General features: G+C 40.9%; 4 protein-coding genes, 1 non-coding gene and 2 pseudogenes across 17 annotated transcripts; 2 read left to right on the forward strand and 5 right to left on the reverse strand.

Annotated features, from left to right (window-relative positions):
- Nucleotides 1–16,067: 16,067 nt before the first annotated feature.
- LOC122676179 lies at nucleotides 16,068–16,174 on the reverse strand. The gene has a single exon (XR_006335464.1). It is a non-coding gene; the product is annotated as a U6 spliceosomal RNA (small nuclear RNA).
- A 4,822-nt stretch (nucleotides 16,175–20,996) lies between these two features.
- LOC122675797 (calmodulin-alpha-like) lies at nucleotides 20,997–21,930 on the reverse strand. Its single transcript, XM_043874888.1, has one exon. It carries the CDS (start codon nucleotides 21,842–21,844, stop codon nucleotides 21,395–21,397), a length of 450 nt encoding a protein of 149 aa, XP_043730823.1. The 5' UTR covers nucleotides 21,845–21,930; the 3' UTR covers nucleotides 20,997–21,394.
- Nucleotides 21,931–23,434: 1,504 nt separating this feature from the next.
- Nucleotides 23,435–120,489, forward strand: YEATS2 (YEATS domain containing 2). Of its 7 annotated transcripts, none has more exons than XM_043875074.1 (31): nucleotides 23,437–23,639; nucleotides 43,188–43,305; nucleotides 45,105–45,202; nucleotides 45,730–45,822; nucleotides 48,430–48,675; nucleotides 50,345–50,460; nucleotides 56,441–56,602; nucleotides 67,768–67,879; nucleotides 71,557–71,601; nucleotides 74,060–74,240; nucleotides 75,190–75,432; nucleotides 77,088–77,246; nucleotides 78,653–78,756; nucleotides 80,104–80,211; nucleotides 80,944–81,126; nucleotides 86,305–86,563; nucleotides 89,767–89,928; nucleotides 91,920–92,092; nucleotides 92,886–93,044; nucleotides 96,350–96,526; nucleotides 99,770–99,956; nucleotides 105,643–105,771; nucleotides 106,265–106,363; nucleotides 110,643–110,745; nucleotides 111,666–111,739; nucleotides 113,104–113,183; nucleotides 113,857–114,058; nucleotides 115,670–115,896; nucleotides 116,718–116,792; nucleotides 117,472–117,545; nucleotides 118,771–120,489. In XM_043875074.1, exons 2-31 carry the CDS (start codon nucleotides 43,206–43,208, stop codon nucleotides 118,877–118,879), a joined length of 4,239 nt encoding a protein of 1,412 aa, XP_043731009.1. In that variant the 5' UTR covers nucleotides 23,437–23,639; nucleotides 43,188–43,205; the 3' UTR covers nucleotides 118,880–120,489. The 7 variants fall into 7 exon arrangements, 6 of the variants coding, with proteins under 6 accessions (XP_043731009.1, XP_043731011.1, XP_043731013.1 ...); XM_043875076.1 differs by having other exon boundaries at nucleotides 75,193–75,432; XM_043875075.1 differs by lacking the exon at nucleotides 23,437–23,639 and adding an exon at nucleotides 23,730–23,835.
- On the forward strand, nucleotides 58,019–62,558 carry LOC122675824 (annotated as a pseudogene).
- A 797-nt stretch (nucleotides 120,490–121,286) lies between the features above and the next one.
- On the reverse strand, nucleotides 121,287–133,025 carry MAP6D1 (MAP6 domain containing 1). Of its 7 annotated transcripts, none has more exons than XR_006335366.1 (5): nucleotides 129,459–130,819; nucleotides 124,613–124,730; nucleotides 124,110–124,118; nucleotides 123,179–123,267; nucleotides 122,618–123,142 (listed from the first exon to the last, which is right to left on the reverse strand). XR_006335366.1 is itself a non-coding variant. In XM_043875085.1 (5 exons), exons 2-5 carry the CDS (start codon nucleotides 130,999–131,001, stop codon nucleotides 124,038–124,040), a joined length of 486 nt encoding a protein of 161 aa, XP_043731020.1. In that variant the 5' UTR covers nucleotide 131,002; nucleotides 131,925–133,025; the 3' UTR covers nucleotides 122,618–124,037. The 7 variants fall into 7 exon arrangements, 4 of the variants coding, with proteins under 4 accessions (XP_043731020.1, XP_043731018.1, XP_043731019.1 ...); XM_043875085.1 differs by adding exons at nucleotides 130,929–131,002; nucleotides 131,925–133,025 and having other exon boundaries at nucleotides 122,618–124,118; nucleotides 129,459–129,672; XM_043875083.1 differs by adding exons at nucleotides 130,929–131,002; nucleotides 131,089–133,025 and having other exon boundaries at nucleotides 122,618–124,118; nucleotides 129,459–129,672.
- Nucleotides 133,026–133,153: 128 nt separating this feature from the next.
- On the reverse strand, nucleotides 133,154–187,706 carry PARL (presenilin associated rhomboid like). The gene is made up of 10 exons (XM_043875081.1): nucleotides 187,541–187,706; nucleotides 178,305–178,503; nucleotides 177,710–177,850; nucleotides 174,768–174,816; nucleotides 154,612–154,707; nucleotides 153,850–153,999; nucleotides 151,086–151,156; nucleotides 136,684–136,785; nucleotides 136,449–136,546; nucleotides 133,154–133,477 (listed from the first exon to the last, which is right to left on the reverse strand). The coding sequence occupies exons 1-10, from the start codon at nucleotides 187,663–187,665 to the stop codon at nucleotides 133,366–133,368; spliced, it is 1,143 nt and encodes a 380-aa protein (XP_043731016.1). The 5' UTR covers nucleotides 187,666–187,706; the 3' UTR covers nucleotides 133,154–133,365.
- Nucleotides 187,707–195,209: 7,503 nt separating this feature from the next.
- LOC122675210 lies at nucleotides 195,210–203,483 on the reverse strand (annotated as a pseudogene).
- Nucleotides 203,484–219,562: the final 16,079 nt, after the last annotated feature.

Raw genomic sequence — 219,562 nt, forward strand, 5'->3', positions numbered from 1 at the left:
TTCTCCAACACCACAGTTCAAAAGCATCAATTCTAAGGTGCTCAGCTTTCTTTATAGTCCAACTCTCACATCTGTACGTGACTACTGGAAAAACCATAGCCTTGACTAGACGGACCTTTGTTGACAAAGTAATGTCTCTGCTTTTTAATATGCTGTCTAGGTTGGTCATAACTTTTCTTCCAAGGAGTTACCGTCTTTTAATTCCATGGCTGCAGTCACCATCTGCAGTGATTTTGGAGCCCCCCAAAAATAGTCAGCCACTCTTTCCACTGTTTACCCATCTATTGCTATGAAGTGATGGGACCGGATGCCATGATCTTAGTTTTCTGAATGTTGAGTTTTAAGCCAACTTTTTCACTATCCTCTTTCACTTTCATCAAGAGGCTGTTTAGTTCTTCTTCACTTTCTGCCATAAGGGTGGTGTCATCTGCATATCTGAGGTTATTGGTATTTCTCCCAGCAATCTTGATTCCAGCTTCTGCTTCCTCCAGCCCAGCGTTTCTCATGAAGTACTCTGCATATAAGTTAAATAAGCAGGGTGACAATATACAGCCCTGACATACTCCTTTTCCTATTTGGAAGCAGTCTGTTGTTCCATGTCCAGTTCTAACTGTTGCTTCCTGACCTACATACAGGTTTCTCAAGAGGCAGGTCAGGTGGTCTGGTATTCCCATCTCTTTCAGAATTTTCCACAGTTTATTGTGATCCACACAGTCAAAGGCTTTGGCATAGTCAATAAAGCAGAAATAGATGTTTTTCTGGAACTCTCTTGCTTTTTCAATGATCCAGTGGATGTTGGCAATTTGATCTCTGGTTCCTCTGCCTTTTCTAAAACCAGCCTGAACATCTGGAAGTTCATGGTTCATGTATTGCTGAAGCCTGGCTTGGAGAATTTTGAGTATTACTTTACTAGCGTGTGAGAAGAGTGCAATTGTGTGGTAGTTTGAGCATTCTTTGGCATTGCCTTTCTTTGGGATTGGAATGAAAACTGACCTTTTCCAGTCCTGTGGCCACTGCTGCGTTTTCCAAATTTGCTGACAAGTGTAGCACTTTCACAGCATCATCTTTCAGGATTTGAAATAGCTCAACTGGAACTCCATCACCTCCACTAGCTTTGTTCTTAGTGATGCTTCCTAAGGCCCACTTGACTTGGCATTCCTGGATGTCTGGCTCTAGGTGAGTGATTACACCATCGTGATTATCTGGGTCATGAAGTTCTTTTTTGTATAGTTCTGTGTATTCTTGCCACCTCTTAATATCTTCTACTTCTGTTAGGTCCATACCATTTCCGTCCTTTATTGAGCCCATCTTTGCATGAAATGTTCCTTTGGTATCTCTAATTTTCTTGAAGAGATCTCTAGTCTTTCCCATTCTGTTGTTTTCCTCTATGTCTATGTCTTTCCTCTATGTTTGCACTGATCACTGAAGAAGGCTTTCTTATCTCTCCTTGCTATTCTTTGGAACTCTGCATTCAGATGGGTATACCTTTCCTTTTCTCCTTTGTTTTTCACTTCTTTTCACAGCTATTTGTAAGGCGTCCTCAGATAGCCATTTTGCTTTTTTGCATTTCTTTTTCTTGGGGATGATCTTGATCCCTGTCTCCTGTACAATGTCACGAACCTCCGTCCATAGTTCATCAGGCACTCTGTCTATCAGATCTAGTCCCTTAAATCTATTTCTCACTTCAACTATATAATCAAGGGATTTGATTTATATCATACCTGAATGGTCTAGTGGTTTTCCCCACTTTCTTCAATTTCAGTCTGAATTTGGCAATAAGGAGTTCATGATCTGAGCCACAGTCAGCTCCCGGGCTTGTTTTTGCTGACTGTATAGAGCTTCTCCATCTTTGACTGCAAAGAATATAATCAATCTGATTTCATTGTTGACCATCTGGTGATTCCATGTGTAGAGTCTTCTCTTGTGTTGTTGGAAGAAGGTGTTTGCTATTAACTGTTAATGGAGACCAAGAAAATAAAAAGGCATGCTTTCCTCCTAATTATGTTGGGGTCTTGTTAATTTTCTGTATGATCTTTTGACATCTTTGGGGAACCTTGCTGGCTTGAGAGAGACTGTTCCTCCCAGGACTAGCTAATTCCTAGAGGCAAGTAAACAGCTTGTCAGTGAGCCCAGTTTTCATACATAGACCAGCCAATCTCCTATCCAAACCTCCAACTGCCTCCTTTAACTCTCACACATCAAGTTGACATTTCCTGTGCCCTAAATCACCCTGAGTCCAGATACCAGATGACTAAGAACCACCCACTATGTTCCCAAACCAGCTGGAATTATTCAAACTAGCCAATCCTAAACTCTTTACCCTGCCATGCCTTGACTTTCCCATGGAAGTCCCAGTAAAGACTGATCTCTGCTTTCTCCCCATTTCTTTCTGCCTCCTGACTGACACTGATGCTTCCATCTGACCCTGTGTGACACAGGGTTTCTAGGGAAGCTGTGAATAACACTGAACTTTTCTTTCAATGGCATTGATCACTTGTTGTCACACAGTCACCTTTATAATGACTCACAAATCGTGTTCATTTCTATGGTTTAATAGCATACTCGGTACAGACTATTAATACTTAATGTTTTAGTAAACAAAACCACCAATTCAGGTTTTTATACAAGAGCCTGTATATACCTTAAAACAGGATTTTTGAGTCATAGTTTTATAAATAATAATGCATACAGTATGAAATATAACCAAAGTGCCAATCACTCTGAAGAGTCAAGACTTTGAATACTCATATCTTTTTATTTAGAGAAAAAACACAGTTGTGTGATAAAGGAGGAAAAAGGATTTTAGAAGGTCATATTGCTTAACACACTCCATTCTACTGAGATGTGGATGATACCAAACAGAGTAGGAATTCAGTGTCTGCAGGTGAGTAAATAGGAGGTGAAACAGACAGTGCTCCAGGAAGCTTTCCAGCGTGGTATGACAGCTATGGAAATAGACCTGACTGACCTCCAACCAGAGAGAGCATAACTGACCAAATGATGCTGCAGTTGCTGGCCTTGAAATCCATCTTGCACTTGCACTGAGGCTACACCTCCTACCAGCTGCTTTCAGCCAATGACTTGCAATAGGGATTTGAAGGCATCCTTGTTTCTGGGAGACAGATCTCTTCTGATGGTGGGTTTGGGCTCCAGGACTTCCCTTCTTTGTGCAACCTTCCTTAGACTACCTGGCAAGGTAAGATGCTGCTATCCAACCTTCTTTCCCTCCTTCACTTGCTTCTGGAATCTAACAGCTCTCCCACCCTTTTCTCTCTTTTCCTCCCTGTTTTCCCTCAAAGGGCAGGTTTTTAAAATTCTTACACGTTTGATCTCATCTTGGCATGTGGTTCTCAGAGGACATAGGGCGAACATACATGGCATTTGGGAAAAAAATTTCCCTATGGAATCATTGCATTAAAGTTAGAAAGGAAAAAAAGATAAAGTTATCACTGTGGAGTGATTTGGGCTTCCAAATGAGATGGATCAGTGGTAAAGAATCCACCTGCCAACACAGGACATGCAGGAGACACAGGTTCGATCCCCGGGTCAAGAAGATCACCCGGAGGAGGAAATGGCAACCCCCTCCAGTATTCCTGTGGCTCAGCTGGTAAAGAATCCGCCTGCATCCCTGGGTTGGGAAGATCCCCTGGAGAAGGGAAGATCCCACTCCAGTACCCTGGCCTGGAGAATTCCATGTACTGTATAGTCCGTGGGGTCTCAAAGAGTTGGACATGATTGAGCGACTTTCACTTCACTTCACTTCACTTCCAGTATTCTTGCCTGGAGAACCCCATGAACAGAGGAGCTTGGTGGAATACCAACCATGGGGTTGCAAAGAGTCAGATACGACTGAGGTGACAGCATGCATATATGTGGAGTGCTTCACTAAACCTGGTTTTCTAAAAAGTACTAGTTGTTACACTTAGGTTTAGTGGCACCACAATGTGAAAACATGTTTTAAAGTCAAAACTGTATTCAAATGGCAGCTCTAACATTTACTGCTTGGGTATCTTTGGGCAAGATATTCAAACTTTGTGGGCTTCAGTGTCCCCTCTTCCTACTTAGGCTTGTTGTGAGGATTAAATTAGAATATAAAAGCATGAAATACCTCAGCAAGTTGCCCTTCCCCGATTGCTATGTATTTCCTCACTTTATAGAAAGCTTCTGGAGGGCAAGGGCCTGTCTTACTTGGATTAATCCCATAGCATCTTACCCTGTGCTTGGCAGCAACTGGGAAGAAGAGACCATAGCCTAGTCACTTGGCAATGGTGCTTAACCAGGAATGGTCGTCCTTAACAACTGAGAGATTCTTTCATTTATGCATTCATTCATTTATTTGACAAATACTGAAGTTGTTAATGTGGGTCAGGCAGAACATTTCCTCTGGGATTGTACTACTGAATGTGACAGTCCCTGTCCTCAAAGTGTATAGAAGGATGGGAGAAGCAGACATATGAACAGACAAATTCTATATAGTATGATAGAGGAACTTATAGGATTCCAGTGACTGAGAACTGTGTATATGGAAATACAAAACCAGCAGTTTGTAAAGAGATGGTATGGTCTCTTCTTTCCATTTGCTGCCAACCACTGGGTAAGGTAGCGTGGGATTAACCTAAGAAGACAGGCCCTGGCCTCCAGAGCTTTCTGTCAAGTGAGGAAAAACAGCAGTCAGGGAAGGGCTGCTCACTGAGACAGGGAAATACCATTACAATTAATGACCTAGTTTGTTGCATTTTCCACTTCTCAGCTTTCAGTTTCCTTATACCTACCATTCATAAGATTGTTAGCAGATTTGACCTCTGACGCATAATCTTGCTCTGCTATTATCCTGGGGCATTTAAGCATATGGGACCTATCCCTTTGTTCTAGCCTCGGGTTGTTTTGACCTCTAGTCAACAGACCTTCACTCCCATTCACTCCAAGTAACATACAAGGCCATTCCTTGGATCATTTCATCGCCCTCTTCCTCTGAAACCTTAAACTCTAAAGCCTTTTTTTAGCCATAAAAAGGAAAAAAATTGGGTCATTTGTAGAGACGTGGATGGACCTAGAGAGTATCATACAGAGTGAAGTAACAAAGAAAAACAAATATTGTTTATTAACACATATATGTGGAATCTAGAAAAATGGTACAGATGACCCTGTGTGCAAAGATTAAATAGAGACACAGACATAGAGAACCAATGTTTGGATACCAAGGGGGAAAGGGTGGTGGTGGGAAGAGTTGGGAGCTTGGGACTGACACATAGATACTGCTGATACTATGTATGTTCTGTGCTCAAGCTTCCCTGGTAAAGAATCAGCCTGCAATGCAGGAGACCCCGGTTCATTCCTGGGTCGGGACGATCCCTTGAAGAAGGGATAGGCTACCCCTTCCAGTATTCTTGGGCTTCCATGGTGACTCAGACGGTAAAGAATCTGCCTGCAATGTGGGAGACCTGGGTTCGATCCCTGGGTTGGGAAGATCCTCTGAAGGAGTGCATGGCAACCCACTCCAGTATTGTTGCCTGGAGAATCCCCACGGACAGAGGAGCCTGGCGGGCTACAGTCCTTGCGGTCGTAAAGAGTCGGACACTACTGAGTGACTAAGCACAGCACAGCACGGTGTCCATGGAATTTTTCCAGGCAAGAATACTGGAGCAGGATCGAACCCTCATCTCTTGCGTCTCCTGCATTGGCAGGTAGATTCTTAACCACTGTGCCACCTGGGAAGCCTATGTATAAAATAATTAGCACATGCTGTATAGTGCAGAGAACTCAAATGCATTGTGGTGATCTGAATAGGAAGGAAGTCCAAAAGGGAGGGGATATATGTATATGTATGACTGATTCATTTTGCTATACAACAGAAACTAATGCAACATTGTAAAGCAATTACATTCCAACAAAAATTAATTTTAAAGAAATAAAATAAGATAAAGTCTGTCTTTTGCCACAGTTCTCCTTTCCTTCCATCTCTCTCATTCTATAACTTTCCTGTGAGCTTATCTAGACATCCGGTCTTCTAAAGTCTCTTCATGCAGGCCCCTGTTCTACTCATTATCCCTTCCCAGCCTGCATTCCATCATCACAGTGTCATTCCCACACTCTTAACCAGCACTCAAAATTTACTCACCCTTTTGATTTCCCATTCCATTTACTCTACCACCTCCAAGTATATCAACCCAATGACTGGCCTTCTCCTCTCCTTCTCCCAAACTATTGATCACAAGTGGAGAACATCAGCTAATTCATACCTCTGAAATTGTGTGATCTCCAGCTTCAACTGGGCAAGATTTCTTGGCCAGACGTCGATAACGGACCTCCTCTCTTCTCTTTCCTCTCTCTATAACAGCTCACTCACCACTCTCCTGATGTATGCCACTGTCTTCTGTTCTCAGCAGTTGATCTTGCTTTCTCCTTCAAAGACAAAGGACATGAAGTACAACCTCTCCCCTCTACTTACTTCCTGTCCTCTTTGTTCGTCACGATTTAGGTGTCCCTCCTTCATCTGAACTCTGAATCTCATTCTTCTAGCATCTTAAGGAGTTCCTTCTATCTCCTTCTCTGATTTTCAACCTCTCTATGAGCACTTTCCCATACCATTTAAACATACTCTAGCCTTTCCCATTTTAAAAATCCTTCTGTAGCCCCAAGTTCCTTTCTGACTCTGTATGTGCTCAGTCATGTCTGACTCTTTGTAACTCCATGGGCTGAAGCCCACCAGGCTCCTCTGTCCATGGGGATTCTCCAGGCAAGAATATTAGAGTGGGTTGCCATGCCCGCCTCCAGGGGATCGTCCCAACCCAGGGATTGAACTAGTGTCTCTTGCATCTCCTGCATTGGCAGGCAGGTTCTTTACCAGCCGAGCCACCAGGGAAGCCGTTCTGACTCTACCCTCTTTTTAAAGTCTTTTAAAAGTCTTTAAAAGAACTTTTAAAGTTTTAAAGTCTCCCCTTTGCCTCACTTCTTAATATACCACCATCTGGCTCACATAATCAGCAATACAGAAATCACATTTGACAAGAGTTCCAATTACATCTTTGTTGCTAAATTCTAAGTCCTTATCTTATTTAACAAATTCGATGCTCCTGATAACATTGACTGTAGTCATACTTTTCCTTCTCTTTCATGGGCTCTTCCTCCACCTCTGCCCTAAATTCTCAATCATCTGGCTTTCTTCTTACCCTGTCAATAATCCACTGCTATAGTTTCAGTTACAACTATATTAGTTAGATCCTAAATCTAAATTAGATAGATCCTAAATCTATCTTCAGACAGGATACTTTCATCCAAATACTTTCTAGAGATTTCTGTGTGAGTCCATAATATGGAACTACTAGAACCTGAAATTCAAAAACCTCTTTTTCCAAAAAGATTTATATTTCCTTTTCTGGTTGATAGCAACAAAAGTGACTGCTTATCAAAACCAGGAACCGAGGAGTAATTTTTCCTGTTATTCAACCATGCTTCAAACATTGAGTACCTACATTGTGCCAGGATTTCTTCCTCTTTAAATCTATTTGTCTAACTTCCCATCCTCCCTACCAATGCCTTAGTTTCAAGCCTTCATCATTCCTTGTATGGAAGCGCCTTCCAAGTGTTTTGCCTAAGATCAAAATTCCTTGTTGCCATGCAACTGAAACAATACTATCTGAATAGGGAGTGTATTGAAAGATAGCTGAGGCTCACAGAGTTGACGAAACAGCCAAGTGTCACACCTGGAAAACAGGTGTAAACTGGGGCAGCTCTAGAGAACAGTGAAGCAAGATACACAAAATGTTCTTTACGCAGAAATAATCAGGATATAACATCCCTAACTATCCACCCTGCTAATAAATGTATCTTTACCTCACAGACTCCTCGACTGAAACCCCCGGTGGAAACACTCAATTAGCTGACACCAGTTCAAATACCTCACTGGCTGCTAAAGGCCAAAGGCAGAGACAAAGACAAAGACACATATGAAGAGAGAGACACACACAGAAAGAGAGACTTGAATTCCTTACGGAGAGGAAAGCTTTGTTTCTTGTCAAAATAAATGCAATGTGGAATCCCCAAAATCTTGGGTGGGGTGGAGGGAGAGGAGGAATGCTTCATGGGCTTACCCATCTGGGCACCTTAGCCTCCTACTCCCGGAATGCCTGGCCTCTCGCTATCTCCCCCATATTCTCTGAAAGAACTAGGATTCGTTTCCTCAGGGGAGCTTCTGTGATCACCCTCTTCCCATCCTGTAACCAAGCAGAGGACCCTACGGGGCCCTCCCAGAACAGGAACTCCCTCCCTCTCCAGAAACTCCCTCCCTCTCCAGAAACTTTAATCAAAGAATAAATTTAATCAGACAAGTGAGGAAATGCAGAAAGGAAAACAGTCAAGCAAGACAAAATACCAATAGTTTAGGCAATAAACAAAGTCAAGGACCTTTCCTTCCCCAAGAGCTATAGATAATATTCTAAGCCATGTCCTTTGAGCTGTTTTGCAGATACTGAAACCCCCACCAAGTGGAAGAAGTTAACTGTATGCTGCCCACAAGCTCGTAGACCCCAGAGCAGTTGGTACCAGGTTGATGATGTTGACTCCCACTTACCTAACTACCAACCAATCAGAAGACTGTCCACAAGCTGACCACACAGCTCGCCTTTTTCCTGAAAGCCCTCATAGAATTCGGTTCTTTTAAGCACTAATGTGTCCTGGACTCCTTGCTTGGCCCTGTAATAAATGCTGCACTTTCCTTCACCACCAGCCAGTGCCAATAAGTCTGTGGCTTGACGGCACACAGGCAAGCAGACCCAAATTTGGTTTGGTAATAATCCCAGGTGAGCTCTTGTGTGCCCCCATTACTTCTTTTACATGTATCCGTGAGAGTACTTTTCTGTTTACTTGACTCTTTACCTCCCTCTCCCAGATAATGGACTCTTTAAAATCAAGAACCACCTCTTGTTTGGTGAGGCTTAAGAATCTAGCCAAAAATCCAGCTTAAAGGAAAGGACCAGCTGGGGTAAGCTGCCTTAGTAGGTAGTTTTGGAAAGACTGAGGTCACTGGAAAGTGAAAAAGAGAAAGTGGCTAGAAGGTAGTGTGCCAATGACAAATGGCCTATTTTGAATTTGTGTAGAACTAAAAAGTCTTATCCGTATGCGCTAAATAATATTTTTAATGATTTCCTGGCATCTTACATAACAGTGACTTTCCCTGACCTTACTATTAGGTTTTGGGTTTCTGTCTAAATATAGGTTCAGTAGTAACTTTCTCCTTATTTCTGAGTCCAGATCAAATGCTACCTCATCTATGATGCCTTTCCTGATTCCCCAAATGGATTTATTTTTCACTTATTGAAGGCAAGGACTAAGTCTGTCTTGTTAACCTAACTCTATCCCTAGGACCTGGCAAAGTGCCTGGCACAGAGTAGGTAATGAATATTTATTTAACTGATAATCACTATGGGAAGCAGAAGAGACTAATTGAAAAATAGAGGAATAGAGAAGCTATAAAGCCTCCAAAGTTCTTTAACGATCCCTGGCTTGGTTCATACTTATTTCTTCTTTCTTGCTATGCTAACTGGAAGTCCTGATGGATTGTTACCCAATCTTCTATTCCTGATTTACCCCACTACTGCTATCCCTAACCCGCACCTGTACATCTACCTCCACATCTGCAATGGTCCCATTTTTATTAAAAGCATATAAATTAATTTCAGAATAGTGTAAAGAATTCCATGGACCCCCACCTCAGCAAAACAATCGTAACTGGTGAAAATTATTTAAAAAACATTTAAAGTTTCTAGAAAATATTCTAAGGGCATACTTTAAGGGCATGAATAAAAACTTATTCAAGAAAATTTGCTGAAACTTTGTTCTTTTGTAAGAACAGTCTGTAGCACTTAAACCATTATACATTCTCTACCTCTCCTCTCTCCCCCAACTCAGTATCAGAGAAGCTACACTCTAAGTGGATGTGATCAAGAAAATGGGGCTTGGGCTTCCCTGGTGGCTCAGTGGGTAAGAATTCGCCTGCCAATGCAGGAGACACAGATTCAATCCCTGGGCCAGGAGGATCCCACATGCCGCAGAGCAGCTAAGCCCATGTGCTGCAACTATTGAGCCTGTGCTCTAGAGCCTGGGAACCACAACTACTGAGTCAGTGTACTGCAACTACCGAAGCCCATGTGCCCTAAAGCCCATGATCTGCAACAAGAGAGGTCACCATGATCAGAAGTCTGCACGCAGCAACTAGAGAGTAGCCCCCGCTGGCCAGCAACTAGAGAAAAGCCCACGCAGCACTGAAGACCCAGGGCAACCACAAATAAATAAAATTATTTTTTTAAAAAGAAGATGGGGCTCACTTGCTCCCAGGCAAAGAGGCCTCCATGTGAGAGGGAGACCACCAGCATGTCTCATTCCCTACAGCTCTGTGTCTTCGTGAATATCGCTAATTTCCAGGTGAATATTGCTGAGAGGCAGAAGCATCCTTCCTCCAACCAGCCCCGATGTCTATGGCAGAGGGTCTACGCCAAAAAATCAGGCCAAGCACCTGACTTGTAAAGCTGACTGATTTTTTTTTATTTCTAACAGAGTATGGGGATGTTCAAGCCTAAGGGAGCTTTAGAAAACAATGGAGGTAAACAGTTAAGAGGATGCTGGTAGTGCCAAGATATCAACAGATGACATGAGAGGTCAGCTAGATTACCAGTGAGAATCAGGGGGGGAAGAAACAGCTAAGAAGACCCCTCTAGGGATCAGAATAAATCTAAAAGGCTGGCCTCAAAAACCAACAGTGCAAAGGAGTCAAAACTAAATTGAGCTTCATGAAAGTTTAAAACTTCTGTGTTTCAAAGGATACCATCAAGAAATTGAAAAGGCAATCTACAGAATGGGAGAAAATGTTTGTAAATCATATTATCTAATAAGGGACTTGTATCTAGTTTATATAGTGTAGTAGTTTCCTAAGACTGCCATAAGAAGGTATCACAGACTGGGAGGCTTGAACAACACAAATTTATTGTCTCAAGTTTTAGAGGAAAGAAGTCTGAGATCAAGGAATTGGTGGGGTTGGTTTCTTCGAGGGACGCTGAAGACGATAATGTTCTGTGCCACTCACCTAGGGCCTTGGTATTTTCTGTCAATCTATGGCATACCTTACCCTCTGCTACATCACACTGTTCTCTGCCTTTATCTTCACATAATGTTCCACTTGAGTGCATGTCTCTCTGTGTCCAAGTTTTCCCCTTTTTATAAGGACACCCATAGTATTAGATTAACCTCCACCATAAAACTCCATTTTATTTTGGTTACATCTGTAAAGACCCTATCTCCAAATAAAGTCATATTCTGAGGTATTGAGGGCTAGGACACTAACATATACTTTGGAGGAGACACAATTCAACCCACAACATATAAAGAACTTACCACTCAATAAAATAAAATTAAAAACCCAATTTCAAAATAGGGAAGAGATCTAAGTAGATATTTCTTCAAAGAAGATATACGAATAGCCAATAAGCAAAGGTGCTCTATATCATTAGTTTTTAAGGAATAAAAAAAGACAGGCTTTTGGGTTTGAGGGGGGCTTTTAGTTTAAACAAATTGGATTTTTTTTAAAAGACATAATAAACGTTGACAAGCATGTAGAAAAAATGGAATTCTCATACACAGCTGCTGAGTATTTAAAACAGTACAGCTGCTTTGGAAAACAGTCTAGTTGTTCCTCAAAAAGTCAAACATAGAGTTACCATGTAACCCAGCTTCTAGGTGAGTACCCAAGAGAAATAAAAACATATATCCACATCAAAACTTAAACATCAATGCTTATAACAGTATTATTTGTAATAGCCCAAAGGTGGAAGTAACTCAAATGTCTATCAACTGATGAATGGATAAATAAAAAGTAGAATTATATTCATCAATAAAAAGGGACAGAGAACTGATTCATGCTACAACATGGCTGAATTTTAAAAACATCATAATGTTTTTAAGTGAAAGAAGCCGATAACAAAAGGCCACTTATTGTAAAATTCCATTCATATGAAACATTCAGAATAGGCAAATCTACAGAGACAGAGGTCAATTGGTTGTTGCCTGGAGATGGAGGGTCTCAGGAAATGGAGAGTGACTGCTGATTGGCATGTGGTTTGTTTTGGGGTGGTGGCTGCATAATTCTGTGAATATACTACAAACCATTGAATTGTACACATTAAAATGAGTTAATTACATGATATATGAATTCTATCTAATAAAGCCACTATATTTTTTAAAAACTATATAAATTCTTTCTTTCAAGAACCTCATCCTACCCCAAGTTGCTATTAGAGCTGTACTTGAGAGTTATAAAGAACAAAGGTTCTTCCTTGTTTCCAGTGCAATTTTCTTCCTTGAGTCTAGAAGCAATAGGATTTTACCCTGCTCAGCATCTCCTTATGTGGACAGGGAGGCAGATTATGGACAGGTAATTACAATACTACATATGAAGACCTATAACAGGCACAATGGGTATTGTAAGTCAAGCCAGCACATATTTTTGACGCCAGATGGCCCTGGGTTTGAATCCCAGCTCTGCTACTACCAGCCTCCACTTCCTCTTTTATAAATCATGGACAATAATAATGAGCTATGGGATTCCCGAAGGAATTTAAGGAAATACTGTCACTGGAGCATCTATCAGAATGCCTAGGGCAAGGCCCTGCAGGGCACTGTTTCTCATACTTCAGTTGCATGGGAGTCACTTGGAGATTCTGTTAAATTGTAGATTCTGATTCAGTGGGTCTGGGATGGAGACTGAATCTCTGCTTTTCTAACAGGCTCCCAAGTGGTGGCCCCAGTATTGGTTGAGGACCATTGGTTAGGTACTAGGACTATGAAGTCTTCATACCCTTTGTATGAAGTATCAAAGGAGTGTAGAGGAGGAAGCAGTAAATTAATTCTTCAGACAGGAAGGCCAGAGCTGGACTTTCCTTGAAAAAATAGTAGAGAGTTTGCCAGGAATGGGAAGGGGGTGTGCATTCTAGATGAGAAGCAGAGAACAATTAAAACCTTGACATAATAGTGGAAGATGACTTCAGAAGAAACTTATGGGGACTTCTCTGGTGGTCCAGTAGTCAAGACTCGTGTTTTCACTGAAAGGGGAATGGGTTCTATCCCTGGTCAGGGAACTAAGATCCCAAATGCAGTGTGGTCAAAAAACAAACTTAGAGAATGTGGTAAGCAACAGCCAGAAACCAGGAGAGTAGGTTGTAAATAATTTTAAACCAGACGTTAATGAGTTTTAATTTTAACCTAGGCCAGTGGTGCTCAGAACATGGTTCCTGATGAGCACCTTCCCCAAACTTGTTAGGAATGCACATTTTAGGACCCACCCCAGACCTACTGAGTCAGAAACTCTGGAGCAGGAGCTCAGCAATCTACTTTCAAACAAGTCTTTTAGGTAATGCGGATGCACATTAAATTTGAGAACCATGGGCTCTAGGTAAAGGGGCTGGGTCACCGGGAGGTATATTTAACAGTAGGATGAAGTGATCAGACCTGTGTAGTAGAAAGCTGACCCAAGCAGCTGAGACATAGTAGATAGGGAGAGTAGGAAAGCCGCACAAGCAAGTAGGAGGAGAGGAAGTCCAGGAGCAGAGGGTGGGCGCCTGGACAAGGGCAATGGCAGAAGAAATAAAGGAGACAGCTGACCTAAGAAGAATTTAGGAGATGGATTTAGTTACACCTAAAGACTAATTGGATATTACCTGTGAGGCTAAACAAGGAGTGGATGGTTTCAAAGTGTGTATCTCAGGTAACTGAGTGGGTGGTGAAACTAATCAAAATAGTAAGAGAAAGAAGGAAAGTAAACCTTGGATGGGGGATGGGGTGGGGAAGTGAATTTAATCATGAATAGGCTCAATTTGCTCCAGGGTCATATAAGGGGAAAGGTTGTAAATGCACTGAATATAATGGTCCAGGTTCAGGTTGGAGGCCTAAGTCCATCATCTAGATTTGGAACTTGTTGGTACATAAGGGGTAGTTGAAGCTATGCCCATGGAGAAAATCATTCAAGAAATGAGAACAGACCAAAGACAGAAAATACAAAAGTCTCAGCATTCAGGCATAGGCAAAGAAAGAGCAGCTGGGGCTGAAGAGTGAGAAAGAGCTATCCAAGAAGCTGAGGAAAATAGGAAAGCAGCACATTGAAGAAACCTCATATAGGAATATACGAATGTGTGTCATATAGGAATGTGTTTGGCTAAAACAACAGAAAGTCTGGCCACAGGTTGTTTAAAGAAACAAGTGCTATTTTTCTTATAAGGCAAGTTGGTAATCCAGGCCTGGTACCATCATAGAAGACCCAGGCTCCTGCTTTCTTTCTGTCCCATTTTTAAGGTGTTGGCTTGTAACTCCAAGGTTGAAGGATGGCTACTATATCTTCAGACATGACATCCAAATTCAAGGCAGGAAGAACAGGGCAGAGAGGCCAAGGCAGGACTAGCTACAACTCTGCCCTTTTTTGGGGAGTCTCTCTTTATATTCTTTGAACTTGGCTAAGTTCTTTTGTCTGGAACTGAGTCACACAGTCACTCCTGGCTGCAAGGGAGGGGAGGAAATTGAGTGTTTAACTCTGGCTTCAATAGAAGAAGGCAAGGGAGAAGGGTTGGGAGTGGAAGTGCATCTGCCAAACTGTTGTACATGCCACACCTAAACGGAGAGAGACCCAGTGATGAGGCGGGGGCTGAGGAGAGGCACAGCTTCTCTCTGTGACTTATGCTATTGCATAAATAAATCTTTTACACAAAATATAAACATCAACATTGTACAAGCAGTATAGGATTAAGAGTTAAGGGGAAAAAAAAGCTCCCAGCTATCATTCCATTATTATTATTATTATTTTTTAAACTCTAAAACAGACTGCCTTCATTCTGGGCCATGAAGATCCAAGCTCATTCTAAACACAAACTCTGACTACTCAAATTCTCCGCTTGGTGTTATCTATAATGAATAGAATACAAAGCAGCTCAGCAAATCCTGGCAGTTTCCCCAACTTTTGTTCCTTTTATAATGGGCACAATTATTCTCTAGGCACATTTATGACTGTTCTGACATTATCTGCTGCTCAGCTGGGGACACCAAACCTGGATGAGTTTACTCTGAACATATGAATAAGGCATTTTGTAAAAATAGGAGAAACATAATTGCCATACAAGTATAAGAGTTTGGAAATGATTGAAGAATAAAAGTTATTATGCACATGGTATGTCTCACTGCCAAGCTAATCCTATACAAGATTTCTCTTCCCAACTAAAACACCCTGTTCACTGATGTTGAAAGAATCTGAGATCTGATTATAGGGACAACATTCCACAATATGCCTTTGGGTGTGCTGAGGTGAAGGTTGAATAAGACTGCTAACATCTGCATCAACAGGATAGCACTCTGGGCAGTGACTGATTTCTGAAACCTGATATAGAGACTTCTCTGGTGGTCCAGTGGCTAAGACTCCATGCTCCCAATGCAGGAGGCCTGGGTTTGATCTCTGGTCAGGGAACTAGATTTGACAAGCTACAACTAAGATTTGCATGCCTCAACTAAAGATCCTGTGTGCCACAACTAAGACCCAGTGCTGCCAAATAAAATAAACAAATACTTAAAAAACAAAACAAAACAAAAGCTAACAGGATAATACAAATAAATATTATCAAGAAAACGAAAGGATATAAATAATTCTGTCAACAAATAAATAAATTCAGCACTCACATCATTATCTTTAATAACAGAGAGCGATAGTGTGGAAAACCAATTTAAACATAGTAAACAATAAATGAAAATATCACAGTATTATATTAACTAGACACCTAGCAGCTGATGAAAGACATAAGGAAATGTAACCAAATTAAAATCAGAAGTCTTCAGTCTTTAAAACTTGACCCAGAAGTTAAAGGAGAACTGTTCTTATACATTTCCCTTTTTACATTGTCTAGATTTCATCACAATCAAATCGTATTACAGCTGAAATTGTATATTACCTTAACTTTACAATTAATTCTCAGATACTTGTAGCCTATGGTCACATGACCTTTTTAAAAATTTTTTTAATTTTTATTTTTTTTTAAATTAAAAAAAAAAATATGGAACGCTTCACGAATTTGCGTGTCATCCTTGCGCAGGGGCCATGCTTATCTTCTCTGTATCGTTCCAATTTTAGTATATGTGCTGCTGAAGTGAGCACTTTTTTTAAAACAACTTTATTGAGATACATACTTTTGCTATGAACATTTCTGTACAAATTCTGTGTGGACATATGCTGTCATTTCTCCTGGGATTTGCCTAGGCGTGTAACTGCAGGGACACATGATAACTCTGTGTTTACTATTTTGAGAAACTGCCAAGCTGTCTGCCAAAACACCTGTACCTTTCTACATTAGCAACATATGAAAGCTCCAAGTTCTCCTCATCTAGAGACTTTATTTATTTATTTATTTTAGACTTTAGTTTTGTATGAAACAAATACAGAGAACTCAACCGATTCTGGCCATAAAAAGTTTCCTTTAGGATAAATAACCCCCTTTTAGGGGGCATGAATGAAAATGTCTTGCATCATTTCCTCCACTCCCCAAATTCATATGTATGGTGACTTCCCAATCCACAGAGGAGAAGCCCAATGCATGGTTTCTTTGTGCATTAGGATAGAGTCTGGTAAGATCTACAAGGGTGGAATATAGTTTTGTAAAATCCAAATACATCAACTAAACATTTGGTTTCTTGTTTGGACTTGGCTGGGGGCAATCATTTATTTTTAACTATCTGAGTGTGTAATTCCCAAGCACTGACTAACAGTTTGTTTGGGGCTGTACATGTGAGGTTCTCATTTTAAAAGTCTAACTGGGGTCTGCAACCTGGTTACCTCATTACTATAAGGGCTCCAGGAGTCCCACTCCTGTTCATCTTAGGAAGGGTGGTTAGTCTTCTTAGGGAGGAGGGCAAGACACCTCAGGTGTGGGGATCTCTGGGGCAGAGCTTAGCAACAATTTTCCGTCTGAGTCAGAGTGCCCTCCCACTCAGAGCCTGGGGCTCATTACCCTTCTGAGGCTTTCCTTGGTTCTCTGGTTACGGCTTTCAGTCTGCCTACTCCTGCCCCCTACCCTGACTGTCCCTCCACCAGAGCCCTGCAAGAAGCTGTTAACTGCAGCTCCCAGAGTGAGCCCCCCTCCCAAATACCAGCTCCTTCTCCTGGATCAGTGCCATTATTCCTAGAACCTTCTTGACAAACTTTAATAATTATTGTTTTTCCTTTCATTAATATTGTACATTTAACACCCAGCCCCTCATCCCTCCTCTCACACTCTTACTAAGAGACTTGTGAGTAATCTAAATCATCCCACCTGCCTCTCCCAGTTAAGGGACTATAAGACCCCAAACTGATTTAAACTCTATTTTACCCCAAGACTTGAAATTAAGTTTAAGCATATTGTCAAAGTCTCTCCCACCTCAGTCTCATATCAACCTTACCTAAATAAAGTTGAAATTGAAAAGTTAGGAACTTCCCTGGTGGTCCAGTGGCTAAGATTCCATGCTCCCAAAGCATGGGGCCAGGGTTCGATCCCTAGTCTGGGAATCAGATTCTGCATGCTGCAAATAAGACCTGGTGCAGCCAAATAAATAAATAAATATTAAATGTTAAAATCAATATTTAAAAAAAGAAATTTAAAAGTTATTTAACATTTTGTTGCCTTGACTCTGTGTTGTTTTCATCTCATGTACTTGGGAATGATAGATTCCCTCAGAAGTATGATTGTATCAGAAGCATGGAAACATAGTTATGAGTTTCTCATACATATTTCATCCAAATACTAACCTGTTTTTATCAATTTTATTTGATCAGATAACATTAAACAGAAATTTCACAAATAAAATAATTGTAAAATGCTTACCCATAGAATTTAGATGACTTTAGTATTTTTAATGTTCTACTTGGTATAGAGAAATAATTCTCCAATATCAGAAAATAGCAGTGTTAATAAAACAGTAAGTGGCAACCGATGCTCAGACTGGGATGAGGTTTGGGCGGACCATGCCCCGCAGGCAATAGGCCTTTTCTAACGGGGTTGTAACTTCCTCGCACCCAAGGTATCTAAGCTCTCAGACCCTGGTGCCAGACTGCCTAGGTCTGCAACCTAAGTCCACCACTTCTTAGCTGTCTGCTGTTACTCAACCTTACTGTGCTTCAGTTTTCTCTTCCTTGAAGTACATACAATAATAATCAAGTTGCTACTTAGATTAAATTTGTGAAGTGCTTGGAACACTCCTTGGTTCACAGTGTTAGCTAATATCTAATTATAGCATTGTGGGTCGCCTCTTTCATAGAAGGCGAAATCCAGGTTATGATATGATGTTTCCCAACATTTGAAATGGTGGCCTGTTTAAAGCCAAGTGTGACATTGTGGGCTGTGACCATGCAACCCCTCTGAACTGTGCTATCGATTCTGCAATCACCAGCCCTTAGAACCACCTGTTGATAAGGGTATGTTGACGGCATCACCCACCAATTCTCCGAGCCCCAGAATTTGTGCACAGACCTGTTTAATGTCTTTAGGTGGATGTCTCAAACTTAAAATAGTCCAAGAATAATTAAAATTTTTTTTTTTTTTTTACTGTATTGGGTCTTCTTTGCTGCACAAGGGCTTCTCTAGTTGTGGCATGGGCTCGGTAGTTGTGGAATTTAGGCTTAGATGTCCCACAGCATGTAGGATCTTAGTTTCCCAACTAAGGGTATAACCTTAACCTTCGTCCCCTGCTTTGGAAGGCAGATTCTTAACCACTGGACCAGCAGGGGAGCCCCCTCCCAACAATTCTTGATTCACTCACCACCACCCCCAACACTGAAAATCTGTTCTCCCTTTAGTAAATGGCATCACCCTCCACCATCTGCCAGTTCCAGAAACCAGTCCCTCTCAGTCCTTTATCTCCTAATCTCCTTCCAGGCTCCAGTGCAGGTGAACACTGCCTAGGAGGCTTGGACAAGGAAGGGCCTGAAATCCATCCTCCAGCTGTGGGCCCCTGTGCAAGGCAGGCCTGCTTGAAGGCTGGGGCGATTTTTTCTCAGGTGCCATTTGGCCTAGCAGGGGCCAATCCCTTTCTCTCTTCCCCAGTCTTCTCCCAGTTCATTACCAAGTCTCTCAGTACTTTCTCCACCATTCTAGAATCTTTCTGTTTCCTTCCGTGTCCACAGCCCAGGTTAAGCTACCCTCATTTTTCACCTAGTTGATCAAATTGCTTTCCAACTGTGTGGCTGCTTCTCTGTTCACACATCCCTCTAGTCATTCCGCACCCATTTGCCAGGTCAAATACATTACTTTAAAAGGTCAAATTAAGTACAGTACTCTCCTGCTCAAAACCCTTTGATGACTTCCTGTTGCTTTTAGGTAAAGATCAAAATCTTAACACCACCTCCCTGCACAGTCTTATTCTTATCTGACTCTCAGCCCCAAACCCAGGCACTCTGCTCTCGTTGAAATTATCCTGGACTTCTCTCACTTTGTCTTAGGTTTTACCATGATCTGACAGCTCCTATTGCTTCCAGGTTTTACTTAATATTTTTTCAGGGAGGCCTTTTCTACCTCCATATTAAGTTTGGTCCCCCTGTGCTGTGCTCTCTTATCACCCTGCCCATTTACTTCCTAGAGCTTATTCCCGTTACTGAATTGTACACACCGGGTGATTATGTATAAAAATCTGAAGTTGTTATTTCTCTTCAAGTGATGCCAACATTCTCATGGGCTCCCATTCCTATTGGGGACTGGGCTAAATTTAAGCTTGCCATACCACTCAGCCTAAAAAAAGAATGAAATTTTGCCATTTGCAGCAACATGGACAGACTCAGAAGGCATTATGCTAAGTGAAATGTCAGAGAAAGGCAAGTACTGTATGATATCACTTATACGTGGAATCTAAAAAATACAACAAACTAGTGAATGAAACAAGAAAGAAGCAGACTCACATACATAGAGAACAAACTAGTGGTTACCCGTGGGGAGAGGGAGTGAAGAGCGGGAATACAGGCATAGAGGAAAGAAAGGGTTATCGTGGAATCACATGAAATCATGTGTGTGAAACTTTCAAAAACTGCAAAAGCACTATGGAATTTAAAGACTCTTTCATTCAATCTAAAAAAAGTACTCTGGTAAAACAAAAAAGATAGCTTGCCAATAAAGTTGTATGGTCTTAAACCATCTCATTTTGGGTGAAGAGTCAATTCAAAGTTACAGTCCTATCAGAACTTTCCCCTCCTCACTCTTGACTTCCAAAGATGGCCTGTGGGACTAAAGGGAAGCTTTGAGGCAGTGGCCAGAGGAGTCTTAGGTCTGTGTGCAGAGCTGTGAGCTATAGCCTAGGTCCTCATTGTCCCTCGCAGCCATGTCCCTAATCATACCTGGTCACCAGGGCCCGTGTCAGCTGCTGAGGTTGTTGACTGTCAACTCATAATCTGTTGCTTTAGTACCTTGAGACTCTTATGTCTCACCTTCCCATCCCTGCTCCTCTCATCAGCTGACTGGGAGCACTTCAGCTCTTGTTGGGGTTTTCAGCTTTGCCCATCCTTGGGGGTCTTAGCCACATTCTCCAGCCATTACCTGCATGGTTCTCATGCTACTTTCTTCTTGCCTGGCAGAAGGCATAAGAGAAGTCTGGGTTTCTGGCACACCATCTGCAAATTGTGGACATGCAGCAGCACCATTTCAGATTCCTTATTCTCCCTAACGCAGCAGCTGTCTTTTCCTAAGCCCTGATCAATGTGAGACTTCTTTTTTTTTTTTTAACAGTTGGGTAAATTGTAATTTTTTTATTGGAAAACAAATATACAACTTGGAATGGATTTGAGGCAAATTGTGCCATAAGCAGATTTTCTTTAAGTGTCTAAAACAAAGTTTAAAAAGCAAGTTAACAATAAAAGAAAATGTTTCTGGTATAGGACCAGCAGTACAAAAAAATAGTGTACGAGTACCTGGATAAAACACCCGTTTTGCAATAGTGCAACTTTTAAGTACATATTGTTGACTGTCCGTAGTCCACGCAGAGTTACAACTCCACACTTCAACAACAACATGCTGACAATTCCTAAAGAAAACTACTCAAAAAAAAAAAAAAAAAAAAAGGCATAACCCAGATGTTCCCTCATTTGACCAACTCCATCTAAGTTTAGATGTGCAGAAGGGCTTAGATACATCCAGAGTAAGCCACATGCAACATGTTACTTGATCAATTTTCTAAAATAAGGTTTCAGGACAATGACAGTAAGATAAGAGAAGAAAACATGGAGGAATGAAGTCCTAATTACTATACATGCATATTTTTTTTGACAGTAGGGGGAAACCTTTTACAGATAAGTTACAAACAAAGAAAAGGCAAATAAACAATTTTGTACAAGAAATTTAACACATTCTGTACAATGTCTTCACTTTGCTCTCATCATTTGTACAAACTCTTCATAGTTTACTTGACCATCACCATCAATATCTGCTTCCCTGATCATTTCATCAACCTCTTCATCTGTTAACTTCTCTCCAAGGTTTGTCATCACATGGCAGAGCTCTGCTGCACTAATATAGCCATTACCATCCTTATCAAACACACGGAATGCTTCTCTAATTTCTTCTTCACTGTCTGTGTCTTTCATTTTTCTTGCCATCATTGTCAGAAATTCCGGGAAGTCAATTGTGCCATTACCATCAGCATCTACTTCGTTGATCATGTCCTGTAACTCTGCTTCTGTGGGATTCTGCCCAAGAGACCTCATTACAGTTCCCAATTCCTTTGTTGTTATAGTTCCATCACCATCCTTGTCAAATAGTGAAAAAGCTTCTTTGAATTCTGCAATCTGCTCTTCAGTCAGTTGGTCAGCCATGCTGCAAGCGCTACCGGTCTCCGGGACGCAACCACACAACCACTCAGCTCGCTCGCTCCACTCGGACTCCAATGTGAGACTTCTGCCAGAATTGGGCAGCCTTCCAAGCTGGGCCAGAGGCAGTGGGCTTCAAGATTCCTTCACACTTAGGTGGATATTTCTAATCTCCTGCCTCAGGGTTAGATCCCCAAAGTAGGAAAATATAGATATGTCCATGCTGACCACTTATCCTATCTCTTTCTCTGTGAAATTTATTTTTATCTCCCAATTCCCATTCTCTTTTGGGTTTTAGCGTAAGGCTAAGTGAGTTCTTTCCTGGCTTTTCAGACTAGATTGACAGTCAATCTCACAAGGGCAGAAACTGTTTTGTTCATTTACAATCTGCAGTATCTAACCTAGTGCCAGGACATAGAATAGAAATACACAAAAAAATGTGCTAAACAAATATTGCTTTCTTTTAAAAGATATTTATTAATTTGGCTGCACCAGTTCTCAGTTGTGGCACATAAACTCTTAGCTGCAGCATGTGGGATCTAGTTCCCTGACCAGGGATGGAACCCAGGCCCCCAGCATTGGGAGTGCAGAGTCTTAGCCACTGGACCACAAGAGAAGTCTTGAACAAATATTTTTAATCTGCCTTTACCCTAAATAGACATTAAGATCAGGAGGCCAACAATGACATTTTATAAATCCCTGTATTCCCTTATTATGCAGGGCTTTGGAGTAAGTTCCTGGCCCCACTATTCATTTATTCAACAAATACATTTTGACTGCATACTATGTGTAATGCACTGGGCTTGCTATTGACAATATAGGAGTAAATCCTTTAAAACGTTTTTACTAGACATCAAACACATCCAAAAAGTTGATAACATATATGTAAACTGGAAAAAAAAATGTAAAGGGTAACATTCTACCCTTTAAACCTTGGTAATTTCAATGGTAAATCTTTACCTAGTGAAGAAAACAGATTGAAGGGGGACAGAAATAGATCCCTGGAGACCAGACGTGAGGCTATAGCAGACTTGGGCAGATAGATGTGGGATTTGCTGTACTGGGGCAGAGGAAGAAGGAAAGGGAAGGCTGAGCTCAAGAGATGTTTAGGTGGAAAACAGTACTTGATGGACTGTTACTCACTAGTTTCATGACCTAGATAAGATCCAGCCTTTCTGAGCCTTCGTTTCTGCATCTGTAAAACAGGTTAGTAATAACTATAGTTATTTGTATCCCTAACACCTAGCACAAAGCTTGGTATACGATTACACACACGAAAATCATAGCTACTGTTTTCTTTGCTGTGGAAGCTTCATAAATGCCGGCAGAATATTTTCTTGGGGCTGCAACTTGCTTCCTTTCTCTAAGGAGAAAATTCTATATGATGGTGCCTTCACCAGAACAAACGCCCATTCTCCCCAGGCAGAAGTGCAGTGCAGGTCACGGTGAGAGTCTGGCACAGCCTCAGCCCGGCTCCGGCCCCGGCCCCGGCCCAGGCCCCGGCTCCGCCCACAACCTTGCGAGCTTTGTCCCCCCGCCCACAACGTCTCGAGCTCCGCCCCCGGAACCTCGCGCGTCGCCGCCGCCGCCGCGGCGCGCGCCCCGCCCCGTCCCTGGTGCTGACGTCTGGGCCAAACGGGCCGGGCGGGCGCCGCCGAGCCGTGTGCTTCCGCGGGCTTCGGGGTCGCTGGGGCCTTGTGGTGGGGCGGCTCTGCGGGGCTCGGCCCGCTTCCTCGCCTCCCCCGTGCCCTCTCGCGGCACCCGGCGGTGTCTGCGCTTCAGCCGGAGACCGAGAAAGAGGGTGAGTGTTGGCGGGAGCGAGATGGGACCGCCGGGCGCGCGCTCCGCTCTCCCGGGCATTGTCTGGGCGGGGGCGGCGCGGGCACGTGCGCGCCCCTCCCCCACCCCGCCTGAGGCGCCGGCCCCCTGGCTGAGGGAAGGGAGGGGGCGAGTAACTGTGGAGGGGAGAGGCCCCGGAGGAGGAAACTGGGTCCAGGGTGAGTGTGTGTGTCTGGGGAGTCTCCGCAGCGGGAACCCGGAATATGGGTGTGAGGGGGTGTTCTTTCTGAGGGGCACCGCGCTTTCTGAGAGGATATGGGTTCCCTGGGCCCCAGTGGCGGGAGCTTTTAGGATGTTAAACCTGGTGGCCTGCAGTGGGATTGGCGACGAAATTTGGCCCCAGCACCGGCAAGTTGTGAATTTATCAGCAAGAATCCTGGAATCTTCCTCCAACCTGTCGCCTTCCCTATCGTTCCTCTCCGCCTTGAAGGATGAGTAGGATTTAGAAAGGTGGAGGATATTCCAGGGTTGGTGCCCGCGTTAAAGCATCAGAGCTGTGAGACAGCGCGGGGTTGGGGTGAAAAGCTTGGGAAAATGAGTACTTGGGAAAAAGAAAGGCTGGTTTGGTGGGTTGTGGCCAGATTGCAGAAGACAGGTTTATCTCATAGTCTTTTTTTTTTTTTTTAATGAGTGTAATTATGTTTAAAAAAAAATAGAAGTGGAAGAAAATATCACCAGTAATTCTACAACCCTGGCTCCTCATTCTTAGAATTTTGGTGTTTGCTTGTATTTTCTTCTAAGCTTGTAAGTGTTACCGAGTTTTAACTACCATTTTGCATTCCCTTTTCTCGTTTACATGTTAAAATGCAATGTAATGTTATGTACTATTTAGCAATATAATTTACTTTCTTAATGAGCAAGGAGCAGGCATTCATAGAAAAATTTAAAAATAGGGAAAAGAAAAATGAGGAAGGGTACCTATAGTTTTATTGTGTGGAGTTATTATCATTGTATTTTCGGTTGTGGATGTTCTTTCAAAGATAGGAGCAGGTGAAGCTATTCTTAGGAATTTCATTTTTATGAGAATTCTTTGAAGGTTTTAAGAAGGAAAGCATAATCTGACTGCTGTGCGGAGGAAGAGAGCAAGAGTGGAAGCTGGAAGGTCGGTTAGTTTACAGTACTTTGGACTAGGTCCATGGTTTGGAGATGGAGGAGAGTAGAAAGATTAACAGATATTTTGGAGGTAGAATCAACAGGACTTGGAAATGAATTGGTAAGGGAAAGGGAGAACTCTGCTTTTTGATACTTGTTTTGAGCAACTTTGAGTAGATGGCAGCATTCAACTGAGAAGAATGGAAGAGAGCAGTTTGAGGTGGAAGAAATCATGAGTTCTGTTTTGGGTGTATTAAATTTGAAATGTATGTTAGATATGAGGTCGGTATATTGAGGAGGCAGTTGGATGTAAAGGTTTGGAGCTTCCAGAACAGAGCTTAGAGTTGGAGATAAAAATTTGGGAGTACTCAGTATATAGATGATATTCAAAGTTATGAGATCACCTGAGAGCACTTTATGGCAAATAGATGGGGAAACAGTGGCAGACTATTTTTTTGGGTTCCAAAATCACTGCAGATGGTGACTGCAGCCATGAAATTAAAAGACACTTACTCCTTGGAAGAAAAGTTACGACCAACCTAGACAGCATGTTAAAAAGCAGGGACATTACTTTGCCAACAAAGGTCCGTCTAGTTAAAGCTATGGTTTTTCCAGTAGTCATGTATGGATGTGAGAGTTGGACTATAAAGAAAGCTGAGCGCCTTAGAATTGATGCTTTTGAACTGTGGAGCTGGAGAAAACCCTTGAGAGTCCCTTGGACTGCAAGGAGATCCAACCAGTCCATCCTAAAGGAGATCAGTCCTGGGTGTTCATTGGAAGGACTGATGTTGAAGCCGAAACTCCACAATACTTTGGCCACCTGATGCGAAGAACTCACTCATTTGAAAAGACCCTGATGGTGGGAAAGATTGAATGTGGGAGAAGGGGACAACAGAGGATGAGATCACCGACTTGGTGGACATGAGTTTGTGTAAACTCCGGGAGTTGGTGGTAGACAGGGAGGCCTGGGGTGCTGCAGCCCATGGGGTCACAAAGAGTCGGATACGACTGAGCAGATGAACTGAGAGAGCACTTAGGTAAAAACTATATAGAAAAGTGAATAATTGAGTAAGGCTCAGGCATTCTAATGCTTGAAGATCTTATAGAGGAAGAAGATTGAGCACAGGACAGAAGGAATAGCCAGTGAGGTAGGAGAAAAAGCAGAAAACTAGTATCATGGGAGCCATGAGAAATAAGTTTCTGGTCCACAGAGTCTTGGTTCCTCAGTGCTTCTGAGATGTTTAATGAGGTGCTCACTTGGATTTGGCAACACAGAGGTTATTAGTTTGGTCATTGGTGTTACTAACCAAACTGGAAGTTGGAGGTGGAAACAGATGGAAGTAATTGAATGGGAGTGAGGAAGAGAAGACAGTGAGTGTCAATTAGGAGCAAGTGTCCCTTGTTCAACACACCTTATTTTCATCTCTCCCCAAACTAAATTTGATAGTTGAAAATGGTGTCTTGTTTCATGTTTCATTCCTTTATTACTAATATGTTTGAACATTTTTTCACTTTTATTGGCCATTTGTGAATTTCTCTTCCTGTCCTCTGTGCATCTTTTTATTTGTGCTTGTCATTTTCTAATTGATTTTCTAATTATCAGAAGCTCTGTAGATTCTAAAAATATGTAGCCTGGTGTAGAGCTTACAGAATTGTCCCCCTTATGTGTCTCCCCCAGAATAAATGAATTTATTATCTGTACTCCATCAGGAAGAACATAGTTATTAATGGAAAAACCATACTTAACCATTTAACTTTTATGTATACATTTTTTCAATTGTAGTAAAATACCCAACATAAAATTTACCACCATAACCATTTTTCACTGGTGTTAAATACATTCATACCATTGTGCAGCCATTACCACCATAGATCTCCACAGCTCTTTTCATCTTGTAAAACTGAAACTCTGTACCCACTAAACAATAACTTCTCATTTCCTCCTCACCCCTAGCCTATGGCAGTCACCATTCAGCTTTCTGTCTCTGTGTTATTGACTACTCTGAATATCTCATATAAGTGGAATCAAACAGTATTTGTCTTTTCGTGACAAGTTTATTTTACTTAGCATAATGTCCTGAAGGTTCATCCATGTTGTAGCTTATATCTGGATTTCATTCCTTTTTAAGGCTAGATAATATTCCAGTGTCTGTATGCTTGTTCTTACTGTTCAGTCGTGTCTGACTCTGAGACCCCATGAACTGTAGCCTGACGGGCTCCTGTGTCCATGGGATTATCACAGAAAGAATACTGCAGTAGGTTGCCATTTCCTACTCTAGGGAATCTTCCCAACCCCGGGATCAAACCCTCTCTCTTGCATCTCCTGCATTGGCAGGTGGGTTCTTTACCATTGTGCCACCTGGGAAGCCCCCTGACTGTCTCCTAGAGTTTGCTGAAATTCTTGTCAGTTGAGTCCTTGATACTATCTGATTATCTCATCTTCTGCCGCCCCCTTCTCCTTTCTCCTTCAGTCTTTCCCACCATCCGGGTCTTTGGTGGCCAAAGTATTGGAGCTTCAGCATCAGTTCTTCCAATGAATATTCAGAATTGATTTCCTTTAGGATTGACTGGTTTGATTTCCTCAGAGTCTAAGGGACTCTAAAGTGTCTTCTCCAGCACCACAGTTCAAAATTATCAGTTCTTCGGCTCAGCCTTCTTTCTTACCGAACTCTCACATCCATACATGACTGCTGGAAAAACGATAGCTTTAACTATGTGGACCTTTGTCGGCAAAGTGATGTCTCTGGTTTTTAACATGCTGTCTCAGTTTGTCAGAGCTTTCCTTCCAAGGAGCAGGCGTCTTTTCATTTCATGGCTGCCGTTGCCATCCGCAGTGATTTTGGAACCCAAGAAAATAAAGTCTGTCATTGCTTCCACTCTTCCCCCCTTCTGTTTGCCATGAAGTGACAGGACCAGATTCTTATTTTTTTGAATGTTGAGTTTCAAGCCAGCTTTTTCACTCTTCTCTTTTACCCCATCAAGAGGCTCTTTAGTTCCTCTTCATTAGCTCCATACCATTAGAGCGGTATAATCTGCATATCTGAGGTTGTTGATATTTCTTCTAGTAATCTTGATTATTCCTGTTTGTGATTCATCCAGCCTGGCATTTCACATAATGTACTCTGTCTATACGTTAAATAAGCAGGGTGACAATATACAGCTTTGTCGTACTTGTTTCCTAATTTTGAACCAGTCCATTGTTCCACGTCCAGTGCTAACTTTTGCTTCTTGACCTGCATACAGGTTTCTCAGAAGACAGGTAGGGTGGTCTGGTACTCCTATCTCTTTAAGAATTTTCCACAGTTTGTTGTGAGCCACACAAAGACTTTTGTTTAGTTGATGAAGCAGAAGTAAATGTTTTTCTGGAACTCCCTTGCTTTCTCCATGATCCAACGGAATGTTGGCAATTTGATCTCTGGTTCCTCTGCCTTTTCTAAATCCAGCTTGTACATCTGGAAGTTCTCAGTTCACATCTTGTTGAAGCCTAGCCTGAAGGATTTTGAGCATTACCTTGCTAGCATGTGAAATGAGCGCAGTTGTGAGGTAGTTTGAACATTCTTTGGCATTGCCCTTCTTTGGGATTGGAATGAAAATTGACCTTTCCCCTTTGTCATGACAAGGCTGTGATCCATGAAGGAGCCATATGTACGTCTGTATGTACCACATTTTATCTATTCATCTATTAATGAACTTGTTTCCATCTTTTGGCTCTTGTGAATAATACTCCTAGGAACATGGGTGCATAGATACCTGTTTGAGTCCCTGCTTTCAGTTTTATGGGCTATTTACCTGGAAGTGAGATTGCTGGATCATACAGTAATTCTGTTTTTAATATTTTGAAGAACCTCCTCACTGTTTTCCATAGTAGCTGCCCCATTTTGTATTTCCACCAGCAGTGCACAAGGGTTCCAATTTCTTCACATTCTTGCCAACACTTTTCTGGTGGGTTTTATTTATTTTCCATTTATTTATTTTTGATAGTAGCCATCCTAATGGTGTTAGGTGATAATCTCTATGTTTTTGATTTGCACTTCCCTGATATTAGTGATGTTGAGTATCTTTTCATGTGCTTATTGGCCATTTGTATATCTTTGCAGAAATGTCAATTCAAATTCTTTTATCCATTTTAAATCAAGCTTTGTATTTAGGTCTTTGATCCATTTCGAGTTAATTTTTGTTAATTGAGGCATTAGTAAAGGGTCCAACGTCTTTTTTTTTTTTTTGCATATAAATGTCCAGTTTTCCTAGCAATATTTATTGAAAAGCCTTTTTTCCCCCGACTGAATGGTCTTGGCACCCAAGTCAGAAATCATTTGACCATATATGCAAGAGTTTATTCTGGGCTCTCTATTTTATTCCATCTGTTTATATATCTGTTTTTATGCTAATACCATATTGTTTTGGGTACCACACTGGCTTCTGTTAAGTTTTGGAATCTGGAAATGCGAGTCCTCCAGTGAGGACTCCAGTTTTGTTCTTTTTCAAAATTGTTTTGATTATTTAGGGTCCCTTGAGATTACATATAAATTTTAGTGTGAGTTTTTCTGTTTTCGCAAAAAATGTCTTTGAAATTTTGATAGGGATTGCATTGAATTTGTAGATGGCTTTGGGTAGTATTGACTAATAATATTAGTCTTCCAATCCATGAAAATGAAGTGTGTTACCATTTATTTGTCTTCTTTAATTTCTTTTAAGCAATATTTTGTAGTTTTCATTGTGTAAGTTTATTTTCTTGGTTAATTCTAAGTATTTTATCCTTTTTGATGCTTTTATAAATGGAACATATTATAATTTCTTTGTCAATTGTTGATTATTTGTATATAGAAATGTAACTGATTTTTATGTGTTGACTTGGTATCTTGCTTTTTGCTGTTCATTTATTCTAAGTTTTTTGGTAGCATCTTTAGAGCTTTCTACATACAAGGTCGTATCCCCCCATATTAAAATTCCCTTATATTCATTCAGTGAATACACTATAATTTGCTATGGACTATTTCCAGTTTTTTTAATTATAAAATATACAGATAGAGGAGAACTAATACTTAATACTTTAAGTTTTAAATCTGTAAGAACATCCTATGTATGTGTGTCACCAGGCTTGAGAGTCTTTCCTTAGGATAGATTCTCAGAAATACTTGATCCTCTTCTCTCTTTGCATTCAGTCATAGAGAATAGAATTCTTCACTGCCATCTCCTTAAATTGGCCCCAACTTCTCTGCCTTTAAACCTGCCCCCGTTTCAGCCTGTTTTCTACACTGCTGTTGAATGGAGGGTGAGTCAGGTTCGGTGCACTTTTCCTTTATAGAAAATAAGACTTATGCAGCAGATTGTTTCTATAGTATCTGTTGAATGGGAGTTAGAAAGAAAAAGTTTCTTGAAGGCTGGGGTGCACTTCATAGATGAATTGAAGGATGAATAGCATTTCAGTAAGTGGAGAGAAGGTAGAGATGAAACATGAACCTGTTGGAAGGTAATAAGGAGAAGTTCAGGCATGTGAACTTTGATGACTGCAGACAAGGAGAGGTAGAAGAACTAGTTCCACTAACCAAGGATTGTTTATTCTGTTGATCTCAAGAGTGAGTTTGGGATAAGTGTGGGGAGAGACCTGTTCTGTGGTGGTAATGAAGGCTGATGGTGACCAGAATGCTGAGCAGGCAGGGCCTTAAACTTTATCTGTAATGTTTTATTTACAGAATTGTGCATACATTGGTGATTGTTATCTATTTTGTTTTTTAATTAGTTTATTGGAGAGTATATATCCTTTTTTATTGAGATGTAATTCACATTGGACTATAGCTTGCCAGGCCTTTGTCCAGGGGATCTTCCAGGCAAGAATACTGGAGTGGGTTGCCATTTTCTCCTCCAGGGGACCTTCCTGACCCAGGGATTGAACTTGTGTCTCCTACATTGGCATGCAATTTCTTTACTACTGAGCCACCTGGGCAGGCCTGTGCAACCATTACTATTATCTAATTCTATAGCATTTTCCTGATTCCAGGAACAAGCCCCATACCTATTTGCAGTCAGTCCCGGTTCCTTCCACCCCTCCTCCCCTGGCAGCCATTTTCTGTGTCTAGGGATTTGCCTGTTTCTGGGTATTTCCTGGAAATATTGGATTGGTGCAAACATAATTGCACTTTCGGACTGTGAATTTTGAATCAAGGCTCAAACACATGTTTATTAATCAAAATAGGAACCATTATAGTCAACACACTTTTGCCAGTGAGAAATAAGTTGGCTTATTCCTGTAGTGTAAAAATCTGTTCTTTGGAAACAGACTTTTGGACTGTGGGAGAAGGCTAGGGTGGGATAATTTGAGAGAATAGCATTGAAACATATATATTACCATATGTGAAATAGATGACCAATCCAAATTCAATGCATGAAAAAGGGCACTCAAAGCTGGTGCACTGGGACAACCCAGAGGGGTGGAATGGGGAGGGAGGTGGGAGGGGGGCTTGGGACTGGGGGACACATGTACACCCATGGCTGATTCATGTCAACGTGTGGCAAAACCCACCACAATATTGTAAAATAATTAGCCTCCAATTAAAATAAATTAAAAAATCTGTTCTTTGTGATTTGATGAACTCTTGGAAAGCATTTTTTGCCTCCTCCTGGTTGTGGAAACATTTTCCCTGCAAAAACTTGTCAAGATGCTTGAAGAAGAGTGGTAGTCAGTTGGTTAGAGGTCAGGTGAATATGGCAGATGAGGCAAAACTTCGTAGCTCAATTGGTTCAACTTTTGAAGAGTTGGTCATGCAACGTGTGGTCAGGCATTGTCATGGAAAAGAATTGGGCCGTTTCTGTTGACCATTGTTGGTTCAGGGATTGCAGTTTTCAGGTGCATCTCATTGATTTGCTGAGCGTACTTCTCAGACGTAATAGTTTCGCTGGTTTCAGAAAGCTGTAGTGGATCAGATGGGCTGCAGACCACCAGTGACCATGACCTTTTTTTGGTGCAAGTTTGGCTTTGGAGCTGCTTTTCTTGATCCAGCCACTGAACTAGTCATTGCCAGTTGTCGAATAAAATTCACTTTTTGTCGCATATCACAATCCGATTGAGAAATGGTTTGTTGTTGTTGTATAGAATAAGAGAAGACGACACTTGAAAATCAAGTTTTTTTGATTTTTGGTCAGCTCATGAGACACCCACTTACTGAGCTTTTTCACCTTTCCAGTTTGCTTCAAATGCTGAATGACTGTAGAATGGTTGACATTGAATTCTTTGTCAACAACTTGTGTAGTTGTAAGAGGATCAGCTTTGATTGCTCTCAGTTGGTCATTGTCAATTTCTGATGGCTGGCCACTATACTCCTAATCTTCAAGGCTCTCATTTCCTTTGCAAAACTTCTTGAACCACCACTGCACTGTACATTTGTTGGCAATTCCTGGACCAAATGCATTGTTGATGTTGTGAGCTGTCTGCACTACATTATGACCTATTTTGAACATGAATAAGAAAATCACTTGAATTTGCTTTTTGTCTATCATCATTACCATAGTCTAAAATAAATAGAAAATGCACAGTAATAAGTTATTAGCTAAAAAAAAAACCATAAAGTGAGAAATGCATATTAAAATGATGGATAACATAACCACATTTATTTAAGAATGTATTCCAGTATCCAGTGGCAAAATTCAACAATGAAAAACCACAATTACTTTTGCACCAATCTTATAATCAAATAAATGTGGCCTTTTGTATTTGGCTTCTTTCATTTAATTAGCATGGTATATTCAGAGTTGATCTGTGTCAGTACTTCATCCTTTTTTATTGCTTAAAAATCCATTGTATGACTGTTACCACATTTTGTTTATCCAGTCATCAAAGGATAGACATTTAAGTTGCTTCCATTTTTTTTTCACTGTTATGAATAATGTTGTTGTGAACATTCACACACATACAAGTTTTAGTATGGACATATGTTTTCAGTTCTGTTGTATATTTACCTAGGTGTGGAGTTGCTAGGTCACATAGTAATACTGTGTTTAACTTTTTGAGGAACTGCCAAACTTTTCCACAGCAGCTGCACTATTTTACATTTCCACCAACAATGTGTGAGGGTTCACACTGTATTCTTTATACATTTTTTGACAGCCTATATTTAATATTTGTGTGTGTTTAAATAGCTTCATTGAGGGACAGTTGGCATACCACAAACTGCACACATATAAACTGTATGACATGATAAGTTTTGATATATTTATGCATCTGTGAAAACATCACCACAGTCAAGATAGTAAACATATGCATCGTCCCCCAGTTTTTTCTCGTCCCTTCATGATCCTTCTTTCTCCCTTCCCCATTGTTTCCTCATACCAGGACAACCACTGATCAGGTTTCTGTCATTATAGACTCGTTTGCATTTTGTAAAAATGTTACCATTGTAGTATATTCTTTTTTCTTAAGCTTGCTTCTTTTCCTCCGTATCCTTTTGAGATTAATTCGTGTTGTGTTGCATGTAGCAGTTAGTTCTTTTTTACTGATGAATATATTGTATGGATGTGTCGCAATTTGTTTATCCATTCACCTTTTAATGGACATTTGGGTTGTTTCTAGTTTTTGGCTGTTACAAATAAAATTGCTGTGAACATTTGTTTTTGTATGGACATGAGCTTTTATTTCTCTTGGGTAATACCTAGGAGTGGAATGGCTGGGTCATATGGTGGTTTAGTCACTAAGTTGCGTCTGACTCTTGTGACCCCATGGACTTGTGACCCCATAGCCTGCCAGGCTCCTCTGTTCCTGGGATTCTCCAGGCAAAAATACTGGAGTAGGTTGCCATTTCCTTCTCCAGGGGATCTTCCCAACCCAGGAATTGAACCTGGGTCCTCCTGCATTGCAGGCATGTTCTTTAGTGATTTAGCTACAAACTGCCAAACTGTTTTCCAGAGTAGTTTTACCATTTTTACCTTCCCACTACCAGTGAATGAAAGTTCCAGATGTTTCACATTCTCTGTAGTTTTTTTTTTTTCATTATCTGTAGTTTTGTCTTTTCAACATACAGAGAAGTAACAAGAAAACAGAAAAAGGCATAAAGACACCCATAATCCATCTCCCAGGTTAGTCCTTTTGGTATTTTCCTCCCCCTAAGTAATGCATGTACACGGTTAGAAAATTCAGACATTGTAGTCAGGAGTAAAATGAAAAGCAAAACGACTGCCCAGAGGCAACTATTGTTGTTCAGTTTTTATCCTTTTTTCTAGAAAAATCTATACACCATCTACCAGCATTTGTGGGGGAAGGGGGGATCGCTCTGCTCTTTCTTCTAGTTTACATAGAAAGAAAGTATACAAACCATTTGCACCTTGGTTTTTTTCACTTTACAGTGTATTTTAGAAGTATTTCCGTATCAGCACATTCATTTTAATGGCTACGTTGCCAAACAGTTTTGCTATAAGAAAACACAAATTTGGACTTTCCCGGTGGTGCAGTTGGTAAGAATCTGCCAGTGCAGGGGACCATGGGTTCAATCCCTGGTCTGGGAAGATTCCACATGCCACAGAGCAACTGAGCCCTCGAGCTGCAATTGCTGAAACCTGCATGCTCTAGTGTCTGTGCTCTGCAACAAGAAGAGCCACCACAATGAGAAGCCCACACACCACATTGAAGAGGAGGCCCTGCTTGCTGTAACTGGAGAAAGCCCACACAAAGCAGCAATGAAGATCCAGTGCATCCAAAAATAAATATTTTTTAAAAAAAGAAAGAAGAAAACATGAGTTTGTTTTAATGCAGTTGATAGGTTAGGGAACTATTTGAGTATAATATGGATTTCACATTTCATATTTTTGTGTCTCATCTGCAGGAAATGCTAGGTAAATGCAAAAAAGTGCACCCTCCTGAGCTGAACCACAGCAGAAATATGCAGATCCCCTTCTAGGTACACACCTTAGATATCCTCCAGCAGCCTCAGTTTACTTATGTGTTATGAGCCACACCTATCCTCATCTGGTATTATTAAAGTTTTCTGTTGATTTCAGATTAGCCTGCTACCACTTCACGGTAACTTATAAGCTGTAACCTTTCAATGCTCACTTCCACAAGTAAAACTTAATTTCACAAGGTAAAGTGTCATATTGTAGCATTTATATATTTCTTAACCCATTTAATGTGTAAAACTGCTGCCATTTTTATTAGATTCCCTTTTTATTTGATTATCTTTTTTTAAATTAAATGTTGCTACTAAAATTTTTGAGTGTTGTGCCAAAACCCATTTTTCCCATAAGCCTTATGGTTTTCATTATTCAATTTTATGGTGTGATGATTTTTAGGAATGCATATGTCACATTACAGTGGAACTGATTTATTCCATAATATGTACATAATTTATTTTTAAACTTATTTTTGAAAATTGTGAAATACATCATATATATATATGCTAAGGAGCACATATAATAAGAAGGTATGTTTTAAAGAAGACAAATAAGATATCAAATACATACTTAGCTACAACTGAGCTTAAGAGATAGAAGATCGCTAATACTTTTGAACCTCCTTGTGTCCCTCTCACTGATCATTTTATACTTTTTTGAATATCTGAACTATTTGATGAAAAAATTAAATTTTAAAGTGTTAACAGTCCGTGCCTCTGGTCTTGCTAATGTTGATTCCCTGGCTGACTGTCCTGCTTTCCTGAAAGTGCACACATAGCACGTACATGCATATTTGGGGGAGGATAATCTGTAAATTGATTTCTGTTTAAGGTTAATAAATCATAAGTTTGTCATTGTTATTTTTTTGGTAATAGCTTTCTTGAGATCTGATTCACATACCGTAAAATTCACTCTTTTAAAGTGTAAGTGTATTTTTTTTAGTATACCTACAAAGTTGTGCAACTATTGCTATATCTAATTCCAGAAAATGAATAGATAAATTTTTGTAAATAGGTAGATTTTCTAGATTTAGGCAGTGTTTATCTAAAGAAAAACCAATTTTTAAAAAATGTCTTACGTTTTAAGGTACTAGTTTTCTTTCTAGAATCTCAGCTCCCAGTAGAAAGGCTTGAGACTTATCCCCATAGGATTTATTGTCAGTTTGAAAGCTCTAGTGAAAAATCCCTGTTTAGTGAAGTGTGCAAGATTTGGCTTAATTTACATACGCTCAGTGACTGTGTCTAGGAGTTTGACACAGTCTTGATCTGGTCCAGTTCCTTCCTTTCCTTTCCAACCTGGACTAAAGACAGATCTACACCCCTCTCCCCCACCCCCTTTTTTTGGCTTCTCTTGGAAAGAAAACTTTTATGGCTTCATAACTGAAACAACAATTGTCATATGAGTTAGAATTACCACTTTAGATAATTCCAATGATTTTTGTCCAAAAATGGCTCTAAGGAAGTTACGGGGATGTTATATGGCCTACCTTCTGTCCACTTAAGAAGAATTCACTGTAAGTATCTCAAAACTCCTAAATATTCCAGATGGCTCAGTCTGGAGTATGTCAAAGGGATGGGGTAAAGTAAAACCCCTCTCAGGCCAGCTCTCCAATTGTTGCAGTAATACAATGGATAGAAGCAGGGCACCTATAATTTAAACTAGCTGTTTGATCTTAAATTCTTTTTCTTGTTACTTTATAAGATTGGAGACAGAGTTCGGTCATGAATGCATCCTGGGACAGACCTTATATAGCAACTTCTGTATTTTAAGCAGTTTTGTTTATAGTTGGAAAGTAGGTGTCTTGGACCTGAAATATGTAGTGCTTAAATAACTAAGTAGTTTTTTTGAGCTCAGCTGTTTACATGTCACATTGGGATGGCCACATCAACTGAGTGACTCACGTCACTTTGGTGCTAATAACCAACCTCTGTCAGTTTTCGACCATTCTGGTCCAGTGTTAACATTGTGGCTGTTACAGGTCTAAAAAAAAGACCTATTTTTTTTCCCATACCAGATGAGTTAAAGATGGAAAAGGTATTAAATTTGTGGGTGGCAGACATGAACAGAAGGCAGGGTTCAGTACTATCCTGTTCTAGCCATTCACTGGTGGTCTTGAAATGTATCCCCTACAGATAAGGGGAGACTACTGTGTACTTGGTTTTGTGTATAAAACCTAGTGTAGAATAACCAGGATGGAGTTTTTGTCAGTACCACTTTAAGTGAATATCAGAACAAAATCTTCTCTTAAGCTGGCTATTTTTAGTTTGCAAAATGTAATTTATGAAATGGATGATATGTATTTGGATTACTGAAAGTCAATTGATTTAAATATTCCTAAAGGTCCAGTGTTAGAGATATGTCGTGGAAATCACCTTACTTCAGGATCTCCCCAATACTTTATTGCTGGTAATAAAACTTTCTAGTCATGATGAACTGTTCTTTTAATATCCTGCTGGATTTCATTTTGTATCTGTGCATATTTACAAATGAAACTGGAGTGTCCTTTCCCTCTAAGGATGCCTTTTGACTATAGGTTTAGATATATTCTTTTTGTTGATGATTTAAAAATAGTTTGTTATTCTAATTTCCTTCTTTCATATCATAGTGAGTTTTTGTTATTGTCACGTTTAATTTTATTGAAATCAGAGAATATGGTTATAATATTTCCTAATTTTGCAATAATTTCTTCATATGACTTACATGATTTAATTTAATGAATTTTTGTAGCTATTTCAAACAGAATATTCCTTTAGGTTCAGAGTTGTAAAGTCTGGCTTGTAAATTGCATTATGTATGTCATCTGTATTTTTATCTGGTTTTTTTTTTTTTAGTCTTCTAAATTTATGAGAGAGAGATGTTCAGATTCTCTTATGATTGTGATTTTCTTAAATTCTTTTATTTCTGGTTTGTTTTGTATGTCTTGACATGATGTTGTTTGATGTATAGTTTGATATATCTTTGTGATTGTGTCTTTTTAATAGTAACATACTCTTTTCTGTATTAAATGTTTTTTGCCTTAATTTATTCTCTCTGTTATTAATCTTGCCATGGCTGCTATCTTTTTGTTTGCATGTGTGTGTATATAATAATTTTGTGTCTGGCATCTTTTACTTACCATAAGTATTTTGTGATGTATTCCTGTTGTTGGTTGGATCAGGAGTTCATTAGTTATACTACAGTTGTTTACCCATTCTCCTGTTTCTTTTTTTGTAGATATTTTTGAAATGTTTATTTGGTTAATAGGGGAGAATGGATTCTTTCATTCAAATGCTTAATAAAGGAGCACTGATTGTCTTATTTACCAAGGAGAAGATATTCTTTTTGAAACGAAAAATATAAAAAGGACAGGGCTGAAGAATTACAAAATCATTATTAACATATTAGGAACATTGTATGGAAGCAGATGGAAAATGATTGTATTGCTACTCCTGTCCCCCCTCTTAAATCAGATAGGAAAAATCATCTAGTGAAAGCACAGAACTCAGTAATTCTGATGAGATTCAAATGCCATGAGATCATAGAACTGTATATTGAGAAGGTACCTCATTTAGCAAAGTTTTGAAGAACCTTCTCAGATTTAATTTCAAGAGTTGTCCTTATCTTATATGGTTTGGTATTTGTAAGACAGGTTTCCAGGACTAGATTCTTTCTAGAGATTCTACGTCTTGTCTAGCTTTAGAACTTTTAGTAAACCTTTGAGAACCTTTTACTGAGAATTTCTAGTGACTCTATATTACATCATTTGTTTGTATTTAAATTACACAGTTTTCTTTAAAAATTTATTTTTATTTTGGCATTTATTTCAAAGTATAGAGCATTAAAAGATTGTGTTTTCTTTTTGGTCTTTAACCTTTTTCAAAAACTCAGATTTGTTTATCTTATTTGAATGGGTGTGATAACAGGGTAGTTTTGCTTTCTTACATTGTACATGGAGGTGAGGAAATGTGTATTTTTAAAGTTTAAGTTGATAGTGTTTGCTTTTTATAAATAGAGGCTATTTCAGAGAGACAAAAATTTTAAATTAGAGGACTCAGCATTACATACTTTTCTGTATTTGGATTTGGTCCCTTGGTATGGAGAAAACCCTTTCTCACAAATTATAAGCAGTAACTGATTTAAAAAAAAAAAACAGTTTATGGGTCAGCATTCTTTTCAATTTCATTTGATTCAAAACCTTAAGAGGTTTAATAGGACATTTTGTTTCAAACTTGAACCTGACACTAACAGCTGTTCATATTTCCTTTTCATAAATCTCAGGATTAAACAAGATGAATCCCAAACTTACTCTTACATGGATCATTTGTTAGACATTCGACTCACTGCATCACAGTGAGAGCCTGCCTTGGCACATGTGCCTCCCCTTAGCTAGCATATACTTGAATGTGCCATGTGTGTCCTTTAATATTGTTCTTTAGAACAGAAACATCTGAATTATTAAAAATGCTCATTAAGACAAATCTTCCTGATTATATTCGTCGGGAACTCAAATCTATACCCAGGGATAACAGGAAAAGCTTTATTACAGTGGCTGCATGATATAAGAATTACCTTGGCAGCATAAGTTCACTCATTGGTTTTCTTCCTTACTCAGCCCACCTCTGCTCCACCACCATATGCTTCTATTTTCCTCCTCCTGTTCTCCCAGTTTTAGAGCAAAAGTAAAGAGAATTTTGCTTTGTCCCTTATGTGACAGTAAAACAAAAGACTATTTTCTTCAAGAATCCACAGCCTTTGCAGGAGGAGCCACCATTGCTCAAGAGAGTACTTGGGGAGATGAGGTATGGGAGGAGAATAGGAACATGAATCCACAGGATGAATGAGTGAAGGTGGTGCTGGACACACTCATCTTTACGGATAGTCCAGTAAGACTCTTGGCAAACTGTAGAAGATAGCTGGTCACTGAGGAAACGGTATGGCGCAAAACAGACGGGAAATCTGCTGGACTGTATCTCCCTCTGATTCCAGGTTTATCTTGAGACTAGGAGGTTGTTTTCATTGTTTTTCTTTATGCAAGGGAGAGGAATGGGGTTTATTGATTTTTAAGAAAGTATTCTTTGTGTAACTGCCTAAGATTTTTTCAGGTTTTCTGTAACTAGTTTCAGGCCAAATGAAGAAGGCTAGAAGAATAATACCTTACTCTCACTTTTTATAAGCTTTAAAAATAGAAAATATTGTTGGATTCAGGACCTTTCCAAAAATACTCACCTGTATTCTAAATTAGAGCTGATAGGTGGTGATTGTGAACAAACATTAAAGGGCTTGATTTAGAATGTTTATAAATGGTGGGGGATTTTTATAAATGCTGTAGGACATTTTCAGGCTTCAGTTCAGTTCAGCCGCGCAGTCGTGTCCGATTCTTTGCGACCCTGTGAACCACAGCACTCCAGGCCTCCCTGTCCATCACCAATTCCCGGAGTTTACCCAAACTCATGTCCTTTGAGTCGGTGATGCCATCCAACCATCTCATCCTCTGTTATCCCCTTCTCTTCTTGCCCTCAATCTTTCCCAGCATCAGGGTCTTTTTAGGCTTAGGGCTGTTTTAAAGATAACAATGATAGGAAAAATGTTTTCCTAGATCCATGATTTACCTACATTCATAAAATTAGATAATGAGTCTCTCCCAGCCTCTCCCACTTATACCTCTGAGATGAGTGAAAGAACTGAACTAAGCGCTGAGAGGCTTTTAAATTGTTATTTCTGTTTGAACTCTGAATGGATAAAAAAAATTTTCAAGTTAATGTTTTATTTTCATTAATTATATTTTAAAACTTTTTATTGCTTTAGTAAATTCATATTGTATATTTTTGTCTTTGGCTAGATAAGCAATTTCCATCAGTGGTAAAGGAGAGGTTTGGAAATCAGGGAGCTCTTCTTGTCTTTTCTGTGTCATAGATTAATCCTCTAAGGGGCACCTCCTCTAACCTCCCTGGACCTGTTTTCTTAGCTGTATGTCAGTAGACTCACTGCCCAGTAAAGGAAACACCCACCATACGCAGTGCTTATTCAGCCTTTGTAATTTGACTAGTTCAAATTGAGGTGTGCTCTAAGTGTAAAAGTCTTAGTGCAAAGATAAGAACGTAAGATATCTTACTGATAATTGGTTTATATTGAATATATCGTTAGAAGGATAATATTTTGGGTACATTAGTTAAATGAAATATATTATTAAAATTAATTTCTTTTTCCTTTTTAAAACGTGGCCACTAGAAAAATTTTAATTGTTTGTGGCTCTCACATTATGTGTCTTTTGGACAGTGGTGATCTGGACAGCATTTCCTAAACTGGCTCATGAAATATTATAAATGCTCAATGAAACACATTGAGAGGAGGAGTGTCAGAGGGAACTTCCTGAAGTGATAAAATGTTCTGGATCTCGGTTGTCCAGCTTAGTAGCTACTAACCACTTATAGCTACTGAGCACTTGAATGTGGCCATCAAGGTTTTGCATTCATTATGTCAGCAAATCTGGAAGACCCAGGAGTGGCCACAGGACTGGAAAAGGTCAGTCCTCATCCCAGTTCCCAAGAAGGGTAGTACCAAAGAATGTGCTAACCAGCAGACAATCTCATTCATCTCCTATGCTAATAAAGTCATGCTTAAAATCTTGCATGCTAGGCTTCAGCATTATGTGAACCCAGAACTTCCAGATGTCCAAACTGGCTTTGGAAAAGGAAGAGGAACTAGAGATCAAATTGCCAACATTCGCTGGATTATAGAGAAAGCAAGAGAATTTCAGAAAAACATCTGTCTCTGTTTCATCGACTGTGCAGAAGCCTTTGACTGTGTGGATCATGACAAACTGTGGAAAGCTCTTAGAAAGATGGGAATACCAGACCATCTTACCTGTCTCCTGAGAAACCTGTATGTGGGTAAACAAGCAACAGGTAGAACCCTGTATGGAACAACTGACTGGTTCAAGATCAAGAAAGGAGTACAACAGGGCTGTCTGCTGTCACCCTGTTTGTTCAACCTATACTCTGAGCACATCATGAGAAGTGCTGGGTTGGTTGAGTTACAAGCTGGAATCAAGATAAGCAGGAGAAACATCATCAACATCAGCTATGCAGATGATACCATTCTCATGGCAGAAAGTAAAGAGGAACTAAAGAGCCTCTTGATGAGGGTAAAGGAGGAGAGTGAAAGTGCCGGCTTAAGACTATTAAAAAAACTAAGATCATGGCATCCGGTCCCATTACTGCAGTGCAAATAGAAGGGGAACAGGTGGAAGTAGTGACAAATTTCCTCTTCTTGGGCTCCAGAATCACTGTGGACGGTGACTGCGGCCATGAAATCAGAAGACGATTGATTGCTTCTTGGCAGAAAAATGATGACAAACCTAGACAGTGTGTTGAAAAGCAGAGACATTACTCTGCCGACAAAGGTTTGTATAGCCACGGCTGTGGTCTTCCCAGTGGTCATGTACCGTTGTGAGAGCTGGACTGGAAAGAAGGCAGAATGCCAAAGAATTGATGCCTTCAAACTGTGGTGCTGGAGTAGACTCCTGAAAGTCCCTTGGGCAGCAAGATTGAATCAGTCAATCTTAAGGGAGATCAACCCTGAATATTCACTGGAAGGACTGATGCTGAAGCTCCTGTATTTTGGTTATCTGATGCGAACAACTGACTCATTGGAAAAGTCCCTGATGCTGGGAAAGATTGAGGGCAAAAGGAGAAGAGGGTGTCAAGAGGATGAGATGGCTGGATAACATCATTGATGCAATAAACATGAACTTGGGCAAACTCCGGAAGATGGTGAGGTACAGAGAGGCTTGGTGTGCTGCAGTCCATGGGGTTGCAAAGAGTCAGGCATGATTGGGTGGCTGAACAACAACAACAGTGTTCTGAAATGTAGGAAAAGGAACTGGATTTTAAATTTTATTTAATTTGAATTAAGTTTAAGGAGCTGCATATGACTAGTGGCTCATGTATTGGCACAGTGCAGATTTAAAGATTTATGGGATAGTTTTATTCAAAGACTTGTATACCTAGGACTTGTTTACTGTATTGCAAGCTTGTTTAATATGTCTATACAGTTTGTTATGAATAATAAAAATCAGTAACAGTAGTATTTATTAAGTACCTGTTATATAGTCTATACTGTATAAGTACCAGAGAAAGGGTTTGTATAATAAATTATTTACAGAGACACCTTGCTCATATTCTGTAATACACTTGATGTACTGTGGATTCCAGGATACTGTGTGGGCTTACCATGTTTTCATGAAAATCTAGTTTCTTTCCTTTTCCTTATGAAGGCCCTTCTGTGAAAGCCAGGCTTCTTTGGGAAAGTCTAAACAATGTGCTGCATTGTTAAAGTATTTTCTCTTGAAAGGGAAATCCATGTTTTGTAACAGATGATGATGATTTTTTTTTCAGTGAACTTTTGAAGTTAGTTATGCCTTTGATTTTAAAAAGGATGTGTGTGTATTTACACAGACTTACAAGCTTCTGTATTATATAATATTTATTCCCTTTGTATGTGTGTACATGTGTAAGTGTTGAGACCAAGCAGTGTTATTAATTAATGTATTATTGCTTCACAGTGAAGAACGAATGTCATCATGTCTGGCATCAAGCGAACAATCAAAGAAACTGACCCCGATTATGAGGATGTATCTGTGGCCCTTCCGAATAAACGGCATAAAGCAATTGAGAATTCAGGTAGAAGTTCACCTGGCTTAGGAAATTATTTCTTTGTTGACATATGCCTTCCTGTTAGATTTATAGGAAATTAAATGAAATGCATTTCCACTATTGTGTATATTTTGAAGAAGTTTATGAGAGGGATTAGCTAAGTTATTGCTTTCAGTAAGTCCAATAAATATGAAAGTATCATGAAACTTAAAGTCAGTATTCAAATGCATCATGTGGCCTATCAATTTTTATAATAAAAATAAGAATTGGGAAAGCTGATTATTTTAGGAAACATCATAATTTCACTTTAAATCTAATCCAACATATGTTCCCATATATTTTATTAGCTTTATTTTTCCTTGTTCCATGAAAGAGATATTTTAGAATTATTTCTGAGGAGCTTATGATAAAACCACCTTCAGTGATAACAGTCTCTGACTTTTATTTAGCCTCCCCTAAGATTATCAGCTGGTTATGTATACAAGGATACATACCATAAAACTAGGCACTATTCTTTTCATCAGGTATGAGGAAAGCTAGTCATTTGCTTCAATGCAGGCATATCCGCAAGAATGCTTATGCCAGCACTAGTTTTAAATTGGCAGTCTAGTGGCATATATTATGGGGAGAAAATGACATGGGTGATCAAGGGTCCAAATATTCTCTGTAATTTTTTAAATACCCCAAAGCCTGGATGATAGTTTTTTCATACAGACACAGGATCATTATACAAAATCCCAGGTTTTTCAAGCAGTCATTCAACTTTTTTTATTCTCTTGTAATCAATCTACATTTCATAGTATGATATTTTAACTCTTTGAATTACATATTACTTTGAGTAGTCATTATCTGAATTGAATTGCTTTCAGAGACGTTGTCCTTTTTGCTCTATCCTTCAGGTAGTTGTGATCAGAAACTACTGACTTGCTTGCTAGATCTTAACTTCTGCCTTCTTATGAACTGCTCTTAGGTCACAGACTGCCTCTCCTTATAGCTAATTCTTTACTTTCTCCATTGAGGTTATGGTTTTTCAGAAGTCACCACATGTTTCTCTCAGAATCATCATAGGTTTCTTTTTCTTTTTTGGTAATTTTATTTTGATATGGTTTCAGTCAGAATAATCGCAAGGAGAACTTGTATGTCTTTTTTCCAGGTTAATTTACCAGTTGTTTTCATTTTGCCTCATTTGGTTTATCATTCTTTCCTCCCACCCCCAACCCAAACACACAAGTGCATGTATGCAAGCAGATATATATGCACATCATTTTTTCTAAATCATCAGAAGATATATTAGACACTTGTAAACACTTGTGTATTTCCTTGGAACAAATTTCTTATATAACCACAGTACAATTATCAGAAGTAGGAAATTTTAACATTTTATATCACATCTAATCTGCAGTCCACATTCAAGATTTACTAGTTGTCCCAGTATTATAACTGTTGCCCCTCTCCAGAATCATGCAGTTAGTTATTTGTTATATCTCTTTAGTCTCTTGTAGTCACCTCAACTTTTCTTTGTCTCTCTTGACTTTAATATTTCAGTATATTTTGTAGTGTCCTTCAATTTAGGTTTGTCTGATGTTTGCTGTGGTTAGAGACAGCATTTTTAGAAGGAGTGCTACAGAGCAGTGGATCATGTCAGAAAACATAAGATCAGTTTGCTTGAATGTTAGTGATGTTAACTTTTCATTATTGGTTGTGGTGATCACCATTAGGCTTCTCCACTTCAGAGGTACTGTTCCTGGATTGCTTTGGTTGCTTCAATCAAGACAGCAACTGACTAATTGCATACTAACTTGGATTATTTTATGTTCTTTGTGCAGCTCGAGATGCTGCTGTGCAGAAGATTGAGACTATTATCAAGGAACAATTTGCACTTGAAATGAAGAATAAGGAACATGAAATTGAGGTCATTGACCAGGTATAATGATCTAACACTGAAAAAAAACAAAACTATTAAAAAAACTGTATGTAATGAACTTTTAAAAATCTGTTGAAGTAGAATTATAGTGTATTTTTCCCCTTTGATGTTCTTTTATTTATTTATTTATTTTTTGGATGTTCTTTTAAAAGGCTCTTTCTCATTTCACGGGAGAAAGACCTATGTTTTTTTTTTTCTTTAATGAAATGGTGGAAAAAGATTAAAAATCACTTGAAATTCTATCCCAAAAAATAATTCCTCTTTGCTCTTGTGCTTTGTGGACAACCACAAAGAAATGTCTTTGTGGACATTTATCAATGAATACACATTTTTATTAATATGTCTGTATATTCTTGCAAACATCATATTTTGTCATCCTTTTAAATATTTTGCCAATTGGTGGAAATGGTCATTTCTGTTAGTTTTTCTTTGATTACTTTTCGGGGTTATTTGCATTTCTTATTTATGAATTCTTTGTGTATATATTCTGTTATTTCCATTTTTAAAAAAATTAACATTTATTTCAGCGACTAATTGAGGCAAGAAGGATGATGGATAAACTTCGTGCCTGCATTGTTGCAAACTACTATGCTTCCACAGGACTTCTGAAAGTTTCCGAGGTAAGTTTTCCTCATAAGCAGTCATTTCTGGCCACCTATATAGTTGTGCGAAGAGCGATTAGTGCTGATGTGGAATCCCTGCCTTCAAAAATTTCTTGTATTGACCTTTTGAATTCAAGAAGCCCAGCCTGCCTTCCTGGGTATATATTAATACACACAGTTATCATTGTGTTCACTCATATCCTTCAGTTATACCTCTCTGCACTGTCAATAATGATAACTGACATTTTATTTTTTTTGCTTAATTCTTCTTTAACTAATTGTTAGCACTGTTGCTAGGTTGTGCAGATAAAAAGATGAGTGTAACTCAGTTTTAACTTGCCTTATTCCTCTTCATTTCATTATAGTTGGCTTTGGAGTAAATTATAGATCGGTTGATTTTTCTCTGACCTTTTACTGCTAATGAATGGCAGTTTTTAGTTTCAGTAAATTTACTCTATTCAAGAAGTCCCGATTTTTTTCCTGCCTACTCTTTTGGAAAATTTTCAAATACATAGAAAAGGTGAAATAAGTACTTGTTTATGCATCACTTAGCTTCAACGATTTTAACAATTTGCCAAGTTTACTTTATCATCTTTATTTTTCTCTGAAACCCTTGAAAATAAAGTTCCAAGCATCATGATGCTTCATCCCTAAGATGCTTCAATCCCCTAAGATTGTCTTCTGTGTAGTCATAATACCTAAGAGAATGAGCCCTAATATTATCTGATGACCAGTCCATATTTAGATTTTTCTCGGTTGTCCCCAAAATATCTTCAAAGCTGGTTTTTTTTTTTGACAGGATTCAGTCAGGGTTCTTGGAGGGGAGTGTGTGGCATACTGCTTTGCGTCATTCCCTGTGGTTTCCACCGATAAGAGATACCTGTCATGTATGGGTCGTCTTGTCATCCTGTGGAGCTGTAGAGTATAAAGTTTTGATGATACTTAGAGAAATTTGAAGCATTATTTGAGATTAATCTTAGATAGTAGTAGTTTCTTCTACTGCAGAAGTTACATTTTAGAGTCTGAACTACTTTTCTTAGGCTACCATAACAAGTTACCACAAGCTTGATAGCTTAAAACAACAGGAATCATTTATCTCATGCTTCTAGAAGCTAGCAGGCCAAGATCAAGGTGTGTTGGGTAGGCCATGCTCCCTCAAGACTCTAGGGAAGAATTCTTCTAGCATCTGGTGGTTAATGGCAGTACCTGGCATTGCTTGGCTTGTAGCTGCCTCATTCCAGTTTCTGCCTTTAACTTCACGTGGACTTTTCCCTCTATGTGTCTTCTCTTTTTCTATTTGTATCCAACTTTCCTTCTTGTAGTACACTAGTCATTTGAGTGAGGCCTCCCCAAATCCAATATGACGTCATCTTAACTTGATTACATCTGAAAAGAATGGATTTTCAAATAGAAACGTTCATAGGTTCTAGGTGGACAAGAATTTTTGGGAGATAACTGTTCAACTCAGGGCAGATTCCAATGTCATCTGTTACATAGCTTGCCATTGGGGTCAACAAGATGGACGTTGAGCACTAGCAGCTGTATTACATAGGACTGTAGCTACTCTGAAGAGCTGGTTATTCATTTGATGTTTTGTTGCCCTTTTTTAAAAAACTATTAACAGTACTGAACTGTGCTATTTGATAGTCTAGAAATGCACTGATTTTTGTTATATTCTGATTAGGATTTATATAAGGATATCTAGGTATATTTTTGTCTATTATGATCTGCCACTTAAAATTTATTTTTAGTTTGCTCTAACAAATACATTTATAGCTCTAAAGTAAACTTTTATTTTTGAAATATAATAGCTTTGTTGCTTTGAACTCTGAAACACTACTCTCTGACTCTCTTACTCACTAAAATTATTTTAATTTCAATTAAATAATTTCTAAAACTTGCTTCTTGGAAGTAACTACAGTGTATCAGTAGTACAGTATATCTGTATCAAGTAACAACACTTCTTATTTTATGCATAAGTAATAAAACACAAAAGATACCCTAGGCTGGCTTCAGTCCTGGACTGTGCTATACTTTATCCTATGTGGGAGTCATTTTATATATGCTTTTTTAAAATCTTTATATTTCTTACAGGAGTGTTTTATTTAGAGCGGATGATATATTTGAATCAAGCAATATGAGACTTATTTTTTAAAGTCAAATCTGATTTCCATGTGTTACTATTAATATATATTTATCTTTACTTTTCATTTACCTTCTGAGAACTTGCATCTTTAGCTTTTAGTGTTAGGACTTTTGCATAATTATTTCTCATTCTGTAGTTTTTGTTGATTTGGACTCTGTTTTATGGGGGTAGGTGAAGAATCTGACAGTAAAGAATCTGCCTGCAGTGCAGGAGACTCGAGTTTAGTCCCTGGGTCGGGAACATCCGTGGAGAAAGGAATGGCTACCCACTCCAGTATTCTTGCCTGGAGAATCCCATAGACAGAGGAGCCTAGTGGGCTATAGTCCATGGAGTCACAGAGAGTCGGACATGACTGAGTGACTAAGCACAGCACAGGCATGATCCCGAAATAGATAAGGGTTTTTGGAAAGATCAAATTTTTGCCTACTTTTGCTGGATATAATTTAAAGTTTGTTTTGCTTACTTTCATTTTTTTGCAGGGGTCAAAGACATGTGATACAATGGTTTTTAATCATCCTGCTATCAAGAAATTTTTGGAATCACCATCTAGGTCATCATCTCCTGCCAATCAGAGATCAGAAACACCATCAGCCAATCATTCAGAAAGTGATTCTTTATCTCAACACAATGACTTCTTATCTGACAAAGACACTAACAGCAATATGGACATAGAAGAAAGACTCTCAAGCAACACGGAGCAGAGACCAAGCCGAAATACTGGAAGGGTATATAGTTGGATGGGTGGGAGGGAGCCAAAAGAGAAGGGAAGCAATACTTATTAAGTATGCACACAGTATTTCATTTCATTGGAACCATAAGATATGTTAGTTATCACTTTTAGAGATGGGGAAACTCAGTCTCTATGAGGTTGAGGTTATAGTTGTCCACAAGTATCAGAACTGAGAATTAAACCTCTGTCTTTCTGATTTTACAATTCAAATCTCTGAGCATCGCCCAACTCCCAGATGCCATTCATGTAGATGGGAAAGAAACATTGAGGAGTTGGCAATACCTTAACTTTGCCCAAGGTCTTTCTACTCTATCAGGTTTATTCTCTCAAGAGCAGTGTCTCTTCAGCAGGTCCCTCTTTGAAATTTTATGTTCTAAGATGCTTTAATAACTGAAATAAACTTGAAAAATAATAAGTAGAATTGAAAACTTGTTTATTACTCTTTGATCCTGTCAGTTTGTTGTTTAAATTCTGATCTTACACTGCTCTGAAATTCATGGTATAATACTTGACTATCAAATCCTCATTGGATAAAACCAGTGGTTTTTCTCAACCAGATGTTCTGTGATAGAGGAAATTCCCAGGTTGCTTTCCACATACTCAGACATCAAAGATTTGATTATTTTTGATAAAAATATTTTCTGAGGCCTTCCCTGGCAGTCCAGTGGTTAAGACTGCACTTCCAAAAAAAAAAAAAAGACTGCACTTCTAATGCAGAGGGCATGGGTTCAATCCCTGGTTGGGAAAACTAGGATCCTACATGCTGTGTGGCATGACCACCAACCCCCCCCCCCCAACCCGCCCCCAAAAAGAATTCTGATTACAAATTCATTATGTTGGTTGTTGAAAATTTTAAACTACAGAAAAGTCATTCATAATGCCACTACCCCAAATCAGAACTGTTAATATTTGGATTTAGTTGTTGGATAACTTATGGGGAAATACTGCGTATGGTTTTCTTTTTTAATTAAGATGAATTTAGGTCATGCTAGTCATAGGATTCAGAAACCTGCTATCTTTTATGTAATATACATGCTCATGTTCATGTAACATACTTAGTGTTTACTGTGTACCAGGCACTTTTCTAAGAACTGTACAAAACAATCTGAGATGCATACTATTATCACCCTTATTTTATAGATGAGGAAACTGAGACAGAGAAGTTAAGTGATTACCAAGATGATACATCCAGTAAATGTAAGGTCCAAGTCTTAAACACTGGCTGTCTATCTCCATAGTCAAACTTTAAATTAACCATTATGTGTAAACTGCTTCTTACTGAAAAATTTGTAGTAGTGCAGAAGATTGGAAAAAAGGTAAATTTCATTGACCCTACCACCCATTTCCATTTCCCAGAGGTAACCTTTGTAGTAGTTTCTTGTGTATCCTTCTACATCCTATTTGTATATATAAAGCCGTTCTATGTATGACTATTAAAAGCACACATATATGTGGAATAACAGTGTACAGACTTTTTCTATAATAGAAAAATTACAGTAAAATTATTCTTTCATGCTCTGAGAGGAGCCATAAAATCAGAGAATTTTGTAATTAAAAAAAAGAAAGATTGAATTAGTCCATTTGTACCTTGTATGATTTTGTGGTTTCTACCTATTGAAAATTGTCCAAATTGAAAATGAAACTTGATTATGATTTTTTTCTAGGACACTTCTAGTATTGCTGGCTCCCATAAAACAGAGCAGCGGAATACTGATCTCACGGGAGATGAGACTTCACGACTTTTTGTAAAGAAAACAATAGTAGTGGGCAATGTGTCCAAGTGAGTATTCAGTTGAATTGTCTCATTTTCAGTCATCCAGTTTCGGTAAGACTCTGGCATATTATTATTACAGTAGGAATAGGCCTCAGGAATTCTTTTTCCCAAACTCTTAGTTGTTTTAAAAGTAAATGAAGTTCCAGAAACTTGAGACTGCTTCAGTGTGTCTGTTCATCTTTGACATGGAATAAAATTGTGCTTAGTAAAAAAATTTTTGCAGACATGAAGTTTTATGTATTTTTAAAAAACACTTATTTGGTTGTGCCAGGTCTTAGTTGCATCATGTGAGATCTAGTTCCCTGACCAGGGATCGAACCCATGCCCCCTGCATAGGGAGTCCAGAGTCCCACCCACTGGACCACCAGGGAAGTCCCACTTTTATATATTTTATTAAGCGTACAAGTGTGGATAACTTTGGAGGAATTTTGACTTCTTCTGACCTAGTTCTGTCCTTAGGGGCCTTACCTAATTCCTAAAAATGTTTGTTTGGTTGCCCAAATAGAAATGTTTTAAATTTATAACAAAAGGTTGTAGAGCATGTCTTGAAGACAGAATTCCTCCAAGATAAAGGGCTATCTAACGGTGTGATCTCATGCTCTCTAGTAGGAGCATCATCATTTTTGCCAAGTGTTTAGGAATGGATAAGACATAAATCTTCAACAGCTTAAGAAGTTTATTTCCTCACAAAACTTTATCTGCTCTTCTCCTCACTCGGCATTTCCTCCATGCTGCTTGTCATTTTTGTCACATTATATCATTATTTCCAATTTTCATACATCTTTTCCAAATCAGACTGGAATCTCTTTAGTATAGAAAGTATATCTTGTTTCTTTTTGTATCTTGAAGTAGTTGGTGTTCAGTAAATGTTGATTGGTGAATAAATTGATATACTTATGAAAATTGGAATTAGATTCAATTATTGAAACTAAAGGATTCTGAATTACACTGAATATCTGGGGAGGGGAATCAGATGTCAGAGGAGTCTTCCAAATCCCAGTTAATGAACCACTGATAACAAACAGGAAGTACATTAAGAATCTCAGGATAATACAAAGATGCTCAGTAGTCTTTGTAGTATTTAAACAGAAGCATAAAAATTTAAATAGAAGCATAAAATATGACTGAGGCAATTAAGTTTCTGTTTTACAAGTTATTTTAGAATTAGCATGCATTTAGCTAAGGGAACTGATATGTAGTATTGAGGTCTCACCTATAGTACAAGACATGTCAGCCCAGAAAAGGCCAAAACTAGAAATTCAGGTAGGCTCCCCAGGCCATGAAAAGACTGGGGAGAAACATTTACTGACATTTTCAAACAGTTATGTCTAATTTGTGGATTTGGGGCTTTAAGGCCAGCTAGAACTTAATGACTGACTGTGGACTTTATAAATGAAGAGGAATGATTGGCATGAGAGTTATAAAGTCCTTGTTTGTTCTGGAAGAGGGTAAAAATATTGATTTACTTTAGACTTTGTTAAGAATAATTGTTAGAGTATCTAAGATAACAACTAAAAGAAAAGACATAGAGATTTAAACTTTAAAAGTAGTAAGGAGGGCTTCCCTTGTGGCTCAGTAGTAAAGAATCTGCCTGCCAAAATGCAGGAGACACGGGTTCAGTCCCTGGGTCGGGAACATCCCCTGGAGAGGGAAATGGCAACCCACTCCGGCATTTTTGCATGAAATCCCATGAACAGAGGAGTGTGGTGGGCTATATAGTCCATGGGATCAATAAAGAGTCGGACATGACTTAGCAGCTAAATATCATCATCAGTACACAGAAGTTGATTGTTTCTGTATGACATACTTAGAAAACAACTTTAAAAAGATGCATTTACTCCAGCAATAAAAAATGTAGTGTAATAAATAAAACAAGATATGCTGGCTTTTTATGAAAATAAATAAAAATTTTATTGAAACACATGAAGGAACTAAATGATGAGAGCAGTATAGCATGTTCATGGATAGGAAAGCTCAATGTTGTAAAGATATCTCTTCTTCCTAAGTTGATATGTTAATATTCTGATTAAAATGCTGATAGGGTTCATGAAATTCATAGGCTGGCTCTTATATATGGAAGAGCAAAGATAAAGATAGGACATGAGCACTCCTAAAGAAAAACTGGGTTAGGCAACTTGGCCCACTGTATTGCTAAGGATAAACCATAGACATAGATGAACGTACAGAAGGCCATGACCATATTTTCCAACAGAATGTTATAGGGAGGCCTCATGAAGTAAATGGCAACCCACTCCAGTATTCTTGCCTGGAAAATCCCATGGATGGAGGAGCCTGGTAAGCTACAGTCCATGGGGTCGCAAAGAGTCAGACATGACTGAGTGACTTCACTTTCTTTCTTTCTTTCTTTCATGAAGTAAATCCAGAGCCTCAAAAGGAAGGGCTAAGGATTCTAGTTTTGCCATGGTCAGTACTTAAGGAAATGTCTTGTTTTCTTTAAAGACAAAGAAGCCACTTACAACCTTGACAGCAATGAGTAGGAAACAGAAGAATTCAGAGTTCCAGCACTTTTGAACCTGAATGAAATCACCCCAAAGGCTAGATATTTCCTAACCCAGGAATAAAGTATGCTAGTTTGTTTCTACCTAGTATACCCACTTAGCAGGAAAAGCAGGATTATTTTTTTTTTTTTTTTAATTGCCTGATGATAATTAGAAAACAAAAACTTCATGGGAATGCCTCTTTGGGCCTCCCCCCTGCCAAAAAAAAAAAGTTTAAAGAAAAGGGTTAACTGCAAAGTCTTACTTTGGTTAGGTAATACAGCTGTTAAATATTTCCTGAATTTTAGGGTTTTTTATTTTAATGGAAAAGTTTCTCCAGCCCTTCAGCTCCTGGTAACCATTTTTCTACTCTGCTTCTATGAGTTTGATTTTTCTTTTTAGATTTCACATAGAAGTGATACCCAAGCAGTATTTGTCTTTCTTTGCTTGACTTATTTCACTTACCATAATGCCATCAAGGTCTGTCTATCCATGTTGTCAAAAATGGCAGGATTTACTTTTTTCTCAGGACTGAATAATATTCCTATGTGTGTGTTAATATCTTTATCTATCTCCTTAAAAATTTTTTTGTTTAATTGAAGTACAGTTGATCTAGTAACATTATATTCATTTTATGTGTACAGCATAGTGATTTGATATTTTTATATATTGCAAAATGATCACCTCAATAAGTCTAGTTACCATCTGTCACCATAGCTATACATTACCTGTACATTGCATGACTTGTTTATAACTGAAAGTTTAGTTGGTTCCCCTGCCTATTTATAAATTAGGTATTTTTGTTTTGTTTTTGTTTTGCTGTTTTGTGAGTTCTTTATGTTTTAAATATTAACCCTTTATCAGACACATGATTTAGAAGTATTTTTTTCCATTCCATAGGTTGTCTTTTCATTTTGTTGGTGGTTTCCTTTCCTGTGCAAATGCTTTTTAGTTTGATGTAGTTCTACTTGTTTTGGTATCATTGCCTCTGTTTTTGGTGTCAGATCCAAAAAATCATTGCCCAGACTGATATAAAAAAGCTTGCCCTTTATACTTCTTCCAGTTTTATGGTTTTAGGTCTTAAATTTAACTTGTGAATCCATTTTGAGTTGATTTTGTGTATGGTGTGGATAGAGGTTCAGTACATTCTTTTGCATGTGGCTTTTCAGTTTTCCCAGCACCATTTATTGAAACTATCCTTTCCCTCATTGTATATATTAGCTTCCTCGTTGGAAATTAATGATCAGTAACTGTGAGTTTATTTCTTGTCTCTCTCTTTTGTGCTATTGGTTTGTGTTTTTATTCCAGTGCAACACCGTTTTGATTATTGTAGCTTTGTAATATAGTTTGAAGCCAGGAAAAAAAGCCTTCAGCTTTTATCTTCCTTCTCATGATTGATTTGGCTATTCAGAATCTTTTCTGGTTGCACGTAGATTTTAGGATTGTTTTTCTATTTGTAAAAAATGCCATTGGAATTTTGATAGAGATTGCATTGTAGTATGAAAATTTTAACTGTTTTTCCAGTTCTTGAGCACAGAATATCTGTGCCTTCTTCAGTTTCTCTCATCAGTGTTTTATAGATTTTTAGTTTTATTTTTGTTTATTGAAGTGTAGTTGATAGTGTCTTACAGTTTTCAGTGTATAGGTCTTTTACCTTTTTGCTTATATTGCTAAGTGTTTTATTGTATTTGATGCTGTTGTAAATGAAATTATTGTCAATTTCTCTTTCTGGTAGTTTGTTGTCAGTATATAGAAACAACTGATTTTTAAATGTTGATTTTATATCCTGCAACTCTACTGAATTCATTTAATAGTTTTGTGATGGAGTCTTTAGGTTTTTCTATGTATGATATTATGTTTTGTGCAGAGACAATTTTACTTCTTCCTTTTCAGTTTGGATGCCTTTTCTTTTTTGTGTGTGTGTCTGATTGCTCTGGCTAGGACTTATAGTACTGTGTTGAATAAAAATGGCAATAGTGGACATCCTTGTCTTGTTCATGATCTTAGAGGAAAATCTTCTGGCTTTCACCATTGAGTATGATCTTAGCTGTGGGCTTGTCATGTGTGGCCTTTATTATTTTGAGAAATGCTTCCTCTATATGCAGTTTGCTGAGAATTTTTATTATGAATAGGTACTGAATTTTGTCAAATGCTTTTGCTGCATCTTTTGAGATGATTATATAATTTTTACCCTTCATTTCATTAATGTGATGTGTTGCATTGATTTTAGATGTCAAACCATCCTGTATGCCTGGAATAAATCTCACTTGCTCATGTTGTATGATACTTTTAATGTACTGTTGAATTCTGTTTGCTAATGTTCTGTTGAAGAATTTTGCATTTACTTTTGTCAAGGATTGTTGTTTAGTCACTCAGTCCTGTATGACTCTCTTGTGACCCCATGGACTGTAGCCTGCCAGGCTACACTGTCCATGGGATTTCCCAGGCAAGAATACTGGTGTGGGTTGCCATTTTCTCCTCTAGGGGATCTTCCCAACCCAGGGATTGAATCAGCATCTCCTGCATTGGCAGGCAGATTCTTTACCACTGAGCCACCTGGGAAGCCCTTTATCAGGAATACTGGCTTGTAATTTTCTTTTCTTGTAGTATCCTCATTTCGCTCTGGTATTGGTAATTTGGGTTCATAAAATGAGATCGTTTTTGGAAGAGATTGAAGATTGGAATGAATTCTTTATCTGTTTGGTAGAATTCACCCGTTAAACCACTGGTCCTGGAATGTACTTTGTTGGGAGGTTTTTGTTTGCTGATTCAATCTCCTTACCAGTAACTGTTCTGTTCAGATTTCTGTTTTTTCACCATTCAGTCTGGGTAGGGTCTCTTATTTCTAGGTTTTATTCATTACTGCTAAGTTGTCCAGTTTGTTGATGCGTAAGTGTTCTTAGTCTTTTATGATCCTTTGTATTTGTGTGGTATCAGTTGTAACATCTCTTTCATTTATAATTTTATTTGTTTGAGTCCCTCTTTCTTGGTAAGTCTATGTAAAGATATTTGTCTATTTTATCTTGTCGAAAAACCAACTCTTCCTTCTTTGACCTTTTCTAATTGTGTTTTTAGTCTCTATTTCCACTCTGATCTTTGTTATTTCTTTCCTTTTCCTAACTTAGGGTTTAGTTTGTTTTTCTCTTTCTAGTTCCTTAGGGTATAAAGTTAGGTTGTTAATTTGAGATCCTTTTTTCTTTATGTAGGCATTTATCACTATAAGCTTCCTTCTTAGAACCGTTTTTGCTGCATCACTTAAGTTTTGGTATGCTCTATTTCCATTTTCAGATGTCTCCAGGTATTCTTTTATTTCTCTTTTGATTTCTTTTTTCACCTATTGATTGGTAAGTAGTACGTTGTCTACTCTTTATGTATGTGTAAATTTTCCCATTTTCTTCTTGTAATTGATGTTTAATCTTGTTTTAAGTAGTAGTTAATTGGTTTGTTAGAACAAAGATTTCAAGTCGTTTTTTTTCTCCCTACTCTAGGTATATACCTCCTGATAAGAGAGAAGAAAACGACCAGTCAACCCACAAGTGGATGGTATATGTCCGAGGCTCTCGTAGAGAACCCAGTATTAATCATTTTGTCAAGAAAGTTTGGTTCTTTCTTCATCCCAGCTATAAACCAAATGACCTTGTGGAAGTTAGGTGAGCACTACTTGAGTTATTAAACCTGAGAAGTACAGAATTAACTGAAGTGAAAGGAAAGTGATTTAACTTAAGAACACACCTTTGAAATTCTTGTATTATTAATAATTTATTCAGCTTTGGCTTTTAGTCACAATATAATTTTAGCTGTGGTTCTTTATTGCAGATTTCTGTCTCACCAAACAGGTACCGTCCCTGCCTGTCAGGTTGTTACCATATGAATTATACCAGCTTATTCTGCTCTCCTCTGGAAATAACTTGTTTATATAGATATAGATTATAAAAATGTTACTGTTTTTATGATTATCAGAATATATTAGAATTTAATAAAGGATTCTGACTTTATAGAAATACTTAATGTTGTAAGTTCCCCATGATCTCACCCTCTCAGAAGTAACCTTTAATGATATTTTTTTTCTGTTTTTAATCTAGCATTGCTGTTGAAATTTTTTATTGTGATTATTTCACAAAGATGGAATGATTTTTATATATATACACACACACACATTATATATATACACTTTTATAAAATTTGTTTCATTAGGTGTATTGTTCACATCTTTATGTGATGTTACCTATCACATGCATGTTCACTATATGAATGTATTGTAGAAGTGGTTATGGTTTATTATCAGTGAAATCTCCTGTATCTTCAGCTTTCTTCAGAACATTCCTTTAGAGCACTCCTGACTCTTAACTAAAACCTAATTCCTGAGAACACTGCTTCTCCTGAGAAAACTTTCAAGTGGCAACTGTTTTTTTTTTTCCTCTCACACACCGTGTATACCATTGGTTCTAGAGGTGGGTGCTTGTCTGTCTTGTTTGTATTTGTGGCTTCCAGATCAGTGAATTTCCCCTTCTTTTCTCTAAAAACTCCTTCTCCTTTGAAATTTCATAAGATCTGCTGCTTCTCCTTTTTGGGATCATTTACTGATTTCCTAGTCATTCCTCTTTCAAAACAGTTTTAGCACCTAGTGTGCTGAGACTCTCTCTACCAGTACTCTTGCCATCACTCTTAAGGACTTTGACATGCAGATAGACAAGTCTCCCAAAACCTTGGTCTCCCAGTTCATTGATTTCCTTGCTTTAATAATAAGATTATGGTAGTGATATACCTGGAGAAGGAAATGGCAACCTACTCCAGTGTTCTTGCCTGGAGAATCCCAGGGATGGGGGAGCCTGGTGGGCTGCCATCTGTGGGGTCGCACAGGGTCGGACATGATTGAAGTGATCAGCAGCAGCAGCAGCAGCAGCAGCAGTGATAGACCATGGAATCTGAGCTGAGTAAGGAGAGAAGGAGATTACCTTGGGAGATTACATAATAGCAGTAATGGGTAGGAAAACTGGTGTGGACAAGAAATGAAAATCTCTATGGGGGGTCAAAAAGTAAATCTATTTCTAATAAATAGATTAGAAATGGAGCCGGAAGATAGGCGTTGTTGGTCAAAAAGTCTGATACTTAGAAATGAGATTTTTGTAGCTAGTACAGAACATTTATCTTCATATGGATATTTAGGTATGTATCAATTATCAGCTGATCTGTCCTGTCATATGCGTTCAGTTCTCAAAAAAACATGGATCCGATGCTAGATTTTGTTAATAATTTTGACTTCTGTACTAATACTATACTATTTTGTTTTGCTTAATAGAATATGCTGATCTTAGGTAGAGTATGTTCCCCTGCAGAGAAGGCAATGGCAACCCACTCCAGTACTCTTGCCTGGAAAATCCCATGGACGGAGGAGCCTGGTAGGCTGCAGTCCGTGGGGTCGCTAAGAGTCAGACACGACTGAGCGACTTCACTTTCACTTTTTACTTTCATGCATTGGAGAAGGAAATGGCAACCCACTCCAGTGTTCTTGCCTGGAGGATCCCAGGGATGGGGGAGCCTGGTGGGCTGCCGTCTGTGGGGTCGCACAGAGTCGGACACGACTGAAGCGACTTAGCAGCAGCAGCAGCAGTTCCCCTGATTATTATTATTATTTTACAATTTTTGTCTTGGTCATTCTTGAGTACATATGTTGTTCCAGATTACTTTAGAATCTAAGTGTTGATTTATGGATTGAAATCACATTGAATTAATGATTAATTTTCACACTTTTTATGATATTGAATCTTTCTATCTTGTCTACCCAAGAGAGTGAATCAGCGTAAGAGTTTTCCAGTGCAAACAAGGTTTTTTTCTTTTACTTCCTGTATTTTCTTAACATATTTCATTTGATAGAACCTTGGGAAAGTGTTGCTATTCTGTTTTATTCTAATGGTACAGATTGATAAAAGCAATTACATTCACAGGCTCTCAGACATTAGAGTTGAAAAGACCTTGTTTGTGATATTGTTTCAGTCTATACCTGATTTATGAAACCTTTTAGAAATACCCAGTACAGCTCATTTAGCCTCACCTAGAATTCCACTGGTGCCCTAGATTTGTTTTCTTTGCTAGGAGTACCATCTTCCTATTGTCTGTCTTCTTTGCTTATACAAACATACATATGCTTATGTCTATATACATGTACACAGTGTAGCTATCTTTCTTAACATCCGCCGTTTATCCTTTAAGACATAACTCAGAAATTAACTTTCTCAATGATTCCTTCTTTACCCTACTTTCTTACAGGGGTTAAAATACGAGTAAATAATTATTTACTTGAATTCTTGGAATGCTAACAATATTTTGTACTTTAAGATAACTTAAGATTAACAGTATTTTCTGAGTTTAGATATCCTGACTCCAAATTAGCCCATTGTTTAATACAGATATTTTAGTGATTTTGTTAAGGAATAGTAGGTGAGTTTAAAAAGCACTTTGTCTATAAACATATAAATATTAATATAAAAAACATGTCTTAATGTCCAGGCAAGAAATTCCCTTATACAGTAAAACAGCAGCAGCAACAACACTGTTTTAGGAAAGCATTTTATTTAATATAAAACAGGTGAATCAGTTAAAATGTATTAATCATATTTTTTATTGATGATAAACATCTGATTTACTAAAAATGGGGTTAAAAGCTCATTATGTAAAACCCTAATACTTAATGATCCAAATCAGTGCCCATGTTATTTCTCATTTCTCATCCCAAGAATTAGACTTTGTGAAACACATGGCTTCCTTTAGGTTGTAGAAAAGTATCATGCAATAATATATGAAATTGTATTTACTAAGAAATCTAAACTAATCTGCAGGTAAAGGTCACATTTGTCAGATTGTATTTTAAGTCTGAGGAAATCCAGGGGAGAGATCATGCCATAGCTCCTTGTCAAATTTCTCTTTTATCTTTTACTTCTAGAGTATCTTCTGTTAATCGTAAATGAACTTTGTTTTGTGAAATTTATGAGGTTTCACATTTTCTTTTTGATTCATGCCACTGACAATATTCCATAATTAGCTGTGGTGATATATCTGACCAGTTTTTCACAGCTTGTGAATTACACTATTACCACATACCTTTCCCAAGAGCATACTTTACTGTACATTTTGTTAAGTACAATACTATGATTTTTAAATAGTATTTTAAAAGAGAACCTTGCTTGTGTGTTTCTAGAGAAACAGTTTGTTAATGATCAACCATACCTCTGTTTTCATAGCAACTAATGTATATAAATTTGTTATTACAGTTACTAATTTACATGTATATTTCCCTTACTGGATTCAGAACTTCTGGATGTTTGGGACTTTTTCTTAATTGTCTTTATGTCCCTGCAGTTTAGAATCATGCCTGGCATGTAGTAAATGTTCATTTCATGTTGAGTGAATTCTGAATTCATGATGTGGGCCTTTCTATTTGTAAGTGGCTATGTTTGTTTGGAAGTTTTTAATTATATTGAGGACTATAAAGAAAGCTGAGCACCTAAGAATTGATGCTTTTGAACTGTGGTGTTGGAGAAGACTCTTGAGAGTCCCTTGGACTGCAAGGAGATCCAACCAGTCCATCCTAAAGGAGATCAGTTCTGAGTGTTCATTGGAAAGACTGATGCTGAAGCTCCAATACTTTGGCCACCTGACGCGAAGAACTGACTCACTGGAAAAGACCCTGATGCTGAGAAAGATTGAAGGTGGGAGGAGAAGGGGACGACAGAGGATGAGATGGTTGGATGGAATCACGGACTTGATGGACATGAGTTTGAGCAAGCTCCTGGGATTGGTGATGGACAGGGAAGCCTGGCGTGCTGCAGTCCATGGGGTTTCAAAGAGTCAGACACGACTGAGCGACTGAACTGAATCATATTGAGGAGAGTTCTAACTTTCTTTAACTGCTAACCAGTACACTTCCATACATTTTGTGACATCACATAGAATCATTATAAACTCTTTTCCATATAGCTGTTCAAATATTTTTAGAGCACTGTTAGGTCTCTTCTGTTTTTCTCCAAGCCAGACATCCACATTTGTTTCAGTTGTTTATGTGACTTTGTGTTCCTCTGCCCTCCAGGTTATATTCTCTGGCACATTCCAGTTTATCTGTATTCTTAAAATATTCTTCTTAGAACTGAACTTTAAACTTCAGGTACGACAGAACATTAACCTGTATCCTTGATTTAATTTAACTCTGTGTTCCTTACAAGACTTTTAAGATGTTTCTTGTGTCAAAGTATCTAGAGTAATGTGATAAGTAGGTGAGATCTTTTCAGCTGACTTGAAACTTAAGGATAATCTCTCTGAACCAAAGTGCATGTGAGTTTCCCATGCACTGTGAACCTCCTTGTCAGAGTACATTACGTGATGAAGAGCATGGGTAGATTCTGCTCCTACAAACCATCTGTTTTCCATTAAGTTCAGTTGCCGTGGCCATCCTTAGCCAACTTTCTAAAAGCTGTGACTGTAAACTTTGTTTTTAGGCAAAAGACAGTCACTACATGTATGCTAGGCTTAGGACTTGATATAGGGATTGCAAACATGGAGAACACATGGTTCCAGTGTTAGAATATTCCTGGCCTTGGTGTGTGAGAGACTACAATGGGCTAGGCCCCCAAAGGACTGTCCTAGTGAGCCTCTTCAAATTGTATCATTAAAAAAAGGGGGGGGGGGGCCACTTTGGAGCCTGTTCCTTGAGTTTAAATCTCAGATTCACTACTTAATTGCCGTGTGACCTTCGGCTAGTTACTTAGCCTCGCTGTGTCTCAAAGAGGATATTTCATATTGTGGTTATAAAGATTAGATTAGTTAATAGATATAAAGGGCTTAGAACAGTAGTAGGATTATGCTAAATAATAGAAGTATGTCCTTCTGCTGCTGTTAACAAGGAACAGAATGTGTTTACACTTCAGGGTGGACAACTTAGTGGAATGTTTTAGATTTTTTTGAAGGTCCTTTGGAGGAAGAATTTATTTGTGATTGCAGAAAGCATATGACTTGCAGGAGCAAAATGAAATATTTTTTACAACCGAGCTCTTCAGAAATGTAAGCCCTTTCTTGCTCCCTGGCCATCTTGGCAGCTGCTCTTGGTTGGGGGCATCCTATACCTAAGACTAGAAGGTGGTGGCTGCAAAGAAAATGACAGAGTCACTAGAGTCAATCAACTCTGGGCTCCAGCTGGTTAAGAAAAGTGGAAAGTATGTGCTGGGCTACAAGCAGACTCTGAAAATAATCAGACAAGGCAAAACAAAACTGGTCATCCTCACCAACAACTGCCCGGCCTTGAGGAAATCTGAATTAGAGTATTACGCTGATTGGCCAAAACTGGTGTCCATCACCACAGTGGCAATAATACTGAATTGGGCACAGCATGTGGAAAATACTCCAGAGTATGCACACTGGCTATCATTGATCCAGGTGATTCTGATATCATTAGAAGCATGCCAGCACAGACTGGTGAAAAGTAAATTGTGTACAAATTTTCTTTAATAAAACTGGCCAGGCACAAAGACAGAACTATAGGTCAATGGAACAAAATAGAAAGCCCAGAGATAAATCCACACACCTATGGACACCTTATCTTTGACAAAGGAGGCAAAAATATACAACAGAGAAAAGACAATCTCTTTAACAAGTGGTGCTGGGGAAACTGATCAACCACTTGTAAAAGAATGAAACTAGAACACTTTCTAACACCATGCACAAAAATAAACTCAAAATGAACTAAAAATCTAAACGTAAGACCAGAAACTATAAAACTCCTAGAGGAAAACATAGGCAGAACACTTCTGACATAAATCACAGCAGGATCCTCTATGACCCACCTCCCAGAGTAATGGAAATAAAGGCAAAAACAAATGGGACCTAATTAAACGCTTTTGCACAATGAAGGAAACTATAAGCAAGGTGAAAAAACAGCTTTCAGAATGGGAGAAAATGATAGCAAACGAAGCAACTGACAATCTCAAAAATATACAAGCAGCTTATACAGCTCCATACCAGAAAAATAAACGACCCAATCAAAAAATGGGCCAAAGAACTAAACAGACGTTTCTCCAAAGAAGACATACAGATGGCTAACAAACACATGAAAAGATGCTCAACATCACTCATTATCACAGAAATGCAAATCAAAACCACAATGAGGTACCATCTCATGCCAGTCAGAATGGCTGCTATCCAAAAGTCTACAAGCAATAAATGCTGGAGAGGGTGCGGAGAAAAGGGAACCCTCTTACACTGTTGGTGGAAATGCAAACTAGTAGAGCCACTATGGAGAACAGTGTGGAGATTCCTTAAAAAACTGGAAATAGAACTGCCATACGACCCAGCAATCCCACTGCTGGGCATACATACTGAGGAAACCAGAATTGAAAGAGACACGTGGACCCCAATGTTCATTGCAGCTTTACAATAGCTAGGACATGGAAGCAACCTAGATAGATATCCATCGGCAGACGAATGGATAAGAAATGGGGGACACATGTACAATATTGTAAAATAATTAGCCTCCAATTAAATAATTAAAAAACTGGCCAGAGCTTATTTAAATTAAAAAAAAAATGTAATAGGAAGTGTCATTAGTGGATTTTGGGACACTAGAAATGATCCTAAAAGACTGGTTGGCCATTTGAATTAATTAGTTGGACGAGGAGTTATGCTTCATTCTGTATTTTTAAGAAAGCCATTTTTAAGGTCCAGTATACTGTGAGTTTTTCTTTTTGGTTATTGATACATTTCACCCCCCATGAGGAATCTGTTCTGGGCTTTGTTGCTCAGTCGTGTCCGGCTGTTTGCGACCTCATGGATTGTGACCCACCACACTCCTCTGTCCGTGGGGATTCTCCAGGCCAGAATACTGGAGTGGGTTGCCATGCCCTCCTCCAGAGGATCTTTCCAACCCAGGGATCGAACCCAGGTCTCTCACATTGCGGGTGGATTCTTTACTGTGTGAGCTGCCAGGGAAGTCCAAGAATACTGGAGTGGGTAGCCTGTCCCTTCTCCAGGGGATTTTCCTGACCCAGGAATTGAACCAAGGTCTCCTGCATTGCAGGCAAATTCTTTACCAGCTGAGCTACCAGGAAAGCCCTGTGAGGAATCTAGAAATACAGAATTCTCTTCAAGGGAAGCAGTCCTTTTTTGTGTGAAACACAAACTATCTTTTAAAGTAGAATATTCAATAGCTGATGTCTCATCTGTTGGTAAATTCCTTTTTTCCTTCCAAAAATATGGTTAAGGAGGAATTTTCTGTTAAAATCCTTGTTCCTTTTTCCTGGTTTGTCTGTCTTCTGTCTTCCTGCAGTCTGGAAGGAATATCCATTCACTGAAGTTTAGCCTATAAATTGTGGAGCACTGGTGATTTATTATATCCTTTGTAAGAGAAGTTCAGCATACAAACAGTATGATTGACGAATATTGCAAAATGAATTTAGGCCATTCACTTAGCTTTACTGGAATTTAAGTGACTAAACCTGTCATCTATAGAATTTTCTTTAACTATTCTTAAGTCCACCATGTTTCTAGGCCCCACTGTATCTCTGACTTTGGATTCCTTTTCAGGCTGCTGTCTCAAGTCAACCTTCTCATTTGATCCCATGTCTGTCTTTTATTGTGATCCTCACAGTCAAAGGCTTTGGCATAGTCAGTAAAGCGGCAGAAGATGTTTTTCTGGAACTCTCTTGCTTTTTCGATGATCCAGTGGATGTTGGCAATTTGATCTCTGGTTCCTCTGCCTTTTCTAAAACCAGCTTGAACATCTGGAAGTTCGCGGTTCACGTATTGCTGAAGCCTGGCTTGGAGAATTTTAAGCATTACTTAACTAGTGTGTGAGATGAGTGCAATTGTGCAGTAGTTGGAGCATTCTTTGGCATTGCCTTTCTTAGGGATTGGAATGAAAACTGACCTTTTCCAGTCCGGTGGCCACTGCTGAGTTTTCCAAATTTGCTGGCATATTGAGTGCAGCACTTTGACAACATCATCTTTCAGGATTTGAAATAGCTCAACTGGAATTCCATCACCTCCACTAGCTTTGTTCGTAGTGATGCTTTCTAAGGCCCACTTGACCTCACATTCCAGGATGTCTGGCTCTACGTGAGTGATCACACCATCTGGGTTGTGAAGATCTTTTTGTACAGTTCTTCTGTGTATTCTTGCCACCTCTTCTTAATATCTTCTGCTTCTGTTAGGTCCCCACCATTTCTTTCCTTTATTGAGCCCATCTTTGCATGAAATGTTGCCTTGGTATCTCTAATTTTCTTGAAGAGATCTCTAGTCTTTCCCATTCTATTGTTTTCTGCTATTTCTTTGCATTGGTCGCTGAGAAAGGCTTTCTTATCTCTCCTTGCTATTCTTTGGAACTCTGCATTCAAATGAGAATATCTTACCTTATCCTTTGCTTTTTGCTTCCCTTCTTTTCACAGCTATTTGTAAGGCCTCCTCAGACAGCCATTTTGCTTTTTTGCATTTCTTTTTCTTAGGGATGGTCTTGATTCCTGTCTTCCTGTACAATGTCACAAACCTCCATCAATAGTTCATTAGGCACTCTATCAGATCTAGTCCCTTAAATCTATTTCTCACTTCCACTGTATAGTCATAAAGGATTTGATAGGTCATACCTGAATGACCTGCCTGTTGAGAAGCCTGTATGCAGGTCAGGAAGCAACAGTTAGAACTGGATATGGAACAACAGACTGCTTCCGAATAGGAAAAGGAGTACATCAAGACTGTATATTGTCACCCTGCTTATTTAACTTATATGCAGAGTACATCATGAGAAACGCTGGGCTCAGGAAGCACAAGCTGGAATCAAGATTGCTGGGAGAAATATCAATAACCTCAGATATGCAGATGACACCACCCTTATGGCAGAGAGTGAAGAAGAACTAAAGAGCCTCTTGATGAAAGTGAAAGAGGAGAGTGAAAAAGTTGGCTTAAATCTCAACATTCAGAAAACTAAGATCATGGCGTCCGGTCCCATCACTTCATGGCAAATAGATGGGCAAACAGTGGAAACAGTGGCTGACTTTATTTTTTTGGGCTCCAAAATCACTGCAGGTAGTGATTGCAGCCATGAAATTAAAAGACACTTACTCCTTGGAAGGAAAGTTATGACCAACCTAGACAGCATATTAAAAAGCAGAGACAAAAAAAAAATAAATAAAAAAATAAATAAAAAGCAGAGACATTACTTTGCCAACAAAGGTCCATCTAGTCAAGGCTATGGTTTTTCCAGTGGTCATGTATGGATTTGAGAGTTGGACTATAAAGAAAGCTGAGCACCTTAGAATTGATGTTTTTGAACTGTGGTGTTGGAGAAGACTCTTGAGAGTTCCTTGGACTGCAAGGAGATCCAACCAGTCCATCCTAAAGGATATCCTGGGTGTTCATTGGAAGGACTGATGTTGAAGCTGCAAGTCCAATACTTTGGCCACCTGATGTGAAGAGCTGACTCATTTGAAAAAACCCTGATGCTGGGAAAGATTGAGGGCAGGAGGAGAAGGGGATGACAGGATGAGATGGTTGGATGGCATCACCGAATCGATGGACATGGGTTTGGGTGGACTCCGGGAGTTGGTCATGGACAGGGAGGCCTGGAGTGCTGTGGTTCATGGGGTCACAGAGAGTTGGACACGACTGAGCAACTGAACTGGCTGACTATCTTTTCTTTCTGTCTGAATTTATGCTGACATCATGGCTACTTCCCTTGGTATCTCAGCTGGTTTCTTCCATCCAGGGCCCTCTTGTTTCTTTGCTTTCTTTTTTTTCTAGTTTGTAATACAACTGTTGCTTTCTCTTACTTTCTAGTCTGCTGTCACCCTCAGGGGTTTTTCCTTCCTTGGCCTCTCCTGGTAGCCTCTGGCCTTGTGCCTGATGATTCATATCTGTTCCTAGACTCCTCTCAGGTTGTGTTCTTAGACTTCCTCTACCCTTACTGAATTCACGTCTCTCCTTAGTTTTCCAAAAGCACATCCCACTGAAAGTTCCTTTCTCCCTGCAGTCTTGGCATCCTCTCTCATTATAGTAATTCCAGGCCAGTGATTCATAATGAACATTTTCACTTTAAAGCATTCTCTCTTTCCTCCATTAACTTAAACCATGTTATTCTTAAGTACATGGGGGTCTCAGTTACATTTTAAACTTTTTATTTGGGAAAATTCCAGACATAGACAAAGTAGAGTATATTGAATCCTCGTATACCCAACACCAATTATCAACAGCAAACCAGTCTTTTTCTCATCACTCTTCCTTTTTATTTCCTTCACAAATTACATTTTGACTGAAAATTGTCATCTGATTAGCAGTCACACACATTCCTCCTTATTCACTAAAATTATGTAAAGTCAGATACAATTTTTTTAAGTCTTCTTAGTAGATAGTTTAAATAAATTTGTCACCTTTGGATTGAATATGGTTTGTTTTTGCCAGAGTGGAGGAATAAGTGAGTGTTTAGGGGTAAGGAGTGTCCCTCACAGCCTCTGTCAGGTAACAGTCCAGGGTTCTGGCGTTAAGTATTGACATCTGTCAAATCACCTTAGTTCCCTGTCTGAAAATAATGACACTGGATTATATGGTGTAAGTGTCTTAGCTCTAAGTATTCAGTGGTTGAAAGTTTAATGTAGGTTTTAGTTGAATTTTTTTCTTTTATAGTTTAGAATTTTAGCAAAATTCAGCATATTAATTTAGCATTAAGTGAGGAAATATAAATAATCATCATAAACATGTAAGTTCTAACTTACCCATTATGGGAAAACTTCCTTTTCTAGAATGAGAGTGAACATGGACTAATACATTAATATCTGCTTTTCCCTAGAGAGCCTCCCTTTCACTTGACCAGAAGAGGCTGGGGTGAGTTTCCTGTCAGAGTTCAAGTTCACTTTAAGGACAGCCAGAACAAGCGGATAGATATCATACATAATCTGAAGGTATTGTAACAAAACAAAGCATTCCTCCCCAGAAATGAAGTGTCTCTTTTCACCTGCACCTGAAGTGGTAGGTTAGACCTTCTGAGAGAAGTTAACCACAGAGAGGAGGATAGATCTGTTTGAGTGTGTTCTGCTTACTGCTGCAGCATTTGTCCTCTAAATGTTGAGGAAAGGGTCACTTTGCAACAAACTGTATGTTCTTTGAAAAGATGAGCTGGTTGAATAATCAGAAGACTTGAATCTCTGATCAGAGCTCACTATGACTATGTTACCTGAGGCTAATAAGTAAATGAAATCTTCTCCTTTTTAATCTATATTTTACTTTTTTACATCTTAATTTTCTGTAGAAAGAGGCACAAATAATAATCCTTGCCTATTTATCTCCTAAGGATAAAGATAGAAGTGAACATATTTGAGAAAATACAAAGTCCTGTGCAAGGTTGTAATACTTTTGGAATCCTTAACTGATACATCCACATGGTTTATTGTGTAACCATTATAAATCTATTTTACAAAGTGTTTTCTATACATGGGAAAACTACCATTATAGTAAGTGAAAAGCATAGAGTATAAAACTATATATATAGCATGAGGTCAACCAAGATTTTAAATAGATGGAAAAAAACACAAATATACTAAAAAGTTGGAGTAATTGAAGTAATGACTTTGAGGGCAATTTCTCCTGCCCCTTTTTTCTGTATGTGTGTGTTTCTTTTCCAATTTATATAATAAGCATTTAGCGTTCATAGTTAGAAGACAGAGCATTTTTGTAAAATACCCTTATGCCCCTCTCTGTAGTAGTCTCATGTACATTTTCTGTCTGTAAGATATAATCCTAATATTGAACTCCTTCCAGTGTACCCTTACTTTGTGGTTTACCACATTATTCCCATTAATTGCTTTCAGATGAATCTGAGTACATTTTCAAAATTCCCTTTTTGTTCCCTTTGTTCTACAAATGTACCCTTTTCAACCTTAAAACCACCTGAAATTTGTCCTCCATTGTTGGTAAACAGCACTGCTAAACTTCATGTTTAAGTTATTTTCTAGAGATTACTGTAAAACAGGGTCATCTTACAACCTCAGTGAAGAACTGAAACCAAATAAAGAATATTTAGCCACTTAGTTTAGTAGGGCAGGATATGTTCCCACTTAGAGGAAGGTCTGAAATAATCTTGCTTTCCCCTTAACTTATTTTAAGCACCGCACATGCCATCTTATATGGCACTGGGCTCAGCCTGCTCCCTAAAATAAAGGGAATTGTTTGCATAGTTTTTATACGCATTGTATTGTCCTTATCACTTAGAGTTTCTGGTGAATGAGACAGTTTTAAAACAGCAGTATTTAAAATGTTACCAGATTTTTCTCAGTTTTACTATTTATCATATATTGATTGGCCTTGAGAACTTAAGCACCTCTATTGTAATCACTGATCTTTATTTATACTGGAGTATCATATTTCCTGCTGTTTCTTTGTTAACTCTCAGAACCGTCTTTGTTTCATCCCTCTGTGTTGTAAATATTTATTCACTTGCAGACCATGACTCTTTCTTCATAATTTTTCTTAAGACTGTCCTTCACCCTTCCCACTCTTCTTGGCTGTTAGTCTACTCTGTCTCCTGATTAGCCTTTTTAATTCCAGTCTATCTCCCTTCCCCTCAGTCCATTCTGTACACCACTGTCAGATTATTCTTCTTCAAACACGAGAGCCTTTATGATATTCCTTTCTGAGAAGCTTTGATTGAATATCTGTTTTCAAGTTTAGATTCCCCTGCCTGCTATTGGAGACTCTTCACATTTTGACTTGACATACTTCCCCTAAATTATCTCACACTAATCTCCTGTGTGAGCGTCCTGCTCCAGTCAGATCAGTCTCTGTTCATGTCCCAGAGATACTTTGGGCCTTTTCTGACGTTGTCTTTTATCCTCTTCCCTTCTCATATGCCGGTGTGGATTCTTTCCATTCTTTAAGTTCCTGTGTAGCTTTTCTTGGTTATTAAAGTCCACAGTGATCTGTATTCTGAGATTCTGTAGTATATAACAATCTATATTTGATACTGTAATAATTATATTGCATACTAAAGACTCTTAAGAGTTCTGTAATTTCCGGGATGAATTCACATATCCTGCATCCCTGGATAGTCATCTAAACCTCTCCTAGTCATCACCACGGAGCACATTAATTCCTCATTCTATTTATCCATTTAGTAAATAAACTTTTGGAAGCTTCTTTCCTAAATTTACTTAAAACTGCATGACCCCTGCCCACCTCTTCTAATCTTGATCTCATTTATCATTGTTTGATTTCTGGAATAGGACAGAACAAGATTTTGTTTCGTTTATTAAGAATTCTAAAAATGTTTATTGATAACTTTCATAACTCTCTTTAAATCATTCCTTCTCCAGTCAAAACCTGTTCTTGTAACATTGCTTATATACTGTGCTTTCCAGTTCTCTTGCCATCTTGATAATAGTTCTGTTTGTCAGTGTCTCTCGCAAAACAAGGTCCCACAAATAAAATATAGGCCAGTGCAGTTTACAGAGAGACTGTTATTTCTGTGCTCTGGAGAACATGAAAATGAATATAGCCTTAAAATTGCCCCTATCTTTATAACAGTGACCCTATTGGTGAAGGTTTAAGCATTAAAACTCCAGATCTCTTCCATGGGGCTACTGTAAATCTACCCTGTATTGCCTTTTAAATTATGAATACTAGTCATCTCTGTGTTGAATGCTAAGGAACTCAGCCAAACTTGAAATCTACCTCTTGCAAGCCTTTGTTGTTGTTGTTTAGTCGCTAAATCGTGTCCAACTCTTTTGTGACCCCGTGGATTGTAGCCCTCCAGGCTTCTGTTTCCATGGTGTATCCCAGGCAAGGATACTGGATTGCTGTTTCCTTCTCCAGGGAATCTTCCTGACCCAGGGATCAAACTCAAGTTTCCTGCATTGGCAGACAGATTGTTTACCACTGAGCCATCAGGGACGTTCTTGCAAACTTTTAAAATTTTATATTTACTAACCTATCCCTGGCTTCATATTTTTCCCCTTCGCTCCCCTCTTCCCCTCTTCCCCTCTCCCCTCTCCCCTCCCCTCCGCACTTAATCATTTTTACCTACTGATCTTACTGTGTAAGGTTTATATTGGCCAGCTGCCACAAATCCTTTTTTAACTTTTAATTTAATTTAAAATATAAAATGCAAGAAAATGAACATACCTTCTTTGTATGTAATTGTAAACTGTTTTGTTTATATTATTAACTTTCCCTCAATGTATACTCTTCTCTCCTCTAAAATAAATCATCCATGATGCAAATATTCTGGTAGTTATTAGTATTGCCTAAATTTTCCTTCATTTTTTCCGAAAGTGCTTAGTAAATATAACCTAAGTATTGTGCCATCACACTGCATGTATATTTTTATAGCCTGTCTTTATAATAACTGCTTATATATCTGAGGTTGTTTTATTTATTCAGTTTTTCTCTTAGAAAATTGAAGGTTTTAAAAAAAAAAAAAAAGAAAATTGAAGGTTTTTATTGATGTGGTAAATCGATAGTTTACATTATGCAAAAGTAGATATTATGAAAGGAAGACTTGAAGTGAAAGGGTTTTAGATAAGATTGTATCCTAAGGTTTATAAGTAAGCATAGTAAAACTTAATACTCTTACTTCTTTCAATAGCTGGACAGAACTTACACTGGCTTGCAGACTCTTGGAGCAGAGACGGTAGGTTATTTTCTTGAGGTATTATTTAGGAACAAGTAGAATGAAAATTGATCTTCATTTTTAATTAGGAAAAACATGAATGCTAAATTAAAAAAAAAGTTTCTCCCCCCATTTTTATTTATTTTTAAAAAATTGTGATAAATTTACACATAAAATTTACCAACTTAATCATTTTTAAGTGTTAAGTGGTATTAAATATATTTACATTTTCGTGCAGCTGTCACTACCATCCATCTCCAGAGAACTCTTTTTATCTTGGAAAACTGAAACTACCCATTGATAATAACTCATCCTCTGCCCACAACCCCTGGCAACCATTCTTCTGCTTTCTCTGTCTATGAATTTGACTGCTCTACCTTATAAGTAGAATCATACAATGTTCTTTTGTGGTGTGACTGCCATATTTCACTTAGCACAATGTTCTCAAGGCTCATACACATTGTAGCACGTCAGAATTCTCTTGTTTTTAAGGCTACAGTCTCTCAGTCACATCCAACTCTTTGTGACCCTGTGGACTGTAGCCTGCCAGGCTCTTCTGTCCATGGGATTTTCTAGGCAAGAATACTGGAGTGGGTTGCCATTCCTTTTCCAGGAGATCTTCCTGACCCAGGGATCGAACTCAGGTCTCCCTCATTGCAGGCAGACTCTATCGTCTGAGCCACCAGGGATCCCTTTTTTAAGGCCGAGTAACGTTTTGTTGTCGGTATATATCACATTTTGTTCATCCATTTATCTGCCAATGAAAGCACTTGAGTAGCTTCCATCTTTTGGCTATTGTAAATAATGCTACTGAGAATGTGGATCTATCTGAGTCCCTGTGTTTAGTACTTTTGATGTATAACCAGAGGTGGAATTTCTGGATCATAAAGTAATTCTATTTTTGATTTTTTGAAAAACTGCCACACTGTTTATCATAGCAGCAGCACCATTTCACCTTCCCACCAGCAGTGCATAAGCATTTCAGTTTCTCTACATCTTTGTCTGCACTTGCTGTTTTCTTTTTTTTTGTATTATCCAGTAGGTGTAAGGTAGTATTTCATTGTGGTTTGGGTATACGTTTCTGTAATGATTATTGATGTTGAGCATCACTCAATGGTTTATTGCGCATTTATATATCTTCTTTGGAGAAATGTTCATTCAGATCCTTTGTCTACTTTTTAATTGGATTGTTTGGTTTCTTGTAGCTGGTTTTTAGGAGGTCTCTCAATATTTTTGATATTAATCTCTCATCAGCTGTATAATTCGCAGATATTTTTTCCCATTCTGTGACTTTCCTTTTCACTCTCTTATCCTAAGATGCGCGGAAGTTTAAAATTTTGATGTAGTTTATGTGTTTTTTTTTAATCTGTACATTTTGTATCATACCCAAGAAATCATTGCCCAATTCAGTGTTATACTTTGCCTCTATATTTTCTTCTGTTTTATTGTTTTAAGTGTTATGTTTAGGTCTTTGATCTACTTCGAGTTAATTGTTCCATATGGTATAAAGTAAGCATCCATCTTCATTCTAATGCATGTGGATCTCCAGTTTTCTCAGCAATGTGTGTTGAAAAGACTATCCTTTTCCCAATCAGTGGTCTTGACACCCTTCAGAAAATAATTTGGCCATATGTATGAGAGGGATTCTTTTTTGTGTGTGAGAGTATATTCTAGCCTAATGATCTATGTGCCTGTCTTTATGCCAGTACCACACTCTTTTAATTACTATAATTTTGTAATAATATCTTTTGAAGTCAGGAGGTACGAGACCTTCAATTTTGTTTTCTCACCCCATCTCTGTCCCCCCGGACCCCGCCCCCCCCACTTTTTAGTGTTCATGATATAGCAGCAGTAGCCATTATGATGAGAGTTAGCTAAGTTAAACCTTACTCTCTTAATGGAAATGTGCTGTGTTAGGTCAGAACATATTTATTGATCATGTACCATATGCTAGGCACTGGTTCAGGTACTAAGGACACATAAATCAAATGAGAGCAGCTACAATTCTCGAGGGGTTTTATTCTTGGTTGTGTTGAGAGTGGGGAGAGGGTATATAGTAAACATAAATGCAGATAACATAATTTCACTTACAAATGAGTTCTATAAAGAAGAGAATAGCTGGGAGACAAGGGAATTGCTTTTGCTAGGTTAGTTAGGGAAGGCCTGTCTGAGAAGGTGACTTTTGATTGAGACCTAATGGTGAGAAAGAGGCAATCATGTGAAGATTTGGGGGAAGAGTGTTCTAAGGTACAGAAACACTAACTGGAAAGTCCCAGTTTTATGATTGGTTTCATTGAGTTATTTATTAAGCTAGATTAGATTATATCCTGGGGTAAATCCTGTAGTTATTGAGATTGAAGTATAACTAGGAATCAATTGCCACATCTCTTAGAGCACCATGTTCTGAGATGGGTTTGGGCCTTTCTGTGACATTGATTGATGATGGATTCATGAACCCATCTGTTGCACGGTTGTGTAGGTAGTGGATGTTGAGCTCCATCGACATTCTCTGGGAGAAGACTCCGTTTATCCTCAGTCATCTGAGTCAGACATCTCAGATGCCCCACCATCCTTGCCTTTGACCATTCCAGCCCCCGTGAAAGCATCCTCACCGATAAAGCAGTCACATGAGCCAGTACCTGATACCTCTGTGGAGAAAGGTAATATATATTTTTCCATGTATGGAAATACATTTTACCTTGTATGGAGCATTCCTTTCTCTCACTTGATAGTGAACTGCTGTCTTCTGCAAGTTAAGGATATATGGAAAAGAAATTTTCCATAAGTAGGCATGCTGCTCTCCTACAGAGACATAGTATGAAAATAGCCAAGTCCTTACTCTTCTCAGAAAATTTTTTTCATAAAGTTTTGTCAACATTTCATAGAACCTAGAACTCACTTGAGAAAAGCATATTTATTCTTTGATGAATATAATGGTTTCCTCTGATATATACAGGAAGACTTTCTTGTTTGGACCCTGATTGTGTGAACAAGAAGCTTGAATATTAAGTATCTAATCTTACTTAAAATACAATATAAGATTTATTATCATGCATTTTGACCATGGCATCGTTTCATTTAATAGGTATATAAGCATATAATAAAGTATTTAGGTGTTCACTTATGTAACACATACAAATACAATATAAAATTTATTCTGAATCATATTGATTTAATTGGTAAGCCTACATTTTAATGTGTGTTAATATTTTAGTTCTTTTATAGAAATCTCAACTTTATTCCTCTTAAATTTTAGTTGCATCATTTTTATGGGCATTTAATAAAACAGGATGTCATTAGATTAAGCATGTGCTTTCTTTTGAGTTCTTCCTCTTTGAACAGTTTTTCAATTCATATATAAATTGAAACATAATGAACTTGCATAAATTTTATTATATACTGTTAATATATTTTCTGATTTTTTTGAAAGAAGCATTTTAATGAAATATGATTGTAGGTGTGATATTTACATTTCACCCCAAAATATATAAAGCAGTATTAAATACCTGTCTGCTCTGTTTACTACTGGTAAATGGCTTAAATGGTTATTGAAATGATAAGAAATTTCAGAGTGATTGATGATGACTTATTTGCCTCTTTCATTTCAAGAAGGATTCCCAGCCAACACTGAAGCTGAGAGACACACTACATTTTATTCTTTGCCATCTTCATTGGAACGAACACCCACCAAAATGACAACATCCCAGAAGGTTACCTTTTGTTCTCATGGCAATTCAGCTTTTCAGCCAATAGCATCGAGCTGCAAAATTGTGCCACAAGGTCAGATTCCTAACCCTGAGTCACCTGGAAAATCCTTCCAGCCTATCACCATGAGCTGCAAGATTGTCTCAGGTATACATGGTGTATGTGAAGTTGGTGTGTTTAAAAATTGTTAGAATGACAAAGCAAAGTGGTTTTGGTTGGTTTTTTTTTTTTTTAACTTCTTCTTAGCAGGATTTTTGTTTAGTTAGCAAGCAAGCTAGGGACTTCCCTGGCAGTCCAGTGGTTAAAGCTGCACTTCCACTGCAGGGGACACAAGTTTGATCCCTGGTAGAGAACTAAGATCCTGCATGCCGCATGGCAAAACAACCAACCAGACAACAGCAACAGAAAACCCAGAAGGTTAATCACTATTGCTTTGCAAAGCCGAAGTGTCACAAAATAGAAACGAGTCATCCATACAGAAACGATTGAATGAGGAAAGAAAGAAAATTCAAGGCAGTCAAATTTTCATCTAGAATCAGCACAGGTAAATTGTTTGCTAGGATGTCTGATGGAAAGCTAAGGTAGGAATTAAGTTCGAGGATTATATTTGGAAACCAGAGTGACTAACAACAGAGAAAACTTTGTGGCCTTTGGTTTGTAGTTGAGCTTCAGGGGTTGGTTTGAAGTTGAGATATGTTTTACATTCACTAGCCACACTACAAATTTACTCATTCCTTTGATGAGTAGGTAGTTCTGAGGCTTCACTTTCACTGAGGTTGAATTGTCCACTTCATCACAAGTTTTACATTTATGTTAGGTAAACTTCTAGTACAAATATGCTTTATAGTTTTGGCTGTGCCGCCTCAGAGAAGACATGAAAGAAAGTCAATAGAAATACCTAGGCAGAGGGAGGACTCTATATAATACTTAAATGAAGGGCGGGGGATATTCTTCAGTGCTAAAAATAGATAAGCAGAACTATGATCCAAGTCCTTGAAACTGATGATAGGTAAAGAACGTATAATTTTACACCCCACCCCACCCCCAATTAGAAGCATTTTGGAACTTGCTGCTTCAGAGATGGAGTTGCCTGAATATATAAATTGTTTTGAAGTTTAGAGAAACTCATGAATGACCGATTTGATCACTGCCAGTTGAGGGTGTTTAATGGCGTGTTGGTTGGTAACCTTTGAGAGTGTTCTATGGAAACATGGCTCTCTGGATTGTGTCTGTGACATGGTATTGAGAGATACTTTTGGGTGCGTGAGTTTCATATTTTCCTATCAGAAATTCATTGCCAATCAAGACTTGGTTCCTAAGTTGAGATGTTCACTTAGTGATTTCCTCCCTCACTGTAGTGTCTTCAAGTGTAACCAGTATTATAACAACCAGTATTAGAACAAGTTGTTGTTACCTAGGGATTCAGCAGTTTCACACTTATCTAAAGCACTTGGTTTTGAACTTCAATGTGCTGCTGGGGGGCTCTTGTTAAAATACTGATTTATATCCAGTAGATCTAGGGTAGGACCTCAGAATCTATTCCTAACAGGCTCTTTGCTGCTGTTACTGCTGCTTCTGCTGGTCCATGGATAAGGGTGTAGAGAGTGAAATACTCTAGTCCCTGGCCTCAGCTGCTGCTGCTGCTCCCAGTATCTGAAACTTAAAATTTCATTCTCTCTCCCAGTTTGTCACCTTGATCCTGGTGGCTCTGCCCCTCTTCCATTTTCTTTAGCATCCTCTTAGATAGACTGAATATATCTCTTTTGTTTAGTTTATTTTGTTTTTCTTTTTCATTAATAAAGGTTCCCCCATATCAACCCCAAGTCCTTCGCCATTGCCTCGAACCCCAACTTCCACTCCAGTCCATGTGAAGCAAGGCACTACCAGTTCTGTTATTAATAATCCTTATGTTATCGTGGACAAGCCAGGGCAGGTTATTGGAGCCTCCACTCCTACTGCAGGTGTGTGTTTGAACTGAACAATAATCATGCAATCCCCAAGGTGACTTAGTAGCCAGATAATGGGAGAATGAAATCTTCAACCATGAACAGGAGGAGGGAATATATAAGAGTGACTCCAGTGCTCTTTCTCCGAGAGATTTACTTTTTGTTAAAGTTGTGTTTCTAGAAATTAAGTTTTTTTTCTAAAGATTCAAACTGAGTCATAATTAATTTTCTAAAAAGAGAAAAATGTAGATTTTATTCTCATTTAGAAGGTATTTTTTTTTTGGACAACGTAGTTATTAAATTTTCCAAAATAAGCTTTAGAACAGGAATAGCTTTCCAAGCCATATGTGTTTTTCCTCAGTGATGAAGGTAATCTTTACTTTTCTGCGAATTAGATAAAACTTGCAGGTGGGAAGGAAACTGAACTCTCTAGTTACTTTTTTTTTAAAAAACTGTAATGGGAAGAATAAGAAGTCTTTGGATTCACTGTGCTTATTGTAACCTCAAGTAAATAAGAGTGCTTTTCAGATTTCTTTGAGGTACTTAAAACATTTTACTTATTCTTTTCAATCAACTGTTTAAACACATGCTCCTCTTTGTAAACTTTCCTGTAGCCTTCACGTCTAATGAAGAGAAATGAAATAAGAGGAATGACTATAATGAGACATATTTTTTTTAAACTTACTTGATTTTTAACACAGATTAATGTATTTGGGCCTTTGCAAGTATTTGGAAAAGTTATGTTCTTTAACAGTGATTATAATTATAGAACTCCTTTAAGAAAATGCTACTTTCAGAGATGAATCTTTTGAATACACTTACAGATGCTGAGAAGGTGTCCTTTGAGGATGTTTAGTTTTGGGAATAAGCCAGTCTCTGCAGGCAAGTTTAGTAAATGGAAGAGGTGACCAGATTAGTCCGTTTTTAGTCTTGACTACTGTGGACTGTTGATAATGTGACTTATTTTTATCAGATTCTAAAGACAGTTGTACTTATAGAGTACAAACTGTTTAATGCTGTCAGTATTTTGCAATAGGTGTAACCTGCTAGTGAAACTACTTTGAAGGAACTCGGATTCAGTTGAATGCATACATTTTGGCACATTGTGAAATAACCAGCACCATTATGTTACAGTATCTCTTTCTATAAAAGTACAGATACATAATGTCTACTTAGTTTACTTATTCTACTATACTTCCTTATTAGCTTCTTGTCCCTTTTTAGGATGAAGTGGTCAACTTAATGGGATGATTCCTTAAGTGTTTTTTCTATAATAATCTCCTGGTTGTAAATTTTTAACCCTTCAAAATGAACAGTAAATAGTGGGGAGAAGGGCAGGGTGGTGGAAAATGGCTTCAAAATTCCATTTTGTAAATTTTACTTTGTTGATATTTTGTTTTTAAATCGACTTTTCTTGTCAGGAAGTCCTACCAGCAAGCTCTCTAGTGCCTCTCAGGCCTCCCAAGGAACAGGTTCCCCAATTCCTAAAATTCATGGAAGTAGTTTTGTAACATCTGCTGTCAAGGTAACATTCTTATTGCACTTTGCTAGTTTCTAAAATGGTACATTCCGGTTGAGCCAGAATTTGTCAGGTGATACTGCAGATCTCATAAAGTAGAATCTTCAAGCTAAAAAGTATCATAAAAATCAAGTACTCCAAACTTCCTTCCCTTACCTATGATTTTTTTGTTGTTGTTTGGACAGCTTTGTTATACATTTTTTTTTAATAGAGTAATAATTCTTCTCTTTCTACAGTCTATTTCCCCCCTCCCCCACCTTCTTCAGTATAAGAAGTCCTTTGAAATTTAGAGCCCCAAATAAGATCTGATTTGTTCAGATCATAGCGCTAGTTATCTGCTCACTGTTTGGCAGAGACAGTCAGCACTGTTGGATTGGTTATTCAGCCTGTCATTGCCTTGGCTACCTTACGGCTAGAGCCTCTGAGGTAAAAACTCCTGTTTGAGAATTCCTGAAAATTCAGAGATCATCTCTTATGTGACTAGTGCTAATACAGCATTTCTTTATTTAGGCACTTAATGGTGATGATACTGAATAGTTTTCTGATCCAAGGCGAGGTTTTTCTCTAAATTCAGTGTAGTCTGTGATCACTGTATTATAAGAATACCTGAATTGTAAAAACTCCCTTAATGGCCTTAATTCTCTACCAGTATATTTTTTCATGTTTGTTGATGGTATTTCATTACAGTTAAGCAGTGCTCTTAACTTTGTTGCTTGTCCCCAACATTTTGGAAAATTGCCTCTCAGAGTTGGCTTTGTATTTGAGAACTAGGGACAAATGACAGTAATTTTGAATTTTGACCCTTGTTGCCTTGCTAATTGTTCTTTTTGCTGTATTGTTTTTAAAATTCTTAGTGAAAAATAGCCCTCTCCATCCTGAGTATTTATTCCAGAGTAAGGGTAACACATCAAGTTACAAGTAGTGTTAAAAGGGTGTGCATACTGAAACAGTGTAACTACCTGTTACATTATTTGTTATTCAGTGCCTAGACTCTAGGGATAGAAAAGGAAATAGAATATAGTATCTGTCCTTCAGTAGCGTCTGGCAGGGGACTGGACATGAAACCAGAGTCAACCAGACATTAGAGATTGTATGATAGGCATCTTTGCAGCTTATAGTGGGCACAGATGAGTGGGTTCTTGCCAAGTTACAGCCTTACTTTGAATTAGCCTCAAAAGCAATAATTAAAATGCAGGTGGACTTGGAAGACCCCAAAGAGTTTTGGGGTTTTGTTTTGCTTTTTGGTGTATTTTGCTGGAGAATGTCACAGGCTTGTATTAAATATAAGTGACTAGAGTGTCTGAAATCACTGACTTTATCCTAACTGTACAATACGTATTTTTACAAACACAGCAGGAGGATTCTTTGTTTGCATCTATGCCACCTCTTTGCCCAATTGGGAGTCACCCTAAAGTTCAAAGCCCCAAACCTATAACTGGAGGACTTGGAGCTTTCACAAAAGTAAGTATTCATGAGGGGATTATCCCACAAGTTGATAAGTTCTTGTTACAGAATCTTTTTTGTGTCACGTTGGAGTTGATTGATGCTGCCACCCCACAGCATGAAACTTTTTTTAGTGTGTTTCATCTGTAAGACTGGATCCTACTTCCAGGATGTGCTTCCATTTGTTTAGTGGTATTGACAGGGCTTCCCCTGGAGTTCAGAAAGATGGGAACTTCAGCAAGCATCAACAGTGCATTTCTCTCTAGTGCCATTTTGCCACCAGTGCCTAAAACAAATGACCAGATTGGTTTGCAGATACACTGGATCAAGTCCACACCCTATTTTTGGTCCCTTTAATAGCTATTACGGGCTGTATTAGGCTTCCCAGGTGGCTCAGTGGTAAAGGAATACCTGCCAGTGCAGGAGCCACAGGAGACGTGGGTTCAGTCTCTGGGTCAGGAAGATCCTCTGGAGAAGGAAATGACAACCCACTCCAGTATTCTTGCCTGAGAAATCCCATGGACAGAGAAGCCTGGTGGGCTACCATCCTTGGGGTTGCAAAGAGTTGAACACTACTGAGCATGCATGCATGCTGATTTAAGGCTATATTTAAGCAGTATTTTTACCCACCTAGTGGAGTCATTTTTTACAGACCAGGCTTCGTTAATTCCTACAGACGGAGTAAATTCAAATATTAGTAGCATTGTTCATGGACTGTTTATTCAGTGTCATTATCATGTTTGTTGCAAGGTAATCATCAAACAAGAACCTGGTGAAGCCTCTCATGTACCCACAACAGGAGCTGCCAGCCAGTCACCACTCCCTCAGTATGTGACTGTGAAAGGGGGTCACATGATAGCTGTGTCCCCTCAAAAACAGGTTCTAGCTGCTGGAGAAGGGACGGCCCAGTCACCAAAGATTCAGCCCTCCAAGGTTCGTGTTGGGTAAGGGTGGGGAAGTCAACCTGTCAGTGAACGTTGCTTGCCTGAGTCATGGCCACGTGCTGCAAAGATTCGGGGTGAGAGCATCATTGATGATCCTGGGAAAGCTTGTGGATGAACGTCAATGTTAAATCTACCTGTTCTTGCCATAGTCATTGACAAGAGCAGGAACATGTTTTGTAGAGGGGCCGGTGATAGTCCAAGAGGCGAAGCAACACTGTGTTATCTCTCTGGCAGTAAAGGCAGTTGATGTCGTGGACACAACTGTATACTTAATTCATGTCTAAAGTGGGTAACAGAAAGGATCGATGTCTACTGTTGTTTATTTCTGATAGGAGAGTGCTATAGTTTCTACCTCTTAATGTCCTAGCTGTGTGATCTGTTGAGTGATTCCTGGCTCCTTAGAGAGTTTATTTTCTTTATTATCTGGAGGTTTGGGGAATTTACATATTGGGAGAATTGTAAAGCAGAGATGCATGTTTCCCTGTATCTGTGGTGCTTAGGAGTGCCAGAGTTTATCCTGCTTTTATTTATGTATTGTCTTAATCCTCAGACAACCTTGCAAGGTGGCTATTTTCACCGCCGTTCTACAAATGAGGAAGTTGTGACTCTGAGAGGTTAAGCAACTTCCTTGAGAGCATACAGCTATTACAATAAGTGACAGAGAATTTGAACCCAGGTCCAGTGACTCCAAAACTCCCCATTCTGGACCTGTTAAAATTTGTGAGCCATTGTCTGTAACCTCAGCATGCTTTTAGAACATCCAGAGTTAAAATTATTTCACTTAATTTAGGGCAGATATATCCTAAAGCTATTACAAGTATGTGAAGTGCTTGCTTTTCAACTTTAAAATAGGAAAAGGTTTTAGATATTTTGGTTAGTCTAGATAGCTGCATGTAGATTGAGTTAAAAATTCATAGCATTATAGGCGGTTCTAAAATCTGTAAGAGTTCATTAACTACTTTCCCAGACTTACCTGCTTATAAGACTGATGATTAAGAATGTATAGATATTGAGGCCCCCATCTCAGACTTACTGATCAGAACTTCTTGGGGACCCTGGGAGTTTGGATTTTTAACAAGCTTTCCTGTTGACTCATAATCAGGCAAATTTAAGAACCATAGAGCTATAGCATCACATCTGACTTGGGGGTTTCCACAGGCAGAATCACTAAAACAGGCAACCCCCAGCTACTTCCTGATGCTTCTTCCCTTGTTTTGGCCTCAGGGATAAGCATTTTGTCCAGATTCCTTTTGTGAATCAGTTATTGTCATCTGGACTTCATACTCAGACATGTAGACATGTCCTATATGTTGTTTAAAATCTATTTTAGTTCACCTAGAAATACATGGTATTTCTGATTTGGGTTTTGAATCATTATAGCTTTACTCTTTGTCCTCAGAAACTCTGAGATGTTTCCACTTTTTGCTACTTTTGCATTTTGCAAATCTGTTCACCCAGTAATATTGGCATTTTTGTCACATTGCCACCTGCCTAATGGCAAGGTAGGAACAAGGGAAAGTGGATGATGGGTTTGTGCTAGAATAAAACCGTGCCTTGAATAAAATGTAAAGGCACCTGATAAGAAAAGCCACAGAAGTGTGAAAAATTTGCAGAGAAGCTGCAGAACATGAGAAAAGACATCTATTCCAGAAATTTAGTACCTGCTTTAGACTCAAGATAAGAAGCTGTGTGCACATACAGGCTGTCCCTCTTATTGCTGAGGTGCAGTGAGAGAAAGCAAGCCAGAAAACAGAAGGATGAACAGAATGGTACTTTTACCTTCCACACAGCTTTGGCACAAAAGAAATAACAGCTTAGTTTTTTCATAGGGATAGAGGTGCTGCTTTTGTCAAGAAAGAGACAACTAAGGAGTTGTCACAGGTGGTTCACATGAGAAGGAAGCAGTGTGGTTTAGTTAAAAGAGCATGAGCTTTGTAATTAGAGATTGTTACGCACTTAGATCTCAGCCACTTATTACTTGTGTGAACTGGGCGGATTCATCTCTCTGAGCCTTATTTTTTCATCTAATAAAAGGGAACATTACCCTTTCTTTGCCTTTCAGTGCTGTAGGAGAATTAGAGATCATTGTATTTAGAGGACCTCACACAGAGCAGGTGCTAAATCAGTGATGGCATATAATGTTATGTGAGATGTCCGATGTGTGAGTACCATGGAATAGTTGCTGTCATTGAGAACTAAATCGTAAGTGGCTGTATTTTTTAGTGTCTGGAGTGAAAATCACATCTGGAGTGAGGATTCGTATCCTCAGCTTCAGGTTTCTAGTTTCTGACTTGCAGAAGTCTCTAGTGCACAGGGAGGGCAGGAATAAAAACACCGAATCAAAGCATGAATCAGAGTTAAGTGTTTGTAACAGTACAGAACAAAAGTGAAACTGCTTTGTGAAACTGTTGATAGAAGGAAACTTGGAAAGTAGAGACAAGTGTTGTGGGAGGGGAAGAAGAGAACAGTTGGTAGGTGATTTCAGGCTGTAGGCCAAAACATTGTGGTTTTGTTTGTTTTGTTTTTTTCTTTTTTTAAGCTAGTTTGGGATTACAGTGTCCTACGTAAGAGACTTAGCTGTGGTGTCATAGACATAAACCCTGCATAGGGTTTTCCCCAGTAGAATGCCAGGCTTCCTTATTCTCCTCAGTGTTTTAGAAAAAAGGAAGGGTAGTTCATCTTGTAAGTGGTCTGTTCTTAATGGACAGGCTCTGCTAATAAAAACTGCCCTCCTGTGGCCAACATGGTGATGTTTTATTTGGCTCTTGGAGAGATTAGGTACATCATATTCTGGACATTTTGAAGCAGTTGAGTGTGAGGATAGAGGCTGGCACAAGGAGGGAAAAGCAAGCCAGATGCATGGGATAGGGGAGAAAAATTAAAATACATGCATGTATATATTATTTTCCTTTTTTTTACATTGAGGTATAGTTTGTGTACAGTACTATATGTTACTGGTGTACAGTGTAGTGATTCACAACTTTTAAATGTTATACTCTATTTATACTTACAAAATATTGACTGTATTCCCTGTGTTGTACCCTTGTAGCTTATTTTGTACCTAATGGTTTGCATGTCTTAATCCTCTATCCCTGTACTACCCCTCCTCCCTTCCATTTCCCCACTGGTAACTACTAGTTTGTTCTTTTTTGTTATATTCACTAGTTGTATTTTTTTTATATTCCACATGTAAGTGATATCATATGCATATATTATTTTCCTTTTAGATCTTTGTTTTCTTTGTTAATTTAGGAACATGAAAATAGATTATATGTAATTTAGCTTAGTCAATGGATTACTAAGTGTGATATATTTTGGAAATGTAAAGACAGACATCCTAGGAAAAAAGTTCAACTACTAGAACAGAAATTCCCAAACCAGAAGCTTTTAAATAAGCTTATTTCTCTCACACATAAAAGACCAGTAGGCAGTTCTGGTGTGTTGGTTTCACAGTCCTCAAGAATATAGACTCCATCGTGTTTCTCTGTCATTTTCAAAATTTGGTTTTCATCCTGTGGGCCACTTCATCTCATGCCACCATGTTCACATTTCTGATCAGCAGGAAGAGGGAAGGGGAAGGGGTTTTAGGGAGAGCAGAACTGAAAAGTTGCACACATCACTTCTGTTCCTGTCCTTTTAGCCAGAAAGGAGATGTCAAACCGAGATGTGAAGGAGCTGGGAAATAGTATTCTGTGTGGCCATGACCATACCTGAAATTGGAGGTTCTACTACTGTGAGAGAGAAGCAGAGAACAGATGTTGGAGTTCAGCTGGGATATATTCCTAAAAGGAGAACTGCTTTAATAGGGTGAATTTTCAGTTTTAGTAGCTATCCCAGTAACCTCTGGAGTGGCTGGACAAATTTATCTTTCTACCAGCAGTGAACAAAAGTTCCTGTCTCCCCATATCCTCTAGCCAGTTCTTGGTATTATCAGGCTTTAAAACTTTCCCCTCCAGTCTGATGGTCGAAAAGTACTTCTCTTTTTTGCTTTTAGAAGGCAGATCTTTTGCTGTTCTTATAACCTTATTATAGAAGTCTTTTTATCTAGTTTCTGGTGAGTTCTTTTTATAAAATAAAGAACTGGGGAGTGGGAAACCCTGCCCCAGTTTTCCATTAATTAAGTTGTTTCTTCTAATTGAAAATCCTACTATTGACCTTATTTTAAAAGAGCTCCAAAGTATTTTCTTTTTTTTTTTTTTTTTTTTTAGTATTTTCTTACTTGAAAGAGTTTATAGTCTTTTCAGGACAACCTATTTCTAACTTTCATTGTTGGGTGCTGGAACCTTTTTTAAAAAAATTGAATTAAATGTTTTTCTAGCTTACTCTTTTTCTCTTTTAACTGAATGTCTACCTTTAAGGAAAGAAAAGATTAGAGAGTATAGAAAAAGATAACTTTTCTTAAAAATCAGTTGGAAGAGGTATCACATGTTATACCATATAATGAATGACATTAATTGCTAGATGTTCTAATGATGAAGAAATAATTGTTTCAGACAGAGAAAGCACAGAAGGAATTAATAAAGAGGTGATATTTAAAAGTATATAGTGGAGTTTATAGTTTATATATGAGAATGTTTATTGCAGTTTTCATAATGTGAAGTTTAAAGTTACCTAAATAATGATACAGCAGTGAAATATTTACTTCGATTATGGTATATCTATCCTAATACATTATTTTTTGTTCTCCTAAAAGTGTTTTTGAAAAATAATAGCATTGTAACATGATGTTAAATTTAAAAATTATAAAACTATATATATCCTAATCTTTGTTTCAAAATGTACATTAAAAAGAATCCGAAGTAAATAAATACTGCAGTAAAAATTTTAGATTATTTCAAGGTGAGTAGAGTTTTATTTTTTCCTTTTTATTCCTGTTTGTTCTAAGTATTTTTTTTTAATATATACTACTTTTTGTAATTAAAGTAAGTTATAAATAGTAGCTGGGGCTAAGACAAAAGCTGTAACGCTTTATTGTAATAACATCCAGATTGTGAGAAATACTGCTCTTCACGTCATAGATAGCATTCCTAGAAGCTGAATTAGACAGTATATGTGTTGTGTCTAGGAGTTTGCTTTGTTCTTTGCTGGAACACAGTGACTGTGCTGTTCTAAGACCTTGGAGGACTATGAGAAGAAGCACTGCTGGATTCTTCTCTGTTTTGAACAGGTTGTTGGGGTCCCAGTTGGGTCTACTCTGCCTTCAACAGTGAAGCAGGCTGTGGCAATCAGTGGTGGTCAGATCCTTGTAGCCAAGGCCAGCTCGTCTGTCGCCAAAGCAGTTGGTCCAAAGCAAGTTGTGACCCAAGGAGTTGCCAAGGCAATTGTGAGTGGAGGTGGAGGAACCATTGTCGCTCAGCCGGTGCAGACCTTAACCAAGGCTCAGGTCACTGCTGCTGGCCCCCAGAAGAGTGGATCCCAGGGTTCAGGTACTGATACTAATTGAGGGCCCTTTCGGCACCAGCCCCTTTCAAAATGCTCTGTGCTAGTGATTTTATTTGCTATTTGGTTCTCTCTAGGAAAACTTAGTAGGTTGAAGTTGTAAGGAGTTTTATAAAGACGTGTTTATCTTTTTCATGTAACGTTTTACATAGAGATCAATAATGCTTCTGCTTTAAGGTGTGTGTGTGAAAGAGAGAGATAAAGACAGTTGAAATAGAGTATATTTCTTGATACTGCTTTCAAGTCTGAAGAATAATTCTCATTTGTCCTCATTTCCACTTTGGGTTCTATTTCAGATTTAAGGTCTTGGTATATTCATTTGCCAGCAGCATTTGGAGATACTTGACTAAAGCATTCTCTACTAAATAAAAGTTTAAACACTTTGAATGTTTTAGTCCTTGATGTGTTGTTTCTGTGAGGGCAGGAAGAAATATACTTAAGGCATTTGATATGTACTAATTTTTGATGAGGCTAAAGAGTGGTTGCAGTGAGTTGGGAGGATAGAAGGGTAGTGAATGTCCAAAATGAAGATGTCAGAGGTGACGGATTGCTGCTGATGACAGAGTTCACTTGTGGCATTAAAAATGAGTGTTCGACTTATGGCTGATTCATGTTGATGTTTGGTAGAAACCAGCACAATACTATGAAGCAATTATCCTTCAATTAAAAATAAATAAATTAAAAAAGAAAAATGAGTGTTCGAGATGGACTGGAAAAGAAGTGATCTTTGGAATTTGGAAGATATAGCACCCAAGAAGGCAGAGAATTAAATAAGTCTTCTACAGTGCTGTCACTGAGAATGATTGTCTTTAGCATAGAGCACAGTACTTTTGAGTCAGGAGTCTGCCTTCAGCAAATGAGGGGAAGTGACTTGAGAGTTCAGGAAATGAGAGCAGAAAAGAGAGGGAGATATAGCTCAGTAGGAATCTCAAAGGAGGCAGGGCTCTTTCTCCTCCCTTGGAGTGAGCAGTGATAATGGTTTAAAAGCCAAACTACAGAGCAGAAATGTTCCTCTCCTGGCTCTGGCCTCGGATATTGAGGTAAAACAGAAAATAGCTAGGGGATTCCTGGGGATGTCTTATCTTCAGAGGACTGACAGTTTTAATTACCACAAAAAGAGATAATGTTCAAGGAGGCTAAGGTTCTAGAAGGTATATTCACAGCATGAATTCCTGGGGTTGGGGGCGTAGTGAGGAAGTGAAGGAAGAAAGTATGAGGGGATGGGTTCAGATCAGGGACTTTGAGCCCCATGGGGACAGGACTGGGTGTGCGTGGTAGAGAGGTTTGCAGTTCTGACGTGGTTGCTACACACAGTGATTTAAGATGAGATTAGTTCTGGTCATAATGGAGAGAGATGGCCCTCAGTTCAGTATCAGTTCCTGGTTATTTGGGGCAACTTCCAGGGTTCCTGCCTCCCAAAGCTTTGCCCAGTGAAGTGGTAAATGAGAAGAATACTCTCGCAGGCAGGAGGAGGCAGTGAGAGTCCTTGCCCTGAGGCTGCTCAGGTGGTTCTGTAGGGTGTGTTTGGTGGAGATTCTAATGCAAAATAACTGCAGAAAGTTTTCATGTTAGAGGTTTTACAGCCATGTGCACTGAGAAGGAAATTCTAAGTGGTAAGTGAAAGCTATTTGACATAGGTGAGACTTTTGAAAGATGAATTATAGTTTCATAGTATATGTGCCAGTAGTTGACTGTAGAGTTTTTTAGTTCTTAGGAAGTGAGGGAGACTAGAATTCTTGTTTCAAATCAGTAAATTCATCGTTACTAGAAATTGACCATAAAGGGGCTTTAAACAAATGTTATTTCACATTTGAAATGTGATTACTTCATTAATTGTCTAAACCATAGTGCTTTTGAGAGTTGAGTCACTTAATATTTATAGTGGGTGCTGTGTGCTAAGTCGCTTGAGTTGTGTCCAACTCTTTGCAACCCTATGGACCATAACCTGCCAGGCTCCTTTGTCCATAGGATTCTCCAGGTAAGAATACTGGAGTTGGTTGCCAGGCCTTCCTCCAGGGGATCTTCTGACCCAGGGATTGAACCCAAATCGCTTACATCTCCTGCATTGGCAGATGGGTTCTTTACCACTAGCGCCACCTTGGAAGCCCATAGTTGGGACATGGGTATAAATTGTAGCTGCTTTGGGCAAACCAGGATATATGGTCACCCTATTTATATACAGATATAAACTTCTTTATAGTTTACAGCAGATTCTTCTAGTATGTAAATTTTTAAATTAGCAAGATAATTAAGAATATCAGCCTTTAAAGCATTGTGCATCTAGGAAGCAAACTGTAGAGTTTATTTTTTTTAATTTATTTTTAATTGAAGGATAATTGCTTTACCAGTATTGGTTTGGTTTTTGCCATACAGCAACATGAATTAGCCATTAAGTGTATATATGTTCCCTCTCTCTTGAACCTTCCTCTCACCTCCCACCCTTTCCCACCCCTCTAGGTTTTTACAGAGCCCCGGTTTGAGTTCTCTGAGTCAGCAAATTTTCGCTGGCTATCTATTTTACATATTGTAGTGTATATGCTTCCATGCTGACTCTCCATTCATGCCACCCTCTCATTCCTCCCCCCTCACCCATGTCCACAAGTCTGTTCTCTATGTCTGCATCTCCGTTGCTGCCCTGCAGATAGGTTCATCAGTACCATCCTTCTAGATTCCACATATATGTGTTAGTATATGATATTTTTTCTCTTTCTGACTTACTTCACTCTGTATCATAGGCTCTAGGTTCAGCCACCTCATTGGAACTGACTCAAATGCATTCCTTTTTATGGCTGAGTAGTATTCCATTGTATAAATGTACCACAGCTGCTTCATCCATTCATCTTTTGATGGACATCTAGGTTGCTTCCATGACCCAGCTTTGTAAATAGTGCTGCAGTGAACATTGGGGTACATGTGCCTTTTTCAATTTTCGTTTCCTTGGGATACATGCCTAGAAGTGGTATTACTGGGTCATATGGTAGATTTATTTCTAGTTTTTTAAGGAATCGCCAAACTGTCTTCCATAGTGGCTGTATCAGTTTACGTTCCCACCATGTTTATTAATGTTTTTGAATAAGTATTTTATTACTCTGCCTGTGTTTTAATTTTAGAACTAGCATTGCCTTCAGTTCCAACTTAACTTACTGTTTTTCCTTTGTTTTTTTCCCCTTTATTCCTTTCACCATTTTAGTGATGGCAACATTGCAGCTTCCAGCTACTAATTTGGCCAACTTGGCAAACTTGCCTCCTGGCACTAAACTCTACCTTACAACAAACAGCAAGAACCCTTCAGGCAAAGGAAAACTGTTGCTGATCCCCCAGGGAGCCATCCTGCGAGCTACCAACAATGCTAGTGAGTCCATCGTTAAATCATTTGGTTCTTGGGTCTTTGAGTATGTTCACCTCATCCACCAGAGGGGCAGTTCTTACCTGCTTCAGGAAGCATTTTCTTAGCTTTGTTTTGGTAGCATGGTGGCATTTGCCCACATGGATTTAAACCATACAAATATTTTAACTAGCAATGGATTTTTAAAATAATCATAGTCTTGGGGGAGGTGACACTGTTTTCTTGGATTTATCTACTGAAGAGTCTGGGATCAGAAACAAGTAAACTGAAGAGGTGAGGATGTTGAGGCTGTTTTGGGGACTAGACTGAGCTGGAAATGAAGAGTTCTTTCTGTCAGTGGTATCTAAAAACTGGTAACACCTGAGAAGATTGCTGAATGCCTGTTTTTATCTTGAAGGGGATGGGAATAGGATTGGAATCAAGTGTCTCTGCTTGCCATTATTTAGATGTGCATCTTAAATTTGCTAGTTTAGGAGATGGCGAGAGAAATACAGGCTCAGCTTTAGTGTATGAGATGTAAAGCCCCAAGGAAATTAGATGGTTTATACTTATATAAATGGTTTATACTTATAGACTTATATAAACTTTTGCTTTGACATACAGTGAAAAACAATTTGGGTGGTGTTAAAAGGGTAAGAGGAATTACTTCTATCTGAGTCAGAAGCATAATTGGTACAGCAATTAGGTTCGTTAGAAATTAGCCACTTGCCAAAATGCAGTGTGTAATTGTAACCAGGCAAGGGCTTGTGTGCCCATGGTACAGAAAGGCAGTTTCTGACAGGAGGAGTTTGCAGCGGAGTAAGGGTTTATTGCAGGGCACCAACCAAGCAAGTGGGAAACAAGTCTGAGGTCCACTCCAGCTTGATCTTTGAGTCTAGGGTTTTTAAAGGGGAAGAACAGAGAAGCCAGGTTAATCATCTCATGACATTTCTTAGTCATAGTTTTGGGAGTCAGCATGTCTCTGGTTTATGTTTCTCTGGCCAGGTGGTCAAAGGCTTAGGGGTCTGTTTGCTCATCTTGCCCTGGAGAAACTGAGGTTTTACTTCAGCGATGTTATTTGCAACAGCAGTTTTAGTACATGAATGATGTTATTAACAATGGCAGTTTTAGTCTTCTGACTCTGGTTGATTAATGTTCAGTTAGCACAGGACTGAGGTCAAAGGGAATAAAGTTTTGGATGGAGAGATTCATCATAAACTTGGCAGGGAAATTTGGTTTCAGGGGACTGAGTTTCAGAAGCTAGTCAACGATTTTGTTTACTGACTGTAATGGGTGGTTTCCCCTTTCTCACCCTGGTGTTTTTTCCTCATACCTAAGCAGTGATGTGTCAGAATTTTAGCTATGTAAGAAGACAATGTAAGTATTCCAGAAATACATTCAGAGAGCCCCTTAGAGTTTAGTTTTTGTATGTCACCAAAAAGAAAGTAAAAAGGAGTACAAAGGCTTTAAAGTGGAATTTGAAAAGCAAAATAGTCATTATAAATATGAGGAAAGTCTTAGTTTTTTCCAGAGCAGGGTGAGATGGAAAATAAGAGAGTGTTGTAAAATTACACTAAATTCCAGCAGTCTCACTGAAATTGAATCAGATGCCAAAAAGTTTAGGAGCTCTTTTCTGAGCACGTTGCTGCTGCTGCTAAGTCGCTTCAGTCTGACTCTTTGCGACCCTGTTATGTGTTGATTAAAAACACCTGATTAGAAAATGTATCCAACTCAGTCTCTCACAGCTAAGCCAGAACACTTGCAAAGATAAGTTCTTCATTTCAGTACTCAGAGCTGAACTAGTCCGACTTCCATTCAGGCAGAAGTAAATATGTTTCCATCTTTGCACCCGGAAATTCTCACTCTTGTCACAGAAGTCTGTATCACCAAAAAAGGAGGAAAGAAGGAGAGGGGAAGAATGCAGCCATCATGACAACATTGCTCTGGCTCATCTGTTTTCTCTGTTAAGCCTTCTCTCAGTATTTTTATGACTATGCTGTCATTCACTGCATTTTCAGACCTCCAGTCTGGCTCAGCTGGCGGCAGCGGTGGCTGCAGCAGTAGTGGTGGGGGAGGCGGCGGCAGCAGCGGAGGAGCAGGAGGAACCAGTGGAGCCCAGAACCCTGCTGGCCCTGGAGGGATATCCCAGCATCTGACATACACATCCTACATCCTCAAGCAAACCCCTCAGGTATGGTCGTTTGTCACTGGTACCTGCTAAGTCACCTAGTTATTTATAACGACTGCTTTTAATTGTAGTGGATTTACCTTTACAGCTCTGGAATCGGGGTCAGTACTATTAATAACATTTTAGCCATGTTACAAATTTGTATTATTTGGGGCTTGCTGTGCTTTGAGAGACAAGCAAGTAGAGATTCAGAAAGACTTAAGTAACTTATCTATTATCTCTCTGCTGAGCTAGTTGGTAGAATTTGGGTTTAAACCCAGGTCTTTCTGAGAGATGTTTGCTATGCTGTTGCCTCTCATGGGTTTGGAATAGTATTAGTGTGCAGTTGAAAATTTTCTCTTAGATGGGAGTAACCAAACAGATAGTACCATAACTCCAAGTTATGGTTTGGAGTTAACATTGGATTCAAGGTTAGGGACAGGTTTCTGCCATCTTGCTTTCCCATAATCCTTTCTTTCCCCTCGTGGCTAGTGTTGGCTCATCTCCAAGTAAGGGAAAGGAATTTTGGTTCCTGGTTCTTAGTGAGAGGGTGGATAGTTTTCAGTCGGAATGGTTAAATCCAGCTGTGAGGACTAGACTGTAAAACTTAAGCTTCCAGCAGCCTGCCCTGTAACTCAAGTGCAAAACTTGAGAAGTAAGGATAGCTGTTGTAGTGACACTGAGATCAGAGCTGTTCTGTTTGTTTTGATGAATAGTAGAATTGAAGAGGAGCATTGTTGCTTATAATATGGGACCTTGTGATTTAAAGTCATTTGAACTTAACAAATTACTGATCAGGTCTTTGTTTGTAACTTAGGGCACGTTTTTAGTTGGCCAGCCATCACCCCAGACATCTGGGAAACAGCTGACTACGGGGTCAGTGGTCCAAGGAACACTGGGAGTCAGCACATCCTCTGCACAAGGACAGCAGACATTAAAAGTCATCTCTGGACAGAAAACCACTTTGTTTACTCAGGTAAATGCACACTCACACACATACCAAATATGTGATAGGTATGGCATTTATTTAAATATTACAGCTTGTTTCTTTCCACAGAGAAATTATAGTTACCTAAGAGAATAAGTGATAAAATAGTATAGAATAATAAGAATAAAATATCAAGATTTGGGGAAATATAAGTAGAATGAGAAGATGAGACCAGAGAGTTATTTAGATATGCAAACAGTAATGTCTTGTATATTTGGTAAAATTTGCCAAAGTTAAATAAGATGACCAGTTGTAAAATTCACACTACTTGTGAGAGGAAGAAAAATAACCACATAATATTTTCTTAGAAGAAACAAAGATTTTCTTGATCCTTCATTCTGAAAATTTCTCTGCAGGGACTTTGTATCAGAGATTCTGAATAGTGTTACAGGTTATTTCAGCCACACTATCCATATTGTAAGTAAATGCTATAGGAAGCTTGGTGTATGTTTCTATAGCTTCTTTAGTATAGGCGGAAGAGTAATGACAGGGAATTTTAACTGGGCGAGGGGTATCATAATCATCTGTAGGAGAATCTACAACTAAATTTCAAAAACTTAACAGATGAAACAAAGTGTAGAAGGTGTAGACAGTGTGACACCATTTTCAACAAATAATGCACTTTTTGTATCTGTGTGTAGATCAGCAATCTCAAAGCACATGAGATTTTTGTCAAATGCTTTTTCTCTGTCTATTGAGAGGATCACGTGGTTTTTCTTTTTTTGTTGTTGTTAATTTGTTAATAAAGTGAATCACATTGATACTTCAAATGTTAAAACAACCGTGCATTCCTAGAATAAAACCTACTTGGTTGTGATATTTTTAAATACTCTTTTAGTATTGTTGAATTTGATTTGGTAACATTTTGTCTAGAATTTTCCCAAGGAATATTGGTCAGTAATTTTCATTGTAATTTCTGTCTGATTTTGGTATCAGAGTAGTACTGACCTCATAAAATGAGTTGGAAACTCCTCCCTTCTTTTCACTTTTTGGAGAAGAATTTATGTCAACTTGGTATTATTTCTTAACTATTCAGAATACACCAGTGAAACTGTAGTGACCTGGAGCTTTTCTAAATTTTGGAAGGTTTTAATCTACAGTTCCAATTTATTTAACACATATGACTGACTGTTCAGGTTATTTAGTCTTACGGAGATTTGGTAGTTTATATCCTTAAATGAACTGATTTATTACATCTGTGTGTGTGTATTTTAGTGTGTGTATATTAGTCACTCAGCCGTGTGCGAGTCTTTGTGACCCCATGGACTGTAGCCCACCAGGCTCCTCTGATCATAGGATTCTCCAGGCAAGAATACTGGAGTGGGTTGCCATTCCCTTCTCCAGGGGGTCTTCCCAACCCAGGGATTGAACCTGTGTCTCCTGCATTGCAGGCATATACTTTACAGTCGGAGCCATCAGAGAAGCCCTTTATTGCATCTAAGTAGTTGAATTTCTTATAACAAACTAGTTCATGATTTTCCCTCATTATCCTTTTAATGTCTGTAGGTTATTTAGTGATGTCCTCTTTTTCATTCTAGACTTTAATAATTACATATCTTCTCTTTTAGTAGAAGGTTTATCAGTTTTGTTGATCTTTTCAGATTACCAGCATTTGGTTTCCTTTAGTGTTGAATTCTGTTTGATCAGATGCTCTTTGCTATGTTAAACAGATATGAGGCCCCAGAATTCTTTAAAATCTTAGCTGATTTCTTCTAATCTGCTCATGTTGCACCGAATGTAGTGACTTTCTTTTTTGTTCTGCCACAGCTAAGACCTTTGCTGTTGCTTTTTATTAAGGTATAATTTGCGTAGAATAATGCGCACATCACAGTGTACTGCTCAGTGAGTTGGATGGATGTCTGTGCTCTTTCAAGCCTATCCCAATCATGCTTTAGAGCATTTCCATCACTCTAAAACATAACCTTCATTTCTCATTCCACTTTTTTCTATCACCGTTTTTCTATTTCTATTACCATAGAGTAGCTTTTGTCTGTTCTTGAGCTTCATCTCAATAAAATCATAGTCTTTTTTAGCTTCTGTTGTTGAACAGAATGCTTTTGAGATTTATCCATGTGTGTATTGATTTTTGATTTTTTATTCTTGAGTAATGTTTCGTTGCTTGACTCTACTCTCCTGTTGATGGATGCTTGGGTTATTTCCAGGTTTTGACTTATGAATGACACTGTTATGAGCATTCTTGTACAGATCATTTGTATAGTAGAACAGCTAGGTCGCAGGGTAAGTATAAGAAACTGATGGATAGTTTTATATCTGTCATTATCAAAGTGGTTGTACCATTTGATTCTCCCATGAGTAATGTGGGAGAGTTCTAGTTATTGTACATCCTCACAACACAGAGTATCATCATTCTTTTAAATTTTAGCCATTTTTGTGAGTATGAAGTGATATCTCATTGTGGTTTTAATTTGTGTGAGACCCCAATACAGATTAATGTCATGAGTACTACTTCTGGATTCTAGTCATAACTCCAAGCAATAATTTAACCAACCTGCACAACTGAAAATGCTTACTCATGCCTTTTATAGAAAAAGTTTGCTGAACCCTGACTTAAACCTCTAAAACTAATTTGTTGAACAAGTCTCAAATGCTAAATGCTACACCTGTACTAGCACCATTAAATTACCCATTTAAGTCTAGCCCTTGGTTAGATTTTCATGTCTAAACATTATGTGTTATGTTTAGGAGTACTTTGGGCTCAGTTTTTTAGTAACAAATGTCTTCTATCATTGAAGGGACAGTTGCCAAACGGTGACTTGCAAATACATTCATTTACTTGGTCTGCTGCTGCTGCTAAATCGCTTCAGTTGGGTCCAACTCTGTGTGACCCCATAGACAGCAGCCCACCAGGCTCCCCTATCCCTGAGATTCTCCAGGCAGGAATACTGGAGTGGGTTGCCATTTCCTTCTCCAGTGCATGAAAGTGAAAAGTGAAAGTGAAGTCGCTCAGTTGTGTCCTACTCTTAGCGACTCCATGGACTGCAGCCTACCAGGCTCCTCTGTCCATGGGATTTTCTAGGCAAGAGTCCTGGAGTGGGATGCCATTGCCTTCTCCGTTACTTGGTCTACATCAGGGATAAAGGAACGTTTGTATTAAAAGGTCATAAACTTGAGAGTTTGTTGAAAAGTACACAAATAAATACCTCATATAGTTTTGATTAGCAAGGCTTTCTTGGGGATGTGTTATGGGGAGTGGGGGGCATATGTAGGTAAAGATTGAATTGTGCCTGTTAACCAGGGTAACGTTATTACTCCAACCTGTTTTGTCTCTGCAGGCAGCCCCAGGGGGACAGGCATCTCTAATGAAAATATCTGATAACACATTGAAGTCTGTACCAGCTACATCCCAGCTCTCAAAACCTGGAACCACAATGCTGAGAGTTGCAGGAGGGGTTATCACAACTGCCACTTCCCCAGCTGTAGCCCTCTCAGCAAATGGACCTGCACAACAGGTGAGAAGCAGCACAATAGTGGAAAATCATAATGAAGCATAAAATCAGTTTAAAAAAAAAAAAAACATAAGCTAGTCATCAGGCACACTAATGGGCGCACTAACTGCTCTTTTTTAAAAAAATTCAAATTTTCACATACCACAAAATTCACCATTTTAAAGTGTACAGTTCAGTGGTTTTTATTCTCAAGGTTGTATTACCATCACTACTACCTAATTCTAGAACTTTGTTTTTATTACTCCAGAAAGAAACTTAGTACCCAGTAGTAGTCACTCCCATTTCCTTCTTCTCCCAAGTCTTAGGCAGCTTCTAATCTACTTTCTTGTGACCAGCTTCTTTTGCTTAGCATAATTTCAAGGTTCATACATTTTATAGCATGTGTTAGTATTTACTCCTTTTAATAGCTGAATAATATTCAGTGTTATGGATATACCACATTTTGTTTCTCCATTCATCAGTTGATGGATATTTGGGTTGTTTTCCCCTTTTGATTATAATGATTAATGGTGCCATGAACATTTGTGTACAAGTTTTATATTGCAGGTGGATTCTTTACCAGCTGAGCCATGAGGGAAGTCCTTTTATATAATCTTATGTTTTCATTTATTTTGTCTTTATACCTAGGAAGGATTGCTAGATGATACAGTAACTACAGTTAACATTTTGAAGAACTACTAAACTGGTTTCCCAAGCAGCTGCACTGTTTTAGATTCTCACCAGCGATGTATGAGGGTTCAATGTTTTTCCAGTCTTTGCTGATAATTGTTCTTGTCCATGTTTGTTGTTTCTGTTTGGCGCTTTTGTTTGTTTGTTTTAGCAATTGTATTGGGTGTGAAGTGGTATTTCACTGTGGTTTTGATTTCCATTTCCCTGATGCTAGTGATATTGAGCATCTTTTCACATACTTACTGGCCATTTATATATTCTCTTTGGAGAAATGTCTATTCAGGTCCTTTGCCCATTATTTGGTTGGGTTATTTACTCTCTTTCTATTATTGAGTTGTAGGAGCTCTTTGTGTATTCTAGATACAATTTAGAATTGTATCTTACCAGATTTGCAAAAATTTCTCCTCTCTTATCTGTCTTTTCACTTTCTTGAACCACAAAACTAACTTTGATGAAGTCCTGTTTTTCTTTCTACCTGTTTTTCTTTTTAATGGAGTTTTTTAAAACTAATTTTTATTATTTATTTTTGGCTGTGCTGAGTCTTCACTGCTGTGCAGGCTTTTCTCTTGTGGAGAGCAGGGGGTTACTCTCTAGTTTCGGTGCATGGGCTTCTCATCACTGTGGCCTCTCTTGTTATGGAGTGCGGGTGCTAGGGCTCATGGGCTCAGTAGTTGTGGCCATGCTCGCAGGTTTAGTTGTTTTGTGGCATGTGGCATCTTCCCAGATAAGGGATTGAACCCATGTCTCCTGCATTGACAGGCGGATTCTTTGCACTGGGTCTTGGTTGCTGTGGATGGGCTTTCCCTAGTTGTGGCACACAGGGACTACTCTTTGTTGCAGTGTGCGGGCTTCTCATTACAATGGTTTCACTTGTTGCAGAGCACAGGCTTTAGGTGCACAGGCTCACTAGTCGAGGTGTGTGACTCTGGAGCACGCAGGCTTCAGTAGTTGCAGCTTGCAGGCTCAGTAGTTGTGGCACATGGGCTTAGTTGCTTTGTGGCATGTGGAATCCTCCTGGAACAGGGATCAAACCCATGTTCTGTGCATTGGCAGGTGGATTCCTAAACACTGCACCACTAGTGAAGTCCCCTATCAGTTTTTCTTTCATTGCTTACGTTTATGCTAGTAAGAAACCATTGCCTAACCCAAAGTCAGAAAATATAAGCCTATGTTTTCTTCTAAGAGTTTTCTAGTTTTGACCCTTACATTTAACTCTTTGTCCATTTTGAATTAGCCTTTGTATACAGTATGAGATAGGGGGCCAAATTTTATTCTTCTGTTTGTAAGTATCCAGTTGGCCAGCAACATTTGTTGAAAAGTCTGTTTCCCTTTTGAATTGTCTTGACACTCCAAGGTGCTCACTTCCCAGGCTTCACACCTCCTGCAACTCCTGCTTCTCCTCACATGCCTACTCATACCACTCTACTTTGCAGTTCCTTGAACATATGTTCTTTCTTACCCCTCTGACTTTCTGCTTGCTCTCTCCTGCCAGGGAAGACCCTCTTATCTCCCCCTTTTCCTGTCTTGAAGATCTCCCTAACGTGCTCCCAGTGCTTTCCCTCCCTATCCCTAGGCTGAAGGAATAACCCTCTCACTTGTCATGCTGCCTTGTACCCTTGCCTGCTGCATCCTTCATCACTCTCTGGTAACCCTCTCCTCGAGGGCTTTTATCTCGGGACCCTAATATTTAACACTGTGCTCTGTATAGATGTTTGTTGAAAAATATGATAAACTTTAAAATATTATAGTGAGTTTTTAATAAGTCATACTATTCCATTTTCACATTCTGAGATTATGTCCAATTGAGGGTGATAAGTTGAAATATTGTTTTATTAGTCAATCAGTTCAGTCGCTCAGTCATGTCCCAACTCTTTGCAACCCCATGGACTGCAGCACGCCAGGCCTCCCTGTCCATCACCAACTCCCAGAGTTTACTCAAACTCAGGTCCATTGAGTTGGCGATGCCATCCAACCATCTTATCCTCTGTCGTCCCCTTCTCCTTCTGCCCTCAATCTTTCCCAGCATCAGGGTCTTTTCAAATGAGTCAGCTGTTCGCATCAGGTGGCCAAAGTATTGGAGTTTAGGCTTCAACATCAGTCCTTCCAATGAACACCCAGGACTGATCTCCTTTAGGATGGACTGGTTGGATCTCCTTGCAGTCCAAGGGACTCTCAAGAGTCTTCTCCAACACCACAGTTCAAAAGCATTAATTCTTCGGCGCTCAGCTTTCTTTATAGTTCAATTCTCACATCCATACATGACTACTGGGAAAACCATAGCCTTGACTAGACGGACCTTATTTTTATAAAGTGATATAATAGATGGTGAATTTCTTAATGTGGCAATCCTATAATACGTCCTCATTTTAAAATTTTTAAAATGTCCTGGTCCATGAAGTCTGAAAGCATAGGAACCGCCAAACTAAAAAAGCAATTTTTTTCCATGGCATGACATTGGATAGGTAGTTAATAACAGCTACTAGCTAATATTTTGGGTGTGCTACATGACAGTCACTGTTCTAAGTAAGTTACACTACTTTCTTCTTAATTTTTGTTATTTCTGGTTCTATGGTTTAGCAGTCGGAAGGAACAACTCCTGGTTCATCATCTACTGTGGGTTCTGTCATGAAAACTTCCGGACAGCAGCAAGTGTGTGTGAGCCAGGCCACCGTGGGATCCTGCAAGGCTCCTGCCCCCTCTGTCATCAGCGCCACATCCCTGGTGTCCACACCAAACCCCATCTCTGGAAAGGCCACAGTATCAGGTCGGTTGTATCATCATTTTGTTTCCCTTTCCCTTCTCTGGTCTAGAATATTTCTGGAAGGTCTTAAGCCTCCCCTAATTTTGTATAATAAATGATTAAAAACCATTAACTTGGAAGCATTTTTCATATAACTACCTTCTAGATGAAGTATTCTTATTTAAAATGTAGGTATAAATTTTCAAGTCTGAAATGTTTTTATGGATTGAATAACAATTTTTAAGTGATATAGTAAAACTTCAGCCATCTGGAACTCCTCTGGGTATTTGTCATCAGTTTTGAATGGAGCTCATGGCAAAACATCATACATCTCTTTGTGCTTTCATAAAGTACATAAAATGTAAAATTTTAAAATGTAAAGACGTAAATTTTGACTCCAAGACATGATTAACAGTGGTTATTATATTAATTAGTGTCAGAATGACATGCTTGAGGTTTGGTAAAATGTATCCTGTCTCCATGCCCATCCTGCATGGCCCCAGAAAAGTGTTGCCTTTTACTTCTTTGGGTAAGCTAGAGAACAAATCCTGAAGCTGGATTGCATAATGCTTACCTCATGAAGTTAATTGCCTAGGGTACTGTCTGACATGTAGTAATCATTATATAAATAATTGCTCTATTGTCATTTTTAGTATCATTGTTGTTAGTCCACATTCCCTTATCTACAGTTCTGAAACTCAAAAAGCTGTGAAAACTAAAGGTTTGCTTACTGTTGTTCTTCTCCATAACTATTTTAGAGAAAAATCTGACCTCCTTTGACAGGCTATTTATACTACTAAATACGGCCACCTGATGCAAAGGACTGCCGACTCACTGGAAAAGACCCTGATGCTGGGAAAGATTGAGGGCAGAAAGGAGAAGGGGGCAACAGAGGACTAGATGGATAGCATCACCAACTCAGTGGACATGAATTTGAGCAAACTCGGGGAGATAGTGGAGTACAGAGGGGCTTGGTATGCTACGGTCCATGGGGTTGCAGAGAGTCAGACATTACTTAGTGACTCAACAATAACATATATCATACACAGACACATATGTACATACAGAGAAACATACATAAATACATACACATACATACAGTCAACTCATTGGAAAAGACCCTGATGCTGGGAAAGATTGAGGGCAGGAGGAGCAGGAGTCGACATGAGATGGTTGGATGGCATCACTGACTCAATGGACATGAATTTGAGCAAACCTTGGGATATAGTGAAGGATGGGGAAGTTTGGAATGCTGCAGTTCATGGGGTCTTAAAGTGTCGGACACAACTTAGCGACTAAACAACAACACATGCCCTAGTCCCTTTGGATAAAGATTGTGAATATTCTTCCCTGTTACTGCATATAGTTTGCTAAAATAAAAGCACAGGCATGTGAGCTCTTCAGTCTAAATAAATCATCTTAACAACTCTTGGGTATTTTCAAAACTAACAAAAAAAAGATTGTGGAAATTCTCGTTTATTTGTCCCATGGTTTCTACCTCTCATGAGGATATTTTTGTTGTTCTTTTTCTTTTTTTAAGGCTGAGGAATCTGCCTTAAATCCTATAAGGGAGGTGGTGGCCAGGGGACAATGGTCTCTGTTTTGTTTCAACCACTTTGTGCCTGACACGTTGCACAGAAGTTGTCTTGCTGGGGGCGGATGCCCTTGTGGCCTGATCCATTCCATGTCCCTCTTATCCTCACAAGGGAGTCTTCATGTGGCAGGTGCCCTAATGGCTTTTAAGTGCCTGACCCATGCCCACACAATATTGGTTGGCCTAGTCCTCAGCTGGAAAGAAGACAAAAGAGAGACCCTCACTCGTTCGGGTGGCAGCTGCTGGGGCACAGTGAGCAGTGGGGCCTTTGGAACGCACCAGAGGGTGACCCTGGCCAGAGTTCCTCAGTTGCTTCCATGGCATTTGCCTTTTGGCAGAGGGTCCCTATGAGAAAGGAGAAGTGAGGAGGTGGGGGAAGAGACCCCAGGTTCCCTGTACGGGCCACCAAAAATGTCGTGCTCTAAGCTCAGGTTGGAAAAGAATTTGCAGATATGAGACAGAATGAGAGGGAAATAAAGTTTATTAGAGTGGGAGACACTGTTAGAACAGCGGGCCAGCCCAAGGGAGAACCGACCATGTTGTTATTACTATTATCACTAGATTCCATTGTTGTTGTTCAGTTGCTCAGTTGTGTCCAACTCTTTGTGACCTCATGGACTATAGCATGTCAGGTTTCCCTGTCCTTGACTGTCTCCTGAATTTTGTTCAAACTCGTGTCCATTGAATTGGTGATGTTATCCAACCATCTCATCCTCTGTTGTCTTCTCCTGCCTTCAGTCTTTCCCAGCATCAGGGTCTTTTTCCAATGAGTCAGCAGCCCTTCACATCAAGGGGACAAAGTGTTGGAGCTTCAGCATCATTTCTTCCAATGAATATTCAGGGTTGATTTCCTTTAGGATTGACTGATTTGATCTCCTTGCAGTCCAAGGGCCTCTCAAGAGTCTTCTCCAGCACCACAGTTCAAAAGCATTAATTCTTTGGCATTCAGCCTTCTTTATGGTCCAGCTCTCACATCCATACATGATTACTGGAAAAACCATAGCTTTGACGATATGAATCTTTTTTGGCAAAGTGATGTCTCTACTTTTTAATATGCTGTCTAGGTTTGTCATAGCTTTTCTTCCAAGGAGCAAGTCTTTTAATTTCATGATTGCAGTCACCATCCACAGTGATTTTGGAGCCCAAGAAAATAAAGTCTGTCACTATTTCCATTTTTTCCCCATCTATTTACAGTGAAGTGATGGGACTGGATGCCATGATCTTAGCTTTTTCAATGCTGAATTTTAAGCCAGTTTTTTCACTCTCCTCTTTCACCTTCATCTAGAGGCTCTTTACTTCCTCTTTGCTTTCTGCCATTAGGGTGGTGTCATCTGCATATCTGAGGTTACCGATAGTTTTCCCAGCAGTCTTGATTCTAGCTTGAACTTCATCCAGTCCAACATTTCACATGATGTACTTTGCATATAAGTTCCATTCATGACTCCAAATCAAGACCCTATGTTTCATTTGCTTTTTGGATGGTTAAGTACCAAAACATTAAGGCTCATTTTTTTTCCCATGGTTTCTACCCCTCAGTTAAGATTGACCAATTTTTTTTTTTTATGAGGAGTGCTTGTTCTCTGCTAACTGAATGTTAAAGAGGTAGTGTATTAACCCTGGAGTAGAAATTATAGAAGTGGAAGGAATTACTATTGTAAGAAATGACTGCCCTCTCTTTTTTTCTGATTTTTAACATGCAGTAAATTAAGTCTCCTTGCTTTAAGTTCTGGTTTCCTGAGATACTGCTGATGAAGCTGTATATAATATTTTCATAAGAGACTCATTATTTTCTACTATCCATTAATTTTGTGTGTGTGGATTCTTGTTGTTTTTAATTAAGGTATAATCTTTATAATTTTTGTTATTTTTTGTGTGTGCATTACAAACTATTTTGAACAAGATTCTCGTTATGACTGGAACAGAGTAAGCAAGGGAAAGAGTACTGGGAAGTAAAGTGAGAGTGATGGGGTCAAATCACATAGGGCCTTTGTGGATCATTGTAAAAATACTGATTTTTACTTCAAGAGAAGCCATTGTAGGGGTCTTCCACTAAGGAGTAACATGAGCTGCCTTTATCTTTTAATGAGTCATTGGCTATGGCATTTAGATTAATCTGGGGCACAAGGTGGAAGCAGGGGACAGACCAAGAAGTAGACACTAAACTAAGAAAGAAACTTTGATATATTAGGGACCTCTGGGAACATCAGACTAAAAGGAGTTCCAGAAGTAAACAGAAAAGTTTAGTAATTACATTATCATTGGGTTTGTCAGTAGCAGTACTGGAAACTGGAATATTGCTTTCAGAATTTTAGAGGGGAATTCTTGTAGTCTAGAGTTCTGCAGTTGGCCCAGTCTTTACTAAGTATGAGGGTAGATATTTTCTGACAGGCAGCCTTTCAAATGTATTTTCTATGACTCTGTCTCAGAGCATAATTAAAATATATGTTTCATCAGAGTTAAGAGATGTAGACCAGGAAAAAGGACAAAAATAGAAGGAAGGCAAAGGGTTAGGGTTAGCTATGAAGTATGCTCTGCAGCTGAGGCCTTTGCTGCAGGCCTAGAAACAAGCAGTATAGATGGAGCAGATCAGAGCACCCTGGGAAGGATAGCTCTGACTTTAAAAATGGAAGTGTAAATTATTTAAGAGGTTTTGACCACATGGAGAACTCTGTATTAAGGGGAGGTTTGTAGTGTTTTTGAAGGACATGGGAAGACTTTAGTATGTTGTTGAAAGAGAACTAAATAAGCAGATGAAAAGGAGGAAAATTTTTAACTCCAGAAAATGAAATGGAATCATAGTATCATGGTATTCTTTGGATCAGTAGAGGCCATTATTGGAGGAGAGGGAAGATAGGGTCTAAAGCTTATCTACCCTAGTAGTAAGTCGGTGTGTAGCATTAAAATGTTACATCAAATTGAATCAAGGCCTACAATATACACATTCTTTTAAAAGACCAATTTTAAAAGAATTAAACAGGTTAACAGATTAAATTAAACAGGTTAAAAGTGGATGCTACCTGTGAACAAGATGAAGACAGGGCAGTAGAGCAAAGGATGGCTATTTTTAGTTATATGCCTTTCAGTCCTTTGTAACTTTTCAACGGATAAGCATGTAATATTAAAATAGAAATAAGAATTTTTAAAATATGAAGAAACCAGGTAATTGTACTCTTGGAGTGGGGGGCACATCTCAGTAACTAATTACTGCTTGATGATCTAACATTCACTGATTCCAGAGAATGATTTTATTTATTTAAGGCTTTGTTCTTGAAAGTATTTGAGGTTATTCCTTTTCTTAAATCGAACTGCATTCCAGTGCCTTAAAGTATCCTTAGCCTCTTGTTGCTATTCTTATTATAACATGCATTTATGTTGCTTCTTGTGTACTCTTTTTGTCACTCTTTTACTGGCCCTCTGAATGCCTAGAATAGTTTTATGATGGAAATGGGAGTATGGAAATTGCTTTAAAGCAGTAGGAGAGGATGAACCTTTCTAAACTAAGTGGAGACTATCTGGTTTGAAAAATAAAGGCTGCACAGAGATAGGAAACAAGTTCTGGTGAGTACATAGATTGAAGTATTAGATATGTAGAGATGTTGTGAAGGAGATGTAAATGAATTAGGACCAGATTAAAATGGACTCCGAGTGCTTTGACTAATTTTGGAAACATACTCTAGGCAGACCAGAGCCAGAGAAGATTTTCAAGTAGGAAAATGATAATTATCCAAATGAAAATACAACATTTTACATCCAGTTTGTATGTATCACAGCTGTATGTAAAACAAATAGTGATAGAAAACTAACACAGAGAAAAACTGTCTCAAAATGATGATACTGGTTGTCTCTGCAGTAGGACTCGGTGGCTTTTTTCTATTTCCACTTTTTCAAAAATTTTTGTATTATGATAGCAAGGTAAAAACAAATCATTACTGTTGCATCATTGTTTCATTGAGAAACATACTTCATCCATTGCCTCATGCTTCTGGCTCTTTCTTTATTGAAAGAGTAAATGTCCTAAGAACGTCCTGCTGTGAGAAAATGTGGATGCTAAAGAGGGCAGGAACTTTAAGGAAGCATCTGATCTTCAGCTTGGCCTTATCTTCCAACTTATTTTAGGGTTGTTAAAGATTCACTCCAGTCAATCCAATCCCCAGCAGGCTGTCCTGACGATCCCCAGCCAGCTCAAACCACTCAGTGTAAACACATCTGGAGGTGTGCAGACGATACTGATGCCTGTGAATAAAGGTGAGTCCTTCACCTGTGGGGTGTGGTTGTCTCTGAGTCTGTCTGCCTGGAGGGTCTGTCCTTTAGTGGCCACTCCTGCCTTGTACAGCCTGCCCTTGAGCTGTCACCATAGTCCCTGGCACCAGCTCTGGGACTGAAAGTAAAACCCAAGTGATCCATTGACTTCTAAATAACTGGTCATTTCTAAAGTTGAGCAGGGGAGTATATCTTAAACATTTATGAGAGTACAGGTCAATTGGGTTTTTACTTTCTGGGGTTAGTGACCAAGCCTGCATTTCCACAGTTGACGAGAACAGCTCAGTTACCCTGGTACTAATACTAAATAGCCTACCTTGTAAATCTGTGTATAAAGCAAGGAGCTTACCATTTTTGTTACAAGGAAATTGTTTTTGTGCTAGTCATCTACAGTAGAGCTGTCACCTGTGAGAGAGATTATCTTCATTAAAATAATTTCTGTATTTCTTATATCCTCCCCTCCTCTTTTCCCTGTTAGTGGTTCAGTCATTTTCTACCAGCAAATCGCCTGCCATTCTGCCTGTAGCCGCCCCAACTCCAGTTGTCCCCAGCCCTGTTCCAGCAGCTGTTACAAAAGGTATGTCATTTCCCACAGTATGTTTGCCCAGAAGTTTTATGCAAGACATTACTATCATAAGACTCCCTTGAATTTCAGCATCCATGAATCAGTCGCTTCAAAAATACGTAGGGTGTTTATATTTAGACTTCATTGAGGGAAGTACAGAGATGTGTAAAGCATCGTTTTTGCCCTCCAAGAATTTATAATCAGGTTAAAGAGAGTTGCAGTAGACAGCAAGCAGTGATTGATAAATGCACAGTAGATGATCTGAAAAATGAATGCTGAAATATTTCAGTCTAGGATGTGTGGTTCAGGGAACATGAGGGGTTGTGGAGGTCGATAACACTTTGTATAGGACACAGATTTTAACCAGAACTTTAAGAGTGAAGCATTTTTTACTATGGAGAGGCATGCCAGATTAAGGGAACAGTAGAGACGAAGACTCAAGAGGGCTTGTTCGGGCGAGTAGACCAATTAAGGGGACTCACCTGGGGTGTACAGTTATGTAAAGGATCTGTAGCTAGGGTCAGATGTTGGCAGCTGGCAGTGGGGACACTTAGGACTTTTGACTGGATGGAGAGAGTACAGTGTGTTAGAACAAAACATTTTGACACTCTGTAACATCTACAATAATGATAGCTACCTTGTGTAAGAGTCTAAAATGTACCCGGTACCATGCTAGCTGCTTGGTGATATATATATTTATGTGTATATATATATCACTAATGATCAAAGTACCTAAAAATAGCTATTATTGCCCATTTTGCCAGTGAGGAAACTGAAGTTTGGAAATACTAAGTCTCTACTTCCCAAGTCTAGAAAACTAGAAAGCAGTGCAGTCAGAATTTGAAATACTTCTTTTCAGGCATTCCAGGATCTCTCACAATAGTCTTGGGAAGCGATGGATTTGAAACTTCATGACCATCTAAAGCAAGGGTTGGCTGACTACAGTGTGCTGCTCATTTTTTAAATAACGTTTTATTGGCACATAGCCATGCCAATTCATTTACATGTTGTCTGTGTGTGCACTGCAGCCTCAGAGTTTGGTCATTCCAGCTGAGTTCACATGACCCACAAAGCCTAAAGTATTTACTGATTAGTTCTTACAGGAGAAGTATGTCAGTCATGATGAAAGATGCTAATCTAGACCAGCATCTCTTCTCAGTAGCAGGTATATATCATAGTCCTCATACAGATTCTGATTCAGTTAATTTTGGACTGGGACCAGAGCATTTCTGTTTTGATTTTAATTAAGCATACCATTTGATGAGTTTTGACAAATGCATGAACCCAACATCCCATTCAAACTATAGAAATTCCCATCCCCTGTAGGCAGCCAGTGTTTCAATTTCTATTACGATAGATTAGTTGTGTCTGTTTTTAACTTTATGTGAATGGAAGCACATGCATTCTTTTGTGTCTGATTTAATTCACCCACTCATTGTTTTCTGAGATTCAGCCATGTTGTTGCTAAGTAGTATTCCACACTGTAGGGGTGGATGGATAGACCAGAATTTGTTTATCCTTTCTCCTGTTGGTGGACATTAGGTTTGTTTCCAGTTTGGGGCTATTATGTGTAAGTCTTAGAGAGCCTATCCAGTAAATAGCTATCCCAACCTGAAAGTACTGATTATATGATTTTGTAATTGAGTGCCAGATTAAATGATTGTATTTACAGGAATCCCCTGGTGATCCAGTAGTTAGGACTTGGTGCTTTCACTCTGTGGCAGGTTCAGTCCCCAGTTGAGGAACTAAGGTACCACAAGCAGTGCCGTGTGTCCAAATAAATAAATAGCTTATACTTGCATCTACAGAACTAGAGTGTCTGAACTTTTTCTGAGGACTTCCTTCTGTTTCTTGAAGTCTCAGAATCACTAGGGGTTGGGGGAAGATGTCTTGCTGACAGTGGAATTAGCAAGGTCACTCAGTACAAGTTGGTATACGTATAAAAGCCACTTTGAGTTCTATATAGAAATTAACTGCCAAAAATCCACTAAATATTTATGAGAGAAACTTAGAGACCTAAAAAATTGAAGGATATACAATTATAATTAATTATATAAATTTACTGAGATACCTGATTTTATTCTGTCTCCCAAAATGACATGGGTTCAATACAATCCCAGTCAGAATCTCTACTATTGTTTTTGTGTTTATATAGAAATTGACAGGATAGTCTAAAGTGTATATGGGAATGCATAGGCCTAGAGTAGCTGAGATAATCTTGAACAAAAAGCTGGGGGACTTGGGTCACCAGATGTGTATATACTGTAAGGCTACATAATTGAGATAGTGTAGTACTGGTTCAAGAACAGACAGAATGTAAGGGTCAGGCAGTGGAAGGTGCAAACCATTGGATGTAAGACAGGCTCAGAGATGTACTGTACAACACAGGGAATATAGCCAATATTTTGTAATAACCTTTAAAAATTGTTTTGAAATTAAAAAATTTTTAAGAAACAAAATAGAATAATTGAACAGAAAAGACAGCCCAGAAATAGACACACACATATATGGTAACCTGATTTATGACAGGCTCAGCAGGGAAAAGTTCTTTTCAGTAAGTTGTGCTGGGTTAATTAGATATATCCGTTTGGGGGAAAGAACAAAACTTGGCCCCAACCTTACATCATAAAATTTAATTTGCATTGGGTCCTAGACCTAAATGTGAAGGATGAAACAGTAAGGCTTCTGGAAGAGAATATGAGAATATCTTCATGACTTTGGGCAAAGAAAAAACAAGAAAAGTAGCCATGAAAGAACAGATTGATAAATTAGACTCTATTAATACTAGGAACCTCACTGTATCAGACGGACAAAATTAAGAGTGAAAGTCGCCACATACATCCTGAAAGATATTTGCAATTGATATATCTGATAAAGCAGTTCTCCCCAGAATATAGAAGACCTAAAAGTCAGTATGAAAAGGACGCTGATTTTTTTTTTAAAGAGCAAGAAGTATAAACAGATACTTTACAGAAGAGGATATTGAAATACGACGAAATGAAAAGTTCACCCTCATCAGTCATCAAGGGAATGCAAGTTAAAACCATAGTGATACTATTCTATCACCAAAATTAAAAGAACTGCATCGCTAAGTGTTGACAAGGATGTGAAGCAACTGGAACTCACATACCCAGCTTGTGGGGCTACAAATTGACATAATAACTTTGGAAATGAGTTTGGCAGTTTCTGATAAAGTTAAACATGTTATCTGTCATGTGTTCCAGGAGGTACACTTCTAGGAAATGCATGTATATGTGCACCCAGAGACATATCCAGGCTTTGCTTTCTTTTTTTTTTTTTTAAGCCGAAAAGATGCTGACCCAAAAGGGTATGCACGATGTGATTCCAGTTATATAAAATTTAAAGTGGACAAAGGTGGTTATCTTTGGCAGAGAGGAATGCTAGAAGCATAAGGGACCCTGGTTGAGGACTGGAAATACTCTGCGTCTTGATTGGGGTGCTTTGTGCATGGATGTATATGTAGGTAAAATTTATCAAACTGTACCCTTAATATTTGTGCATTTTTTTACAAGTTATGCATCAGTGAAAAGGGAGAAGATACACTAGTGTATCTCACTTGTAGACTTTTGCTTATATGAAACTATTGAAGGATGTTGAGTAGAAAATGATACTAGCATGCTCCTTTAGGTGCGTGTACTGGTGCTCATGTACAAGATGAGTCATAAGGGAAGAGACTGATAGCAGGGAAGCTGGTGCAAAGGAAGTGTGTGTGTGTGCACGTGTGTGCATGCAGTGTTTTGATCAGACTACAGAAGGAAGACACGTGCTCCTGACACGGTTATTTTCCGTCTGTGGATTTGGTGATGTTAAAAGCCTCATGTGATGAGCTCGGATTTTTCCCAGTACAAAACATCTGATTTTTTTGTTTTTTGCCGTCTGTCTCAGAACACTAAGATAATGCTAAAAGTTGATAAACTTAGCTGGAGAGATAATAAACGAAAGGATATTAAACTTAGAACAGGTCAGCATTGTATTTTAATGTGGCGTTGTTCAAGTGTAAGAGTGTATGTGTGTGGTCTTCCATAGTGGTGTGGTTAGCCCTCTAAGAAATATCTAAAAGCCATTTTACTGCCCTGCCTTTGTCATGAGACGCAGGCTAACAGTTCTCCCCTTGTCTGCTGATCCCGTGACGACAGGCGCCATCCCAGCACTCTGGCCGTGTCTCTGCAGCTGTGGCAGCATCCTCACTGGGTTCCCATTGTTTCTGCCCACAGGTGTCCTTCCATCATTGAGCCCTAATAGCGCTCTCATTGTTTCTATTCCCTTGTAGTGAAGACCGAACCAGAAACACCTGCACCAAGCGGCCCCTCCCAGGATGGTCAGACAGCAGTGAAAACAGAAGAAAGTTCTGAGCTGGGAAACTATGTCATTAAGTAATTATTTCAGTCCTTTCTAAGGGGTTTGTGCTTTTGGTTTGTTATGGTACTTTAAAAAAAAAGTCACTGTGACAAGCATGTGTAGAGTTGTCTGTACCTGTTAAGCCCTTTGATGGGTAGAAGCTTCTGTCCGTGTGTGGTGAACAGGTATTACCATTTGCCGCACAGCCAAGGCTTCATTTAACACCTCAATGTGACCTCCGAGCGGCACCAGATTTGTTGCCTCAAGAGCCTCGGATGCAATTACAGATCTCCCTCCCTTTGAGCTTGCCAACACGAAGTTTCCTTGCTCCATCTTTGGGTGTGAAATTTCTTACGATGTAATTATTCAGGTGTGTGTACATTTTGTGTTGCAGTATGCACACATGTGCCCAATCTTAAACAGCTGCCTTTTTGTGGCCCATACACACTCAGTGCTGCTTCTAGAAATATTGAGATTTTCTCATTTCCAAACTGGGGGAACCCACTTCTAGCGTATTTTGAAGTATCTCAAAATTGCTGGAAATGGTAGAGACTTAGCCACTTTCACGGAGGTGACAGCATGAACTGTAATAACACTAAGATAGGCATTCACATGATAGAGTCTCTGCTCTGGTGACAGTCACACTACAGAAAGATTACATGCCTATTTAATTTTTAAATACAAAATGAAAAAAGATATATATAAAATGTCAAGTTTGCATTATTTGTCATTTCTGGGGTCTCATCTGTTTTAGTGTTGACTTTAAGCATTAAATGCTCTTTGTTTATAAAGAAGGTGATATATAGAAGGAAGGACATGCAGATATAGTTGGGTTTAATTCCCTTGTAAAGGAGAAATATTTAATACATACATACATTCATACGTATATATACACACACATAGTTAGAAGCAGCTGTATGTATTTGCTACCCTAATTTTCTTTTGTCCTTCTCAGGATAGACCATTTAGAGACCATCCAGCAACTCTTAACAGCAGTAGTAAAGAAGATCCCATTAATTACTGCAAAAAGTAAGACCACACTGAGTATACTGGAGCGTGGTTTAAAGCTGTGACCTGGTTGGGGTACTGAGTCAGTTTGAATCACTTGGTGTTGTAATTAATACTGACGGTAGTTATCTTAGGGAGGGTAGTTTAGCTACAGCTGTAGCTTATTTGCAGGGTTTGGAATTCACATTGTCTTGGTCAGTTGGTTAGTCTTTTACTACCTTCACTGTGATCTGCAGAAGGAATTTTTTATGTTATAGTATAGAAATTATAAATCTGTAGTGTATATATAAAATTACATTTGTTTGTAATGTTTATTAATAAGGAAAATAAGTAGCATTTGCCTGCAGCATACCAGACTCTGCAGGCTCATTATACTTACTGCCTTATTTAACCATGGTCTCCATGGGATACATGGTGTCATCTCCATTTCACAGATGAGAAAACTGGGAATAAGCAAGGTTGTTATTGTGTTCAAAATCACAATAGCTATAGGTCATGCAGTTTTGATTCCAGAGTCATTTATCTTTCATCTGACACTCCTGTCACTCATTCTGTGGAACTGCACGACTATCAAGACCTCCAACAGTGATGTCTCCTCTGTCCCTGCCCATTGTTAGCAAGACTGAACCATTTCCTTCTCAGCCCTGGTTGCTCTGACAGAGGGCATGACTGGCAGCCTGTGGATACTTAGGTGTCTGCTCTTGGGCAAGGTCACATTTAGAGGGAAGGGATGAAGCAGATCATCACTTCACATTCATGGGAGTATGAAATGATGAGCCGAGTACAGACTACCCTGCTGTTTTTCCAGCTGTAATAGCAAAAATTATTTTTTTTTCCCCTCAGGGTTTAGGGGGTCATTTTGAAGTAGCTCAAAGTGAATTTTCAATGATTCTTCTAGCCCAGCAGAAAAAATTTTTAATCTTTTTTTAAAAAATCAGATACAAATATAGAATGTTTGAGCTTAAAGGCAGTTCAGGAGCCATCTTCCTAGTAGTCTGATTTTACAGTTAAGAAAACTGAAGCCCAGAGTGATGATGTAGGTTGTCCAAGGCAGCTTAGTTAATGGCAAGGCCAGGGCTAGTTCTCAGGTCTGCTCCCAGTGGAGTGCCATTGCCATTTATTTTAATAGAAAATCTCCTGTCATGATGAAGCTTTCTCTACCACAGAAGCTGATTTCCCAAGGAGGGCTGTGGTTTGAGTACACACGAATGAGATGCCTTCTCTTCTAAGGACAAGCCCTTCTGTATTATGTTGCATTAAACTTGCCTAGTAAGGAACAGAGCCCATAAAGAGGTCTAAAGAAACTTCTTGGACATGCCTCCAGCAAATAAGATTTTATTTAAATCTTAACTTTATTCAGAGTTTGCTGGATATGTGCATTCTAGGTGAAGATGCCAGCTGTTTTTCTGCAAAATCTGTGGAGCAGTATTATGGCTGGAACATTGGGAAAAGGAGAGCTGCTGAGGTAATCCCATGTCTGCCTCTTTGATATGCAGGCCACCACTGAGAGCCTGTTGGAGAAAATAATCAACCACATGTACATCCTGGCTGCTTCCATAAACATCGTCATATGGAGCAGTGATAAATTCTGCAGCATGTTTTGTTAAATATTTGATGGTAGAACTTTTTCCTTAGTTAAAAATCTCATTCTCCAAAGACTTGTAGGTAGCCTTTGAAAGACCTACTTTCTTTTCCTGCATTGCTAAAAATTTCTAAAAGTTTTTAAAGAATTGTAATATGTTAAAATTAAGTCAACTATTTATTGTTCAATGTGGCAGCTACTCTGCCAAACAGTGAAGCTATAAGAGGAAGTGGCAAGTACAAAGGCGTGCGTAGGAAACTTTGAGAAAGCCAGCGATGGGTTTGGGGAGGGCGGGAAAGTGGGAGATCACAGGCTGGGACCAGCTGAAACACCTTATAGGCCAAGCCTAGGAATTTCAGTTATTTTATAAACATTAGGAAAAGTTCTTATACTTCTTTTTTTTTTTAAACTGAGGAGAAACACCAGATTTTTTTCCTCAGAAAAAAAAATTATTCTAGCAAGTTATCATGGTAATTTGCAATTGGGTGATTTATTTGAACACGCTCCTAAGTTGAAGGATTTCATTATGCACCCCCCCACCCCCAATTTTTTTAAGTGGCAAAGAGCGATGACAATGCGGAAAGTCTTACAAGAAATACTGGAGAAGAATCCAAGATTTCACCACCTGACTCCACTTAAAACCAAGCACATTGCTCACTGGTGTCGCTGCCATGGCTACACCCCACCTGACCCCGAAAGCCTGAGGAGCGATGGGGACTCGATTGAGGATGTGTTGACCCAGATCGACAGTGAGCCAGGTAAGCAAGGCGGGCGGTGGGGGGTGTACTCGGCACCATCGGCAGCTGAGAGGTGTCTCCTTGGAGCACATGCTCATCTCTCAGCCTCCAGGTTTCTCAGGCCACATCAGGTCTCAGAGCTCGTTCCTTCACCCGAGGTAAAGGGACCCGAGGACTCCAGGGGTTGCCATGGAGAACAAAAGTCGTGACTTGCCTCTCACCATGTGTCCTATCCACCTCCCAGGACAGTCCCTACCAAACTGTTTGTGCCCAGGTGTCCCAGGTTGTGTCCCAGCCAGGAATGTTCCGGCCCACCGCATGCAACAGACACACACCATTCATTCAGGTGCCCCCCTCCTCTGCATTAGTTCTCCTTTGGAAACTTTCTTAATCCACCTCCTTTCCTCCCAGAAGTAGTACTTCTTCCTTTGTGACCTACGAATCTTTTTCCCTGAAGATGGGGACAATGTCTTATCTGTTATTTTATCTCTAGAAACCTAGTGTGGAGGTGCACTGCCTGGTGTTGGAGGCACAGGTGTAAACAGCTAATAATGTTGCAGATAAAATGAATCGGTTTTTTATAAAAATACAAATAACTGTATGTGGGTGGGGATGCAGGGGAGCTGGGCATAAAGATATATGGGAGAATGTTTTTGAGTTTCACCTTAAAGAAAAAATATTGTTTTCTCCTTTTAACCCCATCTTTGTAGAAAAACAGACCCTTCACCTTCCAGTCTGAGGAAGGCCACAGCACAGGGACAGTCTGGGGGGTCCTTTAAGACTTAACACAAGTCTCATTTCCTCCATGAAGCTTTCCTGAGAACCCTAATGCAGGGTGGCCTCCCCTTTCCCCGATCTCCAGTGGTATTTAACTACCAAAACCTTGAAGGTGTCTCAGATTTTTATTGCTAAGCGCTTTGAGAGCAGAGGCCTTGTTGATTATTTCTGTGCTTCTCTGGCAGTGTATGTAAAACAGTGTTTTTCCTGTACTGGGCTTTCTTATTAATATGACTGATTAAATCTGTGAGCATCCTGCCAGTAAAACAGAGGGAGTTGGATGCTCTGCCTCCATCCTGCTGGGTGTCTTTAACCCCATGTCGACATCACTCACTTATCATAAAGTAAAAGGGATGCATAGACATTCCCAGAGCCCCTGCTGGCTTTAAAGCTCTATATATACTCTGTTGGGCTCTGTATAAATCAGCTGAAGATGGGATGCATGGTATACACTAAAATGGTAGTAGTACTCAGCTCTAAGCAGAACGTGGATGATTTTTAATGTCTTCACTGTTAATTTCTAAATTCTCCAGGTTTAAAAAAATTTTTTTTAAATCAGTGGGGTGGGAGGATGGCCTCGTTTTTAGTGGCAAGAGTCAGAATTATGTGCTGTTTGACTCGGGTTGCCCTTAATAGCACATAGGTCTTAACACAAATGCCTGTCTTGGTGCTTGTCTCACTTATGAATTACTAGTTCTTATAATTATAGGTCCATGGAATTTTAGAACTGGACAGGAAGTCAGCTCCCTGATACTTAACCCTTCTTCTCTGGGTCTCAGGCTATTGGCCCCTTGGAGATGCAAAGTCCCTTTTCTTTGGTCACCATAGTCATAAGACTGATTACCTCTCATATAGAGTGCCCGTCATCATTCTCGTCAGCTGACAACCTCTGTCGGAAACTGGAGGACCTGCAGCAGTTTCAGAAGAGGGAGCCGGAGAATGAGGAGGAGGTGGACATCCTGAATGTCTCAGAGCCATTAAAGATAAACATCAAGAAAGAACAGGAAGAGAAACAGGAAGAGATGAAACTCTACCTGCCACCAACACCAGGCTCTGAATTTATTGGCGACATCACACAGAAGGTAGCGGGCTAAGGCCTGTGCTGTGGGATCCCTAACCTGGGGCTCGGTGTCTTAGAAACTGACACCAGACCTCCTGGGGAGATAGATGGTAAAGCTGGGGGAACTGTCTGGCACCTGCTTTCCCACGTCAGGGCCTTTGGGCAAGAAAGTGAATCACGTGTAGAGCTTGCTCGTCACATGACATTGGAGCAAAGGCAGCTTCGTATTTCTCATCCCCTTTTTTCTCATTTGCCTCAGTAGAAGCACCTTTCCTTCAGAGGCATGTCAGAAGGTGCTTTCCCTGACATTGTAAATAGCTCCCAAGTGCCCTGCCAGGGAGTGGGTGTGGCATTGACTCCCTTGGGGTGCAGGAGAGAACTGTCCACCCACCTCTGGTGGAACACAACTTCACTGCAGCATCTGCGTGGCTGCCTGGGACCCAAGTGAGAGACTTGTTCTTTTTATCCCCTACAGAGGACATGGAAAATGGGGCAGTTTCCAAGTATATCTTCTTTCTTTTGCAAATAGGGCCTCAGAGTCTGATGCAGGCTTTCCAGTGTGGTGTTCCCACTGTCAGAATTCATGGTAAATTCTGTGTTCTCTCATGAAGGAGATTTGGGCACAAGAGAAGGATTCTAATAGCATTTTTAACAATCCCTCAGAAACATGGCACAATAGGGTAACAGATTCTTCTGTTTGTTACATTCTGTGTTACTTCTCGGTGAGTTTTATTAAGGACATTTGTAGAGTGTCTCTTCCACTCGGATGTCTCCTTGGGTATCAGAAATGTGCTTGTTTTTAATGTACAAATAGAAACAAAAGGGCTTCTTCTGCTCTTCCAGATTGGGATCACCCTGCAGCCTGTGGCACTGCATAAGAACGTGTATGCGTCGGTGGTAGAGGACATGCTTTTGAAGGTGGGTGCCTGTGGGCAGCAGAGGGGCTGTCGGGGGCTGAAGCACCATGGGGTCAGTTGGGCAGGACACACTGGATCCCAGGCTGCTTTGAAAAAGACAGGGACAGAAATGGAACGATGACAGGCTTTATGATTTCTTTGTTCTTATTTTTAAATTAATTCAGTTGTAGTTCCTCTGCGTGTCAAAGCATCTGCGAGAGTTCCTGTGCCAGTGTCACTAACAGTATTTTTTAATGCCATTTCAAGTGCTAAGTAGCCTGAAGTGAAAGTCAAAGCTCTCAGTGCTTTCAGAGGTGACTTGCATGTCGCAGTAGAAACAGCCACAACTGTCCCAGCCCTTGGCAACAGGATGACAGAACCAGGTTCCTTACCCAGCCGGAGCCTGGCTCTGCTGTTCTTTCCTGGTGGATCCCCTCCAGGGGCAGGGATACCTCACAAATAGCCCTCACCTGTTTCCTTTATTAAACCAGTGTCTGATTAATGAAAATCACCCCCTTCACAATTCAGAATCATGGCCTCTATAGTTGTGGCCTATTATTCAAACCTTTAGTTTTTCCTTAAGGACTTTGGGTCTTTAGATACAGTGGTTTCCCAAATTTAGGGTCTGGGATGGGGTCAGCTGCATCCTTCTGACCAGCATGCAGGTGGCATTTTTAGAGTAACAGCATTTTCTGTTACAGGCTACAGAGCAGCTGGTCAGTGACATCCTGAGACAGGCTTTGGCAGTTGGATACCAGGCAGCATCGCACAACAGGTACAGTTCTCACTTCCTGACAGTTCCCATCAAGATGTTTTATACTTTAAATCAGTTCAGTAGGAGGTGGAGGTATCCATGCTTGGGACATTCTCAGAGCCAGACTGTCTCAAAATGACCAAGCAGACCCCTGAGTCTGTCTCTTGGTTCTGAGAGGTCTGTGTTGTCTCTGTCTCCACTGCAGAGACACTGTTTATATACCAATTCTTTGCCATTGAAGATAATAGTGTTTCAGACTTGGGGCCAGGCACTGCACGTTACCTAATTTGTGTTTTGTTGCAGAACTCATACTCCCTAGGAAAGTGGGCTCTGAAATGTTATCTTGCCTGGCTTTCCTAGGAAATACATCATAGAACCTAGATTTAAACTTCAATCTCACTGGCTCTGTACCCACAGGCTGACCACTCCTTTGTGGACTAAATGTCACTGACTGAGATGCTGAATTTTCCTTTTGTCCCACATCCCGGCATTTCTTTCAAAGGAAACAAATTTATTCTATTGTTTAAAGGCTGTTGTAAATTTATTAAAACTTTTAACAGAGTACCTGAGGTCATGAAGAGACCTAAATAAGAGGATTATTAGGTCAGACTTGACAGGGATATAACATAGTGGGCAGTATAGAGAGCTCTTTACAAAAAGTGGGGAACAAAGGAGTTCCAGTTATGTTGCTGCTGCTTGTCCTGCTAGAGATCCAGGAGTGGGCTGAGTGCCTCTGCGGCCCTGCTCACCACCATGGTCCTGACTGTGAAGACACAAAGCAACTTGAGTGCTTTTGATAAGAACATTTAACATCACCCAACTTGGTCTGGCATAATTTCCAAGAGATGGGAAACATGGTCCCCAAGTTCTGTGGTGCTTTGATTCAGCTTTCATTTGGCTAAGACTGAACTACAGCGATATTCTGTTCTCTGCTCTACTTCATTCCTTTTTTTTTCCAATCTTCAAAATCTTTGTTTTCCCTTAATCATTCAGCGAACTTCTTGAAATTCATCTCATGCCTGTGAGTAGGAAGTTAGATTTGAGCCCTAAATAGGGCTGGCCGGGAAGAGGATAGGCCACATCTCCTGAGTCAAAGGAATTAATGGAAAAGAAGAGAGGTGGGGGGACAGAGGGCAAAGAGCGGCTCCCCATAGAGCGGCCCCAAGCCATGCCTGTCACTCATTATTATCCCCATATAATTAATTTAGATATTTGAGAGAATTAACATTTATTTTTTTTGGACCAGGATTCCCAAAGAAATTACAGTGAGTAATATTCACCAGGCCATTTGCAACATTCCTTTTCTGGACTTCCTCACAAACAAACACATGGGGATACTGAATGAAGATCAGTGAATGGAATGAAGATGCTCCTAGGAAAGCAGGATTCGAAGCCTTGAACTGTGATGACTCTTCTTTTCTGGAGAAGAGATAGTTTCCTGTGTGCCTCAGAGTATCATGGCCGCCAAGCCATTGCCTCTACCTAATACCACCGGAGCATTCAGTCCCAGGTCAATCCCTTTAGGACAGTCCTGAGTCTAGAGTTAAGCTGTGAGTGGATGCATGCTCTGTCAACTCGCATCTGTTCACTCTGTGCAGGCTCCATGAGAGTCTGGGGTCAAGCCACTTTATATTGGGCCCTTCTGTCCTCTGGGTGGTTTCCAGGGGGCACCATGGGCCTGAGTCTCCCTCCAGGAGGTGGGAAATGAGTCTGGCAAACTAGAGGTTCTACCCATTCTGTGAGTTGGCGTTCCAGGTACCCCAACAGTTACCCTGGTAACATCTGGAGGAGGGTTGGGCTTCGGCACACAGTAGTGGCCGTGGTGGGGAGGATCCGCACTCAGCTCCGAGTCAGCTCAGGAAGCAGTGATCCTGTGCGGAAACCACACGAGCTTGGGAGACCACAGACTGAGAATTCCTGTTTCATGGAACACAAGAGATTACTGCAGCCAGTCTCAGCATTGTCGGGGGGTGAACAGAGTCCAGCACAGGTCAGGAAAAGGTTTGACTACAGCTGAGAAGCCCTTACTGTGTTAAGTCACAGACCCGCACAGCTTGGAGGATGTGCCAGCAGAGCGCTGGTTCCTGCTGTTGGTGTGGTCTGCAGGAGCTTCTGCTGAGTCCATGTCGAGTGGCCAGTGCTTCCCACAGTCCCTCAAACAGTTTATCTTATCCAGTTCTTCTCTATCAGTGAATTGTTCCCAAGAAGAAAAGTATTTCAAACACTTGTGAGTGCCTTAAAGGTAGAGAAACGACTGTCAAAGCCAGGTGACAGGGAGGTCAGTGCTCGGAAGCAGTGAGAAAGCTGGTTGTGAGCAGAGCCCCGTCCGTGGGAGACGGAGTGGATAGAAGGCAGGTTAGCAGCACCTGCACGATGTGCAGTTTCAGTATAGACACAGGACCCCAACCTTCCTAACATAGTCCGTGTGTGAGTCAAGAATCTGTTCTCAGTTAGGAATCTGCTTCAAGAAGATCTGAAACCTACCCAAGTCAAAGAAACTTACCCAAGCAACGTAATTCATGTTTTCCTGAGTCCTCTAGACGTTCAGTTCAGGAAGACAGGGAGGCAACTATGAGAAATCTGCCCTTTTTAATTCAGCATCTGAGGACTGCAAGTGCAGAAGGAAATCTATTCAGTAAGGCATCGGGCATGCTCTGGTTAAGAATAAAACAGTTTAGTGGTGAAGACTCAGATATTCTGTACATAAAATACTCCAGGCAAGGTTAATGGGCAGGTGGAGACTCATTTACCAGTGGACAATGACTTAGGTCTACAGGATTGAAGATATGATCCAAATGAGAACAGATTCAGTTCTTACAGGTAGGAAAGCCTCAAGAAATTATCTTTTTGCAAAAGAAATAGTAAATGATTTAACAGTCCTCATATATGTTAATGTTTCAAATGTATTTGTATCATAATATGTAACATAATGTGTAACAATACCTACAGTAAATCTTTTGGTATTTGTGATGGGTTTTTCTGAGTTTGGGGGCTTCCCTGATAGCTCAGTTGGTAAAGAATCCGCCTGCAATGCGGAGACCTGGGTTCGATCCCTGGGTTGGGAAGAGCCCCTGGAGCAGGGAAGGCTACCCACTCCAGTACTCTGGCCTGGAGAATTCCATGGACTGTGTAGTCCGTGGGGTCGCAAAGAGTCGGACACAACTGAGCGACTTGCATTTTCTGAGTTTGGAGCACTGCACATGGGTGGGGTTTTTCTTACGTTAGGTCAGAAAGAGCTGGGATGAGGCAAAAGTGTAGGGGTTTGTGTATTTAATTCTTCCACTTCTTTCTAAAAAGAATTTGCAGCTAGTAATATAAGGATTACGGTTATATAAAAATCTGAAAGAGTCTTGGAAGAATGCATGTTGGCCCTGGACATATGATTTCTGACAGCCTAGAGTGAAAGAAAACAACCTGATTGAGCTCAGAGCCTCCTCAAAGCCAAGGCAATGAGGCAAACAGCTCCTGTTGTCCAACCAGGAAGCACACTGGTCCGTTTGGCAAGAATGGGTCCCTGCTGAGGCCTGGAAAAAGTTACTCTTGTGACCTGGTCCTGCTGGGACCATCTGCTACCGCAGAAAAAACTACAGGAACTGCAGAAATATTTCAGAAATGACTATTTATATCCACCCTTAATAAGAACTAAAGGCTTTGTTTTGAAAGCTCTGGTTCTTGAAAGGTAAGAAGTTTTTTGGGGAGGAGGCCCTGGGAGACAATCCAAGTATGTAGCTTTCTTGGGACCAGACTTCACTTATTTAGGGAGTCGAATGGTCTGGAGGAAGAGCAGGGGCATTGCTTAGGCCCGTCTCCTGAGTGTTCTGTGTGTCAGCCACAGTTCTGACAGGAGCCACAGGACTGTCACAGTACCTTCTCCGGGACTCTCTCTCCCTCACTGGAGGAGCCTGTGTGTGTGGCCAGCGGAGCTCAAAGGATCCCCCGTCGGCCTGGGGTGGGCTGCACAGCCAAAGTTCTCTCAAGTGCTGCTTTTTGGAGTTTGACCTAAAATCCTAGCGATATTACAAGGATGGTTAGCGTTTAGGTTTTTCTGAGTTGGAGCCATCAGTCTTGCTCTCAGTGACTGGGGCCCTTCCCTCTGGTTGGGCCTCCTCACAGCTGATCAAGCCTGCTACTGCAGTGGTAACTTTGGTTATGGAATAATTAATTTGAACTCTGTTAGCTAAAATTACCTAACAGATTAAGCTGTTTTAATTTAATACAAAAATGCGTACTGTATAGAAACTTTAGCAAATATTGTAAGATGTAAAAAATTTTAAATTACCCATAGTTCCCCTTCTCAAAGATAGCTGCTATTAATATTTCAGTAAGTTTCTGTCTTTATTTGTATTATTTATATGACCTACATGAGTTGGGACCACACAGTTGAGGCTCTTATCTCAGTGGCTTCTTAAGGCCTTAACATAATATTACTGGAGTGGCCTTATTAAGACCTAGAGTGAGTGGGAGCAAGGTTCTTCAGAATTCAGATCTAGTAATTAATGAAGTCTAGTAAGGAAAGCTGTTGCATTGGGATGTTTGTGAAAAGCTGTCTGTTCTTGAGCGTGCAGGATGCCTTCCTAAGGTCAGGTCTCTCTTGGGCAGTGATGGGGCTGCTAGGACAAGCTTGGGGGGTGGAGAGGCATAACTGGCTATGCCGTGTGACGGACAGGGGCTATTACTGGACCAAAGCAGCAGATGCCAGTAAAGCCGGCTCCCAGGAAGGGGAACCTGCACAGGAGAGAACACGTACAGCTGTGCTCTGTTGGCCATTTACTGTACTGAGCACCCTGCATGGAAACCCAAGTTCTCTTAGGGGGAGGCGGGGTTTGCAAATGAGCAAACAGAAGTCTAAACTGCTGTCAGCTAATGTGTGGAGAACCAAGGTTTGTGCCCAAGACTGGCTTCAAGGATAATCTTGTTTTACCCTAGGTGGGGCTGGGGAGATGTGGGTTCTTGTTAAATACTACATACGACACCAGTGCAATTATAGCCCTGGGTGAGCTTTCCCAGAATCTACAAGCCTCCAAGGGAGAGCAGTGGTAGCCAAGGTGCATTAAAGTCCTGTTACCAAGAGGAGGATAAAGGAAGACATGAGAAGGCGTTCGTGTTTATAATTAAATAAATAAATTAACAAGAAATTGAAATAGTACATTTGCATTTTAGTAAAATATGAGATTGTACAGTTAATCTGTTTGCTTCTCACAGAAGGCCCAGCAGGCAGTCTCTTTTCCCTTAGGAACATCTAACATGCAAACCAATGAAGTCTGAAATAATAGAACCCTTTGTGTAAGCATATGGTTTTGCTTTTCCGTTTTAAATGATTCTCTCAGATCATTTCCTTTGCTGGAACGAGGGGAAAGGCTGTGCCTGCCAGAGCTGGGAGCTAGCACCTCTGAGGGGACGGCCCCCTCGCAGCCTGAGCTGGAAACACAGCCCCACCTCCACTCTGAGCTGCTTCTGAAACCTGAACGCCACCTCCTGTGGCAAAAGTAAAGGCTCATGAGGCTGTCACTTGGGAGCTGGAGAGGGATAAAAATCCAAAGGGAAATCCTTGAGTTTTCTTACCAAAACTGTCCTTAGGCTGTGCCTGTAATCTCTAAAAGGACACAAACGTTTCAAGGGCTGCTTGCAAAGAGGAGAACCAGGCTGTTTCCAGGTGGCTGCACCGGCTGGACTTTATCGATAAAGTCAGCAGAGGGACTTCCAAAACCAAAATGAGCTGGTTCCTTAGCAGCTAGTGAGCTCCCTGTAATGAGATGACATTTTAAGGCCTTTTGGGCCACCCTTGCCCCAAAGACATTCCCAGTTCTTAGTATATAGTAGTTCCCATCTAGTCATCAATACACTAAGGGAACAAAACTGGTGTTAGTAATACAACGTGGGGCTCAGAAACCAACAAGATAAATGTCCTTCATTCAGCACTTCATTCATCCCAAGAAATGTTTTGTTAAAACCAGGGTCATCTTGGCCATAAAGAAATTATATTTTTAAAAAAGAAACCCTATGATTGATATTCTTCTGTTCCTTTGGGAAACTTGTTCCTGGTTACTTAGCATTATCATGAATCACATGCAGGTGATAACCTAAGATTTCTTCTACAACCTGTGAGGGGCCGCTGGTGGGACTATCCAAGGACATTACCTTGAGTTACCATAGGTTATAAAATTATCATACAGCCTGAACGTTACTGGATCTTTCAAGGATCTGTTATGTCCATATTCCTCAACCCCCAGAGACCAATTCAGTTCACATAGAATTGATCAAGGTCTTCAGATTTAAAAACTGAAGAGCGCCCTAAAGAGGCAATTAAGAAAAGATCTGAAGCGTTCCACACACTTCCCAAGGAAGGCGAGGGTGGCGGGGGCCCAGCGCTGAAGCTGGGTGGCGCCTCTGTCCTGCTTGAAGCACCGTGTGGCTTGCGGAGGCGTGGCGCCCCTGACGGCCGTCCCGTCCTGAGGCCTCACCACAGTCCCGGGGGTGGGTCCTGATCCCCGTGGCTCACTCTTCCGTGGGCAGTCACACGTTGAGGATCCGGGGAGCCGAGGCCTGAAAGATGGCTGAGGGGTTAGGGGCAAACTTTTTCCTCACCTCAGGGGCCTGAAAAATGAAATTTGGCCACAGATCAGTGGAGCTCTTCCTCAACTTTCCCTCTCCCAGCAGCTCCAGACTGCTAACCTGAAGGGTCGGGGTCGGGGGTGTCCACATGGACCTTACCTTCTGCTTCCTGAAGCCTTTGGGTTGAGTCAGAAACTGAACAGCCCTATACCTCCCTTCCAGCCCCTCCTCTTACATGGACTCAGGGACTTGGAAGGCTTGCACTAAGCAAGTCAGTGGTCAGAGGTAAGGCTGGGATTTAGGAGGGAGGCAACACCCTGCTCCCAGAGAAGCCAGTGCTAGGGGAACACACGTGGCTAACGACAAAGCAGCACCTTGGCTTTCAGTTTCTGAGCGATGGTTACAGGGGTTCAGAAGCCACTGCCCCTGCCACAGTGCCATCTGACACCATCCACAGCTGACACCTAGTCCCTAACCTGGACAGAAAAGTCACTGTTCTCACACCCCCCGCAGCCAGGCACCAGCTTCCCACTGACCTGGAAACCGGCCCTGGGGCTGCCGTCCCATCCAGAGCTGTGGGTTGTGATGACTTTGGCGGGCTTCACTTGCGTGGATCTTGATGGCTTCACTCCAGTCCAGGCCTGGAATTCCTGTCTGGAACAGAACACATCACAGCCTTGCACAGGGCCGGCTGTCTCTCCGGCCTCGGCTCTTGCCCTGTGTTCTGGAACGTTCCTGGCCAGTGTCCACTGCTGAGCTGCTGCTCTGGCTGCAGATGCTACTTTCTCACAGAGGCAGAACTAGTAGAGGAAGTGGACCCCAAACAGCTCCACCAGAAACTTTTTCCCACATTGCCAGGGAGCAACAGGCACGCGCTGCACTGGGAGTGAGCAGAGAACTCGGGCAACAGCAGCATCCTGTTTGTCCTAAACCGTGAGCGCCTGGTGAGTGCTGGGCCTCGGAGACGACGCGTTCCCGCCCTGCTCTCCGGGCTCCCTGCACTGTCTCTGGCCCGCTTCAAGGGGCCCTAGAAGCCCGGAACCAGCGAGTCGCTCACCTCCAGCCCATGTCACTGTGGCCCTTACGTCCAGGGAGAGTCCGGCCTGGACCGTGCACAAGGCATGGTCATCCCTGGTTACAACTGAGGAGGAAGATGAGGCCCAGTTTAGTTTAGTTTAGTTCTCTATAACCTGTCTTATTAACTCCTGCAAAAGGGTAAATCATAGTGACCACCTCAAGAAAGTAAAGACCGCCTGGCTTTTGCATGGCACTGTGCACCTGGGCACTCATGCACGGGAGCAGGGAGGGATGGTGGTCTGCATGGGGGTAGGGGCTGCTGGCTGCTTGGAGGGAAGTGACAAGGCTGGCACAGCCTAGCTCCATGTGCTCAGAGTTGCATTCTTTTGACAAAAACTAATTCCTCTTAGAATTGAAATAGGTCTTTTTTTTTTTTTTTTTTTTAATCAACTCCCCTACTAAATAGCTGAGACCTCCTGTGCCCACAGGAGCCCCTGGCCAAGGGGAAAAGTGTCCAGCTGGCCAAGGGCAGCACCCACATGTGGGCTGGGTCCGTGCCTATCATCCCCTCCACAGCCCTGGCCAGGTTTCAGGCCCTGAGGTCAACAAAGCAGCCTTTTCTCCTTAGCTGCAGCACAGCTGGGCTCCACTGGGCAGGCCCCGTGTGCGTGGTACAGCTGTGTCTGTCCACGGTCAGCACTTGGATACTAGGAAGAGAATCAGACCAAGGCTCTGTCGGATCATTTTTGCTTCCAAAGCTGCAAGGTTTCAAAGACCAGCTGTCTGCACCATCTGCTGCTCTGCGTCTCCGGGGGAAGCAGGTCCTCCCCTGGGCGTGCCCTTCTGTCCCCACGCTGAGCTGAGCCTTGGGTCAGGCAGCCCAAGCCAGCTGCCCCAGGGTGGCTGCAGAGGTCCCAAAGCAGGACTGCTCTGACCCAGTGGCTAGAGCAGTCCCCATGACTGTTTGTGGGGCAGGAGATAATAAAAATACAGGACTAACTTGAACTGCGCCTCCCTCACCAAGCAATTTTCACCATCATCCACCTCATGTGAGCCTCAGCTGGACTCAATGGCCATGTCCTTCCCACTGAGGGGCAAGGGGCTACCAGGGCATTGTAGAGAGCCCAGTCTGAGGATACTGGGGCCTGGTTCTCAGCCCAACAGGACTTCAAACAAATCCCTTAACTTCCCTAAGCCTTCAAGGTGGGCACTTGAAAAAGTGGGAGTCAAGTCTGGCACTTTGACGGTTAGCCCTTTAACTGACTCACCAAGGAAAGAAAGAGATGACAGGAAGGAGAACTGCCAGAAGTGGGCGGAGCTAGAACCTGGGCCAGAAGTGCTGATACACACACACACAATTCTGGAGAGAAGGCTCTGGGAGGGGCTGGCAGAGGGCAGGACCCACTGCCCACCTGGCCAAGCGAGTGAGGCAGATCAGTTCTCATCTGGAGATCAGGGGCCAGGTGAGGTGAGACCTGCTGGGGTGGAGAGGAGCAGCCACGAGTACTCTTGATATCTTTGGGCTCTCCTGATCTGTTCATTATCTTTATGAATTTATTTAAATGGTTTTCTTAGGTAACATGTATCTTGCAAGAAGGCAGGTGGGATGGAGTTGCTCATACCAGTAGTAGAGCTGGGAGGTAGAGGGTCTCAGAAGTCAGTCTGCAGGGTCAGGAGAGCCAGGTTCAGCAGCAGTCCTGTGTCTCTGCCAGGTGACCCAGGCAAGTCAAGCTCTTACTATTTGTGCTTTACAGATGAGGAAAGGGTCAGAGGGACCAAGTGACCCAAGTTTATACACCAGAAAGGAGAGCTCTAGTGAGTCCCAACTTTTGCCCAACCACTGCCAGACATAGGTCAAGCAACTATCTAATTCAGCGGAGGCAGCATCTTAGGGGATGGCAGCCTGTTTGGGGGCACAAATTTGATCTAGGACAAGAAACACTTGAACTCCACTCTGTTCTACATGACCTCTTGCCAGAGCCTCATCTATAGAATGGGGACAGCAAAAACTGAAGTGATTTCAGGGGGTTATTGTGAAGTCTTGGGGAGATAATCTATGGGATGTCCTAAGCCTGAGGTCTGGTACGTGCTAAGCAGTACCTTTAGTATCACAGGAACTGGAAGGACCCAGCAGGACATTCAAACCTGCCATCTCTTTAACGGGTGAGGGACTGCTTCTGAAAGTTCAGCCTTTGCTTGGACACTCCCAGTGAGCAGGAGCTCAGCACCATGCAAGCTTACTCATCTCAGTCAGTTCTAATTATTAGAAAGTGAGTCCTTCCCAGAGCCGAAGCTATCTCCCTGCAAGCTCCCCACCCCCCGCCCCATACCTGGAACATCAGCCATGTGAAGGCATGGCACACCCAGGACCTCTGGCCTTCAGGGCCTGTCACTGGTCAGCTCCTTCCACCTGGTTCGGGCCAGGGCCCCGTCATGCAGCAGTCAGCACCTTCCACCGCCTGGCTAGGGCACCAGTGCTGCAGCTCAGTGCTCTGCCCCTCACATTCCCGGCTCCATTTCTGCAGCGCAGCTCGGCTTGAGCACAAGACCACCCTGCAACAGCCACTCCTCATTAAGTTCCTTAAAACCTGCATGCCCGTTAAGGAATCTCTGGGGAGATGGGATGGTCTAGTGTCTGGATCTTTGTGGTGATGTTCAGGTGTATACAAAAATCATCCATCTGATGGATTTTACTGGATGGAAATTATACCTCAAAACAGTTGATTATTTTTTCCCCTCCCCCAAAACAGTTGATTTTAAAAGTAATAAAGTTGAAGGGGAAAGTTCATACCTTTTGGCCCTTAATTTGACAGGTATGACTTCATATTGAAGAAATTAGGGTATAAGCAAAGATTTAACTGTAAGAATGATGATCTTGTAAGTTATTTTTCCTCTAAATTTTTTTTGTTGCTAAAGTTAATACATGCACACTTTCTTTTTCTTTTAAGCAGTGATTCAGGGAGTTCCCTAGTGGTCCAGTAGTTAGGACTCCTCACCTCCACTGCAGGGGGCATGAGTTTGATCCCTTTCGGGGAACTACGATCCTGCAAGCTGCATGGCATGACCAAAAGAAACCCCCCAAAACAAAGCAGTGGTTCAAAAGAGCAGAGTGAAAAGTCCCTCAGGCTCCATCTACTCCTAGCAGCATCTACAACTCCTTTTCCTTCTTCCTTTCCCCAAAGGTTACGATTTTCTCACACATCCATGCAGAGACATTTTACGCTTATTTCAGCAGATATGTATATATCAATAACCCTTTAACAACACAGATAGTAGCAGACATGCTGTTCTGCATCTTTTTTGACATTTTCTGTTTTAGCCCCTTCTATGGCAGAGCTATAATTAACAGGTCCCATACATCAGTAGAACAATGCCATTGTTTCCGTCTTCTGTACATTGTTGACAAGTACCTTATTACTCCTTAACTCCCACCTCATGTTCAAGGTTACATGCATGTAGTGAAATTTTCTCTATGAGCAGTAACTAGATCAAAGAATAGTGTTTCTAATAGCCCCAAATTAGCAACACCCTAAATATTTCATGACATGAGAATAGGGTAATATTTGGAGGTACATATCAATATATGGGTAATGTATTCATATACCCATATTAATATACCCATAAGAGAAAACACTACACATCCATTAAAACTCATGTTGTAGAAGAGCATCTAGTAACAGGGACCAACAGCCACATACGTGAAACAAAAAATGTAGTTACAAATCTAGCCATGTAAGAATTACAAATGGATATGCCCTCAAATGCATGTTAAGGATTAGAAAGAACTACCAGTTTGGGGTAGGACTGAGGGATACTAATTTTTTATGTTGTAATTTCCAGTTTTTCTACAGTGACTATGTCTCACTGTTGTAGTGAAGAAGAGAGAGCCCTCACTTATCCGTGAGAGGAGCACAGGCCTGTCAGTGAGAGCCAAGTCAGCTGCCCTCAGTGGGATCTTGAGGGGACCACCCAGAAGCCCTGCATCTGGTCCTCACCACCAAAGCCCCCAGAGGGCACTGGCAGCTGGCCTGCGAGCACTCCTTCCATGGCTGGGCCCTTCTGACGGAAATTAAGATTTTAACTCCAACGAAGGCAGGCCTTTCTGACAGGACTGCCCCAGAGAGTGAGGTAGTGAGCTCACCGTCAGGGAGGTGCTTGCTCTCTGACTCCAAGTCTGGTCAGGGAGCATCAATGGACAATCAAAGGGGTGACCTCACAGGCTGCCTGAAGCTCTCGAAGTGGGGTGAGATGGGGGATCCGGGTGCCTCCTCGCTCCTGCCCACCTGGTCCTCCTGGCTCCGCGGTTCAGTCTCCTGGGACCACGGGGTCTGGGTACAATGCGCTCCCCTGCCCCCAGCCTCATACCTGTACGATGTGGTCGCCACTGCAGCCGCATCCGCGTCGCCGATGGGGAGCACGTAGACCCCCCGGCAGTGGGGTGCGGGGGGCTTGGCCCTGCGGCTGCTTGCTCCCTGTCCGCGCCCCTGCGTTGCATCTCTGGACCCCGCGGGCGCCGTCCACACGCCGAAGTCCCGCTGGTACTGAGTGAGCGGCACGTCCCGGCCAGGGGCCCGGGCGCCTGTGGGAGAGGGGCCTCTGCGCGAGGGAGCAACGCCCGGGATTGGCTCCTCGCTCTCGAGGTCCGAGTAGTTGTGCAGGGTCAGCGGCACGGCCACGTCGGAGCGGTCCAGTTGGTTCCAGCGCCGCGCCAGGCAGCAGAGGCGGCTGATGCAGGGCCACGCCATGCCGGCCCGGCGTCTGCCGCTCGGCTCCCCGCGCTCCCGGGCCGCGCCGCCCCCGCCTGCGGCCCCGCCCCCGCGGCCCTCCCCGCGCCGCCGCAGCCCCGCCCCTGGCCTGGGGACCGCCACCCAGGGAGCGAGGACTGGGCGGGGACGGCGCTGGAGGGGTGCAGAAGCGGGGCTGGGGCTGGAGGAAATGAAATCGGCTGGAGGCACGTTCCAACTTGAAGAATGTTCCCTAATTTAATCCAAAGTTCCCCAAGTGCTATTCTACAAATTGAACCTGGGTCCGCAGAGGCCAGGGGCCGGATGGCAAACACTCCTAGCTGGTACTGAGTGAACAGTGTGCTGGGCCCCGCCCACAGGCTGCCAGATTTGTGCGAGGCTGCACATGGGGCTTGCAGGCAAGCACGAGAAGATGTAGCGATGAGGGGATGAGAGAGAAGACTTGCGGCTGTACTTGCCGGAGAACACGCGTTTGAATCAGCCTTTATGATGCCAAATTTGTGACAACCAATTCAGCCTTCCACTGAGAATTGACATTAGCCCTCAACTGACATTTCCTGAGGTCTAAAATCCCTAATTTTAAAGCATGGCTCCAAAGGCTTGATTTAGCTTTCTAAAACTGCCACAAATCTTTGGCTGCTATGCTATAAAAGTTCCTCTCCCTCCTATGCAGAGCTAAGGTAATCCTCCAGGCTAAAGGTCAGTCTGTTTCAGGCATGACAGGGAATCAGACCATCCCTGGCCACACCACCTTCCTAAACTGACACAAGCCCTCAGTGTGCACTGCACACCAGTTACTAGTAACTATCGAAACAACATTAATTACCCAGTGCACCATCTCAAGCATATACCTGGACAGTATCCAGCCTGCACCTCAGAGGAAGAACCGCAGTACAGCCCTGGCCAGTCAAGAGAGACTCCTCTCCTAAACTGTTGTGTTGCCAGTCTTAGCTTGAAGGCACAGTGATGTGACACGACGACTGCCCGAAGTGGCAGCAGTCCAGCTGCCTGGGCCAGGCCATGACCTGAGGCAGCAGCAGGGCAGCCCTGCGTTCCGTGGAGACACTGGGAGGCCTGCTCAGATGCCCACCTGCTCCGTGTGACCTCCATGCACCACGGCCGTGCGTCAGCCACTCGGGAGACTCGTGACTAAAACACTCCATCCTGCAGGAGAAAAAAAAGAGCAGCTCTTCTTGTTTTGATTCCTTCATTAATTAAACAGTTAAAGAGCACTTACTATTGCTGTGTACCTGGAATAATGCCAGATGCCTTCAGGAGGTTTACAGAGCAGTGGGTGACAAGACATGAAAACCAGTGTAACAGCTTTCCAACAGCGGAAAGAGGGCCAGGGGCCTGGACTCACCACCTGTAGTGACGGTGGACAGTAGGATTGGGTGGGAATGCAGGGGTCAGGGCCCAAGGGTTCAGCCACAGGTAGTAAGGGCTGAATCACGGGGGGCCTTGGTAACCATACTACAGAGTTCAGAAGCAGTTTTTCATAGGCGACAACAGGAAATGACTAGAGTGCTTTTAGCACTCTGTGGCCATATGGAGAAGTACAGGACATTTTAGAGAGCAGCTGGAGAACAGTCTTTACAGTCAGGTTAGGGACAAGGGACTGGGACTTAACGCACAGGTGCTGAGAGTGGAGAAGAGGGGCTGGATTCTAAACAAGAGGTGAGAGAGGGAATCTAGAATGGCCCAGGTTTCTGGCTTGAGCCAGGAGTGACATTTGACATGCCTGCACAGTGGCATCCAGGACCTAGAACTCTGTTTGACATGCAGTAGACCCAGGTACAGAGTGACACAGCTCGGAAGACAACTTAACGGAGATAACTGAAGCGGCAGAAGTGGAGAGGAGAGAGCGAGCCAAGGCTGCACTTCTGGGACCCCACACTGCAGAAGGCAGTAGAGGTAGCACAGGCTGAGGCACATGAGCCAGGCGGAGCATGGCCTTGGGGTGATCACACGTCAGCAAAGAAGCCAAGATGAGGAAGTAAGGTACCTCCGCAGGCAAACAGGAGAGTAGGGACAGTTGCGAGAGCCTTGGACAGTTAGGCTTGTGCTTCTGGAGCTGGACACTGACCTTCAAGGCCTCTCATAGGTAGATACTTGACCTTCTAAACATTCCTTCTCAGACCATCACAAATCAGAAAGAGGAGACATGTCTTCATTGCCTGTTTTTTGGGTCTGCCCACAGACATGAATCTCATTTTGGACTCCATATGGAAGGTCCACATGATCTCAGCCTCCCATCCCGTCTCTGAAAAACATTTCTTGCTTCATCTGTAAGTCACAGTGTTGTTAGTATTAGCTACATATTCAAAAAGGTCAAGGCACAGCAGTATGACCTTGGGCGGTTCCCGCACACGACCACCCTGGCTCCTTACCGGCAAGATGAGGGCTAGGTTAAAAAAATTCTCTTGCCTTGAAGTGACATTAGTTTAGAATAGAATCCCCTGCCTGGTAAGAATGACCAGTACTTCACAGTAGAGAAGAGTCTGGGCTGGTGGGGAAAAGATGAAGAACCACCATAGCTGAACAATTCCTAGATGCTGGGCACATACTGCCATTTGGCTCCTAACATCGTGTGAGGTGGGCACCGCTTCCTCTAATTATCACGAAACCCAACACTCAGTGCCCACCACTGCACAAGCCCGGCCCTCTACAGCACAAGATGCAAAATTTGGCATAACCTTCTGAGATCACCAAAAGACCCAAAAACTCCCCTATAAATCCTTTCAAGAAAACCTTTTAAATTCTCAAATTGCATTTCCTAGAAATTATTCTCAATCACGAGAAGCTGTTCTACTACAGTGAAACTACGACAACAACCCCTGTCTGCTAAGTCAGTAAGATGCTCCACTTCAAAGAATGTACATTTTTCAATATAAGATGCAATTAGGCTCAGATTCAAGTTTGAATTTATCCAAAATACTTCCTTCTAATTCTTAATCTAGCTATAATTTTAACCTATAAAGCAAAACCTAAAAATAGCTTTTTGTATAGGACACTCACTGCCACAAAGTATTACCTACCTTTCTTGGGAAAAATTTAGAAAATATTGCAGCTGTTATTTCAGACCATGCCAGAGAGAAGATGTTCTTAATTTTTACCTGCCAACCAAGCGAGGAAAGGGGTAGGTAAGTAAGAGTAAATGTTCAGCAGAGGTGCCAGAAGGCCTACATTAAAACCAAGCACTTCTGACCTTTCCACGTGCACACTCCTCAGGTCCAGGCGCATGTTAAACAGAACAACGAACAGCAAGATTCCAGGCCACCACTAGTGCTCTTCAAAAGAGACACACACCCTCTGTTTACAAACTATAGAGATATAAACCTTTATTTCATAACTTTGTCATAATTCACTTTCTAATGAGACATGTTCTGGGGACAGTTTAAAATACTGGGAAAGCTAGATGCTGAGTATCTTCCAGGCAGGAGCAAAGATGTGGTCACTCCAGGGCCGCTGCATTCCTGGGCCTTCAGGCAGCACAGACCAGACGTGCCAGTATTGTCCAGCCCCAGTTACTTAGGGCCACCTCCTTTTTTGGGGCTGTTAGTCCTCATTTCATGCCAAATTTTCACTAGAGGCTCCCTGTTCTTCCAAATGAGTTCATGACCGTAAGTAATATACCATCTGGGGAGAAGAAGAACAAACCAGGTCCAACATTCAAACAGTATGACATACAAGTAACAAGAACCATGATGATACCAAGTTGACATTTTAAAAACTGAATGCCATTGTCACTTGCTATCCAACATATTAAAATGTTGATTACTTAACATAGATCAGACTTACCTTTAATATACAGACTATATAAAAGATGGAAGTAGAATGGAACCAAACGTGACTGCTCCAAAAGTACCACACACATACTACTTTTAATTCACCACAACCCTGCAAGTCAAATACTATCACTTTTCCCATTTACAAACATGAAGAAACCGATTTTGAAAGAAAGTCATTTGCCTAAACGCTACCAGCTTCTAAGTGGTCAATCAAGGACTCACTCACAGGTCAGACTGATTCTAAATCTGGACTCTTTTTTATTATGTCAAGTGTAAGAAATGTCAAGAGTTAGAATTTACTAATAATGATGGCTATTTAATGATGTAAATTGATATTTACATGCCCCTCATCAACTTCTGCCTGGCTACATAAAAGGATCCAAATTCTGCCAGCTTCCATCCCCATTTTCCTGTTAAATGACGCCTTTTAAAAGCAGCCTGAAGCAATGAGCTGAGGAAGCTCAAACACCGAGAGGTGCAGCAACTGAACCTGCTCAGGCTACACAAGCAGGAAGCACCAGACCTGAGACTAGACCCCAAATCTGGCTCTGTAACCTGTGCTCTGACCACGGGGCTATACCTCAGCATCCAGGGAGCACCTGCTTAAGCTGAGGAACACACAGGAGTGACAACTGAGAGGCCCCCAGGCCCAGGGTCTGCACGACCAAGCCCCTGACCTGAGGGCAGCACAGGCTGTGTGGGGCACACACAGGCACCTGCCTCCCCTCACGGGTGGCAGGAAGATGTGGAGAGGGGATTGACTTGGAATGGCTATGATTAAAAGCTTTTGTTATTGAAACTATTATTTTTGCCCTGGCTCCCCCAAATTTCATTCCCTGGGGCAGAAACCAGATTTTGTTGATCTTTCCATCTCAGTCACCTAACAGGGAAAAATGCTCTATTCAATTTAGTATCAGAATAGCAGTTTACTTTTTTAACACTTTTTTTTAATGTTTGGAACATGTATTTTTTTTTTTTTATTATTACAAAGGGCTTAAACTGTACCTGAACCTTAATACTCATTAAATATAGTTAAAATTTAATCATGAAAACACACAGTCACCATTAAAATTCTGAAAAATAATCAGCAAATTTACAGAAAGAAAAAGGTGCTTTAAAAACATACAAATTCATTAATAGGCATGTAACAAAATTATTTTCGGTTTAGTGTGAAGTCCTCTGGTGAACTTAAAACAAAAAGACCACCACCCTAAGATTCAAATGCAATTATAAAACTCTTACAAGAAACAAAACACTTATCAGGACTTTCCATTAATAAAGTTGTCTTCTCAAATCATTTTAACCTTATTTCAAGCAAAGAGAAATACTTTAATCTTATGGGTACATTGTTTAGATTATACTTGTAAGTTCAAATGTAACTGGTCACTTGGTTAAATTAAAATTAGGAAAGTATTTCTAACTAACTTCTGCCTCTTTTTGGCAGCAGTCTCACAGTCTAGTACTCAGTCTGAAACTCCAGCTCTGCAATGACTTGCTGTGTGACCTTGGACAATTCCTCCTTTCAACAGCTTCCTTTCTAAAAGCTGGAATACCTCACAGGATTTTAAGAGTATTAAATTAGACCTTAGCTTAGGCACATAGCAAATATTCAATATACATTAGCTATCGTTACTATAGCAGTACAAGGTGAAGACCATAAAATGTGCTCCAGGGACATAAAGTCAAAGAAACGTGTAGAAGGTTACTAATAGAATCTGTCCCATTTTGTAAATATTTCTCAATCTAGATTAAAGATGCCAGAAAAGATGAATTCTGGATATGACTGAGATCGAGTAAATGAAAGGAGCTGCAAAAAGAAAGGATTCCTCTGCCTTTCAGATCCTGGACTTTAAAATGCACCTGATCCAGTTTTCAGAACAGAAAAAGGTCATCTAATTATAGTTGAGAAAAATAAAAAACTGCTGAGGAAAAGCTCCTTTAAGTATACATTTAAGTATACAGGTAAATTTAGAGTTCATAAAACAGAACCCCCCTCATCACTCTATGTTTCTCATACTGTAATATCAGGTCAGTTTCTACTATTTATAATGTGCTGCTGTTAAAGCTCGAACTCACACATGCTCTTCTTTAATCATCACTGAAAATTATAAATGGCATAATGGCATTTAGTTCCACCGCCTACTGGGCAAAACTGCTCCACTAAGAATAGATTTTTCTTTTTTTTTAAATTAAAAAAAAAACAACTAAGTTTTCCCATTGTCGTGAAATAAAGTAAAAATCAAATAAAGGCCAAAGGTAACAGGTATGCAACAAAACAGGGGCCGTCATGGATCCAGCACACCAGACAGACACCAGGTCTGCTGAAGGGCCTCTCATCTGTCTGAAGTTCTACGGTGGCGTCGCTACAGCACTGCTATGTTTTGGGCCTGAACCACAAGACAACTGTAATCACTATGGTGTGACGGGCGGGAAGGCTTTGGATCTGGGTACAGATGCTCAGTAAGCAGTCAACGCTCATGGATGACGTCTGGCCTCTACTCCATTCATGCTGTGGGCACCAGCACACTCACCGCAGGAGGACCAGGAACTGTGACAGGTCATGAGTTGGGATGATACGAGGTTAAGGGTAGGGTAAAGGCACAAATGACCAAGGCAGAGAAGGGCTAAGAGGCCCCCATTCCCATCGCACATGTGAAGCGGCTCAAGACCAAAGCAAACCACACTGCGATTTCCTTGCCCTCGCAATGCTACCTGCCCTGCTTCCATACCTGAACTAACTGCCTTACTCTACTCTGCCTTCTTCAGGGGTAGGGAAGGAGAGGGCCTGAGAAATGTCAGTCAGTCATACTCAGACTTACATTCCAAAGAGAGCTCCCCCGAGATGTGCTGCATGATCAAAAAATTTCCATCCCAGGATCATTCCTGCTGTATCCATGGCAATAATGGCTTTTAGGGCCTGAAAGCCAGAAGAGAGAACAGAACTGATACAACTTTGATTGTTCCAGCATTGACATTTCTAATTTAACGTCAAGAATTCAGTCAATGTAAAAATATCACCCTGTCCCCAGCACTTCACGTCATAAAAGTACTCACATTCCCTGCTGTGAACGTGAACATTGGAAGGAAGATGATGGCGAGTCTCCCTTCTGGGATCTTAGTGCAGACGGCTGCAAGGACAGTCATGATTGCACCAGACTGCAAACCAACACATAGGGGAAAATGTGAAACTCTCACTGTGCAACTGTTTAGGACTACAGAGTCTAAAGCAGAAATACTTCTTCCAGAACACTTATAAGCCATACATTTCTAGGGGAGCACATAGTTAAACAGCTTTCCATTACTAATGTACAAAATAACAAGCAAAAGGGCTCCAAGTCCATGATACAGTAACCACCTGGCAAGGACTAAACTACAGGCAGTAAGATGTAACAACCAGCGTGTCGGCACTTGACAAGCTTCAGGAACAGTGTTACCTGTGTCACATGCATCACTGTATTCAGTGACTAAAAATGCACTTCTCAAACCTCAACAGAACTCCTTCTATCAGCGAGTGAGCATGAATTCTCCCAAATACTCACGTGTGTGAAATTCCTCCCAAATTTAATGCTTTATCATAACTCATGTGAACTTTGCATCCTACTTCATAACAACACTAAATATTTTCCTTAAAAGAATTTGACAAATGTTCTGCTCCAGGAAAGCATGCCAAATTTATCCCATGGCTCTCCATGACCCACCCCTCACAGAATCCTCCCAGGGACACACATGCATCTGTCGGCTTGAGAAGCACTTTTCCTTCACAACCTTGTATCTCAGAATAAAAATAATCGAAACTTCACAACCTTATGATGAGTAAGTCAACCATCTCTTGTTATAACTGGAATTATAATCGCTATAGTTTTATCATCTATTGTGTTTTTCCACATTGCTACAAATCTTCATAATTTAAATTGATGATGGCTATGAAATACCTGCTTGATAAATTATGATAATTTAACTAAACTTTCTTAATGTCACACATGTTCTCAATTTCTCTGGATGGTACAATAACTGAGAAACTGGATCATAATCCCTTGTTTACATTAAATCTCAAGATCATGATTCATTCAAACAGTTGGGCCCTATGCTAGACGCTGAGGATACAGAGGGAATAAAGTCAACAACTCCTGCTTTAATGGAGCTGACAGATTGGCATGAAAGACTAAAATAAGTAAAAGCAAAAAAGTATGATCAGCTATGATGGGAAGTTTGGCAACTGCCAAAGTTGGTATTAGTGTTTTACTCTATCAGCATTATATGAGATTTCTAGTTTCTCCATGTCCTCCTCACCAGCACCTTAAGACTGATCATCTTTGAGATATAATGATATCTCAGTATGGTTTTTATTTTCCTTTTCCTAATGACTAATGATGTTCATCTTTTCATGTGGTTATTTGCTATTCATATATCTTCTTCGAAGCATCTGTTTAAACTTTTGTCCATTCTATAATTTCGTTATATAGTCTGACACACATCTTTTATCAGATTTCTGACAGGCAAATATTTTCTTTTAGCATGTTATCTTATCTTTTAACACTGCCTTTGGAAGAGTGTAAATTTTTAGCTTACATGAAGCCTGTTTATCATTTGTTTTCTTATGGGTCCCGCTTTGTGGTGTCTCAACTATGAAGTCTTTGTCTAATGTAAGATCACAATGAGTTTTTTCCTGTGTTTTCTCCTAAACGTTTTTATCTTAGGTTTTACATTAAGGTCTGTGTTTCACTTAGAAGAAAACTTCAAAATACTCCTGAACTAGATTTAATTTTTAACATTCTGCCACATTTCACTTATTTTCTCTCTATACAATACTTTTTTATCCTGAAACATTTGAGAGTAGGTGGCATATATGAGACCCTTTTACTCCTAAATACTTCAGTGTATACTTCCTTATATTAATATATCCTACAAAATAGTTCTCAATTTCAAGAAATTTTATATTGATACAATGTTTTCATTAATCTATAGAACATATTCCAGTTTTGTTAACTGTTCCACTAGTGCCCTTGTAGCTGTTTCCCCCCACTTATTGCATATAGTTGTCCTGTCTCTTTGCTCTCCTAAAAGCTGGACCATTTGACAGCCCGTTTTTTTTTTTTTTTTTTAAGGGGGGGGGCTCCATTTTCATTAAAAGCCTCTGACTAAAAAAGGTGAAAATAAAGTAGGCCATACATTTGTCTAAACAGCAAGTTGTGGGAACTCCCTGGTGGCCTGGTGGTTAAGACTCTATGCTTCTACTGCCAGGGGCCAGGGTTTGATCCCTAGTTGTGGAACTAAGATCTCACAAGCTGTGCAGTACGATCAAAAAATATAATAAAATGTCATTTAAAAAAATAAAAAGCAAGTTGCCACTTATTCAAACACATAAATACTTCTAAATTTGTGTAGATAAAGGTCACTTTAAGAAAATTTTAGAAGGATAATGGGACTGCCTATCTTTAAAATAATAAGTCCAATAAGTTAGTCTCAAACAAACTGGCTTTACATAGAATGGCTATTAAGAATTTTCTTTAATATTTAAATTTCTGTAATGAGCACTTTAGGCTTTCCAGAAAGGTGGCTCAGTAGTAAAGAATCCGCTGGAACTGCAAAAGGCCTGCAATGCAGGTGTCCTGCATTCAGTCCCTGGGTTGGGAAGATTCCCCTGGCAAGGAAACGGCAACCCACTCTAGTATTCTTCCCTGGGAAATCCCATGGATAGAGGAGCCTGGAGGGCTACAGTCCATGGGATCGCAAAGGAGTTGGACAAGACTTAGCAACTAAACAAAAACAATGAGCACTTTAGATGGAGAAAATAATCATCAATGGAGAAGGAAGAATCCCTCAGAAGAAATGGAGTAGTCCTCACAGTCAATCAAAGAGTCCGAAATGCAGTACTTGGGTGCAATAACAAAAACAACAGAATGATCTCCATTCATTTTCAAGGCAAACCATTCAACACCACAATTATCCAAGTCTGTGCCCCAACCACTAATGCTGAAGAAGATGAAACTGGACAGTTCTATGAAGACTGTTTGGTGTTAGTTCTAGAACTAACACCAAAAAAAGATGTTCTTTTCATCATAGGGGCCTGGAATGCAAACATAGGAAGTCAAAAGACACCTGGGGTAACAGCCAAGTTTGGCCTTGGAGTACAAAATGAAGCAGAGCAAAGGCTAATAGAGTTTTACCAAGAGAATGCACTGGTCATAGAAAACACCCTTTTCCAACACCAGAGACAACTCTACACATGGACATCGCAAGATGGTCAATACAGAAATTGGACTGATTACATTCTTCGCAGCCAAAGATTGAGCAGCTCTATACAGTCAACAAAAACAAAACCAGAAGTTGGCCCAGATCATGAGCTCCTTATTGCAAAATACAGACTTATATTGAAGAAAGTAGGGAAAACCACTAGACCATTCAGGTATGACCTAAATCAACTCCCTTATGATTAACAGTGGAAGTGACAAATAGATTCAAGGAATTAGGTCTGGTAGGTAGAGTGCCTTAAGAACTATGGAAGGAGGCGGTGACCAAAATCACCTCCAAGAAAAAGAAATGCAAAAAGGCAAAATGGTTGCTGAGGGCTTACAAACAACTAGGTAGAGAAGCAAAAGGCAAAGGAGAAAAGGTAAGATACACCCATCTGAATGCAGAATTCCAAAGAATAGCAAGGAGGGGTAAAGTCTTCTTAAGTGAACAATGCCAAGAAACAAAGGAAAACAGAATGGGAAAGACTAGAAATCTCTTCAAGAAAATTATAGATACCAAGGGAACATTTCATAGAAAACGGGCACAATAAAGGACAGAAATGGTACAGACCTAACAGAAGCAGAAAATATTAAGAAAAGGTGGCAAGAATACACAGAAGAACTGTACAAATAAGGTCTTAATGACCCACGAAACCATGAAGGTGTGATACTAACCTACAGCCAGACATCCTGGAGTGCAAAGTCAAGTGTGCATTACTACAAACCAAAGCTAGTGGAGGTGATGGAATTCCAGCTGAGCTATTTCAAATCCTAAAAGACGATGCTATTAAAGTGCTGTACTCAATATGCCAGAAAATTTGGGAAACTCAGCAGTGGCCACAGGACTGGAAAAGGTCCATTTTCATTCCAATCCCAAAGAAGGGCAATGCCAAAAACTGTTCAAACTACTGCACAATTGCACTCATTTCACAGGCTAGCAAGGTAACGCTCAAAATACTTCAAGCTAGGCTTCAATAGTACATGAACTGAGAATTTCCAGATGTACAAGATGGATTTAGAAAAGGCAGAGGAGCCAGAGATCAAATTGCAAACATCCACTGGATCATAGAAAAAGCAAGGGAATTCCAAAAAAACATCTACTTCTGCTTCACTGACTATGCTAAAGCCTTTGACTGTGTGGATCACAATGAACTGTGGAAAATTTTTAAATTTTCTTAAATTTAAAGAGATGGGAATCTCTTTAAGGCAGACCACCTTACTTGCCTCCTGAGAAACTTGTATGCAGATCAAGAACCAACAGTTAGAAATGGACATTGAACAACAGACTGGTTTCAAATTGGGAAAGAGTACGTCAAGGCTGTATACTGTCACCCAGCTTATTTAACTTATATGTAGAGTATGTCATGCAAAATGCTAGACTGGATGAAGCACAAGCTGGAATCAAGATTGCTGGGAGAAATATCAATAACCCCAGATATGCAGATGACACCACCCTTATGGTAAAAAGCGAAGAGGAACTGAAGCGCCTCTTGATGAAAGTGAAAGAGAGTGAAAAGGCTGGTTTAAAATTCAACATTCAAAGAACTATGATCATGGCATCTGGTCCCATCACACAGATGGGGAAAGAATGGAAACAGTGTCAGATTTTAATTTCTTGGGCTCCAAAATCACTGTAGATGGTGACTGCGGCCATGAAATTAAAAGACGCTTGCTCCTTGGAAGGAAAGCTATGACCAACCTGAATGACAGCATACTGAAAAGCACAGACATTACTTTGCTGACAAAGGTCCATCTATTCAAAGCTATGGTTTTTCCAGCAGTCATGTATGGATGTGAGAGTTGGACCACAAGAAAGCTGAGCACCGAAGAATTGATACTTTTGAACTATGGTATTGGAGAAGACTCTTGAGAGTTCCTTGGACTGCAAAGAGATCAAACCAGTCAGTCCTAAGGGAAATCAATCCTGAATATTCACTGGAAGGACTGATACTGAAGCTCTAACACTCTGGCCCCCTGATGAAGAGTGAAATCACTGGTAAAGACCCTGATGCTGGGAAAGATTGAGGGCAGGAGAAGGTGGCGACAGAGGCAGCATCACCGACTCAGTAGACATGAGTGAGCAAACTCTGGGAGACTGTGAAGGACAGGGAAGCCTGGTGTGCTACTGTTCATGGAACTGCAAAGAGTCAGACATGACTGAGCAACTGAACAAACAACAATGGAGAAGCAACTTAGATGGTATAGGATTTTAATGCTCATCTTTAAATTCAGCTAACCAAGTTATGTTTGTTTCATTGGAGAGAAAGTTTAATTTTACTGGTTTTTTTCCTCTCTCAGAAAATAAGGTCTCAACCTGATTTCTTCTGAGTTTTGTTGACTTTTTAAGGTTTTATTTAAAAATCTAGGATACAGAAGTTACATATCTGCTATAAAGCATGAAAGGTGAGGGGTTACTCTTTAACTTTCAAATTCTCAGTGACACTGACATCCACTCTTTTTAATACAGTATATGCTGATAGACTGGAGAAGGAAATGGCTACCCACTCTAGTATTCTTGCCTGGAGAATCCCATGGAAAGAGAAGCCTGGCGGGCTACAGTCCATGGGGTCGTTAAAGTCGGACATGACTTAGTGACTAAACCACCACCAAGCTAATAGATTATGGGGGCAGATGTTGAACTTCTAGCCAAAACAAATCTTTCAGGGAGTCATGAATTCAAACCTATGTAGACCCTAGAGGTCTGCCTCCTTGGTTAGAGGTAAGGATCCTTTATTCTCCACTCATAACTTGATTATACAGCCTATAAGTTATGCATAAAGGTCAACTCATTATTAATTAGCAAACAAATTTTCATAAGTACTTTTCTTTATTTAATCTTCACGTATGTTATCATACAAAAGCTTTTTATGTGTTTTTTTAAACTATGAATTTTAAGTGAATTTGCTTTAAGAAGCCTTTTGCTTCTGCAAGCAGAACTACTTCTGCAAGCAGTAGCTAAAAATCCCAGGTGGTATATGTACAACAAAAGACAATTCTGAAAAGCTGAGAAAGGAAAGCAGCCCAGCTAGGAACCTTAGGAGCCAACGAACAACATAGTGATGAGTTTTCTTTTGGCCTCATGATGCTCAGACTGGGCCCTGGCAAAGTTCACAACATGGAAACACCAATGAACTCAGACAAAATAGGTCTGTACCCAAAAATGCTCACTCTAGCCAAAGGACCAAGAAAGCATTCTAGCAAGACAGAAAAGTTTTCAGACAACAACCACTCTACTCCAGACAAATACTACAGAAACAATCATTACCTGATCCCCATCAGCAAAAGCTGAGTAGAGCCTGGACTTCCATTCTTAAAGACTAACAAGGCACCCCACCCTCTGACAGCGTGGTGTCAGTGGAGGTCACTCAAGCAGCAGTAACAAGGCACGCTTGCTCCTCCTAGGCAAAGGGGTATTAGCAGAGGTCTGCTGAGGAGCTCGAATTCCACACCCTGCAGCAGCAAGAGCCATTCCCCGCCACTGTCAAAGGAGCTGGAGTGGGGAATCTGGACTACCAACCTCACCCGGCAGTAGTGATCAGAGCACTGTCAGAGGAGGCCTGCCAAACAGATTTAATTAAGATTAAAGTCTCATAATGTAATATCCAAAATGTCCAGGTTTCACTTAGAAACCACTTATCAGGGAACTCCCTGCAGGTCCAGTGGTTAGGACGCACTTTCAGTGCCAGGGCCCAGGTTCAATTTCTAGCCACGGATCTAAGATCTCCTAAGTAGCACGGCCTGGCCAAAAAAATAAATTAAATTACATTAAAATTAAAGTCACCCATTATACCAAGAACCAGAAAAATCTAACTCGAATGAGAAAAGACAATCAGTAGATACCAACCATCAAGATGACACAGATGTTAGAATTATTCAACAAGCATTTTAAAGCAGCCATCATAAAAGTGGTTCAACCAGCAATCACAAACATGCTTTAAACAAGTTAAAAAAAAATAGCATAGAAATAGAAAGGCTCAAAGAAATAGAAGATATCAAGAAAAACGAAAACTAAAAACTGTAATAACCTAAATAAAAATGAATGGTTCAAGAAGAATGGAAAGGACAGAAAATAATCAGTTAACTTGAGACAGAATAGCAATTACCCAATCTGAACCACAGAGAAAAAATAGACTTTAAAAAAAGTTACTGGGGTTTTAGGGATAATAAACTATCTAACATCACGTCAGAGTCCCAGAAAGAGAGAAGAAAAAGGGCAAGGCAGAAAAGGTATCTGAAGAAACGTCTGACCAACTCCCAAAAGACATAAACCTAAATATTCAAGAAACTGAGTGAACCACAACAAGATAAACACAGCTGTCCATGACGAGACATACAGACAAACTTCTGAAACTAAAGACAAAGGAAAAGGTCTAGAAAGTGGTACTAGAAAACGACATCTTACCTGTAAGGGGAAAAGCTACTTGAACAACAAAGAATTTCTCTTCAGAGACTATGGAGGTCAAAAAAAAAAAAGTGGCACAACATTTTTCAATCACTGAAAGAACTGAGCCTGGAGTTTTATATCCAATGAAAATATCCTTCAGAAATGAAGGGAAGAAAAAAAATGAAAGGGAAATTAAAGCACTCTCAGAACAAAGAAAACTTGAGAATCCATCACAGCAGACCTAACTGGCTAGTGGCTAAAGGAATGGTTAAGAGAAGTTTTCTACACAACGAAATGACAGGAGGAGGAAATCTTGGAACATCAGAAAGAACAAATCAAGGAAAAAGTAAAAACTATGTGTAAATACAATAGACTGTCCTTCTGTCTTGGAATTTTCTAACTCATGGTTATTGGTTGAAGCAAAAATCATAAATGTATGCAGAGGAAATATTTAAGACAATTAAAATCTGCAGAAGGTATAGGGCAAAAAGTGAGGTAAGGTTCACTTCACTCAAATTGGTAAAATGATACCACAAATAGATTGTGGTAGTGATATACACAGACTGTAGTACCCAGCTGCTGCTGCTAAGTCGCTTCAGTCGTGTCCGACTCTGTGTGACCCCACAGACAGCACACCACCAGGCTCTGCCATCTCTGGGATTCTCCAGGCAAGAACACTGGAGTGGGCTGCCATTTCCTTCTCCAATAAAGGAAAGTGAAAAATGAAAGTGAAGTCACTCAGTCGTGTCCGACTCTTCGTGATCCCATGGACTGCAACCTACCAGGCTCCTCAGTCCATGGGATTTTCCAGGCAAGAGTATTGGAGTGGGGTGCCATTGCCTTCTCCGGTAGTACTCCGAGCAATCGTCAAAAATTTATACAAAGAGATATACTCCAGAACACTATTGGTGTTCAGTCGCTAAGTCCTATCCAACTCTTTGTGACCCCACGGACTGCAGCATACCAGGCTTCCCTGTCCCTCCAGAACACTATCAGTTCAGTTCAGTCACTCAGTCGTGTCCGACTCTTTGCTACCCCATGAACTGCAGCACGCCAGGCCTCCCTGTCCATCACCAACTCCCGGAGTTTACTCAAACTCATGTCCATCGAGTCGGTGATGCCATCCAGCCATCTCATCCTCTGTCGTCCCCTTTTCCTCCTGCCCCCAATCCCTCCCAGCATCAGGGTCTTTTCCAATGAGTCAACTCTTCGCATGAGGTGGATGCTGAAGCTGAAACTCCAATACTTTGGCCAGAACACTATAGATAAGTCAAAATGAAATGCCAAATGAATCTGCACTAGCGATTGTTTTGTTTCACTTGCAACTTTGTAAGAAAGAGACTGAAGATACTCTCCTAACTAAGCATGAGAAATCAGTTTATGTATAGTTTAGATCAATGATAAGCTAAATCAATGAAGTTACAGCAAGCAGGTTATCATAATATTGGTATGCAAATCCAGCCAATGATAAACTATTTATAAACACTACCATAAAAAATCTATGGGATGCAGCAAAAGCAGCTCTTAGAGGGAAGTTCATAGCAATACAATGCCTTAAGACACAAGAAAAATCTCAAATAATCTCAAACCTAACCCACCACCCAAAAGAATGTGAAAAAGAAGAACAAACAAAACCTCAAGCTAGCAGAAGGAAACAGACATTAAAGATCAGAGAGGAAATAAATAAAATAGTGATAACAGGGGAAAAAAAACCAACACAGTAAACAGCTGGTTCTTTGACAGGGTAAACAACACTGATAAATCTCTGGCCAGGCACACCAAGAAGAAAGGAGCGAAGATCCAAATAAACAAAATAAGAAATACAGGAGGAAAAATCATAACTGATACCACAGAAACACAAAAAGCCATTAAGAGAATACTATGAACAAATACATGCCAAGAAATTTGACAATCTAGAAAAAAACAGACAACTTTCTAGAAACATACAGTCCACCAAAACTGAATCAAGAATAAATAATCTGAACAGAACAATCACTAGAAATGAAACAGAATATAAAATTTAAAGAAAAATCTCTGAAACAAAAGTCCAGGACCAGATAGCTTAGCTGGGGAATTCTACCAAACATACAAAGAAGAACTTAATACTGCTCCTTCTCAAACTCTTCCCAAACACTGAAGAGGAAAGAACACTTCCAAAGACATTCTATGAAGCCACCATAACCCGGATACCAAAAGCAAAGACACTACCAAAAAAGAAAATTACAGGTCAGTATCTTTGATAAATATAGACACAAAAAAATCTCAACAAAATATTAACAAACTGAATCCAGTGACACACAAAAAAAGTCATACACCATGACCAAGCTGGTGTACCATCCCCAGGTCACAAGGAGGGTTCAATATATGCAAATCAATCAATGTGACACACATCAATAAGAGAAAAGACAAAAACCACATGACCATCTCAATAGATACAGAAAAAGCATTTGATAAATTTTAACATCCACTCGTGATAAAAACTCTTACAAAAATGAGTATAGAGGGAACATAACATAATAAAAGCTATTTATGACAAACCCACAGCCAATATAGTACTCAATGGCGAAAAGCTGAAAGCCTTCCTGCTAAAATCTGGAACAAGACCAGGATGCCCACTCTTAACACTTCTCTTCAACATGGTATTGGAAGCCCAAGCCACAGCATCAGACCATAAAAACAAATAAAAGGTATTCAAATTGGTAGGGAAGAGGTAAAACTGTCATTATAACGCAGACGACAAGCTACTATATATATCAACAGAAAATCCTAAAGACTCCACACAAAAACTACTAGAACTGATAAATGAATTCAGTTAAGGTAGCAGGACACAAGATTAACATACAGAAATCAGTTGCCTTTTTTACACTAACAATGAAATGTCAGATACTGTAAACAAACAATGCCCTTTAAAATCACATAAAAAATAATAAAAACCTCACCAAAGGAGGTGAAAGATATATGCTCAGAACTACAAAATATTAATAAAGGGAATTAAAGATGACACAAAGAAATAGAAAGATATCCCATGCTCTAGGCTTGGAATAATTAATACTATTTAAATGGCTATACTACCTAAAACAACCTACAGATTTAATGAGATCCCTATCACATTACCCATGACATTTTTCACAGAACTAGAACAAATAATCCTAAAATTTACATGGAACCATAAAAGACAGAATTGCCAAAGCAATCCTGAGGAAAAAGAACAAAGCAGGAGACGTAATCCTTCCAGACTTCAGACAATACTACAAAGCCACAGTAATCAAAACAGTGTGGTAGTACTGGCCCAAAAACAGACATAGAGCTCAATGGAACAAAACAGAGAGGTGGGGGTGGTACCCACACACCAATTAATCTTCAACAAAGGAAGCTAGAATATAAAATAGGAAATAGCCTCTTTAGCAAGCTGTGCTGGCAAAGTTGCAGAGCTGCATGTAAGTCAATGAAATTAGAACACACCTTTACACCATGCACAAAAATAAACTCAAAATGGCTTACAGACTTAAATGTAAGATATGATACCATAAAACTCCCAGATCATAGGCAGAACATTCCCTCACATAAATCACACCAATGTTTTCTTAGGTCAGACTCTCAGGGCAATAGAAATAAAAACAAAAATAAGCAAATGGGATCTAATCAAGCTTAAAAGCTTCTGCACAGCAAAGGGCACCATAAACATAAAAAGACAATCTACAGAATGGGAGAAACTATTTGTAAATGATGTGATGGACAAGGGCTTAATTTCCAAAATATACAAACAGTTCATACAATATCAAAAAAACAAACAACCCAATTGAAAAATGGGCAGAAGTCCTAAATAGACATTTTTCCAAAGGAGAAATACACAAGGCCAATAGACACATGAAAACATGCTCAACACTGTAATTATGAGAGAAATACAAATCAAAACTATAATAAAATAATGTTTCACACTGGTCAGAATGGCTATCATTAAAAAGTCTACAGATAAAAAAATGCTAGAGAGGGTGTGGAGATGAGAATGTAGACTGGTGCAGCCACTATGGAAACCAGTATGAAGATCACTCAAAAAAAGCTAGAGTTGTAATATGATCCAGCAATCCTACTTATGCGCACCCAGACAACACTATAATTCAAAAAGATATATGCATTACCATGTACATAGCAGCACTATTTAAATAGCCAAGACATGAAAGCGACCTAAATGTCTACTGACAGATGAATGGATAAAGAAGATGTGGTACATATGGATAGTGGAGCATTACTCACCCGTAAAAAAGAATGAATAATGCCATTTTTCAGCAACAAGGATGGACCTAAAGATTATCATACTAGGCAAAGTGAGAAAAAGACAAATACCATATGACATCACTAACATGTGGAATCTAAAATACAACACAAATCAACATTACCTATGAAATATAACCAGGCTCACAGATATAAAGAACAGACTTGTGGTTGCCAAGTGGGTAAGAGGTAGGGCAGGGAAGGAGTAAGAGTTTGGGATTAGCAGAGCAAACTATTATATATAGGATGGATAAACAACAAGATCATACTGTATAGCAAAGGGAAGTATACTCAATATTCTGTGACAAACCATAATGGAAAAGAATATGTAAAAGTATATATGTACAACTGAATCACTTAGGTCTACAGAAGAAGTTAACACACTGTAAATCAACTATACTTCAATCAAATTTTTAAAAATTAAAAAAAACTATTCACAACTCCAAGGGAAAAAAATTCAAACATTTTTACATATGCTACTTCCTACAATAAATACTTCACTGATCTTTTCCGTCTCAAGACAAAGGGTATATTTAGCAGCAAACAAACTTTTGAAAATCAGAAAATTAGAAAAGCTTCCTGCCAATAACTAGTTAGAAATTCCATTTTTAAGAAAGATTCAGAACATGCAAGTCTCTAACAAAATCCTTAACAAAATCTAGTCAATATTTTTGCTCCCTTGTGTCCATGTTAATTGACAAATATTCTTTAGCAATCTTCATCTTTCAAAGGCAATAAGGCCAGTACTTTTTATTTTCTACCACAATTCTGTCAATAGTATTTTTTTCTCCACATTTCTCATTAAATATACTATATACTGGAGAAGGCAATGGCACCCCACTCCAGTACTCTTGCCTGAAAAATCCCATGGACGGAGGAGCCTGGTAGGCTGCAGTCCATGGGGTCGAGAAGAGTCGGACATGACTGAGCGACTTCACTTTCACTTTTTACTTTCATGCATTGGAGAAGGAAATGGCAACCCACTCCAGGGTTCTTGCCTGGAGAATCCCAGGGACGGGGGAACCTGGTGGGCTGCGGTCTATGGGGTCGCACAGAGTCGGACACGACTGAAGCAACTTAGCAGCAGCAGCAGCATACTATATACCTGATGACTTGGTTTTCTTTCATTTTAACCAAAAGAGAATAAAAGTATTGGGGCATGATAATTACATCCTGCGGTGGCTCGACAGGATTTTGATGACTGAACAGAAACCAACACTTCCATCTTATGCTTCCTACTATGCTAAAAGCTCTCTAAACATTTGCATTGCAAGTCAGAAATAGGTATGTTATCACAACTTTATATTGAGGAACAGGTTCAGAGAGGTAAAGTAGTAAGTCTCAGAAATCACAAATGAGAGGCAGAGCTGGGATTCAAACCCAGTCTAATTACAAATGCCACGCTACCACACTCTATTCATCTCAGACTTCACTTTCTTGTCTGTAAAATGGGAATAACATTTGTCTGAGGGCACATCAAAATGCTTTCCCAGATCCCTGAACTAATGAGAAAAGTACTCCCACCTACAGAACCTCCAATGTCCTCTAAAGACAACTCAGCCCTTTCAGTGTTTATTAAATGTGTGTAATGTTTGCTCCCCAACTAAACTAAATTTGAAGTCAAAGTACATGTCTGATTCATCCAATTGGTCTTCACAAAACAGGTACTTAGTTGACAAATGAGGTACAGAATAGATTTGAGATATATAAATTATATTCACACCAAATTTTATATAGAAAACATTCCACAAAGAAAAAAGGGTAGGGGGCTAAAGTTAAAGTATAAAGGTCACAGGACAAGATACCGGCCTCATTAGGAAAATTAAGTAGACACAAATCTGAGGAACAGACAAATTATGGCATGAGTATTTTACATAAGGGTGCTTTTCTGAAATTAAACATTTGTAGAGTTTCTTTAAACATGACATTTCTATTTGAAAACATTTAAGTGCATTAGTATTTATGCACAATTAAATGTGTAGTCTTTAAAGACATATGTAAAGATTTCCACATGTCTAGAAATTTGCCATTAAATGCAAAAGAAAACAGACTTGTAATTTTTACAAAATCATCTGGAACATAACTGAGACCAGGAAACTGTGATCTTGCTCACTGGATGCATTCCCAGTCTCCAGCAAGTACAGTGCCTAGTAGTCCAACCTGCATAGCACACAAGTACTGATAAAGAAGAGGATACAGTACCAGATTCAAACCTCTATTTAGAATTTTTCAATGCTAGACTAGGCTCTCTGGTTTATGGGGATTGGATACCCACTATTTTGACTACTCCTCATGATATGTATGTACTCTGTGCCAGTTAAGTATATATAGATGACTAAAAGCTACAGCCTGAAATTTATAAGGCTTTACAAATGTATACATTCTATATTAGACTCAGATTAGTTAGTAGTATTAATATTAATTTCCTGCTTTGATAGTTGTACTGTGGTTTTGTAGTTAATAACAGGGTTAAGGGTAGTATGAACCTTCATACTAATTTTGCAACTTTCATGTACATCTAAAATTATTTCAAAATGAAGTGAAAAATTTTAACTAGAAATACTTACTGCACCAAGTGATGGTCCATATCTTCCTGTGGCAACTTTACACACATAACTGACAAAATTGGAAATAACACCTAAGAAATAAATCACATTTCACTAATTTCAGTGAGGTATAAAAATGGCTTCCATTTCTGACCTCCACCCCATGAAGTCCAACAGTTGGGTTTCTTCCCCAGTCAAGGTGCAGGCATAAATACTTATCCTGCCTATCACTTCGGATATATTATAGGGAAAGCAAAGTCTGACCCACTGCATCACTTACTAAGTAACACAGGGTCATTCACTCTACCTCTTAATTTTCATTTTCCTTATCTACACTGTATGAAGAAAGACTATGGCCCAAACTCACCAACTGTCTGGGAATTCTCTGGATTACACATTATACACTAAATCAGAATCTCTGGAGTGGGACCAGGGAGTCTGTATTTTACCCAGTTTGCCAAACGAATGTGCTGCAGATCTAGACTAGATGACTTTTTAGGTCCCTTTGGCACCAATGTCATCTGACCTTGAGTGTGGCTAATTTCGAAAAACAACTTTCTGTGGAGCAGGAATTAATGGCACTTGAAAGAGACTCTTTGTAATTACAACATTAGTGCTCAGGGGAAAGAACTACACACACAGGCCAAAGATATTACTCAGCTTCTGTTCTGAGGGACTAGATGCACATGAGTAATTAACAATGATTAAGTACCCACTTTGGACCTTGTGGTAGATGCTTCTATTTTCATCCCTTCTACAACCCTATGTCATGAGAGTGAGTACGATTACCCTCAGAGAGGTACAGTCTTTCCTGCAACATTACACAGCTGGTAGCAGAAATAGGATCTGAACCTAGGTCTTCCATCTCCAAGTTGAGTGCCTTTTCACTACACATAACTGGCAGATATACTGTTTTTAAATGAAAGAATTTTAGGAATGAAAGGATTTTAGGAATGAATTTTTATACTTTACAGCTTTAAGTACATTTTGCAAACAAAATACATTTTTTTTTGCGACAGTTCAGTTCAGTTGCTCAGTCGTGTCTGACTCTTTGTGATCCCATGAGCTACAGTACGCCAGGCCTCCCTGTCCATCACCAACTCCCGGAGTTTACCCAAACTCACGTCCGTTGAGTTGGTGATGCTATCCAACCATCTCATCCTCTGTCGACCCCTTCTCCTCCTGCCTTCGATCTTTCCCAACATCAGGGTCTTTTCAAATGAGTCAGCTCTTCGCATCAGGTGGCCAAAATACTAGAGTTTCAGCTTTAACATCAGTCCTTCCAATGAACACCCAGGACCAATTTCCCTTAGGATGGACTGGCTGATCTCCTTGCAGTCCAAGGGACTCTCAAGAGTCTTCTCTAACACCGCCGTTCAAAAGCGTCAATTCTGTGCTCAGTCCTCTTTATAGTCCAACACTCACATCCACATATGACCACTGGAAAAACCATAGCCTTGACTAGACAGACCTTTGTTGGCAAAGTAATGTCTCTGCTTTTTAATATGCTGTCTAGGTTGATCATAACTTTCCAAGGAGTAAGCGTCTTTTAATTTCACGGCTGCAATCACCATCTGCAGATTTTGGAGCCCAAAAAATAAAGTCAGCCACTGTTTCCCTATCTATTTGCCATGAAGTGATGGGACCGGATGCCATGAGCTTAGTTTTCTGAATGTTGAGCTTTAAGCCAACTTTTTCACTCTCCCCTTTCACTTTCATCAAGAGGCTCTTTAGTTGTTCTTCACTTTCTGCCATAAGGGTGGTGTCTGTCATCTGCATATCTGAGGTTATTGATATTTCTCCCTGCAATCTTGATTCCAGCTTGTGCTTCCTACAGCCCAGCGTTTCTCATGATGTACTCTGCATATAAGTTAAATAAGCAGGGTGACAATATACAGCCCTGACATACTCCTTTTCCTATTTGGAAGCAGTCTGTTGTTCCATGTCCAGTTCTAACTGTTGTTTCCTGACCTGCATACAGGTTTCTCAAGAGGCAGGTCAGGTGGTCTGGTATTCCCATCTCTTTCAGAATTTTCCAGTTTATTGTGATCCACACAGTCAAAGGCTTTGTCACAGTCAATAAAGCAGAAATAGATGTTTTTCTGGAACTCTCTCGCTTTTTTGATGATCCAGTGGATGTTGGCAATTTGATCTCTGGTTCCTCTGCCTTTTCTAAAACCAGCTTGAACATCTGGAAGTCCACGGTTTTTTGACGAGATCAGGCACGTTCAGGGTGGTATGGCCATAGACTCACAGTTTTTTGAGACAAGCAAACTTTAATCAACCAACTGCCAATTTAGCAGCATTTAGGAACCTGGAATCCTGAGTTATCATTTTCAAGCTGAGATAAGGAAATGCTGCTAAGTCCAGAATGACTAGAGTGGTTCCATACTAATGTATGCTTGCAACAAAATGAACGAACTCATTCTTGACAATTTTACTGGAGAGCTCTAATCAAAAGCTTTCTGGAAACTGAACACACTTCGGAAATGAGTGTAAAGTTATTTAACAAAGACCCACATGATTAAGGCAGCCGAGAAGTCTGGGAACCACTCATCTATAAAATGGTGGGCAGGAGCTAAAGAAACCAAGGCCTTGGGAAACAAAAATGACATGCTTAAGTACTACACCAGCTTGTATCCTTTTCTATATATACAATCTGAGAAACAAATATGCACTTAGGGTTACTGTATATAGAATGTGGCTATAATCATTCCCTTTGTTTCTTCTCCAGATAGATGAGAGCACTTAAACTCTGGACAGCCCCAAGATGAAAGCTGATTACCTGCAGATAAGTATACTGCCATGAACTGCTCCTGACCCAGAATGTTCACTATGCTGGAGGAGAAGCTCCACAAGACATACATATTGGCTGCCATGTGAAACAAGGAGAAATGACTGAACGTTGACAGCAACATTGGAGAACAAAGGACCTCTACAAGAGAAAGAAAATGTCCTGTAATTGTGCACACATAGCCAGGAAAAATGATCCATTTTAGACTTTTTTCATTATCATTATCATTATGAAAAAAACATGCACAACAAACCAGAGCCAGTTAAAAGACTGGATAAGATGGTTTAAGATAGCATTTTTCAAAGTGGTACAAAGCTACCTTAAATCCCTTTTCTATAGCAACCAATAAAAATTCTCAGGTTAAAAAAAAAAAAAAATTCTCAGGTCAACAAAAGCAACTTGTCCTATGGAAAAAGTTAGCTAGAAAAAATAATTAGTAAATTATTTAAATCACAGAAATAAAACTGTATATAATAGTTTCTTTAAAGAGTAAACTTGTAGTGATCACTGATCTTAAGTCACTAAAAAATTTTTATGGAAATCTACTATGTGCAAGGTACATTTTAGGTGCCTGGATACAGCTATAAGAGAAATGAGATTCCTGTCTGCTACAAGCTTATAGCCTGTCCTCCAGATTTTGCTTGTAACTACTGACAAGTTAGTCATCTTCCTTATAGCACTTCAATTACCATAAAGCATATTTCCTTCATATTACCTCTACCTCAAAATAAAAATCACACAAGTTAGACTTACTTGAGGCTGGATTGGATGTGAAGTATCTGATCATTGTCCGCTGCAGAGAAGGTACTCTCCACAAACAAAATACAAAAACATTTGCAGCTATGATACCTACAAAATAAACATTTCTAATTTAGGAAATTAAAAACAAAGAAAGTCTAATCAAAAGTCCAAATGAATAAGATTTTCTACCACATTAAAGAGTATCACAAAAAAAAAAGTATTACATACTTGGGAGAGGGGGTAAGTTAAGAAAAGTAAGTGAAATCAATGTTTTTGAGTATCAAAACTGTCATGGGTTGGTAAAGTCAGAAAATTCCTGTAAAACTGCAAATGCTCTAGGAGCTACCTTCCTTCACTCAGCTCCATATTTTACTTCTCAATAAATAATCAGATCTGTAATTACTGTTTGAAAACGGCCAAGTCAAAAAAAAAAAAAAAAAGAAAACGGCCAAGTCAAAGACAGAGTAATGTACAGAATTAGGTTCTTTGGCCAAGAGTAAAAAAGTTAGAAAACATCACTCCTTTCTCCAAAGGGAATGGTATGCTTCTTTAACTTTTGACAGCTTTCGGAAACACCTATCTGTGTAGGGACCTATCTGTGTAGGGACTTCCCTGGTGGCCCAGTGGTTCAGACTCTGCATTTCCACCACAGGGGATGCAGGTTCAATTCCTAGTCCGGGAACTAAGATTCCACATACTGCTCAACACAGCCCAAGTTAAAAAAAAAAAAAGATCATCCATATAGACGAAGATCTACAGGTCTGATAAAAATACTCATTATTTAAGAATTCAGGAATAGTTTGGAAGAATTTTGCAATTGCTTTTGAAAATGTGTTTACATGTGGGAGTTAGGTGACTGTTTCATTTTTCTGCAAGAACTGAAGTTGCCAGAACTACCACTAAATTAAGTAAGCTTATTGACAAAATAGTTAAATAGTTTAAAAGTCTATTAACTAGTAGGTTTATGACACAATAGTTAATTCTAGGGAAGAACTAAGTTATTAAGAACTGCAAACTTTAAAAAATGCATTAATTTTAGGTACCACAACTCCTTACACATAGTAGGCACACATCGACTTGAATTAAAGAAATTTAAACATGTATTCATTTCTCCAATCTCTTTAAGTAACAAGTAACTAGCCCTTTCAACTTCTTCAATGATAAGGACCAATTCTAGCAACATTCTGCTAAGCCAGAATTTCTAATCTAGTGCTCTTTCTACTAGACAGAGACATGGATAGCCAAGGGGATTTCTTTTGACCTTGGTCGCTCTAGGACTTCAGACACCAAAGAGCTCCTTAACCAGGAAACAGTATAGGCTGGTCCCTAGAAGCAAGTCAGCAGGAAAGGAGGTGACAATCCTCTGAAGAAGCAGTGCACACTGTCTAAAGTTAAGGGTGAAGAAAACTAGCAGGACGGACTCTGTCCTGCTTACACTATAACCTGGGCAAGAGGCCTAACATCTCAGCCTCAGTTTTCTCTTCTGTAAAAAAAAAACCAACAAAAAAAAAGAACTACCTCAAAGAAAGATGACTAGATGAGAAAATATGATTAAATGTAGTGATCACACAGTGATAACTCAAAAAGTGAAAATTACGGTATAAAGGGAATAGCCTTTTTAGGTCTGAATCCTAAAGGTATGCATGCCCTTAGAAGGTTTGTGGCCTGCGGCATTTCATGGCCTTCACTTCAGTTTCCTCACTGTAAAGTGAGAATAAAACTTGCTACACATCATAAAGGTATGTGTGTGTGTATGTGTCACTCAGTCATAACTGACTCTTTGTGACCACATGGACTATAGCCCGCCAGGCTCCTTTGACCATGGAATTCTCCAGACATGAATACTGGAGTAGGTAGCCATTCCCTTCTCCTGGGGATCTTCCCAACCCAGGGATCGAACCTGGGTCTCCTGCATTGTAGGTGGATTCTTTACCATCTGAGCCACCAGGGAAGCCCCATAGTACATACATCTAGTATGTAGATGTGCCAAGAAAATGGTTCCCTCCCCCTCCTTTTCCTTTTAGAGGTAGAAGTGTTTAAGGTCTCTGTTTGTATCTCCATCTAGGAGAAGGGTTACTTGCCTCCTAACTCAGTCATGCCTAGGACTAGCTTGGCACTATTGATTTGGAAAGGTTGCTGATGCCTCAGTGCCTACCTTTGCCAAAAGTGATGCACTTGATTTTATCAGCAAGAATATGGGATAAAGACCTCCCAAACTTCTCTCCTTCATAAAAGCAGTGAAAAAGTTGGCCAAAAAAAAAAATGTTAGAATCAACTTTTTCAGAACTCTGGCAACTAGCCAAAGGCCTGCAGCAACCCAGCATTTATTTTTTGTTTTTTAAGAAAAATGGATGAAACTCAGTAAGAATAGTGAGCTTTGAGGCATTTTAACTTGCTCTAGTCACAGGCCTCACTTTCCAGATATAAGTTACATGAAAACAATCCACTTTCCCAGTGCTGCCAGGCAACCACCAGAGACTGCAGAATGGAGCTGAATCTCTTCCAAAGCCTTGTTCCCAAAGAACTATCATCATCTGACCTATCTGATAATAATTTCCTAGAAGACCCCACTAGCAAGGATGTCTGTATTTGATCTGACTGGGAGCTCAAGTGCAAAACTCATTCCCCAGGAGGAATCTGTCAAAAGCAATTATAGGCAAGTGTTTAAGTCCCAGCTGGCTGAGGTGATGGATAATAGAGACTAAACAAAAATCTTAAAAGGAAAATATTAGTAATGAGATATTCACAGGTGCTTACAAAACCTCACATATTCCTGGGATCTAGAAAGTCACAAGAATAAAAAAACAATAGACTTCAAGATGGTATTTGTTACTAGAGACAAAGAATGATATTACATAATGACAAAAGGGTAAAAAAAAAACAACTCGATATCCACAAAGACGATATGACAATTATAAACATACACGCTCCTAACAATAGAAACCCAAAATAAATGAAGTAAAATTTGACAAAACTTAAGGGAAAAATAAATGACTCAATAATAGTTGGGAAACTTCAATACTTCATTTTGTGACAATGGATAGAATTAGATGATCAGCAAGGATGTAGAAGATTTGAATACTATAAATCAACTTGACCTAACATACATCTATAGAACATACCACTCAAGAGAATACACATCCTTCTGAGGCACACATGGAGCATTATCCAGGATAGACCGTATGTTCAGCCACAAAACAAGTCTCAATAAATTTTCAAACTGAAAACTTCAAAACTGAAATTATAAAAGTATGTTCTCTGACAACAATCGAATAAAATTACAAGTCAATAATACATTTGTAAAATTAAAAAATATGTGGAATGTAAGAGGGAGGTCCTCCCCTTTTAACGTTTCTAAAGGATGTTTACTAAAAAGGGGTGTCAATGCTTCCTGTTTCTAAGTGCGTATTCATGGTAAATAACAAGAGGAAGACTTGGGTTCTCTGTTGGCATGTTAGGCACAGAGAGGGATGCTTGACAGCATGCTAACTGAAGCCAGAGCAAGTATGTCTCCATCAGGTTATCAGGAACTCTTCAGCAGAAAGCTGAGGCCTTAATTGATTAGTGATTGATCACACTGGATTTGGTTATAAGACAGAAGTTCTGGCTGGGTTAAGCATCCAAAGCAAAGAATGAAGCAGACTAATTTGTTAACCTAGGTTTCTGAATTTGAAACAGAGCTTCTCGTCACTCAGGTACAATTTTGTGATGATATTTTTGCCCGGTTTTTTTTTTTTTTGGTATTGCTCTTAAGAGTCTTTTCTCAGCATATTATTCTGCTCTTGCCTCTGTCTTCCTTGGGGCACTTCAGTTCTGCATGCTACCCCGGGGATCTCTACTGTTGCTATGTGAATGACAAGATGCAAGTGACTATTATAGTAAATGCTCTTTGTAAAAAAAATTTTTTTTATGCTTCTAAAAATGTATACATTTTATGGGTTTCCCAGGTGGCCTAGTGGTAAGAACCTACCTGCCAGTACAGGTAAACTTAAGAGACCAGGGTTCAATCCCTGGATCGAGAAGATTTCCTGGAGGAGGGCATGGCAACCCACTCCAGTATTCTTGCCTAGAGAATCCGATGGACAGAGGAGCCTGGCAGGCTGCGTCCACAGGGTCACACAGAATCAGACATAACTGAAGCAACCTAGCACACACACACATACATTCTATAGTCCAGCTATCAATTTGATATTTTGCTGTCAAGTATGTTTTTCAACCTATATTTATCCATCCTATTAATAAATGCTAATGATTAAAAAAATGTGAAAATCACACACTCTTAAATAACCAATAAATAGATCAAAGAAAAAATTACAAGGAAAAATAGGAAGTACTTTGAAATGAATGAAAAAAAAAAAAATAGAACATACCTGCCATGAACTGAATTGTGTCCCCCTAAGATTCATATGTTGAAGACCTAATCCTTAACAGGATGGTATCTGGGGATGGGACCTTAGGAGGTAGTTAGAGGTGGGGCCTTCATGATGGGATTAATGTCCTTATTAGAGAGATACAAGAGAGCATGCTCTTGCTGTATCTGCCATATGGAGACACAGGTGCTCTTGCTCTCTCTACCTGCCATATGAAGACGTAGCAAGAAGGTGGCAGTCTGTAAGCTAAGAAAGATCTCACCAGAAACTGACCATGCTGGACTTCGAACCCCAGAATTATGAGAAAATTAATTTCTGTTGCTTAAGCCACCTGGTCTATGGTGTAATATTTTGTTATGGCAGATCATGCTCAGCCAATACTAAAACTTAGAGGATATAGCAGAAACAGGGCTATGAATGCCTATACTAAAAAAGACCTCAAAGCAATAACCTAAGCTTCCACTTTAACAAACTAGGAGAAAAAAAAAAAGAATAAAGTAAACACAAGCAAGTAAAAGGAAGGAAATAATAAAGAGTTTGGATGAAGCAGAGACTAGAAACCTAGAGAAAAATCAATGAAACTGAAAGCTGGTTCTTTGACATCATCAACTGACAAAACTAGCTAGACTGACAAAGGAAAAAAGATTCAAAATCCCCCAAATCAGGAAAGAAAGCAGAATGTTACTACTGACCTTACAGAAATAAAAAGGATTCTAAGAATACTATGAACAATAGCATATCAACAAATGAGAATAACTTAGATGAAACTGACAAATTCCCAGAAAGACAAAGCATTGAAACTGACTCAAGAAGAAAGAGAAAATCTGAATAGGCCTTTATAAGAAGTAAAGAGATTGAATTATTAACAATCAAAAAATTCACATAAATAAAAGCCCAGAGGCCTCCCTGCTGGCTCAGTGGTAAAGAATCTGCCTGCCAATGCAGGGGACACAGGTCCGATCCCTGGTCTGGGAGAATCCCACATGCTGTGGAGCAACTAGGCCCATGCACCACAACTACCGAGCCTGTGCTCTCGGACCCAGGAGCTGCAACTGCTGAAGTCTGCACACCCAGAGCCCTTGCTCCACAAGAGAAGCCACCACAATGAGAAGCCCACATACCCCAACGAGGAGTAGCCCCTGCTCACTGCAACTAGAGAAAAAGCCCACACAGCAATGAGGACCCAGCACAGTCATAAATAAATAAATAAATAAATAAATTTTTTTTAAAGGAAAAAAGAAAAGCCCAAGACCAGATGACTTAACTGGGATGTTACATTCCAAGAGCTGCTATAATATATTACTACAAACTAGATGGCTTAAAACAATAAAAATGTATTCTCCTACAGTTCTGGAGGACAGAATTGTCAACTGGGTCATGCTTCCTCATGAAGAATCTAGGAAAGATTCTTTCCTTCTTCCTAGGTTCTGATGGTCCTTGGCATTTCTTGGCTTATAGCAGCACCTCTCCAATCTCTGGCTCCCTCACTTCACAGGCCCTTTTTTTCTATTGGTGTCTTTCTGTTCTCTTTGCTTATTATAAGGACATAAGTCATTGGATTCAGGGCGTACCTTAATCTAGTATGATCTCACTAACTATTTCAATTAAGATAACACTGAGTTTCCGGGTGGATGTTACATTGACATCAAAACCAGACAAAGACATCACAAGAAAACTATCAATATCCATTATGAACACAGACAGAAAATCTTCAAGAAAATACTGTCATATCAAATTCAGCAGAATATAAGAAATTATAAACCATGCCCAAGTGAAACTTTTTCAGGAATGCAAAACTGGTTCAACATACTGTAATCAATATAATATTCCATATTAACAACATGGGAAGACTCACAATTCCCAGTCTAAAAACTTAAAATACAAAGCTACAGTAATCAAGACAGTATGTCCAAAGGATATGCATACTGACCGTGGAACAGAATGAAAGTCCAGAAGTACATCCATACATCTATGTCAACTGCCTTGTTTTTTTTAATTGTGGTCCCAGACAATTCAATGGGAAAAGAATAGCCTTTTTAATGACAAAGGAAGCAAGACTACACAGTGCTGAAAAGATAGTTTCTTATGTTAAAAAAAAAAAAGAAGAAGAAGAAGAAATTAGATCATTTTTGAATTCCATACACAAAAAGAAAGACTCAAATGGAATAAAGACCTAAATGTGAGACTGGAGCAATATCTTTTTCAACCCATCTCCCAGGATAATGGAAATAAAAATAACCAAATGGGACCTACTTAAACTCAAAAGCTTTTACAAAGCAAAGGAAACAATAAAATGAAAAGACAACCCACAGATTGGGTGAAAATACTTGCAAGCCATGTGACTGACAAGGGATTAGTCTAAAATTTATACTTGATCTTAGCCAAAAGGCCGAGAAGTGATCTCTAAAATTTATAAACAGTTCATGATGCTTCATAGCATCAAAACAACCCAGTCAAAAAATGGGCAGAAGACCTAAATAGACATTTCTCCAAAGAAAACACAGAGATGACCAAGAGGCACATGAAAAGATGTTCAACATCACTAATTATCAGAGAAATGCAAATCAAAACTTCAATGAGATATCCCCTCACACCAGTCAAAATGGCTATCATAAAAAATCTACAAACAAATGCTGGAGAGGGTATGGAGAGAAGAGAATATTCTTACACTTGGTGGAAATGTAAACTGGTACAGCTCCTATGGAGAACAGTATGGAGTTTCTTTAAAAACTGAAAATAGAGCTACCGTATGACCCTGCAATCCCACTCCTGGGCATATATCTGGAGAAAAACATAAGCTGAAAGGATATGTGAATCCCAGTGTTCACTGTAGCACTATTTACAATAACCAAGACAGGGAAGTAACCTAAATGTCCATCCACAGAGAAATGGATAAAGAAGATGTGGTACACATATACAATGGAATATTACTCAGCCACTGAAAAGAATAAAATAATGACATTTGCAGCAACATGGATGGACCTTGAAATTGTCATAGTGAATGAAGTCAATCAGACAAAGAAAGAGAAATATCATATTATGTCCTTTATATGTGGAACCTAAAAATAAATAATACAAATGAACTTACCAGCAGACTTATGGACTTAGAGAACAAACTTATGGTTGGGAGGAAGGAAGAGGCGAAGGGACAGTTAAGGAATTTGGGATGGACATGTACACACTGCTATATTTAAAATGGATAACCAAAAGGACATACTGTATGGCACATGGAACTCTGCTCAATGTTATGTGGTGGCTTATATGTATAGCATGAGTCCCTTGGCTATTCATCTCAAACTATCACGACATTGTTAATCAACTATCCCCCAACATAAAATAAAAAATTAAAAAAAGAAAAAAGAACAGTCTTTTTAACAAATGGTGCTGAAGCAAGTAGCTATCCACCAGGAAAAGAATGAATTTGGACACCTTCCTCAAACTGAATACAAACCATAATTCAAAGTGAGCCAAAAACCTAAATGTAAAAACTAAAACTATAAAACTCTTAGAAAAGGTGGAAATTTTTGTGACCATGGATTAGGCCACAGTTTCCTTGACATAACACTTAAAGCACAATAAAATAAGAAATGAATAAAATGGACTTCATTAAAAGTTTGTGCTGCAAGGAACACTATTAAAGCAATGACAATGCAGAGAATAGGAAAAATACTTGCAAATTATACATCTAAAAAAGATCTAATATCCAAAAAATATAAAGAAATCTTACAGCTCAACAAAAAGACAATTCAAAAAATGAACAAAGCAAGACTTCCCTGGCAGTCCAGTGATGAGGACTCCACGATTCCACTGCAGGGGGCAAGGGTTTGATCCCTGATCCAGAAACTAAGATCCCAGCATGGTCCAGCCAAAAAAAAAAAAATCCTTAGACAAGGAATTTTTTTTTAATTTGACTGTGCTTGGTCATAGTTGTGGCATGTGGGATCTAGTTCCCTAACCAGGAATTGAACCTGGACCCCCTGCGTTGGGAGTAGAGAGACTAAGCCACTGGACCACCAGGGAAGTCCCTGGACAAAGGATTTAAACAGACATTTCTCTAAAGAATAAATGGACAATTGCATATGAAAAGATGCTCGGCATTACTAGTCATTAGGGAAATGCAGTCAAAACAATGAGATATCACTTGCCATACATTAAGACGGCTGTTATTAAAAGAAAGAAAGAAGAAAAAAAAAAAAAAGAAAGAAAAGAGGAAACTAACAAGCATTGGCAAAGATAAGGTGAAACGAACTCTTGTACACTGTTGGTGAGAATATAAAATGGTGCAACTACTGTGAAAGTCAGCAGTTTCTCATAAAGTTAAACACAGAATTATCATATGATGCAGCAATTTCATTCCTAAATATACATGCCAAAAGATAGTAAGCAGGGACTAAAACACACTTACACATAAATGTTCTTAGCAGCATTATTCATGAGAAGACAAAAGGTGAAAACAAACCAATGCCCATCGACAGATGACTGGATAAATAAAATGTGGTGTTTCCATACAATGCAATCTTATTCAGCCTTAATACAATGGGAAAAAGTCTCAAGTGGTGTTGGGAACGCAGGACAGCAATGTGTAAATCAGTGAAGTTAGAGTACACCCTCTCATCATACACAAAAATTAACTCAAAATGGCTTAAAGTCTTAAACATAAGATACGACACCTTAAAACTCCTGCAAGAGATCACAGGCAAAACGTTCTGACATAAATCATACCAATGTTTTCTTAAGTCAGTCTTCCAAGGCAACAACAATAAATAAAAACAAAAACAAACAAATGAGACCTAGTCAAACTTACAAGCTTTTACATAGCAAAGGAAACCATAAACAAAATGAAAAAAAAACAATCTACAGAATGGGAGAAAACATCTGCAAACAATGCAACTGACAAGGGCTTAACTTCCAAAGAAATACAGATGGCCAACAGACACATGAAGAGAGGCTCAACATTGCTAATCACTAGAGAAATGCAAACCAAAACTAAAACTATAAAAAAGTATCACTGCACATTGGTCAGAATGGTCATCATGCTGGAAAAGGTATGTGGAGAAAAGAGAATCCTCCTCCTATGCTGTTTGTGGGAAGGTAAGATGTTGCGGCCACTGTGGAAAACAGTATGGATGTTTCTCTGAAAACTAAGAATTACCATATGATCCAGCAATCCTACTTCTGGGCATATATCCCAGACATACCTCAAAAAAGATACATGCACCCCTGTATTCATAGCAGCACTTATTTACAATAGCCAAGATATGAAAAAAAACTTAGATGTTCATCAACAGATGAATGGATAAAGATGTGGCGCATATATACAATGGAATACTACTCAGATATAAAAAATGAAACACTATTTATAGCAACATGGATGCAACTAGAGATCATCATACTAAGCAAAGTTAGAAAGAGAAAGACAAATATGATATATCACTTACATGTGGAATCTAAAATATGACACAAATGAACCTGTTAGGTAGTTACAATAGGGAAAAGGAGTCCAGAATGGCAGTGGCTAAAAGACCTGGAAGGGAAAAGCCCGGGAAAATAGAACAAAGGAAGGTCAGAGGACTGGAGTGAGAACCTCAGGTAAAACAAACAGAACTCCTGGCTGGCCCAATTTACATAGGACAGGCCCAGGGAGAGAGAAACATATAAAAAGAGGAGCCAAAGCTCTCTTCTCTCTCTCTCCCGTGCGCTAGGGCACCCTTCTCTTCGCGTCTTTGGGTCGACATGCCCTCATGTCTCGAAGATGGATTTTCCTGCTATTATCTAAATAAAATAGAGCTGTAACACTGAGCTGTAACACTGATTTATCTAAGAGCTGTAACACAGTCCGTTCGAGACCTGAGAGCTATAACACAGTCTGTCCAAGACCCGAGAGCTGTGACACGCCGAGGGGGCTTTAATGTCCGTCACTCCAAATCTTTGTTGTGACGAGACAAAAACCGAGGAGCATACACTCACCTGACAAACCTATTGAGGGCTTCCCTGATGACTCAGAAGGTAAAGAAACTGCCTGCAATGTGGGAGACCCAGGTTCAACCCCTGGGTAAGGAAGATCCTTTGCAGAAGGGCATGGCAACTCACTCCAGTGTTCTTGCCTGAAGAATTCCATAGACAGAGGAGCCTGGCTGGGCTACAACCCATGAGACTGCAAAGAGTCGGACATGACTGAACAACACACACACACACACACGAAACAGAAACAGACTCACAAACATAGAGAACAGACTTGTGGTTCCCAAGCAGGAGGAAGCCAGAGGAGGGATGGTGGGCTGGGAGGTTGGGGTTAGCAGATGTAAGCTTTAGTATACAGAAGGGATAAACAACAACATCCTACTGTATATATAGTACAGAGAACTGTATTCAATATTCTACAATAAACTATAATGGAAAAGAGTATTTTAAAAAAGAAATGTATGTGTATAAGTATATATATAACTGAATCACTTTGCTGTACAGCAGAAATTAACACAGCATTGTAAATCAACTAGTTTTTTTTAATTGAAAAAAAAAACAGCATTCAGCATTAAAAAAGAATGAAATTCTGATATTTGCTAAAATGTGAATGAACCCGGAAACCAGTATGCTAAACAGAAGCCATACACAAAAACATACTTTATAATTCCACTATATGAAATATAGGCAAACTCATAGAAACAGAAAGTAGAATGGTGGTTACCAAAGGCTAAGGGGTAGAGGAACAGAAAGTTATTGTTTAACAGGTACAGAATTTCTGTTTGGGATGATGAAAAGTTCCAGAAATGGATAGTGATGATGGTTGCACAACACTGAATGCAGTTAATGCCAATGAATTATACACTTTATGGCTAAAATGATAGATTGTATGTTTTGTATATTTTATCACAATAAAAAAATACCAAAAAAACTGCAGTTGCTGATAGAAAAAGACAAGTAATAACATATGGAATCCTTATACATTGCTAAGAGAATATAAAATGGTACACTCACTTTAGAAAACAACCTGGCAATTCTACAGAAAGAATACAGGGAAAAGTAGATATCCACACTTAAAAGAATGCATCTGGACTCTTACCTTACACCATCTTTTCATATGCTGGTTGGCCATTTGAAAGTCATCCTTGGATAAATGTTCAAATACTTTGCTCACTTTTTTACACCATATGCAAAAATTAACTAAAAATTGATTAGAGACCTAAAGCTACAACCAAAACTATAAAACTCCTAGAAAAAAATAGGGGGAAAGTTTCATAACATTAGATTTGGCAATGATTTCTTGGATATGACACGGAAAGCACAAACAAAAAAGCAAAAATAGACAGATGTGACAACAAACCTAAAAGCCTTTGTGCAAAGAACACAAATGAAAGGCAACCTACAGAATGAGAGAAAATATTTGCAAATCACATATCTGATAAAAGGTTAATATCTAGACCATATAAAGAACTCCTACAACTCAACAAAAGCCAAACTGATTAAAGTGAGAGAAGAGTTTGAACATTTATCCAAAGAAGACATTCAAATGGCCAACCAGCATATGAAAAGACATGCAACACCATTAGAGAAATGGAAACCAAAGTCACAATAAATGTGTCACCTCACACCCATTAGGATGGCACCCATTTAAAAAAAAAAAAACCATAAACAGAAATTTTCAAGTGCTGGCAAGGATGCAGAGAAATCAGAAACCTGGTACACTCTTGGTAGGATTGTAAAATGGTCCACTCAGTAAGGAAAATAATATGGAACTACCATATAATTTAGCAATCCCACTTCTGGGTATATATCCGAAAGAACTGAAAGCAGGGACACAAAGAGATTTGCACACCCACATTCTTGGCAGCACTATTCACAAGAGTCAAGGGGTGGAAGCAAAAGGCCATCAAAGAACAAAAGGATAAACAAAATGTGGTGCATACACACACTGGAATAAATTATTCCAGCCTTAAAAAAAGGAAGTCCTGTCACATGTTACAACACGGATGACCTTTGAGTACATGTTAAGTGAAATAAACCAGTCAAAAAAGACAAGTACTGTATGACTCCACTTATATGAGGTATCTAAAGTAGTCAAATTATAGAAACAGAAAGTGGCATGATAGTTACCAAGGGTTGAGGAAGGGGTATAAAGGGAAATCATTGTATAATGGGTACAGAGTGTCAGTTTCACAAAACAAAAAAGAGTTCTGGAGATGCTTCATAACAATGTGAACATACTTAACTCCACTGAACTGTACACTCAAAAATGGTTTAAATGGTGTATTTTATGTGTTGTTTTTTTTTTTTTTTTTTACAATTTTTAAGAAGTTAAACAGAGTACCATATGACCCAACAATTTCACTTCCAGGTATACTCAAAGAGAAATGAAAACATATGTCCACACAAAACACATATATGAAAGTTCGGCAGCAGCATTATCATAATATGAAGCCAAAAAGTGGAAATAAATGTCCATCAACAGATGAATGAACAAAATGTGATATATGCATATAATGGAATATTATTTAGCCATAAAAAGAAGCACATACTGACACATGCCACTGTAAATGAACTCTGAAAACATTACACGTAAGTAAAAGAAGTGAAACATTACACATCAGTGAAAGAAGCAGCCACAAAATACCTCATGTTATGTGATTCCATTTTTATGAAGTGTCCAGAACAGGCAAATCCACAGAGAAAGAAAGTGGTTGTCTAAGGATGAATGGAGGAGAGGAACAGGGAGAGACTTGCCACTGGCTATGGGGTATATTTATGGGATAATGAAAATATTCTGGGCTTAGGTGATGGTGATAGTAGCACAAACTTGTGCATATAATAAAAACCACTGACTTGTGTTCAAGGTAACACCTGAACAACATGAGTTTAAACTTCACAGATCCACCTATATGAAGATTTTTTTCAACAATAAATCCGATGTTACTACATGAGCTATGGTTGGTTGAATCCACGGATGCAGTGTTTGTGTCAGTTGCTCCAGTTGTGTTTGGCTCTTTGCAACCCCAGGGACTGTATGTAGCCCACCAGGCTCCTCTATCCATGGGATTCTCCAGGCAAGAATACTGCAGTGGGTAGACATTCCCTTCCCCAAGGGATTTCCCCTACCCAGGGATCAAACCCAGATCTCCTGTACCACAGGTAGATTCTTTATCATCTGAACCACCAGGGAAGTCTCCACAGATGCAGAACATCCAACAAAATGCCATCTATAAAGTTATACCTAGATTTTTGACTCTGTGGAGGGTCAGCACCCTAACCTCTACATTGGTGTCCAAGGACAAACTGTGCTTTTATTTTTAATGATGAATTTAAAAAAGGATACACTGATTTGGGAAGCACTGCTTGGGGTTCAATGATTTCAAGTCTATCTTCCTCCTTAGCCAAGGAAGGGGATACAACCTCTTTCTCTATTTTCCTGAAAAAAGACTATCCCAGTGGAGTTCAGTAGCTAATTACAGCATCCCTTCTGTTTCTGAGATGGGCCAGTTCACCCCTCCATAGCTCTCCTATCTGACTGAAGCCAGACGTGGCCAGCCCAGACACTGACAAGCACATACATCCACAGCAGCCAAAGAACTGAGTTCCAGTAGTCCCTACCTCAGGTTCCCTGATAACCAGGCCTACAGGCACAAGCATCATTCTGTCGGCCTTACACAGTGGCTATAATTTCTCCTCCTGGAAAATATCCACAAAACAAATTAAGCACTGGTCCCACAGCATCCTGGAATCAGGGGAAATTCAAAGAGACTATCCATCTTCCATCTTCCTATGAAAGCAAGACTAACAACAACCTAAATATCCATTAATAGAAAACTTGTTACAACAGTATTCATTTGCACGGACTACCAAAGCACCATTCAAAAGACTGATCTGGGATGCTGGTAATTTCCATTTCTTGATAGAGGTGCTAGTTATGTAGATGTGCTCAGTTTGTGAAAATTAGTTGCACATCTGACATGTGCATGTTCTTCTGGGTACACTTCAATAAAACATTTTTTATTTTTTATTTTTTTTAATTGAGTAATAATATTTATAATACATATCTCAGAGTGAAAATGTCAAATTTCACAAATATCACTAAGAGAGAAACAGCTTAATTAACAACTGGGCAAGTGGTATAAAAATAGCTCAATAAAACATTTTTTAAAAGCATACAATAGATCTACTTGTATCAGTAAGAAACGTCCTTTTAAAATACTATGTGAAAAAAAAAAGATGTAACATGTATTACATGCTACCATTTATTGTTTAAGCCATAGTTAGATGTAAACATAAATGCGTATAAAACAGATGCTTTAGAAGAATACATAAGCAACTAAAAAGGCAATAGTTATGGATGGGGAATGGAACTGGAAGTCTATAGTGAGATTTATTTTTTATTTTACATATTCTTTACCACTATTCTAATGTTACCATGCACATTTATTCATTTCACAATGATAGACGCCCGCTGCCTTGGGACAATCTGCTGCAATCTGGGCTATGAATCAGCATCCAGACACCTGGGATCAGGGAAGGCTGTGTGGTTTATCAGAAAAGTAATGAGTGGAGGTTTGCTATAGCAGAAAGTGAAAGGATGTAATAAAAGCCATATTTTCTGAACTAAACAGTTTGTTTCCCATCTCCAGCCTTTCTAGCTGTGTGATCTCAGACATGTTACTTAACCTCTCTGAGCTTCAGTTACCCCATATGAACAATGAGGACACTTCTACTTAAGATTAATAATAAGGACTGACAATAATATGTGTATTTGCAAAGTACCTACTAACATGGTACTTGCAGCTTAGTTGGCACTCGAGCATTAATTTTGTTGTCCTTTCCCCTGGAACTAAAACTAAAAAATAAACTAATCCTGGTATAAACAGAAGAGCAAAGAAGAAAAAAATAGACTTTAGAGGTTGGGACACAAGGATCAAGGGCCTGGGGTGCAGCAGTGCTTAAACTTTGGAGCTGACAGTAGATATGAACTAGTAAAGGAACTGGACACCATCTTGTTGAGATTCTGCTCCCCATATTCCTTCTCCCTGTCCCCTCCTCGCTCAGATACAATAATTTGGTGGGTTCTTCCCTCTCAGCTTTACCTGAATCCCAATAGAGTCAGTATTCTGCTGAGCTAACAGGAAAACCTGACAAGTGTCTCACAGGCACCTCTAAAAGCTAGAAATGGAGGGGAAATACTCTCTGTGGGGGTTGCCTGGGGACCTCCAGTACAGGCTTAAAAGTCTTGCAGAGTAAGGCAATACAGGAGAGTAGCTGAAATATAAAAGTACCAGGGATGAGTCTAACTTTGAAGACTGCTACTCGAACCCCCTTCATCCTACAAACACCAACTGAACTTTTAACAATTTTTTCAGAGCAATGTGAAGTTTAGGGAGATATATCTGTGTAACAGTTAAGACCCAAAAAAAGTCCTAAAGTAGATAAGAAAAAAAGGTTAAGGGATTAAGACCAGTTCTCTGGTAGATATTGACACAGTGACTCCTGGGATGAACTGAGGTAGAAGGGTCAAAAGCCAGGGGCAGCCAGCCATCAGCTGCAATCGGCTCTAAGGAAGGTTTCTCACCTTGCCACTGAATTTCACCTCAGTGATAAAGTAAATATTGGTAAAGTAAAATCCCTTTTGATTTAAACTGTTCTTATCCAAACCTAAGAATCCAAACAGATGTGAATGAACCTGAGATACCCCTTGCTACATCTAAAGCTAAGGAAACAAATGCATCTGGATAAAACATATTGCTGTCTGAATTTGCTATAACCAAAATCTTGCCACCCAGATTCAGACAGCAAGGAATTCTTACATGAAACATTTGGTGTAAAACTGCAAAACCTTTAACCTGCCAGAGATTTCAAGCTGCCAGTGTCTAGGTATGAACACTACAGAGCAAAGAAGCACACTCGTCTCACAGACCTTTGAGACTCCCTAGGTCAGTGGCCTCCTAAGGACTTAAGTTCTTTCAAAACACAAAAAGAAAAAAGAAAACCACTCAGAGAACATCCACAATTCAAGGAAAAGGTAGCACAGAAAAAATCTGTCACCCCATAAATCAATCCTCAATAAAAGCCAGCTGAGCCAACCTCACTTCAGATCAACCTAAAGGAAGCAACCAAAGCACTAAATAAGCAAGTCAGTGGAATGAACTGGCACCTCTGAAAAGAGACAAGATATAACTAAAGCATAAGTTTATTAACCACTGAAATCCTAGTATGCGGCTAACCGATTATAAAGCGCCACGAACAAGTGTTGCAAGGCTAGATTCACTGCTATCAGCATAATTAGGTCCCAAAAGAGGAGTCTGAGATAACACTGAACAGATCAAAGAGCATTTCCTCAGCCTTTAAAAGTCACTTAATGAACCTGACAACAAATACTTAAGGTCTTTAGCATGACCATTCACATTTATTCGATTTGAAGTACTTTACACTCAAGCTCTTAGTCAGACTGCAATGCCATCTAAGGGAAAGAATTCTGATTTTTAACTACCTCCAAATACCAATTTCTTTGAATAAACTATCTCCTGGCATGAAAGAGGTTTTAATTTCTGATCCCAGGTTTCCTCAAATGTTAAATGACAAAATCTTTATAATCTTCAAAGAACACTAGGTATCAACTAACTGTGAGGCACTCTGAAAATATTAAAAGAAATCAAAACTTTGCTACCCTAAAGGCTATTAATTTTTAAAAAAACAAGCAAGCAAACCAAAAATCCCAATTAGTTCCAATGGAAACCCAAGTGTTACCGGAGAGCTACTTTTGAAAGTTATCATTTATTAATTATTAAGACTTCACTGACAAAAAAAAAAAAAAAAGACTTCACTGACTAATCAATTATACAGCTGGCAATATACTTTGAAAAATCTCAACCTTTTGATTCAAGATCTCATCAACACTGAGTCACTCAACAGATTTTAACTCAATGTCTTTACTATGTGCCAGATATATTGTCACCCTGCTTATTTAACTTATATGCAGAGAACATCATGTGAAATGCTGGGCTGGATGAAGCACAAGCTGGAAACAAGACTGCTGGGAGAAACATCAACAACCTCAGATACGCAGATGGCACCACCCTTACGGCAGAAAGTGAAGAACTAAAGAGCCTCTTGATGAAAATGAAAGAGGAGAGTGAAAAAGCTGGCTTAAAACTCAACATTCAAAAAACTTAGCTCAAGGCATCCGGTCCCATCATTCATGGCAAATAGATGGGGAAACAATGACAGACTTTATTTTCTTGGGCACCAAAATGACTGCAGATGGTGACTGCAGCCATGAAATTAAAAGACACTTGCTCCTTGGAAGAAAAGCTATGACAAACCAGGACAACATATTAAAAAAGAAGAAACATTATTTTACCAACAAAGGTCCTTCTAGTCAAAGCTATGGTTTTTCTAGTGGTCATGTATGGATGTGAGAGCTGGGCCATAAAGATAGCTGAGAGCTGAAGAATTGATGTTTTTAAACTGTAGTGTTGGAGAAGACTCTTGAGAGTCCCTTGAACAGCAAGAAGATCACAGTCAATCCTAAAGGAAATCAGTCTTGAATATTCATTGGAAGGACGGATGCTAAAGCTAAAGCTCCAATACTTCGGCCACCTGATAGGAAGAACTCACTGGCAAAGACCCTAATGCTGGGAAAGACTGAAGGCAGGAGCAGAAGGGAACAACAGAGGGTGAGATGGTTGGATGACATCATCGACTTGATGGGCATGAGTTTGAGCAAGTTCTGAGGTTGGTGATGGACAGGGAAGCCTGGCGTTCTATAGTCCATGGGGGTCACAAAGAGTCGGACAGGACTGAGCAACTGAACTGAACTGTGTGCCAGATATATGCTAGGAGTTACAGCAAAAATGAAAAATCTCAACATTGTTCTCAAAGATGACACATGTACAATTATATAAAGCAGGTTGCATTCACTTCAATTAAGTCGCTCAGTCATGTCTGACTCTTTGTGACCCCATGAACTGCAGCACGCCAGGCATCCCTGTCCATCACCAACTCCCAGAGTCCACCCAAACCCATGTCCATCGAGTCAGTGATGCCATCCAGCCATCTCATCCTCTGTCATCCCCTTCTCCTCCTGCCCCCAATCCCTCCCAGCATCAGGGTCTTTTCCAATGAGTCAGCTCTTCACATCAGGTGGCCAAAGCATTGGAGTTTCAGCTTCAACATCAGTCCTTCCAATGAACACGCAGGACCGATCTGCTTTAGGATGGACTGGTTGGATCGCCTTGCAGTCCAAGGGACTCTCAAGAGTCTTCTCCAACACCACAGTTCAAAAGCGTCAATTCTTCAGCGCTCAGCTTTCTTTATAGTCCAACTCTCACATCCATACATGACCGCTGGAAAAACCATAGCCTTGACTAGACGGACCTTTGTTGGCAAGGTAATGTCTCTGCTTTTTAATATGCTGTCTAGGTTGGTCATAACTTTCCTTCCAAGGAGTAAGCATCTTTTAATTTCATGGCTGCAATCACCATCTGCAGTGATTTTAGAGCCCCCCAAAATAAAGTCAGCCACTGTTTCCCCATCTATTTGCCATGAAGTGATGGGACCGGATGCCATGATCTTAGTTTTCTGAATGTTGAGCTTTAAGCCAACTTTTTCACTCTCCTCTTTCACTTTCATCAAGAGGCTCTTTAGTTCTTCTTCACTTTCTGCCATAAGGGTGGTGTCATCTGCATGCATTGTGAGTTATTAAAAAGTGCAACGAGTTCAGAAAAAAAACACTTCCTGCAGGAAGTAATGTCTAAACCATAAGCTTGAAGACTGGATCAGTTCCACCAGAGAGACAGGAAAATTAAACCTTCCAGACATATGAAATAGTCTGAATGAAGAAACGAATGCATCTTTTCTCCACTAAAGTAGGTTATCAAAAATTAAGAGTACCATTAAGTCTAACCATATTTGAGGGAAAGCAATGTTTTGCTATTTCTCTAGGAAGATTTTTTTCCTTTATCTATACAATTGTTAACTTACAAATCCACTTCCTGAGTTTCTCAAATAACTAATTGCACAATTTTTTTTCCACAATTTTTTAAATATTGCACAAGTTTTACCTTGAAGAGCAAGAACTGTCTTCCATAAAGTTAAGTCACTCAGTCATGTCTGACTCTTTGCAACCCCGTGGACTGTAGCCTACCAGGTTCCTCTGTCCATGGGATTTTCCAGGCAAGAACACTGGAGTGGGCTGCCATTTCCTTCTCCAGCTGTCTTCCATAAAAGCTTACCAAAAACGAATGAAATTATCATGGTGATATATATGTTATGCTCTCATTTAAAGAGGATCTTATAAACAGCATGGGGTAGAAAACTGGCTCTAGGATGAGACAGACCTGGATTTTGAAACTCAGTTCTTACTTACTAGTAGTGTGACCTTCAAAAAGTTCCTTCTCTGAAAGTCAGTTTCCTTATCTGTAAAAGGGGAGATAACTACCCTGCAAGCAACCCTGTGAGGTAGGGAGACAATATGTATAAAGTCTGCTGCATAAATAAGGTACTTAAATCAGTGTTCCCTTTGAGTACTTTAATAGGACAGTAATAATTACTCATAAGCTATTCACAAGCTAGGACTTTACAACAGAGATCATTTGATAATTATCATACTAGATCAAAATTAGAAAATAACCCAGAGCCTCATATATACAGTACCTTTATGCCACAATATTTTCAAACCATTACATTAGCCTGAAGGTACAGAAATTCTGTCTTCTAAACCACTGATGAGCATGGTACAAAAGCCATTGACTATGACATACTGTACCTTTTGGTTTGATTTCTCTTCCCTTGAATGGCTAAAACGTGTAAGCTAACACAAACCTGTCACAGTCCGCTGGCCATCACTTAGGTTATTCCACCACTTGTTAATCTAAAACAGAAGGAAAATTGCTTATCACCATATGGTAAATACTTTCAGTCTATGTAAATGAAAAGCAAGAATGAAAATGCTTTGTGCATAAATGAGAGTCCTCATCAGTAAAAATCTCTACTGAACAGATGTAATAAATATGTGGTAGAGTGGGAAGCACTGGTGTTTTACAGTCAGACAGCCTGCATTCTCTACACAGAACCACTGAGCACGTCTATGACCTTCGACAAATTAGTTCCAAACTTCAGTTTCCTGATACATAAAATGGAGATAGTAACAGATACCTAGCAGTATTATTGTGAGGAATATCAGTACATATGTAAAGCACCTAGCATACTATCAAATAAGTGATTATTCACCAAGGCCCAATCTAGTTTTAAAATTCCAACCAAGAATATTTTCTACCAAAAAAATACCTTACTTTAAGGTATAATACTAGATTGAGGTTTAGAAAAAGACAGAATCCTAATCTATCAGGGACACACAGTGAAATTTTTATAATTGATATATGCCTAGAATGGGGCTTCCCCGATGACTCAGTGGGTAAAGAAACCACCTGCCAATGCAGGAGACGCGGGTTCAATCCCTGGGTCAGGAAGATCTCCTGGAAAAGGAAATGGCAACCAGTTCCAGTATTCTTGCCTGGGAAATCCCATGGAGAGAGGAGGCCTGCAGGTTACAGTCCATGGGGTCACAGAGTTGGACAAGACTTAGTGACTGAGCATGCTGAGCTGATGTCCAGAATTTGCTTTACAGTAATCAGCGGTGGGGAAGGATGGGAGAGAAAGGGAACTAGATGAAACAAAGTTCCTGTGTGTCAATAACTTGATGCAGGATGACAGGGGTTCATTATACTATTTTCTTTATCTTCTTTACTCTTTTACTTTACTTTTGAAATTTTCCATGATTAAAGTTTTATTCATGTATAATTTATTTATTGACTTTTGGTCACACTATGTGTTATGCAAGACCTTAGTTTCCTGACCAGGGATTGAAATCATGTCCCCTGTAGAGGGAGCTTGAAGTTCTAACTACTGGACCACCAGGGAATTCCCTCCATGATTAAAGCTTTTTAATTAAAAAAATATATACATGTTCTCACTATGAAACTTGAGCCAGACTTTGTATACTAATACTGAAAGAAATCCAAGGTTAAAAAAAAAAAAAAGTTACAGATCAGTATATATTTGACCCATATTCAACAATGATTTCATTTTTGTAATTCAGCTAACCCTTGAGCAGCAGAGGTTTGAACTGCACTGGTCCACTTAAATGCAGATTTTTTTCAGTAAATATGTACTACACTATATATACTATACCATCTGGAGTTGGCAGAACCCGCCGATGTGGGACCACTGTTACGGAGGGCCAACTATAAAAGTTATATGCACGTTTCCAACTATGTGGAGGATCAGTGCCCCAACCCCTGCATTGTTCCAGGGTCAACTGTAAAATTAAATGTATGTGAGCTCTCACACCTTACTTGCTGCATATGCAGTAGTGAGGCATGGGTTCCCCAGACTTTCGTTTCCCATGTTTTACTTATGCATTATTTCAACTTTAACAGGATTTTACATTTTATATCCTATCATTTACCTATCTCAAACAAATTCATCTTTGGATGAAGATTATGTATACCATTTGTGTCATTTTCACCATTTCAAGGAACAATTTGGATACCAAAACTTTATAGTTCAGCAGCCTGTAGCTTTTAAAGGGATCCAGAAATGTGGAATAGGTCAGCATTACTATCTTCTCAAACATATTGTACTAAATAAAAACTATTGCTCATTATTGCAGGTTTTACCTGCAAAATTACATCAACTGTTCTTCTGACATAAAGCCTCTCTAGAACAGGTAGGGCTCATGCTTCTTGTGTTGATGGGGAAACAAGGAGGAAAGAATCCTCCCTACTCAGAGTAACCTCAACTATCATTAAGAAAAAGAAAACCTATGGTTGACCTCTCAACCTCTCACTGGCCAGGAAAAAAGTGGAAGAAAACTGAAAAGGACACTGACTCATCTCCAAATTGGAAGGGCAGTGTGTTGTCATTTTAAAAAAAAAAAAAAGGAGGTGTCTGAAAATGAAAGATCCACAAATTAGCCTATGGGCTCTGCTCAATAAACTGTCAAATGAAATAAAATATATGCTTTCTCTAAAAGGCGAGGAAGGCCATTAACATGCATACAAAGTAATGAAAAGTTCTAAAAGTTCTGCATTTATACCCTTCTTGCATCCTCAATCCAAGCACAGTTAGAAACATCAACAGTAGGTATTTATCAGAGAGATATAAACATCATGTCACTAAGAAGTTTTTAAAATCCACACAGTATCTCTACCCCTCAAACATAAAACGCCCTCTGATTCCAATATATACTCCAAAATCATCCATCCAGATGATGCAAGTAAAAACAGTGGCCATTAGTAGAGTCGGAAGAAAATTCAAAACAGTAATTTTTAACAACTATTTGTGGTGATTCTTGATATATGTGGGTAGAGGGACAAACTTCTTGGAACACTTAACTAAAACAGTGCCAGCCATATAAAACGTTAGTACTTGGTGGCTCAGTCAGTAAAGAATCCGCCAGCAATGCAGGAGACGAGGGCTCAATCCCCGGGTTGGGAAGATCCTCTGCAGTAGGAAATGGCAACCCACTGCAGCATTCTCGTCTGGGAAATCCCTTGGATAGAGGAGCTTCGTGGGCTACAGTCCATGGGGTCCCAAGAGTTGGACACAACTTAGTGACCAAAACTACTACAATGAATAAAGAAGAATATTAAGTGCAATGATATCATATCTATTGACCTAATGTTGCTATTAAACACACTTCATAATAACCAGACTTCAAAAACTTATCAACTAGAATAAACAAAAGCCATGTTTATCTTTACCTCCTTTCTGAAGTCTCCTTCCTTCTGTGGTCTTATGCTATCCAACCAATCAGCTTTTATACCATCAAAATAACTTTGGACCCTGGATTTCAGTGATTCATATTGCCAAATAGCAGCTGATCCAAATGCACAGCCTGTAAACTACATAAAACAAATATATTACAAAAAATTTTTTAAGAAATAGACCTATACATAGTTTCAAGGATATTATTTCATTTTCATTGCTTTTTATGAACATAAGGAACATCGGGTACACTGGAACTTATTAGGTGAACATTTCACTGTTTCCCATTTTATTAACTTCACAATACCCTGGGACCTGTTTACAATGAGAACTTTTTCAAATTCAAAATATCAACTCAGTATCACCTGTAATGTTATACCAAATAAGAGGCCCATGAGTTTCTTCTCCAGGGCTTACATGAGTGAACCATGTGCTAACAGCAATTACTGAATTCATGTTCTCTTATAATCATGACTCCAGATCCTTTTGATGCCCCTCCATGTGTCATTAAGGGAGCCCAAACAAGACAAATAGTACTTTACCACCACACCTGAAGCAATGCAGGTAACTAGTAGTAATGTGAGCTCTTACCCCAACAGTAAAAAACAAAGGCTTTACAAGAGTCCTTATAGGATAGGGAGAAGGGTAAAAGGCTGTTTCTTCTACAGGAGGAATCAAAGCACTTCTCTTGTATGTTTCACTACTTGTGTAGTGATCAGACGATCTTCGTGGTTCAACCTTCCTGGGTGCTTTTCTGAATCCACATTTTTGCTGAATAAAAAAGTTAAACCTATAGAAGAAAATGACAGATTAGAAACTGAACTGCATCTTGCAAACAGCAACCTCTATGAGCCTCCCCTCTTCACCTGCAAATCACCGACTCAGTTCATTCTCACTCTGCAGCCCCAAAGCCACCAAGACTCCTACTCCCAGCTAGGACTCAGTCAAGACAATGAACTATGCTCTTCTGGAAAAGGAGAGACCAACTACAGCAGCTTTACAGGGCATGTTTGGGTTATTACTGTGTATCAATAAATAAAACAATTTGTACTCATCCTCCACACAGTTTACAATCCTATAAAAAGCTTTTTTCTTTTGTCAAATGGTAATTTCTCCCAGGTAGACCAGGCAGAGGCCTCTTCCTGATTGTTCTCATTATACTCTAAACATACTACCTTTCTACACTCATAAAACTGCTTGAAAGCAATCAGACAGGTCTTCTCATCTTTGTAACCCACACCCTGAAACACTCTGGTTGAGTAAAAAGAAAAATTTCATTTCTGTGGCCTGGATGACATCCAAACAAGAAAGTGATTCAAATATATGTCTCGAGTCCCAGCCTCAATTTTCTTACCCTGTATTTCCAACTGTATATTGACTATTTCTACTTGGCTGGAGAAGGAAATGGCAACCCTCTCCAGTATTCTTGCCGGGAGAATTCCAGGGACAGAGGAGCCTGGTAGGCTACAGTCCATGGGGTCACAAAGAGTTGGACATGACTAAGCATGCAGGCATGCTCCTCATTACTTCAAAAACCAATATATTCAAGAGGGAATTCAACCCCCTCTACAAACAGCTCCATTTTCCAACTTCGTTACTCCTTCAGTGGTCCCACAGTTCTATGAACCACTAAGATTAAAAATCTAAAAGTTATTATTCTCTTTCCTTAATTCTTACCATCTCCTTAATTCTTACCATCTAATTAAAAATCAACTCTGGCAAATAACATTCTTTCCATTCTTCATTTAGTCCTTTATCTCATGCCTAGTTTATGTCAACAGCTTATTTAAGTTCAAACATTTTAACATGTTGCATTTTCTTTTTCTTTCCTCATATTATTCTTCCACAAACATTCAACGCCTCCTCAAATGCTCTCTCAGAGGACCAACATTCTCTCCTTAATTCCAATACAATCCCTTTAGCTCATCTCTTCTGGCCTGGAATACTTTACCATTTCCTAACAGATTTCATTGCTTTTAATACCGCCCTACTCCAATTCACCCTCCACATTTTATTAAATACACATATATTTATCATTCCCCTGCTTCAAACCACATAATAAATTTCTCATCATCCTATTAAACTTAGCAATGCTACTCCTTTGTTGCAGGATGTACTTCTCTAACTTTTTCTGTGCCCTTCAAAATTCAGTTCATGTATGTCCTCCTCCAAGCAGCATTCCTAAACTCCCCCAGGCTGAGTGTATTCTTCGTACTCCTAGAGTCCTAAAATATCCTGTATATACTCTTAACCTTCTCTCATTCACTGGCTGTACTGTAACTAGATTCTCACCTCTGTATTCATTATATCTCTACCACCAAGGCCAATCCCTAATAAAGAAAGGGTCAACAATTACTTCAGAAAAAAGAAGGGATCAAGAATAATTATTGGTTTTATTTTGAATAACTGAAAGGAAAGTGGTACTATTCACTAAGACAAGGAAAATCAGAAGCACCAAAATAGGAAACTAGAAGGAGAGATGAATAATTCCATCTTAGGCACTGTTTAAAATGCTTGCAGTCATTGCAGCACAATTCTATCAGCTAAAAAACTGGAACTTAAATTGCTATCAACTGGGGGAAGGAGAAACTCTGGTATATTTATATGACAGAATACAGTTGTCCCTCGGTATCTATGGGAGATTGGTTCTAGGACCCCTTGCAGATACCGAATTCTGGATGTTCAAATCCCTTATAGAAAACATAGCTGACATTCCCCATCAACATGGTTGAATCCATGGATAAGAAACCTGGAGATACACATGGCTAACTGAACTACTCAGTGAAAAACTACTGATCACACATCACAGATGAATCTCAAAAACACTACTGAGCAAAAGAAGTCAAACACAAAAGAGCATATAATGTGACTGTGTGATTGCATGTATATATATATATACGAAGTTGAAAAATAGGCAAAAATTATCTGTGGTTAAAAAATAATAATCTGTGGTGATCAAAATCAATAGTGGTTGCCTAAAGTGGGACTTGACTGGAAAGAGGCAAGAGGGAACTTGCTGGAACGATGGACTTTATTTTTAGGTGACGGTTGCACAGGTGTATACATTTGTCAGAACTAACAGCTATACACTTAATACTTACACATTTTACCATATGTAAGTTATATTGCAATAAAGTATTCTAAGCACCCAGGTGATATCTAGCAGGCATCTGGAAACATGAAACTCAGAAAAATGGAATAGCTACTGTTACTACTATTACTCATCTAACATGCTCTTCAATGCTGAGTCCACACCACAGCTCAAATTCTCAGACATCACATTGTGAGGATGGGTAATGATAAAGTAATTCACCTTAAAACTTCTAGTAAGTCAGATTTGTACTTACAGTAAGGGTTACTCTTTTCAACAAAATCTATTTTGGAAAGCAATGCACTTATTCAAACACTGCCAATTGTTACTCAGAATGGCTCTGAACTTCAGAATCTGTTAACAGGCTTATGAATTTGTTGTTTGTTCAGTTGCTAAGTAGTAGCCAACTCTTTGCGACCCCATGAATTGCAGCACGCCAGGCTTCCCTGTCGTTCACCATCTCCCAGAGTTTGCTCCAGCTCATGTCCAACGAGTCAGTGATGCCATCCAACCATCTCATCCTGTCGGCCCCTTCTCCTCCTGCCCTCAATCTTTCCCAGCATCAAGGTCTCTTCCAGTTGAGTTGGCTTTTCGCGTTAGGTGGCCAAAGTACTGGAGCTTCAGTATCAGTCCTTACAGTGACTATTAAAGGTCGATTTCCTTTAGGATTAACTGGTTTGAATCTCCTTGCTGTCCAAGGGACTCTTGAATCTTCTCCCACACCACAATTTGAAAGCATCAATTCTTCAGTGTTCAGTCTTCTTTATGGCCCAACTCTCAGATCCATACTTGACTACTGGGAAAACCATATCCTTTAGCAAATAACTATTGAATGGTAAATTGCAAATCTACTTTTCTATTTCTTGTTCTATTGCCTGCTTTTTCTGCAGAGGCTAAGAAAGATAAATATCTTCACTTTATGAGGCTCTCCTATGGCTAGGGGTGGCCATATTACACAGCTCTAACAAAATGAGACTTAATTATTTAGAAACCTCTTGAAAAGGTTTTGCTTATCCAGTAAAAATGGAGGTATCACTAACGTCACATCCCTCCCATTTCTTTTTGCCTTGAAAAAGGACCTAAGTCTCTAGAGACAGGGCAGTCATCTTGAATGTTAAGAGAAAGGCCAAGGGCTTCAGGTACTAACCTTGACATTCTTTGAGCTACTGAGCAAAGACAACAGTTACCTACCTCCAATCATTTTAAGCTAAGTACTTCTCTCATTTATTTAAGCAACAATTAACTTACAACCAAGGTCATTCCTAACTGATAACACCTTTAAAAGTGTGTTAATCCTTTGCAATTGGATTTGATTTTTCTTAAAACTCCAAAGTAGACTAATGTGCTTAGTCTCTCAGTTGTGTCCAACTCTTTATGACCCCATGGACTGCAGCCCACCAGGCTCCTCTGTCCATGGGATTCTCTGGGCAAGAATACTGGAGTAGCCACTCCTTTCTCCAGGGAATCTTCCTGATCCAATGATTGAACCCAGGCCTCCTGCACTGTGGGCCGATTCTTTACTGTCAGAGCTACCAGGTTCAATCCCTAATTTAGAGCTAAGTCTAGTAAACAAAGTTAACACCACTCTGTGTCAAGAAACAAAATGTGTGACATAAAGGAATTATGTATCATAGGAATACATTTCCTTTAAATGTTTCCTTGTAAATGGTTACAAATTGTAACCCAGTGTAGCTGGTGACTGTTTTGTTTATTTTTCCTGCTGTGCCAGGAGGCTTCCAGAACTTCAGCTCTCTGATCAGGGGCTGAACCCATGCCATGGCAATGAGCTCCTGGAATCCTAACCTAACCACCAGGCCACACTTTTCTCTTTTTAGACCATGATATATGAAGGATGAGATTTCTTTATATCTCCAATAGCTTAATACTACAGGATATGTACTCAATCACTTCTAATGAAAGACTACCTCAACAGTTCTTCAACTCATTTACAATTCTGAAGCACAATGCCTGAGAAGGAACACAAACATGCCAGGTTGGGAATCTGGCTTTAACACAAAGCCAGACCTTTTGCCTAGAATAATATTTATCTTAAGAATCTCAACAAAAGTGTGGGGCTGAGGACACAAAGAACATGTTACACAAACTGGCCCCAGGGACAGTTCAGATGCAGAATATATATGCTACAGGTGGACATACAGAACTTGGAGAGAATTAAGTACTGTGACTTGGCTCACTGAACACCTATTCCTTTCACCTAAGGTACATTCACATGATGCAGGGACTGGGAAGCTAAAAACTATTTTCCAGATATCCTTTCAGTTAGAGTTTGTGATGTGACCAACGCCTTCTCATCAGATTCACTAGCCAGAACTGGGTCAGAACTGGGTTCGGTGAGAAGGCGGGACACAGGCATCACTCCTGTGGAGTGGTGGAGGCGACACAGTTCTTACTCTGGTCAGCAGATTCATATCTAGTAGCAGCTTCCCCAGTTGCCTCATTTATTATTGCATAACAGACTGCCCCAAGACTTCACTGTCCTAAAAGTGTAATGACATCTCATGATTCTGTGAGGTAGCTGCCCTTGGCTGGGCAGTTCTGCTGGTCTCATCTGGAATCACTCAAGCAGCCAGTCATCTGGCTGCTTAACTGGAGCTGGAGAGGCTATGATGGCCTCCCTGCCATATCTGGAGCCTCAATATTGGCTGTTAGCTGGTTCTCTCTTTCTAAATGGTCTCAGTAATCTCTAGTCTAGTCTAACAAGAGCTTTAACCATAACAGTGAGAGTGTTCCAAGACAGAAAAGGATAAAGCTGCAAGGCCTCTTGAGATCCAGACTATGAACGTTGGACAGTACTTCTTCCACATGCCACTGGTCAAAGCTAGTCACAAGGCCAACCGTGCTTCAAGAAAAAGGGAAATAGATTCCAGCTCCAGATGAGAAAAGCTGTAAATGACTGTGGCCATGTTTTAAAATCTACCACATTAACTGTGGCAGAGGCAGTTATGACTCTGAAAGCATAGTCTGGAACAGTAATTCTTACACCTGGCTCCTGAAGAGGAGTAGAATACTCCACCCCCAAATATGCCACTTTGGCATGGGGATTATTCTGAGCTGAAGGCAACTGAGAAGCAGCAGATATAAGAAAAACTCTCTGCCCTGCCCCTATAGGCCTAGAAGCAGGATACACACTTGTAAAGGTGTACCCACTCCCTGCCCTGCGACCCACCCCCCAACCCCACCGTCTCTACCAGGAAGGACAGAAGTTAATCATAAGACAACTCAGGACCCTATGAACCCAGAGAAAGCATCAGAGGAATCTACGTAACAATCTTTACTAACTCGCCCCCATATTAACTTCCCACTATTTGCTGCCCTAGAAACTCAAAGTCCTTTCCCTTTGCATTCTCATTTCTCTACAACTTAAATTTTCTTTTGTTAAAATCCCATATAAGACCAAGTTCTAACCATCCCTTTCGGTCACTCATCACTGAGTACTCCCAGGTATATGTGCAAAGCACGGTTTCCCCTTGTTAACCTGTTTTTTTGTTAGTCTGGCAGGGTCCCAGCCAATAAATCTAAGATTGGTAGAGGGAAAACAGCTTTTCCTTTCCCATATTATACCTTAGTATTGCCTGGTAAGCTTTTTAAAATAGGACACCATGGCTCCACATCAGACCAATTAAATCAGAATCTCCAGGGATGGGACCAGTGCATCAGTATTTTTTAAGGGCTTCCCAGGTAATTCTCAAGTGTGGGAGGGTTGAAAAGTTGCGATTTACCACAGATGTCGGGAAAGCTTTAGTCTCTACACAAATCACCTGGGGGTCCTGTTAAAAAAAAAATTCTAATTCAGTAGGTCTAGGGTGAGTCTGAGATGCTGCATTTCTAAACAAGCTCCTAAATTACAGACTGACAAACTATGGCCTGCAGAGAGAATTTGGTCTTCCAGCTTAAAATACCTTTTGCATTTTTAAAGAGTTGTTTAAAAGAAAAATAATATCTGACAAAGACCTACATGGCCCTATTTTCTATCTAGACTTTTATAAAATAAGTCTGACAAACCCCTGTCCTAAACTGCTGGTTCATGAACCACTTTGAATAGCAGGAGCTAGAACCTAATCCCCCACTCTTCCAACAATATTTCCACTTAAATTACAATAGTTATCTACAGGTTAATCCTAACTGACTAGAATTTAAAAAATAGGATTTGTAACCAAACGAAGAATTCCAATACAAAAGTTTAACTAGACTGACAGTGAGCATTTTTTGGCTCATTCCCAGCATAGCATCCACACCCTCTTTCTTTGGCTCATTCCCAGCATAGCATCCACACTCTCTTTCTCTCTCGAAAGAGTACCCTGGAATTTCCAGCCATTTGGTTGGAGGAGGTACACCAAGCTCCTGACTGGCGTAAGCATGTCACAGTTATTTTCTTAAAACTCATCTTGAGTTAATAGGTGGAAAATTAAAAGGGAAATGAATATACCAGATTTACTAATTTGTCAAGTATTTAACCTAAATATATCTTAAGACTATCATCTCAGTCTAAATTTAAGATTTATGCTCCGTATAAATGATACATACAACTGACAAATTATGCAGGCTTCTTTCCTTTTTTTTTAGGCTTCTTTCAAGCCTAAACCATTTTTCAGAAGTGCTGCCAATAGTTTGCTGATGGTAAAGTTTCTAAAAACTCTAAGTGAGATGTTCTTCATTTCCTGTAAAGAGCCAGACAATAAATATTTCAGTCTTTGTGAAAACAACTTAAATCTCTGTGGCATACTGTTTAGTCTTTTAAAGCACAGAAACCATTTTTGGCTGGCAGGCTGTCTTGGGCCTGCCATTATAGTTTGCAGAAATTCTGACGAATATCACCACCTGTAGTTCTTGTTTAAAAAAAAAAAAAGCAAATTCTCAGCCACACTTCACTCCTGTTACAACAAAAAATCACAAAGACTAAGCCTAGACCTCTGTTTTTTAACCATATCACTGACTTCATTCCTCCATATACTAATTTTAGAACCTCGAGAAGTGAAAACAGATCTAATAAACTTACATACAAAGAAACTTGCTTCTTTCTAGAAGTTAGATTTCAGGCTTACCTACAATCTCTTTTTCAATGTCACCGCAAAAAATGTCAATTTCAAACTCTGCATATGAATGACAAACTAAAAACTTGTGATGGTAATCTTCAACACCACATGTATGTGTTTCAAATGGTCTCCAATTTTTACTGGAGCCTCCTCTTTAACTAAGTTGTTCTTCTTTTCCTTTCCCTTCCTAACACAGATCTTGAATACTGAACACCTGTTGCTTCCTAATAGCTATATTCACTCTTCTTCCCTCTCAAACTATGCAGTTTCAACTGGGGTTTGGAATAAAGAATGGAATCAGGACCACTGATATAAATTACCACCTCCACCTGAGCTCCTCATTCCCCCATCTCCTTAGGAGTTTAGGTTAGTGCTGAGGCTCCAGGTTCCCCTGTATCATGAAGTTAAGTACAATGTAAGCCATTTTACCACTAATCTCCGATCCTGCATTCAGGGCTTGTTTAGAACTACAGGTTCTTTCCCGCTTCTCCCACAACCCACATCCTTTCCTCCAACCCACCTCCTGCCCACCAGGCAAGTCGACAGGACTGAGGTAAGGCCTGGGAAAAACAGTCTACAGACACTCCAGATGATTTGAAAATTAAGGATGCCCTTTGAGCATCCCCGTGATGATAATACTAAAATAGGTACTACAAATTATTTGTCAACAGTGTGTAGGTCTGACTTGCATTTGTGTTAATTTACGTGTCAGTTACATGTCTGAGAGAAAAGGACTTGTCTTGCCTCAGGGGCACAGGTTCAGAAATCTCACATGGATTGTGTAAATAAAGTTTCTGTGGTGTTTGAAAAAAAAAAAAGAAAAGAAAATCAAGGATGGCTCCACCATATTGGAACCTCAATTATTTACCACTGGCTAGAGCTGGTGTTAAACTAAACACAAGGCTTCTTGCTATCATCTATCAGGTAGACTTCAGGCACTCATCTGACCAAGTAAGAAAACGGGGAATTAAAACTCTGTTAAACAACAGAAAGAAAATTCAGAGCCAAATACACACTAGAACCTTAGTTAAGGGATTTCTCTCAATTTAGAGTTGAACTATTCTAATACAAAAACAGCAAATACTGATAGACCATACTCTTCACACAGCTGCTACTCAGGAAAAATCGAGTATTTCTTTCCAAGTCATCTGAAAACCAAATACTCCACTGTCTCAACCCTTTTAACAGAAAAGCCTCTCCCACAACTTTGCAAGAGGCAAAGTGATGCCCTCCTCTGACTCCGCCTTCCCTTATAAATTCCTCTAAAGAAGTATTCTGTAGAAAAACAAACTTTTATAAAGCCTGATAAGAGAATAAAATCTCGGCCCTGCCACTCTACCAGCTGTGTTAATTCTTTATTTGCTCGCGGGATTATGAGGTATGGTGCCCAATCTGCCCTTTACAGATTACTTCCCCTTCCCGACACGCCCCTCCCGAGAAAGAGGCCACAGCGGGCTCACGGAGAGCTGGGCCGGGGCTGGTCACTGAGGACCCGCGGCGAGGTGGCACGACGAGAAGCGAAGACTGGACGGCGCGGGTACGGGGAAGAGAGAGAGGAGGGACGCGTGAGAAGAGGGGGTGAGGCAGGGGAGGCACAAGAGGCCCGCACGGCCTCCGCACCTGAGGATGCGCGGCCGGAATCGCAGCTCTGAAACGCGAGAAGCCCAGAGGTCGGTCATTACCTGCGCCGGAGCAGCCGCGACGGGGCCAGGACCGCAGTGAGCTCTTCGTAGCTGCGGCCGCCCGCTGGCGGAGTCCACGCTTGCCCACAGCCCCAGCCTCTCTGCGCCCAGCCTCGCCACGCCATCTTCCCAACCTCTGCCCCACCATGGCCCGACCTTACCAACCCCAGCCGGAAACCACTTCCGGGGCGAGGGAGAACCATAGAGTGCCGAGGAGCAGCCTAGAGCGCCCCCGTGCGGCGAAGCCCAGGTCCGACCTACGGAGAGACTAGGACCCGCAAGCCGACAGTCAGTCTCCTGGCACCGCTCAGTCTGGACCTGGGAGGATCGTGGTCTAGCGCCCGGGCCTACAGCCTACAGGCCGAGGGGAAAACGAGCAGGGAAAACGAATTTATTGAATGATGCCATGGACCAGGCACTTTACCTAAGTTACTGCATGTATTACTTAAAATTACTGCAAAACACTTAAGATAGATGTTATTACTGTTGTTGGTTTGTTGTTTTTTACCGAAGGGAAGTGAGTGGAGGAACCAATATTGCAACCCAAGTTTTCTTAAATTACTACTCTTTTTACTGCACTTCACCATTTCATGTTATGTTACACTGAAGAGTTTGTGCATGTAACAAAAGGTCCAAATCTGGCATGAAAATCTAGATTCTAAATAAAACTCAAACTTCCTGATCAGCTCTTTCCCACCTGTCAACTTTATTTTCTGCCACTCCATCCCTCCCTCTTACCCTAGCTGTGATCATACTGAATCATCTGCAGTTTCTGAAAAGCACAACTTTTCCAGTTCCTCCTTTTCTGGAGTTCGTATTACCATCCTCACTGCCCAAACCACCTTTCCCTTCTCTTCCTACCTAAATAATTTGTCCTTCAGACCAACTTGGAGCATCACCTCTTCTAGGAAGCTGTAGGAAAAAGTTCTCCTCCATCCTGGCCAGGTCTGAAAGTTAAAGTGACAAACACATTAACAGGACAAAAGCACACCAATTTTATTAAATTTTTACATGCTCATGGAAGTCTTCAGAAAAGAATGAAAATCAGAAGAGGCTAGAACAGGAAGTTTTTATACCTTTTCTACAAAGAAACAGGGCTTCCCTGGTGGCTCAGCAGTAAAGAATCCACCTGCCAATGCAGGAGAGGTGAATTTGATTCCTGAGTTGGGAAGATCCCCTAGAGAAGGAAATGGCAACCCATTCCAGTGTTCTCCCTGGGAAATCCCATGGACAGAGGAGCCTGACAAGGATGCAGTCCACTGGACACAAAGAGTCACATGCAGTTTAGCGACTAACACAACACAGCAACAACTACAAAGAAACAATCTGTGAAGAACTATCCAGATGATGGGGCTTGGGCTAGGGGTAGTCCAACCAGGATTAGGTAGTGCTTATCTTCCTTAGTAGGAAGAGAAATGTTAGGTTAACAGAGTTTGTTGCAGATTGCATCAGTGTCTCTTGTTGAACAATAATATTAATAATTATTAGTAATAAATACTCATAATAATCAATATGGAGGCTGCAAAGAACAAAGAGCTTTATTTAGGGTCTCAAGAATTGCAATTCAGAGGCACAGATTAGGGTAAAACGAAACATCTTCCAGGTAAGAGAAGGAATCAGAGGCCTATAAAGGCAAAAACCGCAAGGTTGTTCAAGAATTAGAGAGTTCCCTGGTGGCCTAGTGGTTAGGATTCTGGGTTTTCAGTGCCATGACTTGGGTTCAACACCTGGTTGGGGAACTGAGATTTTCCCCAATAAGGCAATTTTCCTAAAGGGATGGACTCTTGCTAGTTATTTTAGGGTAAGAGTTTAATAAACAGGTAGGCTGTCATGAGTTAATTTTAGGCTGAGTCAAATAATTGTCTTGAGTTTCTGGAACATTGAATAGATCTTCTGGATCCTGCCATTAAGACAATAAGTTGTCCAAAGATCAGATTCTTTGGCTAAGAAGAATCTGAGAAGGCTGAAAAGTGCATAGGTCACACTTCCTCAATGATTTCCCAACTCTCTAAACTATAGAGGTCTCTTAGCAATACTGAATCCATTTTGATTTTACTTTCACATTGGTCTAGTCTTTGGACTGATAAGGATCTGTCTCCTTGAAAGGAAACATTTATTTTCTGCCTTTAGAAAGAAAAAGAGGGGGGCAGGGTCTGCATTTGCTGCTGCTTTTATGTTATATTTTATATTTGCATTTACTGCTTCTTAATTGCCTTCAGCTCAAAATAACTTTTATGTCAAAGAGTCATATTTAGAGGTGACATTTTGGTTCCCATTAAGTCCTTCCTCTTAGACCTTCACTCTGATTTAGGTGACCTTGAGTGCTGTAATAACACCACATTCAATCTGTAAATACTTATTAAACACATAATGCCAGGCAGTATAGGCTTCCCTGATAGCTCAGTTGGTAAAGAATCTGCCTGCAAGGAAGGAGACCCCGGTTTGATTCCTGGGTTGGGAAGATCCACTGGAGAAGAGATAGGCTACCCACTCCAGTATTCCTGCACTTCCCTTGTGGCTCAGCTGGTAAAGCCAGGCAGTATACTAAATCTGGGATATATTTTAGAAGACACTATCTCTGACCTCACAGAGATCCTGCTCTACTGAGGAAAAAAGAAGCAAGGCAATAAACAGGCAATTACAATACATTGGAAGAAGTGCTATGGTCAGAGAAGGAGAAGGCTCTCTGGGGGTTTAGAGGATGGAGAAATAATGCAGTCAAGGGATAAGAAATGGGAGGTAGGGCTTCCCAGAGAAAATGATGGAGTTTACCAGGAGGAGAGAAGGGCTGAAATATTCTAGGTAGAGAGAATAGCATTTGTGATGTCTTCCAGGGCATGCCTTACTTTAAAAACTAAAATAAATTAACCTTGCTTTTGTCAGTTCAGTTCAGTTCAGTCTCTCAGTCATTTCCGATGCTTTGAGACTCCATGGACTGCAGCACATCAGGTTTCCCTGTCCGTCACCAATTCCCAGAGATTGCTCAAACTCATGTCTATCAAGTCAGTGATGCCATCCAACCATCTCATCCTCTGTTGTCCCCTTCTCCTCCTGCCTTCAATCTTTCCCAGCATCAGGGTCTTTTCCAGTGAGTCAGTTCTTCACATCAGGTGGCCAAAATATTGGAGCTTCAGCTTCAGCATCAATCCTTCCAATGAATATTCAGGACTGATTTCCTTTAGGATTGACTCGTTTGATCTCCTTGCGGTCCAAAGTACTCTCAAGAATCTTCTCCAACACCACAGTTCAAAAGCATCAATTCTTCAGCTCTCAGTTTTCTTTATGGTCCAACTCTCACATCCATACACGACTACGGGAAAAACCATAGCTTTGACAAGATGGGCCTTTGTTGGCAAAGTAATGTTTCTGCTTTTTAATATGCTGTCTAGGTTTGTCATAGCTTTTCTTCCAAGGAGCAAGTGTCTTTTAATTTCATGGCTGCAGTCACCATCTGCAGTGATTTTGGAGCCCAAGAAAATAAAGTCTGTCACTGTTTCCATTGTTTCCCTATTTATTTGCCATGAAGTGATGGGACCGGATGCCATGAGCTTAGTTTTTTGAATGTTGAGTTTTAAGCCAACTTTTTCACTCTCCTCTTTCACTTTCATCAAGAGACTCTTTAGTTCCTCTTCACTTTCTGCCATAAGGGTGGTGTCATCTGCATATCTGAGGTTATTGATATTTCTCCCTGCAATCTTGATTCCAGCTTGTGCTTTATCCAGCAAGGTGACATACTCCTTTCCCAGTTTGAAACAAGTCAGTTGTTCCATGTCTGGTTCCAACTGTGTCCTCTTGACCTGCATACAGATTTCTCAGGAGGCCAGTAAGCAATCTTAGAGGCTGCTGGGTCACAAACAGCTGCCAGCCCTGTGAGGGGGTCATCCAGGCAAGAGAACTCTAGGCTTTTTGCCACTTTCTGGGACCCTGCATGCCCAATGGGGCCCATTCTGGACTCCCCAGGCCCTGGGTATGGTTCCACACAGAAAATAACATGTCTGCAAGAAAGTTTCAAGATCTCAAAAAGCCTGTAAGAGAATAGTGCTCAGTCATAAAAAGGAATGAAATATTGCCATTTGCAGCAACATAGATGGACCTAGAGATTATCTTACCAAGTGAAGTCAGATAAAGAGAAATACATGATATTACTTGTATGTGGAATCTAAAAAAAGCGATACAAATGAACTTATTTACAAAACAGAAACAGACTGAAGAGACACAGAAACAAATTCATGGTTACCAAGTGGGAACGGGGGAGGAAAGGATAAATTAAGACCTTGGGATTAACACATACACACTACTATATACATATAATAATCAACAAGGACCTAGTGTATAGTACAGGGAACTAGATTCAATATATTGTGATAACCTATAATGTGATCATCTTTTTTCAGAAAAGAATCTGAGAAAAAAATATATATACACACATATATGGGCTTCCCATGCAGTCCATGGGATCGCAAAGAGTCGGACATAACTGAGCAACTGAACTGAACTGATGGGCTTTCCAGGCAGCATAGCGGTAAAGTATCCGCCTGCCAACACAGGAGACGCGGTTTCGATCCCTGCTTTGGGAAGATCCTCTGGAGTAGGAAATGGCAGCCACTCCAGTATTCTTGCCTGGGAAATTCCATAGACAGAGGAGCCTGATGGGCTACAGTCCATGGAGTCGCAAAGAGTCAGATACAGCTGAGCACGCACACAGGCACTCACACATACTGAGTCATTTTGCAGTATATATGAAACGTTGTATATCAACTGCACTTCAATTTTCAAAAAAGAAGGAAAAAAAAGCCTAGAAGAACTTGTACATTTGCTTGCAGAAAAACTAGAGGCTAATTAATACAAGTTTCCTCATTTCAGGCTGCAATTTTCCCAGCTCAGTTTAACAGATGTGGATGAAAAAATTAATAGTCGATCTAAGAAAGGAATGGAAACTTTTATTAGAGCCAATCTGAGGATTCTAACCTGGGAGACAGTCTTTCAGAAAGCTCTGAGGACTTTCCACCCGTTAGAGGTCAAAGCATAGTTATGTAAGCTTTTGAGACAAATATACATCAAATGATGTATTATTGACAATTTACATAGTGCAGATCTGCACCTATGAAGGGAGTTGTGGGTCCTGTGTCCTTATGGCCCTTTACAAGATTAAGAAGGACAGCTATCTCTTAAGGAGGTCTGGTTACTGCCGACGCACCACACACTCTCAAGGGGAGTGGGGAGACTGAAAGCTGCAAGGAAATTTTTTGGTTAAATTTTTTCCTGTCTTGCCGTAAAATAGGAATTTTATTTAATCACAGTGATGACTGATATGCTACTAATTAGAAATGTTGGTTCATTTTGTCCACTGGAAAAAACACAAGATAAGAGCAGTGAGTTTCCGTTTTATTCAGGGACAGTACTGAGGACTGTGGCCCAGAAGACAGCCTCTCAGAGAGCCTCAAGGAACTGCTCCTAACAGGTAGGGGAGGGGTCAGTATGTACACGCATTTTTTTGTGGGAAATTGTGTGTGCACGCACACGCTCAGTTGTGTCCAACTCTTTGCGACCCTGTGGACTGTAGTCTGCCAGGCTCCTCTGTCTATGGAATATTCCAAGCAAGAATACTGGAGCAGTTTGCCATTTCCTACTCCAGGGATCTTCCTGACCCAAGCGTCGAACTCGCCTCCCGGACATTGCAGGTGGATTCTTTACCCCTGAGCTACTGGGGAAAACACAGGTAGTGAAGCAGGAAAAGTTTACTACTAATCAAAAAGAACAGATATCTCAAGGTAATGATTTTAGTGCTTATCTGTCTATGTAAGGGAAGATGAAAGCATCTGGGGTCATTGAAATCCTTCCTTAGATATGCATCTTAACTACCTAGGGGCCCTTACATCCGAAAGGCAGAATGCATCCTCCTGTTTTTCTATCCTGAATTCCCCTCAGGGTGCACTGTCACTGGTGACTGCACTACCCACTGTAAGTGGGTCTTGACTTAACCCTTTATATAAGGAGATGATGAGTGACACTTTTTGTTCTTTTTAAAATAATTTTATTGGGTATAGTTAATTTGCAATGTTGTGTTAGTTTCAGGTGTTCAGCAAAGTGAATCACCCTTATACATATATCCACTTTTTTTTAGATTGTTTTCCCATACAGACCATTGCAGAGTACTGACTTCACTGTGATATACAGCAAGTTCTTATTAGCTATCTATTTTATAAATTGTACTATATATATGTCACTCCCAATCTCCCAATTTATCCTCCCCACCACCTTATCCCCTGGTAACCATAAGTTTTCTATATCTGTACTTTGTTTACCAGTCATAGGTACATCTTTTAAATAAGTCAAAGGATAAAAGATATTTCTTTCTTAGAAGTCAGATTTATTCAGATATGATTTATATACAACATTCACCCTTGTAAGTATGTAGTTTAGTGATTTTTGACAAACACATTCAGTTGTGTAACTGTCACCATAATCAAGATACAGAACATTCCCCTCACCCCAAAAAGTTCCCTTGTGTCCCTTTATAGTCAACCCATAACCCTACTCCCAGACCTTGCCAACCACTTATGTTTTATGTCCTATAGTTTTGCCTTTCCAAGAATATCATAGAAATGGAATCATATAGTATGTTTTGTTGTGAATATATATTTTCATTTCTTTTGGTTAAATAGCTAGGGGTGAAACAGCTGGATTGTATGGTATAATGTTTAATTATACCAGAAATTGCCCATGTGATTGAACCATTTTACATTCCCATCATCAGTGTGTGAGAATTCCAGTACTTAGGTTCAAGACTTTGTTTTTAGCAATACAAATAGGTGTGTAGTGGTATCTCATTTTGACTTTAATTTGAATTTTCTAATCAAATTATTCTAATCAAATTCTAATCAAGTTATTTTAATAGGCAATATTTGTCTAGAGACACAGTGGGGTGTTTTTTTGTTTTTTGGCTGTGCCACGAGGCATGCAGAATCTTGGTTACCAGATCAGGGATTGAACAGATGCCCCCTGCAGTGGAAACATGGAGTCCTAACCACAGGCCAACCAGGGAAGTCCCTGGAAACACAATGTTTTAAAACTTGAGGCATCCTAGGTTGCTGGGGAGATCTTTCCCAGTCATGTGGCTGCAGGGGCATGCACTTCTTGCCTCTGGTCAGGAGAGGGCAGGAGAGGACAGAAAATGAGCTTTCCAGGTTTTGACTGTCAGGGGCTGCATCAATAGTATTGAGATGCATTACTGCATTTAAATGGCAACCCACTCCAGTACTCTTGCCTGGAGAATCCCATGGAGGGAGGAGCCTGGTAGGCTACAGTCCATGGGGTCGCAAAGAGTCAGACACGACTGAGCGACTTCACTCACTGCATTTATGGTTTTTCTCTCTGAACTCCTGAGAGGCTACCTCGTGAGACTTGACTCCCCAGATTAATCTTGTGACGTGATTCAAGGCCAAACCTCTTAACCAACCTTATAAAATCCTAGGGACTGAGCTACCAAAACTGAACCACATTGGTAGAATCCTTAATAAGTATACCCTCCAATGTCACACATCAGAGCTTGTGTTAGGGAGAACCACAGGCCACTAAGCTGGTAAACTCTGTTCTTCTCCAACTTTTCAGGAGCTGAGAGAGACTGAGGCAGGTCTTTGTGGGGGACAAGCCTCCACACTCCGGTCTGCTACAGGACCTCCTCTCTAGGACCTGGATGGGGGCAGTTTAGACGGGGCACGGCATAGATCTTCTGGGGCTGGGGCTGCCGGGTGCCCCCAAAGTTGTACTCCAGCCTGAGCCCTGGGCTCCGCCCTGGCAGCTGGAACGAAAAGGTCCTGAGGAGGATGGCAAACATCAGCAAGAGCTTCATCCGAGCCAGCTGGTCCCCTAGGCACACCTGATGCCCTGGAAGCAGAAGGAAAGGTCATGAGGTAGCAGGTAGTCCTGCAGTGGTCCCATCACACCCACCACCCACGACCAGTGCTACACCCCATACCTGCGGAGAATGGCAGGAAGACTTCCTTGACCACAAAGTTTCCATCCTTGTCCAGGAAGTGGCCAGGGTTGAACTGTCAGGGGGTCTCCCAACTCTCAGGGGCACAGGGCACAGAGGCCAGGTTGGGCAATAGGATGGTGCCCTGCAGAGATGAGCTGGTGTAGCTCAAGGAGCTTAGTTGACCCAGCACCCAACCCTGATGCTGGGCTGACACGAGCTCAGAGAACACTAGGTATGCAGGTGAGAGTCATCTAGGGCCAGGGAGCCCCAAAGAGATTCAGCAGAGAGACCCTGACAGCAGTGAAGTTGCTGGGCATTACTCTCTTGGCTAAGGGGCACCCACCTCCATCCTAAAGACTCCCAGCCCGGGCTAGAGACACAGTTCCCGCCTCCGAGGAAGAGGGCCAGTGGCTGGTGGGCATGACCAGAGGGGACCAAGTCCTTGAGCAGGGCAACAAACAGTGGTGGTGTGTGTGAGAGAGACTGTGTGTGTGCGTGAGAGAGAGAGGAGAAATGGAATGGCAGACAGACAAAGCGTAAGGAAGACTGACTAAGGAGGCAGAGAGAGAAGAAGAGACAGAAAGTTTCACTCCTTAGAATTAGGGAGAGAGGGTGATCTCTAACCCTAACCCAAGCCCTCACTCTACCGCAAAGAAGAGTGACTGGAAAGAGAATCAGACTGATCAGATGGGAGCAGATGGGAGCCCATGCCTCCTGTTGGTGACTTCTGCTCCACACCTCGCAGGCCCTGGGCTGAGCAAGAGGCCCAAGGGGAGGCAGGAAGGGGTTTGCTGTGGCCGCGGGACCTGGGACACACAGCCCCAGGGCTCTGAAGCAGGCCTCTTATTCTGCGGCTCCTTAACCAACACCAGAGAATCAAACTGGTCACCCCTGGTGGACTAGAGAACTGGCCACATGATTCTTGGCTTTGACAAAGACATCTTGAAATTAAAGACAAAACCCCAGCAGTTTGAAGCCTGCACATCAAAGAGAAGCCAATGAGGAATGCAGAAAAGAGATAACATGTATCTTTTCAGAAGCCCTCTCCCCTCTTTTTTTAGTTGATCTACTGAAGCCTAAAGGGAGGGGCCTGACCCTAGCCATCCAGACCGACAGGTACCCAGGCCTCTTCACTCCACGGCTTTAGGCAGAGGCTTTTACATGGGAAGCACATGTTCCTGCTGCTGCCTGAGCAAGCTGTTTCCTAGTTATCGTCCTGGGACTTCCACCCCACACTCTGTTTTCCCTCCCTGGGATAAAGAAACCTCTGTGTTACGGCAGTTCTTAACAATCTCCTTTGGATGCAAAGGCTCTGGGCAAGATGCTCTTTTCCCTTCAGAGTTATTTATGTCCTGTTCTGGGTGATGTTCTGGACTTCTTGCAAAGTGACTGAGCGACCTTAACTCGTGGGACTGGCTCAGACATAGCCAGTACTCAACAAGGGCAACCCTCCCTCTCCTCCAAATTATAGAACCATCTGCCTTCTGGGTACCTCCTGAGGACTCTAGCCCAACTTCTTCCCTGTAAATGGCAGATTGGAGTTTATAATCAAATAGAATGTCTGAGGAAATGGGCTTGAAGTGCCATCTCTGTATTAGGGGCCATTGCTGTTATCACTGTCACTTGACTGTTGGAATGGTTAAGAACAGTTTAGGAATATCTGTAACATTTAATGATCTACTGTCAAGCTTTAATTCTGCTTTCAGGAGACATCTCTTGCCCAAGCTGGGAAAGCTGGATATTGATTCCAGGCTGTTAATGGTTCCCTGGAGCTCTTATCACAGAAAAAACTCTTAGAATCAATTGGCAAGAATGGGCTATTAATAAGGAAATTTCTAATCCCAGATGGCATAAAACAGAGCTGAATTCTAGTTCCCTCTTTGTCAACTTGACCTAATTTGGTATAACTCTTAGACCACCAGGGCCTGGGGCCTCCTACCAGACTAACAGCAGAATGAGTTGATGACATGATCCTATCCTTACAATCCAGGAGACATTTAACCTCTGAACATGATGATCAAATACTGCCAAAGACTGTTCAGTATTAGCCAACCTAACAGAACAACAGACAATGCAAAGCATCTCCATCCAACATGCTGGCTCATTTACTTTACTAAAATGGGGTTTTTGGAACAATATGAATGGCAGGGAGTATGATAAAAAGGACAAAAAAAAAGTTGGAATCAGAAGGGCATGAATTAAACTCAGTTAAGTTTCTTACTAACTGTATGTTCAGGGCAGTTACATGAGCTCTCATCAGCTATCTGTTTAAAAAAAGAATAACAATAGCAACAACATCAAAAGGACAGGATTATTATGAAGAAGAAAATGTATGGAGGCAGGGATCTCAAGTCTGATCAAATTAATAAGAATTTAATGATCACATCCTACCAGGCCCTTGCAATCAAATCTGCCCTGAACCACGGTTGTAAGAGTTGAACAAAGGATCTCATGATGGAGAAGATTGGGCTCCCATACCTTCTCTCTAGCCATCATTTCCATGGTGTACCATCTTGTACCATCAAGGCTTCTAGCAAGAACAGGCTGGAGCATCAGTGCTGAGCCAAAGCCCCTTTCTGAGTGAAGGCTTGGGGCTCTGATCATCACCTCCATGCACTGGGTGCCAAGATGAGAGACTCTGCCACATCGTCATTAAAATCGGCAGCCTTACCATCTGTGCTTCTTTAAAATGACACCCCACTCCCCAAATGATTCTTGGTGCCTGGCATCCACTCCCCGTGAAACCCTCTCTGCTTGAGGGTGGGCTGGCTCTAGTGACTCGCTTCTGGCAAATAGAATATGGCAAAAGTCTTGATATCATGTGGGATTAGGTTACAAAAAGACTAAGGCTTCTGTCTTCTCACTTGCTCTAATGGAGTTCAGCGGTTTTAAGCTCCCCTCTGTAGATTCCCAGTGTCAAGAAACTGAGGGCGGCCTCCAGCCAACTGCCCAGAATCAACTGAATCCTGAAGATGTGGGACCTCCCTATGGAGCCTTCAGGGAAGACTGCAGCTGCAGCCAAAAACTTCATCATAGCATCATGAGAGATACCGAATCAGAGCCATCCAGCTAAGCAGCACCTAGGCCCCTGACCCACAGACACTCAGATCTCTGACTCTCAGAAAAGCTATTGTTGTAAGTTGCTAAGTTTGGGGGTAATTTATTACACAACAAGAGAGGTAGGCTTCCCAGGTGGTGCTAGTGGTAAAGAATCCACCTGTCAATACAGGAGATATAAGAGACACAAGTTCAATCCCTGGGTTAGGAAGATCCTCTGGAGGAAGGCATGGTAACCCACTCCAGTATTCTTGCCTAGAGAATCCCAGGGACAGAGGAGCACGGTGGGCTACAGTCCATGGGGTCACAAAGAGTCGAACAGACTGAAGCAATGAGCATGCAAAGAGAGGTAGACAGTTAATTCAATAAACATCTTTTACTTAGGATCTGCATAGCAGTCAGTCATTGTGAAGACTGAATGCTGTAGTGGACACAAATCCCTTAACACAGTGAGGCTTGGCAGAGAGCAGGTTATTAGTTTTTAGAAATTATTAGAACCCATTTCATGTCAGAAACCTGTCTCAAGTTGGATCACCAGAGAGCTATAAACCTCAACTCTTATCTTTTTTTTTTTTTACTCCATACAAAAATGTATTCATGTCAACTTTCATCATTTAAAATGAGTTGGAGGTAAGAAGCTACCATTTGGAAAAATATTCCTGTATCTTTTAAAAACTCCTACTTAAGGCACCACTCAATATATATTGTCTACTGGCCTTCAAAAGTGTTATGAATGATGACCTTCATAATAATTTCTTGGAGGGTTATAAGCCAAAGTTTTCCTCATACGGGTATGCTTGCTTTAATTACATGAGAGTCATAACTAATTTGGATTTCCTCTTTTGCCTTGACCCCAAGGTAGCTCAGACTCAAGTTTATGTACATATACAGTAGCTGTTTTCAACCTAAATAGTTTTTAACTTTATTTCTCTATCTCTTCTTATTCAGTACTTGTCCTCTAAAATCACTGAGGATGGTGACTGCAGCCATGAAATTAAAAGACGCTTGCTCCTTGGAAGGAAATCTATGACAAACCTAGACAGTATATTAAAAAGCAGAGACATTACTTTGCCAACAAAGGTCTGTATAGTCAAAGCTATGGTTTTTCCAGTAATCACATACAGATGTGAGAGTTGGACAGTAAAGAAGGCTGAGCACCGAAGAATTGATGCCTTCAAACTGTAGTGCTGGAGAAGACTCTTGAGAATCCCCTGGACTGCAAGGAGATCAATCAATCTTAAAGGAACTCAACCCTGAATATTCATTGGAAGGACTGCTGATGAAGCTGAAGTTCCAATACTTTGCTACCTGATGTGAAAAGCCAACTCATTAGAAAAGACCCTGATGCTGGGAAAGATCAAAGGCAAAAGGAGAAAGGGACGACAGAGGATGAGATGGTTGGATGACATCACCGACTCAATGGTCATGACATGAAGGATTCAGAATTACATATTCAGCATAATCATAGATACATTTAAGAAATGTGGACAGAAAAGATTGGAAAGAAGAACATTAAAATATGTGCAGGGGTTACTTCTGAACAGTACAGAACATTTAAAAATATCCCTAAATGAGTATATTCTTTCACAATCATAACCCTCTTGTCTGGAATGCCATAGATAGAGATGGATGCATGGATGATTGACAGCCGGCAGACAGGCAGAAGCTGGAGCGGTGGCTGCCCCGCAAAAGGTGTATTCTGCAGGCGCTGGATCGGTCGTGAGGTCACACGGGGGCCACCTACCTTGGGCACAGGGTGGCCGTGCACGCGAGTGGAGGTCACGCACTGGCGCACGGCGCCCACCGTCACGCCGCTGCTGAGGCGCTGCGCGCCTGGAGGACAGCGCGGATGTAGAGCAGTCGCTGCGGTCCTCATAGCGGATGGCTCTGCAGGTGCCTCGCACGGCGTCCAGCTCTTGCTGCACCCTCTCTGCCGGCAGCTCCGCGTGGGTCCCAGGACGATGCTGCAGTTCAGCCTCCCGACCCTCCTGGTCCACACCCGGAGATAACCGCGGAGGCTCGGGGCTCCTGGGTCGCCCCACCTCACTCAGCCACCCTTGGTCCCAACAGTGACAGGCTCTCTCTAAGGCAGAGCTCCTGAACAAGATTTTGCAGGGTTTGCTTCTCCAGCGGTTCCAAGGGAAGGAGAAGGATTCATATGTGGTTACCCACTGTGTACCAGGTTTCCTATATGCAAGGAGTCCTATGGAGTAGGAACTGTCTTCTCCGTTTTACAGACAGGAGAACTGAGGCTGCAACCAGACAGGTACTCTGCTGAAGGTCACAAAACTGGTGGAACCAGGATGTGAACTTAGGTCATGGCTAGTCGGTCCCTGAGAGAACTCTAGCCACATTTTCTTTGTGATCTTGAGTGGGCATTAACACAGGGCCTGGCACTTAGAGGTACTGAATCAGTACTGAATGAGTGAAATAATACCGCCTCATCTCACACTGGTTTTAAGTGGTTGAATTACTTACCCAGGATTATTCACTAAGTAGCCAGGAATAGAAATCCCCTCCCTGCCCCCTCTCCCCCTTCTGATTCAAAGCCATGAACATTTCCCATATCACAGGGGTCAGAGCAGGCCCCTCTCCCAGGGCTACAGACCAAAGCCAGTGACAGGGGCCGGTGCCTTCAGCCCAGAGGCCCACAGCCCAGGGCAGTCAGTAGGGTGTACCCATTGGCCCCCTTACCCTGGATGGCTCCATGTTGGACCATGTAGATGAGCGCCCAGTACAGAGTGGTGGCCGTGGTGTTTGCCTTCCAGAAACAGGTCGACCACCACCTGGATCAGGTTTTCTTCATTGAATGTGGAGACAGGGTCGTCCGTGGCCTGGTGGGTAGGTGGTGGGGAGAGCCGCTCCAGGTCTGAAGCTCTCCTTTAACAGAGCCCTGGGGTCTCCCTGAGAGAGGCCTGGCCAGTCCCTAGACTTGTGACCAGAATTCTCTGGGTAGAGGGAACTGCCCCAGGGGTGCTGGCTCTGACATCAGCTAGGTCCCCTGCTTCCCACCCTACCCATGTCTGCAGGAGCCAGCGCTGGCCTGGGAGAAGAACGGAGGAAAAACCCAAACGGCTGCTACTTTGGCATGCTCTGAAAGATTTGAGGCCAGGGTGAGGAACTGAGTTCATGGCTTTGAAACGAGATGCAGCTGGGAAGACTGCCCCTCTGTACCTCCCCCCACCCGGCCCCTCCCCCTGCTCTGGCCCTCCCCCTCACCTCTGGCCCTCTGCAGCCCTTTCAGGCCTGCCTTGATGATCTGGGCCAGATAGTAGCTGATGAAGTCCTTGGGGGCCTCAGATGTCCTGAGTTTGTGCCTGCTGAGCTCCCGGTGGATATAGCCCCACACAGCCTTCTGGTACCTAAACATCTCCTGGTAGGGGCCAGGCAGGCAGCAGAAGGCCCAGGGGAACAGATCGTTTAGCTGTGGGGTAAGAGGCCCACCCAGGGGCCACTCAGGTGCCAGCACTGAGTCAGGGGAACTGAGAACGTTGCTGGGGATGCTGAAGGGGGCTGAGACCTCTGAGGTGGGCATCCCAGGAGGAACCCAGAAACAGGCCCTGTGGCCCTCCCCCTGCCTAAGTGACACTCACCCGGTTATGCCCTGGCTGAGGCCCATGCCCATATCGGACCCTCAGGGGTCCAACGACCCGCACACCTGCCTCCTTGAGCGCCAACTTAACCGGCACCAAATGGTGCCGACAAAGGCCAGGCCAAAGTTGACGGTTTGAATCAGTTCCTGGAAGAAGGGATCCTCCGAGAGGAAGTGGCGGCTGAACACAAGGGCCCCAATGACTCTGGCTGTGGATATGACAATGGGTGAAAAGAAAGTGAAGTCACTCAGTCGTGTCCAACTCTTTGCAACCCCATGGACTGTAGCCTAACAGGCTCCTCCGTCCCTGGGATTGTCCAGGCAAGAATACTGGAGTGGGTTGCCATTTCCTTCTCCAGGAGATCTTCCCAACCCAAGGATTAAACCCAGGTCTCCTGCATTGTAGGCAGACGCTTTACCATCTGAGCCACCAGGGAAGCCGGGAAGACTATGGGTGCCTGAGGGTCAAAGGGTCCACCTGAGAGCAGAGGGGCGGGGCTCAGGGTGAAGAGGCAGAGAGCTCTGCCGTGAGCACGCCTCCAGTCTGTACACAGCTGCTCACTGCATTATTCATTCATTCTCAGTCCTCAGCTGTTCACTCAGAAAATGATCACTGAGCACCATCTACGGGCCAGGCTTGGTGATACAGGTGCTGGGTTTGCAAGGAGAGGGGTGGGAGACACACACCACTTTAAACACACTAGAATGTGGGGCAGGTGTGTCCCAGCTGGGAGCCAAGGACGCGGGGACCTGGGATTCGGGGAGGGCTGCTTAGCAGATGATGTCAGCCAGGTCTGAGAGGAGCTGGGGTTTCTCAGAGGGAGGGAAGGGATGTGGATTAGGATATTCTAGAGGAGGATGAGCATGTGCAAAGGGTCTGTGGTGTAAAAGGCCCAAGATGTTGGGGGGAGGACATTTCCCCATTTGTAGAGAAGGACTTCAGGCTTCCTCAAGGACTGGATATTCTGGGCCTGTGTCCACTCACCTGCCCACACTATAGAAATTTCCGATTTACTGATGTAGCATAAGTCCCCTCTTGGACCTGCAAAGGGTCCACTCCTCTACCCTTACGCGTGTGCACACACACACACACACACACACCCCACACATTCACGGTTCAGCCTCCCTGCAGGAGTGTGCTGTGTGCTGTGGGGATTGGGGGGCTGTCCAGGCCACTCCTCACCCTGTTCCCGCTGGAAGGCCTCGACCAGCTCTGCCGCCTCTTCCTGCAGCCTCAGCTCCAGCGCCAGTGGGCCTCGGCCCAGCCGCCGCAGACCAGGCAGAAGCATCTCTACTGCCGCCAAATGTGTGCCCATTGCTGCAGATGACCCCTGGACCGGGGGTGCGGCACATCCAGCAGTCCCTCCCAGCCTCCCTGGCCAAGGCCTCCCTGGCCAAGGCCGCCCGGCCCGCACCCCAGTGGGGAGGGCAGACCCCTGGCGGCCTTCCCAGTCAGCTCTGGGATGGTGCTCTGGCTGGCCAGCCGGCCAGTGAGGGGCATCTGTGGCTCGTGGGGTCCGTAAGCCTGGTGCCGTCCAGGTGGGCTCAGCTGTGCCCTCCTCCCAGGCTGCCAACCTGATTTTGCCTTTAAGAGTTCCCATAGGAACTGGAGGAGGAGATAAAGAAGGGAAGGGAGGACAGGGCCTGTAGGGGAGACAGGGGGCGAAGGGCGTTCTCTGAGCCAGGTGCTGTACTGGGCACCTTCGGCTGTGTGGCTCACTTAACCTCCGCCCAACCCTGTCCCTGGGAGGCGAGAGCAGTCAGTCTCCCCATCTAACAGACGGGTACACTGAGGGACAGAGAGTGAGTGCCTCATCTGGAGCAGAGCTGAGACTTGACCCAGGTCTTTTTAACCCCCGGAGCTGGTTCCTCCCCATGCCACCCCCGCCCCTCGCACAGGGTTATCTGAGGAGACCCGAGTCCTCCCAGCAGATTCCTTCATGCCAACAATTCTGGGTTACCCCACTGGAGCCCCGTGTGCAGTCCCCACCCAGCCACCCCATCCCCAGCAGGGAGAGCAGCCTTGCCTCTTTCTCCAACTAGGTCCTGAAAGAGTGGGGTGAGGGGCCGGCCTGAGAGCTTCTCTGAGTGGGAGACCGGGGCTTCCTTCACCGCCCAGAAGCCACTCAGCACCACCACCGGCACGGGGCCCACCCATACTGTGAACACGTGGCCGTGAGTCTGGGCCAGCTGCAAAGAGACGGGGTCCCAGGCTGCAGAGAAAGCTCAGCTGACCCCATTCCCTGCACCTTCCTTTTGGCATGAACCCCTTCTCACACCCAGTACTCACCTTCTCAGAGCGCTCGCCACCCATTCATCAGACAAGCCAAACCCCGGGTTGCCACAGTTGGAACTAGTGCTGGCGGGGATCACGTCACAGGCTCCCTGCGGGCTTAGCATAGTCAGGGCCCAGGACTTACACACGTGGTGTCTGATCGTTGAACCTCAATGACCCTGGGAGTTGGGTATGTTCCACCCATTTCACAGATGGTATTAAATTATCACTATACTTTCTCCAGAGCTTAGTGTCCAGAGTGGCCTTTACACAGGTTACTTTAGCTTTAGCGTACCATCAGTGTGGGTATGAGGTACATATCATTATCTTTATTTTATGGCAATGGAGGCCAGGGAATTCCCTGGTGGTCCTGTGGTTAGGACTCCATGCTCTCACTGCTGGGGGCCAGGTTCAATTCCTGGTGGGGGAATGAAGATCCCATAAGCTGCTCAGCACAGCCAATAAAAAAAAGAAGAGAAAGAAAAGAAAATGGAGGCCAATAAAGAAGCAAAAGACCAGAACCTCACACCCAGGCCCCATGACTCTCAGTGCAGTGCTTTTTGGGGAGCCTGGGAATCATGGTCATCTCATATCTTCACCCAGAATTTTAAAGAATACTCAGTTGTCATCGATGAGAGCTGAGCGTTGTCATGGAGAAGGGAATTGTCTCCAGCCCTCTAGTTCTCATTGGAAGTATTCATTGGAAGGACTGATGCTGAAGGTGAAGCTCCAATACTTTGGCCACCTGTTGCGAAGAACTGACTCATTTGAAAAGACACTGATGCTGGGAAAGATTGAAGGCGGGAGGAGAAAGGGATGACAGAGGATGAGATGGTTGAATGGCATCACCGACTCAATGGACATGAGTTTGAGTAGGCTCCAGGAGCTGGTGATGGACAGGGAAGCCTGGCATGCTGTAGTTCATGGAGTCGCAAAGAATCGGACACGACTGAGCGACTAAACTGAACTGAACTGAACTCTAGTTCTCAGCAATAAATCAGTTTTGGCCTGGATTTCAAACCCTTCTCCTTGCAACAGCCCTTCTACTGATGGGATCCACCCAACCTGGAAAGGAAGGGCCTTAGTGCCACAGCGTTACTTGAGTGTACCCTTGGGGGTCCCAATTTCCCCAGTTCCCAACCCAAGTGGCTTTTCAGAAAATGGCTTCCAGCCACAAACAGCGCCCCCTTGGAGCAGAGTCTGGTGAAATAGTATTCTCCACCACGTTACATTGGCTGTGGAGCTCTGCCTCAGAATCCTCTTGGGTGAGCTCTGGGCAAAGTCCTTATGGTCAGTGTTTGCAGTCCCTCAACAACCCTGCACTGGATAGATGAGGAAACCAAGGCTCGAGGCCATAAAGCGAGTGAACGGCAGGAGCAGGATTCACCCTGATGTGTGTCTGAGCCCAATTCCTTACTTCTAGTGTCCCTGGGCTGAGGGAGAGGGTCCATGAGCCCACCCCTCCGGAGGGCCTCCAACTCAGGATAGATTCCCTACCTGGAGCAGTGTTGCTGGGTGCAGCTGAAAGCTTAGTTGCCACAGGTTTCCAAGGATGGGGAAGGAGAAGGGACCAGGAGGAAGGTGGTTCCTTTCCCAGTAGATGGTGCTGAATTTCAGGAGCAGGAAGGAGGCGGCCAGTTAAGCCAGCCAACTGAGCAGGGGGGCACATCTCAGGCCTGGAACCCCTCTCCCCTTGTCCTCCAGCCCTGGCTGCAGTGCGCCCCAGCTGTTTCTTTAGTCCTCCCTGGCCATCCTCCTCTCTCCACTGCCTGACCTCTGCTTTTATGCCAGCACTCTCAGGCAGTGTCATGGAGGGAGGCAACCCCAGGAATCTTCTCACGATGGAATAAATCCATTTGGTCACACCGGTCACACCCGGCCTGCTACTCAGCAGGGCCACAAGGCTCTGGCCTGCAACAGGTTGGGACACCTTCATTCCAGAGCAGCCTCATCCCTGGCCTGTGGAGCTCAGCCCCTCTCAGCTGACTGCCCAGGTCAATCCAAGAAAGACAGGGCAGTCACTGGCTGCGGCATGGTTTCCCCCCCAGGAGATGCTCTTCTGGCTCAGCACGCCACCAACTGGGCCTTGACTGTCTTGCTCCCCTCTGCCCAGGTGCTAAGCAGCCTCTCTGGAGGCCCCACCAACCTCCCAATCCCAGCTCCATCCTCTAGTCAGTTGGGACTCTTTACCTGCCCAGGGGTGACCACGTTTGTCACTTGTCGTGTTCTGTAACCTCTGCTTTTTTTTTTTTTTGTAACCTCTGCTTTTATCTCAGCTATCCTGGAGTCAGATGGTGGAGTCTAAATCCTAGTCTTCCCCTCACTAGGTGAGGACCTTGGGCAAGTTTTCAGCCTCCCCCTGCCTTGGTTTTCTCATTCATAGGATGGAGATGTTAATTTTAGGCTCTGCCTCAGAGAATTGTTGTGCCAGGTGAGGCAGGAGATAAATGGTACGCTCGAGTAAACTGAGGATAGTTTAATGAAGAGATGATGCAGGGACCTTAAATCAGGTGCTCTGTGAAAACCTAGAGGGGTGGGATGGGGTGGGAGGCAGGAAGGAGGTTCAAGATGGAGGGAACATATATATACCTATGGCTGACTCATGTTGATGTATGGCAGAAACCTACACAATATTATAAAGCAATTATCTTCCAGTTAAAAATAAATAAAAAGTTAAAAAAAGATTTACAAAAGTGTGTGGGCAGGGGTTAGGGGAATCACAAGGCACAGTGCAGTGCTCAGGGCAGCCACGTGGGGGAGTCCTGCCCACTAGAGCCCAGAGAGGAGAAGGGCCTTAAATAAAGGGTGCAGACTTTGAGTTCAGGAAGATGGAAAAGTTCTGGAGATGGATGGGGGAGATGGCTGCACAGCAGTGTGAATATACTTAATGCCACTGAAATGAACACTTAGAAGTGATTTAAATTGTAAGCTTTATGTTGTGTACATCTTACCCCAATTTAAAAAAAAAAAGTCAAGGGATGGAGATATGAGCAGATCCTGGGGCCCATCGTTTGGTGGAGACCCCCCAGCAATTCTTGGTGGGTCGTTGACCAGAGCTCTGGCCTTCAGTAGTGGGGTGTAGCTGGTTTATGGCAACCCTGCAGGAAATAAATATCCCATCGTCACTCTGCTCCACCCTCTGATGTCTATAAAGTAATGTGCCTCCCAGTTTCCCATTGGTCAAATCCAATTAAAAACTGTAGAGCCAGAAACCCAGTAGAAAATGTAAAATTGTGCTGCTGCTTTGGAAACAATCTAGTAGGTCCCCAAATGGTTCGCCATAGCTGTATGATCCAGCAAGTCCACTCCCTAGGTATATATACCCCAAAGAAATGAAAACATTTGTTCACACCAAGATGTGTACACAAGTGTTCATGGCGGCATCATTTGTACTGACCCAAAATGATGAATGGTCCATCAGTTGATGAATGGTCCTCAGACCTCACTCTGCACGTAGAAACCCTTCACTAACTCCGTCCCCACAGTCAGTGCTTCTTCATCTCTTATGCCTTCATTCACACAGTTCCCTCTGCCTGGAGGCCCTTCCCCCATGTCTCCTCCTCTGGAAGTTTCATCTATCTTCAAGGACTATCTCATCTGGATATGATGACAAGGATGCTCCCCCCACAGGGCTGTTAGGAGGATGAGCTGAGACAATGTGAGATGAAAGTGCTTGTGAATAATGTACATGCCAGTACAAATATTGTTACTGCTGCAGTTTCCACAAAACTATCGCCTTCTGCTTTTTATACATTGCCTTCCCCTCTCCAGCATGTCATGTTCCTTCTTTCTCAAATTATTGCTTAAGAGACTATACTTCTCTAAGTGCCTCTCGAACCAACCTCCCTAGTCTCTTATCTACTCCCTCCAGATACCCAACCATTGCCCACGATGGTCTTCATCTTGCTCTGGCTTGACTCCTTGGTTCTGCTAACTAAGTGGACATCCACTCCAGTTTTTCTACAATATGACATGTTCCTAAGGGCAGGTGCCTTATCACTCCCTCTTTGGGTTTCTCCAACAGTGTCACCTGATTGCTCAGAGTCCCGAGTTGCCATTAGGTGGTGTGGACTCACTAACAGAAGGACTGGCGGCCCCCGAGGCCAGTCCCATGGCACTTAACGTTCTTGTGTGTGAGCACACCAGCGTCCCCTGCATGGTGGGACAGCTCCTCCATGGTGGTCCTTCCACACACGTCTAGACTTCTGTTTCACTCCCTTCTCTCCCTACTGCAGTTAGGGGGAGGGCTTGGAGTACCTCACATGTAACCTAGTACTCCCTTCTGAGTGAATTCAGGTGGTTTTGGCAGTTTGGGCATGTGAGGGTGGTGTTCTGGGGGTGGCTGTGGTGGGTGGTGCTGGTGGTCAGGAGGGTTTTAGTAGAGGCTTTTGCACAGATGCAGGGAGTTGGTCAGTGCCTGTGGTGGTGGCTCTGGTTTTGGAAATGGTGGTAGGATAGAAAAATGGGTCTGTCATCTGCCTTGTGACCCACTGACCACATTCCAGCTATATTCTGGGTCCAGTCAGGTCCAGATATATTCTGGGTGTCTTGGCCAGGAATGTTTCTCAGAGCCTCCTCGACATCAGATATATCCTTTGAAGGCTTTTATTTAAAAGACAGACAACCTCCCCCGATGGGAGATTGCCTGGCCAACATTCCTAAGTGTGTTGAACTTTGACAAACTCCCCTCCCTCCCCAGCTAACCCCCTGGCTCCTGACGGGGGATGTGGCTCCTGGAAGAGACACACCCAGCAAGGGGCCCAGACTGCTGTCAGATTTTAGGCATGGCGGGCCCAGGGCACCAACCCCTTTCTCAGTGCTCAGCCAGGTCCTCAGTGTTGAGTTGTGGGGTGTGGGCTCCCCAGTAAGATGGAGGAAGGAAGTTCCCACTTAGAAGGAAGTTTCCACGCAGAGTGTCTGACCCTGTGGTAAACCACCCTCAAGTTGTACCTTCCTAGCTGGCCTCCATATGATTCCAGTCACCATCGCCACCCAGGCCATCAGGCTCCCTGTTTCCTTTTTAGAATTCTAAGCCAAGGGTGGACAAAACTCAGACTCCTGCCTCTTGTTCCTCTATGAACAACTCAAATCAGCTAAAGATGTCTTGGCTAAGCACCTTCCCTCTGTGAGGTGTTTGCACATCGAATCCCTAAACCAATTCTTTCTACAATACTATGGAGATGTTCCACTTAGCAATTAAGGTACGGAATCCCCAGAGAAAGAAAATCAAGCATGGCTTTCTTGACATAGAGAAACCAGTTTTGGCCTAAGCCATCTTATAGTCTAAGCCTGGCCACAACACTGGCCCTTGAATAGGTTTCAGTAATTAATGATCTACGGGGAACAAAAGAATACAGAAACAAACAAGTGTTATCAGGCAAGCGAAGTATAAATAGCAGTGGTAATATATGGGTTGTAAAGACTCCCAGCCCTGTGTCTCTGTTTTGATGGTAAACACTAGCCTGAGAGGCTCAACCACCAGATCAATGGAAGCCTGAGGGAACATGATGTTGCCCTTTCCTGACCCTCGTGACTTTAGTCAACTGAAGCTTGGACTCTGAGGACCACCCAAGCCCCTTCATGAATCTGCATGTATCCTTAGCTTAAATTTTCCCAGTCTTGCTCTTGAGGATACACTGCTTCAGGAAAGATTCCCCAGTGTTCTCCTTACTTCTGCAGTTAACACCTCCTTCTCCTCTCCTGCTCTTTGGCTTGGGTTGTATCTTTTGGCTCTACAGCCACCACAAGGCAAACACAGGTTGGGCTAATGTTTACTGCTTCTGCTTCAAGGATGAAGAAAGAAAGGATGAACAGATTTGCTCAAGAAAGTGGTAGGGCTACGATTCTAACCCAGGTTTCTGTCTCCAAGTTCAGTTTTCTTTTTCCACAGCTGCCTCCCATCTGGGAGGATGCCAACACACTCAAAATGAAGTTTATTAAAGACCAGGAGAAAAACAGAAGTGAGAATCTCTGAGCCAGTCACACTTCCAGAGGTCCTGATGCAGTTATAGAGGCCTCCCTCCCAGGACCAGGCTGGCCCCAGGCCTGCCTCTGCATCCTGTCTTATGCTGCACCCAGAAACCCTTTCTTTGGAACTAAGATGCCCTTTCCACTCACTCTTCCTTTCCCTGCATTCCCCCATACAGGGGGACCGCCTTCAAAGCCTTTTGAAGAAAAGTAGATAAGGACTATATATCACAGCCTCAGCTAAGGGGCCTGTGCCCCAGGCAGGAGCTATTTCCCAAAACAGACTGCTCCCTGCAATGTGACAGATGTCAGATAAAAGACTGCTTTCATCTCTAGATCCACCCAAACCCGGGCCTAACCTGCACTCAGTGCCTGGAGGGTGTTCCACTCCACAGACACACTCCACACACACCAGCAAGGTCTGGGCTATCTGTAGCCCCAGGCCCACCTCTCCCTCCACTCTAGAGGGGAGGAGACAAAAATAAAAAGGAACAGAGACCACAAGATATAAAAGAAATGGGAAGAGGTGAGGGAGGAGAGGTCCCTAAGTTTATCACTGTATACATGAACAAAGAGAGGGACTTGTGCTTCTTATATTTGTTTTGAATTTGCACAATGCTCCTAGTGCCCACTGAAAGTGAGTGGGAACAAATGCAGTGGGCTCTGGGCAGTTAGGGGAGGTCCCCAAAGAACTGGAACTATTTCTGGTAAAGGTTGGGAGACCCCCAGATCCCTAACTAAAGGAGGGTCAGACTCAAAGACCAGACCCAGGCAACCTGGGCAAAGGCCAGCCCTCAGGGATATGCCCTGCTTTGCATGTTATAATAATAATAATAATAATGTCTCTTTCATTCTCCAAAGGTTCCCTGTCTGACTACTCCCCGCAAACAGCCTCCAGCCTCCAACTCTGAAAGTCTCCAGGCTTTGCAAGTGGGGAAATGATGACGTGACATCTCACTGCAATGAAGTCTCAGCCTTGAGAATACTACTCAGTGTTCCAGTTCCCACGGGGAGTTGCTTTCTTTCAACCTCAATTTGAAGAGGGTGAGTGAAGCTGCAAAAGACACTTCCATGCCACTGCTTGCCCAGGTGTAGGATCCCAGGGCTCAGGAGGAGGCTTGGTGTCTGAAGAGCATGGCAAAGGGCAGTCAATGCCCTCCTCACAGGAAAGCACATGCGCACACCCACATCCAGTACCCTCTGCCTCCACAGAGCTCCGGGAGCAGGTGAATTACTCACAAACTGGACCAATGTCTTTATTAGACTCAGCCTATTCCTTCCATGAAAACAAGATTTAGGAAAGTTTTTATTAAAAACACTAAATGTGTTTTAAGCAGTCAAAAGGAAAGATCCAAAATCTTATGAAGGACACTGGAAATGAACTGGGACAGGTGTCCTGACAGAGCCTGAGCTTCCTGTGAGCTGGAGTAAGAGTGGAGACACATTGTGCTCCAGAAACTCCATCGAGAAGCCGAGAGTCCTCCCAGTAGCAGATTCTGAAAGGGGTTTCCTGAGTCTGCTACCTAGACAAAGTTGTCAACAGAGATTTTCTGGAAGATGAGCAGCTTTCCTCATGGGCCCAACTCTGAGGGTGACTCCAGTACTGACCAAGGACAAAGTACTGAAAGCAGAGAGAGGTGGTCTCTCTGTGGGTACAAGGCGGCTCACCTCAGGCAGCGTGATTTACGGGGAAAACCTGGCCATACCTAGGGATGGGTGGTATCACTTATCTCAGGCAAGCTCCCTGCAATGTGTTGGCAAGCATTGTTTTCTTATCTACCTATGAATGCCAGTGGTTGTATCCCATGGTATGTGGCCAGGACAGAGTGCCTACAGTCCTGATCAACTGCTGAGCACCAAGGAAATAGGCACCAAGGCTCCTCTAGGCAAGTAAAGAATCTGCCTGCCAATGCAGGAGACACAGGAGATGTGGGTTTAATCCCTGGGTCGGAAAGGTCCCCTGGAGAAGGAAATGGCAACCCATTCCAGTATCCTTACCTGGAGAATGCCATGGACAGAGGAGCCTGGCAGGCTACAGTCCACGGGGTCACAAAGAGTTGGACACGACTGAAGTGACTCAGCACAGCATGGCTCTGGGGAAAACCCTTCCATTGATTGCTTCAAGATTTTGGCCTCTGTGAGGCAGCTTGGTGGGCTAGTCTGGAAAGTTTGGGGCAGGGAACTCCTGTGGCTGGTCTCGGGGGGGACCCAGAGGCCTTTTTGGCACGGTCCTGGGCTCACATCCTTGTATTAGACATTTAGATCTTTCCACATTCAAGGTGAGAATGCATGGCCTCAAGGTAAAGAACAGTGCTGACAGAAGGAAAGGGTGTCTGTAGAGCCCAGGGCAGAGCTGGTCCAGGCACCTCCCCGGTGATGAAAGATGCTGGCTGCTCTTCGGTGCTGGCTGCCTGGAGCAAGAGCAGAGGATCCCAGAGGAGGGAGGGAGGGAAAAAGAGAGACAGAGAGACATTGTTTCTTCTTTTACAGCTAAACTCCCTATGTCTGTTTTTGATCTCCAGTGCTCAACAGATTTCCCAGTGGGGAGGGTGTGTGTGGGGGTGGGAAGAATCTGGTAGAAGCTTGAGTTCAGGTATTGGGACGCTGGGAGGGAAGAGCAGCCGGGTCAGTAACACGAGAATGAGAAGTGAGGGCTCGCGATCCTTGAGGGCTTGGAGGGAAGGTCTCTCACAGGCCCATGGGAAAGGGACACGTTTTCTGTCATCAGTGGTTAGACTGGCTCCCAGGACCGCAGCCTACTAGATTCTTTGTCCAGGACACAAAGGAAGCTCAGGCGCTGTCAGGACATTTGTCCCAGGTCAGAACAGTGTCCCTCAGCCCCTAGAACCAACTGTTCTGGGCAAGATGAGTGTTTCTGCCCCAAAACAGAGTGCCCACAGTGTCTCCCTGGCTGGCACTGGGCCAGTCCCAGGTGAGAGGTGGGGCTTCTCTTCAGGAAGGGGGCTGTGGGAGACCAGTTCCCAGTGCTAACTGTTCTCACTTGGCAGCAGCTGGCTTCATCTTCCTATGCTGAATCCACCTGAGGGGGCGGGTGGGAGTTGGCCTGGGCTCAGGCAGGAGACAGCAGCAGGAGCGGGAGAAGCTCCCAGGGAAAGAGGTGACTGCCTGCCTACAGAAACACTTCATCCTCCTGGTGGGAGCTAGGAGGAGGGACGCAGTTCTGGAGCTATGCTTCAAGTGAGGTTACCAGAACCCAGGGTTTTCAGGGCGTATTTGATCAACAGTAACCAGAATTGGAAGGACTTCCCTGGTGGTTCAGTGGTTAGGACTCCGCACTTCCACTGCAGGGGGCAAGGGTTTGATCCCTGTTCAAGGAACTAAGATTCTGTGTGCTGGGTGGCCGTGACCAAAAAAAAAAGAATTGTAGCTGGAAGGAATCTTAGAGACCATATGGTCCAGCATGTGCATTTATTTCTGAAGCAACTGAGGCTTCACAAGCAATTGACTCACAATGTCAATTGTGAGATGAAAGAGGACCACCAGTAGTTGGAGTCAAACCATGTGGATTTGAATTCTGTGTAGTTTACCACATACTGCATGTGTGACCTGAGAGAACTTAATCTCCATGGACCTGTTCCTCATCAGAAAACTGTGTTTAATGACACCTATCCAGTTTAATTGGAGAAGGAAATGGCAACCCACTCCAGTAATCTTGCCTGGGAAATCCCATGGACAGAGGAGCCTGGTGGGCTACAGTCCATGGAGTCTGAAGTGAGACACGACTTAGCAACTAGACTACTACCACCACCACCCAGTATAATAACTGAGAAAGTTAAATAAGGTCATGTTGCAGGTGCCTCTGCAGTGCTTGGCACACTGGTGCTCAGATAATCTGAGTACTCTCGCTCCCAGTCGAAGGTGAAAACATTGATAGGTTATAAAGATCATTATGTTTAAAACCTTAATTAAAACATGATAAATCAATACCTATTATGAAATAGAGGATTTTTTGAGACAAGTAGTTTGTTTCTATACCTTGAAACGGGCTTTGCCAGGTCACAAATTCCCTGCGGCCGAGGTGGCTAGGTGTTTTCCAAAGCTGCTTTGTCCTCAAAGCAGTTTTCAGCTCCTCGCCACACAGCTAGACACTGCCTGGCCTCCCTTGAAGCTAGGTGCAGCTACAGAAGCTGAGTTCTAACCAATGGAATTTGAGTGGAAGCAATATATACCATCCTTAGGCAGGGCCCACAAAAGCTTCCTGTTCAACATTCCATGCTCTTTCCTCTCTGGTTTACTAGCCTTACACAGAGGAGCTGGCTGAGGACTTTGAGGTCTAGAGGTCGGCAGAATGACTGGAGGGAGGAAGCCTGGGTTCAGAGTGACTACAGGAGCAGGACCCTCACTCCACAGCTCCAGGACAACACTGCTCTGGGACAGGTGTGGGGTCATGGTGATAAGTTGCTCAAAGCTTGGCTGGTTAGAGCAGTTAGCACACTCTATCTATTTGGATTCAGGGAATTATGAGCTGGGAGAGCACTAAATGGTGATGTGAAAATTGAAAATTTTTAAAAGGCACAGTTCCTAAGGCACTAGCCTAATGCATTCCCCTTTTGCCTGGCAAAGAAATAAAGCCACTCTTTTCTTCTCCATTAAAAAAAATAAATTTTAAGACAACATATGGAAAAATGAAAACGGAAACAACCCAAATATCCAACAAAATTGGATTGTTCATATGAATAGCGCATCAAAGTCATCTTCTCAGTAAGACTGGCCAGCTTCTCTAAAATTTTACCCTCTGGTGCCCTTCCCTGTTGTATTCTTTTTCTTCCTTATCATTATCTAATATTCCACATATCTTACTGATTACCAGTTCTCCCAATAAGATGTAAACTCCATGAGGGCAAGGATGTTTTCTGTTTTACTCACTATTGTATTATCACTTCTATCTCACGAAAGCTCCCTCTGATTGCTCTCAGGGCCCTCGGCCGATCCTTACCCTAAGCAATGCTGCCCGCTCCTCTCCTTTCCGCCCCCACTTGCTGGTGGCGGATGCGGGAGTCTGGGGTACTTTTCGGCTGGGAGTTGCTTTTAGGCACGTAATCTGTGGGTTTTATTTATTTTTCCTTCCAGTTAGGTTGCCCTCTGAGATTTGAAAACTTCCCCCAGACCCGCCAGTTCGAGGGTTTCCTGGTGTTTGGAAACTTTCTCTATTAAGACTCCCTTCCTGGGACGGGTCTCTCCCTAGCTCTTTTGTCTCTCTTTTTATCTTTTATATTTGTCCTACCTCCTTTTGAAGACAATGGACTGCTTTTCTGGGCGCCTGATGTCCTCTGCTAGCGATCAGAAGTTGTTTTGTGAAGTTTGCTCAGCGTTCAATTGTTCTTTCCATGAATTTGTAGGGGAGAAAGTGGTCTCCCCGTCCTATTCCTCCGCCATCTTGGCTCCTCCTTATTATCACTTCTTAGAACAGTGCTTGCCTTATACTATATGCTCAATAAGTATTTTTTGAATGAAACAAATAAATGAACCTCTACAAGAAAATGCTATAATACTATTAAAATCATGTTTCTGAAGAATATTTGACAAGAGAAAATATCCACAATATATTAGTTGAGATCATACAAACTGTATGTAAGTTATCCTAATTTTGTGTTTAATGAGTTCTATTTTAAATGAATAATGCTGTTATGTGTTTAGAAAAAACCTGGAAAAATATAGATCTAATTGTTAATAGTGGTTACTTACCTTCTTTGTAGGATGTGATTAAGATGCATTTCCACTGTCTATATTTTTTGTTTAAGTGCTTTTTTAATTTCTAACAAAAATGCATCCATAATATTTTTGATAACTTTTTTAAAAAGAAAAAAAATACATGTTTAGAAAAAGCTATAAAGAATACAAGGTAACACTGGTTATTTTGGGGTGATGGATGCTTCAGTAGTGTTGCAAAACCACCCCAAAATGTAATGGCTTTAAAAAAGTTAATTTTGCTGAGGAATCTGGGGACAATTCAGTGGGGTAGCTTGTCTCTAATCCACGAGGCATCAGCTGGGATGGGGGCTGGAGGTTTCACTCCCTAAATGGCCTCTTCACACACAAGTTGGATGCCTCAGTACTCCCTGGCCTCACTCTATCTCCACACGCTCCCTCATCCTCCAGGAACCTTCTGTGTGCTCTGTAAATCTCACAAAATGCTGGTCTCCCAATAGCTGCACTCCTGACACAGTGGCTGGCTTCCAAGAGGCAGGAAGCGTGAGCCTCTAGGCCACAAAGGGGCTCTGTGCAGAACTAGCAGAGAACCACCACATTCTGCAGGTTAAAGTCGTCACAGAGCCCACACTCAAGGGGGTGGAGAAACAGACCCCATCTCTTCATGGGACAGCGGCAAGGTCACAGGCCAGGAGAGCCCGTGAGATAGGAGACACTGCTACGGCCATGGTTGTAAAACATACTGCCATGGCAGGGTTCAGGCAATTTTGGGTTTCTTCACTGCATCTGTCTGCATTCTTCCAAATTTTGTAAAAGAAGCATGCATTACTTTTATAATCAGAAAAAAAAGAAAAAGCTCTTTAGAAAATATGGCACATGATCAGCAGGCAACCATCAGTGCAAGGTCAGTTTTCAGTAGCTGAGCCTTTCTGTGACCACTGCCCCCACACCCCATGGCTCATTTTCTTTCAGTCTGGGCCCTATTTCTAGGTGATCAATCAGGAAAGGGGTAGGAGAGGAGCGGTCACATCACTGAGCCACACCTCAAATGCTGGGCATTCTGACTTTCTGGTATTTCCCGTCATTCTATATAAGGCCTCTTTCCCTCAATGCCACTTCTTTGCCTTTGAAGAAATCAAATTCTTTTTTTGCCATGACCATAAAGAAAGTCTGTAACACTGACTTCTATTAACAAATATTCACTGAGGCACCATTCAAGAGACGGCTAAGTAGTGTGATACTTATTAAGCACCTTCTGTATGTAAAACATAATATTTAAGCCAGAAATTAAAAGGTATACAAAATGTACCTTATAATTAAGGGTATATTTAATAAGGTTATTTTCTGCCTTCAAGTTTATATTCATGGGATGAAATGTAAGGAAATAACCAGCTATAACATACAAAGCAAAAGGAAATAAACCTTAAAATAGATTTGTGAGCAAAGTGTTGTAGGAACCAAGAGGAACTTGGTTTTAAGAGAAAGGCTTTGTGCAAGGCATAGTATTCGAACTGAATTTAAGATTCCTCTGTTCATGGGATTCTCCAGGCAAGAATACTGGAGTGGGTAGATTCCCTTCTCTAGGAGATCTTCCTGACTCAAGGATGGAGCCCAGGTCGCCTGCATTGGAGGCAGATTCTTTACCATCTGAGCCACCAGAGAAGCCTACGAAGGAAAACATGGATTTGTTTGACGAGAGAAGATCAAGGGATTCCAGGCTGAGAAAATAGTAAAGATTTAGAGGTGTGAAAATATCGACTTGGGCTTCCCTGATGCTTCAGAATCCACCTGCCAATGCAGGAGACATGGGTTAGATCCCTGATCCCAGAAGATCCCACATGCCTTGAAGCAACCAAGCCTGTGAGCCACAACTACTTTTTTTTTTTTTTCGCCACAACTACTGAGCCTGCGCTGTTGAACCCAGGAGCTGCCCCCCACGTTCAGAAACTACTGAGGCTTGTGTGCCTAGAGCTGGTGCTCCAAAACAAGAGAAACCACCTCAGCGAGAAGCCTGTGCAGTGCAACTAGAGTAGCCCTCAATTGCTGCAACTAGAGAAAAGCCTTCACAGCAATGAAGACCCAACACAGCCAAAACTAAATAAAATTTAAAAAATAAAATATTGGCTTATTTTTAGGAATACTGAGTAGAAAAGGAGAGTTGGAGCCAGATAATGAATACCCTGACTGCCAAACTCAGGAATATAGGCCACTCTATAGGTAATTGTCTCCTGAAGACTTTTGGAAGGTAAAATATTTGATCAACTTGCATTTTGGTTTGTATTTTGGAAGTGGTATATACAGTGATTTGGAGAGGACAACTGAGGCAGGGAGACTAGCAATGAGGCTGTAACTACAAAATTAAAAAAAGAAAGGGAGGTGAGTCTAAATTATGGCAAAAGGAGAGAGAAGTGGGTGGTGATGGTGATGCATAGGACTGGAAGTGACTGGGTTTATTGGGAAGGAGGAGGAGAACTGATACAACTAAAGGCTTCTAGCCTGAAAGACTTAAGGAAGTCAGAGGAGCCACTAATTAAGACCAGGAACACTGATTTTCAAAAGGCTGTTTGAGGGGCTTGGGAGATGTTCAGTGGAGGCGCTCAGCAGGCAGCAGAGATTGGTCCAAAAGACAGGCCAAGCCCATAGTTGAAGGTCTGTCACTGGGCTGCTGGGAGTGAAAGAATCCAGGCAAGAAGAACAAAGGGAGAGGGGAGAAGGCAGGGCAATGTCTCCTCCTAAAGGAACAAAGCAGGTTACAGAGGTGGGAGGAGACCCAAGAGATAAAGAGAGAATAGAACTGAAGGAGGGGAAGTCAGTGTCACACGCAGCTGTGAGCTTTGCTAGGATGACCATGCAGGGCTCCTTCTGCCACCCTTGTTACCCTTCTTGGAGGGCAATTCCAGTGCATCCAAAAAAGTGGTTGCTTACCTCGATGCCATCCAAGAGAACTTTCCATAATGCTGAGAATGCTCTATTGAATATGTTTGTGTAGCCACAGGCCACAGATGGTGACAAAGCACTTGAAATGTGACAATTGAGGAACATTTTTAACTTAAGAGCTGAGCTCCTTAATCTTTAAGACACTGGTTTATAAAAAGGGCTGGGTTTAAGATACGATTTCTGATAGCTCAGCAGTTCAGTCACTCAGTCATGTCTGACTCTTTGCAACACGGAATTCATGATATCATGGAGGATATGTCTCTATGGTGTGGACACAAGCACAGAGATAACTAAAGAATGTGGTATGCTTGCAAAACATTTCTCAGTGGTTTTTTCTGGAAGATAAGATAGACATTATGCTCCCAATTTTTCTGAGGAAGAAGCTGAGATTCAGGCAGGAAGAGCAGCATGTCCAAGTTCCTATGGTCATCCATGGGAGGTGATGGATGGTCCTCCCAGTGCCTACAGTCAGTTATTCCTGTCACACCAAATGAAAGTCAGCGGACAAGAGCAATGGGAAAGGACATGCAGAAGGTGACTTAGATG

Source organism: Cervus elaphus, chromosome 19 (genome assembly GCF_910594005.1).
Source record: "Cervus elaphus chromosome 19, mCerEla1.1, whole genome shotgun sequence".
NCBI classification, from domain to species: Eukaryota; Metazoa; Chordata; class Mammalia; order Artiodactyla; family Cervidae; genus Cervus; species Cervus elaphus.

What these genes read in the sequence shown, in the direction of transcription:
- LOC122675797 (XM_043874888.1), bottom strand. Translation starts at nt 21,844, where the DNA reads ATGGCTGACCAACTGACTGAAGAGCAGATTGCAGAATTCAAAGAAGCT.
- YEATS2 (XM_043875074.1), top strand. Translation starts at nt 43,206, where the DNA reads ATGTCTGGCATCAAGCGAACAATCAAAGAAACTGACCCCGATTATGAG. An exon ending in AAACCACTTTGTTTACTCAG is followed by an intron (nt 93,045 to 96,349) that starts GTAAATGCACAC and finishes TTGTCTCTGCAG; the next exon opens with GCAGCCCCAGGGGGACAGGC. An exon ending in CCCATTAATTACTGCAAAAA is followed by an intron (nt 111,740 to 113,103) that starts GTAAGACCACAC and finishes TGTGCATTCTAG; the next exon opens with GTGAAGATGCCAGCTGTTTT.
- MAP6D1 (XM_043875082.1), bottom strand. Translation starts at nt 129,838, where the DNA reads ATGGCGTGGCCCTGCATCAGCCGCCTCTGCTGCCTGGCGCGGCGCTGG. An exon ending in GTGGCGACCACATCGTACAG is followed by an intron (nt 124,731 to 129,458) that starts GTATGAGGCTGG and finishes GTTCTGTTCCAG; the next exon opens with ACAGGAATTCCAGGCCTGGA. An exon ending in GCCCCAGGGCCGGTTTCCAG is followed by an intron (nt 124,119 to 124,612) that starts GTCAGTGGGAAG and finishes TTCATTTTTCAG; the next exon opens with GCCCCTGAGGTGAGGAAAAA.
- PARL (XM_043875081.1), bottom strand. Translation starts at nt 187,665, where the DNA reads ATGGCGTGGCGAGGCTGGGCGCAGAGAGGCTGGGGCTGTGGGCAAGCG. An exon ending in TGGCCAGCGGACTGTGACAG is followed by an intron (nt 154,708 to 174,767) that starts GTTTGTGTTAGC and finishes TTTATTTTGTAG; the next exon opens with GTATCATAGCTGCAAATGTT. An exon ending in GGGGGAGCTCTCTTTGGAAT is followed by an intron (nt 133,478 to 136,448) that starts GTAAGTCTGAGT and finishes TCTTCTCCCCAG; the next exon opens with ATGGTATATTACTTACGGTC.